At 42.5% G+C, this 288,358-nt stretch overlaps 1 long non-coding RNA gene across 1 annotated transcript; it reads left to right on the top strand.

The window, feature by feature from the left end:
- Positions 1 to 95,205: 95,205 nt before the first annotated feature.
- Positions 95,206 to 282,272, top strand: LOC126146059 (uncharacterized). The gene is made up of 3 exons (XR_007529767.1): positions 95,206 to 95,311; positions 146,333 to 146,432; positions 282,153 to 282,272. It is a non-coding gene; the product is annotated as an uncharacterized LOC126146059 (long non-coding RNA).
- Positions 282,273 to 288,358: the final 6,086 nt, after the last annotated feature.

Genomic DNA, 288,358 nt, shown 5'->3' with positions numbered 1-288,358 from the left:
GACAACAGAGCATGCACAATGTCGGCACTAGTACAGTGTATATCCACCTTTCGCAGCAATGCAGGCTGCTATTCTCCCATGGAGACGATCGTAGAGATGCTGGATGTAGTCCTGTGGAACGGCTTGCCATGCCATTTCCACCTGGCGCCTCAGTTGGACCAGCGTTCGTGCTGGACGTGCAGACCGCGTGAGACGACGCTTCATCCAGTCCCAAACATGCTCAATGGGGGACAGATCCGGAGATCTTGCTGGCCAGGGTAGTTGACTTACACCTTCTAGAGCACGTTGGGTGGCACGGGATACATGCGGACGTGCATTGTCCTGTTGGAACAGCAAGTTCCCTTGCCGGTCTACGAATGGTAGAACGATGGGTTCGATGACGGTTTGGATGTACCGTGCACTATTCAGTGTCCCCTCGACGATCACCAGTGGTGTACGGCCACTGTAGGAGATCGCTCCCCACACCATGATGCCGGGTGTTGGCCCTGTGTGCCTCGGTCGTATTCAGTCCTAATTGTGGCGCTCACCTGCACGGCGCCAAACACGCATACGACCATCATTGGCACCAAGGCAGAAGCGACTCTCATCGCTGAAGACGACACGTCTCCATTCGTCCCTCCATTCACGCCTGTCGCGACACCACTGGAGGCGGGCTGCACGATGTTGGGGCGTGAGCGGAAGACGGCCTAACGGTGTGCGGGACCGTAGCCCAGCTTCATGGAGACGGTTGCGAATGGTCCTCGCCGATACCCCAGGAGCAACAGTGTCCCTAATTTGCTGGGAAGTGGCGGTGCGGTCCCCTACGGCACTGCGTAGGATCCTACGGTCTTGGCGTGCATCCGTGCGTCGCTGCGGTCCGGTCCCAGGTCGACGGGCACGTGCACCTTCCGCCGACCACTGGCGACAACATCGATGTACTGTGGAGACCTCACGCCCCACGTGTTGAGCAATTCGGCGGTACGTCCACCCGGCCTCCCGCATGCCCACTATACGCCCTCGCTCAAAGTCCGTCAACTGCACATACGGTTCACGTCCACGCTGTCGCGGCATGCTACCAGTGTTAAAGACTGCGATGGAGCTCCGTATGCCACGGCAAACTGGCTGACACTGACGGCGGCGGTGCACAAATGCTGCGCAGCTAGCGCCATTCGGCGGCCAACACCGCGGTTCCTGGTGTGTCCGCTGTGCCGTGCATGTGATCATTGCTTGTACAGCCCTCTCGCAGTGTCCGGAGCAAGTATGGTGGGTCTGACACACCGGTGTCAATGTGTTCTTTTTTCCATTTCCAGGAGTGTATGAGACTTCGTGCGGAAGCAATGGTAAACAATTTATGTGATGAACTAACGCTATAGTATGGTACGGTTCGGTACGAGTTTTGTTCTCTCTCTCTCTCTCTCTCTCTCTCTCTCTCTCTCTCTGTGTGTGTGTGTGTGTGTGTGTGTGTGTGTGTGTGTGTGTGTGTGTGTCTGTTTCGGTACAGCAGTTCTGAGCCTATGTTAGCTGGCCATTGTTATAACTAAACGTTTTATAAACAAAGAGATGTCGGAGAACTGAGTACCTGAGACGTCATGGTCTCTGTGCTATTTCCGACAACCAATTAACGCAAAGAAGTCTAACTGTTATGGAAAATATTACATGAACTATTTTCCCTCATTCGTGACTCATCCTGTACTATTACCTAAGAAGGCCTGTAGTCATTGCAAGCAATTTGTTTGCTAAGCGTTATGACAGACGCAAACTGTATGTCATCGTGCTGCAAGGAATAATTCTCAGTAAAACACGTTTCCGGGTAGGATGATCCTGAAACGTTCAGTATTTGCTGTGGAAGACAGGAGGTTGCAAGAAAATATCTATTTCCATACCAGACGTTGTTACATACGACACAGGCAGAAGGTACAGACTAGACAAATCACTGAGAACTCCAACAAGTGATCTGTTTCAACATCATCTCAACCTCGACAGACAGAGTGAAAGTTATGTCCTTGTCATCTACAAGTGCAGCTACAAAGGTTTCCTCATCACAAGTCAATTTGGTCAACAATCATGTCGCAGAATGCTTGTTCGTGATTATCGTAAATGTCCAACAAACACAAAATTTATGCGAGCAAATCTGCCGCCATCATCAGGAGCGCTGATGAACTGATCTCCTCTGCGCATGTGGGTTACTTATATCTCTTCCCCTCACGTCTTCTGTTAACAACTACGATAAACTGAGAGTAACTAAATAATTACAAACGTTACCGCTTATCACATACACTCAGGCATTCAGTTTCATCATGATGAAGCTTCAGCCCATTTCAGCAACATCATTGAGGTCTGTATGGCTTCAACATTCGGTAATAGGTGGACCGGAAGAGGAGGATTTCTTGGCTGTCCACCAACATCATCATTCGTCTAATCGCTGTAATGAAATGTCGTGTGACGAGGGCCTCCCGTCGGGTAGACCGCTCGCCTAGTGCAAGTCTTTCGATTTGACGCCACTTCGGCGACTTGCACGTCGATGGGGATGAAATTATGATGATTAGGACAACACAACACCCAGTCCCTGAGCGGAGAAAAATCTCCGACCCAGCCGGGAATCGAACCCGGGCCCTTAGGATTGACAGTCTGTCGTGCTGACCACTCAGCTACCGGGGTGGGACCGAGTGAAGAACTGAGTATTAAAGACCTATACAGTTTCTCGCATTTCACACTAAACGGTACGCTCAGTGTAACTACTCTAGCATTCAGCTCTCTACAGAAAAGCTATCTATTTACCAACTCAGATTTTATTATTTTATTTATATTTATTACCGACATACTATCACTGAAAACTTGCAAAGTAGTTTTTTCTCTACCTTTATAAATATAAAACGATGGTACAAAAACAGCAACGTTTCAAAGAGATACCGTAAGAAGACAACGCTTTGTTGCGCAGCAAGTAACAACTAGTCTTATAGCATTCCTGAGTGCAATTAGAATTTGTTTTTCTTTATTTGATGTTTTATGAATGACACACATACGACTGTTACACAAATTACGTACTTTTTCAAGCAGGGGTTTTTAAAGTTTAATTATTCTCTGTGTAATTTTCAGATTACTGAAGCTGATAACCTGACTGATATACTTAAAAATAATTTTATGAGCACATATTCTTAATCTGAGGATTGGTATTAACATGTGGAGGCAAACTTTGAGTGAACTAATAAATAATTCTAAATGTAACAATATACCTCATCTGAAAGCACTTATGGAATTAGGTCCTACATTGAGCAAAAGTAGGAATGACACTAAAAGAGGAGTTAGTACATGTATGTGTGGAATAACTAACCAGGAACCGGAAAAAATATTAATGAGTTCAGAAGTTACATTCATAATGTAAAGTTAGATTTGTGCAATGAACAAGATTCAATGTATGTTTGCTTAAAAAAGAAAGTGGAAGAAGTAAAACTGGATTTGCTACCAAAGTTAGAAGCTTTCATTTATGATATGATATACAGAGAAAAAGAAATTGAAAAGAGCTGTAACAAGCAGATTTAATTTATTAACTCTTGTCAGGTTGCACTAATAGAAGCAGGGCAGGGTAGGAATGGTAATAATTTGACTTCTAAGACAGAACAAAGACTTAATTGTCATGTTAAGAATCAGAGGTTGAAGGAAAGTTAATGCAATCACAGACGCCTCTCACCATATTGTGATAGAAGGTAAGCAGATAGTTACTGAAAAGCAGGCGAAATCGATTTTGTTATTAAGAGGACTGTAAAACTTTTGCTGTTAAACAAAGGAACTATAAGCAGTTAAAACTGAAGTAAACATAATTGAGACAGAGCGTATTCAGTTAAGGTAAGGAAAGCTCGTAAAGATTAAGGTTGATATTAAAATAAGACTGTTGTTAAATATCCAGTATTAAAATTATCCAAAATATTCGAAATTGACAACGAACTAAACAGTTTGTAAAAGGTAGTTTTTAGTGTTAATATAATGTTTAATGAATTATATTTTTAGAGGGTGAAATGTTAAGAGTTTTTTATGTATATTTTGTTGTACTCACAAATGGCTTGACTGATAAAAGAAGGATTTCACACAACACTGTAAGACTAGATGGAGAGTAGAGAGTCATAGTACTTACGAATGAGTGAAAAGTCCGAGAATTCACTGATCTTCATTGAATACAGGTGACTCCATTATTCCCTTCATTCAGCTAACCAGTCTATAAGTGCTAAGAAGAAATGTAATCATCATCCATTATACTCAGTTCTGAACTATTAGCAAATGTTTATTTCAAAATTGAATTTTTGCGTATCAAGTGTGTAAGATGAGGTAAGACAAGTAAATGTAGATTAAAACTTGTGAAAAGTGCATTATTTTATCATTCACCCCAGAAAAATGAAATATTATGTAAATAACCAATTTCTTTCACTAAAAACAATTCAAATACTGTGGTAAGCCGAAAATGTGGAATGTATCTAAAAATATGATTGACAAACTAAAGAGAACTTGAAGTGTGCAGTAATTTTGAAGTTTGTATGCTACAAAAACAGGAGGAAAAGATCTTTGACATATTAAATTCAGTGCCATAGTATTAACATCATCTGTTGAACCTAAATTGAATGTAAGTTCAGATGCCTACGTTAATGTGAAATAAAAAAAATTTGCCTACGTTAATATGCATAACGAGAGAAGTATATCATAGTACAGCCATTCAGGCTAAAGTTAAGGGAAATATGTGGTCTGAAGTTAAGTAATGCTTAAATAAACTGACATTTTGTCTGTTATGTAAAAGAAAGTATGTAAAAGTCAGTATTATTGCTATTTGTCCTGTGAGATGTAATTCTTTAGAGTCATTTTCGTGAACAAGGCAAAGCTGGGATTTGATGTGTAATAATGGTGTATGGGGAAGTATACAACGGTGCAGTGGTGATATAGTGATAAACTGACAAGATACAATAACGTATATATAATAAGGTATGAAATATAACGAAAAACACCTAGTAATGCAGTACTAAAGGAGAATATGAGAGGCATTATATGACATATATGATCAGTAACAGTTAGTGATCCTGTCTTTGTGATAGTTAATTTTTGTGAATACACTTCATCAGTTAACAAGCTGCAAGTAAAGAAGTAAATGTCAGAACAGACTGACATTGTTAAGTAATGACATACGATGATGTACAAAGAGGTATTATTTTTGATATGGATAAAACATTTATGTAGTTTTAGCCAATAATTTGACAATATGTATGCACGTTATGGTATTGTACTTAAAACAGTTTATATTCATAAAGTTGATAGCAACGTTGAAGCAATGATGTTGTTGGAAAACGCTAAGTGAAATCTTGAGTATTTAGCAGTTCATTAGGTATACAATGCTGTAGAACTTGTTTCATGTTACTAATATGTTTACCTTAGCAAAATATAACGCTGAGAACCCAGGAAATTACTAAGTAGGTCGAAGACATGTATTCTGTCACTCTTTGGCCAGTCTGGTGTAGCAACAGGAGACAGCAAAAGAAAAGCTAAAGTTTTGAATTTCGCATTTAAGATATCATTCACGCAGGGGGACCATATTGACATACCGTCGTTTGATCAGCACACAGACTCCCATATGGAGGACATAGTAACAGGCATCCCTGGCGTAGGGAAGCAACTGGAAGACTTGAAAACAAATCAGTCGCCAGGTCCTGATGGAATCCCAACTCGGTTTTACAAAAAGTACTCTACAGCATTTCCCCTTAGATAACTTGCCTTTAACGTGAATCTCTTGCCCAGCGCAAACTTCCAAGTGACTGAAAAAAAGTGCAGGTGATTCCTGCGTATAAGATGGGTAAGAGAACTGATCCACAAAATTATAGGCCAATGTCCCTAACGTCGGTTTCCTGCAGAATTCTTGAACATATTCTGAGTTACAATATAATAAAGTTCCTTGAGTCAGAAAAGCTTTTCTCCACAAATCAGCACGTTTATAGAAACAACGCTCGTATGAAACCCCTGAGAGCTATTGATGAAGAGCAACAGGCAGATTCCTTATTCCAAGACTTCCAAATAGAATTTGATACGGTGTCCCATTGTAGACTGTTAACGAAGATACGAGCATACTGAATAGCTTTCCAGACATGTGAGTGGCTAAAAGACACATGAGTAGGAATAACAACGCCATAATGTTCGAATACAGCATAAGTAATGTGCTGCTTGACACAGTCAGGGTGATTAAATATCTAGGCATAACGTCGCAAAAGTTGTACGAAATGGAACGTACGTGTAAGGATTCTAGTAGGAAGACAAATGGTCGACTTGGTTTATTGGGAATTTTAGAAAAGCGTGACTCGTCTGTAGAGGAGAACGCATGTAAAACATCCATGTGCATCATTCTTGAGTGATGCTGAAGTGTTTGGAACCCCATTCAGGACGGATTAAGAAGCCGAGCGACTCTAGGCGCTATAGTCTGGAACCGCGCGACCGCTACGGTCGCAGGTTCTGATGACCTCAGAAGTTAAGCCCCATAGTGCTCAGAGCCATTTTTCTCGAGGAAGACTATTGAGAAAATTTAGAGAACCATCATTTGAAGCTGAATGCAGAACGACTCTACTTCTGCCAACATATATTTCATGTAGATTTAGGGAAATTAGGGCTCAGATGGGAGTATAGACAGTCGTTTTGCCTTCGCTCTATTTGTGAGTGGAAAAGCGAAGAAAATGTCTAGTAGGGAAACAACGTACCTTCCGCCTTGCGCCATACAATGGCTTGAGGAATATGTATGTATATATAGATGGTATATTGGAGACGAGATACTCGGAAAAGTAGTTCGCTCATTTGATGATCCATTGTCACATTTAGAAACCAATCATGGTGATAGATATATTATAATGGTGCATTTGCTTAGCGACTGATAACTGCCACACTAATTCTTTAACATAGCATACAGCCATGGTCACCGTTAACGCTTTATCTGTTGACAAGGTAGATTTTTTAGAAATGTAATTCAACTAATCCATCCAAATGAAAGGTGGTTTGAATTTTGCCGTACACATTTCACATTGTTTTGTTTGTGTAGTATCTTCAATGGCCTGTAAGACATGGCTGTTTTTGCATATAATAATTGTTATTTAATAATTACGGATTTGTTACTATAGTAAAGTGTTTTGTTATTATCCTGTTGTTAGGTGAGGCCGGCCGAGGTGGCCGAGCGGTTCTAGGCGCTACAGTCTGGAACCGCGCGACCGGTACGGTCGCAGGTTCGAATCCTGCCTCGGGCATGGAGTGTGTGATGTCCTTAGAATAGTTAGGTTTAAGTAGTTCTAAGTTCTAGGGAACTGATGACCACTGCAGTTAAGTCCCATAGTGCTCAGAGCCATTTGAACCATTTTGTTAGGTGAGAAACCACATTTGTACCACAAGTTTCATGGGGTTATATTACTATTAGCTTCTCCAAACAACAATTGTTTGCTGATACAGATTTGTGGATGATACAATCAGTATGGTAGATGAACCAATTGATAAAATAAACGAAGACATAAACAGTATACATAAACCTCCACAAATAGCACAGACACTACGGCGCACATATACACATACAGAACATTAACACAAATGACTTGACTAATAAAAAGGAATGGTATACTTTAACAAACACAAACCAAAACACAGACAGCAAATACACTGAAGAAACAAGGATTACACATAGCATACAGAACAAGAGACACAGTCCAGTCACATTTGCAGACACCTATAGAAAAAGAAACAAAAAAAAAGGAAGCTGGTATATATGTTACAATGTCAAGATAGCAGATTGGTGAATCTTGGCATGACAGCCAGAAATTTATTTCATAACTGGATAATGAGAACACATAAGAAGCTGAAAATATGAAAAGAGCTATTTTACCTTTTCTGAACACCTAACAGAGCATGAACATGTACCATCTAACACATAATAGGATAGGAAAATTGTTACGATGACCAGTCAAACGGAGAACTCTTAAAATTGCCGGAAAACTTTCAAATGCGAAGAGCCCTTCTAAAGAACAAGAAAGTACTAAAGGACTAAATTAATATAAGTAACAACTCATTGATCATGTTAGCCCGCTAAAACAATAACAAACAAGTGTAGAACACACCCAGAATAAATAGTAACACGCTATTCAAAAAACACACACACCAATGGACGCAAGCACAGAAAACAAAAGACTATTAAAACCACATACTGACACCAAAACACCAACAAAAGAGCAAATACAAGCATAAAGTGGTAGTTGGCAACGCTGCTTACAGTAAACACATCATACCGAAACCTAGTGAGATGTTAAGTCGAAATGTGTTTGACAAACGTCGAAAATCAGACATCCTGCGTACCCATACCAACTAAGAACAACTTCAGGACGGCACATATGCACTAACAAGGCAATAGTAATTTAACCTCATAAAACTTGTACTAGAAAAAGTTGTTTCTCAGCTATCAACAAGAGAATAAGAAAAAACTGTAATGTAGTAACAAATCTGTAATTATTACAGTACACAGTTATATAGAAAACAAACATGTATTGCAGGCCACTATATGACAAGAACAGATTTATTTTTATATTTTCCTATTCTGGCACCTGACAAGCATTTCGCGATTTATGAGAAGCGTAAAATTAACTTTACACTTAAGATAGTGTCAGAAGCGCAGACATTAATCAACATTTTTAGTTCCAAAGCTAATCGTGAATTGACTCACGCATTTTCAGCGAAGCAGAAAGTGAGCGATCATGTTTAGATTGTGGGCATCGACTAGCGACAACTGAGTGGAATATATATCACCGGCTGCGGCGCAGTAGCGGTGAACAAGCCCATCTCCTAAGCGGAAATTAACGCTGGTTACGTTGATGGCTCGCGTGATTCGGCTCGCAATGATATCATCACCGAAAGCCTCTAAAAATAACAGCCTTACTTGTAAACGAAGTAATGTCTGAATCGATGTAGGAGAGTGACACCGATTCTTATTTGTAAATGCAGCTACACAGTAACTTAGGATCCAGCTTGTTGTTAGTTCCTTTCCCCAAAGACACTTGAAGATCGGTTTTGACAGCTCATTTCGTTCATCCTGTAAAAATTTCAAAAAATATGTGGTTTTTTTCCCGTGTTTGATGTGATTTATCATTGCTCCACAATTTGCAGGTTTCTTTGCACCTTATTGGACTTAAAATTTTCCATATTATTCTCCACTCCTTAAACTTATAGTTTGTCTAATTTATAATTTTGGGCCTTCGCTGCGGCATTTCGCCTTCACTAATTTGTTCTGTTGCTTTATCTTCGTTTTGTTTGTATGCATATTTTATTAAATATTTTTTGCTATTAGATAATTATGACATTTCATTTTGTGTATCCTTTCATTTGTGACACTTATCTAACTCATTTTCTAGAATTATCTTTCATAGATTCTTGTCCTTTTTATTCTGTTTTACCGATAACTATGAAAAGTTTTGGTGCAGCTTCTGTTTTAGTGAAAAACTTGATTTTCTTTACAGAAATTCTCGATCCTATTCTACTGTTGAACTTTTCCAAGGGACAGACTTGTTATTTCAAAAAGTGCAAGAATTCCGTACATTTGAGCAACATAGTCTGCAGATGGTACGCTGTTTCCTTCTTATCAGTTTTGCTGACGATACCTGACGTTCTTTTCTTTCAAGAATCTTACTTTTTTTCCTCTGACACACGGTTGAAGAGGACAGAAGTTAAGTCAAAACTGCCTGATACTTGTAGTTAATTCACAGAGCTTAGAAATTTCACCCATTAAAATTATATTTGAGGTTGCTTCTGTAAGCGTTTCACGGACAAGATTTATTAGTTTTGTTTTAACGTCAAATTCTCAGATTACGTTGTCAAATTCCTTCTCAAAATCTAAAAATGTTACAACTGTGCCTTGAGTTCATTCTTTTGTGACGGAATATAGTGTTCAGTTTGAGTATCTTTTCTGAGAAAGATCTTCTTTTTCCAATCTGCCTTGATACTTATTTAACTGTCAGTGGATAATTCTTTCCAGTAGAAATTTTTTGAAACTTCCTGGCAGATTAAAACCGTGTGCCCGACCGAGACTCGAACTCGGGACCTTTGCCTTTCGCGGGCAAGCGCTCTACCATCTGAGCTACCGAAGCACGACTCACGCCCGGTCCTCACAGCTTTACTTCTGCCAGTATCTCGTCTCCTACCTTCCAAACTTTACAGAAGCTCTCCTGCGAACCTTGCAGAACTAGCACTCCTGAAAGAAAGGATATTGCGGAGACATGGCTTAGCCACAGCCTGGGGGATGTTTCCAGAATGAGATTTTCACTCTGCAGCGGAGTGTGCGCTGATATGAAACTTCCTGGCAGATTAAAACTGTGTGCCCGACCGAGACTCGAACTCGGGACCTTTGCCTTTCGCGGGCAAGCGCTCTACCATCTGAGCTACCGAAGCACGACTCACGCCCGGTCCTCACAGCTTTACTTCTGCCTTTCGTGAGTCGTGCTTCGGTAGCTCAGATGGTAGAGCGCTTGCCCGCGAAAGGCAAAGGTCCCGAGTTCGAGTCTCGGTCGGGCACACAGTTTTAATCTGCCAGGAAGTTTCATATCAGCGCACACTCCGCTGCAGAGTGAAAATCTCATTCTAGAAATTTTTTTTTAATATTTTGTAGGCAACTTTTAGGAGAGATACTCTACTGTAGTTAACGACGTCTTCTTTTGTCATCTTACTTATGAAGCTGATGTATTAGAGACATTTTTCGTTCTTCCAGTGTTTTATGTTTTCGACATTTTTTGAAATACCATCTGCAAATATTTAATAATTTTTGTTTGTGGTCACTTCAGAGGTTATGCTGTTATTAAATCTTCCACACTGGCTAAGTCATTTTCTTAGATTGGTGTTCTGATTTTTTGAATGGTTGGTAGCATTTCTTCTTGTTGATGCTCTTAAAAGAATGAGAATTCTAAGTAATGGCGTATTTCTGGGAAATTTAATTATTTATCAAAATATCATCACCACGTATCCAATGAAATCAGAGGTATAACTAGGCTGGAATGACAAGCGGCCCCTGCGGCAAAGGGACCCTTAGTGCAGAGGCGAAGAAAGAAAAAAGATTGAAAAAGTTAAAATGGAAAGAAAAAAATCAGAGAAATCGATCAGTTAGGTGAAGCCTTTCGCTAGATTGTAATAATCAAAGTAAAGATAAGCTAATCATTTTCCTCCTTTACCAAGGTCAAAGATCAATCTGCATTAGCTCATCAATTCAATATGCAGAACAAGAGGGCCTAGATGACATCAGATGTCACGGACAAGGCTATCACGGGGAATGCGGCGGGAGTGTGGTGTACAGAACTAAAAAGAAAAAAAATCCACAATTTAAATTTTGTTCTCCAGTGGTCTGTGAAGCTAATCAAAAAAGGTCTCTTTGTTTCGAAACATCTGACAGGATATGTCAATTCTTGCCTATAGTATGCTACAGTTAAGAGCTAACGCTGCGGCTGCTGGTCCTCTCGGGCCTTTCACTGCCGACCGGCCGCTGTGTCATCCTCTGCCAGTGACGTCATTCGAATACGGTATGCGTGGCCGTGGCATCAGCACACCGCTCTCCCGGCTGTTGTCAGCTTCCCAGACCTTGGAGCCGCTGCTTCCCACTCAAGCGACCACTCGCTTGACATCAAGAATCTGAATGCACGCAGGCGAGTAAATACGGAGCTAAGTACACAAATTGTACTGGCACGAAGACTATAAAGCGGATCGATCTTATTTAACTATACGACAGCTGAAATAATAGTTTCAAATCGAATTTCATTCCGTTCATATTTAAAGACTCTTGCCACTGAAACGTCTAATTATATTTCTGACAAAAAATACATAGTGCATTAAGTCCGTCTATAAAGCATTAAAATTCGTATTAAAATATATTTCTTAAATACACTCCTGGAAATTGAAATAAGAACACCGTGAATTCATTGTCCCAGGAAGGGGAAACTTTATTGACACATTCCTGGGGTCAGATACATCACATGATCACACTGACAGAACCACAGGCACATAGACACAGGCAACAGAGCATGCACAATGTCGGCACTAGTACAGTGTATATCCACCTTTCGCAGCAATGCAGGCTGCTATTCTCCCATGGAGACGATCGTAGAGATGCTGGATGTAGTCCTGTGGAACGGCTTGCCATGCCATTTCCACCTGGCGCCTCAGTTGGACCAGCGTTCGTGCTGGATGTGCAGACCGCGTGAGACGACGCTTCATCCAGTCCCAAACATGCTCAATGGGGGACAGATCCGGAGATCTTGCTGGCCAGGGTAGTTGACTTACACCTTCTAGAGCACGTTGGGTGGCACGGGATACATGCGGACGTGCATTGTCCTGTTGGAAAAGCAAGTTCCCTTGCCGGTCTAGGAATGGTAGAACGATGGGTTCGATGACGGTTTGGATGTACCGTGCACTATTCAGTGTCCCCTCGACGATCACCAGTGGTGTACGGCCAGTGTAGGAGATCGCTCCCCACACCATGATGCTGGGTGTTGGCCCTGTGTGCCTCGGTCGTATGCAGTCCTGATTGTGGCGCTCACCTGCACGGCGCCAAACACGCATACGACCATCATTGGCACCAAGGCAGAAGCGACTCTCATCGCTGAAGACGACACGTCTCCATTCGTCCCTCCATTCACGCCTGTCGCGACACCACTGGAGGCGGGCTGCACGATGTTGGGGCGTGAGCGGAAGACGGCCTAACGGTGTGCGGGACCGTAGCCCAGCTTCATGCAGACGGTTGCGAATGGTCCTCGCTGATACCCCAGGAGCAACAGTGTCCCTAATTTGCTGGGAAGTGGCGGTGCGGTCCCCTACGGCATTGCGTAGGATCCTACGGTCTTGGCGTGCATCCGTGCGTCGCTGCGGTCCGGTCCCAGGTCGACGGGCACGTGCACCTTCCGCCGACCAATGGCGACAACATCGATGTACTGTGGAGACCTCACGCCCCACGTGTTGAGCAATTCGGCGGTACGTCCACCCGGCCTCCCGCATGCCCACTATACGCCCTCGCTCAAAGTCCGTCAACTGCACATACGGTTCACGTCCACGCTGTCGCGGCATGCTACCAGTGTTAAAGACTGCGATGGAGCTCCGTATGCCACGGCAAACTGGCTGACACTGACGGCGGTGCACAAATGCTGCGCAGCTGGCGCCATTCGACCGCCGACACCGCGGATCCTGGTGTGTCCGCTGTGCCGTGCGTGGGATCATTGCTTGTACAGCCCTCTCGCAGTGTCCGGAGCAAGTATGGTGGGTCTGACACACCGGTGTCAATGTGTTCTTTTTTCCATTTCCAGGAGTGTATGTGTATGGCAAACATGTTTTTCAAGACATGTGTTGTACCTGACTTCCCCAGAAATTCCGGTACTAGTGAACCAGAGGTGCGCTCGGCACAGAAACTTCGTACAAGAATTAATTGTTTATACTATTTCGATTTTTTTGTAATTACAAGATTAATAAAATTCGGGTTTCTGAAACACAAAATGCATCGTACAAGCCGTGATAAATAGACTCGATGATTGGCTTTTGCAAAATTAAATTAATTTGAAGATAACCAACGTGTAGAAGATCTCCACTGATTTATTGGTAATTTCCAAGATTGTTTGCCTACCGAAGCCGCAGGGTGAAAACGATATATATCTAATGTGTCATTCTAAATCGATCACGCGACTGTGGTGGCAGGCGTTATGAGCATTTTTTGTGGTCACTATAGCAACGACGAAAGAGCGTTAGTAAAATTGTTGTAATTACGAAGGAAACGACTTACCTCACACGTCGACGTTGTCGTCATGAGAAAATCCATTTGATGGGTATGTTACAGGAAGTATTCGCTTTTTGCTGTAACGTGGGTAGACCCTGCCAGAGTCACGCAAAAATATGGGTAGAGTGTCACATTTCCGACAAGAATTCAAACAATTTTCTGCATTGCGTAAGGCAATCGTCCGAAGAAACGTCTACAATAGCAGACATCCCACTCACTACCGTCACAAATCGTTTGGAGTTTCCTAGCATCTCACAAATTATTTATATTAACGCCCGCCACCACAGTCGCGTGATTGATTTAGAATCGCACGTTCCATACACATCGTTTCCACCCTGCGGCTTCGATAGGCAAACATTCTTGGAAATTACCTAATTTGAATGTAACCAACGTGTCGAAGATCTCCACTTATTTATTTGAAGCTTGTGTTTGGGATGCCACGGAACGGCAGAACTTTAAGTTCTTTGCTAGCTTACCTTCTGACTGCTATCACTTCTCTGGACTATGACAATATTTCACGGTGTTGTGAAGACTGTGCTGACTAATCACCGACACATTCATGCAGTTCGCCAGTCATCTCGCCTCACTGTTGCTCAGCAACGGCGTGGGCCGCTGCTAGGACCATTCCATTGTTGAAAACTTCATCTCGTTGTGATTTGTTGTTTACTATTACAGGATATTATTATGTTGTGTTTAGAATGTAATTTATTTTGTAGACAAAATGCACGTTCGTAGTATTCTAGCAACAAGTCATAGCTTGACATTTGTTGTACGTGGAAAGCCAGTCAGATAGAAACGAGACAGACTATATGACGGGCATGGTGTTGAAGCTGGCAATGTACATATGAGTAGACGTGTATAGGAGTGTCCTCCATTGGGAATCAGGAAGGACTTCACTAACGAGGCCAGGAAACAGGAACTGTTATTTGTAGTGCGGTTTTTGAATGGAACTGAAATTCACATCCGAATGTCTGCTGTGTATGGCATACACATCATGTCAGGCGTGCGTCTGTTTGCGTGGAATAAATAATTTCAAGAAGGCCGAGTGTCACTGAAAAACAGCAGTGGCCACGGAAGGCTCATTGTGTCATTACCCCTTCTGTCATTTTGCTGTGGATGCTGCCGTCAAAATAACCAACGGCGGACGGCGGAAAGTCATTCGGCTCATGTTGGGCATGAGTCATTAGTACCTCCCACGCCATTACGACAGAGCATGTGAAGTTCCGGGAGATCAGTGCGCCGTGAGTTCCCCACATCCTGACAGAGAAGCAGAAGCTGAACAGACTGTCGATTTCAATGCAGCGCCTAAAACCATAGCCCGATGAATATTATCGTTTCGTGTCCAATACAGTCGTGGGAGATGAAACATGGAGTCATCATTTTGAAACGAATAGCAACCGTCATAGCTATCACTGAAAGCACATGGGTTCACCTCCATCGAAAAAATCTAGAGCCATGGACGCCAGCTCCGGGAAAGTGATGAAGGGCTTTTCCTTTGACTGCAAGGGTGCACTGCTCATTGACTTTCTGGAACGCGGCGCCATAAGTCCAAACGGCCAGGAATGTTGACGGACGGTATCATTCTCTTGCAGGGTAATGCCCGCCGACATGTTCACAAGGTCGTTTCGATAACGCTGCACAAGTTTCGCTCATAAGTCCTTACACATCCCCATAAACTCCCGATCTCTCCCTTTGCCATCTGCATGCTTTTGGAGCCCTGAAGAAGTATGAGGACATTCGTGACCGTGGATTTGCTTCGGACGAATAGGTGCACACCTGGAACAATAATTGTTCCGCAGTCAACCGCAACCATTTTTCTATGAAGGCATTGACCGTCTTGTATGACAGTGGCATTATTTTTTCCATCTGTCTAGTTTTCATTTGACAGCCTCTTATACAACTGACTGTATGTGTTCTCTCTATTTCATCTCGCTAATGTACTTCCACTGAGAATAATTTGGTGCAGTTCTCGTGAAAGTACTCGTAACTGTAAACATGTGTAAGTACGGTGAATCATCTGTTCCTCCTGAAAGTCACATCAGCCTTGTCCATTAATACCACCGTGACATTTTACTGCCGTCCTCTTCACTCTTCGCTGTGAATATCTACACTTCCTGAAGTAATCATTCGCACTCACCTACATATCACTGATACGAGGAAAATAATCCCCGAATGATTAAGGAAACTACGTAGCGGTAATACCAGTGCTTGACAATGCTGGGGGACCTGGGGCTATGCCCCGGGATCTGACAGGACAAGTGGCCAAGCTGCAGTTACGAACGTAAGTAAAATAATAGGTAAACAAGTGAAACGGAAGATTGATCAATCAAGTTAAGTTTTTCGCTGTGGTTAAATGATCAAAGGTAATCCTTCAGAGATAAACGTATGCGAATCATTTACTTCTTTTACCCAGCTCCAGCGAGGTAACTAGGGTATGGCAGTCACAGCGTGTGCCTTTCACGCTAAGAATAAGAAAGGAAAGTGTTGGAGTGCACCAAAACGTGAAGAAGGAAGAGATGTATGAAGTTAATCGTTACGAGATTCAGAATAGCTGGTGCTGGACAATAGTTCAATAGGAATTACTTTTCCTGGTATGGACCCCCATGTTTCTTGTTTTCGGTTACTAGATGGACCCGCTTCCCTGGGCCACATGATCCAAGGTATGGAAAGTGTACAGAGTTTTGTTTTTCTTGTTTTGTTTGTCAAGGCTTTGTATTGATTGGCAATAACCACTAACAGTTAACAATACCGTAAAAACAATGCGACTTTCGACTATGTGTGCTGTTCTGTTTTGAACTGCATCATACAAAAAAGAGGTATTGAAATTGCAGTTATTTATTGGATTTTGCGTACATAACTTTTTTAAATGTTGTCTAAACGACAAAAAGTAATCTCATGTGGAAGATAGTGTAAAACTTCCAACATATGTTCGTTTTGGGTTTAATAAAGGCTTGAAGGCACTGGAGGCCGCTCGAGCATTTCTCCAATTTGTGTCGTGAGAATTACCAGAGAAAACACATAAGAAAATGGTTTTATCGATTCAAGAAGGATCTTTTTGGTATGAATGATTTTCCACATTAAAGAAGCTCCAATATATGCCAAATGTGATGATCTGCTGCCATTTACCCTTAGTGCCACATTTTGATTCAATGGGCAACGTTCGGAGGTCGGGTCTAGGAATACTGTGTGCCCTAATTCAAGGCAACATAATTCAAAAAGGTGACTATATTTTCATGTTTATCTGAACGTCCTCAATTTAATAGCTGCGCTTTAGCTACAAACGTCTTCTCAAACAAAGGACAGAATGGACAGATCAAATTTGGCAGTTGAGGCACGAAAAGGTTGTTTCCCACTACGATCTGCTCTCTAGGAGTCCACCCATTGCAGATGGTATTTGTTGAAAATAACTGCGTCGACTTTCGGTCGCAGTGTAAGTAAAAGGTCTAAAATACTGCATGGATTATTGACAATACACGATAACGCCCACATGTACTCTGCTGATTTCACAAAAGAAACCATCAAGAAAATTCCTTTCTAGACGCAAATGCACTTCGAATTTGGCATGACGACGTTGTTAATTCCAAACCAGTCGGTTTCTACAAGCATGTAATTCGTAAATTATGTAAGCCTTGTCAGATTATGTTAGGTAAGGGAAGAGACCTGTCTTTCGTATCATTAATTTCTCGCTTATGTTGACTGTTGTATTGAATAAACTAATGGAAAAACGCCATAAAAATATGCACTGAACTAATATATATTAATCAAAATTTACCACAATAACCTTATTACAAAAGTCTGTTTCAATAAAACACAATATCCGTAATACAAGCATGCCTAAATCGACACGAATTAATAAGATATTACAAACTTTGGTTTGCAAAACAATCTGTGTTTACGTGCCGTGCTGTGTCATACTCAAGTAGGTTCGAAATGTGGCAACTGGAGTAGATAATAAAGAAACAGATTCAATGCCACAATATCATAAATAAAATTGTATATTGACAAAAATTTTAAATTATGTCAGAGGAAGCACAGAAAGGCCATTAGACAATGACATACTGAGAGTAGAGAGTAGGTTTATGATGAAGTTTTCTTAAGATAATCTTATTGATTTTCGATCTGGCTTTGTTACAGAAGAGGTAAAAAGCTTGTGTCCATCAGGACTGGAACCGAGAGCTAATACAAGGCTTTTGTCTTACAGTGTGAGAACGTTACCTCACTATAAGCGAATAACTGTGACATTTCTCTCTTCCTCATAGCTCCCTGTGGAGACTAACAGAACTAATTCGCAGTCTAAAAGACGAAATAAGTTGTTTTCCTGCCTGGAACGGTTTTCTTGGACTGAAATCCATAAATTGATCAACCGAAGTCATACCTTACGGGAAAATCTCGCAGATTACGCAATGAAAACTACAAGAAAATTCTGTACTACCCAAGAGGTAATCCGACAATCACAGAATAGCCAGACATATTCCACATTTTCTAAATGACTTCACATTTCTCTTTGACTGTACTATTTATTATAATATATACTACTACATGTTGAATTCAGTTCACTCGCAAGAGGTTACAAGAGCTGAAAGCACAGTTTATTTAACATTAATAGTGAATGTGAAGTCATTTCAAAAATTCAACGACATTATGAGCTCACACCAGATACAACTATATATTCCCCATTGCAGTTAAGTCAAAGATACAAGCAGCTGGAAAAATAAGTTTCCACAGCTGAAGTGTTTCTTCAGTGTGCTTATAGGTGAAGAGTACTGCTTATGTCTCAAAGGTACGGCCACTGAAAGCAGGAGTAGAAGTACCACAAGCATTAGCCAAAGAGTTTTACTCACATTTCTATAACTAGACTTTGGCGCTAGAGCTCAGATACTAATAATATTCGGATGGAGCGACTATAAACTAAGCATTATAAATCAATCACTGTCGCAGTCATTTTCGTTTTTATGCCTGAAATGTGCTGTAAACCGAAAAGTTCATTTTGCAGGTACGATTCACTTCCTAATGCTCATTGTGTAAACATTATGAGCAGGTAACACATCTTCGCTCATTATAGACTTAAAAAGATTTCTTTCAAGAATGCTGTCATTGACACTACCACCAAAACAGAGGAACACAAATGAAAAGAAAACTCATCATTGTCTGCAAAGCATAAATATCCACACAGCACTTTCGTAAGGTACGAATAGCATACAATTTTAGACTAAGAAAGGGTGGAGGGCTAGAAAACCATTTCAAATTACCAAAAAAGTGTTCTTGAAAAGCCGAATGAAAATGAAAGCAGACGTGTGCAGTACACGTGCGGTTCCAGCTTAGGCTACCAAGTTGCAATGGTGTAGTGACAAATGGCTCTTTCATATAATAATAACTACGGGAAAAATTGTTGAGAGTAAATTTTGCTTTATTGATGTACTAGAAATAAAACAGATTGTTAAGTTTTTCCAACTTATTTCACTGTTATCATGTACTTTCTACCTCTCCTCCTAAACAACTGGATCGATTTCAACCAAACTTGGTTCACATATCTCACAGCTCTGTAACGTTAATAACCCTTACCTCCAGCAGGTGGGGATGGAAAAATAATTCTTCCTGATTGTGAAATACGCAGAGAACCGCTTGTCTAATTGGATTTCCTGCAGAACCGTAGTGCTGTCCGGGTAGTATCAGAATGCGTTGCACGCGGTATACTGATAGTCACGGTTGTGCAGAAACAGAGGGGGCCTGGGTTCGAATTCCACGAGGGTCGGAGTTTTTCTCCCGTCGGGCACTGGGTGTTGCGCTGTCCTTGCGTTGGTATTTTTTAAGAAAGTTGGCTTCTAGGGTAATGGTGCAGTATAGTATTTGTGTATGCTGGGATGTATGTGCGTGTGTGTGTGTGTGGGGGGGGGGGGGGGGGGTGAACGGTTACAGAGACGAGAGACGAATTCCTGCAAATAACAAACCGCTATTTTTCGGCTCTAAGAGACGCACATAAATAGATACACATCAAAAAAAGTTTTGCATCACCCTGGTTCCCAGAACTCCTGAAGATAGACGTTGACTGTGGATATTGTACCACAGACACAGGCCCTTTGACTGTTCAGGGATGTCACTAAACCCGCTCAAAGATGTAAACAAGCATGCATGAGCAGCGCCTATTAGACGGAGGGGGTCCGACAGCCGATCAGCTCCAGTCATTCCACCAGGAAGGAGGTACACTGCTCGTGTTGTCTGTAGTTCAACCGTGCCTAGATGGTCCATACCGCGGTTCGATCGCGTTCGCATTGTTACTTTGCGCCAGGTGGAGCTCTCAACAAGGGAAGTGTCCAGGCATCTCGGAGTAAACCAAAGTGATGTTGTTCGGACATGGAGGAGGTACAGAGAGACAGTAACTGTCGATGACAAGCCTCGCTCACGCCGTCCAAGAGCTACTACTGCAGTGGATGACTGCTGCCTACGGATTATGGCTCGGAGTTACCCTGACAGCAACTCCATCATGTTGAAAAATGCTCTTCGTGCAGCCACAGGACGTCGTGTTACCACTCAAAATGTGTCGGAGTAGGCTGCATGATGCGCAAATTCACTCCCAACGTCCATGGCGAGCTAGATCTTTGCAACCACGCAGCCATGCAGCGTGGTACAGATGGATCCAACAACATTCCAAATGGACCACTCAGGATTGGTATCGAGTTCTCTTCACCAATGAGTGTCGCATATGCCTTCAAAGCGGCAATCGTCGGAGACGTGTTTGGAGGCAACCTGGTCAGGCTGAACGCCTTACACACACTGTCCAGCGAATGCAGCCAGATGGAGGTTCCCTGCTGTTTTGGGGTGGCATTATGTGGGGCCGACGTACGCCTCTGATGGTCATGGAAGGCGCCGTAGCGGCTGTACGATACGTGAATGCCATCCTCCGACCGATAGTGCAACCATATCGGCAGCATATTGGCGAGGCATTCGTCTTCATGGACGATAATTTGCGCCCCCATTGAGCACATCTTGTGAATGACATTCTTCCGGATAACGACATCGCTTGACTAGTGGCCAGAATGTTCTCCAGACAATAACACTATCAAAAATGCCTTGGATAGATTGAAAAGGGCTATTTGTGGACAATGTGACCCACCAACCACTCTGACGGATCTACGCTGAATCGCCGTTGAGAAGTGGGACAATCTGGACTAACAGTGCCTTGATGAACTTGTGGATAGTATGCCAAGACGAATACAGACATGCATCAATGCAAGAGGACGTGCTACTGGGTATTAGAGGTACCGGTTTGTACAGCAGTCTGGACCACCACCTCTGAATGTCTCTTTATATCGCGGAACAACATGCAATGTGTGGTTTTGATTAGCAATAAAAAGTGCGGAAGTGATGTTTATGTTGATCTCTATTCCAGTTTTCTGTACAGGTTCCGGAACTCTCGGAACCGAGGTGATGCAAAACTTTTTTTGATGTGTGTAGGACGTTGTGAACGTAGCATGAGCACTTGCCTATAAATATCAGCAAATCGTATTACTTCAGGGGAGCACCTACCTCTAAAGCAATGGATCGGTGTAATATATTTATGGATCTTCTTTATTTCATACAGTGGCTGGAACGTTTAACTTTCCCTCAAATTACAATTTCAGCTAGAATTTAAGATTTACATACTTTCCTCCATCACTCGTAGAAAGACTCATTAACCGTTATGATGAGCCGCTCATTCAAACCAATCATTGTGAAAAACCCCACAGAAGCTTCATTTTTGGGTTTGTTTATACACAACTTTCTGCTACAAGTCACTATTTTCTTTTATTTATGTTTTACACGACGCGTTTCAGGAAATGATTCCCATTTTCATGTGTGCATTTATTTGTGCTGTGCCATTTCTTCGCAATGTTTTCGATGTGTGAGGTTCTGCTTTGTTTTGTTGAATTTACTTTAATATATAAAACACTCGCAATTTTAGTAAGTTATCCGTTTTTATTTACGCGTATTGTCTGACTTTCTGCTTTGTTTTTTTGGTTTTACTGCAATATATAAAAAACGCGAAATTTTAGTTAGTTATCGATATTTACATGCTCATTTTTACATAATGCAATAAAGTCAACAAAACAAAGCAGTACCTTACTCATCGAAAACATTACGAAAAAATGGCATAGTGCAAAGAAATACACACTAGAAAATGGGAATCATTCCCGAAACGCTTCTTGTAGCACATAAATAAAAGAAAATCGTGACTGGTAGCAGAAAGTTGTTTACAAACGAACCCAGTTTTTTCACAGTCGCAGGCTTTCAAAAAAAACATTTATAATGGACATAATCAGACAGCTTCCATTTTTGTTTTATGGTGTATATTTAGAACTCGTGTGAACAGGGCCCTTAAATATTTTTCCGAGCTTTCCACAAAAGCTGATGAGCTTTCTCTCTGGACATGTGGCACAGAGAATTACGTGCTTGCCTTTCTTGATTGTCTTTCCATTTTTATGTTACGCACACAAACCCGGCGCAAAAAGAAATCACACACTCGTTACATTTCTTTTATTTTTGAGCATTAGCATGTCTTCCCGTAATGAAATACTCGAGCCTAGTTGATCTCTTTGATCCCTGTGTTTTAAGCCGCTTGGGTGCAGTTTTCACGCCCACCACAACGTAGATGAGTGACTTACACTAAGTATAAATGCTTAGCATAAACAGCAATATTTTTTCACTCTGTCATCACCAGAAGAGTACTTCTTCTTCAAACATGGGTAGATGGCACGTTCATATTTCTGAGTGTTTGAGGAATCTAACCGAATATGCGGGACTCCAATTTGTATTCCAACCAGTATAGATAATGCAAGCTGCTTTCATAAAATTTTGTTTACTGTCTCAAAAAAATATAAATTTATGTAATTATTTATTTGTTTGTATCTACATGCCTATAGTCCGTGTACACACGGAAATACCAGCGCCACAGTACCGTAATACTGGGCCGACCAAATGCTGCACTCTGTGCAAAAGGGCGGAAGTGCAGCACAGGTGCCCACATCTCAGTCAGTGGACAAAGGGGAGTAGCGATATTCGTTACTAGACATGTACGCCAAATAAGCGGCTACGATTCCGACTCCTTGCTTAAACGGTGCCAGGAGGACCGAGGAACGCCCAGTCTTGCGATAGTCACCTTACGTAAGACTTACTGAGAAATGGCGTGTATTGCGAAAACGCAAAGAACCTGGGATCTGTCTTCTCACTCATTTAAACACGACTGGGAACTGCAATTCTTCTTTACAGTCGTGGGTGAAAACACAGTGTTTGCTGCACCGCAGAATAATAAGCGGCCAGCACAAGTTCACAATTGCTAGACACTGCAACTCGTTTGATAAAGACGAGTGTAGTGTACTGAACAGCGAAGAACGGCAAGCCAAATTAAGTGCGCTTAAGAAAATGGATGAGGCACATGAAAAGGTTTTTATGTAGGATATCTGTTTTACTGTACGACGTACTGTTTTCAATTTTCTATAATGGCACACACAGTACATCTGCACTGCGAGCAGATTTCAAAACTGTATTAAGAACTTCAAAATCGGGGGAACCGTTCCACGAAGGGGAGTTTCTAAAGGACACTATCATTGATACTGCAGAACTTTTTCTTGTGTCCCACGAACGTTAGCAGGTTTCAAGAAATCGGCGTTTCCTAAACAAACAGCGATACGACGTATAAGTGTTATGACCGACGACATGCACAGGTAGTTAATAAATAAGAGTAAAGACTTTGTTGCCTTCTCTGTGATGTTGGATGAAGCAACAGATCTTAGAGATACGACTCGGATAGTGACACACATACGATGTGTTGAACGTAGTGTCGATAGCACTCTGCTTGTAACAGAGGACATTTTGGAGTTAAAGCCTTTGAAAGGTAGTACGACCGGTGTTGCCTTATTACAAGTTGTCGAGCAAAAGATTGATGGTGTCGGAATGGATTGGAATCGATTAAACTCAGTGACCACGGATGGAGCACCAGCAATGCGAGGCCATCAGAGAGGACTCATAGCAGTTGTAGGGAAGCAGCATACTCACGCCTTATAAAATTCACATCAGTCTTTCCATTGTGTGCCAGCCTAGTCCGCTGTAACTAGCTCTGACGTCATAAATATTGCGCAATACTTTAAAATGAAGTAAATAGCCTGAAACGTTTCTAGCATGTCAGGAGTAATACAAAATCAATATGTGTTGGATATCAGTCCAGTAACTTTAACCATTTTCGAAATTTGGATGTTTTTCTGTAAAAATCAACAGAAAAGAGCTAGAAACTTAAAAATTTATATTTAGATTCCTTTTGCATAATAATTTAGTAGAAACAGTATTCTGGATCTCACAAATTAAAATTTTTGTTGAAATTCATGATTTTCTGGTTTTTGTCTTAGAAATTAAGGAAGAAAGATAGATTAAGTAGGCGAATAAATAAAGCTAGGATGTTTAAATTTAAGTAGAAGGGAGATCCGCTATAATCATAAAAATGTGAGAAGTTTCAACAGAATAACTATAAACCTATAGCTATAGCGTATCTCCAAAGAGCAAGTTCCGAGGTCGTCTACTGCGTGTAGTGTAATTAAATTAATTCTCTCGCCCAAAATAATTGGCTTAGCCACGTCAGAATTTTATTATCATTACTTACTTGTGTGCTTATTGCACAATTAAAAGCTTCATCGTCCATCAGCAAAGGAAGCAATGATTTATTCAAGTGGTGCATTACTAGCCCAGCTGCTAGTCGGGAGACCAGATTTGATCAGGCGTTCCCTTAGCCATCCGCACCGCGGCTTTATATGTAAGAACGCTGCGCGACAGAAAGAAGGCCCCAGTTCTCTCCAGACGCTGATTAGCGCACCACCTGTGCCGGGAGTCGCGTCGCGTCGGTATCGTTGATATAAACAGCCTCGGATGCAGTAATAAGTTACTCGGGATACGCGTAGCCATGAAATCGTTTTCGAGTGAAGTGTTAATTTTGGGATGACGTTAATGATCTGTCTTTAGTTTGCGTATGTCGTATTTTCACGTGCCGCCGCAGGACAGACATTCTACCACTATTAGCGTGGTGTTTGATGAACATTATCATCAAATTATGGCGAGCATTCACTTAAACATTTAATTTGAACAGTTATAGTTGCATCAGCGCATTAGACTCTGAACTGCTCTGGTAGTTGGATTGTGTGGATTTTTTTGGTCTGTGACTTTCAGAATATAGTGAACATTTTAGAGAGAATGGTTTTTGATTATGAATCCCAGACAATCTCCTAATTCCTCAGAGCTATAAGCTGTAGCTATAAATGTATTTCTCAGATGAAGTGGGCACTAGGAATTCTAATTACAGGCTTCACGTTTTGCTAATCACTTTCTGGTTGCCAATATTGTAGTTAGAGAGCCAGTGTTAAGAACAGCATTAAATAAATAATAGGAACATTATTCTATTATTCCACCCACCGCCCCACACAGTGATGCGCAAAAGCCTAGGACACACAGAAGAGACGTTGTATGGAATTCAGTGCATTCTACATTGAGAGACGCTTTGTGAAAAACCAGTAACGTTAGAAAACGTCACGCAAATTGTTGTGCGTACTGTAAACTGTCTTAAAACACAGGGGATTACGCATCACCAGTTTGACAGTTCTTGGAGGAATTAGGAGAGGAGTATAGCGAAATACCTTACTACTCCAAAGTACGTTGGCTCACTTGATGTAAATTGCTGAAAACATTTTTAGATTTACGTTTGGCCGTAGGACATTTCTTACATGAGAAGGGAAAGAGTGAACCGAAATTACTCCTATCTGGATATTAGAACTTGCATTTCACGTGGACATTACGTCTCACGTGATCTGCCTTAACGTCAGTTTGCAAACTGAAAGTAATTCAATTTCTGACATGCTGGAAAATGAAAATGCTTTTAAAAAGATCCTTTTTCTTTGGTAGAACCAACTATTCTCTGTAAACACTGAACATTTCCCTATCCTAATTGGGCCACGAAAGTGCTAGATTTCAAGAATACATGTCAATAACTGTGAAAATTAAGGAGCAATTTCGAGTACGATTTGTAGACATTACGAGTGTGACTCCTCTCATTCGTTGCTTTGAACGGCGTTTTTCAGCATCGGTTGAAGATGCTCCGAATCACGTATAGATGGAACTGATCGAACGTCATTGCAATACATGGCTGAAGGACAAGTTCATTGCATTGCGAAGCCCAAAAGAATTCTACGACAACTTTGGTTGATTGGTTGGTTGATTTAGAAGAAGGGACTAAACAGCGAGGTCATAGGTCCCGTCGGATGAGGGAAGGATGGGGCAGGAAATCGGCCGTGCCCATTCAAAGGAACCATTCCGGCATTTGCCTCAAGCGATTTAGGGAAATAAGTACGGAAACTTTCCACATATAGAATTTCCACGCCTGCATCACGTAGCTGGGAAAGTTATGTCGGTCTTCTGATTTACTTATGTTGTGAAAGATTTTTCTGCATAATGAAAACGAATAAATCAGTGTTGGATCGGGTATTAGTGACGAACATCTTCCCAGCGGATTGCGTTTATCAATGCGTCGTGCCTCTGTGCCCGACATAAACATTACGTTTCTCATCAGCAAAGATAAACATGTTTCGATTGTCTTTCATTTTCTAATTTAAAACTGTTGTTTACTAACTGTGCCTCATCCTGCTCCATGTTACATGGTCAAACACTGATATCTGAATAATTTGGTATTAAATCGGCTGTTCAAGGTATACTCCACATGCTCAAAAATTATCCTTTAATTATTGAAGGACTCTTTGATACCCTTACCGTGAATGGTATGCAGGTACCTAACTTGGTCTGGTAAGCGTGCACGCTTTGATCAGGAAGTTGCACCTGCGCAGCAGCTCCGCACGTGTGTACAATTTCTGGCAGGCCCTGCCGTAATACGTCGCTGCAAGAGGCGAAACTAAAAAATACAGACCATTGATAGAGTGGAGTATCGTATGGCAATTGGTCTACGGCTGCAGTGGAAATGCTGCAGCTGCCTCAGTCCAGTTTACACGTCCACAGATGTCACATGGATTAGCCTGACGCGGCTGCAACGTTTCCGCCGCTGCTGGAAAAGCATTACCGTAAGATCTCCAGTTTTTCAGTAGACTGCGTTATTTAGTGTTGCCTCCTGTAGTGACGCGCTAAGGTACTGTGGCGCTGGTATTTCAGTGTGTGCCAGAACTACTGACATTTAAGTGCGAAAAAACAAATAATTAAGGAATTAATTTTTTTCCAGGACGACAATTTTAAAGCTTTATGACTGTATCTGTCTTCAAAAGTAAATCTAACACTCAACTCTATCTAACTATACACTAAGGTGATAAAAGTCAAAAAATGGCTCTGAGCAATACGGGACAACCTCTGAGGTCATCAGTCCCCTAGAACTTAGAACTACTTAAACCTAACCAACCTAAGGACATTACACACATTCATGCCCAAGGCAGGATTCGAACCTGCGACCGTAGCGGTAGCGCGGTTCCAGACAGTAGCGCCTAGAACCGCTCGGCCACTACGGCCGGCAATAAAAGTCAGGGGATGGCGATATGCACAAATAGGATGGCGGTACGTGCAAAAGAGCAATCCATTGGTGGAGCTGTCATTCGTACTAAGGTGATTCGTGTGAAAAGGTTTACGACATGATCTCGGCCGATCGATGGGAATTAACAGACTTGGAACGCGTATTTGGAGCTAGACGCATGAGACATTCCATTTCGGAAATCGTTAGAGAATTCAATATTCCGAGATCCACAGTGTGAAGAGTGTGCCGAGAATACCAAATTGCAGGCATTACCTGTCGCCGTGGACAAAGCAGTGCCCGACGGCTTCGCTTAACGACCTAGAGCAGTGGTATTTTCTCAGAGCTGTTAGTGCTAACAGACAAGCAACAATACATGAAATAACAGCAGAAATCAGTGGGGAGCGTACGACGCATGTATCTGCTAGGACAGAGCGGCGAAATTTGGGCTTTATGGGGTATGGCAGATGTTGCTAACAGCTCGATATCGCTATCGCCTGCAGCTTTTCTCCTGGGCTCGTGACCATGTTTGGACGCCAGCCAACTGGAAAACCTTGGCCTGGTCAGATGAATGCCGACTTCATTTGGTAAGAACTGATGGTAGAGTTCGAGTGTGACACAGATTCCACCAACCTTTGGACCCAGGTTCTCAACAAGGTATTGTGCAAGTTGGTGGTGGTTGCATAATGATTAAGCTGTGTTTACGTGGATTGGACTGGCTGCTCTTGTCCAACTGAACCGATCATTGACTGAAAGTGGTTACGTGCAACCACTTGCAGACTTCTATGCATCCGCACAAATTTTCACTGTGTATTCGCGCTAACCTTTGCATCTGAATGCAAGGTTTATTTTTATCGGAAATTAGTCAGGATGAGTGAAATGGAGGTCAGACCACAAATCAACGGGCAGATCTCGATATTCGCTGAATACTAAAGATAACCAGGACACAAAAGTGACCGGTACATAAATTAAGCCACAGCTGACAAAAATTTGAAATATGCATTGCAACGCAAATTCATAGAAGCAATCACAACGTATATTTATAGACGTATATATATATAGTTAGAAGGTAGGCCGGATGTGTTAAAATATGAAGAATCAAATGCTGAAACAAAAAGCAATAAACGTTCGTGAGTCATTGAATCCTTTGGTACCTCTACGTAATCATGTAATTTAATACAAGTCAGGAAGTCTATACACAAGTTCTTGGGTGTTAGTTCCTTTTTAGTTGTATATTGTTTACTGCTGTATTGCTTTAGATTTTTGTCGATATGGATAAATGATACTCTGTCTGCAGAGGAAAATGCAGTCTAGCAAACGAATTAGTAACTTCTCTAAGAACAGCGCCACTTTAATAGAGTACATCAGCAAAGAGGTACGTGTATTATTACGAAGGTAATTCAGAAGTACACTGCCCACAATGATTCGAACATTTTAATTGTTGCGAATGAACTCGTCTCGCACGGCTCACTCCATTACGACACCCCTTCTAGTTGACTCCATTCAGGCAAGCTGAGTATCGGGTGTCTGAAGTGTAGTTGTGCAGGTGACTTAAAAGTGTGTAAGTGGTAACCCCGAGTATGTAGTCCAAAGCATGGTCTCCTTTTCCTTTCCTTTTCCATGTTAATTCCTTGTGTAATGTAAATATTTTGAAAAATTTGTTGATAATGGTTAAGTTGTGTACAAACTTAGTTCATTGTAGTGCAGAAAAATAAAAATAAAATACTATGTAAAAATATTTAGATAGTAACAGCCATTTGTTACTAATATTTTATTAGCATGAAGCGTTTCGGCAGCATTCTGTTATCATCAGGTGTTTTTACAGTTACTTTTACATTGTAAATAAAATGAGGTGAGGTTAGTTTCCTTTAGTACGTGTGCCAGTGAGTTTGTGTGTCGAAAAAGACACCTGTTTAGGACGATAAATATGTTGTAGCGTGTATATTAAGTGACAGGCATAATTAGCTCATTTTTAGCGCATTTCCTTACATTTTTGTTTGTAATTTCGCCGTCTTGCACACAGAGCACTGTAACAATTGCATCAAAAGAACACCTCCACAATAATTTGTTCACATCAATTCAAAGGGTCTTAAAAGCTAACACAAACTAGTTTCTATTGTTAAAACGGTAGAATACAGTGAAGATGAAACATTTATATCTAAATGTGTTTATGTCATGACAGACATTAGGTGAGTAGTCGGTAAAGATACTGTCTTTCCAGTGAAACAGGCATACAAAATTGGAGAAGTTTTTAAGGACGTTAATATTAATACTTTTACGTTTATCATTTAGTGACATGTATCCATGTACCGTGTCATAAGTGAATATTGACAGCTCTTCATATAGGTCCCTTTGGTGTCCCTTTTCCATTTTATGTAATATACGAAGGCCATGCACATTTTTATGAGATGGGTGGCCTGCGTTTTTTAGGTGGATGGCTATTGCTGATTTATTATAACTGTAGTGTGGTAGGCATTTATATGTTCGTTGCATATTTTTGGAAGTTTCGCCTCATTCGGTCTACATAGTAGGCTTTGCAGAAACTACGTACTATTTTATAAATGCCTGATTTGAAATGTTTATCTGTATGTATGTTAATATTGCGTCTCAGTGTGTGTTACAGTTTGTTATGCGCTGTGAAGCGATGTTGATGTTGTGTGCTCTGAAAGTCATTTATATTTTGTAGGAAACCGACTGCTGCAGTTCATATTATTTCGTAAAAATCTTGCATTATAGTCGCAGCCTTCAAACAACAGGTATATAACATGGATAAATTTAAGTAAACGCTGGTAGCGTCAAGTAATGAAAACGTCCTCAGTCCCAGCTCCCAGATTTCAACACAGGTACTGCTTAAATTTTAAAGGAAACTATCAGCAATGACGGCCGAATGCTTCCGAAATAAGCATTCGCTCTAGTTCTGTCAATGTACTTGTCAAAAAGAGTGGAGGAACGAAATGACGTCGAGGCATCCTTTGCCCTTTGGAGGGTGGGGGGTAGGATGGTGGGATTGTGTGGGTGGAGAACTGCCCCTAAAAGGAAACGAAAACCACTGAATTAGAGACACAAAGTGTATCCATAGGACATTTGACCTGTAATTGATCATGATCAGCTACACATTATTGACAAAATGTTCCGGATTAGTCCCCCAATGGGTAACTCCGGGAAGGAACTGCTAGGGGGAGGTGACATTGAGAAGAATATTGAATATACAATCGGAAGTGTAACATTTTACGAATCGGAGTGAGGAATGTCGGAAGACTGAATATCGTAGGGAAGCTAGAAAATCTGGAAAGGGATGTGAAAAGACTCAGTGGGGTTAGTGAAGTGAAATGGAAGGAAGATAAGGGTTTCTGGTCAGATGAAATGAAATGTCGTGTGACGAGGGCCTCCCGTCGGGTAGACCGCTCGCCTAGTGCAAGTCTTGCGATTGGACGCCACTTCAGCGACTTGCGTGTCGATGGGGATGAAATGATGATGATTAGGACAACACAACACCCAGTCCCTGAGTAGAGAAAGTCTCCGACCCAGCCGGAAATCGAACCCGGGCCCCTAGGATTGACAGTCTGTCGCGCTGACCACTCAGCTACTGGGGGCGGACTCTGGTCAGGTAACATAGGGTAATATCAACACTAGAAATGGTGTAACAGAAATACGGTTCGTGATGAATAGGAAGACACGCAGAAGATGAGTTACTGTCAACAGTTCACAGTCTTGTGGTAGGACTGTTTTCATCGACAGCAAACCAACGCCCACAATAACAGTCCAGGTACACATGCCGAAGTCACAAGCTGAAGATAAAGCGATAGAGAGAGTATGTCAAGATACTGAATATGTAATTCAGTAGGTAAAAGAAGATGACAACCTAATAATTATTGGTTATTCGAATATTATTATACGGGAAGGAATAGAAAACAGAGAATATGGGTTTGATACTACGAGTGATATGGGAGAATCACTAACAGAGTTTTCCTGTTAATATCAGGCAGTTATGGTAAAAACCATAAGAGGTTGAATTAAACTTGGAAAAGGCTAGGAGATAAGTTATGTTTCCAGTTGCCTTACGTCATACTCAGATATTGCATTATAAGACGTATCCAAATCAGATATAGACTCAGATCATAATTCAGAAAAGATGGACTGTAGACCGAAGTTTAAGCGGATCGTATACGGAAGACTCATTCTGGAAGGAAGCTGTTTACTGAACAACTAAGGAAAGATGACATGCGTTTGATGTTCTCTACGATTTTAGATACTACAATCGCGAACATCACAAAATCTGCTAGAACCTTGGGTAACACAAGAAATTTTCCAGTTCATCGGCGAAAACGGTAAGTATAAAAATGTTCAGAAAAAGATGGGATTAAACATTAGGAATGTTATTAGCAGGAAGTCAATCCAAAGCGAAATGGATGAAGGAAAATTGGGGATAGACCGAGAAAACTTGTTGAAAGGTAAAAAAGTAGTTTAGTGCCTTGCTTGAGCTGTCTAAGATTTTGAAAGAAGGAAGTAGATTAAATTCGATGCCAGCAAGTAGTATACTCCCCTCGAATAATATCAATGAGGGCTCTGAATTTAACTTCCATCCCACCCCCAGAGAATGACTACCATCAGAAACGTCACAGAGCCTCACCCCCCCCCCTCCCCCTCCGCCCCTTAAGAGACTTCGGGAAATTCGGAATTTAACCCAGGATTTCGCCATAGATTCTTATGACGAGGATCTCTATGGCACTAGTTCTCTTCTCATTGCTCACCGGAATTCGAACTAGCTATCTCAGAATGAAACATTGTTTCACACGAGTGCGTTAATGACAAATTGCTGCAGACTAGTAAGTTATGTCGTCTGGATCATTCACGTGAAGTTCCTTTCACGCATAATGTTCAAACAGCTTTACATCTACATCTAAATCTACATCTGTACTCTCAGAACCGCTGTGGAGGGCATTGCACAGTGTGCTCACCATTGTACCGGTTTTAAAGTTTTCTTTCCGTTCTACTCAACGCTCCTGACCGCCATGCAGTCAGTCTAATACTGTCTTTGAGGTCTCTTCGGGAGCGATACGTAGGCGGTTGCAATATGTTGCTACATTTCTCACTTAACATTGGTTCTTGAAACTTTGTAAGGAACCATTCATGGCATAGAGCGTGACTGTCGTCAACTGTTTGTATTTCACCTTTAACAGTATCTCAAGTTCTCTCTCCTAGTGGCAAAAAAAAAAAAAAAAAAAAAAAACAAAAAAAAACAATTTGTTAGTCACACTTGCTATGGATCCTGCACACATGAACGATATTATAGAACAGACGGCACGAGTGATTTGTAATCGATCTCCTTTGTAGACTAGTTACATCTTTTCACTACTCTAAGAATGAACCGCAGTCTGCCACCAGCTTTACAGATATCTGAGCCTCTATGACCGTAATGTTTCACATCCATGCGATATGTTACCCGCAAGTATTTGTATGAATTGATCGTTTCCAATTTTGACTCACTGATACTGTAGTCAAAAGTGCTACGTTCTTTCATTTTGTGAAGTGCACGATTTTACATTTCTGAGCGTTTAAACCAAACTGCTAATCTTTTTTTCACCGGATGCTACACGTAATAGGAAGCATATTGTATGAAATTTGTCGTTCAAAGAAGTAGAGTATTCAGTGAAAGTGAATAGAATTTCAGAAAGACAGTGTGGGAGGATTTGAATTGGCTATCGAGTGTTCTCTTGACAGTCGTATTACGTACATAATGTTCAATAAAAGATTGGTTTTCTACTAAGCTCTAGATCAAAACCAGAGCATTTGATAAAGGGTGTAGAACAGCACAGAGTGAAAACTTCGAAACAGGTCCCAAGAACGAGAAACACAGTGAAAGGGTAGATAATGAGATTGTTGTGCATTAAATTATAGTCATCGTTACCACTCAAAAATAGCATTGACTCTACAAATAGATTATTGGGTGACGTTAATACTCCTAAAAACTGAGTGCATTATCAAGTTTCTTAACACTATTCTTCGAAAGGATACGACAGGTGCAATGTGATCGGTGTTTTTTATGCTTTTTCCAAACTGTCTACGACAATCTAGCTCGACAAATCACTTTCATTCATTACGATAACAATAACTGTCTTCCTGTTCGAGTGATCTCTATTTGGTAAACTTCCTGCGTATTTTTTGTCTTGCTTTGTGGCTTTTGTTTCTGCCTGCTGTGAAAGATGATTTTTTTTTCTCCGTTCTTCCACGAACTTCAGGTTTTCTGCCGAATTAATCAGTTATGATATGCTGCCCACGTGTGTCAGTTTTCCCCAAACGGATACGGGAGTGCTATGAAGTGGCGTTGAATGTCATGTGTTGTCTGTCAAATATAAAGGTAGCGTGAAAGGTCACGGTATATGGTCCACGCCTAACAGATGCATGCGACGAAATGAGGCGCTGCCTGGATGTCACCCGTCTCCAACGCTGCAGTAAGCAGCAGCAGCTCTCAATAGCACTGCCGTCGTGCCTTGAAGTACCACAGGATATACGTAGCTTCTCGGTTACACGGAATCGTGGCTGTTCTCTGCGAGTGTTACAGCAATGAAGCAGGGTGGTACTTTTTAGTTGTTCACTGCCAATAATATGTACAGATTAGTAACTTATACGTCATAATATAGGCTGACTATTGTCTTTAATATCTGTATAAAAGTTTATTGCGGAAAAAAGGAGGAGACAGTGCATAAAATATAACATCTACTCAAAAGAAGCGCAAAGAGAATGGGATTGTAGTGTGCTAACAAAAGGTAAATCTTCATGAAAACTCTTTATCTTTTATGTTCTACCTGCCCCAGACAACACGTGTTCATGATACGAAGGAATGTGCAAGTCTCGAGCTTAAAATATTACTATTGAACTAAAATACAGATTTTCTGGATATGGTGCCGCACCTTACTTGAAAAAGGTAGAGACAATTGACCCGGAAGAAGGTCACTGTAACGTGGTCGATGCATTGATTTCACCAGTAATATTTGTTTATAATATGACGCTGTACCATACCCAGAAAACTTTTATGTCAACTGACTCTGGCAGGGGGAGTCTAAGCAGTTGTGCTACTAGTGAACATTTGTAATAAACTCGATCTGCTTATTGGACCTGGACTCGAGCCACATACTTAACTTTTGCCGATAATGTGAATAACAGCATAATGCGAGTGCGTCTCATTAGTGTTCTCAGAACTCGTAAGCTGGGATTCATTATATCAAAACAATCATTTCCAGCCGAGACTGCGCACTACTTGCTAGACCTTGCGTTTACGTGAAAGCAACTTCGTTTCTGAGGAAACATTTTTCTCAGAATGTCAGAGACTCCGATGGACAGTTTCTCGGGCAATGTGCCTTGTGAGATAGCTGTATGATAAGCATGCAATTTTCTTGCAAACGTTGTTGTATTTCGTAGTGCATTTACTTAGATATCGGTTCGGTCGCGTAATAGTTGTTCGTGATTTGTTTTGTACTGGTCGACGATGTACATTCACAGCCTCTCGGACAGATGGCGAAATCTCGGAAATGGCACTTCTTGACTTATACGATATTCTGTTTCAAGTAAGGAATTTATCATCTTGGACACATTTTAATTTATTTGAAGAGATAACCGATTTCGGCCTTAAAGCCATTATCAGATCGTAAAGTACGTATCCTGTGGTCTGCAGCTAGCGGTCTAGAGGCTGCCTCTGGATCCCGGGATCCCGGGTTCGATTCCCGGCCGGGGTGGGGGTTTTCTCTAACCGGGGACTGAGTGTTTGTGTTGTCCTCATCATTTCATCATCATCATCATCATTCGTCAAAGTGGCTAAATTGGACCGTGTAAAGATTAGAACTTTGTACGAGCGCTGATGACCGCGCAGTTGAGCACCCCACAAACCACCCATCATCATCGTCACATCATCGTCATCAACATCCTGTGCGTCAGTGCTCTATTCAAGATCTGATTAATTCAGTTTACTTAGATATCAAAGTAACCGGTATCCTTCAGAGGTCGAAGTGATCTCATTTTATGATACCCGACGATGCCCAGAGAGAGCGGTCTGTATATTGCTTCAAGACGTATGAAGAATCTGTCCCGCAAAATAAAGAACCAAACGGCGTCTTCGTGGCTCTTGTATATTTTACCAAGAGACTACATTCTGCCCTCAGCGGAAGTGCAAACATGTCTGAGACATTATGGTTCTAATGCGCTGCTTTCCTTCATCTCTGAATGTTGTGTACATTCGAAGGAGGGAACAGGCCTCTACTGAGCAGCACTGCAGCGAGGCGGTAGCACTCGGCGCGGACCAGGGCGGTGCTGTAGCTGCTCGAATACTGGTTATTCATCCTGTTTTACTGCCCCTGTCAATAAATATCGATAAACCAAATATGGCAGAAGACTAATTTCAGACTATTCTATCGAATCGATTCGTAAAATTCCGTCTTAAAAATCACTTTGTTTGTTACAGGTAAAAAACTGACGCTTTCCGTCGACACTGGGTGTCACATGAAACACTGGGCTGCTACTATACATTGCAAAAATCCAGCTACACATTGCAAAAACTAGATTGCCGAAACATCATAGAAAATGCACCTGACGACTGTTAGAACAAAATGGCACATCCCCGAGGAAAAGGGTATTTAATTGGCAAGCGATATGGAAGTGAATTGATCATTGTAGGAGCATAATGCCTATAACCAATTGAGACCAAAAGAAACACACTTGTCATAGTAACGATTGCCAAAAAGTTGCATGAATACACAGTGTATCTCCCTCTGGCGGCAATAGGGGCGTGTATTCTCGCATGCAAACGATAGTAAAGATGCCGAATGCCTTCCTGCGGTACATTGTCCCAAGCACCTTGCATCTTTTGTCACAGTTCGGCATGGTTCTTGCAGGCTGCGGAGAACGAGTAACTTCCCGCTTCACCATGTCCCATGTGCGTTCATTGGGCGAGAGATCTGGTGGTCTTGATGGCCACGGCAGTTGCTGTACACCATAAATGGCACGTTGCGTCGCAGGAGCCGTATGTGGATGTATACTGTCGAAAAGCACATAACATACATGTCGAAGAAACGGCAGTAGAATGGGGATAATAACCTGTCCAATTAGCGGACACTGGCTAATTTACCCTGCAGAAGCACTAAATACGACAGTGAGTTGTAACTGACGCCCTCCCCTCCAACCCACCTCATCCCCCCCCCCTTCCCACCGCCCCATGAAGCCTGAGGTAGGGCCTGTGTGTTGTGGACGAATACAGAACAGGAGTAGACCAGGTCTATACCGGAGACGTGTAGGTCCATTAGTTGCATACAGACAGAATCTACCCTCATCACTGAAGACAATAGAAGGCCACTCCAGTCTGCAGTCGGCACTTGCACGACACGACAGCAGCCGCACTAGACAGTACCGTGGTGTCAATGGTAACCTGGCCACAGGCACACTTGATCATATTTCTCCTGCAAGCAGACGGTCCCAATGGTCATTGGTGACACATCCGGGTGCAATATGTCCCCAGATTTCTTCCCTTGGTGACGTTCGGCCGCCCTCTGCTGCTCTCATAATGCGTCAATCTTGATCTGCTTGTGCACCACGTGAACATCCAGACTCTGGTCTAAGGGTGCGGAGGTATTCCAGACATCACTGCTGAAAGTAGCGACGCATCACCGATACACTGTGTCCAACATGTGCACCAACCTGTCGACACGTGTATCCAGCTTCGCGCAGGCCACAGTGCGGCCCTGTTCAAATGGCTGAAATTGTTCAACAGGAGCACGTGCTTGTCGACTGCGCATGGTTGTACCGTAGAATGAATGTTGTACATACTTACTGCCAGCAGACTGAAAACGGCGAGCGTACAGACGGGCCTCCAGAGTGCCGTTTGATCGCCGATGAATCACTATCACTACAGATCCTCGTTAGCCGCATGTTACACCCTGATCCCACTGAACACAGACTCTGAAAGTGTTGTATTTTCTTTTCGGCATTATAAATATAATTAACTTTTCTTATGTTCAGTTGGGTACAAAAAACGAGGACTGGATGATCCAGTGTATTTCGTTGGGAATCAAAATTTTCTGTTTCTACACTCCTGGAAATTGAAATAAGAACACCGTGAATTCATTGTCCCAGGAAGGGGAAACTTTATTGACACATTCCTAGGGTCAGATACATCACATGATCACACTGACAGAACCACAGGCACATAGACACAGGCAACAGAGCATGCACAATGTCGGCACTAGTACAGTGTATATCCACCTTTCGCAGCAATGCAGGCTGCTATTCTCCCATGGAGACGATCGTAGAGATGCTGGATGTAGTCCTGTGGAACGGCTTGCCATGCCATTTCCACCTGGCGCCTCAGTTGGACCAGCGTTCGTGCTGGACGTGCAGACCGCGTGAGACGACGCTTCATCCAGTCCCAAACATGCTCAATGGGGGACAGATCCGGAGATCTTGCTGGCCAAGGTAGTTGACTTACACCTTCTAGAGCACGTTGGGTGGCACGGGATACATGCGGACGTGCATTGTCCTGTTGGAACAGCAAGTTCCCTTGCCGGTCTAGGAATGGTAGAACGATGGGTTCGATGACGGTTTGGATGTACCGTGCACTATTCAGTGTCCTCTCGACGATCACCAGTGGTGTACGGCCAGTGTAGGAGATCGCTCCCCACACCATGATGCCGGGTGTTGGCCCTGTTTGCCTCGGTCGTATGCAGTCCTGATTGTGGCGCTCACCTGCACGGCGCCAAACACGCATACGACCATCATTGGCACCAAGGCAGAAGCGACTCTCATCGCTGAAGACGACACGTCTCCATTCGTCCCTCCATTCACGCCTGTCGCGACACCACTGGAGGCGGGCTGCACGATGTTGGGGCGTGAGCGGAAGACGGCCTAACGGTGTGCGGGACCGTAGCCCAGCTTCATGGAGACGGTTGCGAATGGTCCTCGCCGATACCCCAGGAGCAACAGTGTCCCTAATTTGCTGGGAAGTGGCGGTGCGGTCCCCTACGGCACTGCGTAGGATCCTACGGTCTTGGCGTGCATCCGTGCGTCGCTGCGGTCCGGTCCCAGGTCTACGGGCACGTGCACCTTCCGCCGACCACTGGCGACAACATCGATGTACTGTGGAGACCTCACGCCCCACGTGTTGAGCAATTCGGCGGTACGTCCACCCGGCCTCCCGCATGCCCACTATACGCCCTCGCTCAAAGTCCGTCAACTGCACATACGGTTCACGTCCACGCTGTCGCGGCATGCTACCAGTGTTAAAGACTGCGATGGAGCTCCGTATGCCACGGCAAACTGGCTGACACTGACGGCGGCGGTGCACAAATGCTGCGCAGCTAGCGCCATTCGACGGCCAACACCGCGGTTCCTGGTGTGTCCGCTGTGCCGTGCGTGTGATCATTGCTTGTACAGCCCTCTCGCAGTGTCCGGAGCAAGTATGGTGGGTCTGACACACCGGTGTCAATGTGTTCTTTTTTCCATTTCCATGAGTGTAGTTCCGGAATGGAGAAAAAGAACACGAACATCCAACTTCTCACCCCCATTGGTTGGGACTTTTTCTTTTTGAGTCGTCAGTCTGTCTGGTTTGATCCGGTGCGGCCCGCCATGAATTCCTCCCTTGTGCCAATCTCTTTCATCTCAAGAGTAGCACTTGCAACCTACATCCTCAGCTATTTGCTGGATGTATTCTAATCACTGTCCTTCTCTACAGTTTTTGCCCTCTACAGCTCCCTCTTGTACCATAGAAGTTATTTCCTGATGACTTACCAGATGTCCTACCATCGTGCCCCTTCTTCTTGTTAATGTTTTCCATATATTTCTTTCCTTCCCGATTCTGCGGAGAACCCACACGTTCATTACCTTACCAGTCCACCAAGTTTTCAACATTGTTCTGTAGCGCCACGTTCCAAATGTATCGATTCCCTTCTTTTCCTGTTTTCCCGCAGTCCATGTTTCACTGCCACTCAATGCTGTGCTCCAAAAGTACTTTGTCAGAAATTTCTTCCTCAAATTAAGGCCTGTGTTTGGTACCGGCAGACGTCTCTTGACCGAGAAGGCTCTTTTTGCCAGTGCATGTCTGCTTTTGATGTCCTCCTTGCTGCCTCCGTCATTGGGTATTTTGCTGCCTAGGTATCAGAATTTCTTAACTTCATCTGCTTCATGATCACCAAACCTGATGTTAAGTTTCTTGCTGTTCTCATTTCTGCTACTTCCCATTACTTTCGCCTTTTTCCGATTTACTCTCAATCCATATTCTATATTCATTAGACCGTCCATTCGATTCCGCAGACCCTGCAATTCTACTTTACTTTCATTCAGAATAGCAATGTCATCAGCCAATCTTTTCACCTTGAGTTTTAATCCCACTCTTGAACTTTCTTTTATTTCCGTCATTGCTTCTTCGACGTATAGATTGAACAGAAGCGGGGAAAGACCACCTCCCCGTCTTTCACCATTTTTAATCCGAGCACTTCGTTCTTGATCTCCCACTATTATTGTTCCATCTTGGCTCTTGTACTTACTGTATATCAGGCGTCTGTCCCTATAACTCACACCTATTTTTCTCAGAATTTCGAACATCTTGCACCATTTGAAACAGCCGAACGCTTTTCCCAGGTCGACAAACCCTTTGAACTGGTCTTGTTCTTTCTTTAGTCTTGCTTCTATTATCAACTGCAACGCCAGAACTGGCTTTCTGGTGCCTTTAACTTTTGTAAAGCCAAGCTGATCGTCATCTAAAATATCCTCGATTTTCTTTACCGTTCTTCTATATATTGTTAATGTCAGCAGCTTGGATGCATCAGCTGTTAAATTGATTGTGCGATAACTCTCCTATATGTCGGCTCTTGTAATCTGCGGAATTGTGTGGATCACGTTTCTCCGAAAATTTGATGGTATATCGCCAGGCTCATATATTCTACATATCAGCGTGAATAGTCGTTTTATTGTCATTTCCCTAATTCAATTTAGAAGTCGTGATGGAATGTTATTCATCCATTCTTCCTTATTTTTTCGATGGTGAGTCTTCCACAGCTCCATTAAATTCTGATTCTAATACTGGATCCCCTATCTCTTCTATATGGCCTCATGTCTCTTCTTTATCACCTCATCAGCACGTCCTCCGACCAATAGAGGCCTCTTTCCATCTATTAGCTCTCTTCTCTGCATTTAACAATGAAATTTCTAATCCACTCTCAGTGTTAGCACCTTTACTTTTAATTTCACCGAAATCTGTCTTGACTTTTCTACATGCCGGTTCAGTCCTTCCGACAATCATTTCCTTTTCGATTCCTCATGCAGCCATTTCGCCTTAGCTCACCTGCATTTCCGATTTCTTTCTTTCCGAAGTGACTTGTATCTCTGTGCTCCTTAATTTCCCTGATTATTTTTGTGCTTTCTTCTTTCATCGATCAACTGAAGTAATTCTTCTGTTACCCATAGTTTGATTGCTTTTACCTTCGTTGTACATACGTTTTTCTTTCCAGGTAATGTGATTGCCCTTTTTAGATATGCCCATTCTTCTTCAATTGAACTGCCTATTGAGATATATCTTATCACAGTATCTAAAGCCTCAGAGAACTTCAAGCGCACCTCTTCATTCCTTCGTAATTCCGTACCCCCTTCTCTGCGCATCGATTTTTCCTGACTAGTCTCTTAAACGTCAGCCGACTTCTCATCACTATTAAATTGTGACCAGGGTCTATATCTGCTCCTGGGCATGCCTTACAGTCCAATATCTGATTTCGGAGTCTCTGCCTGACCATGATGTAACCTAACTGAAATCTTCCCGCATCTCCCAGCCTTTTCCTAGTATACCTCCTCCTCCTGTGATTCTTGAACAGAGTATTTGCTATTACTAGCTGAAATTCATTGCAGAACTCATTCCTGGAACCAACATCGAATTGTCAAGTAACGCTTTCTTCTACTCCTTCCCCAACGACCGCATTCCAATCCTCCATGACTATCAGATTTTCATCTCCCTTGATGTACGGTACTGATTTATCCGTTCAATATCCTTATATACTTTTTCTTCCTTTTCAACTTAGCTTGCGACGTCGGCATTGTAATGGGGCACCCTTTCCTAACATAACGTTTTTTTATGGAAGTAGGCGATACCAGGATTAATCTCGAAACTTTTATAGGTTAAAATTATCTTAGTTGTTTAACTAAATGAATTTCATGTGATTATGTATACGATGTATTACGTTTCAGGCCTAAATGTATAAAAATAAATTAATTTGGTAGTACTATGTACGTACAGTTAAAATTACTCTTCTTTTAGAAATATTTGAAACTACGAAGTATCTGGCATACCGAAAATTCATATAATTTATAGCACAATCTAATGCGAATTATTACATTTATTTTTGGATTCAGTTACAAAATAATGTTATATGTTGGTGATGAGTTTTCTTTTGTCAAGAGAGTATGTAAACTCTTTCGCTTTGTAAACTCTTTGGAATATTGTGAGTGCTGCAGAATGTAAGGAGTAGTGGGCATGCGTCTAATGGAGACAGACGCATTTATATGATCAACACTAACAATGTAACTTGGAACATTAAGTGGAAATTGTAAAAACGGTGTGATACTGAAAAATGTGACAAAGAATAAAATTCAAGAGTAGTAAAGGCAAATCTTCATCAGTTATTCAGTCATCAGAAACCCACAACGTTAAATCAAAATTTCAGACACAAGAATGTACCTCTAGAGGCAAAAACTGGAGCCTACAATACGAGTAAATGAAGATAAGTAAAAGGTTTTTCTTTTGTATATCTTACGCCTCTCGAAGCTTTCAAAATTTGTGCAGAGACAGAGAATTTTAATAGTGATGTGTGGGAGGATAAGATTACAGCGTGTACAACTGAACTATCATTGTCGGTGTTGGTTTGCTGACGATTCAGATGAGAAAAGCCCTATCACTGAACTGTTCACATTAGCTCATTCTCTCGCTTGTCTGTCACCTGACAATGAAAGCAGAGCTATCTATATGCACCATGCACGAAGTGAATTTCTGACTGCCCACATGAAGTATCTTTCCTTAAACTAACTAGTTAACATAGTATTTATTATTTAGCGTGGGTACAGCAGAAGATCTACACGAGAAAGCAAGCAAACAAGCTTCCCGCCCTGATTGGCCAATCGGGACTGGCCGACTGCCGTTTCACGGTCTGCCTACGGCATCAAGTGCATGTGGCGTAGAAGGGCATGGTGTCAGCACATCACATTTCCGGCCGTTGCCGGCTTTTTTTTACCTTGGGGCCGCTACTGCTGACTCACGTAGCTACTCATTTGACCTCACGAAGCTGAGTGCACCCCACTCCAGTTCTTCCACCGAGGAAAAATCCCTGGCAGTACCAGTAATCGAACCTAGGTCCTCTCCATAGCAGCCAGACACGATGCCCACTGAACTATGGAAGCAGACTGTAGGTAGAAAGTAACCTGGATACTGAATCTACAGTATTTTATCAAGAACAAAGAAGATTCCTTTTTTTCAAAGCACCGTGCGGATTCTGTGTCCCTACTCACATCGAAGAAAATGAAATTTCCTCATACTGCTACTCACTGCAACTTTTGTCTTGACTCATACTATATCCTATAATATGTTCAGATGACACCGTTTTAAAGCTCTGTGTTGATTGTGCCATGGCTCGAACGTGCACAGGATGGTGAGTCCAGACCAACGACCAGCTTATGGAGCCCGCGCGTAAATAGGTGGCGCCTAACAATCGTTGCATGTGAATAGCCGTTAACAAGACCGCAGACCGGCAGCACAGGAAGTCACGCAGCGCCGCAAGCGGACACGCCTCCAACTAGTCCTGCAAGAGCCCGGCCAAAGTTGAGACCAGACACTGAGGACTGTCTACTCACAATCGGACGAAACGACCGAATGCTCTCGTATGGCAAGGAACGTTTAGCAAAGAAGACTGCTTTCCTTCAGTATCAAGACCATTCTTTAAGGAAACTTTAGATTGGGCAACCTTTCATATCATGGGTATTTCATTGCGTTTTATTGACTTGAAGAAAGTCCAACTTATCGGCCCTTACGGTTATCTTGGATTTTTCAGTAGAGGATACATACACAAATTTGCTTCCTGAAATGCGAAAGCAGCAACATAATCGACGTTGTTATGCGTGTATTCCTTCTGGCATTGACTTTTACCTCCAGAAATTGTGAATACAGTTATCATGTCGATCGGATTCCGCATGAAACTATATTTTTGTTGTGCTCTTCAGTCCGAAGACTGGTTTGATACAGCTCTCTGTACTCGTCTGACCTGTGCAAGTCTCATCTTTGCTGTAAATGACTCAGCAGACAGCCATTTGTACCTGCTTAGTGTATTCAAACCTTGGTCTTCCTCAACAATTTTTACGGCCCAAACTTCCTTCCATTATCATACGGACTAATCCTTCATACCTCAAGATGCATCCTGTTAGTTGACCCCTTGTTTACTCATTTCGTGCCATGAATCTCTTTTTCCATAATTCAATTGCATAGCGCTTCATTTACCGTTCTATCTATCTATCTATCTACCTATCCATCTAAACTTCAGTATTCTTGTATAGCACTACGTTTCAAAAGTTACTATTCTTTTCTTGTCCGAAATGCTTATCATCCTCACTTCACTTCCTTATAAGTTTACATTCCAGGAAAAACCTTTCAGGATTGACTTCCTAAAATTACAGTTTAAACTGAGGTGATAAAAGTCATGGGATAGCGGTATGCACGTGTACAGAAATCTCTAGTATCGCGTACAGAAGGTATAAAAGGACAGTGCATTGGCGGAGCTGTTATTTATACTTAGGTGAGTCATGTGAAAATGTGTCCGACGTGATTATGGCCGCACGACGGAAGGTTCCAGACTTTGAACTCGGAACTGTAGTTGAATCTAGACGCATTGGATATTCCATTTCGGAAATCGTTAGGGAATTCAGTATTTTGAGATCCACAGTGTCAAGAGTGTGCCGATAATATCAGATTTCAGGCACTACCTCTCACCACGGACAATGCAGTGACCCATGGCCTTCACATAACGACCGACGGCAGCGGCGTCTGCGTAAAATTGTCAGTACTAACAGACTAGCAACACTACATGAAATAACCGCAGAGATCAATATGAAACGTACGGCGAAAGTATCCGATAGGGCAGTGCGGCAACTTTTGGTGTTAATGGTCTATGACAGTAGATGAACGATGCGAATGCTTTCGCGAACAGTACAACATCGCCTGCATCGCCACTCCTGTGCTCGTAACCACATCGGTTGCACCCTAGACTACTGGTAGGCCTGGTCAGATGAAACCCGATTTCAATTAGCAAGAGCTGCTAATACGGTATGAGTGTGACGCAGAGCCCACGAAGCCACCGGCCCAAGCTGTCAATAAAACACAGTGCAAGCTGTTGGTGGCTCCACAATGGCGTGAGCTGTGTTTACATGGAGCGGAATTGGTCCTCTGGTCCAACTGACTCGATCATTGACTGGAACTGGTTATGTCCAGCTACCTGGAGACCATTATAGCCATTCAAAGATTTCTTGTTCCCTAACAGCGATGGAATTTTTATGGGTGACAGCGGACTATATTACCGGGCCACAGTTGTTCGCGATTGTTTCGAGAATATATTGGGAAAATCGAGCGGATGATTTGGCCACTCTGACGGTCCAACATAAATGCCATAGAACATAGAACATAGAGAGATCAGTTCGTGCACAACATTCTGCACCAGAAACATTTCCGCAATTATGGACTGCTATAGAGGCAGCATGGTTCAGCATTCTTGCAGAGACTTCCAACGACTTGTTGATTTCATGCCACGTCGAGATGTTGCACTACGCCGGTCACAAGGAGCTCCCATAAGGTATTTGAAAGTATACCATGACTTCTGTCACCTGAGCGTACATTGGATGTTAATAAATTTCTTTGTTTTAGGCACACTTGCGCCGGCCGCTGTGGCCGAACGGTTCTAGGCGCTTCAGTCCGGAACTGCGCTGCTGCTGCAGTCGCAGGTTCGAATCCTGCCTTGGACATTGGTGTGTGTGTTGTTCTTAGGTCAGTTAGGTTTAAGTAGTTCCAAGTCTATGGGACTGATGACCTCAGATGTTCAGTACCATAGTGCTTAGAGCCATTTGAACCATTTTTAGGCATACTTGCCTTGTATTGCCAGTGACTCTCTACTTCGTTAATCAGCAGTTGTTTTACTGTCGATAGAAAAAGCCATCTACCTCCTTTTCAGTCTCATTTCTCAATATAATTTCCTCACCATCCACTGATTTAATTCGATAACACTCCTTTACCCTTGTTTTGCTTTTCCTAATGTTCATCTTATAATTTCTTTTCAAGACAATATCTATTCCGGTCAACTATTCTTCCTTCACTATTACTGAATGAATTATAAAGCCATTTGCAAACGTCAAAGATTTTATTTCTTCTCCGTGAACTTTAATACTATCTTCAAATTTTTCTTTGGTTTTCTTTACTGCTTGCTCCATGTACAGATCGAATAACGTCGGACACAGGCTACAACCCTGTCTTACTCCCTTCTTAACCACTTTGCGTCCCTTTCATACCCTTCGTGTCTTATATCTGCTGGCTTTCAGCATGAGTTGTATATAACCTTTCACCCCTTGTATTTTATTACAGATGACTTCAGAGCTTCAGAGAGTGTATTCCACTCAACATTCTCAAAAGATTACTCTGGAACTAGAATCGCAGCTTTGTCTGTTTTCAGTCTAACGTTAGTCTTAGGGTCAGTATTGACTTCCCTGTTCCAACATTTCTGCGGAATGCAAACTGGTCTTTCACGAGGTCACACTCTACCACTTTTCCCATTCTTCTATACATAATTCGTATCATTATTTTGCAGCCGCAATTTATTAAACTAATGGCTCGGCAGTATCCACATCTCTCAACGTCTGACTTCTTTGGAAATGTAATTACTACGTTCTTCCTATAGTCTGAGGATATTTCGCCTATCTCATCTTACACATCATGTCGGATAATTTTGTCGTGCATGGCTCTCCAAAGAATCCACTAACTCTGAGAGAATGTCATCTATCGCAGGAGCCTTGTTTCCACTTACGCCTTTCAGGGTTCTGTCATATTCTTCTCGTAGTAACGTATCTCCCACCTCATCTTCTCCTACTTCCTCGTCTTACAATTCGATATAAGTTCAAAATGGTTCAAATGGCTCTGAGCACTATGGGACTTAACATCTGAGGTCATCAGTCCCCTAGACTTAGAACTACTTAAACCTAACTAACGTAAGGACAGCACACACATCCATGCCCGAGGCAGGATTCGAACCTGCGACCGTAGCAGCAGCGCAGTTGCGGACTGAAGCGCCTAGAACCGATCTGCCGCAACGGCCGGCTCGTTACAAGTGGTTGCTACCTGGTCGGAAGAGGGAAAGTGGATATATAATTTGCAATAGGCCATTGGCTACTGAGTACTGCAAATGTTAAAAAACCAATGCTGTCTTCTTTTTGAATTCGTAGAGGATTATCGAATTTTTACTGCAAAAGATTGATACCCTAACCGAAGTAATTATCAAATGAGAAAATATATGTTGCTAAGACGAAAACATCAGATTCTAATAACTTTTAGTTATTTGAAAAGTTATAAAAATTGACTAATAACAGCAATTCTTAAACAGATGATAACCTCTTATTATGAAAATCGTGCGAATACAGCAGAACAGCTACGTAAGAGGCAACACCTATTACATTTAGTTAACGGTTGAAGATATGAAAATGAAGTTTTCGGCAACTGATAGTACGTACAACGGCATGTAGTTTTTTTCATGGGCAATACCCCCAATTTTTGTGTCAAGTGAGATGTTGAAGGAACTGCGGTTTTTTAAAACGTAACGATATACTTAACGACATCCGAAAGTACTTGAAAAGAGGAGTACAGTGATATAACGGTTGTTACGTCGTCATTGACTCTAGTGGGAAAGGTATCTGAGAACTGTGCTGAAACTGAAAGGAGCTGGTGCTGCGGTGTAAATACCGTCGAGTGGCGCTCTACAGCCGTGCTCCGCCGCTTACGCAGTACGAAGGTAGGCTTACGCTGCTCAGATGAATTATAATTCCTCATATGACATACATAAGCGGTCAGCTACGACTGTTGTAAATGTAACTATACTCTAACTTCTGGCGGGTCTTGGGAGCTTTGAAAAACTACTTGAAATATTTTCCAGTGTTTAAGGGGACAGTGCTTAAGAGGGCAGAAACAAGTAAACGGTGGAAGGGGTGGATACAACGACAGAGTACGGTATGAGGGCCGTACCTGGCGGCCTTAACCCTGCTATAATCAATCCCGACCACTTTTCTTTTCAGTTTTAGCACATTTCTTGCGTACTTGAAACTTCAACGCCAACACTTAGAACCTAAATAAATCATTTAGGAGACGATATAAACAGCCATCTTTAATTGTTTTCAGATTATTCTGTCATTAGCCAGCTAGTTACGTCGTCAGAAGATCAAAACCAATTGGAAAATGAGGTAAGCAAGAGATCTGTATGGGGCGAAACGTGTCAGTTGGCCTTAAATAATGAAAAGTGTGAGATCATTCACATGAGAACTAAAAGGAACCCATTAAATTTCAGTTGGAATTCATTAAATTTCGGTTACACGATAGCCTAAATTACACAAATCTGAAGGCTGTAAATTCAACTAAATACCTAGGATTTACAACTTAAACTGAAGCGATCATATAGGTAATGTTGTGGGGAAGGCAAACCAAAGACTGCATTTTATTTTCATAACACTTAGAAGGTGCAACTGGTCTACTAAAGTGACTGCCTGCACTATGCTTGTTCGCCCTCTGGTAGAGTATTTTGTGCGGTATTGGATCCTTACCAGAAAGGAATTGCGGAGGACATCGAAATGTCCAAAAAAGGGCAGCTCGTTTTGTATTATCGCGAAATGGGGGAGAGAGTGTCACGGATATGATACGCAAATTGCACTAGAAGTCATTAAATAAGGGCGTTTTTCGTTGCGGCAACAACTTTTCACGAATTTTCAATCTATAACGTTCTCCTCTGAAAGTGGAAATAATCTGTTGACACCCAGAATTTATGGTTATAATAAAGTAAGAGAAATCAGACACCGCACGGAACGATTTGAGTGTTTGTGTTTCCCGCGCGCTGTTCGGCAGTGGAATGGAAGGGAAATAAAGTGGTCCGATAAACCCTCTACCAGGCATTTAAGTCTGAACTGCAGAGCAGTCATGAAGATGTAGATGCGGTCCAACGCACGGCTTTCCGGGCGGGAAGGAGCGCCTGGTCCCCGGCACGAATCCGCCCGGCGGATTTGTGTCGAGGTCCTGTGAACCGGCCAATAAGTCGATGGATTTTAGGCGCTTTTCCTCTACCTCGGCGAATGCGGGCTGGTTCCCCTTATTCCTCCTCAGTTACACTATGTCGGCGATTGCTGCGCAAACAAGTTCTCCACGTACGCGTACACCACCATTATTCTCACCATGCAAACATAGGGGGTACACTCGTCTGGTGTGAGACGCTCCCTGGGGTGTCCACCGGGGGCCGAACCGCACAATAACCCTGGGTTCGGTGTGGGGCGGCAGAGGGGTGACGTGGACTGGACCACTGCGGCTGCGGCGGGGACGGAGCCTCTCCGTCGTTTCTAGGTCCCCGGTTAACATACAGTACAATACAATACATACCATATCTCGGTTGATACAAGAGGCAAGATAATTAAACATTCCTTTATATTCATCAACCGCAATAGTTTGTGATAAAGAACCATTTAAACGTGCATCAAATAGTTACATAATTTGCCGTTAATTAGCTTGTCCAAATTTAATCAGTTGCACGGATATGCTAGATGGAGACTTTCTAAAATAAATATTTCCCTCTGCCGCAAAGTGTTCATTGTTATAAATCTTCTTGAAAGATCAAAGCGGAGTGCCAGACTGGCGCACGGACAAGAACACGAACCCTTTCCTGTCGTGGACATTGCTCTTTCTGAATGAGCTATCCAAACATGTATCGCAAGCCATCTTCACAATTTTAGTTGCATCGTTACCACTGTTTTACGTCCGACTCACATTTTTAATGTCTCAGAAGATTTGAAGGTCTTTCTGTATCTATGAAAACGGTTCGTACATTTGGCGTCATTATAAACCATAGTTTAAGACATTTTATTCAAAGTTACGTAACAACACAGACATATGTATTAGAACCCAGACACATGATTACAAAATGGATCTTTCTCTGGAACACAGTATGGAGTGTCACGAAACTTTCTAGCAGTCTACAGTGATACTTGGCAGCCACAAACAAGAAAAACAATTACGCAGTGCACTACTCTTGTTAACTTATCGCTGGGAGACGGCCTTGTAGTGGAATTCCTCTCTCTTAAGTAGCCGTTTCTTAACTACTGAGAAAACCATATACATTAAAGCAAATAAACACGTTATGACATTATTAATTTGCGTTTATAATCAAGCAAGATGATCAATACATTGCTCGGAATATCTCGAAATTTTTGGCCTGAATGGAAGATTAGTTTGAGTTAATTACTCTATGTGGGTGCCTCAGTTTAGTGGCGTGTGACGATAAACATTTTACAGAATGTTCATCTAGTTTGGAATGAGAAGCTGTCGTAAGCTCTGGGGAAAAGGTATCGCAGATGGCTCGTCGTGGGGCGGATAGGTATCGTTGACTGCTTTACCAGTACCAGCTAAGCTTTATACTGTCACCCATCACTGTCTAGAAACCATCAAATCTACTGGTATGTGCTCTGTCTCAACATCCAAATCCAGCAAGCCAACAGGAAAAAGTTTAAGTTAGACAGTCGGTAAAGACCACCAGCAGATGAAGATCAATGCAGACGACTCAGATAACCAGGTACATGCCAGTACATTCTACTACTAACAGCTGTTATAATAGTACAGCCTTCACGGATTCGGAAAATATCGTTCTTGCGCAACACAAATAGCTCTTTATTCCTATGAAGTAATGTGTGCTGTCGACAAGGGATCTCAGATCGATTCAGTATTCCTAGATTTCCAGAAGGCTTCTGATACCGTTCCCCACAAGCGACTATTTATCAAATTCCGAATATATGGAGCATCATCTCAGATGTGTGACTGGATTCGTGATTTCCTCACAGAGAGGTCACAGTTCGTAGTGATAGACGGTAAATCATCGAGTAGAACAGAAGTGATATCTGGCGTTCCTCAAGGTAGTGTCACAGGCCCTCTGCTGTTGCTGATTTACGTAAATGATCTGGGTGATAATCTGAGCAGCCCCCTGAGATTGTTTGCAGATGACGCTGTAATTTACCGTCTAGTAAAATCATCATACGATCAATTCCAATTACAAAATGATGGAGAGAGAATTTCTGTATGGTGTGAAAAGTGGCTATTGGCACCAAACAAAGAATAAGTGCGAGGTCACCCACATGAGTACTAAAAGAAATCCATTAAATTATGGGTATACGATAAACCGCACAAATTTAAGGACTGTCAATTCGACTAAATACCTAGGAATTAAATTGGAAATACCACATACATAATATTGTGGAGAAGTTGAAATAAAGACTGTGCTTTGATGGCAGAACACTTAGAAGATGCGACAAACCCACTAAAGAGACAGCCTACATTACAAACTGCCTATTGGCTTCTGTCTCGGGTTCTTCGGCCGACGTTCATCTAATGATTTTTCTGACGTTTCGCCAGCACGAGTGGCTGGCATTGTCAAAGCTTCACCCTCCATTGCCGGTGGTGAACTGGAGCCGAGCTCGCGGCCGCAGACTATATTGTACCTGGCCACAGACAAATATGTTACTCTGTGACCTGGCGCGCCAACGTCCGAGGGCTTCTCCGCGGTCATTTCCGGTGCGGTTCTCCTCTTGCTACCTGCGACGGTCGTTCGCTGCAGTACGGGAAGCCAGGATCCGTTTAACTTAAGGCTTTCCTCTTTTTTGTTCAAACTGTTCGCGTGCTTTTGTATTTCTACAGCTTCTCTGAACAAGCGCGTGTGATAGTGCTTCTCTACAGCCAGAACTTCCGTGTCGGCGAATTTTATTACGTGGTCGGTCTCATTCAGTGCGTGCTCTGCCACGGTCGATTTCTCCACCTGCCCCAACCTGCCATGTCGCTTATGCTCTTTGATCCTGGTGTTAATTGATCGTCCAGTCATTCCGACATAAACTTTTCCGCATGTGCATGGTATACGATATATTCCCGACATTGCAAGTGGGTCTCTTTTCTCCTTCGCCGATCTAAGACACACTTTGATCTTCCTTGTCGGTTTGAAAATCGTCTTTACGCCATGTTTGCACAATATACGGCCAATTCTGTCCGTCACTCTGGGAATGTATGGCAGAAGCGCCGTACCCGACATTTCTTTTTCTGGTTCCTTACTTCGCCGAGTGTTTGGCTCTGTTACACTTCTAGTATAATTTGTGGAGTACCCATTGCTCCTCAGGACAGTTTCCAGGTGTTGCATTTCTCGTTTGAGGTGTTGCGGCTCACATATTCGTCCTGCTCTCGTTACGAGCGTACTAATCATGCCTCTTTTTTGGCTCGGGTGGTGGTCTGACAGTTTGCGCAGGTATCGGTCCGTGTGTGTCGGTTTTCGATACACGCTGTGTCCCAGGTTTTCGCCGTCCCTTGTGACCAGCACATCTAGAAATGGCAGTTTCTTGTTCTTTTCTACTTCCATGGTAAATGTTATGTTGGCATGGAGGCTGTTCAAGTGTCTTAGGAAGTCACCGAGCTGTTCTTCACTATGGCTCCACACCACGAAGGTATCATCGACGTACCTGTACCACACCTTAGGTTTGCAAGTCGCCGAGTCCAGTGCCTGTGCTTCGAATTGTTCCATGAAGAAGTTGGCCACCACTGGACTGAGAGGACTACCCATGGCGACGCCTTCCAGCTGTTCGTAGATATCGCCATTCCACGTGAAATAGCTCGTGGTGAGACATGCATGGAAGAGCTTTCTGATGTCTTGCGGGAAAATGGAACCGATGTGCTCCAGAGCGTCACTGAGTGGCACTTTCGTAAATAACGAAACAACATCAAAGGTGACCAGGATGTCGTTTGGTGCAAGTTTCAGTTTCTTCAGCTCCTCAATGAAATGTCCTGAGTCCTTAATGTATGTGTCGGTCTTCCCCACGTGTGGCTGGAGCAGAGAGGCCAAGTGTTTTGCCAGTTTATACGTCGGTGAGCCAGGAGCGCTAATGATCGATCTCAGTGGAACGTTGTTCTTATGGGTCTTGGGTAATCCATACAGCCGAGGTGGTAGGGCTTCTGTGTTGCGCAGGTTTCTCTGTATGTCCACCGGCAGAGAAGACGCCTTGATTAATCGATTAGTATTCCGTATGATACGCTGCGTCGGATCTGCGCTTAGTTTTCGGTACGTCGTCGGATCTAATAGGTCTCGGATCTTATGCTCATAATCTTCGGTCTTCATTACGACGGTCGCATTCCCCTTATCGGCAGGCAGTACCAATATACTCTTGTCGGCGTTGAAATTCTTAATGGCTTGTACCTCTTTTTTCCTCAGGTTGCAAGCTGGTGGTTTTGCTCGGCGCAGTATCCTGGCTGTTTCAGTGCGTATTTCCTCTGCCCTTTCACAAGGAAGGGTCCGAATGGCACAAATTGTCAAACCACCAACCGAGCCAAAAAAGAGGCATGATTAGTACGCTCGTAACGAGAGCAGGACGAATATGTGAGCCGCAACACCTCAAACGAGAAATGCAACACCTGGAAACTGTCCTGAGGAGCAATGGGTACTCCACAAATTATATTAGAAGTGTAACAGAGCCAAACACTCGGCGAAGTAAGGAACCAGAAAAAGAAATGTCGGGTACGGCGTTGCTGCCATACATTCCCAGAGTGACGGACAGAATCGGCCGTATATTGCACAAACATGGCGTAAAGACGATTTTCAAACCGACAAGGAAGATCAAAGTGTGTCTTAGATCGGCGAAGGAGAAAAGAGACCCACTTGAAATGTCGGGAATATATCGTATACCATGCACATGCGGAAAAGTTTATGTCGGAATAACTGGACGATCAATTAACACCAGGATCAAAGAGCATAAGCGACATGGCAGTTTGGGGCAGGTGGAGAAATCGGCCGTGGCAGAGCACGCACTGAATGAGACCGACCACGTAATAAAATTCGCCGACACGGAAGTTCTGGCTGTAGAGAAGCACTATCACACGCGCTTGTTCAGAGAAGCTGTAGAAATACAAAAGCACGTGAACAGTTTGAACAAGAATGAGGAAAGCCTTAAGGTAAACGGATCCTGGCTTCCCATACTGCAGCGAACGATCGTCGCAGGTAGCAAGAGGAGAACCGCACCGGAAAAGACCGCGGAGAAGCCCTCGGACGTTGGCGCGCCAGGTACATATAGTCTGCGGCCGCGAGCTCGACTCCAGTTCACCACCAGCAATAGAGGGTGAAGCTTTGACAATGCTAGCCACTCGTGCTGGCGAAACGTCAGAAAAATCATTAGATGAACGTCGGAAGAAGAACCCGAGACAGAAGCCAATAGGCAGTTTGTCAACAAGTGGCCACGAAAGCCTTAACAATTTTGAGCCTACATTACACTTGTCCGTCCTCTGCTGGAATATTGCTGCGCGGTATGGGATCCTTACCAGGTAGCATTGAAGTAGGACATTGAAAAAGTGGAAAGAAGGGCAGCTCGTTTCTTGCTATCGCGCAATAGGTGTGAGAGTGTCATCGATATGATACGCGAGTAGGTGTGGCAGTCACTGAAACAAAGGCGGTTTTCCTTGCTGCGAGACGTAGTTACGAAATTTCAGTTACTAACTCCCTCTTCCGAATGCGAAAATATTTTGTTGACACCCACCCACGTAGGGAGTAATGATCATCATAATAAAATAAGAGAAATCAGAGCTCGAACGGAAAGATTTAAGTGTTCCTTTTTTCCACGCGCCATTCGAGAGTGGAAAGGTAGAGGAGTAGTATGAGCCGTCCTGTTTGGCCGAGCGGTTCTAGGCGCTACAGTCTGGAACCGCACGACCGCTACGGTCGCAGGTTCGAATCCTACCTCGGGCATGGATGTGTGTGATGTCCTTGGGTTAGTTAGGTTTAAGTAGTTGTAAGTTCTAGGGGACAGATCACCTCAGAAGTTAAGTCCCATAGTACTCAGAGCCATTTGAACCATTTTCAGAAGTAGTATGAAAATGGTGCCTCTGCCAGGCGCTTAAGAGAGTAACCATGTAGATGTAGATGTTGATTCTTCTATACTTTTATAAAGTCGTGGGACCGAATGCTTAGTAGAGTTGATAGTCAACGTCTTGTAGAAGCCTCCTCAATATTCCTGGAATTCTGGCAGCGAAATGAATTTCATAACTGGTACAGGTTAAGCATTAAAATGTAACGAAGAAAGAAAGCAAAACAGTACTAAAATTCTATTGACATTAAGATCGCCACAGAAGGAAAACTGCCTGATGCAGAAGGTTGGAAAATCAGACGGCTGTGATCAAAGAGATGGGGCATGAATAAGCTATTTCATGCCATTCTTGCATTTCCGCCTCATACAGCAATTCGCATCAGCTCGGTTCGTGCACTCCAGATACACCAGAGGGTATGAGTATCAGCAAACAGATAGACGCAGCGCCACGGCCGATGTTAGCTGTAGTGGTGCGGGACAGCACAAGGCGGTCGGAAGTACAGAACAGGAGCAGCAACATCGACTGGAAACTTGCACTGGGTCTCAGTGGCAGCAGCTGACAACTCTCAGTACGACGCCAGGGACCTTACATGGCGCACCGGCTGAAGTTGTTTTGTATTGGTGTATCTGGCCGGTCGCAGGTTCGAGTCCTGCCTCGGGCATGGATGTGTGTGATGTCCTTAGGTTAGTTAGGTTTAAGAAGTTCTAAGTTCTAGGGGACTGATGACCACAGATGTTAAGTCCCATAGTGCTCAGAGCCTTTTGAACCATTTTTGTGTATCTGGCCCATGGAATTGGCTCTGAGCACTAGGGGACTTAACTTCCGAGATCATCAGTCCCCTAGAACTAACCTAAGGACATCACACACAGCCATGCCCGAAGCAGGATCCGAACCTGCGACCGTAGCGGCCGCGCGGTTCCAGACTGTAGCGCCTAGAACCGCTCGGCTACTCCAGCCGACCCCATGGAATTGCCACGTGAATACAGTTAATTGTAGAAGAGTTGGACAACCAGTATGGAATCAGTCACATCTTATGGCACCTAGCACAGGCTCACCATGGAATGCGGTGACAGGTTTGTGCTTTGTCGCCCTGGGCCAGGCATTGGTAGAATGGCCGAGTTAGTTTAGTGCTGGCAGGGTCAGCCTAGGATGTGCCATAGTCTGTACAGATACATGTGACAGAGACTACCGTTCAGTGTTAAGCTGTAGTGGAACAAACAGAAGATGGGACCTGTGAGTGAAAGTAAAAACACCGGAAAGGAACTCGAGGGAACAGAGCAGGTAGCGTCGAATCGCAGCAAGGCAGTGGACGCCCAAGACCGTGTATGGCGTGGTGACAACGCCAGGCATCGTCTGGCTGGAGCAGTGGACGGTGTTTGGGTCCATATATCCAGAAGGTATGGCAAGAGGGAGCGAAAAAGTGCTATCCGGTAAGGCAGTAGGACGGTAGTACGTAGCGCCATTTTGTACTCTCGCTGCTGAATTTTGTTGGCATTCTTGAATTGTCAAGGTTCTAATGGATGAACCAGGCCGAGGGTGGTTGGAGGAATGCGTTATATGACTGAATTGAAGTTCGGAGAAACATGGCGAGACCGCAATGGGGTCGGTATTTTGCAAAGAAGTGATTTATTTGAGGAATTGTGTTTTAGGGATAAACATTCTTGTAACTGAACTGGCTTTCTGTGTGTCTTCTTCTGTAATATCATGACCCTGTAGATTGCATATGTCTGTCTATGTTTATGTCTGTCTATGTTGTCTTTATGATACTGGCTTAACGTGATAGGTTTTGTTGGGTGTCCTTGAGCTTGTTTCTACTGCCGGGTATTATTTCTTTCGCTTTGCAGCGTTGATCACTAGGGGTCCATCATTACACTGGGTGCAATGTGTTGGCTTAAAGTTTACTTATTGTGTATTCATTTGTTCCCCTCCAAAGATTTGTGTTGTGAGGCAAGGGTTCATTTTACTGGACGTTATTCTGTTGTACCAGGTATGTAACATAATGCTTGTACTAGTCAGTTATCAGCCAAGTAAAAGTTATTGAGCCACGGAGTTATAGCTGTTGGTCCAGCTGGTGAGGGGCCAGAGTGAAGAGAGGCAAAGGGACAATCACGATAAGCCCCGCGGTCGCCAGAAAGCAGGCACCCAGAGGCCGGAAATTGGCGGCTTTCCCCAGGCAGCCGCTTTTGGGGAAGGCATTTAGCCATCTGAAAGCACGATTTCTGTGTGTATGTGGCTCCAAACACGATGGCGTTTCACAGCATGACAGAATACAGCTACCTCGAGATTCAGTAGTACTTCACAACTTCATTGTAGAGCAAAACCATTTACATCATCAAATTCACAGCATTGAGGTCCAAGTAATGAGACACTAATATTACGAGTAGCACAAAAACCCAGAAGTAGCCGTGAATCATTTTACAAAACCCATTAAAAATTAATAACTATTGAATACATGCGATCTTTACAAAAGACATATTAGATGAGAGTTTTGCAATAGCGCTAGTGGTTGATTTTATTAGTTTTATCGAACAGGCTGCTTTATAACTACCTTCTGAGGATGCAGTGAAAGTTAGACGGGAAGCAAGTCGTGCGTTGACTGGGGTACGACCATCCAAGAGTAATATAAAAGCAGCGGAGAGGGCTGCTTCACCTTCACTTAGAGCTGAACCGGATATTCTTATTTTACCTGTGTACAAGGGCAGTTCTATAATTTTTCTGGATAAGCAGACTAAATTCGAAAGATGCGATATTTACTATCTGATTCTGGGTATGGCAAGATCGGTGCTGGCTCCACAAAAAGAGATGAGAGAAAGACTAAGGCCTATTGAAGAAAATCTCTATGTCGGAGGAGACTATCGTGTCTTAGTGTACTGTTTCCTCGCCGGCCGCAGTGCCCGAGTGGTTCTAGGCGCGTCAATCTAGAACCGCGCGACCGCTACGGCCGCATGTTCGAATCCTGCCTCGGGCATGGATGTGTATGATGTCCTTAGGTTAGTTAGGTTTAAATAGTTCTAAGTTCTGGGGGACTGATGACCTCAGATGTTAAGTCCCATAGTGCTCAGAGCCATTTGAACCATTACTGTTTCCTCTAGGCTATAGACCTTCCGAAGATCCACAAAGAAAAGGTTCCTCTTCTGATTGTCAGTAACATTGGTCCACAGACAAATCACGTAGCAAAACGCCTTGCTACGCTGTTAAGTCCACAAGTTGGTCGCTGTAAGCATCAGTTTAAGAATTCTCTGGATTTATGACGTCGATGAGGGGAAATCCGTTTGAATAACTCTGATGTTCCAGTAAGATCTGATGTGGAATCTCTATATTTGTGTTCCTCTGCATGATTCATTATGGTTAATTGAGGTTAAGTTTGGTCTTGAATTAACGAACCTATTTCGACATGTGTTGACTTAGACTCACTTTTCATTCAATGACCAGTACTATGAGCAGTCAGCTGGAGTTGTAATGGGAAGCACGTTGTCACCTGTTGACAGCAAATTCGTTCATGAAAGAGTCGACACCTTTAAGACGTCATGGCCTCATGGCAGTGAGTATTGGAACGACGTTTTAGAACATCTGAATTTAATAGCTGCCCTCCATTGCTTGATGTGTTGGTCAAGAGGGAATTTGATGGTACGTTGGGACATGCTGTTAATAGGAAACCTACTCACACTGATTTGTATCTACAGGCTATTAGTTGCTATCTCCGGCACAGCGCGAAGGGGCACTTCGTACTTTGGTTCACAGCGTCCACACCATTTCAGACCTTGAGAGTCTGCGTAAACGCCTAGGTCTACGGCTTTTCTGCCTGGCGCAGCGAGCATCTCAAATACGATTGGTCCTATTTTGCCGAAATATGATATGAAATGTGTTTTCCACCTCCATCTAAGGTTAGGGTCTATTTAGACTCCCTTAAGGATGTTCCGGGTTTGAGTAAGTAGGCTGTCTATTTGTAATGCTTGCGGTATATTTTTCCGACCATCAGGACAGTCGAGGACCAATGTACTTAACACTGAGCGTCACACACGCTAACAACGGCCGAGCAAATCGGCTGCTGCTGAACAGCGGTCATCATATGGAGTATAACAACATGGAGATTCTGGAATGTACTTCCAGCTATTGGGATGGTGCAAATAAGGAAATTAGCAAGTAACCATATAAATAAAGGTCGAGGTTTCTGCTTAAATTCTGCGTGGAATCCTGTTCTCCTCCGTGTCACAATACATACGGACAGAGTTAACGCTGCTTCACTCGTTATTTAGTAATTTTCGCTATCTGTAACTTCTGGTGTCAGTCATCTTTAGGTTGTGTGGTGACGCTAGTGTTGACAGTGTGTGTGTGTGTGTGTGTCTGTGTGTGTGTGTGTGTGTGTGTGTGTGTATTATGTTCCCGGAATTGCTCTGCAAAACTAGGTTTTAAAACCACTGTCACAACGCTTACCGGCTGCAGTTTTGTCTTGAATATGACAGGGTGGTCACCCGCCGAAATATCGGCGGTTGTCCTCGACGTCACCCGGCTGAATTCCCGTTAGTTATTTGAACAACATACTGGATGATAACTTAGGACACCAGATATAACCCCTGAAAGCCACACTTTTGCACATACTTTACTTAGTGTTTTACTACGTATTTTATATCTTTTTAATTTTGTAAATATGTCACATTATCATTTTCTTGACAATTACATGACAAATGAACGCATCATGTAACTTCCCATAACTCTCTCTACGTAACCATGTAGCATGTCTCGATTATTACTCGATTTCTAGTTTATTTAATTAAATATTAATTCAGCTTATATCAGACACACTCGTCAGTTTAAAATGGTAATTTACATATATGACGTGATACCGTCATTGTGTACAGCGTAAAAAGACGCATCAGTTTAGTAGGCCAACTTTATTGTTTTACATGCTTTAACAACTTTTCTCTGTTACTTGTCACAAGCACAGATGCTCAAAATTCGTGTTTGAACTGATTATGCTTAAAAGTTTACACACAGAATAATGTGAATGGGCTGAAGGGGTATGGGGAGAAAGACCTTTAATTTGACGTACATGACATATTTGTAAGTCAAGTATATATTCTGTATTTTAATTATGTAACGCACATTGGTGGGATAAGCGAGATCTCAAAAGTGTGAGTGAGCAGTCACTTTAGGTCTTCCTGTGCCTGTCGCTCGACTTGTACTGATCGGTCTTGAAGTAAAGTGTTTGGGAAGTAGAGATTAATAGAATTATAGCAGAATGCTGCCTTACGAATACATAAACCTTCTTTTGTACTTAGAAATATTCTCAGTCAAAGAGGACTTTGCGTATGAAATTAGGCTGGAATTTGAACATTTTGCAAGAGCTATATGCAGCTTTGAACTTTAATATATTTCCGTTGCATTGGGATTGATAAAGGATAAAGTGCAAGAACCTGCTCATGATTGTCGTAATGGTCTTTATACATTTATGAGCTGTCGAATATTTTCTGCATAGTTTAAGGTTTTTTTCGAAGACCAGTGATGGGCAGCTTGCATTTGGGGAATCTGCTACCATTCTCCTTACGCATTTACGCAAGATTAACTGCACCTGAGATTTTTTATTATTTTACGTCATGCTGAAATGTTGTAGGCCCATCAGTCTTAACAATTCCTGTGATTGACTGAGTAAATTAATTCATTCAGCTCAAACCTTATAGCTTCATCTACATCCGTTGTTCAGTAAAAAATAGCCCTTTTTTTCATCATCGTCATCATTTTCTTCTTCTTCTTCTGCCTCTGCTTTTACGGCCTCACTGGATCACTTCAGTCAATCATTTTCTAATTACCTTCTTCAATAGGTTTTCTTTTCGAATGCATCATTTGTTTATTTTTGGTTTAAGTCTTATTTTGTTTTTCAGTTTCTTTAAATTTTCTGTTTTGTTTTGCAAATCGGCCAGGGTTAATTCTAGCTCTTACAAATGCGCACTGATTTCATTTATCCGTCCTTCTTGTTGCTTCTGTTCCAAAGTTTCTCTGTAATTTTTCTTTTCTGGTTTCAGGTGTCCTTCCGTATAGAATCTGTAATAGGCTCCAGTTCGCTGTATACTACATCATTTGGCTCTATTCGCCATTGTCCATGTTCTTAATTTTTCTAATTCATGCATGTTCTAGCTATTATTCAGTCTACTTTTAGTATTTTCTCGATTCTGTTTTTCTGGGTTACGTTGAAAAGAGTTTCACTTCTATATATAGCCTCTGGTGATATTATTATTATTATTATTATTTCATTGTAGCTTGTTTTTACTTAAAAATTCGTATTACATGCCTATGGTTGAACGATTAGACTGAAGGATCACTTTTTACAATTATATCTAAAGTGTGTTTAGCTAATGGGCATGAAAGTAGACATGTATGGCTCGACCCTATAACTATATCGAGCAACAGATCTAAATAGAGCCATGCATCGCCCAGCTGTGTCTAATGCTTAATCTCGTCTCAGGGATCTTATTTAGCACAAGACATTAGTACCGGTAAGTAGCAGGTGTCAATATCATTTATTTATTGGTTGTGCTTTCTGATGCATGCAGTTTTCTTACTGCACGGTAGATACTGTTAATAATATTAATTTGCGTTTTGTTAAGAGTTGCCGGCCGCTGTGGCCGAGCGGTTCTAGGCGCTTCAGTCCGAAACCTCGCAACTGCTACGGTCGCAGGTTCGAATCCTGCCTCGGTCACGGATGTGTGTGATGTTCTTAGGTTAGTTAGGTTAAAGTAGTTCTAAGTTGTATGGGACTGATGACCTCAGATGTTCAGTCCCATAGTGCTCAGAGCCATTTGAACCACCTTTTATTAAGAGTTCTCGCTCAAATATCCATTAGCCAAACTCCACACCCAAAGTAATCCAGCCACAGAGACCATCCTAACATATCCCTGAACCATTTCAAGGTAAAAACTGAAAGAAAACGTTAATCGTGATGGATTATGTGGAACATGAAGCACAGTATAGTAGATATTGTACCGCACGGTAGGACCCGACACATTGTTAGATAAAGCCATCTGTTTTTTATGTAGTACCACACAGATAGGAGTCCCTGTCTCTGAACAAGTATGGGAAGCAGAATGGTTATTTTCATTATTTGGAATTATAGAATTCTTTCCATACCTATAATTAATAACAATCAGTTTCAGAGTAAGTATATACATATATTCTTATAGTCGTATGTTATTAGGCGGCATTATATGTTCCATGTTGATCAGTTACAATACTATTTTTACTATGAACGATATGTCATTATCTATTTTACACAAATTTCCAACCACTTTATGAAATATGATTATTTAGAGCACAAATTACATTGGCTAATAATTGTAATGTAAACAAAACCTCCTTTGTTTCTACATCTGTTTGCTAGAAAGGGAGGAATGTTCATACTTTCTAGTCCTCTGTTTTTTGTGTTGTTTCCCTCTTATGCCTTGCATTTTCAAGTGTTTTTTTTTCTCTTTAAGACACATTAAACGCTAACACAACGTCAGGTGACTGTCTCCTGTCAACCTGATGTATAGCCGCTTTCTGGAAACAACAAAGGGCGTTGAATAACCAAAGGACATAGTAATTAAAATACTGCTTGAATATGCAGCTAAAAATCAAAGAAGAGAGCCTGTCCGAACCCACAGTAGCGGACAAACTGATAAAATTAACAGTCAGATAAAAACGGAAACAAAACGCATTTATTCATTTACTTCCATATACGAGCACATCATTAAAGCTTTCATTACGCCGTTGACTACACTCATATTCCGAAATAACGAAGCAATAGGAATGGCGCAGCGCAATTTCTCTTTACTCAGCGTACAGGCAGTACTTTATAAGCCAACGAAACGAAAGTAATCAAAGTACAAATTAAAATGGACGGTACTGAAATATAAATTCCAATTTCTCGATTGCGAAAATGCTTAAACGATCGTCAGAAAAATTTTAATTACTTTACCCCAGTTTGTCACTGCAGTCGTAGGACGATATTTTTGTACTTAAGAGACGAACTTCCAAAATAAATATTGGGAGAGATGGTCCTCTTTGAGCTGGCGAATGAAATATATATTATCCGCAGAAACACTTCAAAATCGTTACAGAACCTTGCTCCGAAAAGTTAAGGAAAAATATCATTTAGCGGTTTGAAACGAGTTCACGTGGATTCAAGACTGTCGAGCAGTTTCCTTCTTTCACCGCTAAGTACTTTATTCCCTTTGGAAAACACAATAGACAGTAACACAGTGATGGGTTTCGGAGTTATGAATTGAACATCAAGGCAGATGCTGCTAGATAACCACAAATAATTTGAGAAGCGGCGACGGCTTAAAACGTTTCGGTCTGATTGGTTTAAAGCCGTTTCATGACAGGCTTAAACAGTGCAGTTGGATGGACTGAGTAAAGCAAAATGTCATTACAAAAATTCTGTATTTCAAGCTCAGTTCAGTTACTGTATTGCTTTAATTTCGAAACCATTAATTCTTTTTGCAAATTGTTCCAGGAAAAATTGCGATCTATTAATTTTATAACTTATTGAATAAACACAGTCACGTCAGAACTGGAGCCAACCCGTTTCGATTTAGGGTTTATGGGCTCTTTACAGCGAGGTCATCAGTGCGTGTTTCAGACTGTGTGACGCCGACCATGAGCAGACCAGTTGCGTTCTTCCGCAGCTGTTGCTCGTGGTACATTTTAAATGCTGGATAACTAGGTACAGACAGATTGCTTAGTGTACAGACTTCGCCACCAGCTCATTGGAGACACATGACAAGCAGCAGCTCAGAGGCAATCTTTCGGAAAGAAAACAACACAACATTGTTACAAACTTCCAGCCAACCCGTTGCAAACAGAATGTAAAATTCTTTAACTAGTTTTCAACGCCAACTAGGGGCGCCTTCTTCAGAAGAAACTGTTACCTTACATGTGGATAAAAGGAAAATATGAGCGACATCGCTCTAGTCAAGCCGTTAAAACCACAACTAAAAAGGTTTTCCACCTGGTTTTAACGTCTTGACTAGAGCGATGTCGCTCATATTTTCCTTTTATCCACATGTAAGGTAACCGTTTCTTCTGAAGAAGGCGCCCCTAGTTGGCGATGAAAACTAGTTAAAGAATTTTAAATTCTGTTTGCAACCGGTTGGCTGGATGTTTGTAACATTGTAATTAATTACGGTTGCTGAGCACAGCCATGTTAAAAACATTAAAACACCACCAGTTCGAAATTCCTCTAGGTTTGCCTCAAAATTCCCCTAGAGTTCCACTGCTTGACTAAGCTGATGTGCAGTAGCAGCTCCTATTTTATTCCGTGGGTCCAGGTTTGTTGCTGGATCCTGCCATTCGCGGCAGCTTTTGTAACTGAATGGCCTTCTGCAGAAAACATTTTCTCTCCTTCGGCACTGCCTCCACGTTTGCTGAAATTACGTACGTCCAACAAAACGTTGTTTTCTGCTTGTGCCCCTGTTATAGCGTCATGCATGAGTCTCAGAAAGCACCAAGCGCCGTCTAGTTCGTGTCATTTCTCCTCCTGTAACACGGCGATCTTCACGGCCTTGGCGAACTACACGTTAGGACAAACTCTGTTGCGTCCAGTTTAGCTTCCTTGTTCTTTAACAAGCTATCAAAACCTATTGCTACATCAGCCCATCGCGTTCGAGATGGAAGTTTGATTGATACACATGATATGGCAGAACTGTGAATATTTGATTATCTTTTTGGCAACACGATTAAATTCATGAAGTACTTCTAGTCTTTTGTCAGTAGGTTAATGCTGTAGACTGCGTAGCCAAAGCTGACGACATACAGATACTGTTGGTGTCAAAAGTGGCTTGCGGTCAGCATGTTTCGAACATTGTCTGTTGTAACAGCAACGAACTTTTTACTACCTTTCTTGTCGATAACGTCGGTGACAGTGTCCGCGCAGCTTCCGGCAGTCTCCTGTTGTTCTCCAAGACGAATGCTTTTGTTAAATATTGCATCCAGCGTGGTTGTTATGAAATGACCCACGCTGTCCCTTGCAATGTCCATCGAGTCCTCTGCAATTCATGAAATAGAATGTGACTTCTGGGTCTTCTGCGCAACAGTTACCTGCGCAAATTAGTATCCAGCGTCTAGACGCCTCTCCCAAGTACATATTGAGTAGGTAGCTCATAACTAGGCATCTTATCAGTAAATATGTTCTAACAGTGAAAGCGGTACACCTGTTGCAAACACTGCATTAGCATTACTTTCATCAACGTCTTCTTCTATGACAGCGGTAGATGGAATGAAGGACGATGATACGGGCAGAGTTACCTCCTCAGCTTAAAATACCTCTGCAGACGACGGCGTGCTTGCTTACGTAGAAGGTGTAGGCTAAACACTACTTCTTTAAACTACTATTTTAGACTGTCCATGTTTCTTTCTTCTCGTAGGTTGTGACGACACAATGAGTTTAACAGATTGTAGACGTACCACATATTCATTGAGATGTCAGCGCAGTCGAAACACCAGTGCACAATGATATAATATGTTGCAACTGGCTTCTGTTTTTCGTGTTTCACCCTCATTCCCTACACCGACACGGGGTCGCAACGCTGCAGAACGCTTCACATCTACGATGGCGACAGACACTTCAGCAGATTTGCATAACCGCGCAACGAGTAAACCATCGCTTTACAATATCGAATGTTCTACCTCCACATCTTGTATTTCTTGCGTTTCCGCGTCTACTGGTGTTGCGTTACAACCAGGACACACCGAACTTGCAGGTTATAGCAATTTAAGCAGACAAATAAACCTGTTATGAAAACGTAATGTTTATTCGCAGGACGTGTGGCCACCAATTGAGAAACAGTCGTGATGAACAAACTATTCTGGAATAGTCCGCCATTCGGACCTGCTGGAGGGGATTGCAAAAGAGGATGTAACCGTGAGAAAAATGATGGAATAAAAAAAAAAGGTTAACATTCTGTATGTCGAAACGTGAATTATCGAAAGTTTGAATGTGGTAAGGAAGCTACAAAATCGTAAAACGGATATTCGAAATCTCAATGTAGCTATAATGGCCGTCATTAAAGTGAACTGGAAAGAAGATAAAGTTTTCTGATCAGCAGAATATGGAGTAGCTGTGTTGAGAAAGTACCAGAGCTCCAGGCGCTAACAAAAAGCACACTGATGCTCAATTTGTTATAGGCATTGAAAGCTGGATGAAACCGGAGATACGTTCAGCCGAAAGGACAGGCTAAACACAGTTCGCGGTGGCCTGTTTGTTGCTGTTCGAAGTAGTTTATCATGTCGCGAATTTGAAGTAGGTAGTTCCTGTGAGTTAGTATTGGCGTAGGTCATTCTCGGCAACCGGAATAAAATAATAATTGATACTTAAATCAAGACCCTACGCTGCCGACAGGCGTTGATATACATCAACGGGGAGAGATGAAAGCCGGCCGGAGTGGCCGCGCGGTTAAAGGCGCTACAGGCTGGAACCGCGCGACCGCTACGGTCGCAGGTTCGAATCCTGCCTCGGGCATGGATGTGTGTGATCTCCTTAGGTTTAAGTAGTTCTAAGTTCTAGGGGACTTATGACCACAGCAGTTGAGTCCCATAGTGCTCAGAGCCATTTGAACCATTTGGAGAGATGAAAATGTGTGCCCCGACCGGGACTCGCACCCGGAATTTCCTGCTTACATGGCAGACGCTCTATCCATCTGAGCCACCGAGAGCACAGAGGATAGTGCGACTGCAGGACTTATCCCGGGCACGCTCCCCGTGAGACCCTCATTCCCATCTTACTGTCCACACACTACATTCCTAGTGCCCCTGCTCATGACACTCATTACTCAGACAATCTGATCGAGTCAAGTAAGAGGCGTGTGCATCCGCACAGAAGAAGAAGGTCATGGCCGGTTAGCCTTAACTATGGAGATGGTATCTGTTCAGAAAGAACAGATACCATCTCCATATAAAATAATAATTGGATCCTTTTACCGACGTCCCAGCTCATATGATATAATAGCTGAAGGGTTCAAAGATTACTTGAGTGAAATTTCATACACGTACCCGACTGACAATTGTAATTGGTGGTAACTAATTTGCCCTCGATAAGTTGACAAAAATAAATCCTTAAATCAGGAGATAGGGCTTAAACATCATCCGAAATTATGCTAAACGCATTCTCTGAAAATTATTTCAAGCACTAAGTTAATGAGCCCACGCGAATAATAACCGTTTGTGAATACACACTTGACATCTCAGCAACAAATAATTCTGGAACGGATACAGGGATTAGTGAACACAGGGTGGTTGTAGCGAGATTTAATATTTTAACCCCTAAATCCCTCAAAAATAAACGAAAAATATACCTATTCAGACAAGCAGATAAAAATTCACTTGTCTTCCTGAGAGAAATTCTCCACTCCATCCAGATCAACAATATAAGTGCAGACCAGAAGTGGTTTGAATGCAAAGAAATTGTGTCGACAGCAATTGAGAGATTTATACCAAATAATTTAACAATCTACGGAGCTGATCCTCCTTGGTACACAAAAAGGGTCAGAACACCGTTGCAGAAACAAAGAAAAAAGCTTTCCAAATTTAAACGAACACAAAATCTACAAGGTTGGTGATTTTTTACAGAAGCTCGAAATTTAGCACGTACTTCAATGCGAGATGCTTACAGTAATTTCCACAACGAAACTTTGTCTCGAAATCTGGCAGAAAATCCAAAGACATTCTGGTTTTATGTAAAGTATGGCAGCGACAAGACACAATCAATGCCGTCTCTGCGCGATAGCAATGGAAATATTATCGATGACGGTGCTGCCAATGCAGAATTACTGAACACACCCTGCTGAAATTCCTTCACCAAAGAAGACAAAGTAAATATTAAAGAAATTTGAATCAAGAACAGCTGCCAACATGAATAACTTAGAAGTAGATATACTCGGTGTAGTGAAACAACTTAAATCAGTTAATAAAAGGAAGTCTTCTGGTATGCTTATACAATAGCTCCATACTTAACTATCGTATACAACGGCTCGCTAGACGAAAAATCAGTACCCATAGACTGAAAAGTTGCACAGGTCACGCCAGTATTCAAGAAAGGCAATAGAAGTAATCCACTAAATTACGGGCCCATATCATTAACGTCGATATGCAGTAGGATTTTAAAACATATATTGTGTCCGAACATTATGAATTAGTTCGAAGAGAACATCGTTCTTGTGAAACACAAGTAACTTTTTAAACAAACGAAGTGTTAGCAATGGATTTCAAATTGATTTCGCATTTCTAGGTTTCCAGAAGGCATCCGACGCTGTACCACACGAGCGATTTCTAGTGAAAATTCGTGCTTATGGAGTATCGTCTCAGTTATGGATTCAATTTCGTATCTGAGAGTTTACAGTTCGTAGTTACTGACGGAAAGTCTTCGAGTGAAACAGAAGTGATTTCTGGCGTTTCCCAAGGTAGTGTTACAGGACCTCTGCTGTTCCTTATCAATATAAACCATTTAGGAGATAATCTGAGGAGCCGTCTTAGGTTGTTTGCAGATGATGCTGTCGTTTATCGCTAATAAAGTCACCAGAAGACCAAAACAAATTGCAGAACGATTTAGAAAAGATATCTGTGTGGCGTAAATATTGGCAATTGATCCTAAGTAACGAAAAGTGTGACAGCAACCACGTAAGTGTTAAAAGGAGTCCATTAAACTTCGGTTACACTATAAATCACACGAACTAAATAGTTAGGAATTACAATTACGAACAACTTAAATTCGAAAGAACACATAGAAAATGTTGTGGGGAAGGCAAACCAAAGACTGCGTTTTATTGGCAAAACGCTTTGAAAATGTAACAGATTTAGCAAAGAGACTGCCTATACTACGCTTGTCCGTGCTCTTTTGGAGTACTGCTGCGCCGTGTGGGACCCTTATCAGATACGATTAACGGAGTACATCGAGAAAGGTCAATGAAGGGCAGCACGTTTTGTATTATCGCGAAATAGGGGAGAGAGGGTCACTGACATGATACAGAATTTGAGGTGGACATCATTAAAACAAAGGCATTTGTCGTTGCTGCGGAATCTTCTCACCAAATTTCAGTCACCAACTTTCTCCTCCGAATGCGAAAATATTTTAGCCGGCCGAGCGGTTCTAGGCGCTTCCGTCCGGAACCGCGCTGCTGCTACGGTCGCAGGTTCGAATCCTGCCTCGGTCATGGACGTGTGTGATGGCCTTAGGTTTTATGGCTTAAGTAGTTCTAAGCCTAGGGGACTGATGACTCTGATGTTAACTCCCATAGTGCTCAGAGCCATTTGAACTATTTTTGAAAATACTTTGTTGACGCCGATCTACATAGGGAGAAACGATCATCGTAACAAAATAAGGGAAATCAGAGCTCGCACGGAAAGATACCAGCTTTCGTTTATTCCGCGCGCTGTTCGAGACTGGAATAACAGAGAATTATTTTGAAGGTGGTTCGATGAACCAGATGGACCATCTGCCAGTCACATAAGTGTGATTTGCAGAGTATCCATGTTGATGTAGATGCAGAAATTCCGAAATCTGGTACTGTAATGTAAGGCGCACCCAGGAGCAAATATAGCACACAACACAGTAATGAAGAGTAGACTATAGATTAAGAATATCGCCAGAAGTACTGAGGGTTAATTAGATACGTTTGAAGTTTTCTAAGGCTGCAGATACTGCCATAATGAATAGCGCATTAGGCAGCTCAGCTGAAGCGGACTGGACATTTCTAAAAAGACCAGTAATAAATATGGGTACCAGGAACGCAAATGAAAAGAAACCTTGGGTAACAGAAAAAAATACGTCAACTGGTGGACGAGAGAAGGAAACATAGATATATTTATGGAAAGATAAAAATGCAAGAATATAAGTGAGTCAGAAATGAAGTAAATACCCGCGACTCAGGAATGAAATAATACAAGTGAATTAGAAATGAAATAAATAGGAAGTGCTAGGATGCCAAGGTGAATAGACTGCAGGAAACACGTGAAGAAATCAAAAAAGAAATAGTCGTCAAAAGTATTGATTCAGCATGTAGAAGAATCAAAAAAACCTTCTGTGAAATTACTCTATCTAGAAGGGAGGAGGAAATGGAACGAAACATCACGGGATGAGAAGCTATGTGATAATATTGCAGTGATTACAAAATAGTGACCAATATACAAAGAACTTGGTAGTATGAGCCTCACATGTCAGTAAGATGTTGCACCCCTTCTGGACTGGATGCATGAACCTATTCACAAATGCTCTTTCAAGTCATCAAACGTAACGATGTGTTCAATTACACTGAAGAGCCAAACAAACCGGTTCACCTGCCTATTATCGTGTAAGGCCCCCTCGAACACGCGGAAGTGCAGCAACGGGACGTGGCATGGACTCGACTAGAGCCTGAACTAGTGATGGAGGGAACTAGCACCTTGAATCCTGCAGCGCTGTCCATAAATATGTAAGTGTACGAGGGGGTGGAGATCTTTTTTGAACAGCGCGTTGCTAGGCATCCCAGATAAGCTGAATAATGGGGAGTTTCGTGGCCAGCGGACGTGTTTAAAGGGTGTTTCTGGAGCCACTCCGTAGCAATTCTGGACGTGTGGGGTGTCGCATTGTCCTGCTGAAATTGCCCGAGTCTTTCGGAATGCACAATTGACATGAATGGATGCTGGTGATCAGACAGAATGCTTATGTACGTGTCACGTGTCAGAGTCGTATCTAGACGTGTCTGGGGTCTCATATCATTCCAACTGCACACGCCCCACACCATTACAGAGCCTCCAGCAGCTTGGAATGTCCCCTGCTGACATGCAGGGTCCATGGATTCGTAAGGTTGTCTCCATACCCACATAGGTCCACCCGCTCGAAACAATTTGAAACAAGACTCGTCCGACCAGCCAACACGTTTCCAGTCATCAACAGTCCAATGTTGGTGTTGACGGGCCCATGCATGGCATAAAGCTATGTGTCGTGCAGTCATCAAGGGTACACGAGTAGTCCTTCGGTTCCGAAAGCCCATATCGACGATGTTTCGTTGAATGGTTCCCATGCTGACACATTTTGATGGACCAGCATTGAAATCTATGGCAATTTGCGGAAGGGTTGCACTTCTGTCACGTTGAACGATTCACTTCAGTCGTCGTTGGTCGCGTCCTTGCCGGATCTTTTTCCAGTCGCAGCGATATCGGAGATTTGATGTTTTGCCGGATTCCTGACATTCAAGGTACACTCGTGAAATGGTCGTAAGGAAAAAGCCCTTCATCAGAGCCTCGGAGATGCTGTGTCCCATCGCTCGTGCGCCGACTATAACACCAAACTCACTTAAATTTTGATAACCTGCCATGGTAGCAGCAGTAGCCGATCTAACAACAGCGCCGGACACTTGTCTTATGTGGCATTGCCGACCACAGTGCCATATTCTGCCTGTTTATATATCTGTATTTGAATACTCATGCCTATACCAGTTTCTTTGGCACATCAATGTATTTTTCCTTGTAATGAGGATATGATGTCTCAGAACTGTTTGCTTTATAGAGATTAGCCTTGTCGAGAGAAAAGAAATGTTTAAACGGTTTCCTGTAAACATTGTCTGGGACATACTACGATCGCTCACGAGCTGCAGATGTTACGGCCAGTATGACTCTACACTGCTGATCCCAAGCGGACCCTGGACAAATCTACTGCATTGTTTAAAAAACAGCAATACTTGTACCTACAAGTTTAGTTTGACGTTGATACTACATCAGAATATTTTATGATCTGAAGATGGCAGTAGCCGAAACCAGTCATAGTGAAATGTAAAAATTTATGTGATCAAGACGGACCTGTAAGATAAAGTAACTTCACAAAAGTACTGGACAAGCGGACACAGGGCAACGTACAAGCACGGAACAATAGCACTCTAGCAGGCCAATTCAACACTGCGGTCTGGAATCCAATGTTGCTACCCATTTTTTGGATGCCATTGTTGGCCACGCAGTGAGTGTGGAGAAGAGGAAAACTCCGCAGCTGGATGGACGCGTGGTCCTATGTCCGTGGAGAGTGTATTCCTCATCACTAAGCACTGGCGAGGTGCTCTGCATTTTTATGTGAAGAGTTGTTGCCATTTATTAACCAAAATTCCCTGAGGTCACTAATACCTAGTCACAATCATTTTACTTTCGTCATAAATATAATACACTGGAAATGGAATACATGATGACCTGCAGGGTGATAACAGAGGTATGTATTACATTTTTACTTCACGCAAAAACAATTCTGCAGTCGGGCGTCTCCAATGCCCCTCTCAGTTGGACGCTGGAAGTGGCCGCTTGTGTCACTTTGGGGTTGAACCGGCCCTGCACGAGTAATATGCAATATTTACAGACAGGCAACAAGAACAGAAAAGCAACAACGGAGTGTTCGGACTACAATCGGTGTAAGACAAGAATGTAGTTATTCGACCCTACTGTTCAATCTATACATCGTAGAAGCAATAAGAGAAATAAAAAAAATTCAAGAGTGGGATTGAAATACAAAGTGAAATGATATGAATGATAAGATTTGTTGATGACACTGCTATACTCACCGAAAATGAAAAAGAATTAGAGACATTGTTGAATCGATGAACAGCCTAATGAATACAGAATAGGGATCGAGAATATACTGAATAAATACAAAATTAACGAGGAGTAACACAAAAGCGATTTGCCATAAGCGTAACCTCATGTTGGCGTCAAAGAGGTAGACGAAGACAAAGGATTCTACTGCCTTGAAAGCAAAATAACACATGACGGACGAAGCAAGGAGAACAAAAATCGACTAGCACAGACATTCCCTCACTTATTTTAAACATCAGCTTTAATTTGAAGGAGCCATCTCAGAGAATTTGTGTTTGAAGAACAGCGTAGTATGGAATCCTATTACAGACTGTGAGAAAACCGGAAAAGAAGAGAATCAAAGCGTTTGACATGTGGTGTTACAGAAGGATGCGCAAAATTACATGGAACTGAATGTCGGAGTGTGGAAATACTGGGACAGCAAAGAATCTAAGTGTCTGAGACGTGGTGATAAAGAAATATTGAAATTTGTTCGCTGACTGTGAACTACTTGACATCAATTGGGTAAGACATAGATCTAGTACCCAACAGTGACATATGAAAATTTATGCCGGACCGGGCCTCGAACCCGGAGTATCCGCTTATCGCAAGCAGTTGCCTTAAACACTTCGCGGCTATACGTGCACGGTTCCCGGACTGACCCAAACTTCCACATGCCACACTGTCTGTATCATATAAATATTGCGGCACAAATTGTCATATCTCACTGTCGGGTAGTACACCTACACCTATACCTTATGTCAAAAGAAGTATTTCGTACAGCTGTAGATCGTAAAAGTGTTTGTTCTTTCGACAAGCATGTAAGTAACACAGAACTGTGTGGACAGATAGTAGTCAGTTATTACATGTTCCATCCATCATGTCAACGGTACTTTATCGAAATAATGTGGAACGAGCCAGTTTATAGGATTTGTGCACATGATCGGTGTTAACATTAATGAACACTTCTCTTTTAGTCCTATGTATGCAACTACACTTAAAAACAAGATATTTCATGAAGGCTACCAGTTTTTAAATACAAATTCTCCCATGGAGCAGGAGGAGCAGTCCAGGAGAATTTATTTCATGTTAGATTAAAAACTTGAATTGCTACCTGTCAGAAATTTTAAGTGATTCGGCGGGCGATCAAAAAGTTTTGTTGCTGCTTATTGCACTCCTTTCTCAGCCACCAACAGCTTTAATAATGGGTAATATTGATCATTTTTACCTCTAGTGTTGTTGGTATGAACATCATTGCTGTTTTCAAATTATGATGGATTATTTATGACGAATATCATTAGTGAATATATGTATCCTATACGTCTATATGACAACTCTACAATTCACACGTAAGTGCCCGGCACAGGGTTAATCGAACCACCTTCAGACCATTTTTCTATCACACTCTGACAGTGCATGGGAGAAATTGATGTTTAAATCTTTCCGTACGAGCTCTGAGTTCTCTTATTTTATTATGATGATCATCTCAAGTAGGTTGGTGCCAATTAAATATTTTCACTTTCATATCAAAAAGTTGACGATTACCTGCCAGGTTAGCCGAGAGCGCTAAAGCGCTGCTTTCTGGACTCGGGTAGGCGCGCCGGCCCCGGATTAACGACGAGGACCGGCGTGCTGGCCAGCCTGGATGTGGTTTTTAGGCGGTTTTCCACATCCCCCTAGGTGAATACTGGGCTAGTCCCCATGTCCCGCCTCCGTTACACGGCTCACAGACATCTGAACACTTTCGCACTATTCCATGGATTCCACTAGTCTCAGACAGTTGGGGTACACTAATTTAATTCTCCCGGGGGGGGGGGGGGGGGGGTACGGGCTGGTGGCAGGAAGGGCAACTAGCATTGCCCAATCCGATTAACCATGCCGACCCTGCGTCTCCGCGGGAACAACGGCACAAGCAAAAGAAAGAAATGAAAGAAAGATCAAAAAGTTGACGATTGAAAGTTCGTGAAAATATAACGCCGCTAAGAAAAACGCTTTTGTTTTAATGTTCTGCCACTCCAACTCGCTTACAGTATCCGTGATACTCTCTCCCTTATTTCGTGATAATACAATACGAGCTGCCCTTCTTTGAGCATTTTCGATATCCTTCGCCACCCTCATCTGGTAAGGATTCCACCCGGCACATCAGCATTCTAACAGAGGACGGACAAGTGTAGTGTAGTCAGTTTCTTTTCCATGCCTGTAGTATCTTCTAAATGTTCTGCCAATAAATCGTAGTCTTTGCTTTGCTTTTCCCAGTACATTATCTATGTGAATGATCCAATTTGTTCGTAACTGCAATTGGTAGATACGTATTAGAATTGACAGCCTTTAGATTTGTGTGATTTATCATGTAACCGAAATCCAACAGGTTTTCTTAGTACTCACGTCGATGTCCTCATACTTTTCCTTATTTAGAGTCGACTGCCACTTTTCGCACCTTACAGATATCGTACCTAAAGCATTTTGCAATTAGTTTTGGTCTTTACTGCAAGCTAAATGACAGAATCATCTACAAACAATCTAAGAGGGCTGCTCAGATTGCCACCGAAATAGTTTCCCGTCAGAAAGGTCGCGATATGTAGTGTTCGACTGAAGGTAGTCGAGTGAAACAGAAGTGGTACCTGATGTTCGCTTCGGAAGAATGAAACGCCCTCTACTCCAGGAAATCTAGAAATATGAAATAAACTTCACATCCCCTGTCGATAACGCTCACTACTTCGTGTCATAGAGGGTCAGTGTGTTTCACTTCACCGAGATATTACGAATCCTAGCTAACTGTGTGTCAATAGACCGTTGCTTCGAGGTACTTTAAAAATGTCCGAACAGAGTATATGTTACAAACCCCTACTGGAAATCGACGTCAGTGATATGAGTCTGTAATTCATCGGATTGCCCATATTTCCTTTATTGAGTATTTGTGTGACCTGTTCAGTTTTACAGTCCTTTGGTAAGGATCTTTCGTCGAACGAGCGGTTGTACATCGTTCCTAATTATGGAGCTACTGTGCTAGCATAATCTGACAGGAATCGAACTGATATGCAGTCTGGCTGTCTTTATTAAGTGATTTAAGCTGCTTCGCTTTACCGAGGATATGACTTATATACTCACAAGTCAACACCTGCTTCCTAATTCATTCTTAAAAAATAAAAAAAACTGATTCCAAAGTTAACAGTGCTCATATAAATGGAAATTATATTATATTGTCATTAAAAATAACTCTAAGTATAAAATACGGAATCGCGAAGGGTCATTAGATGTGGAGATTTAGTGTTATGGAAATAATTATTGAAAATGTGGCCTTTTGGAACCTACAACAGTAAAAATGTTGCGTTTTTAAACTTATAATAAAGCCATATGTCCTATTTTAGTCAAGAATGTTCATTTATTCAAATGGACATAAAACATTTAATAAAATATGTTAGTCTCCTCAATTTAGGCTCTGTTTTATGTTTTCATTAGTTGATAACATGTTGGACAATATTTATATGCTCAGATTATATTCGTCTTCCTGTGGTTCGCAGATAACAGAGTCCGGATCTGGTTGCACATTTTGCTCCCCCTCCTTTTCCACCTCCTCCTGCTCACCACCATCATAAACAAGATCTGTCACACTGTAAGGTGTCAGGCAAATCCAACACCTTCCATGAAAACCCTGACATGATAAGCAAATCCAGCAGTATGTCACATTGCTCCGAATAAATCGTGACATTAAATTAACCAAAGTAATACGATTAATGAGTGAGCAAATGGAATACCACAGACTAACACAAGAATGCCTAAATGCATGTCATACCTTCCCACCGTGAAACAGAGGCAGTTCCGAGGGGAGAAACGAGAACAGAAGCCCAGAGCAGAACCGTGTTAAGCAAGAAGGCCCTACGATAAAGGAAGTCTCATCTGTTACACCCCCTTTTTACGTAATACTAGTGTCGATCGTCAATTAAATCTCATGGTGTTCACATTTGCTACTTGAAGTAAAAATCTGAAACGCGAGGATTTTTCTGTTATATAATTATTGAGAAGCCACGTCAGCCAATGTAATTTACGACAAGTTAGATAAGTAATTAAATATAATTGAGGGTCACTGTAGACCTTTTGATCGTTTTCTCTTTTGTGAAACTTAATTTAAAGCTAGATTATAGATGTGATATGGCATGGGTCATCCTTCGATCCACTGGAGAACGTGGAAACCCATTCAGGGAATATTCGTTCACATTTTTTGTTGAACGCAGTTGGTTTTTATCATCCTGTATTAAAACATCTCCTTTTAGCAATAGTGCAATTTATAAACAATGTTTTGTGAGTAGAATAAAATTTCCAAAGGTAAACTTTACTTTTTCGACGCTATTTTACCAGCTAACTAAAAATAGGAAAGCCTTGAATCCCTTCCACTAAATTTAGTTAGTATTAAGATTCTTTTACAGGGAGCGCAGTGGAGATGACACTGAAATCATTAAGTATTTGGTTATATCATCGCTAGTCCCACTGAACTCTTCTGAACTCTACATGTCATGTGTGGTCTGGCGTCTCCTTACCAGCAACAGGTCCCAGGTTCAAACTAGTCAATTCCCTAAAAAACACGCTCAGAGCGTCGTTGCGCAAAAGTGGTAGGGAGACACGACCTAGAACAAACAGACACCACGCAGAACGTTAGAACACTCAACACTCCTGTAATACTCCAAGGACTCTGTCTCCAGCTACCTCCAAATGTTTCCTAAGTAATCGCTCAACATCAGGCAGTTTTTCTTTTGTGAGGATGGAGGCATTTACGGGAAGTTCCGTTTTTTTTCCATGTTAGAAAGTGGGTATCCCCCTTTGAGTATTCCTCTGTACACATTCACTTCACTTCTGCAGTACTGCTTATCTCTATTAATGAGCACCAGAACAAGAAATACGTCACAGACCGACAGACATCTATTCATTTCCACATTCTAGTGCGTGGAAGTGCTTGACTTTTGCGCTGATCTACGTGATTGGCTTTCGTCAGTGCTAATTAAGTCAGAAATGGCGCAACTTATCGAATTTTTTTCTTAGCAATCGTTTCTCAGCACAACCTTTCCTGCGACACCCTTACTAGTTTTTGAGATTGTTTCTGACCAACCTGTGCATTACGTTAGATGAATTTAAGGCGTTATGAATGGGAGGAAGTATAATGAGCTAAACTCATGTACCGGAGAATCTGTAAATAGGACTGTATGCTCCCAAAAAATACATATTATCAGATCACCTCCAGTGTTTGTTTGAATGTGAATAATGATTATTGTTACGTATAATATATTAACATAGACACAATAGGTAATGAAATGAATAATAGTAAAACGGATGAAAAATACTAACATATGAGTGATTCTCATATTTACTCTGCATTTCACGAAGGATCTACCATCATCCAACGCGAGTGATGGTATCACTTCTACGTATCTATAGCGCAACAGTAGTTCAGCATTCGTGCACAAGTTTCAATGGAAATTCGTATAATACAAATAATTAGCCTCAGATTCTAAGGTATTCGCATTGCACGTCGCCCTGAAACGGATGTCTCTTACTGTTGAAATTAAAACGAGTCTGAATCACGAAGTGTTAAATATTTACATATTTTTGTCTACAGATTCTCCTTACAATTTTTCATAATGTGACTTCATATTTAATAACTACGACACAACATTATCATTTCATTATTTGTTAGTTATAAGAAGTCTTTTATAGATGTAAATCAGGCTCGCAAGTCAAAATGTATTAGAAGTCCGGCAGTATTGTGTCTGCTTAGCAATTAAATTACAGGTCTTCTTTGTTATCGCTTGGAACGGATCGTAACTGAGAGAACTGTTGTTGCAGAATACTGTCATTCAAATTGTAGCGCACGAACATACTTCCTTATAAGAAAACACGCGTCAGTACTGTTTGCCACGGCAGCTGTTTCATGTATCACTCCTCAAACTGAATCACAGTTCACCACCTGACTGCTAAGGAAAATCAAGCCGATGTGTTACAGTCTGGCAACTGAGACACGAAATGGCAATAATCTACAGCTCTATTAGTAGCCATGCATAAATACGTATATATATATATAACTCGGGGCCTGGCATAAATTCGAAATAAATAAGCTGTTACAGAAATAATTCTGAGATAAACGTTTGCGCCGGAACGTAAAGATTCCGTTTTGCCCGGTGGTATACATGGCCGGCTGCCAACAGAATATGCGCTCCACGTAATATTCGCTGGTAATCTCTCTTCATGCTGGAGATCATCTCCAGTACGTCTGTGAAAACTTTAACATGAAAAATGGTTTACAATAGCGTTGTCTCGCAGCATTCTTTATTCCAGTGTGCCAATAAACCAACAATTTAAAAAAAATGATACTTCCTGGCAGATTAAAACTGTTCTAGTCCTGCTTCTGTGGAGTTTGGAAGGTAGAGAATAAGGTACTGGCGGAAGTAGCACAGTTTAGGCATGTGCTGGGGTAGCTCAATTGTTAGAGCACTTACCGGTGAAAGGCAAAGGTCCTGGATTCGAGGCCCGGTCCAGCATACAATTCTAATCAGTCAGGACGTTCCATATCAGTGCACACACCGATGCAGAGTGCAAGATTCATTCTACACCTTTTCTGAAGTCTTTTCTGTTGTCAAACATGTCAATGAAATTAAAATTCTGCCACCCTCGCTGGTGTGTAAGTTCTCATGTGTGTGGATATTCGCGCGCGCTAGCGACGGGGAGACAAAACAATAAAAACGTCAGTCCTTACACGAAACCCGAGTTCGTCAGGAGAAGAGCCCGTTTATCTGACTGAGAATTCATCACACGCTCTCATACATATTTCACTGATTTATTTGGTATCTATCAGAGTGGTTAACATAAAATTCATACATGCCAGAAATCTTTCGAGGAGAAACACCAAAACATCTCACGTACTCACTGACAATCGAACTGATGAGAGATTTTTTTCAAACTGAAGCATGTCAAAGGTTATCGCTACTATGTTCATATTAGAAATTTTGGTCGCGGCAACAGATACAGTCAGCAATGTTCCTTTAGCGAACGTATGATCACTAAACACCTCGATAAACCGCAGGTCACCACTGATAACGGTTAATCTGTTTTAGATAAATGTTCTATTTATAGCTGCGATTGACATTTATAAACAGATGTAAATGCAGGAAACTGCTCTAAGAAATCAACATTATTGTGATCGTCCTCATTTGCTCAGAATGCAATATGCAATGTCTCAATGATAACGTTAAATTCGGAGGCTCAGTTATCACCAAATTGCTCCAGATCTTATAATCAAAAACTTAATAGAATAGGTTTTGACCACTCACGCTTATTTGAAGATTTAACGCGAAGAAAAGTATAATCCATCAGGCAAAATCTCTGTTAGAAGTGAAAAATCTAATGGGACTTTGTTATGGCTCAAATGGCTCTGAGCACTATGGGACTTAACATCTATGGTCATCAGTCCCCTAGAACTTAGAACTACTTAAACCTAACTAACCTAAGGACATCACACACACCCATGCCCGAGGCAGGATTCGAACCTGCGACCGTAGCAGTCGCGCGGCTCCGGACTGAGCGCCTAGAACCGCTAGACCACCGCGGCTGGCGACTTTGTTATGAAAACAGTAAAAGAGAACAAACGGAGACGTTTCGACATGGTGTCAAATGACAAAGCTACAACCGTGCGGTAAGCTGCGATATAGAGAAATGATTTCAGACCACCAATACTACTGATTAAACCCCCACTTTTACGTTAGTACCGTTTGAGAAATTCCTCTGTGAAAGTCACAAGAAATCATCTGAAATAATTAGTGTTAATTATACTCATTTTTCCGTACCGCTTAATGTGAGCTCAAGACTCCAAAGATAAAAAAATATAATACAGAATACATATGTTTTCAATTCAAATTGCTAGTAACTATATTTACAAAATACGCTACAGGTCACATTTGGAAGCCCACGCATCACGTACGTTTTACTCGCCGGAACTGAGATCTTATTCAGCACATTACTACAGAATATGGTTTCACACTCTCCCTCATTATTATTATTCAGAATTTTTAAGCCAAAACCCCATCTTCCATTTTTATTTTATTTGGGAGATTACGTCTTGCACTTTTGAGAAAATAACACTGTTTAACAGCTAAACCTGCAGCATACTTTTCAAATCTCGTTCTGGATGATCGTAACAACATCTGTTAACCGAAATTCCGAAGTAACATCGATATTATGACTACATCGATATACAGTGAATACAGAACAATATTTAACATGGCATCGCGTCGCAAGCCACGTTGCCATTTTCTTGTTGTTTCTTGTTAGAATACGTTCGTCGTAGTTTCCGTACCGCCTAAGCAGAGTCAAACAACGTGGATGAGCCCAAATCTCCGCCTAAAAAGATAGGAAAATAATTTACCTACATATCGGAAGAAGTGGGACGAAACTCATTCATGGGTTTATCAGGTAAAAGGTAACAATTTTAAAGTATATTGCTTCTTCTGCAAGCACGAGGTTGGTATAGCATGTGCTGGTCTTACAGACTGTCAGCAGCTCGCCAAAACCGAAGGACAGAAAAGTAATGTTAAGGGAATTAATACAATTTCTAAGATATCCAGCTATTTTCAGTGCTCAGGTGATAGTCCTAAAGGTGAATCGGGCAAAGCTGCAGTGAGTTAGTGGGGGTGTATGATACAGTGAAACACAACACCTCAGTTGTAGTAGCATGGACTTTGCAAAAAACTTGCAAGAGGTAGGACGAAAGCAGAGTCTACCGCTAAAAAACCTGTTAGTGCCAAGAAGTGTAAGTGATTTCCTATATCCACATCTCCATCTACATCTACAGAGATACTCCGAAAGCCAACGTACGGTGGGTGGCGGAGGGTACTCTGTACCACTACTTGTCATTTCCTTTCCTGTTCCATTCGCGAACAGAGCGATGGAAAAACGACTATCTACACTCCTGGAAATTGAAATAAGAACACCGTGAATTCATTGTCCCAGGAAGGGGAAACTTTATTGACACATTCCTGGGGTCAGATACATCACATGATCACACTGACAGAACCACAGGCACATAGACACAGGCAACAGAGCATGCACAATGTCGGCACTAGTACAGTGTATATCCACCTTTCGCAGCAATGCAGGCTGCTATTCTCCCATGGAGACGATCGTAGAGATGCTGGATGTAGTCCTGTGGAACGGCTTGCCATGCCATTTCCACCTGGCGCCTCAGTTGGACCAGCGTTCGTGCTGGACGTGCAGACCGCGTGAGACGACGCTTCATCCAGTCCCAAACATGCTCAATGGGGGACAGATCCGGAGATCTTGCTGGCCAGGGTAGTTGACTTACACCTTCTAGATCACGTTGGGTGGCACGGGATACATGCGGACGTGCATTGTCCTGTTGGAACAGCAAGTTCCCTTGCCGGTCTAGGAATGGTAGAACGATGGGTTCGATGACGGTTTGGATGTACCGTGCACTATTCAGTGTCCCCTCGACGATCACCAGTGGTGTACGGCCAGTGTAGGAGATCGCTCCCCACACCATGATGCCGGTGTTGGCCGTGTGTGCCTCGGTCGTATGCAGTCCTGATTGTGGCGCTCACCTGCACGGCGCCAAACACGCATACGACTATCATTGGCACCAAGGCAGAAGCGACTCTCATCGCTGAAGACGACACGTCTCCATTCGTCCCTCCATTCACGCCTGTCGCGACACCACTGGAGGCGGGCTGCACGATGTTGGGGCGTGAGCGGAAGACGGCCTAACGGTGTGCGGGACCGTAGCCCAGCTTCATGGAGACGGTTGCGAATGGTCCTCGCCGATACCCCAGGAGCAACAGTGTCCCTAATTTGCTGGGAAGTGGCGGTGCGGTCCCCTACGGCACAGCGTAGGATCCTACGGTCTTGGCGTGCATCCGTGCGTCGTTGCGGTCCGGTCCCAGGACGACGGGCACGTGCACCTTCCGCCGACCACTGGCGACAACATCGATGTACTGTGGAGACCTCACGCCCCACGTGTTGAGCAATTCGGCGGTACGTCCACCCGGCCTCCCGCATGCCCACTATACGCCCTCGCTCAAAGTCCGTCAACTGCACATACGGTTCACGTCCACGCTGTCGCGGCATGCTACCAGTGTTAAAGACTGCGATGGAGCTCCGTATGCCACGGCAAACTGGCTGACACTGACGGCGGCGGTGCACAAATGCTGCGCAGCTAGCGCATTCGACGGCTAACACCGCGGTTCCTGGTGTGTCCACTGTGCCGTGCGTGTGATCATTGCTTGTACAGCCCTCTCGCAGTGTCCGGAGCAAGTATGGTGGGTCTGATACACCGGTGTCAATGTGTTCTTTTTTCCATTTCCAGGAGTGTATTTGCCTCCGTATGAGCCCTAATTTCTCGTGTCATATCTTCCTGGTCCTTACGCGCCATGTATGTTGGCGGCAGCAGAATCGTTCGGCAGTCAGCTACAGATGCCGGGTTCTCTACATTTTTCTCATTAATGTTTCTCGAAAAGCTTGTCGATTTCCCTCGAGGGAGTTCCCGAAGCTTCTCTACAATAATTACGCGTTGTTCGAACCTACTGGTAACAAATCTAGCTGCCTGCCTCCGAACTGCTTCGATGTCTTCCTTCAATCCGACCTGGTATTGATCCCAAAGACTAGAGCAGTAGTCAAGATTAGGTCACACCAGCGTCCTATAGCTGCCTCCTTTGCAAGTAAACTACTCTTTTCTAAAACTCCCCCAACTAATCGAAGTCGACCATTCGCCTTGCCTACCACAGTACTCTCATGCTCGTTCCAGCTCATATCCCTTTGCAGCGTTACACCCAGATATTTAAACGACTTGACTGTGTCAAGGAGGGCACTGTTAGTACTGTATCTTCCGACGTATCCACATTAACTTACATTTATCCACTTTTAGAGCTAGCTGCCATTCATCACACCAACTGGAAATTTTGTCTAAGCCGTATCTCCTTACTGTCACTCAATTTCGACACCTTACCGTACACCACCACATCATCAGTCAACTACCGCAGATTCCCGCCCACCCCGTCCGCCAAATCATTTATGTGTGCAGAGAACAACAGTGGTCCTATCACACTACCCTGGGGCACTCCTGACGAGAACCCTGTGTCTGATGGACTTTCGCCGTCGAGGACAACATACTGGGTTCTATTATGTAAGCAGTCTTCGAGCCACTCACATGTCTGTGAATTTATTCCATATGTTCGTACCTTCGTTAAGAGCCTGCAATGGGGCACCGTGTCAAATGCTAGATTTGCTTAACGGTCCACAGCCATGTAGTACCTCTTCTTCTGTGGCTTCAGATGAAGGACCTATCGAATTACAAAAACAGGAAAATATTTACTGTAGTAATCAGTTACTTTTAAGTTTCTTTTTTTTTTTGCATCAGATATAAACTATTACATTTTGTGAAACAAGCAGATGAGAGTGCTAATAGTATCCATGCTTTGATACAAAACAATCTTGAATCGCAATCATTAAATGTATATAACATCTTGTCTTATAGTGCAGATAATGCTAGCGTCGATTACGGCAAAAGTAAATCCGTGATAAATTCTTAGGTGAGGATAATAACAAAATATTTAGAGCATGCTGGAAATTTCACATCTCTAAAATTCATGGCACTACATACATTTCTAATGTGTAGCGTCTAGACATAGACATGATAATTGTTAAGATTTATGGCCACTTTTCAGGGTCCGCAAGAAGCAGGAAGGGTTAAGATCTTTATTGGTACTGAGTGTTGTGAAATTTAAGGGATATGCCTACTAAGTGGCTATCCCTCACACTAGCTGTTGATAGGCTAATAAAGAACTGGGAGACAATTATAAGTTATTGTCAAAGTATAAATGAAAAACCTAAACCATTGAAATTGCATTTTAGTGATGAGGATGCGGGTTAAATATTAATTCTTGAAGCCGGCCGCAGTGGCCGAGCGGTTCTAGGCGCTTCAGTCTGGAACCGCGAGACCGGTACGGTCGCAGGTTCGAATCCTGCCTCGGGCATGGATGTGTGTGATGTCCTTAAGTTAGTTAGGTTTAAGTAGTTCTAAGTTCTAGGGGACTGATGACCTCAGATGTTAAGTCCCACAGTGCTCAGAGCCATTTTTAATTCTTGAAGCTAATCTTCAACTTTTTTATGTTGTAAATATTCTTTTGGAAATCTCAAAGTCTCTAGCGATTTTAGATTTAACTCTAGTGGAGTCCTGTAATGCTACTGAATCTTTCATCAGAAAATTTTGCAAAGAAGAAATGACTCTTTCTTTGGAAGCAGTGCACGCAAAGCTTTGAATAAATTAGATCCTGTCAATCAGAAGAGGATTCAAAATAGTCTCGTTGAATTCTACGATACTTTTCATACTTACACTGGAAAAAACGTAAATATTTCTGACAACGCAAAACATTTCTGACAGGGATACAGTTCGGTCCTTGGTTTCACCGTCCTTAAAGCATTCTGTTAATTTTAACGATATTTAGAATATGCTTATTCTTATTCAGATAGACATAAACTATATGACGAATTTTGTTCTTTAAAGATATAATAAGTACCGAAATTCCCATTGACAGTAGCACAGTTGACTGACGCAGATACCAAAGGTATTAAAGTCCGAACAAGCCTTGAAAACCCAACATTGCCGAACGGCCCCGTGCCACCCTCAGCCCGTAGGCGTCACCGGATGCGGATACGGACGGACTGTTGCGAAAAATGTAAGCAATATAGTCTGAAGTAAAAAACTCTGTAGACCTCCAGTTTTTAATTGTTTTGAAGATGTTTGATAGGTTGATGCAATAAACCGGTCTTAAGTTAAAAGCTTTATTATGCCTGTTCAGTTTGAACGGTCAAGATCCGCCTTATTTTGGCCAAAACGTTGGCAACCTCCTCTTCAAACACTCTTCAACACCTTCGATCGAAAAAGTACCGAGGCTGATTTTATTCCTGGCATGCGAGCGACGTTAGTGCAGCGTGAACTAACATCTGTAAACAGCAGATGCGCATGCGAACAGTCAGTTGTGAGCAGGCAGTGTAGTGTGTCAACGTTGTGTCACAAATAGCAGTGGAGCAAATCTCCCGTACATTCTCAAGAATGTTTCGAGGAAGAGGAAAATGTGTGCACGTTTTATGTTGCACACCCTGATTCCCGAATAAAACCTACACGTTGTGGACGCCTGCAACCACTTGCACTTCAAAACGCGGACAATTCTCTCGTTGAAAAAACTATCAAAGGTGACATGATTTGTTCTTACCTACCACAAAAAGACGAAGTTCCGAAATTCACATCCAAGGTCAACACTTTGACCACGTAAGCCACATTCAAGACAATGTGAGGTGCGGCGGGTAGAACAACATTCGAAAGAAGGATCTTCCTGACAGTTTTCCATGGTTGTATGAACTTTCCGTAGCTTGTATCGAAGTGAGAGGAGACTACTTACAACATCTGAGGTACTGAAATCATCATCTTCACATTTCTCCAGTTCTTATTAATTAGTCTCAAAACTTTTCGGGTTGATAGAGGTATGTCGTACTATTTGTTTTCAAATCACTTCCGAAAAATAGGAGTAACCGTTCAGTTTTTTTCTCGTTCTGTTTTTCATTCACTTTTCTCCTGACCGCGGTCCTAATTTTCCGGACAGTCTAAACGCCGATGTAATGAAACGAATATTGTCTTGAACACTTCAACAGAACAACGCTTTTCATTAGCTAGGTGTGCGTGATAAAAGGGTTCCGCGATAAACTCGTCTCCACTCTCTTTCTCTCTCGTGGAATCCACTAGATATTTTATAGAGACATCAAGTTCTTGAATGTCTAGTGTGGCGTGGAGCCTTCAAACAGATGTAGCCCAAAATAAATAAGTGTAAGACAGTGGGAAAGGAAAGACGTCCATCGTAAATTCTTTTCAAGGGAAAGGTGAGATTAAAGGTACATCTTGGTTGTCTCCAGACACTCGAACAAGCAACAAATATAAGGTTTGAGATCAGATAAATATTCATATAAGATTAATAAGACTGCTACAAAATAGAGGAGACCGAGGACGGTGTTATAACAATCAAAGGATCTACGATTGAAAAAGTAGAGATAGCGAGACACAAGATTGTAGTTGAAGCTACACAAGATAAACAACATTTAAAAAGCAATATCTAAGTTTCCACACTAATGGAATAAAATTGTTGCCACAGAGAAGTCTTGAAGTCTTAAAGTTTTATGAATAATAAGAATAAGAAAAATTAAGACACGTTTGTAAATCGAAAAGCTTAACCTGACGCAAGAAAGTTCCAGTCTGTAGTGGAATGCGCTCTGGAACGAATTCCCTGACGAATTCAAACTTTGAGGCGCATCAAGTCTCAAACAGATGTTGTAAGTCAGTCTTTATCTCTGTTCACGAATTTAAGTGGCGTTACGGGTAAACTATGACTGGACTCCCGTTAAGCTAGACTGCGGTTCTAATCCTGAACTGCTCTCGATGATTCAAGCTCTTCGTTTCGTCCGTCTGAATACTGCAGTTACTGCTTACGCCGAGAAACATTAAATTTCTTACACGTTCTTGTTAACACAAAGAAACAACACTCTGTTCGTCGCAGGTGTAAAGCACAGAATTCCTGTCGCAGTTGTCGTTTGATCGCGTAGGCTACAAACGAAGTCAGCAGAGTGAGATCTAACGATGTGTACGGATTGTCGTTAGCGCCTCCGGCGCCGGCGTACGCAGAATACAGAACAGCTGGTGTGACGTCTGAGACGGGGCGTGAGCTGAAGACAAAGGGCGATGAGAGGGAGAGAAAGACCTCCTAACAGGGCCAGCACTCGAAGCGGAAAAACCGTTTGTTAAGCCGGCGCAAGTAAATGGGGGAGCCTCTACTGAATGGGGAGACTATGGTGAGAACTTGAATTCACTGATGGGTGACTGGAGTCAGGTGTGTTCGGATCAGCGGGAGGGGGGGGGGCGGAAGTGGGAGGGGGAGCAACAAGTGTAGTGCAATGTGCACTCTCCCCCACACTCAAAGTTGATGACTTCTATAAGCTGTTCCTCGTACTGCAATTAATTTTATTTTAAGGCAATCGGATGTTCGAAGGGAGGCAGCTCACAAAGAGAGCACGCCTGACCAAAGATGAAACCGTATGCCTACTGCCCGCGATGTGCCTGTAATTAACGGCCCTACAAAAGTAATAACTTGCGATGATAAGGATCCGCTACAACAAAAAAGCGGTGTACACTGACTTGGTTTATGGATCTTTAAGCAAACGAAGACGCGTAGGTATGTTTTCTCGTTCACACAGATACAATTCACGAATCAAAATACGTATATTGCAGGGAACCCACAGTTTGTTCATAATGGTTCAGTACGAACCTGAATACAAATGTAGTCCTGTAAATTATTTCGTGTGTCGGTGTCCGCATTAATAACGAGCATTCTGACGGATCGGGTAAGCTGATATCTGGGACCATATACACTACTGGCCATTAAAATTGCTACACCAAGAAGAAATGTAGATGATAAACAGTTAGAAATTGGACAAATATATTGTACTAGAATTGACATTTGATTACATTTTCAAGCAATTTGGGTGCATAGATCCCGAGAAATCAGTACTCAACCACCTCTGGCCGTAATAACGGCCTTGATACGCCTGGGCATTGAGTCACCGCGCTTGGATGGCGTGTACAGGTACAGCTGCCCATGCAGCTTCAACACGATACCACAGCTCATCAAGAGTAGTGACTGGCGTATTGTGACGACCCACTTGCTCGCCCACCATTGACCAGGCGTTTTCAATCGGTGAGAGATCTGCAGAATGTGCTGGCCAGGGCAGCAGTCGAACATTTTCTGTATCCAGAAAGGCCCACACAGGACCTGCAACACGCGGTCGTGCATTATCCTACTTAAATGTAGGGTTTCGTAGGGATCGAATGAAGGGTAGAGCCACGGGTCGTAGCACATCTGAAATGTAACGTCCACTGTTCAACGTGCCGTCAATGGGAACAAGAGGTGACCGAGACGTGTAACCAATGGCATCCCATATCATCACGCCGGGTTATACGTCTGTATGGCGATGACGAATACACGCTTCCAATGTGCGTTCACCGCGATGTCGCCAAACACGGATGCGACCATCATGATGGTAAACAGAACCTGGATTCATCCGAAAAAATGACTTTTTGCCATTCGTGCACCCAGGTTCGTCGTTGAGTACACCATCGCAGGCGCTCCTGTCTGTGATGAAGCGTCAAGGGTAACCGCAGCCATGGTCTCCGAGCTGATAGTCCACGCTGCTGCAAACGTCGTCGAACTGTTCGTGAAGATGGTTGTTGTCTTGCTCACGTCCCGATCTGTTGACTCAGGGATCGAAGCGCGTCTGCACGATCCGTTACAGCCATGTGGATGACATGCCTGCCATCTCGACTGCTAGTGATACGAGGCCGTTGGGATCCAGCACGGCGTTCCGTATTACCCTCCTGAACCCACCGATTCCATATTCTGCTAACAGTCATTGTATCTCGACCAACGCGAGCAGCAATGTCGCTATACTATAAACCGATATCGCGATGAGCTACAATTCGACCTTTATCAAAGTCGGAAACGTGATGGTACGCATTTCCCCTCCTTACACAGGGCATCATAACAACGTTTCACCAGGCAACGCCGGTCAACTGCTGTTTGTGTATGAGAAATCGGTTAGAAACTTTCCACATGTCAGCACGTTGTAGGTGTCGCCACCGCCGCCAACCTAGTGTGAATGCTCTGAAAAGCTAATCATTTGCATATCACAGCATCTTCTTCCTGTCGGTTAAATTTCGCGTCAGTAGCACGTCACCTTCGTGGTGCAGCAATTTTAATGGCCAGTGTTGTATTTACTTTCGCTCAAAGCGAAAGATTCGCCAGTTCACGTCTCCAGACTAATATTTATATTAATAATAATAATAATATACTTCTCGATATAGCTGCTTAAATACTTCTTACCTTTTCTTTCGCGGATCCATTTCCCATTACTCTTTTTCATTGATATTAACTCAGCTGAGTCCATCTTCACACAGCAAAACCACTAATATCTTCGCGTACGCGCTACCAACCATTGACTGCGAGACACAACCATGTCCCAGCCGCCACAAGAGAAAACGATGAATAGAGAAAGTATTGGGTTGGTGCATAAATTCGTAGCGTTTTCTCATGAATTTAATAAACCAACACATCCGTATAACAGGGACTTAAGTCATCAGTAATATAGTCTCCTTCTCTATTCAGAAGCATGACAACGCCGGGATAACGTTTCGATTCTGCTACTTTAGATATCACGTGGTTTTGTGGCGAAGAACTTGTCGAGCCATGTTCGGAGCGCAGTTTCAAGCAGAAAAGAAGTTCCTTGAAGGTTCTTCGATAGAGAGAGGAAAAGCTGAAAACTCGGGAGCGCAAGATAAGCTGAATAAGGTGGGTGCGGAATGACTTCCCAAAGTAACTCCTGCAGAGTGTGTTTTGTCGAAGTAGCAGAATGCGGGTGGTCGTTATCGTGGAGTACTAACACTACACGCTACCTTCCTTGTCGTTGTTCACGGACTGCATCTGCAAGACGTCTTAGTTGATGATAACAAATATCAGCAGTGATGCTTACGTCTCGGGAAAGTAATTCGTAATGCACCAAACCGTCGCTGTTCCACCAGATGGATAACATTATCTTTTGTGTATGCACACAGGTCATTGTACGGGTAGTTGTTGCTTTGAGCTCAACCACTCCCTTCTTTTCTTTATTTTAGCATAAAGACACAATTTCTCGACATCACTAACGATATACCATAGGAATGGTCGGTGTCGTTCGCGAGCCAATTGATGATGAGAAAGCAGAGACGCACATATGGCCACAGACGGATTTTTGTGATTTTGGCTTAGACCGTGCGGTATCCATACACCCGATTTTTGTACCTTCTCCAGCATACAGAAGTCGCAATATGGTGGAATGATCGAAGTTCGTCACATTTTCCGGTTCTCGAGTACACTGACATTAATCATTGTGGATCAACGCATTTAAACAATGTTCACATCTACATTTATACTCCGCAAGCCACCCAACGGTGTGTGGCGGAGGGCACTTTACATGCCACTGTCATTACCTCCCTTTCCTGTTCTAGTCGCGTATGGCTCGCGGGAAGAACGACTGTCTGAAAGCCTCCGTGCGCACTCTAATCTCTCTAATTTTACATTCGTGATCTCCTCGGGAGGTATAAGTAGGGGGAAGCAATATCTTCGATACCACATCCAGAAACGCACCCTCTCGAAACCTGGACAGCAAACTACACCGCGATGCTCAGCGCCTCTCTTGCAGAGTCTGCCACTTGAGTTTGCTAAACATCTCCGTAGTAATATCACGGTTACCAAATAACCCTGTGACGAAACGCGCCGCTCTTCTTTGCATCTTCTCTATCTCCTCTGTCAACCCGATCTGTTACCGATCCCACACTGATGAGCAATACTCAAGTATAGGTCGAACGAGTGTTTTGTAAGCCTTTGTTGATGGACTACATTTTCTAAGGACTCTCCCAATTAATCTCAACCTGGCACCCGCCTTACCAACAATTAATTTTATATGATCATTCCACTTCAAATCGTTCCGTACGCATACTCCCAGATATTTTATAGAAGTAACTGCTACCAGTGTTTGTTCCGCTATCATATAATCATACAATAAAGAATCCTTCTTTGTATGTATTCGTAAAACATTACATTTGTCTATGTTAAAGGTCAGTTGCCACTCCGTGCACCAAGTGCCTATCCGCTGCAGATCTTCCTGCATTTCTCAGCATTTTTCTAATGCTGCAACTTCTCTGTATACTACACCATCATCCGCGAAAAGCCGCATGGAACTTCCGACACTATCTACTAGGTCATTTATATATATTGTGAAAAGCAATGGTCCCGTAACACTCCCCTGTGGCACGCCAGAGGTTGCTTTAACGTCTGTAGACGTTTCTCCATTGAGAACAACATGCTATGTTCTGTTTGCTAAAAACTCTTCAATCCAGCCACACAGCTGGTCCGACATTCCGTAGGCTCTTACTTTGTTTATCAGGCGACAGTGCGGAACTGTATCGAACGCCTTCCGGAAGTCAAGGAATATTGGCATCTACCTGGGAGCCTGTATCTATGTTCATCAAACCCCCGAGGTTCTTCCTGAACGTGGAGGGTCAGTAATGTCAAAATGATCCTCCTTAAAAGGAGAAAACCGTTCTTGCCATGCTCTGTCCAGTGGCTTGATCTCCATACACGGCACAAATGTTTCTGGCTGGCCACGCTGCTATCACCCCTCTATAACATTCAGACACAAGAATATGTCGGAAATGTTGCGGTTTCTCCACTTGGTATTCCACTTTCTAGGCTCCTCCGTTCTACTCACTATCTCCAGATGACAAAATTACGATGTGTAAACTCAAATAGCAACAGTGAACTATAAATAAAAAATGACCATCAGTAAATAAACCCATATCAAACGGATTATCAACACGCAAAACAAAAACGCTATGGACTTATGCACCAACCTATTATTAATGTGTAGCAGATATGGAATTAGCGACAAACGTAAATTGGTGACCATGTAGTTGATTTAGTGAAGGAATTCTGGATGCAAAATAAGCACGGTGAGCGAACCAAAGTGGATATAAGAAGCAGACTAGCCCAGGCAAAGAAAGAATTCCTCACTAAAAGAAGTCTAACAGTATCAAACGTAGGTCTTAATTTGAGAAAGAAACTTCTGAGGATGTTTGTGGAGTACAGCAATGTATGGAAGTGAATAGTGGGCATTTGAGATGTTGTGGTACACAGACGTGTGCCGAAAATGAAAGGAATGATAAGAAATCATGAAGTTCTTCATAGAATCGGCGAGGAAACGAAAATAGGGAGAAACAGAACACGAGAATAAGTCTGCGCTACCAGAGAGAGCCATGGAGGGAAAATATTATGTGAGTAAACAGAGATTATAAAACAATACCAGAGAAGGAAAGTTGCTATTCACCATATAGCGGAGATGCTGAGTCGCAATAGGCACAACAAAAAGATTCACATAATTGAAGCTTTCGGCAATTAAGGCCTTTGTCAACAGTAGACACACATGCACACACACACACACACACACACACACACACACACACACACACACTCACGTAAACGCAACTTGCACACACATCTGCAGTCTCAGAGCTGAAATTAGAAAATATCGAACAAATAATTGTGAATTGGATCGTTGGGGGCATAAATCTTGATGGGAGAGAGATGATCCAAAAAAGGTCTACAATTTAAGCTTTACTCACAACTTATCAATCGTCTATTATTGATCAAAAGCCAGGTTCGTAGTAGAGAATTTCTACTGCTCATAAATTCGCTACCCGCTGCTTCGCGGATATTCTGAAATCGATCAACGTACACCAGATTGGAAATATTAAGAGTTCGTCTAACATTTTGGAGCCGCCTGCTCGAACTGTATGCAGTATGAGAGTGTACTATGGCGTTTTATAAACTTAATTTACGCGTACAAAATTTCTGTATAATCGGGTAAAAAGAATTGAAAGAAATGTATATTAAAAATTCCAGCCACAAACACTCATTTGCCGACATGAGTTGAAAGCTGGGCAGAAACAGGAGGAAGAAGTTCTGAAGTTACACCAGGTAAATTAGAGGCTCAGTTTCTAACTTATTCCTTTGGAAAGGGATACAATCATATCTAAAAAGAAAAGTTCAGCGAACCTCACTGGTGCGGTCTTCAGGAAAATTCTAAATATCTTGAAAACAGAAGAAACAGTGAATTAATGTTGTCTGGTATAATAATTCACAAAATTTTAAAAACTGTTTGTTACTTTTCTGTGTGGTTGCCTCGTTGTATCTCAGTGGCACTGTATGTCTAGAAGTATGTGTCCTGTTTGAAGGGGACATTTCCAAAATTGTGATTGTTGATATGTATTGTCTTCGTAAATGATTTTGTTGCGAAACTTTCCTGTTTTTATTTCCATCTCTTAATGTTTCGTTTTGAAGGATACATGATAAAGCACAAACTCTTTAATTACAAAACCTTTTCAGTAAAATGTCCCACTTAACATCACATCGACTCATCACGTCACATCGTCCTCATATACGAGTATATCTATAACCATTCTGCATCTCTGTTCTTCATGTCTACATAATTATATCTGAAAGTAGTCACCGTTGGTGACGAATACATTTCTCTTAACGAGAAACTGTTTGTTGATACCGTCACTTTAGAATGTGTGACTTTGTTGACGGAGCCAGAACCTCATGTCTTCTTGCACCGCTTCGTCACTGCCAGAGTCAAGTCCATGAAGAAGTTTTAGAAACAGTAGAAAATCGGATGCCGACAATTCGGGATAATGTGCAGTATAGTCTGTGACAGTGAACTCAATGTGTCGGATCGCTGCAGCTGTTGCAGAGCTCGTGTGTGATCTGGGACTGTCGTACTGAAGGACTAGGTGCTCCAAGAGTGGACGAACTCTTGGAAACGATGTTTCTCACGCACCGTTATAGTTACATTATACGCCGCCATGTTACACGCTGCAGTTAGGAGCTGCAAATATGTAGACATGAAGAATAAGATGTGGGATGTTAATAACGTTTCTTTTAATTGGCTGCAATTTTATTAAATAAAATAAAATTTATTTAAAAAATATTCGGGGGCATTACATTTAGCAACCTCTCGTGTGTTTGACAAATTTTTAGTATTACAACCTTCTCTCTGAAACAACTTTTCGTTACATATTTTTACATTTGAATGTAAATAAATTATATCTCACCATCTGTTTAAAGGCAAATGAAAATTAAGGGGCTCCGGAACGCCCTATACTTGCAATGTTAAAATAACGCTTATAAATTACATCTTTCCTCACAAAGTATTTGAGGTAGGAAGTTGAACTTTTTACAGATTATTTATTGGAATATGGGCTACAACTTAACACAGGGATTTTACAAAATTTTAGTTCAGTTATTAAAGATGATTTTTTTCAATTGTAATGAAAATTCACAACATTTTTTTGCAATTTTTTATTTATATATTCAAAAATATACAGTTTTTTGGAAAAAGGCTGTGTTAAATTATGCAGAAGGTACTGTGTAACATTTACTGAAAGTTTGAAACAAATATGTTTGGAAGATCCTTAGAAAACATGTAATTAGTATGAGAAAATAAAAGTTTTGGGAATCGAGCGACAAAGATTGGATTAACTTTTTAGTGCATTCCAGGTCCATAGGATGGATTATCTTCATCCTCTGCAAACTCCTCCTCCAACTTCCTCTTGTTCCTCCTCCTGTTTACTCTTGCTTGTATTTCTAGACTCTTTACAGCCCTGTCTGCAGCCCGAAGGCGTTCCTTGTCTAAAGCAAGCATCGCTCGTACCATGTTAGAATGTTATTATTTACAGTAATAACACATACCTTTGGCTTTCCAACATTTCTCCTTTTCTTAAAAGCCTTCAGAGGATTTCTAATAACTTTACTTTTACTCATTATTGTACTTCAACAAAACAGAGACTCAAGAAACAGAATTAATTACGAATATTTTTGAGATATCGACAGAGTAAATAAACATGAAACAATCGACAATCACACCAGCGATATATATTGAACCATCACAGGTTAGCCACAACACATACTTTATCTCACATCACTAAAATGTACCTGATGAACACGGACGTTAATAATAACACCATTTGACAGCAGTTTAACAGCGGCACAGTGGGTCACGCCCATGTAGTACACATTTCAAAAAAAAATTTAAAAATAGTTGTAGTCTTCGGAATTGAATAAATTATATATCTATTAAAAGGTAAGTCTGCAGATTCAGAAAACGCAAAAAAGTAAAAATTGAACTTTTCATGATTTTGAGCCTTTCCGGAGCCCCTTAAAGTTCAGTGTTGTGTCAATGGATCAGCTAGTGTTTTATTATAATTATGTATGTTGTTGCATACTAAAAATTAAAATTTGTCACTCATCAGATCCATTATAAGGCCCAAAATTTTGTGAACGTATGGCGCACTGTGTAACACGATGCAGACCGTCGCCCCTGCGACAGCCAGCGGACAGCCGCTGCTGGTAACGTACCTGACCGCCGGATTACTGTGCGCATGCGCAGTGCGAGCTCCGCCAGAAGGTGGCAACGGCGGTGGCGGCGGTGTCGATTCAGTAGCGCAGACGAGGCGTGTCTGGCGCCAGCTGCGACCACATTACGGCACGCCAGCGGACAGGCGCCACCTGCGCCCTGAGTCTCTGCGGAAGGCAGACGTCGAGTGTCCCGTGGCCGTCTGGTAAGAAGCTTTCCTTCCAAAAAGAGAATTGTAATGGCTGCTATAAGCCCTTAACAAGCTACTTCTCACATCGTAATATTAACTCAGTTTCAGTAGTAACTGGTCCTATCCCGCAAACTAAACATGTGGAAATTTTAGACAGTTAACGTAGCCAATGACTGCGCCACGAGAACAATATTACGTTCAAGTGAAGGCACGGAAGGGCTTTTTTTATTATTTATTTTCAGGTTCACTGGACCTGTTTGTCTATGATACAATACCATAGAATATTTCGTTACATATAAATTTATAAACGAAACTTCAGAAACATAAAAACCTCAAAATATAAGTTGCCGAATGGAGAATATCAATGGCAGTAGTAACAGTAATAACATAACGGCAGCTATTCATCACATGAATGTACTTAATTTGAACAAGATTATTAACGGGCAATGAACCGTTGTCGCATTGATCATAGCTTGTCTGTAGAAGTGAAGTTAGTTTTCGCCTTGAACGATTTCGGAAAGCTATGACAAACTCATATGAGGACGGCTGCACGAATTGAAGCGGTTTGTCACACTGACACCTTACAGAAGGCTATATCTACAAGTACTGACGTCGATTAACACAATGGTAACTAGTGCTACAACGTTGTCCTACTTACTTGTGGTATAGGACTAAATATTAGTAACCCCGTCTCCAGTTAATGCGCAGTTAATGCGTACTCATACAAGAATATGTTACCTCATGTGATCAGTGCTTATGCAAATGTATTTGTTTCACAATTCGTGATTGCTAACACAAGACTAGACATCTATTTATTTTAATCATTCACAAATTAACAGTCAGATAACATTAAATGATCCAGTGCATTGCACGTTCGACATTTCAGTTACACAGGTGAACAAAAGACAGAACAAAAATAGCGAAGAGTCGCAATTCTGAATGTCCAAGAATCTAGCCATGTGAACGAAAATGGGAGGCCTGTCTTGTCAGTTCTGCCACTAAAAGTGCTCTGTTATCATTATACGTGTGTTTTAGAAAAAAGTAACACTCTATACAGCCTTGAACACAATAAGCCTAACTAATCCTTAGTGAATACCGACAGCACTGAGGAAAAGGGCCTGCCGCGGTGGCCGAGCAGTTCTAGGCGCTACAGTCCGGAACCGCGCGACCGTTACGGTCGCAGGCTCGAACCTGCCTCGGGCAAGGATGAGTGTGATGTCCTTAGGTGAGTTAGGTCTAAGTAGTTCTAAGTTCTAAGGGACTGATGACCTTAGAAGTTAAGTCGCATACTTCTCAGAGCCATTTGATTTGAGTAAAAGGACGGCAGTCTAGAAAAATAATTAAATTGTTCAGGGTAAACAGGAACAACATTAACTTAGACAAAACATAAGTATTTGAATATGGAAAATTGCCCACGTTAGTCAACAACATGTAAGCGGACCGCACACGTTCTCAAGAGTCCGAATACGTTTAAAAATGAACCCTCACAGAATCGCAGTCAGCATGTAAAAAGTTAAACGTAAAAATGATCATAAAATAAAAACTGTATCCAAAAGTGTGAAATATTCTCGAGATTTTCGTTGAAGAATTTTAAATTTTCGAGCCATCTTTGGCAAGGAAGCTGTTTCCAACAGAGATTACTCAGCACTGTCAATCCAGTGACAAACAGGGAACGGTGTACCGCATCAAACGGCGTCACGTAATTATCTTGGTACGACTGGGATTCAGAGCGGATGAAGCAGCGGGATTAAACGCGAGTGCTCGCAATGCCAGAACGTTCTTTCCCTGTGCAGCGAGATTTCCCTGAATCTGCTAGAGCCAGTACGTGTGAGTTATAAAAAAGACAGGGATGTAGGCGAGAACACTACCACATTACAACAAATGAAATGCGCAAGGAAACGTTAACCTCAAACAGTTAAGTCTCATAACCAGTCAATATTATAGAGTTTCTCTGTAGTGAACAAAAGAGGATCACTGTTTGTTTCGTCTTAGCTAAAGTGAGTATTCTAGTTCAGTCCTAATTTTACAAAACTTTTTAACAACCAGCGGGAAAATCCTCCTTTCGGAGCACAAAAGAGACGAATATACTCCTCTTTATTAAAAGACTGAAAATAGGTGTACCAGTTGGCTCGGTCTATCTTTCTCAGCACCTTTAAAAATTTTCGCAAAAATATTGGCATGTGAACATATTAGCACACTTTTTAACATGCAGCTCACCCCTCACCCCCACAAATTGCCCTAACTGTAATTCGCTCACACCCACTAGCCCGTCGCTGTAAGTCTCTCGTGCCCATCCAATCTCAGTGTTGCCCATTCTCACTCGTGCATTCGGCCAACTCATTGTCATTATCTCTTTGCGGCTCTCCCTCCAGAAGTCGCTGTCCCCTGTCTCACAGCCTTCGTTCTGCCTTACTCCCATTGTCTCACCTCGCTGTCACTGTGTCTCTCTGGCTCTCTCTTACTGCTGCTATCTAATTCATTCCTTCCCACTGCTGCTACCTCTGTTGTAGACTCTGTCTCTCATTATCACTGGCTCTCAGCCATTTCCATTTTCTCCTTCTATTTATTCCTCTTCCACTGGCACTGTCTACTGCACTGTACTCTCACTACCCATCATTCTTCAGTGCCACTGTGTCCCTCTCTGTCTGTCATACCACCATTGTCTTCTTCGCTCTTTCTATACCACAGTCATCGTCTGCTATTTGCCACTAGGTTTACTTCTCCGTCTCTTTCCCGCTGTCTTTGTCTCCTTCTGTCTCAGCATAAAAAAGCGCCAATAATTTTGTGAAAAATTTTAAAAGTGCTAAGGAAGGTAGAATGAGACGGCTGGTACACCCACTTTTCAGTCAGAATTTTTTAATAAAGAGGAGCATATTGGCGTTTTTTATGCTCCGATAGGAACATTTTACTGCTGCATCCCTTCTTTTCCCCGCCACAGCAGATTATGTTACTCATATGAAAAGAACTTAATGGGTCAGTACAATTTTGATAGTTTACTCATGTGAAACTGAAATAACGTCAAACTAATTTTACACCTCAGTCCCGAGTTTAGGTGCACAACAACTCTGCATCTGTTTCATTACTACAACATGGAGTTCCCAGAACCCTTCTGATGGTAACAGAGACACCTTACATCAAATTTCTCCCTTCTATCTCACTTTGTACTCTACTTTTTCGCATCACACCGCACTTTACACACACAAATAATGTCACTTTGAATCTCTGTATCTAGGAAGCGGATAAGGGTACCTATAAAATTTACATGTTTTATTCGACACCAGAATCTTACGAATATATCGTAAAAATTACAGCCATTTTCTGTGTACAGCTGTCTGTGGTTTGGCTCGCTGCTGACGGCGAAAAAATGGTCAGAAACGCTTTTTTTGGGGGGGGGGGGGGGGGTTCCTCAGGAATCGCCCAAATGCATCACTCAGTCATTTATCGTTGGGTATACCCGCCAGCAATTAAATCATGGGTATACGCATCAGTCACTATATTTAATTTTTACATGCACATTTTACGTGTGCGAGTATGGTAACTTTGAACCTCCGTACCTCGGAAGAGGATAAAGATATCAAGAAAATTTTCAAGGCTATTCGAGATCGGGATCTAAGAATATATCATAAAAAGTTCAGCCATTTTCTGTTCATAGCAGTATTGGCATTGGCGGCTGCAATTTGGCATCAAAATATCATGTTTTCAACAATTTTTAAGCCTTCAGGTAAGAAGTAATACGATTTTGACGAATTCTACCCGCAAAATTTACGCCGATGCATCATTCATTCATTCATTCACCATGGGAATACCGGTCATTTTAACCCAGCGAAAATCACGGTACAGCCGTCATCATCAGTCATCAATCAATTTATTTAATGTTTTCCCTGTGTATTTTACTTAAATGAGTAGTGTAATTGCGACACTCTGCATCTTGGATAAACACGTTAAGAAAATTTTCAAGGTAGTTCGAGATCGGAATCTGAGGTATATATCGTGAAAATTTCAGCCATGGCTGTGCATAGCGTTCTTGGAATCCGCGACTGGGGTTTGGCGAAAAAATGGTGAATGACGCGTTTTTTGTAGTTTTCTCAGGAACTGCCGGTGAATATACGCAAATGCATCATTCATTCTCTCATTCATTCATTTATTTACCGATATACCAGTCAGTGTAATTGAATCACGGGATTTTGACAGGTGCACCCGTCATCAAACAGTTTATTTAATTTTTACGTGCATATTTTACGAGTACGAGTAGAGTGACTTTGAACCTCTGTATCTGTGAATGGGAGAAAGGTATGAAGAAAATTTTCAAGGTTGCTCGAAATCTCAATCTTAGAAATAATACTAAAAGCTTCAACCATTTGCTGTTCGTAGCCATCTTGGAATCCTCGGCTGGGTTTTGGTCTACTAGTGACGGCGGATATAATATAGTAAAAAACGTTTTTTGGGGGTGTTCCTGGGAACCATCCATGATCTAATGCTATCTCCATAATTTCCATCAGGCCCATCGTAGACCCCATCAATCGCAAAAAGAACCAAACGGTTTGCCCCCTCTGCCTAAGCAGGAGGAAGTGTGTAATACTCATACCTTCACCCTTTACTGTAGGATAGTGAAACTTCTGTTGGGTATACAAATGGACCGTACCCCAAGGGCTAACCAAAGACACTTGACCTTACCTTTTTATCAGTAGCAGAACCCGATGTATGAGCGCCGGAAAATTCCGCTTTTATGTGCGGCATTTAAGAAAAAATTGGTAAGCATGCTGACACATGCATACCGATACACAACGCGCTTTCTCTCTCATAATGCTAATTATAGGCTATAATTGATTTCAGAATTACGTTATTAAACAAAACAAAGTAGTAGGGAAGGAAAGGGAAATTGAGGGAGGAGGAAGGTAGCAGGCAACTAGCAGGAAAGGAAGGAATGTGAACAGGAAGGAAAGTCGACCGAAAAGAAGAGAGGGAGTGAAGCAATTTCGATTACAAGTGACAGGACGAGTAGATGACTGCGTTTGTCTCAAGGCCAGCCACTGAAAATACGTTAAAATAGTGCTGGAAAAGCGGTAAGGAATTGTGGAGTTGTGGATTACAGGAAGGTATCAGTGAAGGTGCGGCAAACTTCTAGAGACCAGCGGCCTAAAAATTAGTATTTTGATAGGAAATTCAGCAGAGTAATATGGAGAAATAGTACAGGTGTTCTGTATGGAGTAAAAAACGAAATTTGACGATATGGTAGATGACTGGTCATAGAGCAGGTAGCTGGATTTGGGAAGCTTATCTAGGTGGTAATGTTTTAAGATTTTGAAGTAGTTATCTACTTTTTGGGGAAAATCTCGAATTCTGGAACTGTAAATAAAGCTTTTCCTCCACTGATACAACTACTTCATCACTGATGCTTAAAATCACTTGAGTAGTATTCAATACTAAGCATAATGGTAGACTGTGAAAGAAATGAATCCTGTAACGTATCGACAAAGTAAGAAACTTGCTGAATTTGGAAATATTCTGGTACACCACTAAGGAGAGACGGTTGCTGACAGGTAATAGTAAATAATTGGAAGATAATGAAACAAATGATGAATTTTACATGTTCTGTTAACTTGTGACTCAGAGTGTAGTAAAACGTTAGTGGTTAAAGCTACTGAAAACGGTACAAGTTTATAGTTCCAAAAGAGCTGTCCGAAAGCGAGGGAAGCGTCAGTAATTATACTATGTATATAGTGTTTTAATAATACATTTCAGGAACTTATGTAACGGACGGGGAATAACAGAATATTTTCTAAGCTCAGACTTAATGAGGTATCTCAATGAGAATGTGCTATTCCATGTCAGCCAGCCTGGATCTGGAAAACACTGGAACATCGTTCATGTGGTGCTCAACTCGTGCTTTTCTCACGTGGCATCCTGAAAGCCACGGTTTAAGGCAGTTCGCATAGATCCAGTGTTTCGTGACTTCCGAAAAGCATTTGAATCATTGCCACTCCAACGCTTGTTAATCAAAGTTCGGTCATATGCGGTATCAAAAGAATTTTGTGACTAGTTCGATGAACGGCGCATGTTACCTTGGATGGAGAGTCATCGATGATAGTAGTAACTTCAGACCATAATCTGAGGAAGAAATTTCTGAGGCACGTCTGGAGCACGGCACTGAATGGAAGTGAGTCGTGGATTGTGGGAGAACTGGAGAAAAGATGAATGGAAACTTTTGAGACGTGGTTTTGCAGAAAGATGCTAATAACTGAGTGGATTGATCAGGAATGAGTAGGGTAGGAATATAAGAAATACACTGACAAGCAGAAGGGCAACGTATGTTAATATATGAGGGATGAACTCTTCATGGTACCGGAAGGAGTCGTAGATGGTAAAACCTGCAGATTGGAATACATCCAATAAATAATTGAGGACGTTGGATACAACTATTATCTTTTACTCGTTTCCTTATACTGTGTTATTTGTAAGAGTTGTTTTACGTAAGAATCAGTCCTTTGTTGAGCCTATGTAACTTACACCATGGTACGACTTACACTAATGCCTACTCTGAATTGTCACAAGAAACCGTAATATACCATTTCTATTGTTGAGAAGAAGTTAACACAGGAGACGAAGTCGTGGCGATCCACATCGGACCAGTCAGAAGAGTGATGATTTAAAAAGGGCTGATAAATAAAAAGGAAACAACAAGCCTACACACTGAGAAAAATTTCAAGGGTCTGTTACCATGGTACGTATTTACGCATTCTCAAGATTTGTGCCTTAACTTGATGTTCCATTACGACAATGACAAACTGCAAATTATCAGCTAGCAAACTAAAATGCGTAATGATCACAACGAAAAGATCCGAGAAATTAGAGCAAATACGGAGACTTACAAGCAGTCGTTCTTCCCACGCACAATTCGTGAATGGAACAGGGAAGGGGGGATCAGATAGTGGTACAATAAGTACCCTCCGCCACACACCGTAAGGTGGCTCGCGGAGTATAGATGTAGATGTAGATGTAGATATTACAGACAGATAAAACAATGGCTCCTACGAGAAACATCCACTGTTCAAGTACCGTGCTTCAGGAGAATGATTAACTTCGCTGCGTGATACTTCGCTCAAAAGTTTGTCAGAAAAGTGTTGCTCGTGCTTGTAATAAATATTGATAGAATAGTTCTTAAGAAATAAAATGTTGTTTTAACTGTAAAATTGTTGTGACTTTAATGGAACCATCGTTTTTAATTAAAAGTTGTATGAGTTCACAATATAAAAGAATTTCCGTGGCATGCTGATGCAGTACGAGTTGAGACCTCATTTACATTTCTGAATGGCTCTGCGAAACTCTTTCTCTTGTTGTATCACTTTATTCCTCCTCTCTAAAAGGAAACACGCTCACGACTATTTGCTCGGCAAAAGTTTTCGTGAAACGATAGACGAGCACGTTTACAGTACATTTAAACTTGGAATATTTATTATGAAGACACGGCGGACAGTTCTCTCTCTCTCTATCCGATAGAGACATTCCGATATTTGTCAAAAAAGTCGAGGAAAACCACATGGAAAGCCCATATGTATCCGGAAGTGATCACTGACTTTTATAGTCACTTGTGTTACGTGTTTATCGATTGTATAGCTTAATCTGGAAATACTGCATATTGCTCAAGCAGATAGGTAAGATTCGGAGGGAGAAACAAGATCATTATATTCCATCATATTTCAGGCCTGCTTCCGAGATATTGCCGGGAGCGCACTTGAGAAAAAAGCATGACATTATATAAAACTAGCGAACTCGGCAATGCTTCGCAGTGCCAGTCGGATGTAGGGATGTAGGTCTGAATCTCCATCCCCTCTCCCCCCCCCCCCACTCACTCTGTCCGTGTCCTCCGCTCCCTCTGTGTGTCCACCTCTCCTTCCCCCTTTGCTGTTTATTTCCTCTCCCCTCTCTGTCCACCTCCTCTTCCCTACTCTATATGACTTGAAGCCTTGTTTATTGGTGTTGCAAAGGAAAACATCGGAAGTTGGTTCAAAATGGTTCAAATGGCTCTGAGCACTATCGGACTTAACATCTGTGGTCATCAGTCCCCTAGAACTTAGAACTACTTAAACCTAATTAACCTAAGGACATCACACACATCCATGCCCGAGGCAGGATTCGAACCTGCGACCGTAGCGGTCACGCGGTTCCACACTCAAGCGCCTAGAACCGCACGGCCACGTCGGAAGTTGAAATCGCTTAAAATTAATGGGTAACTCTATTGGAATCATTGGTATAAAGGGTATGAGAGAGACCTCCCTAGCTGCTGGATCTGTGAGGACAGTAACTTCAGTGACAACATTTCGCATGGTTTTAATATGCGATTCGCTATGAATAAACATGTTGGGCGATTCAGATACCATAGTAGTATTCTATTCATAAGCCGATAAGTCAGAAATACGACTTTGCTGTTTTCTGTTAAAGCTGACTGTGAGAAGTAAAACGAATCGGTACATTGTCGTGTATACAGATTTTGTGTGCACAGCAACGCACAATATTTTCTTGTCGCAGTCAGTTTTAACAGAATATCTGTACAATGCCGAATAACTTTTTGCTTTTAAGGAGTATATAGATATTTATATACCACACGTATTAAAAGATATGTAGACTGTATTAGCCCGAATGTTTATTAGAGTATTGTGGTGAAATATGAAGTAAACTGGTCAGGAACATTTCGAGCTTTTGATTACTCCTTTTCGTGTACACTCTACATTTATTTGTGTACTAAATGTACACTGAAGATGGTACACCTGCCCAATATCGTGGACAGGGCCCCCGGGAGCACCCAGAAGTGCCGCAGCACGACATGGCGTGGACTCGACTAATGTCTCAAGTAGAGCTGGATGGAACTGACACCATAAATCCCGCAGGGCTGTCCATAAAGCCGTAAGTGTTCGACGGGTGGAGATCTTTTCTGAACAGCACGTTGCAGGGCATCCCAGATATGCTCAATAATGTACATGCCTTGGGAGTTAGGTGGTCAGCGGAAGTGTTAAACTCAGGAGTTCAAAATGGTTCAAATGGCTCTGAGCACTATGAGACTTAACATCTGAGGTCATCAGTCCCCTAGAACTTAGAACTACTTAAACCTAACTAACCTAAGGACATCACACACATCCATGCCCGAGGCAGGATTCGAACCTGCGACCATAGCGGTCGCGCGGTTCCAGACTGTAGCGCCTAGAACCACTCGGTCACTCCGGCCGGCCTCAGAAGAGTATTCCTGGAGCCACTCTGTAGCAATTCTGGATGTGTGGGGTGTCGCATTGTCCTGTTGGAATTGCCCAAGTCCGTCTAAATGCTCAATGGACATGAATGGATGGAGATGATCAGACAAGGATGCTTACGTACGTGTCAACTGTCAGAGTCGTATCCAGATGTATCAGCGGTCCATATCACTCCAATTGTATACGCTCCACACCATTACCAGATTGAACAGTCCCGTGCTAACATGCAGGGTCCATAGACTCATGAGATTGTCTCCATACCGGTACAAGCCCATCCGCTCGATACAATTTGAAACAAGACTCGTCCGACCAGGCAACATGTTACCATTCATCAACAGTCTAATGTCGGTGTTGACGGACCCACGCGAAGCTCAAAGCTTCGTATCGTGCAGTCTTCAAGAATACATAAGTGGGCCTTTGGCTCCAGAAGCCCATATTGATGTTCCGTTGAATGTATCGCATACTGACACTTGTTGATGGCCCAGCATTGAATTCTGCAGTAATTTGCGGAAGAGTTGCACGTCTGTCACGTTGAACGACTCTCTTCTGTCGTCGTTGGTCCCGTTCTTGCAGGATCTTTTTCCGGCCGCAGCGATGTCGGAGATATGACGTTTCACCAGATTCCTGATACTTGCGGTACACATGTCAGATGGTCATACGGAATAATCCTCACTTCATCGCTACCTCGGAGATGCTGTGTCCAATCGGTCGTGCGCCGACTGTAACACCACGTTCAAACTCACTTAAATGTTGATAACCTGCCATTGTAGCAACAGTAACCGATCTAACAACTGCGCGACACACTTGACTTATGTAGGCGTTACCGACCGCAACGCCGTATCCTGCTTGTTTACATAATTCTGTATCTGAATACGCATGCCTACACTAGTTTCTTTGGCGCTTCAGTGTCATTAAAAATATGTAGCCTATGTTCGTCAAAACATTTATTAAGAGTGTTGTGTAAAAAACTTGAAGTAAATTGGCGAAGAACTTTTGGAGATTTTTGCTAACAACATTTCTCTCTTACATAATATAGATGAGTCTTTATATGCCATATATATTAAGAAATATGTAGCGTATGTCCGTCCGTATGTTTCTTAGAGTAGGCTATAGTGTAAAATTTGAAGTAAATCGGTCGAGAACGTTTGGAGACTTTTGCTAACAATTTTCCCCATTTATAAAGTATACACATATTTTTACGTGTTGTGAATTAAAAAAGTGTAGCCCATGTCCGCCAAAACGTGTATTAGAGTATCGTGTAAAACTCTGAAGTAAATTGTCCGAGAACTTTTCGATATTTAACTAACACTTCTCTTTATATAGTAACTTCCATAAAAAATTTCCGATGACGCAGACGGCAGCTAATGTTGTATGTTGACATGTCAAGAAATGTTTGGGAATTGTAGAGATTGCCCAGGAATATGCATGCGACGCTCTTGAACTTAGACATGCAGGTCTTAGTACGTGAGGAGAAAGGTGGGCAATCGTGTGTGCGTTGGTACCCGCACACTATAGCTGTGCGTCACTATGACTGGCTACAACGCGTCGTGTATGTACTAACGTGTGTAACATTTTTAACGTGTTTTCGAAAGTGACGTGTGGCAGTCGCAGAGTACAGACGAAACGGGAGTGACTGTAAAAGAACGTACTGAGAAGCACGAACGCCATTCGCAGCTAAATAATGTGTGAAATCTGTGGAAGCAGGATCTCAGGGAAACTTCAGCCATCACATTGATTTAGACAACGGACGTATGTTAACAAAGGAAGCCAATAGTTGTAGAATCAAAGTCCGAAAAGCAATTGAGATTTCCACGAACGACTGTAATTTCAGTAGAAATGACGGCTATTAACTTCCAGCTTCGTAGCTTCCCGCCATTGAGAAAGTAAATACGCACCCACTGCGCTCGAAAAATACAAGCAACCCCTGCGACACGAGACCATTGTTTTTATAAAAATTCCCCCTCTGGCTATTTCGCTTTCTATCGGATGACGATGGCCTGCCAATATTAGTGGGAATATTTTTTCCCAATAAACCTACTGTTTGAGCATAAGCGGAGGTAATCCCTCTTTTACAAATGAATTCGACATTAGTCTTCGCCAGAGCTCAGCTAACCTTGCACTAGAAGAGCCTGAGGAAGACCGCAGCACACGGGTCGAAATGGAGATCGTGTAGAAGAAGTTTAAGGGGGACGTGACGTGGCGTAACAACCTAGAGATTTTACCTGCAGGTATTTTACATTTTTCGTCTTGTTCCCGTAATTGAAAACGCTGTGAGCGAATATAGAATCCATTTTTCAGGGGCAAAACTCTTTGTTTTGTAGAATGTGCATAGTATGTAAATTTATATTATATGTACCACAGTTGCGGATTCCGCATGGTACCTGTTTCTCGGACATGTCCGAAAGAACAGACACCACACACATATAATGTGCATAGACTTAGGAAGTGGTCCATAAGAAAATGAGCACGTTTTATGTATGTCAGTCTAATAAATTAGACATTTCTGAATTATAAATTTCTTGGACGTTAATGCAGACTTTACAAATAGAAACACTTACTTAACATATACAGACAAGTAACAATACACTCTAGTGTAATCCCTGCAAGCTCCCAATACCCACAAAACCGCAAACATGCAGGTCTCCGCTCTGCTGGGCATTGCCTCAAATCAGTTCCATTATCTGAATATAGCTCCGAGCTGATTAGTAGTATACTAAGACTTCGTAGGCTTTCCCGGCGTAATGAGTCTTGAAAACCTGTTTGGGTTTGCTGCCGGATCCTAAAATCAACTCGATTCGATATTTCGGAGATCCAACTGTTCGTCATCTTCAGGAGCGCCATCTCAGCGGGACTCATCAGCAGAAGCAGCAGCCTCTTGAAGATGGCGAACAGTTGGATCGCTTAAATATCGAATCGAGTTGATTTTAGGTTTGGGGGTTGGGTTGTTTGGGGGAAGAGACCAAACAGCGAGGTCATCGGCAGACTTTCAAGGAAACCCTCTGTTATTTAGAGTTGAAATACATGGAACAGCACAATAAACACTTAGTAAGGTACATTAAGAGAAGACGACCGGTGAAGTACGCTCAATGGAGAAAACTGGATGAAGAAAGAAAAATGAAAAAAAAAAACACGGCAGAGGTAAAGATCGTAGAGATTAGAGAAAAAACTACAATAAAGAAATAAACTGACAGTGATGGAATATGACCTCCAAACTTGCTAACAGGCTACAATATTGAAGGTTAGTGTAACGTGAAGGTAAAATAATCTTTCGTTGTAGCTGAGAAAGAAAAATATGAGTGTTATGTCTCGTCGATGTCATTTCGTTACGTGTACAAGGAGGGTTGGAATTAAAGTAAGGCATTTACTTTTGCGAATACTTGGAATTTATTATCTTCTAATTAATCTTGCAAGGTGTTGCTAATCAGAACATAAGCAAGTGTCCCACGCTCGTGATATGCGTGTGACTATGCAGTATATTTAACTACTGCGGATGCTCAGTGAGCGCACATATACCTCCTTTTGACTACCGTAATTGTATGGCTTTTGAGTTCTTGCACCATCCACAACCAGGCTTCGAAACAGCGCCTTGCGTATGATATTACTTTTGTCCTGACATAACCAGCCTGAAACGGAAAAATGACTTCAAGTGACGACTCAAACCACTAATGGAAGAAGTCGCAGAGGAGCACTTAGGAGAACGAGTAAGGATGAGTGTAAGCACCCCGGTACTTGAGACTGCAGTTGCACCCTGGGAACGGTAAGTAGAGAACCAACCGGGCTCTCTTATCCGGTCTCCTGGACTGGAGCACTCAGTGGACAGAGGCGGACTAATGGAGTGCCCACCCAGTAATGGGATAAGCACTCTGAGGCCGGCTGGAGAGCTTCGGAGGTGCTAACGTCTGGAGTCTCGAAAAGCTTGATCGCGTTACGCGCGCCACTGTGCTCGCCAAACTCCGAAAGCGTTCTGTCGGCCGTGCCAGCTCGCACTATTTGTTCTCCGTTCGTCTTGTAGAAGCCACTAGTTACGTGGCAGGCGATGGTGTTACGCTTAATCGAAAAATAAAAAGCAAAAGTTGCCTGAAATATTTTGATAGAGACAACAGAAGATTCTGATAAGGAATAGCCTAAATTCTTCAGCCGAATGTACAGGGTGTTTCAAAAATGACCGGTATATTTGAAACGGCAATAAAAACTAAACGAGCAGCGATAGAAATACACCGTTTGTTGCAATATGCTTGGGACAACAGTACATTTTCAGGCGGACAAACTTTCGAAATTACAGTAGTTACAATTTTCAACAACAGATGGCGCTGCAAGTGATGTGAAAGATATAGAAGACAACGCAGTCTGTGTGTGCGCCATTCTGTACGTCTTTCTGCTGTAAGCGTGTGCTGTTCACAACGTGCAAGTGTGCTGTAGGCAACATGGTTTATTCCTTAGAACAAAGGATTTTTCTGGTGTTGGAATTCCACCACCTAGAACACAGTGTTGTTGCAACAAGACGAAGTTTTCAACGGAGGTTTAATGTAACCAAAGGACCGAAAAGCGATACAATAAAGGATCTATTTGAAAAATTTCAACGGACTGGGAACGTGACGGATGAACGTGCTGGAAAGGTAGGGCGACCGCGTACGGCAACCACAGAGGGCAATGCGCAGCTAGTGCAGCAGGTGATCCAACAGCGGCCTCGGGTTTCCGTTCGCCGTGTTGCAGCTGCGGTCCAAATGACGCCAACGTCCACGTATCGTCTCATGCGCCAGAGTTTACACCTCTATCCATACAAAATTCAAACGCGGCAACCCCTCAGCGCCGCTACCATTGCTGCACGAGAGACATTCGCTAACGATATAGTGCACAGGATTGATGACGGCGATATGCATGTGGGCAGCATTTGGTTTACTGACGAAGCGTAGTTTTACCTGGACGGCTTCGTCAATAAACAGAACTGGCGCATATGGGGAACCGAAAAGCCCCATGTTGCAGTCCCATCGTCCCTGCATCCTCAAAAAGTACTGGTCTGGGCCGCCATTTCTTCCAAAGGAATCATTGGCCCATTTTTCAGATCCGAAACGATTACTGCATCACGCTATCTGGACATTCTTCGTGAATTTGTGGCGGTACAAACTGCCTTAGACGACACTGCGAACACCTCGTGGTTTATGCAAGATGGTGCCCGGCCACATCGCACGGCCGACGTCTTTAATTTCCTGAATGAATATTTCGATGATCGTGTGATTGCTTTGGACTATCCGAAACATACAGGAGGCGGCGTGGATTGGCCTCCCTATTCGCCAGACATGAACCCCTGTGACTTCTTTCTGTGGGGACACTTGAAAGACCAGGTGTACCGCCAGAATCCAGAAACAATTGAACAGCTGAAGCAGTACATCTCATCTGCATGTGAAGCCATTCCGCCAGACACGTTGTCAAAGGTTTCGGGTAATTTCATTCAGAGACTACGCCATATTATTGCTACGCACGGTGGATATGTGGAAAATATCGTACTATAGAGTTTCCCAGACCGCAGCGCCATCTGTTGTTGAAAATTGTAACTACTGTAATTTCGAAAGTTTGTCTGCCTGAAAATGTACTGTTGTCCCAAGCATATTGCAACAAACCGTGTATTTCTATCGCTGCTCGTTTAGTTTGTATTGCCGTTTCAAATATACCGGTCATTTTTGAAACAGCCTGTATATACTGGTTTCTTGTAACAACTTCTACGCCGGTCGCGGTGGCCGTGCGGTTCTGGCGCTGCAGTCCGGAACCGCGGGACTGCTACGGTCGCAGGTTCGAATCCTGCCTCGGGCATGGGTGTGTGTGATGTCCTTAGGTTAGTTAGGTTTAAGTAGTTCTAAGTTCTAGGGGACTTATGACCTAAGATGTTGAGTCCCATAGTGCTCAGAGCCATTTGAACCATTTTTTTTTTGAACAACTTCTACTATAAAGTAGTCCATTACAGCTAATACGAGCTATACAGATATTAAGGCAGAACTTAATAAGATTTCGAACTGGTCCAAAGATAGGTAAATTGCCTTAAACTTTCAGAAATATAGAACTGTGCACCCCGCATAATGAAAAGTATGATATAGTGCGACAACAGTAAGAATTAGTTCTCAACTGAATTCAGTCAAGGCATAACAGTTTTTAGGGGCGTTAAATGGCCCACTCTCAGTTAAAAAAGGTCGCAAACTACGGTGCATCGGTAAAATACTGTGGAAATTCATCAGTCTACAAATAAGATTGCTTACGAAACATTTGTGCAGCCAGTCCTAGAATATTGCTCTAGTGCGTGAAACTGAAACCACACAGAGAACTACGGGTACTGAACACATAACAAGAAGGGCTGTGTAAATTGTCAGGTATTTCTCTGGACCACAGGAGAGCGTGCTTAGAAACTTGTACTGGTAGACGCATGGCGGTAGGCGTCAACTACACGGCGAAAACGTGTTTATCAAATCGTAATAAATTAAGTGAGGTATCTGAGAATATACTACAATATTCAGTGTATCGCTCCAGTAGGTACCACAATGGTAAGATCAGACTATTTACAGTGTACACAGAAGCATTTCAGAACTCATCATTTCTGCGCTCCATGTTAGAATGGAACAGGAAGAAGCCCTAATAAAATTTAGAAAAATATTTCCAACCCATGTTAAACAAAAATTAGTCCAAACACTAGTCTTGCCTAATCTTTACTACTGTGATGTAGTTCAACACGGCACAAATAGTGAAAATTCGAGATGCCTCGAGCTAGTGATGAATGCTTGCGTCAGATACGTATGCAATATACGGTTGTATGATCATATCAGTCCTTCATACTCCCAGCTAGGTTGGATACGCCCACATAAGGCACGCGATCTCCACACGATGTGCTTACTTCATCGATTTCTTAGCCACTGGTGCCCCCAATACTTATCTTCTCACATTTAACACCTATCATCATTCCACAACCGCAATACCAGATCGGGTACGTCTAGCATCTTGGCTGTACCTTTACATAACACAAAATCTTTCTCCGTGTCATTCGCCATCTCAGCCATACGACTATGGAACGCGCTCCCCTGTCATCTGCGTCTTATCCAGAACCACTTGACATTCAAGAGGGAACTCAAGACTTACATATTAGGGACGGTATAGCCACCATTGTTGTGACCCTCTCATCTTTTTCTTTCTCCTCTCCATCATAGCTTCGAATTTTACCATTCTATTTCTCTTTCTCTAACCTATCTACCTCTTCTATATCTCTTTCACCCCATTCTATCGTCTTATGTCTCTGCTTGATGAGAATAACTCACAAGCTGCAAGAATATAACGAGAAAATTCCCAACTAGCAATAGGACTGACATTCATAAAAGAAAAAATATGTTTACTTTCATATACATAGTCATCACTATTATTGTTATTCTTGATTGTTATAATTATTTTTTGATTGTTATGATTATCATTGTACTACTTTTATAATCTCTATTTTTTTCTGTAACATTAATACTGTATAACATGTTATATGTCCTTAATATTCTGTAGAAACTGAAATTTGTTGAATCTGAGTATGCCTGGTTAGGTGTAAGAGAGGTCCTGAAGGCCCTAATCTTGCCAGGTAAAATAAATGCATAAATAAATAAATAATAAGTGATACGATGGCAAATGCCCTGTTTTCCAGTTCACAGTGCTTCTCAAATGTATACATCAGATCACACGTAGCACCACATAGAAAATACTTATTGATTTTAGAGTTTTTGCGAAGCCCCTGCACATATCCCATTCCAGTAATCCTCTTTTTTGCCTTTTATTTTACTAGGGTATCACAATTTCACTGTCTCTGCAGGTTTGTAACTGGAACCGTTCTCAAGTTCTACGCTGTCCTCAACTGTACACTATGTCTTCCCAACAGGCGACATTAGAAACAAAATTACGTCACTTGGATCTAAATATATCTGTTTCCAAAATATAGTTGATGGTGAACCATTCAGAGATTGAGGAAGAACAACCACAGTATTTTTATACAAATAATGAGTCATGTACCTAACAAATTTGGTTGGAATTGCTCCAGATGTTCCTGAGCTGTGTTTCAATGACACTCATTTCCATCCTCATTCCTATGGGATATAGGCAGTCCTTAACCCGACAGTGATTGTTCGAGGTAGTAAGTAACCAGCAAACAGGATTCTTGAAGCAATCGAACTTCCCTGTATAAAGTAGCTTCAAACTTTTGATTACATCTGATTGCCGTTTTCCATTCATATTTTTCCCAAGTTTCAGCACCTATGTTTTATCTATATATTACAGCATGCAACTATACACCAAAAATCACTTTCACGAAGTACTACTGCCATTTCTGTCCATTTCTTACATCACTGGTTTACAATAATTATTTGAGTAATGGGATCAAGCGTTTCCAGTACATCGACGACGTTAAAGCTTTAGAGGTTGTTTCTTCTACAATTTAACCAATTTTTGGCTCAGACTTCTGTCAATGTTGATTGGATTGATTGGAATACACTCTTAGAAATTATGAAGGTTGGAAGAATAAAGTACACGAAGGGAAATACTATCTACAACTTGTACAGCAACCAGGTTGCATTTACAACCATCATAAGACATGAAATGGAAGTACAATCTGCAGGCGGAGGGAGACAGTGCTGTAGGCTACTCCCCATGTTATTCCATCTGTAAATTAAGCAAGCAGTAAAACAAATCAACGAGATATTTCGAAAGTGAATTAAAGTTCAGTGAGAAGAAATAAAAACTTTGTTGTTTGCCAATGGCATTATAATTCTGCCATATACAGCAAGGGCCTTGGTAGAGCAGTTCAGCACAGTGGGTAATCTCTTGAAAAGAGGTAATAAGGTGAACCTCGACAAAAGAAAAACAAGGGTAGAGGACTGTAGTTGAACGAAATTATACCACCGCAACATTTTAAATCCAATCTGTGAATTTATTACCATTTATATGCTGTACCAAGGCTTAACTACTGCGGTGTCAGCAACCAACATCACATCAGTGCTTCAAAGACGCTTAACACACAGTGGACAATTTCCGGGAAGAAACAATTTCCCGACTGTCCACGAAGAGGTGACCCAAGCGCCGCTGGAAGCCGTGGGCCAAGCGCACCTATTCTCTTCCGCAAGACACAAGATCGAAAATAAGCTTGGCTGTATTGGCTGTAACCTAGCTCCGAGTAGTATTTAGGGCAGCGCTCGAACCCGAAAAGACCAGTTTACTGTGAGTGAGTTTTCCTGTGCCAGGCTCCGATTCCGCAAGGATTCCATCAATCAGAGCTGTCCCTCGAGAGCCACCTCCACGACGTCGCTGCCATTCACATCTGATAGGCGACCCTGGAAGATGCCAGCTGCGTACTTAACAGTGTCTGTGGCCTCCTCGCCGAGAAAGATGGAGATTCTGCCATCTTGGCTGACTTGCAGCCCTGTATACATATTTATGTTTAATTAACGAACTGTTACAAGCAGGACTAACACAATTTTGTCTGCTGTGGGACTTACAATTGTTCACTCAGTTTGTACTTTACCTCTGAGCATCCCATAGAACTTTTATTTTTAAGAAGTGGGACTTAATGAACTTAGTACCAATCTAATCAACCCTTCATTGCTAGAAGTATTATTTTTCTATTTCTAGAAGTGACTTATTTTACATTTTGTTACCATTCATGTCAGAGTAGACACACTATTAATTTTTGATAAATAAACTTATTCAGCCGTTGCTAGCTGGATATTTTGTATGCCATCGGTGGACATATCATTACACATGATGCTCAGATTAAGACTTACCGTTATCATCTTTTTCTGGAGAAAAAGTAAAATGCCTCAAAACCATTCTTACGGTGTAGGACAGAACAAAGTGCATGGCACAGTAAGCGGAAGACTATCAGATGTTTGTGAGTGGGTGATAACTCACAGCTACCTTTCTGTGCTGTGCATTCAAAGTCAGTCTGCACATACTAGACCTATTAACCTTTCCTGCTCGTACCTGTTATGCAGTCGTTCATTCCCTGAGCACGCATTCTTGTAACCTGATTAAGCTTTGCAGTAACACAACACAATTTCAGGAGAGGTTCTTACACAATAAAATAAATAAGCTAATCTGGTAAAATCATATTATATTACTGAGGCCCGATGTCGTCCAACTTGTATGGTGTACATTAGTTTCAATACATATCCAAAGCTACAAGTGACACTAATCAGAACTGACGCTGCCTACACGATCGACGCTACTTCCAATTGGCAAGATATAGCGACTATCGTATAACATTACAATAATACTGCTGCTGCCACGTGATACTTGGAAACAAAACTCGAGGATAGTTCTAGATCTCTTTCGCAACAAGACGCACAATATTCTCCAAGTCGAGAAACAATTTACCACCGCATTATGGCGATCAGATGATCATCAGCGACGACGTAATTACAAAACTGAGAAAGTATATATCGTCCGACAGTAGCAAGAGAGATAATGTAGTGACGTGACATAAACTTTGTTCATTTACAGTACCAAAATAGAAGTCTGTAGACACGCAGAAGATAACGTCAAAACATCAGTTAAAAGCACTCCCTATGCGACTGAACGTATTAAAACCTTGTCATCATAAAATGAACAATTAAAAAGCTAACTGCGCAACGGAGGTGCAACTGCCACTTGACAGTTCCTGTTTCATCCAACATCCGAAGCTTTCTATCCCCATTATGGTCGTCCACTCCTATTTATAACTTTTATGCCTGCTGTCATGTCAGAGAGACCACTTTACTGATTTCTATATTTTGTCCCACACTGCTTCATCCAGTGGTAACTTTTTTGGAACACTTTTTGAATTAATTTTACCCTCATGCTATCTTCATAGGAACATATTATTTGAATAGACTATTTTTATTTTCCGTGTCTTCAGAGCCAGGGACAGGTGTTAGCAACACAGATGTTAGCGCCTGCAGACTGCGTTCTTTGTCGTCAGATCCTTGTGCCAAGACTACAGAACTTCCCAGTTCCGTGCGCCAACCCATTAACACCCCACCAGCCACACCTCTCCTCCCCACAGTGACTTACAAGTTAGCGACCGCTCCAGACGCAGTGAATTCAGATTCCTGAGCTTAATTAAAATTTGTTTGAACATCTCGCGATCCAAAGATCGGATCACGATGCGTTTTCTATCTATCTGTCTTAGTTAAGGAGCTTAATAAATAGGAAATGTCTGTGGTCAGTGAGGCAGAAGATCACTGCCACGTCCAAAATACTTATGGAATCACATCATGAAATGAGACATGGAAGATAGTGAGTAATATTTGCTATTGGGGCAGCAAAAATCTGTCGGTGAACAAAGTAGGAAGGGCATAAACTGTAGACTGCCAATGGCAAGAAAGTGTTACTGAAAACGAGAAATTTGTTAACACCGAATATAAACTTAAGCTTTGGGTAGCCTGTTCTGAAGATTGTATGGAGTGTTGACGTTAAACAGTTGAGAAAAGAAGAGGAGCTTTACGAAACAGATGCTACAGAAGTGGAAGAATACTTAAGTTTGGGTAGATAAAAAGGATAACTACTGAAGAGCTGCTGAATCGAATTACGAAGAATGAAATTAATGGCATAACTTAACTAAAAGAAGTGGTCGGTTGATAGTACACAACCGGAGCCATTAAGAAATTGTTAGTTTGGGGATAGTAGAATGTGTGATGGGTGGTACAATAAGCAAGTTTAAATGCACCTAGGTTGCAGTAGTTACAGAGAGATGATGAAGGTTGTACGGGACAGACTAGCGTGGACGTACATGTCAGACCAGTCTTCGGGCAGGAGATCATTACAACACAATGCAGCGAAAGTCCAAGTGGATAACGTACACTCCTGGAAATTGAAATAAGAACACCGTGAATTCATTGTCCCAGGAAGGGGAAACTTTATTGACACATTCCTGGGGTCAGATACATCACATGATCACACTGACACAACCACAGGCACATAGACACAGGCAACAGAGCATGCACAATGTCGGCACTAGTACAGTGTATATCCACCTTTCGCAGCAATGCAGGCTGCTATTCTCCCATGGAGACGATCGTAGAGATGCTGGATGTAGTCCTGCCATGCCATTTCCACCTGGCGCCTCAGTTGGACCAGCGTTCGTGCTGGACGTGCAGACCGCGTGAGACGACGCTTCATCCAGTCCCAAACATGCTCAATGGGGGACAGATCCGGAGATCTTGCTGGCCAGGGTAGTTGACTTACACCTTCTAGAGCACGTTGGGTGGCACGGGATACATGCGGACGTGCATTGTCCTGTTGGAACAGCAAGTTCCCTTGCCGGTCTAGGAATGGTAGAACGATGGGTTCGATGACGGTTTGGATGTACCGTGCACTATTCAGTGTCCCCTCGACGATCACCAGTGGTGTACGGCCAGTGTAGGAGATCGCTCACCACACCATGATGCCGGGTGTTGGCCCTGTGTGCCTCGGTCGTATGCAGTCCTGATTGTGGCGCTCACCTGCACGGCGCCAAACACGCATACGACCATCATTGGCACCAAGGCAGAAGCGACTCTCATCGCTGAAGACGACACGTCTCCATTCGTCCCTCCATTCACGCCTGTCGCGACACCACTGGAGGCGGGCTGCACGATGTTGGGGGGTGAGCGGAAGATGGCCTAACGGTGTGCGGGACCGTAGCCCAGCTTCGTGGAGACGGTTGCGAATGGTCCTTGCCGATACCCCAGGAGCAACAGTGTCCCTAATTTGCTGGGAAGTGGCGGTGCGGTCCCCTACGGCACTGCGTAGGATCCTACGGTCTTGGCGTGCATCCGTGCGTCGCTGCGGTCCGGTCCCAGGTCGACGGGCACGTGCACCTTCCGCCGACCACTGGCGACAACATCGATGTACTGTGGAGACCTCACGCCCCACGTGTTGAGCAATTCGGCGGTACGTCCACCCGGCCTCCCGGATGCCCACTATACGCCCTCGCTCAAAGTCCGTCAACTGCACATACGGTTCACGTCCACGCTGTCGCGGCATGCTACCAGTGTTAAAGACTGCGATGGAGCTCCGTATGCCACGGCAAACTGGCTGACACTGACGGCGGCGGTGCACAAATGCTGCGCAGCTAGCGCCATTCGACGGCCAACACCGCGGTTCCGCCCCCAGGGGCTCAGCATTCGTTTGCTGGGTACGGGCTTGGCGACCCCGGGGTTCCTGAGCTGGGGACTGGTAAGCGCCACCTGTCCCCCGTCACCGTAAGCTCTGAGTACACTTCAGCGACCACCGTGCGGCGCGGCGGTGGAACGTTGTGTGTCTCAGGGAATGGGGATCTTGGCTTGACCGCCCGGATCGCGAGGATGGAACAAACCTCTACAAAAAAACCCTCAATCTTCCGGTGTGCTCCGCGCCTATGAGATGCATGGCTGTCGAGGTGGAACAGTCGCAAGCGGGCAACCTCTGGGGCACCTGCCACACCCCAGTTGTATAGGGCTTACTCAGGCATGCGGGGCTCTGTCGGAGTGGACCTTTAGTTCCCTAGCTGCTCGTGGGATCGAGATGGAACCCTCGAACTTTTCTTCTTTTCCTCCCAGCGGAAAGGGTGGGCCGCTGGTAGGTTCTAACACCCAATCTAACAAGAGGGCTCGTGTAGCCAGTCCTCCTAATTCAGGTACTAGTAACAGAACGCATTCTGCTTCTCCGAATGTGTTTCTGATAATTAAAAGAAAAGATGGGAGTTTTGAAAAAGTTTCGCCATTTTATATACAGAAGGGCTTAGAGGGTATTGCTGGCACGTTAAAGTCTGTAAAGCGCTTGCGCAATGGCACCTTGCTGGTTGAAACATCTAGCTTCCAGCAAGTCCAGAACCTTCAGAAGGCACAATTTCTTGGGGAGTTTGCGATAGAGACTGAATTTCACAACACCTTGAACTACAGCAAGGGTGTTGTGACTTGCAGAGATCTTGTCGACATCCCCCAAGACGAACTGAAGTCTGAATGGTCCCGGGAAGGAATTGTCGACGTGCAACACGTTATGAAACGGGTGGATGGTGCTCTCATAAAAACTGACTCATTTATTCTTACGTTTAACAGCACCAAATTGCCAGAGCATGTGAAGGCAGGTTTCCTACGTCTCAGTGTACGGCCTTATTACCCCAATCCCATGCGGTGTTTTCAATGCCAACACTTTGGCCACACTATTCTCGGCTGTAAAGGGGAAGCCACTTGCGGGAAATGTGGTAAAGCCGCTCATGAGGGATTTGATTGCTCCTCTCCTCCCAAGTGTGTCAACTGCTCTGGGGATCACCCTGTGTGGAGTAGGGAATGTAGAGTTTTCCTTGAGGAACGGAAGATCCAGGAACTTAAAACCACCAAACGCATCCCGTACGGTGAGGCAAAGAAAATTTACCAGTCCCTGCAGCCGCCCACGTTCGCTGCTTCCTTTTCTTCCGTTCTGAAACAGCCAGTCTTGAAAACTGATGCCGCTACACAAACGGAGGTTGCTACTGTCAGCACTAGCACCTGTGTTTGTCAATGTACATGTGCTGCTGCTGTTCCTGTGAAGCCTGCTGCTCCTCTCCGGCCTTCTGACCAGGCCGTGGTAGCTGACGTCATGGAACTTCCTGCCCCTTCCCAGGTCCAGTCTTGTGCCATGCCTAGCGCTTCTACACCCCCTACTGCTTCTGAGGTTTTGGCTCCAATGCCACCTCAGGCCAGAAAATCGAAGCACAAGCCAAAGGTGAAGACTCGCCCGCTAAAGGAGACTGAAGTTGTACAGTCTGCTGATGTGGACGTCATTCTCTCTGACGTCTCTCTCGACTCCTCTTCTGAGGCGATGGAGGTAGATGCCAGACTGGGGCAATCGTCTCGCCCCCAAACTGAGCCTCCACCTGTTGTGGGTTCTCCTCCCCGACAGAAAGTGCGACTGAAGGTACTCCCGCCCCGATAGATGGCTCCCATTATTCAGTGGAACATGAATGGATTCCGGGCACATGTGGAGGAACTGCACCTCCTAGCACGGCAACGCCCCCTGTGCTTGTGTTTACAGGAAACACATCTAAAACAATCTGATGCTCCTGTACTCAGGGGCTATAGGTTGTATCGCAAAGATGACCTGACTGGAGACAGGGCCAAAGGCGGAGTCGCCGTGTTTGTCGATAATGACCACCACTCCTCTGCTTTCCCCCTGGATACTGACCTGCAAGCAGTTGCAGTTGCAATTTATTCCGGTCGGAGGCATACCGTTTGCTCCCTTTATTTACCCCCTCTGGATGCAGTGAACTTAGAGGCTCTCACAAATCTTATCGACCAACTCCCCCGCCCGTTTCTCCTCCTGGGAGACTTCAATGCCCATCATGTCCTGTGGGGCTCCACTTCTATTTGCGCTCGAGGTCGAATTTTAGAGAGCCTCCTCACATCTCAAGTGTTGTGCATCCTCAACACAGGTACTCCGACTCATTTCTCTAGTGCTACAGGGTCATTCTCAGCCATTGACCTATCTTTCTGCTCTCCAACCCTCACTGACTCCGTTCACTGGGAGGTCATTGACGACCTACATTCCAGCGATCACTTCCCTATCCGCATTCATCTCCTGGATGGTGTATTGCTGGAGCAGCGGCCACCATCGTGGATGATTGGCAGGGCTAACTGGCCACTGTTCACTCGGTTGGCTGTCTTTGACCGCCACAACAGCGTACAGGAATGGGTGGATCACATCACACTTGTGATCCACCATGCTGCTGACCTGTCCATACCACAGTCTTCTGGCACTCTTAAGCGGCGCCTTGTGCCTTGGTGGACAGAAGAGTGCCGTTCAGCCATCCGTGACAGGCGTGCGGCTCTTCGCCGATTTAAATGCCGCCCAACAGCGGTCAATCTTACCGCTTTTCGTATCGCAAGAGCCAGGGCACGCCGTGTCATTAAAGAGAGCAAGAAAAGGTCATGGCATAAGTTTCTGGACTCCATCAATCGTTCCACTTGTTCCACAAAGGTATGGGAAGCCATCCGGAGGATTTCCAGTAAACACAGCCGTTTACCAATAGCTGCAGTCCTGAACCAGGGATGCCTCCAAACGACACCCAGCGCCGTAGCCCAGTCGCTGGCAGAGCATTTTGCACAAAGTACTGCCACTGCAACCCAGGATCCAGCGTTTCGTCGCTACCGTGCGACTGTCGAAAGAGCGAATTTGAACTTTCGGTCGAACGCTTCTGAGGCCTACAACTCCCCTTTCTCCATGTGGGAACTTGAGTCGGCTCTTACTGAGGCTTCTGACACTGCACCAGGTTACGACCGCATCCGGTACTCCATGCTTAGACATCTGCCAGCGGCGTCAAAGGAAATCCTCCTTGAATGTTTTAATCTCATATGGCACACAGGAGTGTTCCCAACCTCGTGGAGGGAGGCAATCCTCATCCCTCTCCTCAAACCAGGTAAGGACCGCACATGTCCCAGTAGTTATCGTAGTATCGCCTTGACAAGCTGTGTCGGAAAGACTCTGGAACGGATGGTTAACCGTCGTCTGGTCTGGCTGCTAGAGACCAGACAGCTCCTTAGCCGCTTTCAGTGTGGATTCCGAAAATTTCGATCCACAGTCGACAACCTGACCCTCCTCGAGGCGGCTATTCAGCAGGCTTTCCTCCGTCAGCATCACTGTATCGGTATCTTCTTTGATATCGGTAAGGCATATGGTACTACTTGGAGACACTGTATTCTTGCACAACTGCATCAATGGGGCTTTCGTGGCCGCCTCCCTATTTTCATTCGGTCTTTCCTGTCTCAGCGGTTTTTTCGGACCCGCGTTGGTAACACACTGTCTGATCGCTTTGAGCAAGAGAACGGTGTCCCCCAGGGCAGTGTTTTAAGCGTTACCCTCTTTGCCATAGCAATCAACAGTATAACGTCTACAGTGAGGAGTCCAGTACAGTGCTCCTTGTTTGTGGACGACTTTGCTGTTTTCTGTTCCTCCTCTAGTGTTGCATCCGCGAGCCGTCAATTGCAACTAACGGTGCGGCGGTTAGAGGAGTGGGCTGCAATGACGGGTTTTAGGTTTTCTGCCGATAAGTGTGTTTGTGTTCATTTTAATTGTTCTCGTCGTCTTTTTACGTTGCCTGCCTTGCATATGGGGGATACTGTCCTACAGTTTGGAGACACAGTGCGGTTTCTGGGCCTCATTTTTGACTCCAGGTTGTCATGGTTGCCACACCTACGTGACTTGAAAGTCAGAACGCTGAAGGCACTGAACATCCTCAAGTGCCTCAGCCACAGGTCTTGGGGAGCGGACAGGGCGCGTCTCCTTCAGTTTTATCGAGCTTTCGTGCGCTCACGGCTGGACTATGGCTGCACAGTATATGGGTCAGCGAGGCCGTCTTATTTGCGGATCCTTGACGCTGTTCACCATGCTGGGATTCGACTGGCTACGGGTGCTTATCGGACCAGTCCCGTAACCAGCCTCTGTGCTGAGGCTGGCGAACCGCCACTTACCATCCGGCGGCAGCTCCTGCTGGTGCGCCAAGCTTGTAAGTTTCTTGCAGCTCCCAGCTCGCCTGCTCACCATCTTGTTGCCCTTCCACCTCTGGATCGCCTTTTTTCCCGCCGTCCCCGGGCTACGTTGCCGTTTGGGATCAGAGTGCACCGTGTGCTTGAGTCCCTCGGTGTGGAGTCTGTCCAACCCCAAATCCTGGGTTTTAACCGCCTGCCACCCTGGTTACTAATGAGGTCACGTGTGATTTTAGATTTATTGCAGTACAAGAGAGATTGCACTCCTGCCACCGTTTTTACTGCAGCATTTTCTGCTATTTTATCTGAGCACCACGACTATGTAGCTGTTTTTACGGATGGGTAAACAAGGGGATTTCGTGGGTTGCTCAGTTGTTTTTCCGGATCGTGTCCTCAAGGTCCGCCTGCCTCAGCCTTTTACTGTCTTTGATGCAGAATTGTCTGCGATCTTGCGGGCACTGGAGCCGATGAGACTTTCTTCCTCTCTTAAATTTCTTGTCTGTTCCGATTCACTCAGTGCCCTTCAATCATTGCACCATTTGTATCCGGCGGATAAAGTAGTCCAGACCATCCAGGATGCCCTCCTCCGGCTACAGCGACTGGGGAAGGTTGTAGCTTTCTGCTGGGTTCCGGGGCATGTCGGCATTGCTGGGAATGAAAGGGCAGATCTCGCAGCCAAGGAGGCGTGTCTTGATCCACACGTATCTCAGTGTGCTATCCCGTTGCACGCACTCACCTCGCTGTTGAGCTCCCGAGTCATGTGTCGGTGGGAGGATGAGTGGCTGGAAGTGACTGACAATAAGCTCCGTCTAGTCAAGCCCACAACGCGTGTGTGGTGTACTTCCTTTCAGCCCCGTCGACGGGACGAGGTTCTCCTCACTCGGCTTCGAATAGGCCACAGCCCTTTGACGCATGGCTTCCTGCTCCGGCGAGAAGACCCTCCATTGTGTGGTGCTTGCGGCGTCCAGGTCACTGTGAGCCACATTTTACTGGATTGTGTTTTATTTTCTGACCAGCGGGCCTCGGCTGATTTGCCAGCGGACCTGCCAACTCTTTTAGGCAACACTCGGACGAATGTGGTTAAAGTTTTAAAGTTCTGTGCCTTGTCAAATGTTTTTACAAAGATTTTAGGGAGAGGATATTAATTTGCTCACTGTGTGCCAAGCTCGCCCACCTTTTATGTAAGTGGCCAGCCAATGACGCTTTCCTGTGTCATTCTTGTTGCTATGTTTTCCCTTCCCTTAGCTTTTACTTTCTTATGTAGTAATTTCTCTCTTTTCCTGCTTTCTTTGAATGTGTTTCTCAGTTTTATTAGGTCTCTCCACATTCGTTCCTTTTAATGTGTGTCAGGGCGCTGATGACCTCGATGTTGAGCGCCCATAAACCCCAACACACACACACACACACACACCGCGGTTCCTGGTGTGTCCGCTGTGCCGTGCGTGTGATCATTGCTTGTACAGCCCTCTCGCAGTGTCCGGAGCAAGTATGGTGGGTCTGACACACCGGTGTCAATGTGTTCTTTTTTCCATTTCCAGGAGTGTATTTCGTCTATGTTTAAACCAGTCACACCAAAATACTTACGCTCTTGAAATGCTATGAGTCTATTCGAAGGGAGCACATTCCATATCAACGCGTACGTACATACCGCGAAAAGCACTATACGGTGCATGGTGGAGGATACCTTGTACCATTTCTGGTCATTCCCTTTCCTCCGTTCGCAAGCAGAGTGAGGGAAAAGCGGCTGTTAAAGTGACTGTCATATGCCTCCGTAAAAGCCCTAATCTCTCTTATCTTGCCTTAAAGTTCTTACGCGAAATGTGCACTGGCGGCAGTAGATCAGTTTTGCTGTCCGCTGCAAGTGCCGGTTCTCTAAATTTTCCCAACACTTTCGCGAAAAGAACATCTTCTTCCCTCCAAGGAAGTCAGTTTGGCTTCACCAGGCATTTCCGTAATACTCTCGTGCTGACAAGATCTGCCGTCGACAAATCTAGAAACATGCCTCTGAACTGTTTCGACGATTTCATTAATGCGACCTGGTGGGTGTGATGATATTTCTAATCCAACAACGTTAAGACGACACTATTACGAAACCAGTTATCGTGGATTTTATTATATGGTGATAGCTCCAATTGGTTTGGGAAAACTAGCTACAACTCAACGTCGAACTTCAGTGATCTGCCCGCTGAGGATTGCCACCTGTTGCTTCAGTCGCTCTCGGAACTCACAAATCTCTTAGCTTTAGAAATGCGTCTTGCCGTAGAATTTTAACTCGTCAAGTTAGTAATTTCTTCATTAATGTCCGATCACAGACTGTTCTATAGACTTCCAGTCATTTACGGGACATTAATCTCAACATTTCATTAGCTAAATAACTAGTGACGTATTTGGACGATGACGTCGTGCCTTTTATCGGCTAGTAATCGCAATAAACTTTTGCTTTGCACGGATTGTGGATACCGTTACGTGTTTGTAGCCAGCAACCACTAGATTCTTAAAGGTAACATATGTGGCTTATTGTCTAATAAAGATCAAAAAAATATTCATTCTGACACTTGTGAAGAGTGGAAAATGTACAGATGGCAAAAACACTTGCTTGACTTCCTTGCTTTCCGTGCTTCCTTCTATGGTAGGCCACCCGTAAAACGTTTTCCGTTGCAATGATGAGACTGCACTTGCATTTTTATCATACATGCTGACACCTGGTAGTTTATGTAAAAATGCAGCAAGGAACTAATTTACCTTGGAAGACTGGAAAACCTAGTTTCAAGGTGGACAATAATCATATTCGATTTTTACGAAAATCTGAGACACTCTGTTCACTGCAAAAACAGGGTCGTCGAAATCTGTATACATGCAGTCCTATGCGCATTGTTAAAGTGAAATCTGTATACATGCAGTCCTATGCACATTGTTAAAGTGATGTTGATGTGAACCGGTGGCAATGTCTGGGATCAGGTGAAGATGTGGCTACAGCTGATTAAATCAACACGATAAATGAAATAGTATAATGAATTAAATGGTTTTCAGCTCAAGATCTGGCCGCCGAGAAGTATCGGAAAATTTACTCAAGAATGTACAGCTGAGAATAAAGGCCAGAATCGGGTTCGCTGGAATTCAGAGAATCGAGGCGGATACTACAGGAACCGTAATACTCGCAGTACCCTGAAATCTGAAGATAGTTCAGATATTAAACGACATTTCATGATTTTTCAGCGTGAATACGGGATGTTATTTAATTCTTGTTCCGATATTTCGGCTGACAAGCTTTCAGCCATTCTCAAGACTTTGTAATCACTTTACAACATGCTGTTGTACAAACGTGGATGCTTAAGAGGTAACCTGTATGTAACAAGAGCGTCAGTCATACATTTTATGCGTTTGAAGAGTGAAACAAAGCAATTGCAGAATGAACAAATCCACAGTACGTGGTTGATTATTACGGATCACAGTGAAGACCCAGAACAATATTTCCATTGAGAGCACAGACGTGAATGAGGGGTTTTCGTGATTTATCGAACTGGAAACACTTGAGCAGGCTGTCTACTATAGCTTCTACGATCACTCAATGCCAGTAGTATGAGGCTGTGAGCAGTATCTTAACTTTCCCCTAATCCACGAAATGGCAACACAGTGTTTAGCTACTGTCGATTTATTGGACTGTAGAAAGCGGTATTGTCTCATGCGTGCAGTGAAGCGTTCTTGTATACTGATGATTATGATGATGTTGGTTTTTGGGGCGCTCAACATCTTGGGCATCAGCGCCCGTACAAGTTCCAAGTCCGCAGCTCGTGGTCGTGCGGTAGCGTTCTCGCTTCCCACGCCCGGGTTCCCGGATTCGATTCCCGGCGGGGTCAGGGATTTTCTCTGCCTCGTGATGACTGGGTGTTGTGTGCTGCCCTTAGGCTAGTTAGGATTAAGTAGTTCTAAGTTCTAGGGGACTGATGACCATAGATGTTAAGTCCCATAGTGCTCAGAGCCATTTGAACAAGTTCCAAATCTTTCCATTTCCATTCTCGGCACTTCTGAAAGATGACGGGATGATGAGGACAACACAAGTCATCGGGCGGAAAAAAATCCCCGACCTGGCCGGGAATCGAACCCGGACCCCTTGATCCAGAGGCACCAACGTTAGCCACTAGACCACGAGCTGCGGACTTCTTATACACGGCGTATTGTTGGTCCTATGTGCCATTTACCACAGTCACAAGGAATTTCATACATAACCGCCTATCATAGGAGCAGATAATCCTACACAGATACAAGAAGAGCTGTCATCTTTTACAATGGAAGGAAGATTACATCCACTTTATGCTTCTTTGTTGTACAAGAAGAGCTGCCATCATTTCCAATGGAAGGAAGATCACATCCACTTTATGCTTCTTTATTGTTCTTGCAAATATTTGAATAAATATTGCCTACATACGATATAAAGGCCGTATATTTTACATTTCTTTCCCGAGTGCACGGCCGAAAAATGATGGAATATTCGACCCGCCGGGAAAACTTTAAGAAACACATTAAACGATATTGTCAGGTATGCCTGCTAACAAGCATTGACGTCTAGTTTCGGAAATCAAGCAAACAGCAGTAGCTGAGGTGGCTACTGGACATTCTGAAAGAGGATGGAGAGAACTGTCGTCACCCCCGGCCAACGTAGTTTTTTCAGCCGATCTCTTCCCACTGGCTGCGTGGGATAGCCGAGCGGTCTGAGGCGCCTTGCCCCTCCCCCCCCCCCCCCCCGTTGGAGGTTCGTGTCCTCCCTCAACCATGGGTGTGTGTGTGTTGTTCTTAGCGTAAGTTAGTTTAAGTAGTACGTAAGCTTAGGGACCGACGACCTCAGCAGTTTGGTCTCATAGGAACTTACCACAAATTTACACTTTCCTCCCACTGTAGGCTTTTGGGTGGAAAGTAATCAAGATTGTTGCCAACCACAGAAGGTCGTAAATGTATGACGCCAGAATTAGGATAATACTGTGGCAGTTCTTAGTGCAAGAACATGCGCCGAGGCCTTGTGCAAAGGAGAATGATATTTGCCTCACATGGAGAAAATAGACTTACCCCCTCACTACCATCGTCCCACGAAAGGTTATCAGATAGCAGTGGGAATCTTCTGTATATCAATGTCCCACTGGTAAATGGATTCTGCGAATATTTTGCAGAATTCCTATAGTTACAGATTAGGTCTGTAGACTGCGCTGCCCTCATGTTTGTCAGTCTCGTTTCCGTGTTGTCGCATCGCATTAGTTCGCGCCTACAGACAGGCAACCTAATTATCAGATTTGCAAAGCGGACTGCCGTCGCGCCTTCCATGACACGTTGTGTCAACTGACAGCATGCACGTATTGGCGTTTCTCACATCACAAACGATCCCACGTCGTGCACCTGTAATGTGAGTTACAAACTTGGAGAAATACTCTATCCACTGATATGTGTCGTTTCTTTATATGTCTTTAGTTGTTTTGCGTCGTCTTCTGAAACGCCGAAAGTACATATGATTAATGTAGGTCCTATCCGTCCCCTTGTTGGCAAATGAAACACTGGGAAACATTCGTTTCCTATTGTTACTTCTGACTGCGACATTAGCTGAAATAACCTGACATTAAGGGCTTTAAAAATATTTATAGTCAGCGTGTTGAATCATTCATACAATGTACCAATGCAACAATGTATAAACTGACTTTTAAAATCCACGTTCATGCGTTCCAATAGATCTCACGAATGTAACGGTGGTGATGGTGTTGTCCTTCGCCGATGGTAGTCGGGATTGGGCACAGATCTGGCCACAGCTAAATCTGCCCCTCTGTGTCCTTGTTCCAAGTTTTTTGATACAGTAAACGTTCATCATGAATGAGGAGTAAATCGTCTAATGAGCGCTTAGCCTACATAACCAGCTAACCATAATTGTGAGACAGAGGAGAACGCCTTTACGGATGTTTAAGACACACAGAATCTACAGAAACTGTTAGCGTCTTGATGGCTTTGGAGCAACCAGCAACTCCTACCCCCCCCCTTCCCCCCTCTCCATCCGCCAACTCTGAATCTTTAAACATTCGAACTCCCATACACAAAACAACTTCAGATTACGTATAAAGTTTGTTGGAAGTCGCTAAGTGCTCTCATTATCAAACACTTGGTGAGTATAGTCCGGGTGATTTGCGCTCCACTATTAGAAAAGCTAGTTTTTCACAAATATCAATATTAATGACGTCACGTGTCCTAAACTATGTGTCGTTCGATGATACAAGTTTTCAGGTTCATTTACTGGTACATAAGGATACCGCTTCTAACATGTATTGTGAATCGAGTTAGGAGCAAAGAAGTAATAAATTAAAACGTCATCCTTTGCCCGCAGTGAGTTACGCTGCCTCGAGACGTAAATAGCGTTTCTAATTTAAATCTTGGCTTATTACGTTAAATCCTTAACATAAGATTTTATCCCTTTATTAATAAACTATGACAGTATTTTAAATTTTTAAAGTCTGTCAATAATAACATGGACTACTGAAACATTATTATTTTTTTCTTTTGCCCTGGATGTCGTTAGATAGGCAGTCTGTAACTAGGAACATGTGACTGTAGCCGGTCAGTGATATACACGATGTCAGGGGTATAGGCACAGATACTGCCATCACTGGAACTTCCATATGCAGCTGCTGCAGTGTGTTTATTGTTTCTTTCTCTGTGTCTAATTGTCTTTCCACAAACACATGACGTGATTTACTACCTTTCTTGTGCTACGCGTACTTGCAGGTACCAACCAAATTAAAAATATGCTAATTGTAATTGCTATAATTATTACTCTGGAGATGAATTAAATACTGATGTAATGCTCTTCAGTACACTGTCATGAGTTATCAATGTAAATACGAGGGCTGTTCGGAAAGTAAGGTCTGATCAGTCGCGAAATGAAAACCACAGTGAAAATCAAAAATTTTTTATTCGCAACAGTTAGCCGCACCTTCCAGCTACCTCTCTAAATCGAAGCTGCTCCGATTTAGACATTTGTCGTGGTGTTGTACAAACTTTCCAGCACCCTCATCACAGAAAGCAGCCGCCTCTGCTTTCCAGCAATTCTCTACGCTGGTTTGCCTTCCGCTGTTTGTGCTATCATGTTGTCTTCGTAGCCAACGGTTCGTGTGAGCAGAGATGAACAAAGGAGAGAGCCAGTTAAGGACGGTATTGTGGGTGGTCAAACACTTGCCATCCAAAAGGCTGCAGAGGCGTGTTCATTGCCCCTGCAGAATGCGGGTGAAAATTGTCTTGAAGAAAGAAACGCATGACATTTATGTTATGTGAGCTGCGTAGCTTCAGGCGATATCTCTCAACAGGTCCACATACTTGGCGGGAGACACTGTTCTCTTAGGCATTTCTACATGATCACTGTGCTCTCTGAACTGAAAACAGAGGCCCTGAAGCAATGGACAGGCACACTAAAGACACTGTCCAACACATCTGTGCAAAGTTCCATCGGATTTTCACAGTGCTTTCCATTTCGCACCTAATCTGACCTTACTTTCCGAATACGCCTCGTCTCTGCACTTACCCTTAACACTCTGTATGTATCTCGTATAATGATACAGGCGTAGGCCCCTGCTGATGGAATTGCGAACTGCTGGACATTCAACAGAAGATTTCCAATGTTCATAGAATACTGAATCTACAGCCGACAATGTACCTCTGTCGAGGTATTAAAATTGAGACGAGGTCGCACCAGGAGACAGAATTAGGCATCTGCGTAAGAGTGGTCTGATGGCAGTCTGCATTAAATGCATTAATTACTGTTATTTAATATCAGTGTCCAACGCCGCTTACTGCATCTTGTGTGCCATGTGCTAAGTAATCTGTTTCAAAGGAATACTGCAGAGGCAGTCAGTGAATCTATAGACAGCGAAGATATCTCTGGTTTCATCTGAGATATTAGCAGGCACTTTGACGATTTTCAGATCTAAGTCGAGAAACTTCTTTTGTCATACCCCTCATATTCTACAGAACTGTTCTTTGGAGTAATTTACAGCCTCGAAGTGTAACATACCACTTATTACATGTATTATTGTAACTTTTTCTTATTTCATATGTATGTATTTAACCTTTCCTATCAGTCTTATATGGATGATTTAATCATTATATGACAAGATAGCTTTGACTCACACGTTTTCTAGGAACCTAATGAATTACAATAAAATAAAATTGTGCCTCCGGGTAGTTTATTCGCCACTCTACGATTACGCCTAGGCCAAACGCTGCAATACCTGTTGCAAAAATGAATAAGTTTCTTTGTGTAAAGGGTGTCACTTATGGCATTCGAAACAGGCAGAGCTTCAAGTGATTACGGGTCTGTTTCCACGATAAAGTTTAAACAAATGGAACGTTTCCTTCAGTGGTGTTGCAACGCTCGGGCCATGTGTGACTAAACTTACATGTATATTTTCATTTCAATAACTCATTGTAAATGGGTAATGTAATGGGTTGCGGGAGCAGTTGGTTGGCTCGTACACGAAAATTTGTAAGCTTTATTCAGTCTTTCCCACGAATATCCGAAAATAGTGCGATTCATGCTAGAAAAAACTCGTTTCTTTTGCAGCTTGTAATACACACCAGTCCTCTGTAGTAGTGAGAAAATCTATCGGTGGCAGCACAGATGGTTACTTGGTCCGCTCGTACATTCAGCTGGGTACATCAGATAGGAACTGTTCAATAAACTTTCGGAAAGATGACCAGTAGCAAATGGCAGTTCCGATATTGGTACATCACAAACAAAATGTTAATAAAGATGCTCCTGCTGAAAATATGTTTCTGCTAAACCGATTTTTTGAAAAGCAGTGAACACATCCCAAAAGTGTAACTAACTCTTCCGATCCTGCCAAAGGTTATGAATCTACTAGTCTCTGACAGTTGTCTAGAAATTGGGGTAGATGCGCAGAGGTTGATAAAATACACAGACAACAATACTAGGGCCCGCCAAAGTACGGGTTAAGTCACTGGACTTTTAACGACGGGACTCACTTCCTCGTGAGCAACGTCACGAAGGTCGTATCTATGTGACGTGCACAGTAAGAACTGAGAACAACGTTTATGTGAAGAGTGTTGTGGCTTGGAATTATATTGAATGACAGTGTATGGCCCTCAACGAGGATATGCCTCTTGTACTGCACATTGACTTGGAATATCTGTTCCATATGGTTGAAATCGGTAATCTAAGAATATAAATGCGTTTACGCCTGGAAATAAAGTGATAATAATTATCGCAGCCATGTCTCCACTCGACAAAGACGCTAAATTGCATCCCTAGGCCACTCTGTTCATAAAACGCTTGACAGAATTCCGTAACTTATTGGCATAAAATGATGAAACATATTGCGTTAAAAATGTGCTAGATGCCAATTGAAGTTAAAATTGCAGAGTTAAAATACAGTTTTAGTATTTTTTTCGCCTCTTGTCTGCAGTTATGTTGATTACTTTGACTGTTTTAATTCTAGGTGGGCCTGGTGGCGTTGCGGGCTCGCGAATGAAGAATCGCTCTATGGGACGATACGATCCACAAATGGGGAAATTCACTGACAATAGCGACTCTCACCAAGAGCAAATTGCTATGGCATGGCATCTGGGGAACGGCGAAGCTGAGACTTTGCTCATGCATTTGAGGAAAGTGGTTGAAGGACTGTGAAACATGAGTAGCGACAAGGTGTTGGAAGCCTACGCTTCGTCACTGTAGTGCAGGACGGAGGGTTGCCCGCTCTGTAAGAGCACCGTTCAGCCTACGTTACTGAATATGAGACTCCGTAATACGACAGCTATGTGTGTTTGTGTTGACCCAACGACATCGTGAGTTAAGATTGCTGTGGGCACGGATTCATTGGGATCGGACTGTGTATTGATGGAAACCTGTCGCCTAGTGGGATGAATCGTGTTTCTTATTACACCAGGTAGATGGCCATGCCTTGACAGGCAGCCATCCACGAGACCGTCTGCTCGAAATATGCACCCCTTCGCGGAGACGCAGACAGACCGGGGCCGTTTTGTGCTATGGAGAACATTTTCCTGGGCTTTGTGATGTTACAAAATAAAAGTGATGTTGTTATTCTATGGAAAGTTGGAAATTGAGATTTATCAATCACAATTGGCGTAAGAATCATGGATTGACCATTGTCATAAAATATTGCATTATGAGATGTGCATAGTTTTTACTTGCAGTTTCGCGTGGCTTGAGGCAGTCACAACTAGCGTGCTATTGATTAAGAAGTTGCGTTATCGTCTTTCTAATTACTTCATGATCGTAGATACGATCATACCCGGCTGTGAAGTTATTTTTATGACAAAACAATTTCCTAAGGAACCAGAAAGTTCTTAAGGGCGCAAAAACAACTGTAACATCACACAAAAGGGAAATTCAATATTAAAGCTGATGCAAGAAGACGATAAAACAGTTTTATTTTTATCAATGTAACACGCACATTGGACTGCTGATCTTAGTGTCTGTAATATTAGCAAAATGCATAATTAAAATGAAAATAATACTGAGGAGATAATAGAAATGAGCACTGCTAAATGATTCAGTATTCCCAGAACAAATATTTATTATAACTAAAACATATATCGTACCTTAAGCTTAATACTACAATGACGGTAGATTTTTTATGTCCGTATCATGTCCATTGAGCGCTCTTTTATATAGCCATTGTCTTCTTTGAGTCGCTCGTGCGTCGTCACGGTAAGTTATAACAGTTCTTTACACTTCACTCAAACTTAGACATAACACGTTTATATACATTTAGTAAAAATTAGATCAGACTACCACAAATCTGCGTCCGTCTTACTCGAGAAAAACAGTATAAGTCTTTAGCGCTCAAGGCTTCATTTGTTCTCCAGCGAACAAAATAGTGAAGGATCGCATATCTATCCGTATTTTTCTGTTTATATTGCCGCCCAAAGACGACGAATTACATTATTTAGAAAATTCCACCGTCACCATGCGACGCCTCATTATACATTAATCATTATTTATAAACAAGTATTTGCCTTCTGGCTGAAAGTATTAACTACTCGTATTTGCTGTTTTAATGAAGTCAAAAATAGCGAATATCACAGCTTCCAAGGCACCTGCGGCTGTAGTCGAAGGCACCATGACTGCAGTGGACTGCGTGAACATTACTGCGGAGCACCTGCATCCCTTCGTACTAATGCCTTCCCTAACGGCAATGACATTTTCCCGCGGAATAACTCACAGCGTCACAGGGCCATAATCGAGCTATACAGATTCGATGAGCGTGCTGGAGAATTTACGTTGATCTCTTGACCACAACATTCCTCTGACCTTCCCGATGGAATTCATCTCTGGCAATATCTGGCGTTAGCTCGGCGCCCGCGGGAATTCATGACCTGAGCGTAGAAATGTGGTACCACATACCTCCTGAAACCTACAAAGGACTTGATGAATCCATGCCAGGCAAAATCGCTATTGTAGTTCGTTCCAATATGGGTGAGCAGGTTATTAAGCAGGAGGTCATAATTATCTTGGATGTTTATACCACATGTCGTCGTCAAACGTACTCCATATTAGATCTGTCCGTCGTCTCCTGTGCTAAAGTCAAAAACTATTTTTCTACCTCGGTATCCGCTGAGATGAAAAGTATGTTGGCTTAGTAGGTACTTACGACATGCCAGACATAGCCTATCCCACATATTAACTTCCACACACTTCATTTCTGAAAAACTATTCCTTAATAAGTTTAATTTACGCATTATGCCATTGACCTCAAGTCAGGGGCTAAAATGTGCCTTATCTGATACTGCTCGTCTAATCTTTTGAACTGCCGCTTCTCAGTTATGAGTGTGGGCAACTTAACTTAAATTTTCCGTATTTCTGCTAATCCCCGATTGGTTTTCGCAAAGTATGTTTAACTTCTTTACTTATGAGCGTTGATTACGGCCACGTACTCGATTTCCGATCAATCTCATGTCAGTGGACACTGAACTCTGAGGAAAATGAGTAATCTACAATCATTTACATACGACGCAGATGTGTGCGCAACTACACTCCTGGAAATGGAAAAAAGAACACATTGACACCGGTGTGTCAGACCCACCATACTTGCTCCGGACACTGCGAGAGGGCTGTACAAGCAATGATCACACACACGGCACAGCGGACACACCAGGAACCGCGGTGTTGGCCGTCGAATGGCGCTAGCTGCGCAGCATTTGTGCACCGCCGCCGTCAGTGTCAGCCAGTTTGCCGTGGCATACGGAGCTCCATCGCAGTCTTTAACACTGGTAGCATGCCGCGACAGCGTGGACGTGAACCGTATGTGCAGTTGACGGACTTTGAGCGAGGGCGTATAGTGGGCATGCGGGAGGCCGGGTGGACGTACCGCCGAATTGCTCAACACGTGGGGCGTGAGGTCTCCACAGTACATCGATGTTGTCGCCAGTGGTCGGCGGAAGGTGCACGTGCCCGTCGACCTGGGACCGGACCGCAGCGACGCACGGATGCACGCCAAGACCGTAGGATCCTACGCAGTGCCGTAGGGGACCGCACCGCCACTTCCCAGCAAATTAGGGACACTGTTGCTCCTGGGGTATCGGCGAGGACCATTCGCAACCGTCTCCATGAAGCTGGGCTACGGTCCCGCACACCGTTAGGCCATCTTCCGCTCACGCCCCAACATCGTGCAGCCCGCCTCCAGTGGTGTCGCGACAGGCGTGAATGGATGGACGAATGGAGACGTGTCGTCTTCAGCGATGAGAGTCGCTTCTGCCTTGGTGCCAATGATGGTCGTATGCGTGTTTGGCGCCGTGCAGGTGAGCGCCACAATCAGGACTGCATACGACCGAGGCACACAGGGCCAACACCCGGCATCATGGTGTGGGGAGCGATCTCCTACACTGGCCGTACACCACTGGTGATCGTCGAGGGGACACTGAATAGTGCACGGTACATCCAAACCGTCATCGAACCCATCGTTCTACCATTCCTAGACCGGCAAGGGAACTTGCTGTTCCAACAGGACAATGCACGTCCGCATGTATCCCGTGCCACCCAACGTGCTCTAGAAGGTGTAAGTCAACTACCCTGGCCAGCAAGATCTCCGGATCTGTCCCCCATTGAGCATGTTTGGGACTGGATGAAGCGTCGTCTCACGCGGTCTGCACGTCCAGCACGAACGCTGGTCCAACTGAGGCGCCAGGTGGAAATGGCATGGCAAGCCGTTCCACAGGACTACATCCAGCATCTCTACGATCGTCTCCATGGGAGAATAGCAGCCTGCATTGCTGCGAAAGGTGGATATACACTGTACTAGTGCCGACATTGTGCATGCTCTGTTGCCTGTGTCTATGTGCCTGTGGTTCTGTCAGTGTGATCATGTGATGTATCTGACCCCAGGAATGTGTCAATAAAGTTTCCCCTTCCTGGGACAATGAATTCACGGTGTTCTTATTTCAATTTCCAGGAGTGTATTAACTTCCACACACTTCATTTCTGAAAAACTATTCCTTAATAAGTTTAATTTACGCATTATGCCATTGACCTCAAGTCAGGGGCTAAAATGTGCCTTATCTGATACTGCTCGTCTAATCTTTTGAACTGCCGCTTCTCAGTTATGAGTGTGGGCAACTTAACTTAAATTTTCCGTATTTCTCCTAATCCCCGATTGGTTTTCGCAAAGTATGTTTAACTTCTTTACTTATGAGCGTTGATTACGGCCACGTACTCGATTTCCGATCAATCTCATGTCAGTGGACACTGAACTCTGAGGAAAATGAGTAATCTACAATCATTTACATACGACGCAGATGTGTGCGCATCTATATGAGTAAACGGCTAAAACGCTTACCCGGCCATCTTCTTTCGGCTGCAGGTTGCGTATCTAATGGGCAAAAAAAATGTTTACAGTATTTGATGCAATTACTGAACGAATTTAATAATTTAAAATGCTTAGTTCTCATTCAAGACAACGGCCTTGCCGGAGTGGTAACACTGGTTCCCGTCAGATCACCGAAGTTGAGTGCTGTCAGGCTGGGCTATCACTTGGATGGGTGAACATTCGGTCTGCTGAGCGCTGTCGGCAAGCGGGGTGCACTCAGCCCTTGTGAGGCAAACTGAGGAACTGTTTGATTGAGAAGTGGCGGCTCTGGTCTCGGAAACTGACATCAGGTCGGGGGAGTGGTGTGCTGACCACATGACCCTCCATATCCGCATCCGGTGACGCCTGTGGGCTGAGGATGACACAGCGGCCGGTCGGAGCATTACGATGCGTGGAAATTTACAGTGTCTACAATCATAAAAATTTTAAGTGCTTCATGTCAAATACATTAACTTATTTGGAAAGCAATCAGACGTTTGAAACTGTTTTATACATGACAGTTCCATTCTTTAAAGTGTGGGAGGATACTGGTTTGTGTGGAGGGATATTGTCTCGCGCTATCTGTCAGTGGCTCAAGCAGACAAATGAAACTCTTAAGTTGTTGATTAAGCATATTAATAAATATTTGCGTTCTGAGGATGGGTCATCTCTTAAAACAAGTAGTGAAAGCATAAACTATTTTGTAAGTAGGCTGTTTAGGTTCTTATATCGGTAACGCCACCGCCACGTAGCGCTCTGTATGAAAATCACTGGCTGTGCTGCGTGCAGTCTGTGGCTGGTTTGCGTTGTTGTTGGCCATTGTAGTGTTGGGGAGTTGGCTGTTAACAGCGCATAGCGTTGCGCAGTTGGAGGTGAGCCGCCAGCAGTGGTGGATGTGGGGAAAGAGATGGCAGAGTTTTGAGAGCGGATGATCTGGACAGAGACAGTAAATTTGTCATGGATGTCATGAACTTATATATATATATATATATATATATATATATATATATATATATATATATATATTCCTGGAAATTGAAATAAGAACACCGTGAATTCATTGTCCCAGGAAGGGGAAACTTTATTGACACATTCCTGGGGTCAGATACATCACATGATCACACTGACAGAACCACAGGCACATAGACACAGGCAACAGAGCATGCACAATGTCGGCACTAGTACAGTGTATATCCACCTTTCGCAGCAATGCAGGCTGCTATTCTCCCATGGAGACGATCGTAGAGATGCTGGATGTAGTCCTGTGGAACGGCTTGCCATGCCATTTCCACCTGGCGCCTCAGTTGGACCAGCGTTCGTGCTGGACGTGCAGACCGCGTGAGACGACGCTTCATCCAGTCCCAAACATGCTCAATGGGGGACAGATCCGGAGATCTTGCTGGCCAGGGTAATTGACTTACACCTTCTAGAGCACGTTGGGTGGCACGGGATACATGCGGACGTGCATTGTCCTGTTGGAACAGCAAGTTCCCTTGCCGGTCTAGGAATGGTAGAACGATGGGTTCGATGACGGTTTGGATGTACCGTGCACTATTCAGTGTCCCCTCGACGATCACCAGTGGTGTACGGCCAGTGTAGGAGATCGCTCCCCACACCATGATGCCGGGTGTTGGCCCTGTGTGCCTCGGTCGTATGCAGTCCTGATTGTGGCGCTCACCTGCACGGCGCCAAACACGCATACGACCATCATTGGCACCAAGGCAGAAGCGACTCTCATCGCTGAAGACGACACGTCTCCATTCGTCCCTCCATTCACGCCTGTCGCGACACCACTGGAGGCGGGCTGCACGATGTTGGGGCGTGAGCGGAAGACGGCCTAACGGTGTGCGGGACCGTAGCCCAGCTTCATGGAGACGGTTGCGAATGGTCCTCGCCGATACCCCAGGAGCAACAGTGTCCCTAATTTGCTGGGAAGTGGCGACCTCCGCATGCCCACTATACGCCCTCGCTCAAAGTCCGTCAACTGCACATACGGTTCACGTCCACGCTGTCGCGGCATGCTATCAGTGTTAAAGACTGCGATGGAGCTCCGTATGCCACGGCAAACTGGCTGACAGTGACGGCGGCGGCGCACAAATGCTGCGCAGCTAGCGCCATTCGACGGCCAACACCGCGGTTCCTGGTGTGTCCGCTGTGCCGTGCGTGTGATCATTGCTTGTACAGCCCTCTCGCAATGTCCGGAGCAAGTATGGTGGGTCTGACACACCGGTGTCAATGTGTTCTTTTCCATTTCCAGGAGTATATATATATATATATATATATATATATATATATATATATATATATATAAGTTCATGACATCCAGTATTATATATATATATAATGACTTTTGAACACTATTAAGGTAAATACATTGTTTGTTCTCTATCAAAAACTTTCTTTTGCTAACTATGCCTATCAGTGCCTTCAGTAGTTCGAATCTTTTATTTAGCTGGCAGTAGTGGCGCTCGCTGTATTGCAGTAGTGCGAGTAACGACGATTTTTGTGAGGTAAGTGATTTGTGAAACGTATAGGTTAATTTAGTCAGGGCCATTCTCTTGTAGGGATTATTGAAAGTCAGATTGCGTTGCGCTAAAAATATTGTGTGTCACTTTAGTGAATGTCTGAGTACGTTCAGTTTTGCTCAGCTGTTTGAAAATCTAATAACGTAGGGTTTTATCAGCACAGTCATTCATTAATTTTTTTAAGGGTACGTTTCAATTTGATTGATAAAGAGGTGTTGAAAGACATTCTATTACTTTTAACTAATGTAGGTAATAGCTGTACCCACATACACGTGTATTTCTCTAAATATTCCTGGAAAACGGTGGATGCAAATTCAGCAAAACTACAACAGGTCTTCGTCCCATTATCTTCTCTCATAGAAACTTTGCTAATATTCTGTCGTGATCTCAATCCGGGTGGTACGTTCCATTGAATAATCCTTATTATATTGCAGCTGCGGTTATCAGTTTTCACGTGCCTCGGGCAAAGAATTTTATTTTCTTTTGTAACATACTCCATTATCATCTATTTACAAACTGTAATCAGCTGAGATGGGTTTTTATTGAGATCAGCACAATCGAAAAATCCCCTTTTATGAGACGGTCAGTGAGCGACTCACTGAACACGTGGAACACGCTAGCAACTTATATTCACCGTCATATACATGACGTTTATGGAGTCATAGCAATGATGCTGCATCGCTGAGTTCGGAAGTTCAATTAAGAAAGCTGACGAAGCAGGCAACGGCCACCATCAAAAGTGAGTCAGCAATTTCCCGATGCTGTTGTTCCAGTAACAGCAAAAGTTATTATGCCACAAGTATTATGCCAAGTATTCACAACAACGGCAAAATGAACTGTCTTAAGTTACTTCCATTATAGGTGACAAATTTCTGTGTCGAGAGTATAAAAATCATTGATCTTTACTATGACTAGTGTCTTAGCAATGAGCAGTTACAAGTAGGTGTACAAATATACAGAAACGCCACAAACGCACTACTATACCTAATACGGCGTAGAAAAACCGGTGGCATTCAAAGCAGCTCCCAGGCGTCTCGGGGTTGTACATGGTTTGCAAGGGAATCTTATACCATTCTTCCTGCGAACTAGTGACAAGATCAGGTAACGGTAATGGCAGTGGATTGCGCTCACATACCCTTCTTACCAAAATAGGCCACAAAAGCTCAATAATATTCATATCTGGCGGGTGCTGTGGTCAGAGCAGATGCGACAGTTCATCCTCGCGCTCACAAAGCAGTCCTAGACGATGCGAGCTGTATGAACAGGGGTCCCTGTCCTCTTAGAACACAATACCACCACTGGGGAACAAACATTGTACCATTTGATATCTCTTATCAGCCAAAATGGTCACATAATTCTTTCCAACAATGTGACGTTGCAGAGTAACCATGGAGTCCATGGAATACCACAATATCTCTGCCCAGATCATCACATTTCACTCTTCGGACGTATGCTCGGTCAGAGCTTGGAGAGAGTGTGAAAAAAGACTCATCCGACCAAATGACTTTCTTCCATTGCTCCGGCACCACGTCTTCCTGTTATGAGAATTTGCATCACTGATGAATGCTTTTGGAATTCCAACTCGCCCTGGAATTCCTTGCTTTGGAGCTACATCCATGTTGTTTTGACATTGACAGGGTTCGCGAGTGCAAGAATCCGTTCTGCAGTGACTTCTGCAGCTGTCGTCCACTTTTCTTTTCACAATCCTCTTCAATGACCTCCTATCACGACCACTAAACATATGTTTTCGTCCGCGATGTGATTTGGCGGATGATTTATTTATGCTTTCCCTACACGTGGTGAAAAAAAATCGATAAAGAGGTGCCTCTTGAAGCACAAAACAATTCGGCTATCTCGGATTCGAAAGCATCCACCATACAGGCACCAACAGTCCGCCCACGTTCGAATTACTTAGCTTCGACATAAAATAATCACGATGACACAGAACATTGTTCCGGCCACGATAGACGCTTGCAACATATTGAGTACAATGCACAGGTGCCACTAGTGGTCAAATACAACAGCGCGACCTGTAGGCTTGGCTAGCGTTGCATTTGTGTTCAAGCGTGCATTTCTGGCGTCGTATCCACCCCTCTATGTACAAGAGTGATAATTAATTACTGAACTATTCATAGTTTTGCCAATGAATAACAATTTAGATGCTGTAGTATGAATAAATTATCACTTATATAGAACAGGGGAAGAACTCTTTACCTGTTAAAAAGTTTCGAAGCAAATTGACACAAGGCAAAGAATACACACGATACAAAGTCGATGAGAGTAGCCAGTTCGTCGTGACAAAATCCAAACATAGTTGCTAATCTGCTTCATACAATGAGCAACTGCTCTATCTATGAGCACAACCGAAAGACTGGAGTCCAGACGGTAGCAACTGACACAGCGAGCTACTAGAAACTAAGCAGCGTCGCTCCGATCTAGTGAAATTGAGTATTTCATAATTATTTTACTTGTTATTTACATTCCTCATAGATGGTCGCTCTTCAGCCATTAATTTACAAATAAAATAAATATAAAAACTATATTTACAAAGCTAAAACAGCCAGCTCTAACCGTAGAGCGCGATGTTTTCTTTGAGCAGCTTAGTCTTCACTGTTGCTAGTCCATCTGATCTGCAGCACTTATATTTCAGCTAATCTGTGTCGTATTGAACATTCAGCAATAGGTTCACAATCTCTATCAGGTTCACAATCTCTATCAGTGAGATAGCGATGGTTGCGGTTATTGTGTGGGACGCGTCGACTTAACTTGACCACCCCATTGTCCTTTAACAACTTTGCCAACTGTCAGTATCATCCGTAACCGTAAATTTGTTTCGTGTTTGTTATTCATTTTCGATGTTCTATTCCTGTGTATTCACATGTTATATATTATAATAAACTGTCTGAGGAAGTAGCTTTTCCTTCCTGGTCATTTATCAGTTTAGTAATTTTCTTTTAAGTTGAGGATGCGTAAGGACGGCAGGATTCTTATGTTAAAATACCCAACATAAGGGCACAGCTGCGGGGCAACAGTTCGATTCTTAGTGTTGCTTAATCATTTGCGTGAATATTGTCAGTAGTGAGCCTTAAGGGTGGTTCTGACGTAGGCAGAAGATGCCGGGTAAGATATACCAGTAATGTAAATTGTACTTTACCTCCTACGATTTGCAAACCACAGCGGCTATTTTTTTAATGTAGTCGATACTTTACAACTTGGCAAAGCTAAGTCTTGCATGAGCGAAATCGGCTCCATTTTCATATTCAGCAATCCGAATACAGAGACCTATACCCAAGTATTCCTGCAAATTGGTAAACTGTCTTGCATTGGAATCGCATAAACAACAAGTAAACTATTCATTGGCCATGCTGGACACAGTTGTGTCTTTTAACATGAATGCATTTCCGCCACTGGCTAGGGTAACATTAGGCTTTGTCAAGTAATATATTGCATTCTATACTGAATTTTTTCTCCTCCTCTACCGAAATAATTAACATTAGAAGTTATAAAAAAACGTAAAACTGAGACAAATTCAGCCAGCAGTGACGCTGAGCAAGAGAAATATGACACTGCAATGTCACCGGAAATTTCTGGAAAAGAAGTAACAAAAGAATCACTCGCTTCGACATATGGCGCGTCTGTGTCAAGAGTAGAACAAAGTTTTGACACTGGTGTGTGCTTTAATGACAATACAATGTCTGTCGAAAAAAATGAAGTGCTGAGGAACTGCTGGACTCCATCAGAAACTATAGCTTTAAAACTGAAGATTTCTGCATCAATAGCGTTTTCGCTGTGCTTAGTTATTTCAGTATAAACCTTGGCTTACATACTCAGCACACTTGAAAGGAGCCTTTTGCAAATTTCGTGTGTTGTTTTGGCGAAAAGTGAATGGAGTTTGTAAAGAGGCTTTATTGTCACTGAATTTGTTAAATATAAAGATTTTCATGAAGCAGCAGGAAGTTATGCAAATTCTCAGCGGCACAAATTTACTATTACTGAAGCCAACAACTTAATATCAGTAAGCGAAGAAACAACTTCCAGTAAATATATTAGTAAATAATGCTGCTGCTATCACCATTGAAGAATATGCAGAACAAATGACAGTGCCCTTCGAGATAAATTAATTACAACCAGAAATTTCCAGAATTTATTAGGGTTCAGAGCTGAGACAGAAGATGATGTTTGAAGAAACCACTCGTAACTAAGCAGCAAAAACGCCAACTACTGCTCTGTACGATTCCACAATAAAATCGTTGACATTTGTAGAAATGTTATTCGTGATGACATAGTGGATGCTGTTAATTCTAATGTTACATTCTCAATTTTAGCTGATGCAACAACTGAGATTGCAGAAGTAAAGCAATTATTTCTACGTTTAGGACAATCTGAACACGTTAATGAACAAACAATTATCAGAGAAATATTTTTGGTACTTGTACATATCTTAAATCCTAGTGCAGATGGTATACCCAATTTGAAGGATTGTTCTAACTTTAAACTGAAAATGGAAAATTTATTTGGCCAAGTTTATGACGGCTCTTCTGTAATGGCACGAATGGAATGTGGTGAGCAAGTAAAAACTAGAAATTAGAGCCAAAAATCGATATTTGTACACTGTTCGATTGACACAAAAACATAAAAATAATCCAACATCTGCAGTCAATTTTATAATAATTGTGAACCAGCCTGAAAATTTCTCTCAGAAGGGTACAGAAACATTTAGTTTATTCTAATTACATCCTCAGGAAATGATAAATGTGTGCAAAAAAGAATTTGACAAGATAGCAATAAATATTAAAATGTATTATAATGCAGATAACGTATTATCAGAAGCATAGCTGTGGTATGATTTTTGGTCAATGGGAGCACAAATACCTAAAAATCTATCAGACACTGACACTTTTGATAAACATACAGAACTTTTCCCTGTTATAAGAAAGGCTCTATTAAATATACAATTTAACGGTCGTTCAGTACTCTACGAGCAGTAAAAATATGGGTTCTTCCTACAATGAATAGAAACAGGTTATGTGGCTCGTGTATGTTAAGTGTTAGAAGAAAAGTGACTGAAAAACCTGTTTTTCCTAAGTTAGTCATTGACAGTTTTGGGAATCAGCCTTGGCGATTGTTGTTATTTGTATTCAAAGAGGATCAGTTTTAATATCACATTTCCAATTTTTCGTTTGATATGATTCAAACTTTTTTTTTGTGAATGTGAATATACGTATTTCTTGCAGGCTATGATTATAGGGTAGAAGAATACTTAAATTTTTTCTCTGTGTTTTTACTTTTGAGGAAAGTTAGTGAAACCCTCTTTGTGACAGGATACTTCTGTTGAAAAAGTGCAGTTTCTTCAATTCATTTTTCTCCTGCTTCAGGCCTTTCACAGTAAGTAGAAATTTAAAATTATTGTTATACTAATAAAAATATCTTTCGAAATATGTTACTACTTTATTTCCCATCCCTTTGATCATTTTATTGGATACATGACATATTTAATCGTAGGACGAAATAACTTTAGATCGTCAACTTAAGAAATATGTCACATCCCAAATCATATTAACACTATAAAAAGTTTACCATGAAGATAACAATGCCTAGGTTTTAAGTATCAAAGTAATCTATCTGTAACAAATATAAATACTGAATAGATAAACACTCGTTTTCTCTGAGATATGATAAGTTTATTGTGTCACTTACAGAATTAACTTCTTGTCGTATGACATGTCTCGAAACTGAATAATTAATTTGTATCAAAAATGGCAATTTTACAGCCTTGGCCCCCTCCCCTGCGGACGCCCATGCTACAATCCCAATGCCCACCCTACTCAACTCAACAGCTTCAACTCTTTCTGTAATATGATGGTTCTCTATCAGGCCTTGAAAATCAAAGTTGCGTATCCCTTTTAGCCTCAAAACCGCCCCTCAAACATCCTCCTTATCAACTTCAGCTTGAAAAGTGGCATCGTTAACCTACTCTACTGATCTAATCTTTGTACTGCGTAGCTCCTAAGCTAAGCTTCTCCCAACACCTGTATTCCGTCTGTCACATACACATATTACATCATATCCCTCTGCATGCAACATCGTTTCCAATATTTGCCACATCTAAATTATTTATCTACAATACGGGTTGCAGACATGCTCACCATTGTATTGCTCAACGAGTGATACGGGGTCTGCTCGAAGGCACGCAACTGCTAAGACCCCTCAAGCAGTGCGGGTTTGCACCAAGCTGGGTGTAGAATCATGGCTGGCGCCCGCCGATGAGCCAAAAGTGTCCTCTCCGGCGGACCTCCGACGAATTGCCGCCAAAAATCTTCCCTTCCTTCCTATCTCGATACCATCGCTGCGTCGCCAAAAATCGTCTCCAATCGACAACCGTCTCGCCCAATTGGCGCTAATGGAATGATTATAACAGCGCCGCAGAACTCTTTCCTAAGATTACAGTATTCCTCCGGTGGGAAAACTTGTCACCAAAACTATGCACATTCCCCATAACGAGTTCTGACGTTAACGGTGGTCCTGCAGTAGCGACAAGATATGATCCAGCGCGCGGAGATCGTCCCGCGTCAGAAACGTTGTGGCGGGCATTTTGCTCCCACGCTACATGGGCGCCAGAGAAAATCGCAAGAATTCCTCCCCTGCAGCAGACAATGCCCCTTTCTCCAGACTGATAGTTTAAGTAGGCGCCAGATTGTCGCACACGACGTGCTGACCTCGAAATGACCCACGCCTCTCTCTTCGGCAGTCTAGAAGGCCCGCGTAGGAATGTTCCTTACTTTATCGAAATAAATAACATAAATAACAAGCTGTAGGAAGGTTCCTTGCTTTATTGAACTAAGCAACACGCGAGGTTACAAACACACAAAGGACGGCTCCGCACGCGGCTGGAGCATCACAAACGTCCTCCAGTTCAAAATGTAAATCAGTCACTCACTCGAGATGCGAATGCAATTAATAGTCTGCACAGGAGAGCGACGCGAAAACATTACATCCTCGGCGACTGCGTGCGAGGTGCGGGCGTCTTGCTGCGCCGCGAAACCCCAGCCTCCGGCGCACTGCACGTGGCCAGTTTCTCACAGCACGGGCGCGGAGCAGCAACCGAAATGGATGCTACGTGGGACGGACAAAGACTGGTAAGACTCGGTCGGCGGAATCCTCGCTAGGGGCAGCTACTGCTCCGCACAGATAGTCAGTGACCGTAACAGTGAAGTATCCTGTCGCACGGCAGCATCGACATCCGTGAACGGAAGAACTGCGTGCGGGGGTGTAACTCGCTGCCTTAGCAGACGGCGGTAGCGATTTCTGAGATTACGGAACTGCTAACACAGCTGTGCGACGGAAAGCAGCCACACCTTCTAGTTAACCACTGAGAGCCCGTATAATGGAGCTGCAGGGGTAGCAACACTTCCTTTCTTTTTTGTAGCAACCTTATACGAAGCCATCGTTCCAAGTATTTTTGTTTTCATCGACTCGAGAGCGACTACAAAGACACTCTTCGGAAAAACCAACGAATTTTCTACCGATCCTAACCTTATTTCAGTCGTCATCAAGTGACTGAGGGCAGCTTCTCCAAACACATCGTTAAATTCGTTAAAGAAGTTTCCATCCGAACCTTTCTGCAGACTACTCTGGTCTGGAGTCACGTAACTACGATATTTAATGAATTCAGTGCATCATCATCCGATCGTGACCAAGAATACGTTCCTTTAAAACAAAAATTAAATTTCTGTCGACAGTCACTTCAGTAATCTATCCTTTAGATTTCTTTGTTATAACATGGCGTATGAGTTTACATTAATATTATATTGCATCCCTTTCTTGGCCAAAATTTTTCGGTTAAAATGGATTTGTGGAAAAGGAGGCTAAATGTTGAAACAGCGGGGGCAGCTCGTTCTTATTTTCACAGCACATGATCAGCCGTTATATCTTCACTTTCTGACTGGTGTGTTTCGTCCTGTTCCAGGTGTTCCATGAAATGACTGACCTCTGCAGCGCCGTTCGTCTTCTTCTGCTACTGCTCTTGTTGGGCGCATCTTTCTCCGAGGCCGCTGACACAGGAAGCCGTAAGTTTCGACAAGTACTTCATTCTTCTCAGTTAATACACGTGTATGTTTTATACACAAGGAACGCACTCTTGAAAGCATTCTGTCGTTTCAAAAATGGTTCAAATGGCTCTTAGCACTATGGGACTTAACTTCTGAGGTCATCAGTCCCCTAGAACTTAGAACTACCTAAACCTAACTAACATAAGGACATCACACACACCCACGCCCGAGGCAGGATTCGAACCTGCGACCGTTTCGGTCGCGCGGTTCCAGACTGTAGCGTCTAGAACCGCTCTGCCACTTCGACCGGCTCTGTCGTTTCAACGTAACCATTAAGTGCGGATCGATTTTATCATCTATTTACACATTACCTTACGAGCTCCTCTGTCACGATCGCTGCTAAGTTTGTATCACGTATGCAATGAGTTTTTTATCTGATAAACTGTTCCCTGCGTGAGGTACGTTGTTAATCTATATGGTAAATCATCTAAGTAAGTTAAAATATGAAGTCAATAATGCTCTCTTTATGACAAACTCTTTCGACCAACTGAAAGAACTATAATAAAAATCATAGAAAACAACTATAAAAAGACTTATTTGATGCTGCCAGTGTTGTGTGTTAATTTCCCCACGTAAGGACCAAATTGTGATGGAAAAATGTAGAAGTAAATGAAACGACAAGAAGTATAGAATGGAGAATTGTATCTCCTAATGGTGAATACGTAAAATAAAGTGAAATTAGAATTTACTGCACTTATGTTACTTAAATGAATAATACTGATCGTCCGGATTGTGTTACTAATAAATTAATCCTCCATCTGCATTGACTAAACGCACAACAAAACAAAAAATAACAAAACAGCGGTACATCTTCAGCTTTCAGTGGTCAGTCTCAAACAGAAAAGTTCAAGAGTTAGTTCTCACGAAGCATACCATAACTTACGGATCTCCCATCATCCTCAACCGATAATAGTTTTTATTTTATTTACGTATTTATTCATTGTTTTGTCAATTCGAGACGACTTTATGTAATTTCTCAGGACATTGCTAAATTACCTTAGTTACCACGCCATTGAAAGTCATTTAAAGTATTCGCGTACTGTTTCCCATGTATAAAAATCTCTGACAATTCGCATGTTCATTGTGTTAGTTCTCTGAGTGGCCAGTTTTGTGGTCTTATTCTGTCACCTAATAGCAGTGCAACCATAATGTCCAGTCCCTTAAACAAACAAATAAACATTTGTTCTGCTATACACGCACACTGCTGGGAATGGAAAAAACTAGTAAGTCGTAATACACCTCCACTATGCTTTGTTGAGTTATTCACATATGGCGAAAGGGCAACGGCCACCTACATATTTCATCCTACGCAGGTACTGACATATACGACTGTTTGTACGTCTCCAGGCTGACCCTATCTAAAAGAAGACAGAATATGTTACTATAGTCTGCCAGCACACCATATTTCAATTCACAAATGCAGTGTGCTTCAGAAACGAGCAAAAGTTGTTTTAATTTGTTCCGTCCATATGAGTACAGTTAGAGATGAATTTCACATGGCGCGCGCGCACACAAGCAGACAAATACACGCACAGTGATACGTACATACACACACACACACACACACACACACACACACAATACGGAGAACGTGTGGTGGCGACGTGAGTTAAGCAGGTAGCGAGCAATGCTAACCCGTGACAGAAGACTTTTAATATTAGCTAGCTGCATGTCACGGTACGATATACAGTGATGTTAGTATCGGCTCTGTTACCATCGATGGTCCTTTTTTTACCGAAACTGTAACAAGCAGATGAAACAGACCTAACAAGTCTATTGAGGTGTATGTGCGAGTTATGGTGCAACAAACGAGCAAGCTAAATCACAAGGATTAACTTTCGGATGCAGTATTCAGTGACAGTGACAATGGTTTTCGGTGTTACAACTCACTGTCATGGATGGAACAGAACAATACCCACAGAATACTGAACCGCACCCACCCCACCACAGTAAGTAACTGTTCACTGTAAATGCCGTAATTCCCACCTTCTTTGCGAGTTTTGGTGCGAAGTTCGTGAACTTCTCTCTCATATTTTTGAGAATATACATGTTACACTCTTTCGCCCGTCAAGTCAAAAAACGTCCTATAGTCTCGCATAGGCACGGACTGTGCGTTCAGTAACAAAATTGCGTGGCTGGCGGTTGCATTTGAAGATTTCAAGCACATCGTGTAAGGTCGTATTGTTACAGACTTGGCGTTTTTGTGCGTCTGTTATTTTCAGAACAGCGACATGTCACAACCTGATTCAGCCACGATCAACCTGAGAAAGCCAAGTGACAGACTTTGCTCTTCCCAAAGGCAGTGACAGGGAATCAATAGCACAAATACAACAGGATTCCAAACAATTTTTACCGCAAGCACTCAAATGCCGTACAGATCAAAGTGTACTTGCCACGGGCTAGTCTGTTCAGCTCAACTGCACAGTATATTCGTTTTATCTTTTTTCTCCGACCAATTGGGAGCCATCGGCGAATTATGTAGCGTATACAAACAGCCGTAGCTATCCACTGAGGTCGTTCTAGCCTTCTGTGTCTGAAATACGTGACAGGACGTTGTTCTGCCGTTTACAAAGTCCTATTCCGACTTCAGTGAAAATATTGTCAAATCGCACAAGATTTCTCGGGTGTGAGAGTAATAATTTATTAACTGTTAACACGTATTTCTGTTTCGTTCTTACTTACATCAGTTTCGGAACTCTGGAATATTTTCTAAGAAATGATACTCGGATTTTGAGCTGTTTCTTTCCCTACTGTCGAGCTTCTCTGGCGTTGTTTCGGATTGTGTCGTAGAAATTTCACATTTCGACGGAGCACCTATTCGTCTTCTTGTAATGATGCTGACGGCTCCACGTACAATCAACTCAATAGCCTGAAATTACCGAGAAAGTATTCGATGGAATTTTTCTGGAGTCGCATGCAGCGCCAATGAAGTAATAGTGGTTGTATGGTTCGTCGGTGTCATCGCCGCACCGAGCTGCCAGTTTTTGGGTCTTGTAGCTTAGCGATTCCATTCCACAGCTCGTACACTGTCATAATCACTTCATTTCCCACAATCATCCACCACTAATCATCACAAACTCTCTTACTACTGAACCATGTGCAACTTAGGTACTGCACGTATCCCTTGAGCAAATGAAAATTATTTTTACTGACTGAATAAATCGTTCCAAAACGCCGCGCATAAAAACAGAATTCTTCCGGAGCACATACCTCGGGTTCTATTGGTGATAGAAATGTAAGGTAAAGCATTTTGAATAACTGTTGGGATAGCAACCATTTGTATACCCAAGAGAAGTATCGTCATACTGTACCTACCCTCCATCACAGGGGCAACGTTTGAATGCTAGACATTTCCCCCTGCTTAGGCAAATAGAGCAATTCGGTTGGTCCTTTTAACATTAGTGTGGTCTACGGTGCGCCTTGAGGACTTACAGAGGCACCATTGGAGTTCATGGGCGGTTCCTGACGACACCAGAAAGACCTTTTTTTTGGATATCAAAACAGAGCCACGGATTCCAAAAAAATGACTGAAATTTTTACGATATATTTCTAAGACCCCGATTTCGAACAAACATGAAAGTTTCCTTGATATCTTTAGCCGGTTCTGATATACAGAGACTCAAATTTACCCTACTTGTAGTCGCAAAATCCGGTGCGAGGCTAAATAAATAACCTGAGCAAATTTCTCAAATCTCAACGGCATATTCTCTAGGCATTTATGTAGAAATGTCTTCTTCCCATTTTCAGGAATATTCATCCTTCATAGAGATGCAGCGGAAAAACATAGTGGCTTGGTATCAAAACCGAGCCGCGGATTCCAAGAATACTATGCACAGAAAATGGCTGTAATTTTTATGATTAATGGAAATTGAAAATTTGTGGTAAATTCCTATGGGACCAAACTGCTGAGGTCATTTGTCCCTAGGCTTACACACTACTTAATCTAACTTAAACTAACTTAGCTAAGAACAACACACACACACATATATATACATACATACACACACACACACACACACACACACACACACACACACTCACACACACACACAACCATGCCCGAGGGAGGACTCGAACCTCCGAGGAGGGGGAGAGGGGGGGGGGGGGGCGGAGCCGCGCGAACAGTGGCAAGGCGCCTAACACCGCGCGGCTAACCCACGCGGCTATGATTATTCCCAAGATCCTTATCTCGACCAAACAGCAAATTTTTTAGAGATTTTTATTGATTTCCAAGGAACAGAGGCTCCAAATTACCCTACTTGTGCGCGTAAAATACGCAAGTAAAACCCGGCGGGAGACATAAATTTACTTTATACAGCGATGTAGCACGAAGAAATATGGTTTATAGTGTCTCCGTTATCATCATCTACATCTACATCTACATCTATACTCCGCGAGCCACCTTACGGTGTGTGGCGGAGGGTACTTATTGTACCACTATCTGATCCCCCCTTCCCTGTTCCATTCACGAATTGTGCGTGGGAAGAACGACTGCTTGTAAGTCTCCGTATTTGCTCTAATTTCTCGGATCTTTTCGTTGTGATCATTACGCGAGATATATGTGGGCGGTAGTAATATGTTGCCCATCTCTTCCCGGAATGTGCTCTCTCGTAATTTCGATAATAAACCTCTCCGTATTGCGTAACGCCTTTCTTGAAGTGTCCGCCACTGGAGCTTGTTCAGCATCTCCGTAACGCTCTCGCGCTGACTAAATGTCCCCATGACGAATCGCGCTGCTTTTCGCTGGATCATGTCTATCTCTTCTATTAATCCAACCTGGTAAGGGTCCCATACTGATGAGCAATACTCAAGAATCGGACGAACAAGCGTTTAGTAAGCTACTTCTTTCGTCGATGAGTCACATTTTCTTAGAATTCTTCCTATTAATCTCAACCTGGCGCCTGCTTTTCCCACTATTTGTTTTATGTGATCATTCCACTTCAGATCGCTCCGGATAGTAACTCCTAAGTATTTTACGGTCGTTACCGCTTCCAATGATTTACCACCTATGGCATAATCGTACTGGAATGGATTTCTGCCCCTATGTATGCGCATTATATTACATTTATCTACGTTTAGGGAAAGCTGCCAGCTGTCGCACCATGCATTAATCCTCTGCAGGTCTTCCTGGAGTACGTACGAGTCTTCTGATGTTGCTACTTTCTTGTAGACAACCGTGTCATCTGCAAATAGCCTCACGGAGCTACCGATGTTGTCAACTAAGTCATTTATGTATATTGTAAACAATAAAGGGCCTATCACGCTTCCTTGCGGTACTCCCGAAATTACCTCTACATCTGCAGATTTTGAACCGTTAAGAATGACATGTTGAGTTCTTTCTTCTAGGAAATCCTGAATCCAATCACAAACCTGGTCCGATATTCCGTAAGCTCGTATTTTTTTCATTAAACGTAAGTGCGGAACCGTATCAAATGCCTTCCTGAAGTCCAGGAATACGGCATCAATCTGCTCGCCAGTGTCTACGGCACTGTGAATTTCTTGGGCAAATAGGGAGAGCTGAGTTTCACATGATCTCTGTTTGCGGAATCCATGTTGGTTATGATGAAGGAGATTTGTATTATCTAAGAACGTCATAATACGAGAACACAAAACATGTTCCATTATTCTACAACAGATTGACGTAAGCGAAATAGGCCTATAATTATTCGCATCTGATTTATGACCCTTCTTGAAAATGGGAACGACCTGCGCTTTCTTCCAGTCGCTAGGTACTTTACGTTCTTCCAGCGATCTACGATAAATTGCTGATAGAAAGGGGGCAAGTTCTTTAGCATAATCACTGTAGAATCTTAAGGGTATCTCGTCTGGTCCGGATGCTTTTCCGCTACTAAGTGATAGCAGTTGTTTTTCAATTCCGATATCGTTTATTTCAATATTTTCCATTTTGGCGTCCGTGCGACGGCTGAAGTCAGGGACCGTGTTACGATTTTCCGCAGTGAAACAGTTTCGGAACACTGAATTCAGTATTTCTGCCTTTCTTCGGTCGTCCTCTGTTTCGGTGCCATCGTGGTCAACGAGTGACTGAATAGGGGATTTAGATCCGCTTACCGATTTTACATATGACCAAAACTTTTTAGGGTTCTTGTTTAGATTGTTTGCCAATGTTTTATGTTCGAATTCGTTGAATGCTTCTCTCATTGCTCTCTTTACGCTCTTTTTCGCTTCGTTCAGCTTTTCCTTATCAGCTATGATTCGACTACTCTTAAACCTATGATGAAGCTTTCTTTGTTTCCGTAGTACCTTTCGTACATGATTGTTATACCACGGTGGATCTTTCCCCTCGCTTTGGACCTTAGTCGGTACGAACTTATCTAAGGCGTACTGGACGATGTTTCTGAATTTTTTCCATTTTTGTTCCACATCCTCTTCCTCAGAAATGAACGTTTGATGGTGGTCACTCAGATATTCTGCGATTTGTGCCCTATCACTCTTGTTAAGCAAATATATTTTCCTTCCTTTCTTGGCATTTCTTATTACACTTGTAGTCATTGATGCAACCACTGACTTATGATCACTGATACCCTCTTCTACATTCACGGAGTCGAAAAGTTCCGGTCTATTTGTTGCTATGAGGTCTAAAACGTTAGCTTCACGAGTTGGTTCTCTAACTATCTGCTCGAAGTAATTCTCGGACAAGGCAGTCAGGATAATGTCACAAGAGTCTCTGTCCCTGGCTCCAGTTCTGATTGTGTGACTATCCCATTCTATACCTGGTAGATTGAAGTCTCCCCCTATTACAATAGTATGATCACGAAACTTCTTCACGACGTTCTGCAGGTTCTCTCTGAGGCGCTCAACTACTACGGTTGCTGATGCAGGTGGTCTATAGAAGCATCCGACTATCATATCTGACCCACCTTTGATACTTAGCTTAACCCAGATTATTTCACATTCGCATTCGCTAATAACTTCACTGGATATTATTGAATTCTTTACTGCTATAAATACTCCTCCACCATTGGCGTTTATCCTATCCTTGCGGTATATATTCCATTCTGTGTCTAGGATTTCGTTACTGTTCACTTCCGGTTTTAACCAACTTTCCGTTCCTAATACTATATGCGCACTATTTCCTTCAATAAGAGATACTAATTCAGGAACCTTGCCCTGGATACTCCTGCAGTTTACCAATATTACGTTAACTTTTCCTGTTTTTGGTCTCTGAGGACGGACGTTCTTTATCAACGATGATAATGTCCTCTCTGGTAAGCAGTCAGGTATTTTATCGTTTCGCCCAAGGGGGGGTCCCTCTAACCTAAAAAACCCCCGTGTGCACGCCACACGTACTCTGCTACCCTAGTAGCTGCTTCCGGTGTGTAGTGCACGCCTGACCTGTCTAGGGGGGCCCTACAGTTCTCCACCCAATAACGGAGGTCGATGAATTTGCAACCATTATAGTCGCAGAGTCGTCTGAGCCTCTGGTTTAGACCCTCCACACGGCTCCAAACCAGAGGACCGCGATCGACTCTGGGCACTATGCTGCAGATATTAAGCTCAGCTTGCACTCCGCGTGCGATGCTGGTTGTCTTCACCAAATCAGCCAGCCGCCGGAAGGAACCAAGGATGGCCTCAGAACCCAAGCGGCAGGCGTCATTCGTTCCGACATGTGCTACTATCTGCAGCCGGTCACACCCAGTGCGTTCAATAGCTGCCGGAAGGGCCTCCTCCACATTACGGACGAGACCCCCCGGCAAGCACACCGAGTGCACACTGGCATTCTTCCCCGACCTACCCGCTATTTTCCTGAGGGGCTCCATAACCCGCCTAACGTTGGAGCTCCCTATAACTAATAGGCCCGCCCTCTGTGACTGTCGGGACCTTGCCGGAGAATCGGCCACTGGCCCAACAGGCGAGGCATCCTGTGGTGGCTCGGAAACGATGTCATCACCACTAGGAAGCACCCCGTACCTGTTGGAAAGGGGTAAGGCAGCTGCCACGCGGCCAGATCCCACCTTCGCCTTTCGGCCAGGCACACGAGAGCCCACCACTGTCCGCCATTCACCCTGGAGTGATGGCTGACCGGTAAGATGCTCACTGCCGGAAGACGCAGCGACATCAGGGGTTCCATGTGATTCCAAGGCCACCGAAGTAGGCATAGGTCTCACCACAGTTGCCCCAACGCCACTACGAGCCGACGCCTGCGCCTCGAGCTCGATGAGCCTAACAGACAAAGCCTCCACCTGCCCCCGAAGAGTGGCCAATTCTCCTTGCGTCCGCTCACAACAACCACAGTCCCTACACATGACTATGTTTACCCTACCCTATACGGTGACAATTTCCCAAGATAATCTTCTGATGAGCTACTCTGATAATCAAGAAACACTCACTGAAATACGAGACGCGAAAACTACGCTAGGTTTTCCCAGAAAAACTATTTAAAAGCTAAGCGCAGCAAATAAGTACAAAAACGCTTTATACAAACAGTACTCGCTGCTGCTGGTGCTCTCGCTCTCGCTGTCACAAGACAACTGCTGATTCAAGTGACTAGTGGCTAACGGCCGCGAAACAAACAAAGACGGTTTTAGGGCGCTTTCTGTTCTAAACGATCAAGAAAACACTAAGAAATCTAACACGAAAACTACGTAAAGTTTTATCAAGAACTGTTAGTTACTATGCAGAGCAGATAAACACAAATAGAATCCCTTCCTTAGTGGAAGGTCGTAAACAAAATGCAAAATAAACTCTTTATACAAACAATACTGTGCTGCTGCTGGTGCTCTCGCTCTCGCTGTCACAAGACATCAGAACGGTTCTGGGAGCCACAAGTTGTACTATTGAAGCACATGCCAAATTTTTGTGCACATAAAACCCAGTTTGAGGTGCAAAATTAGTGTATAATTTCAATTTTACATAAGCAAATTATCAATATTTTACTGAACCATGAAGTTCTTTTCATATGCTGTAGCAGCAAAAAGAAGGGAACCGGCCGAAAAATTCTCCTGTCGGAGCACAAAAGAGGCTAATACGCTCCTGTGAAAATTACATTTACTGAATGGTGGGGTACCAGCGGCACATTCTACCTTCCTCAGCACCTTCAAAAATGTTCCGAAAACACGCGAACATATCTGTACTTTTTTATTCTGAGAGAGAAAGAGACATGGCAGCGGCAATGAGGCAGAAAGTAGTAAATACTGGAAGGTACAAGACAGTGGCTGTGGTGTAGAAAGAGCGAAAGATGCAATAGCAGGAAGAGAGGAACACTGTGGCAGTGGACCATAGTTGACAGTGACAGACAGCGCTAAGAAAAAAGAGAAGAAGACAGAGCCAGTGAGAGAGGAATAAAGACAAGGAGAGTGTGGAAGTGGGTTAGAGCCAGTGATAATAACAGACAGAGAGAGATAGTGACAGTGAGAAGAGTGGGCAGCAATGGGAAGGAATGAGTGTGACAGCAGCAGTAAGAGAGGGCAGGGGCGAGACAGTGCCAATTAGAGGAGTATTGATTGGACAGAACGAAAGTGACCGTGGCTGTGAGACAGGAAACAGTGACAGAGTGACACTAAGGAATAATGGCATTAAGCTGGTCTCAAAGAGTGAGAGTGGGCAAGTGGGAGTGGATGGGTATATGCGACTTACAGTGATAGACTAGTGGTTAAAGTTGTGGGAACTTGTGGTAGAAATGATTTGCGTATTAAAAAAAATCGCGAATATGTTCGCAGGACAAAATTTTTAGTAGTGCTGAGGAAAGTACACCCCTGGAAATTGAAATAAGAACACCGTGAATTCATTGTCCCAGGAAGGGGAAACTTTATTGACACATTCCTGGGGTCAGATACATCACATGATCACACTGACAGAACCACAGGCACATAGACACAGGCAACAGAGCATGCACAATGTCGGCACTAGTACAGTGTATATCCACCTTTCGCAGCAATGCAGGCTGCTATTCTCCCATGGAGACGATCGTAGAGATGCTGGATGTAGTCCTGTGGAACGGCTTGCCATGCCATTTCCACCTGGCGCCTCAGTTGGACCAGCGTTCGTGCTGGACGTGCAGACCGCGTGAGACGACGCTTCATCCAGTCCCAAACATGCTCAATGGGGGACAGATCCGGAGATCTTGCTGGCCAGGGTAGTTGACTTACACCTTCTAGAGCACGTTGGGTGGCACGGGATACATGCGGACGTGCATTGTCCCGTTGGAACAGCAAGTTCCCTTGCCGGTCTAGGAATGGTAGAACGATGGGTTCGATGACGGTTTGGATGTACCGTGCACTATTCAGTGTCCCCTCGACGATCACCAGTGGTGTACGGCCAGTGTAGGAGATCGCTCCCCACACCATGATGCCGGGTGTTGGCCCTGTGTGCCTCGGTCGTATGCAGTCCTGATTGTGGCGCTCACCTGCACGGCGCCAAACACGCATACGACCATCATTGGCACCAAGGCAGAAGAGACTCTCATCGCTGAAGACGACACGTCTCCATTCGTCCCTCCATGCACGCCTGTCGCGACACCACTGGAGGCGGGCTGCACGATGTTGGGGCGTGAGCGGAAGACGGCCTAACGGTGTGCGGGACCGTAGCCCAGCTTCCTGGAGACGGTTGCGAATGGTCCTCGCCGATACCCCAGGAGCAACAGTGTCCCTAATTTGCTGGGAAGTGGCGGTGCGGTCCCCTACGGCACTGCGTAGGATCCTACGGTCTTGGCGTGCATCCGTGCGTCGCTGCGGTCCGGTCCCAGGTCGACGGGCACGTGCACCTTCCGCCGACCACTGGCGACAACATCGATGTACTGTGCAGACCTCACGCCCCACGTGTTGAGCAATGCGGCGGTACGTCCACCCGGCCTCCCGCATGCCCACTATACGCCCTCGCTCAAAGTCCGTCAACTGCACATACGGTTCACGTCCACGCTGTCGCGGCATGCTACCAGTGTTAAAGACTGCGATGGAGCTCCGTATGCCACGGCAAACTGGCTGACACTGACGGCGGCGGTGCACAAATGCTGCGCAGCTAGCGCCATTCGACGGCCAACACCGCGGTTCCTGGTGTGTCCGCTGTGCCGTGCGTGTGATCATTGCTTGTACAGCCCTCTCGCAGTGTCCGGAGCAAGTATGGTGGGTCTGACACACCGGTGTCAATGTGTTCTTTTTTCCGTTTCCAGGAGTGTAGAGTGAGATACCTGGTACCCCACAATTCAGTCAGAGTCTTTTAATTGTGTTCCGATAGGATCATTTTTCAGCTGATTTATTAAGGCGTCAGTGTGCAGCTCCGACTGAAATAAGCTGTTTTAATTAATGCTATAACAACCTATTGCACTAAGTAAAAATTTACGTAATGATAAATACCTTCGTCTCCGTTTCACGCGCAAGAAAGTGTATTTCAACAAACGTCACATGGTGACACGTAGCCTACGTACACGAAATCTCAGCAGCGCCGCATCAGCGCTGAGAATCACAGAGTCGGAGGTCAGTACACTGGCAGTGTCAACGAACTTGCAGGGACGCACGCTCATCAGCGCGGTAATTTCTGTGGGTTACCACGTCGTTCATACAGCAGAGCAAAAATTTCTGCAGTCCGTAACTGACATTGCTCATTACTGGGTGGAAATGCGGTGCTCTCGCCAGTGAAGCACCCTTGTACGTATTTTCCGTCCACATATCACGTCGTCATGCATCGCATTTACATTGTAAGTAGTGTTCCTCCACAACGATAATATTGTTCAAGCAAGAAATTAGTTTATCAACAGAATACGAAATCACTGCTTTACTACAACTCAACTAAGTCTACTTCGGTACTGCACGAGAAAAGCGTTCGTTACTTGTATTTTCCCTCTTTAATATTCCGTTTCCGGATGGTCCGAAGGAAGAAATGTTGTTAGTACCCACCACAAGCTGAATGGTATTTCACTACGGTAACAATATGTTTAGTAATGAAAATTTTTTCGCGGCTGTTGTGTGGGTTGTACGCTGCGAGTTCAGAAAGTAAGGCCCACATGCTGCCCCACGCTAAGACCATTGAGCAACAAGAGTGGAGCATTGTCACTAAGCCGGCCGCTGTGGCCGAGCGGTTCTAGGCGCTCAGTCCGGAACCGCGCTGCTGCTACAGTCGCAGGTTCAAAAGTGGTTCAAATGGCTCTGAGCACTATGGGACTCAACTGCTGTGGTCATCAGTCCCCATAGAACTTAGAGCTACTTAAACCTAACGAACCTAAGGACATCACACACACCCATGCCCGAGGCAGGATTCGAATCTGCGACCGTAGCAGCAACGCGGCTCCGGACTGGAGCGGCTAGAACCGCACGGCCACCGCGGCCGGCGGTCGCAGGTTCGAATCCTGCCTTGGGCATGGATGTGTGTGATGTCCTTAGGTTAGTTAGGTTTACGTAGTTCTAAGTCTAGGGGACTGATGATCTCAGATGTTAAGTCCCATAGTGCTTAGAGCCATTTGAACCATTGTCACAAGAGAACATACGTTTCGTGTATCCTGCTAACGCAGTTTTGCTGCTGTACGCGTAGCAGGTGCACAACAGTTTGCAAGTAGAATGGCGTGGCAACTGGAAACGTACTTCAAAGTTGAAGCATGAGGGACGGTATGATTCTTGTGTGCAAAATGTCGAAATAAACTGCACACAGATTCACGACGAAATTCAGCGGTATGTGTACCAAATGAATTGTCACGTCTAGCTGTAGTGAAACGATGCAATAATTTGACCCTAGCTGCAGAGACGTGTGTGATCCTGACACGCAATACAGTCCAGGTCTTGCAACAGGCGAGTTACTTTTTTTTTTATTTGTTTCCGCAAGCTAGAAGAATATCTGGAGAAGAGGAGTGTCGGAGGAAAAGATTTTACATCGGCGGAGCCGTTTACATATCGATTCTCGAATGGTTCCGTGACCAAGGTGTGGATCTCTATCGTTGAGCCGGTCGCTGTGGCAGAGTGGATCTAGGCGTTTCAGTCCGGAACCGCGCGACTGCTACGGTCGCAGGTTCGAATCCTGCCTCGGACATGGGTGTGTGTGATGTCCTTAGGTTAGTTAGATTTAAGTAGTTCTACGTTCTAGGGGACTGATGACCTCAGATGTTAAGTCCCATAGTGCTCAGAGCCATTTTAACCATCTATCATCGAGGAATTGAACGACTGGTAGAACTTCCCTATCGTTGTTCACAAAGACTTGGTGACTATGTTAAAATATAACGTCATATATGAAATATATCCGTGTCACTTTAAAGCATAGTGTATCCTTCAATAAAAGTTAGTTGGTCTGTCGGAATAATGTATAGCTTAATTTTTGAAGTCACTTCGTGTATATTAGCATGTTGAAAAAATAATGTTGAGCGGATTTCCAAGAACAGTAGACGGGTAGGGTTAAAGTGAAGCATACGTCATATCCTGAGCTCCACTCGATAAATCGATGGGAGAACGCTGGTGATGTCGGTCAGAGTTCTAAGATTCGAGTTCCGGTCAGGTAAATGTAAGTACTTGTGTGCCAAAAATTCTATATTTAATTTGTATTTACAAAACAGCTGAACCTCATTTATTGGTACAGATTATAAGACCTACAGAATACAGTTTATGTACATGTCTGAAACATCAAGCAGAGATCGAAAAGAATTTTAAATTCAGTTCAGTTGGTCTAGCAGTTGAGCACTAAATTTAAGTATACTCACAAATACATTTCACGTACTGTGTAGAAATTTCTTCCCTGTAAAACAAGTTAAAATCTATATCCTGAAAGATAAAATGCAAGTACAAGGTCAGGTTAGAATTTAAAAGCAGTGATAAACCTCACAATACTGTTTCCGATTATGTGCTGTTCACATTAATTTCTACCTGTGAGTAAAAATTCAACCAGTGAACCTACGAAAAGTAACGAAAGAAGCATAAGAATCACATGAGCGTAACAATGGCAAATTAACCGAACTCGTTTACATATGTAATACTGAGATGCGCTGTAAGAGCCCAGCCAGCTACTAACTACATTGTGCGCACATTTAGAGGAGGAGATACCACATATTATGCCAAGCTTTTGTTTCATTCCGCTATATTCATGCGGTCCCATCTGCTTCTTTTAATTTCGTGTTGTCCATCACTTAGCTTTCACTCAGTTTTGACATATTGAAATTTTTTTATTCAAATGTGTGAATCTGTACTTAAATTTATGAATGACTCAGAAGATGAAACTTCTACGTTATCTGATTGTGAAACAGCTGAGTAAAACTGAATGTACTGAGCCTACTTTCTGTTTACTTTCTTCTTATCATGTCAACACTGACCCACAATATTCTAGCACAACGTAATCTGACTGCTCAAAAAAAAAAATTACAACCTGATTTCAAATTATTAATTCAAAAGAATGGCCTTGACTCAAAAGAAATCTTAGCAATAACCTATACATTTCATTAAGCACTTACCTCACAAACATCTTCATGACGAGAACTACTGCAATACAGCGAACGTCAATACTGCCAGCTAAATAAAAGATTCTAGCTACTAAAGCTACTAAGTACTAATACGCATGTGGTTAGCAAAGGAAAGATTTTGTTGCAAACCAAATAATGTATTTTTTACCTTAATAATGTGACATCCAGTTCAAACACGAATATAAATCGTCACTGACACCCAGTACAGTGATATATAATCATGAATAATTTTCAGTCTCCAAGTCGGATACTTCCAGATCGTTAGCCTACGCTAGAACTTCAGGCCTCTACCTGCATCAGTGCTAACTTCTCACATTTATCATACATCACTGCAGGCTGTTCACCTCCAACTGCCCAACAGTACTTTCATCACTGCTGGCGACGAACTTCCAACTGCCCAACACTACTGGCGACTAACTTCCAACAACGAGTCCAACCAGCCACAGAGTCTCTTACAAAGAAAGCGCAGTCAGAGATCCAGTGCAAAGTGGTACACAGCGCTGCCAACACAGGAGCAGCCCACTTGCAACATGTCTGTCCTTAATCCTGGTCCGGAATAATGTAACGAGATACGTCAATTTTTGAGCCTTGCTGAGAGCAAGATTCACTTGAATCACCATTAATTTAATACTGGAAACGTATAGTAACTTATAATACGATCAATCTTTGACTAGCACGTGGTACGGTGCACACACAGACCAGGACAGGTAATGCTGATACTGGTCAGCTCTGAGTCAAGCGTCTCTTACACGTTGGATTAGGCTCACCCCAGTCGTTGTTTAGAAAGTGGGTGGGTATTTCTTGGCAAGCAAAAGCTCTGACCGTGTGTCAGTCTTTTCTTTCTTTTTTATCACAATGGCTCGATAACGTACAGTCCCAAGCAATATATTCCAACGACAAGTTACTACTCCACGGGAAAGAAAGCACAGCTCCTTACGAGCGCAACTCAATCCAGACAGACAACGACATAGTTCTAATGGCGTCTGCATAGAAGTGAACCATTGGGAAGATTATGGCAACTTTCATTTCGTCCAGATGACTACGTCATTCGAAATACTATGCAGAAGAATACGGTTAGCAACCCGGTGGGATACCTGGAATTATATTATCCGTTCCCGATGATGCAAAGCATTTCGCAATCGTCTCTTGCCCGAAAACAGCACCACCTCTGCAGTTATACTCTGTCGAGTCCATCAGCAAGCTAATGGAGGTACGTGATGTCCAAATATCGAATGTGTACGCCTAGAAATGTCGTCAGAAAGGTCTTTCCTCAGTCACACGCGTTACATTCTGTGTTGAGCAAGTACAGTGCTGCCAGCAGAAATCACTCAGGTCCTTTGATCTGCGCAACATCCTCCAGACTGTCGCTGTATTAGTGAAGCGAGCTGAGCTCCCCAAGTCACTGCCGTGACGTGCCGCAAGTTGGACTCAGAGAGTGATTGGTGGTTTAGACGGCTGTCGCTCATCGTACACTCCAGAAGCGGCCGTCCGCCTATCTTCGGCTCTACAACTATTCTGGTGCAGTTTGTTTGTTATACACTTCATCCTCACGTGCCCACAGGCATTTCGTGTGCACACAAATAGATACTCGGTGTTCTAGAACCAAAGAGTGTTAGTGTAGACAAAACCGAACAGGAAGCTAATATCTAATTTTGTATAAGCTACTAGGAGTGAGTCAACAATGTGAAGCAGGATTTTAGTACATAGTACTCTCTGCCTTCTCTCTAGTCGAGGCATCAAGCTGTCGGCTCCCTCACCCTGTATGCGATGACTGCTGTAATATGTCTCCTAGTCAGCACGATTTCTCATATACTAGCGATACAAAAATGTTTCTAATAAAATTTCGTCCTGCGCCTATTTCTGGCAGTAAATGGACCTGAAAGACTGGGAATCTGGCAACACTGTAATCTCATGGACGCTAAGTGTCTCTGTCAGCATATAGCAATAGTGCTGTGCAGTTGGTGCAGTGAATAGAGTTTCGACTTAGCAAAGAGGAGGTCGATTATGGGTCGAGACGTACTTCTTTTTATTTGCTAAATGTAGTCTGCGTTGTACGCTATCTCGTCTCTTATTCGTCATACAGCGATTACAGTGGGTCTTATACGAAATATTTATACTTACATACTACGAAAACAGAAATGGAGGTACAATCGTTTCCATTCGTCAGCTTTTAAAGAAGCTTTTGCACATCGTGGACGCGAATTGTTTCACACCACTGCAGTGACTACTTTTTTTTTTTATTTGACAATTTCATTCTGCCATATAACACTGTAGTGTAAGCCGTTTCTTAAGCCACACGTATTCGACATTTACACAGTACGTGTTTGGAAATTATTTGCAAAGCACATTGCTATCCCTGCTGGTGACATAAGGCCATAAAGAAATGTAATGGACCTGAACATTATAAAAATAACAGTTGGTACGAATTGATGAGACCATTGGGGAAGAGTGCACAGGAAACAGGTTTAGAATCTAGTCGCTGCAGTGGTGCGAAAAATTCGTGTCCACGATGTGCAAAAGGCTTCTTTAAAAGCTGACCAATGAATGCGATTGTACTTCTATTTCTGTGTTCGTAGTATGTAAGTGCAAATGTATTGTAGAAGACCCACTGTAATCGCTGTATGACGACTAAAACACCAGATACCGTACGACGCAGACTACATTTAGCAAATACAACACGCACACCTCGACCCAGAACCGAACCCTTGACCTCCTGCATGCTAAACCAAAACGGAATCCACTGCATCAGTTGCACAGCACTACTCCTACATGCTGACAGAGGTAGTTATCGCACATGTGATTACAGCGTTGTCATATTGCCAATATTTAGCGTCCATTTACTGCAGGAAATATGCGCAGAAAAAATTTTTGTGACAGACATTTTGTGTTGCTAGTTTGTGAGAAATCGCGCTGCGAAGTCCGAATGCGTGAATTTTTGTTCACCCAACCTGTATGTAGAGAGTGTCTCAAAAAGAATCATCCGATCTGGCATGTCTATATTCTTGAAACTAATGTATACAATGAATTTTGTTTTTTTATGAAGGGGAAACTCAAAAAGTTTTTTCATACCTTTTCGTAGGTGTTCGATATGCCCCCCTTGAGATGCACGGCGAATGGCAATGCAGTATTCAGAGTATTCCCACACTGCAGCGAGCATGTCTTGAGTTACAGCTTCCACAGCTGCTGTTATGCGATGTCTCAGTTCATTCATTGTTCTCGGTAATGAAGGCACATAAACGGTGTCTTTTATAAAACACCACGAGAAACAATCACATACAGTCAGGTCCGGTGACCTTGGAGACCAGTAATGTAAGGCTGAATCATTTGGTCCAGTGCAAACGATGCATCGTTCAGTAATCCTTTGATTTGAAAATTCCCGCGTTTCCAGATGTCAGAGTGGCGATGCCCGATCCTGTTGGTATATGAAGTCTTTCAGTTTCCATCTGTGGGAAAAGAAAGTTCTCAAGCATATCGAGATATGTGCTTCCTGCTTACAGTGATACTGTAACACAAATAAAATTGGACCATACATCTTTTTCCGTGAAACTACACAAAACAGATTAAATTTTGGAGAGTCCCTCTCACGTCGTAGAAATTCATGTGGTTGTTCCGTACCCCATATTCTCACATTATGGCGGTTCACCTTTGCGTTTAAATGGAATGTTGCCTCGTCACTAAACACTAAGCGTGGAAGAACACTGTCATCTTCCATCTTGCCAAGAACTAAATTACAGAACTGCACACGTTGTTGTTTGCCACCTGCACGAAGAGCTTGCAGTAGCTGAATTTTGTGTAGGTTCATGTTTAAATGTCGATGCAACACACGCCAGACGGACATGGGGGCATGTTGAGCTGTCGAGCTGCACGGCGAACGGATTTCTGCGAACTCCTTGTGAAACTACGGCGGATGCGTTCGACATTCAGACCCTCGGGGACGCGCCGGTGATTTGCTTTTTCACAAACAACCTGTTTCTCGGAATTATTTATGCTATCGTCTATTTCTCTGTTCTGTAGGAGAATCCACACTGTAACTAGTACGAAAGTCACGCAGAGCAGTTAGTACTGACCCGCACTGTGCAAAACGTAGAAAACAAAACACTTTCTGTTGTCCCGAAACCTGTTTTACTTGAACTTAACTGGGCGCACACTGCTGCTACCTAGCGGGAACCATATGAAACTCGAGAGTTTGCTCTTTCCAACGGTATGTTGTTCACGCACAGGTCTCAAATAACACAATAGTTATGATTTTTTAAGAAAATCGGGTGATTCTTTTCGATACACCATATATCTATACACATCTTCCGCATCAACTAAATCAATGGACCAATTTCAACAAAAACTAGGTACACATATCACTTACCGTCAGGGAAGAGCTGCTGTAGGGGTAAGAATCACCTGTCTGTACAAGAGGTGGAGGTGTGCACGAAACGGCAGTGTGGTTCACGCTGCACGAATACCCGAACTTGATTCATCCAGTATTTGATCATGAGGGGACTTAGCGGCTTGCAACAAACTTTGCGAACAATTTCAAACTTTTACATATGTTTTTCTCGCTGACAAGCCAGACAAAACGACGAAAGGAAAAAGATTTATCGCTTACTGCATTTTCGATGTTCATACAGTAAAACCACTGCATGCTGTGTTCGCAAAACATATAGCAGACGGTATTCACATATACCACTGAATGTATGTCACTGTACGACACATGGGTCAGGAGATACGACGTCATAAGAAATAAGCTGCGTGAAAATGAAACCACACAGCGAAATTCGCTGGAGATTCAGATGAAATATGTGTACAAATATGTGTGAAATACGAGGGTTGGAACTTAAACAGTGGCAACTATTTATTTACAGCTCGTACAAAATAGATTCATGTTTCAATGTTTTACTGACCATCAAAGTAGTCACCAGCATTGTGTATAACCCGTTACCAGCGATGTGGAAGTCGTGGGATACTCTTAGCAGTGCCAGTTGTGTTGACAATTCGAGCGGCGCGGTCTATTGCCCGACGAATTTGTAGCACTTCTGAAGCGAATGCCGTGAAGTGTTTCCTCCAGTTTAGAAATTGAGGGCTTAAGTCAGGGAGTGCAATATGTGGTATAGCATTTAGCAGCCCCATCAGTCAAACAAATCAGTAACAACCTGCACTGTACGTGCTTGGGCATTGTCCTGTAAAATGATGGTCAGGTCCTGCAGAAAGTGTCATCACTTCTGTCTTTAAGGTGGTCGTAGGTTGTATTCCAAAAATGAACAGCACAGAGACAGAAGGGATGACATTTTCTGCAGGATCTGACCATCATTTTGTTTGACAATGCTCATGCACGTACAGTACAAGCTATTCCTGATTTGTTTGACTGATGGGGCTGGTAAGTGCTATACCACCTACTGCATTCCCTGACTTAAGCCTTGTAAGTTCAACTAGATTTTTAAGCTGAAGGAAACACTTCACGGCATTCGCTTCAGAACTGCTACAAATTCGTCGGTCAATAGACCGCGCCGCTCGAACTGTCAACACAACTGGCACTGCTAAGAGTATACTACGACTTCCACATCTCTGCCACCGGGTTATACACAACGCTGGTGACTACTCTGAAGGTCAGTAAAACTTTGAAACACGTATCTAATTTTTAGGAGCTGTAAATAAATAGTTACCACTATTAAAGTTCCAACCCTCATATATTAAACATATGTGAAATATATTTGACATACGCGCATGCAGGGAATGTCTGGAGCAAAAAGCTCTTCCTAAACCCCTGGAACGATTTCCTCCAAATTTCGCAGTCAGACAGTTCTGTAAAGAAATATTGTGGCGGTAAGAACCGTCAGCCCCCTAATCAGGTGAGTGTGATAACATGGGGAGGAAAAAGGGGAGCATGGAGAGGAGGTGTGGACATAGTGAAGGGGATGGGGAAATGGTCAGAGAGACGGGGGTGGAAGAGACGGGCAGAGGCAGGGGGGGGGGGCACAGGGAAGAAATGCAGCCTAGGAATGAGGAATGGGCTGCAATGGGACCACATGTGCACCATGCACGAACTCACGAAAGAGCCGTTAGCCCCTGGGGGGCCGCCATAGTCGCCACCGACATTCACACATTTGTCGTAGTGCGCTATCAGTCTGAAGAAACGGCTTGATGCCCTGTGATGCAAGGAATTGTCAGACAGCTTGCTCCACTTCAGCATTGGTTTGGAAATGAGTCCTGAGAATGCGACTTTCAGTGAAATTCCAATGGACAAAGATCGGGGCTATAAGCTCGGTGATCCAATCTCTCCCATCCAAAGAGACGAATCTGATCCTGTGTGAGCCTTTCTGCCTGTGGTTTTCGCTTGTCGTCGAAGAGCACAACACCTTCACTCAATAGCCTTGGTCTCTATCGTCGAATGGCAGACCTAAGTTTGGTGAGGGTGTTGTAGTAGCGTGCCGCATTGATGGTCCTTTGATAGAGGAAAACAAAGGAGAGTCACACACCTCGCATCCCAGAGCACTGTATCTATAACCTTTCTTGTGGGGGTAAACTTGGAATTTTTTCTTAACTGTTCCAACCTCCTCACTCTGCCTACCTTCTCTGAAAATGCAACACCAGCAACCAACCGTTTCACAAGACATGATCACCTCATCATAAACGGTCTTTAGGTGTTCATGGGTGAAGAACACACTATTCCCATGTACCCATTCATCTGTCATCGATAGATGTAGATGTAACTTCAGGTGTGCCACACGAAGTGTGTTGTTACCCCTGCTGTTCATGTTATAGACAATAGTAATAGTAACCTGAGAGTTTAGTTGATGTTACAATTCTTTATGCGTAAATAATGACTGAAAATAGATCTACATATACGTTGAAAAGATTTCAAAGTGGTGCAAAGTTTGGCAACCTGCTTTAACCCTTTGTTGCCTGACGGTACTTAAAAGTACCAGTAAGTTTTGACTCTCATTATTTTTTCGTGGTGCAGTTTCGTGATCTGAGAGCCTGTCGGTACGTAACTCTGCTCTACTGTTTCATAGATGTTATTGTGCAATACATAGACCTCTCTGGCGGTCAGAGCTTGAAATTGTTTTTCGCGCGCTGCTGTGAAAACAGAAGATTGCATGTGCTTGTTTCCATGGTGTTGCCTGAATTTGTGCGCAATTTATTGAAACTTCCGTTGAGTTTTCATTGCACGTACTTATCTTCTTTGTTTTTTTATAATAGTTTGAAGCATTACGTTACATGTGAATGAGATAAAGTGGAAAATATAAGGCGGACTTATTAGTACCGTCAGGTTGTGTGAACACTTTATTGTAGCAACAACGCGTTACCTCTCACTAGTTGTTCTGTCCACTTTTTCTCACATATAAATCGGTAAATACATTTGCCTGTGGAGCAATTAGAACAAACAGGAAAGGTTTGCCAGGCAATTTACCTAAAGAAACATGTCTAAATCAAATCACAGAGAGTCATCTTTAGACCTAACAGTATTTCAATGGAAGGAAAATAAAGTAGTGTATTTTGCGTCAAACTTCCATGGCACTGAACAGAGCGTAGTGACAAGAAAACAGAAAGATGGAACTAGTATGACTATACCATGTCCAGTTATTGTATGTGATTACAATAAAAACATGGGTGGTGTGGATCATGCAGACAGATTACGTTCAAATTATGGTCTTGACAAGCGATCAAAGAAATGGTGGCATCGTCTCTTCTGGGGAGAAATAGAAATTGCTTTTGTCAATGCTTACGTCATTTTCAGTGGTCTACATGGGGCACTGCCACTGCTGGAATTCAGGTGTGCTGTGGCACTAGGGCTAATGAATGAACAGCAAGTGCCAAATCTCAAAAAGAGAAACTCTGTTAAAGATGAAATAACTCTCCCAAAGAGAAGGAAGGATAACTTTTCTGTTCCGAAGGATGTACGTCTTGGCAACAGAGGAAACCATTTTGTAGTGTTCAGTTGTAAAAGAGGACGATGCGAAATTTGTGCGAAAATAAAATCCAGTCGAGAGCACATTCACAATGTGGTACATGTAAAGTGTATTTGTGCTGCAATGAGAAAAAGAACGGTTTCCTACAATTTCATGAGGTATCACTAAATATGTGATACGTATATACTGTCAAAAATGTATAGCTAAGTTACTTTGTATTGTGAAGTTGTTCTAGAATAAATCTATGTGAAATTTTAAAAAAATTCAGAAATATCATATTTCTGTTAATTAATTTTCTAATGTTAAAATATTTAATATTTATGTGGAATAAAGTACAACTTATAAAAATTGGAGCATTTTTCTGCGCATGTTGTGATTCTGTCCATGGAGTCTGACGGTACTTGTGAGTACCAGGAGAGAAAAAAATTGTGAAAAATAAAATAAAATTTTACAAAAAATCCTACCGTCATTTGAGGCCACAATAGCATAAATTCTGCAAAGAAAATGTTAAAAAGTACATTTTTTCTTATGTCAGGAAACAAAGGGTTAAATGTACATAAATGTAAAATTACGCATTTTAGAAAAGAAGAAAAACTTAGCACCTTATGAATACAGTATCAACGAGTCACAATTAGAATCGGTCATCTCATACAAATACCTAGTGTAACAATTTGTAGTGACATGAAATGCAACGACAGGCGCTGTCGTGGGTAAATCGGGTGTGAAACTTCGAGTCATTAGTAGAACGCAAAGGAGTTTACAAAACATTTGTTCGATCCATTCTAGAATTCTACTCAAGTGTGCAAGACCTGTGTCAGATAAGATTACAGGGAGACTTTGAACGTATACCAAGAAGGACTGCACCAATGGTCACAGGTTTGTTTAACCAGTGGGAGAGCATCACGGAGATGCTGAAGAAACTGAACTGGCAGACACTTGAAGAATGAAGCCAACTATCTACACTTACGTACATTCCACAAGGCATCGTATGATGCTTAGCAGAGGGTACCTGCACCACGACTAGTCATTTCCTTTCCTGTTCCTCATACAAACAGAGCGAGGGAAAAACGACTCTCTAAACGGCCCCGTATGAGTCCTAATTTCTCATATCTTCGTTGTTCTTCCGCGAAATGTACGTTGGCGGCAGTAGAAACGTTTTGGAATCAGCTTCAAATGCCTGTTCAAATGGTTCAAGTGGCTCTGAGCGCTATGGGACTTAACATCTGAGCTCATCAGTCCCCTAGAACTTAAAACTACTCAAACCTAACTAACCTAAGGACATCACACACATCCATGCCCGAGGCAGGATTCGAACCTGCGACCGTAGCGGCCGCGCGGTTCCAGACTGAGACGCCTAGAACCGCTCGGCCACAATGGCCGGCTCAAATACCTGTTATCTAAATTTTCTCAGCAGTGTTCCTATAAAAGAACGTCACTTTCCTCCAGGGATTCCCACTTGAGTTCTTCAAGCATTTCCGTAATACTTGCTTGTTGTCCGAACCTATCCATTAAAAATCTGGCAGCCTGCCTCTGAATTGGTTCAATATCTTCCTTTAATCTCACCTGGTGGGGATCCAAGACATTCGAGCAACACCCAAGACTGGGTCCCACTAGTGTCCTAAATGCGCTCTTCTTCACAGCGTATCTTACACCCTCACAAATTCAGAAGCCACATCACATGTCGTCGTGTGGTTCTATAGGTCTGGAAAATGGTGCACGTAGTCGGGTAGTAATTCATGTATTATTGACCAGTGAGGGACAGTGGGATGTTCAACTCGAGTCCCATTTAATCCCAGTTACACAATGTTTCCTCCATCAGCATCCGAAAAGTGTCGTCTCAACAATTTGAAGGTGCATTCGGCACGTGTGATTTTCGACGAACCTTGTCATCAGCATGTAACAATTTCTATCGTAATTCATTCATTAAAGTGGCCTCCTATCGTCTCTTGAGTACCCAGAGATTATATACCCGTCTAATCTATGTGACCTGTAATAGACGGCAAACAGGTAAAGTGCAAACCGGCGTCTGTTGTACCCCACATCAAGGAAGGGTTTGTGTATGGTATTGCTGTTTTTCTGGTTTTGAAGCCCATGGTTGATTTAGTATGTAGTCTGCTGATCAGTGGTCCTTCTATCCGTTGTTACGCTTTGCGATAGTCGACGGACCCCGTTGTTAGCACGTCTTTATCCACGACAATTACGACACTGTCGGTTTTGCCTGAATCAAGGCATACACAATAAATCATTGCTTGCTCGACGTCTAAGATACAGTTTACTATGATTCAGATGTCTACAACACGGCCGAAACCATGTCGACAGCCAGGAAAGGATTGACAATATCATGAACACGTGACGCCAAACTATTCCAGTCAGTGACGCGAGTAGAGCGGTCTTTCTCCAAGACAACATCTACTACCCCAAGGCGTTGATCACGAAATAGGATCAGCAGCAACGTAGAACGATAATCTGGAGCAAATCATTTGACTTAATCCATGAAACTGATAATGATGATGCCGTAGGTGCTGTTGTGTTAAGGAAGCATGACAATATGACCAATAGCCCAAAATATTTTTATCTGTTTTGTCACAACCACTTCCGCCTGCGTCTGTACTACGCAAGCCACCTTACGGCGTGTGATGGAAGGTACTTCTCGTACCACTCTGTTCCCCTTTTCCTGTTCCATTCGCAAATGACGTGTGGGAAGGATGATTCTCAGTAAACTTCCGCATTAGTCCTAATTTCCTGGCTTTTCTCGTTTTACTTATTTCGAGAGACGTGACATGTTGCCGGACTCTTCCCTGACAGATCGTCTCTCTCGGAATTTCAACAGTAAACCTCTCAGGTTGCAGAACGCCTCCCTTGTATCGTCTGCCACTCCGTAACGCTCTCGCACCAACTAAACGAGCCCACGACGAAACGCACCGCTCTTCATTGGATTTTCTCTATTTCTTTTATCAGTCCTATCTGGTAAGGGTTCCAGTCATATGAGAAATACTCAAGAATTAGTCTAATTAATGTTTTGCAAGCCACTTCTTTCATGGATGAGTCACGTTTCCTTACGATTTTTACGAGGAGTCTCAGTCTTGAATTTGTTTCTCCTTCTGTTTATTTTACGTGGTCAGTCCACTTTAGCTCCCTCCAGGTGGTTACTCCTAGGTATTTTACTGTAGCTGTTGTGTCCAACAATTTGCTGCCAGTAGTGTAATCAAACCGTAGAGTATCTTCTGATTTTTGTTTTCAGCGCATTAGGTCTTGGTCTAACGGGTATTTCTCTGTTTAATGTTTCGTTGTCCAGCGCTGTAAGCCGTTAAAGTCTCAAACAAGCTCAGCAAGTCGAACTATTTGAAAGTATCCAAGCAAAGGTCGGTTTGTAACGTCATCAAGCCGCTGCTTATGATCGCGGAGTTCCAACGCATTTTATGAAAGTTCTGCAGGAAAAGAGCTGGCAATGTTTGTTTTATTTAGACTTAGGCCTGCATTTGTTTAATTTAAATCCTTTTCTGTTGCTTTATTCTTTTTCTATTTTTTCTTTTTCTTCAAAAAAAATTCTATAGCCTCTGTATATTCTAGAACAGTAATGACTGGATTGCGGAATCGAATTTGGTGTTTCCATAGTCGCTACTGCAGATTTATCCGCATTGCTCCGACGACAATTGTTCTTTTACGTGGTTGTTAATGCTGTCTTTGCAGTTTCTGCGTACACCTGAACGTAGATGGAAGGGATTTTACATATTATCGCTACGGCAAGCGGAGGATGTATTTCCTCTACATTGTTCATACATTCGCGCACTCTTCTTGTTGTTTTAAACACAATGTGAATACCGTCGTCTAAGAACTGTACTGATGTCATCTGTGATTGTTTTTGCGAATGGGATGAATACATTCCCTTCAGTTGCTTGTTTTTCACTATAACCTCTAGATCTTTTAGCGTATAGTGCCATAGTTATGTCTTCACTAGAGCAGCTGCTTCTTCTGAAAGCAGTACTTAATAGATCGAGCTCGTCCTCTACGTTCTGTAGTTCAGATTCTGTTAGTCCGGTGTACCAACTTTATGATCATTCCTCTTTTCTGTTTGGCTGAACAGAGCGATAGGAGTTTCGCAAGTTCTCTGTTGGATGCAGCATCCATTTCGACTTTAATAGAAGAGATTTTTTCCTCCAAAGATGTCGTAACACGTGAGGATAACACATGTTCAGCGATCTAGGCCTCTATGTTCACCTGTCCTGAAAGCCTTCTTAAAACGTGAATGATCTGCGCTTTTCCCTGTCTTTGCTCCAATGACCTATGATAAAGTACTGCTAGAAGGGGGAAGAAATTCTTTGAATAGGGTCTGTAGAATCTGAAAGGAATCTTATCCCGTCCACATGTCTTTCGACTACTAAACGATAGCAGTTACTTTTCTATTTCTGGATCAATACCTTTTGTTTCAGTTTTCGTACCATAATTGACAGGTGGAAGCGTATTGCGATCATATGGAGTGAAACAGTTTCGGAAGACAGACTTCAGTGTTTCGCCCATCTCTCTGTATCTTCCGTTTCGGTGACAGTATGATCGGTGATCGGCTGAATAGATGATGTTGATCCACTTACTAACTTTACATAAGACAAAAAGTACTGAATGCTTCCCGCTTGACTGGCAAAATTTTACTTTCAATTTCGTTGAACACTCCTCTCAAATCTCTCGATACTCTTTCATTTCGTTCAGCTTTTAGCAGTTACGTTTTGAATTTACTTAAGCCTCTGATGAAGCTCTCTTTGTTTTTGTAGCAACAATCTAATAGGGTTATTAAACCATAGTGGGACTTTCCCATGCCTTTAAACAACGCTCGGTACACGCTCGCCTAAAGCATCTTCAATAATGCTTTGTAATTTATCGACTTGTGCTTCACATTTTTTATCTCTATCCGTAGCAGCCGTTACTGCCAGTGATGTATCTCGGTACTTGGTGTTATGACCTGCACAAAACCCAAATTCTGCCAAGATAGTTAATCACTTGGAGTTCTGACAGTGGTTGTTAGAGCTGGATGAAGATTAAACATTCTGTGATAAGGCTGAGGAATATCAAACAGTAGTTTTGTGGAAAGATGCTTTAATATAATTCCGAGAAATTAATGTATCAGCCGCCCAAGATATAGAAAATGACATTGACGGTAATAAGACGTCTGTACGGCGGGGGATAACTGAGATAGGGAGGAACTTTTAATGGCTTCACATGCTGCATGATATTACGAATGTGACTGCTATTTTCATAACGAACCAATGAAATATTTTTGTGGCTAGCAAGTGTCGGGCCAAATGTTTATTCTTCCAGTTTTTGAAGGTATATATTTTGCATTTCAAGTTTAGTTCTTCCAGGGCAGGAAAAAATAGATAACAGAGGAAACGTTTTACTTAAATATCTTATTGTTTACGTCATTAGGTGTTATTACTCTTCTTTGTCTCCACAGTGTTTCAAATAATATTAACTCCTTATTTTCATTAGACACTATCACAAAACGCTTCATAGTTATGGGCTTAAACTAGCTACCATCGGCTAAAGCATGAAAAAAAAGAAATGGTGATCACAACTACCCGTAATGCTTTCGGTGATTGTGAAAATAAAGTCCCAACAGTTCGTTCTGTCACATTCTCCGACGACGAAATAAGGTTCTTTGGTAATAATATCTTTACTAATTTAATATAATGAAAATATTCTTCTGTTTTGTACTTGTTGGGATAACTGTGAAATATACACCCAGCAATTGTTGTTGAGCTCACACATCTGGCATTAACAGAGCCACGGCCTCCTGAACCTGTATTGTGGACCGTGGATAACGCCGGTGGAATGTTCTGATATCATTCTCTGTCGTAAATGATACACCGCCTGATACACACACAATGCAGGAGGTGCCAAATTACGACAACCAGTAATTATGTGTCAATTCGATATCAATAACAGTATTTAAACTCTAGCGCTGTTGACATATGTCACTCGTTGCAAGATTACTCGAGCAAGCTGCTTTATGGCGGTTATAAAGCTTCTGCTGTGCGTCGCTGACGAGAGAGTCAAATTCTGAAGTGTGTTTGCTAATATCATAACAATTTCCCGCTCGACATCCTCCGTCAGCAAGGCCTCCAGCGATAACCTTAGGTTATTCACGCACCTTCCCCTTATCGCATCTACGTGGTCGCTGACGCTAGCGGTTTTGTGATGACGCTCAACTGGGAGAGATGAATGCACGTTTAACTCCTTTTCAACTCCATCATTGATCACAGAATATTAACTTAGTTGGGCAAATGCTGCATAATATCAGCAAAGGCCATTTTGAAGAAACACAGAATTTACAGGAATTTATGTAGAGAAAATATGAAATACCAGCATGAAGCTCGATTACGAGCCCATTTGTTAAGAGCGGTGTCATTGCAGTCGATGCCCTCCATTTTAGACACCTCTGACGGGCGTAGCAGAGGAAATGGAACACGACGTTAACTGTGAAAATGTATGCAATATTAGTTATTTTCGATCCATAACATTTCGGGCGTACAATCGCAGAAACCTTATCCCTTAACTTCATATTTCAGCCGTATAACTTTAGAACCATGGACCTTGCCGTTGGTGGGGAGGCTTGCGTGCCTCAGCGATACAGATAGCTGTACCGTAGGTACAACCACAACGGAGAGGTATCTGTTGAGAGGCCAGACAAATGTGTGGTTCCTGAAGAGGGGCAGCAGCCTTTTCAGTAGTTGCAATGGCAACAGTCTGGATGATTGACTGATCTGGCCTTGTAACAATAACCAAAACGGCCTTGCTGTGCTGGTACTGCGAACGGCTGAAAGCAAGGGGAAACTACGGCCGTAATTATTCCCGAGGGCATGCAGCTTTACTGTATGATTAAATGATGATGGCATCCTCTTGGGTAAAATATTCCGGAGGTAAAATAGTCCCCCATTCGGATCTCCGGGCGGGGACTACTCAAGAGGATGTCGTTATCAGGAGAAAGAAAACTGGCGTTCTACGGATCGGAGCGTGGAATGTCAGATCCCTTAATCGGGCAGGTAGGTTAGAAAATTTGAAAAGGGAAATGGATAGGTTAAAGTTAGATATAGTGGGAATTAGTGAAGTTCGGTGGCAGGAGGAACAAGACTTCTGGTCAAGTGACTACAGGGTTATAAACACAAAGTCAAATAGGGGTAATGCAGGAGTAGGTTTAATAATGAATAGGAAAATAGGAACGCGGGTAAGCTACTACAAACAGCATAGTGAACGCATTATTGTGGCCAAGATAGATACGAAGCCCACACCTACTACAGTAGTACAAGTTTATATGCCAACTAGCTCTGCAGATGACGAAGAAATTGAAGAAATGTATGATGAAATAAAAGAAATTATTCAGATAGTGAAGGGAGACGAAAATTTAATAGTCATGGGTGACTGGAATTCGAGTGTAGGAAAAGGGAGAGAAGGAAACGTAGTAGGTGAATATGCATTGGGGCTAAGAAATGAAAGAGGAAGCCGCCTGGTAGAATTTTGCAGAGAGCACAACTTAATCATAGCTAACACTTGGTTTAAGAATCATGATAGAAGGTTGTATACGTGGAAGAACCCTGGAGATACTAAAAGGTATCAGATAGATTATATAATGGTAAGACAGAGATTTAGGAACCAGGTTTTAAATTGTAAGACATTTCCAGGGGCAGATGTGGACTCTGACCACAATCTATTGGTTATGACCTGTAGATTAAAACTGAAGAAACTGCAAAAAGGTGGGAATTTAAGGAGATGGGACCTGGAAAAATTGAAAGAACCAGAGGTTGTACAGAGTTTCAGGAAGAGCATAAGGGAACAATTGACAGGAATGGGGGAAAGAAATACAGTAGAAGAAGAATGGGTAGCTTTGAGGGATGAAGTAGTGAAGGCAGCAGAGGATCAAGTAGTTAAAAAGACGAGGGCTAGTAGAAATCCTTGGGTAACAGAAGAAATATTTAATTTAATTGATGAAAGGAGAAAATATAAACATGCAGTAAATGAAGCAGGCAAAAAGGAATACAAACGTTTCAAAAATGAGATCGACAGAAAGTGCAAAATGGCTAAGCAGGGATGGCTAAAGGACAAATGTATGGATGTAGAGGCTTATCTCACTAGGGGTAAGATAGATACTGCCTACAGGAAAATTAAAGAGACCTTTGGAGATAAGAGAACCACTTGTATGAACATCAAGAGCTCAGATGGAAACCCAGTTCTAAGCAAAGAAGGGAAAGCAGAAAGGTGGAAGGAGTATATAGAGGGTCTATACAAGGGCGATGTACTTGAGGACAATATTATGGAAATGGAAGAGGATGTAGATGAAGATGAAATGGGAGATACGATACTGCGTGAAGAGTTTGACAGAGCACTGAAAGACCTGAGTCGAAACAAGGCCCCTGGAGTAGACAACATTCCATTGGAACTACTGACGGCCTTGGGAGAGCCAGTCCTGACAAAACGCTACCATCTGGTGCGCAAGATGTATGAAACAGGCGAAATACCCTCAGACTTCAAGAAGAATATAATAATTCCAATCCCAAAGAAAGCAGGTGTTGACAGATGTGAGAATTACCGAACAATCAGTTTAATAAGCCACAGCTGCAAAATACTAACACGAATTCTTTACAGACGAATAGAAAAACTAGTTGAAGCCGACCTCGGGGAAGATCAGTTTGGATTCCGTAGAAATACTGGAACACGTGAGGCAATACTGACCTTACGACTTATCTTAGAAGAAAGATTAAGGAAAGGCAAACCTACGTTTCTAGCATTTGTAGACTTAGAGAAAGCTTTTGACAATGTTGACTGGAATACTCTCTTTCAAATTCTGAAGGTGGCAGGGGTAAAAAACAGGGAGCGAAAGGCTATTTACAATTTGTACAGAAACCAGATGGCAGTTATAAGAGTCGAGGGACATGAAAGGGAAGCAGTGGTTGGGAAGGGAGTAAGACAGGGTTGTAGCCTCTCCCCGATGTTATTCAATCTGTATATTGAGCAAGCAGTAAAGGAAACAAAAGAAAAATTCGGAGTAGGTATTAAAATCCATGGAGAAGAAATAAAAACTTTGAGGTTCGCCGATGACATTGTAATTCTGTCAGAGACAGCAAAGGACTTGGAAGAGCAGTTGAACGGAATGGATGGTGTCTTGAAGGGAGGATATAAGATGAACATCAACAAAAGCAAAACGAGGATAATGGAATGTAGTCGAATTAAGTCGGGTGATGTTGAGGGTATTAGATTAGGAAATGAGACACTTAAAGTAGTAAAGGAGTTTTGCTATTTGGGGAGCAAAATAACTGATGATGGTCGAAGTAGAGAGGATATAAAATGTAGACTGGCAATGGCAAGGAAAGCGTTTCTGAAGAAGAGAAATTTGTTAACATCGAGTATACATTTAAGTGTCAGGAAGACATTTCTGAAAGTATTTGTATGGAGTGTAGCCATGTATGGAAGTGAAACATGGACGATAAATAGTTTGGACAAGAAGAGAATAGAAGCTTTCGAAATGTGGTGCTACAGAAGAATGCTGAAGATTAGATGGGTAGATCACATAACTAATGAGGAGGTACTGAATAGGATTGGGGAGAAGAGGAGTTTGTTGCACAACTTGACCAGAAGAAGGGATCGTTTGGTAGGACATGTTCTGAGGCATCAAGGGATCACCAATTTAGTATTGGAGGGCAGCGTGGAGGGTAAAAATCGTAGGGGGAGACCAAGAGATGAATACACTAAGCAGATTCAGAATGATGTAGGTTGCAGTAGGTACTGGGAGATGAAGAAGCTTGCACAGGATAGAGTAGCATGGAGAGCTTGCATCAAACCAGTCTCAGGACTGAAGACCACAACAACAACAACAACAACAACAACAACTTTAGACAACTCCTGATTGAAACGACAGATTGAAGTTAAAGCTCTAGCCCTGTCCTCTTAAATTCATGGACTGCTTAACCGTAGATTCAATTTAGGCGTAGTTCTTTCCCATTGAACACCGTTTCTGGCGTTTATGTATCTGTGGCCGCACATGCAAAGATTGGTTGGTTTGGGGAAGGAGACGAGACAGCGTGGTCATCGGTCTCATCGGATTAGGGAAGGATGGGGAAGGAAGTCGGCCGTGCCCTTTCAGAGGAACCATCCCGGCATTTGCCTGGAGTGATTTAGGGAAATCACGGAAAACCTAAATCAGGATGGCCGCACGCGGGATTGAGCCGTCGTCCTTCCAACATGCAAAGAGACGGTGCGCAGGTTAATAGAGAACGGAACAAGTGCTGTAACTGCAGTCTGTCTGTTCACGCAGAAGCTGGTCGAAAGTTGTACGGCCGAAACATCAGGTGAAGAAATAGTGTTTCTACGGTTGCACGTCCGAATTCTAATAAATCATTCATTCATAGCACCACTAAATGAAAAATATGTACATTTGCTGCTTTCGTTGGTTATTCTTGTTCGATCTCAGCAGAACCAGCGTTAAATGTGAAGGCGAAGACACAAGATGACAAAAGTCTTAATTTGGCTACCACGGAGACCGCGCCTATTCGCCCATATCGTCCAGATTTATAGTATATGCGGGGTTTGCCGAGAAATGAAAGTGGCACAGTGTGGAATTTGGAACATCTTAATGGTTTTCTCAGTCTTGAAGTGTATAATGCGTCTCGAGTGAACAATTGTATTGATGTAAAAAGGAAATAACACGTTTTCACCGAGGAACTCGAAAAATGCTCAAATATGTGTACATCCCAGGTTCATGTAGTCTCTTTATAGCGCTAATTAATTTTTTTATTTCCATGAGCGAAAAAGATCAGTCAGTTTGTTTGTTTCAGTTGCTTCTTCTTGCATATAACTTTTCGTATGGAACGCCCTTTTAAGTTTTCTTAACAAGGAATGTTTCAATAATCAGATGTTGTATCTCTTTATTTCAGTAACATAACATGCTCACTAAATATTGAATGCTTATTATTTTCTAGTAGCTCATCTCATGGATCGATCGGTGAGTTTATGAAAGAAGAATTAGCCGGATTGGTCACGATTTTGACAGTCGCCATTGTGGCCATCTCATTGAGATAGTAATCATTTATATTTATTATATAGAACCTCCATATTTTATCTTAGCGGGGCCTGATCTATCATCGAGAACAGAGATTGATACGCTTATAATTTGGGACATTCAGGGACATAACATTTTTAAACAAGCCTGTTAATACTACAAGAAATATTTGAGTTCACATATTTAGTTACGTCGAGAGATAGAGAGACAGAGAGATATCCAAGGGCAGTAATATTATTATGAAAAATTCAGCATAGTTTTCCCTCTTACCTATGCAACGGGCGTTTTCATGAGGTCTGAAACCACTGCTGGCTATTATATCACTGATATTGGACATTGTTAAAGCTAAAACAATTTTCATAATTCCTTCTTTATCTCAGGTGACATACAAGCGATGTTACAAGATCCAGATGGCCAAGCATTTGCAAAGAAAAAGGACATTTTTGGCGTAGGCGGGTGGGTCATGAGCCATTTATGTTAGTGTAATTTCAAGACGCAGCGGACGGAGTACAGAATGGTAATCCGAGGGTCGTGGAGTCGTGTCCCTAAGCAGAAACTTTTCTCTCTTTTTATTATCAGTTTTTGCTTTACTTACATTGCAAATAAATATAAGTAATTCTCAGCATATTATATGTATTAGTATTTTCAAAGGAAAGAAAAAGATTAATTTGTGAGTGCAAATAAAATTTCAGTGTGGAATTGTAAGGTCAATAAAGGAATTGTGTATATAAAATTAGATACTTTTGTTATTTTACAGTTGACGATTTACATGTGGAATGGGGTGGAGAGTGGGACGTTATTCATCGTAAAAACAGTGGAGCAGCAATTTTATCCGTATCTTACACGCGTTATAAATGCAACATTTTTACAGTTACAAGGTTGCTTTAAGTTTCTTTAGAAAAACGGTCTTGGTTTACAATCATCTACTAAGGTTTTCTCTCGTCGCACAGTTTCGCAAAAAACGACACGTAACACACCATTTCGCCAAATATTGGTGAGGATAGCTAATGAGATACAGTTCTCGGGATGTGATTTCTTTTTCTCTCTTGGTGAGGCAAGAGCAATTTTGGATCATTTTGATCAAATTATTTACCCCACGTTAAGAATAGACATCGCAGGGTTGCAGTAAATGGGTGCATTTGGTGTGTGTGGGGAGGGGGGTGGGGATACGGAGTGGGAGGGAGCGTCAGATCACCGAAATTAAGCGCTGTTGGACTTGGCTAGCACTTGGACAGGTCACCTTCCGGGTCTGCCGAGTACTGTTGGTAAGTGGGGTGCAATCAGCCGTTGTGAGTCCAACTGAGGAGTCACGTGATTGAGAAGTAGTGGCACCGGGCACGAAAACTGACAACGGCCGGGAGAGCAGAGTGCTGTCCACATCCGTTGACGCCTTAGGGCTGAGGATGACATGGCGTCCGTTCTTTACCGTTGGGTCTTCAAGGCCTGTCCGGATGGTGTTAGATTTTATTGGGGAGGGCCGGAAGGAGGAGGGGGGGGAATCACTTTAATATTGCACGACGCCAATCCGTCTTCATCTAGTTGTATAATTGTGGACTTGTTTGTCCGTCCCACTAGTCAATTAATGGTTTATATTTGTTCTCCTGAGCGTAAGGAATTGTCACACCAGTCAAGAAGTTTTTTTATATGGCTGTTGTAAGTTTTCTAGATTCTGATGAAGTAAGGACGACATTCCAATATTATTCCACGTACTCAGCATCCGCTAGTACCCTATGTAGGCATAAGTAGACTGGAATAATTTTGCAGAAAGGGCTATAGCATATTGTGGTTTATACGAGTGGGTTACCTCTTTGGTATTGCGGCGGCGCGGTTCCTTCCGTCCCTTTACGACTAACCTGCATCTACCTGTGAACATTGTCTCAGCATATCATCAGTAGGGAAGCCGAGCGAAACCTACTGTACTTCGACGTGAACCAGGCTGCAATTAAAGTCACTAATATACGTTTAGGGAGAAGGTTTTCGCGCGAAATGAAAGGTTGGAAATTTTGTCCTCAATTAATACATTCTGAAACTTAGGTGAAAAAGTATCACTGCCAAGCCCGTGCTAGTCTTAGCACAGTCACTCACAATCCCTTGCCCTCACGTCAGCAAGTTTATGGTGTTGCATTTCCCGAAAACGTAATAGCTACAAAAATACTGATTGCTTTTGATTGAGAATGCTCGCCAAATATTAAGTCTGTCGGTACCAAATGCACTCACAGTTTTTAGCCACCGATCTGCTCAATACGCCACGCGGAATATGTCTTTTCTCGTCACAAAATTCACTTAAAAATTCCGAAATTTCTACACGCCCATCGGAATAATTATGCGGTCACTTTACCACAGTTTTGATGTATGAAATACTGCTATATCCGGCAACTTATCGTTTCCATCGAACTACTGCTAGACACGTCCGAACTGTTTCATGGCTAGGCTCCCACTCTTCTCTAGAATACTCTAAGCCTTTTCTACCAGCAGAAAAAGGCGCGCGAAGAATATTGCTTTACCATTGGTCCGTTTACTCAACAGCCAATATCAAAACAACATTCTCCGCGTCAGTCCGCGCTTTTCATCAATAACCAATCGCAAAATAGTAAACCTAACGACTGCGCTTTTTACCAACGTAATTATCTAATATGCTGAAGTTTCGCTTATGCATAAAGTTATTTACTATTGTTATTTATACCTGAATTAACTTTCCCTTTACCATAAACTTACGTTACAAATCTATTCTACAAAAATCCCCTTTGTCCATATCCATACTTCTTCGAAATGTTCCCACACTAAATCCTACTACCTCGTTAAACAATTATCTTCGTATTAACCTTAAACCACACTCACGCATCATTCATACTGCTAAAACACATTTATAACATTTTACATACACAAAAAGACATAATAACACTTTATGAAAATACTAGAATAGTTTATGAAAAACATTCTATTACTTCAGTGCACTCTAGTGGGCACAATCGAAACTAAAATCACAGTCCCTCTATCCAATATTGTCCTCTATCTGCTGATACATAAACTACGTGCGCGTCCAGTCTCGCATCACCATCTGTCACTATCCAGCTCTGAGACACATCTCCCACTTAATCGCTTCCAAGGCAGAATCGTTATACGGCGCTACGCCTCAGTATCCTGAGAGGACGGATTTCTTCATGTCTCAACAATTATTGTTTTCCTCAAATATAATTATGTTTCCTTCTAGTTTTGACCAATACTACCCCGTATAGGAATATGTGATACTTTTTTTCTAAGCAACCCGGATTTTTTTTCTGTGGCCGTTGCTGTGTTGCAGCCATGGCTCCAATATAAAAGTATAGCAGAAGCTGAACTTTCAGTTAATGTGCCTTGACTCAGTTTTCCTGGGAGTGTTCGGATTTCTGTTTACCAGGATATAAGACGCAACTAAGTTTTGGATTAGAATGAAATTTACATTCTACAGCGGACTTTGCGCTGATATTAAACTTCCTGACAGATTAAAACTGTGTGCCGGACCGAGAAAGAACCCCCAGGCTGTGGCTAAGCCATGTCTCCGCAATGTTCTTTCTTCCAGGAGTGCTACTTCTGCAACGTTCGCAGGAGAGCTTCTGTGAAATTTAGAAGGTAGGAGACGAGGTACTGGTGGAATTAAGACTGTGAGGACGGGACGTGAGTCTTGCTTGGGTAGCTCAGTTGGTAGAGCACTTGCCCGCGAAAGGCAATGGTCCCGAGTACGAGTCTCGGTCCGGCACACAGTTTTAATCTGCCAGGAAGTTTCAAGTTTTGAATTCACTCAAAAACGTTTTCTGGTAAGGGATTAGCAAATTCGAGAGCCGAGAGACTATCTGTAGCGAAAATAAAACACTTCCACATGTCCTTGTAAAAATTTTAACACTGCCGAAGTAATTTTCAGTGATAAATCCTGTCAAAGGAACGAACAGCACCATAAATAAATTCTAGTGAGCTGTTCTATTGACGTAAGTCATAAATATCAACAATTTTCTGTACTAATCATCAATAAAGCCAGGTAAAATGGCTTTCAGTTAACTCATACAAAATAATCAATCACTGTAGGCTTTTTGAATCATAATTCTAAGAAATTTGCGAACTTCATTACTTTGGTAGGAATTATACAAAAGTTCGCAGCATATCTTGACAGTAGGACGTCAATAAGCATACTGGACCAGAATTTCTTTATAGTTTAATCAAAAGACCACAACGACATCTGGCTTTTATGAATTCCAATATTTCCGTTAGGCAACTAAACTGAGGGCAGGTGAGGGCACAATAGCGGAAGGACTTTATTCTAAGCGCTGGCCGTCGCTTAATGTGTTGCAGTGGCTGGCTCATTATCTCTGGCGGTAGCGACGAAGAGGTAACTGCTACCAACTTCTGATCCACCACACAGTGCAAGCCCAGACTCTGCTTACAATCTTTCGGAGTTTGATTACAGTAAATCAGAATTATCTGACTACATCTTTTCAGCCTCGCATTACATAAATGGTATCATTATTGGTTTCGACTTAAGTAGTTACCAGGTGATCTCAGAGACATTACTTATCAACTCTTCAAAGGGATGCGCACAGTACTTCGGCAAAAGGAGAAGACCCGTAGGCACGAGGGTTTTGTCACCGAGCGCCGCATCAAGGCTATGCCTCAGAATACCAATCCCTCTAAACCCAATGCGCTACACCCGCGCCCGTGATTAGAACAAGAAACTGCGCTCCGAACGTAGAAGGGAGAAGAAGACGGAGAAGGAATAGGAGCCACGTGGCACCAGGAGTTCGCCAGTCGACTGACAGAGAATATCAATTTGTGAGCAACCGCAACTTTACTACAGGAGACAGAATCCACGGTACTACATTTGTAGTTCCGCCTATCATAATCTCAAAATCGTACGATACATATTACACTGTTTGCAGTGGATATTGCGTAATTATAATTGTTGTCTTGTACATTAACAAAAACAACAAATTCACACATTCAAACAAAAAAGATACATAATATAAGACTCAACCCAGTGGAGTTTCGCGTCGGATGCTTCATACAGGCTCTCGAAACCAGCAGGGAAACCTTAGTTATGGCACTCGTTAACAATGTGGCTCACTGTCTGAATATCACGACAGTCATACGAACTGTCACTGCAAAAGTCCCACTTGCGTGTTTCGTTTATTACAGTCCATACCTTCTCTAGTCCCGTACCCGTTAAGGTGTGCTCACAAATCCGTGGGATGATAAAAATCCTGGTGCTATAACAGTAGGGCTGCCAGCAGTTCGTGGTTCCGAGTTTATGTGACTTGCCAATCACATTTCCATTCAGCATCTCACCTGAACCCAGTGGATACCATTTGGACTCCTTCATATGCAGGTATTCCGAATCTGAGGCGTTTCAAAGAAGCGTCCTGGCAAAGCTTTTAGAAAGCCGCCTTTCGGGTATCGTTAGCTGGACAGATATTCGACAGTACTGACAGGCAGCATATAGTTGTAGATATAACTGTGCCACTAATCGCTCTCCTAACTCCATTGAAGTGATCATCATCTTTCTTCAGTTGAGCACTACGGAGCCAACTAAACTGGTGCACAATACACTCTTACTGCTGCAGGGTATACCAACGCAAGGGATGCTCCACGGAGGACTGTTGTATTTGAACTGATACTTTAGCTTCTTCCCCAGGTTCACTCATGCTTCTTGTACCTACTTACCTGTGTCGGGAAGGTGTTTATGGTGCGACAGTGTTCTGGCTAATATGACACCGAGTTATTATGGTTTATGGTTGTATTTTATTATGGCTGCTGCTAGAGGAATAGAGAGGTGGAAAATACACCTGTTTCAGAAACATCAAGTCAATTTCTATAGGTCTGCTGAGTAGGGATTGAATACGAAGAGAGCAAGCCAGTACTGGGATAGTTCTTGAACGAATACGTAGAAAAGAACATGAGAGAATAGATACGGCAAGTGGCAAATGAGCTCGATGAAGGGGTACCCACAGAGTATAGAACCATCGCCTGCTGTGCTCCTTCACAGACCATATGAAAAAGCAACCTGTTGCTTGGCCGCTTATCTCACCCGACGTCAGCTCTCCTACGCTCCTCTGGGATGTTGTCGACAGGGAAGTGCACTACCCGTATCCTGCTCAAACTTCCTTCAGTCAATATAAATGTAGACGTAGAATTGTGGCCACAATGAGCGATCAAACGCCCAGAATTTTGTGACGAAACTCATGTGCTCGAGTTTCTTACATTCATATCGACGAGCTGCACTTTGAGGACGATACTCGTTCTTTCCATTAATTCCGAGCATGTTCCCTTAGGGACGGTCTTTTCTCACCGCATTGCCACTTTTTCATTACCGAAAAAATTTACTCGCCAGATAAAGAACAACGCTGTAGGCCTAAAACTGAGGACTATTATGGATGCTTTCTGCAGGCTGTATAGCTAGAAGGCACCAACCCCCCCAAACTACTTACCAAAAATATGAGAAACGACCACTATTCGCAAATTCCTTCAGTGGTGAGGTCGTCTGGTCAAATTGCGTCTCTCTCCGCTGCTAGGTTATTGATGCTGCACTAGCAGTAATTATCATCCACTTTCATTGAAGTGTAGACCACATCACAGCAGCTTTAATGTTTCCACGACGCTAGTATAGGTCGCACGGAATTTATCTTTAGCTGATAAAAGCAGATCATTCTTCTCGTTTATCCACAGGCATCGTAGAGCGGAATTTTAGCTTGAAGAGATGATAAAGAACTATTTGCGTTAGGACGTGCTCTTTTTTCTGTATATTGGCGCTGTTGTTAAACACTCAACAAGAAAATATAGCAGTGTGATATACATAGCAGGAAGATGCACCTGTCGGAGCACAAGAGAGGAAAAAAACTTGAGACTGTCTTCAAAAGACTCTGATAGAAACAGGGGGAACCACATGTCTCAGTCCACATTCCGCCATACTCACGTAAAATTTTGGCATGCGAACGTATTCGCGCTCTTTTAACACAGAAAATTCCAAATCCTTCTACCAGTCTCTCATTGAAGTTAAGCCTTCATTCTCACCACTGACCTCTCACTGCCACTGTCTATGTACGCCACTGTCCTCTCTCTCATTTACACTGTCTCCATGTCTTTCTTTCTCACTGCCACGGACTCCTTCGTATCTAGTGTTGTTACCAGGTCTGGTAGGGCACATTAGGGGCGTCAACGGCATCGGATGTTGAGTTGTCACTGTGAAGGATGGAGAGACGCGCCGTACTCGTCAGAGACAGCGTTACCAGCAGCTGACAGAGTTTGAAAGAGGCCTAATTGTAGGTCTCCATTAAGCTGATTGTTCCTATCACGCAATATCCACGTTTGTACGACAATCGGTTATGGCAGTGGCCCGATGATGAACTGTGTGGGAATGTGGGGGCAGGCATGTCCGTCGCCAAATTCCGGTCGACCACATCTAACCACAACAAAGGAGGATCGCCGTATGACGCTATGATCGGATCGTGGCGCCTTCACACCGGCGCCTGCCAACCAGGAATAAGTAATGGGTTTCCTGCAACATTCTTCGTCAACCCGCACGATTGCTCGGAGATTAGGAGAAGCCGCACTAGAGACTTTCCATCCCATGTGTAGCCTGGCTGTAATACCACAACACAAACGGCTGAATTGAGAGTGGTGCAGTGACCGGGGAGCATGAACTGTTGACGAATTGTGTCTCATTGTGTTCAACAATAAATCGCGATTCTGCCGTACCCCGGATGGCCATCGTTGTCGAGTATGGCGGCGACCTAGTGAAAGATCCCATTCTACAAATGTTTCGGAGACGCACCGCAGTGCTGCTCCTGGCATCGCGGTGTAGGGTGTAACTTCAAGTCACGACTGGTAGTGCCTCAGCGGACTCTGAATGCACGTCGCGGACATCCTGCGTCCTCATGAGTGGCATCTTACGCTACAGCATCGTGATGCCATTTTTCAACAGGACAATACTCGTCCACACTTGGAACACCTCTCTATGAACTGTTGAATTACTTCCTTGACCTAAAAGATGCCCAAATCTATCCCCAATAGAACATATTTCGGACTAGGTCAGCAACCGATGCCAGTGTCCAAGATGTCAAGGACTAGTTACAATAGCTGTGAGTCAGACTGCCTCGGGAGAGGATACAACCCATTCATGACAATTACGAAATAGTACTGCTTGTGTTATTATGAAGCACGATTGTTCATTCAACTCTCGATATATACAGGGTGAGTCACCTAACATTACCGCTGGATATATTTCGTAAACCACATCAAATACTGATGAATCGAATCCACAGACCGAACGTGAGGAGAGGGGCTAGTGTAATTGGTTAATACAAACCATAAAAAAATGCACGGAAGTATGTTTTTTAACACGAACCTAGGTTTTTTTAAATAGAACCCCGTTGGTTTTGTTAGCACATCTGAACATATAAACAAATACGTAATCAGTGCCGTTTGTTGCGTTGTCAAATGTTAATTATATCCGGAGATATTGTAACCTAAAGTTTACGCTTGAGTACCACTCCTCCGCTGTTCGATCGTGTGTATCGGAGAGCACCGAATTACGTAGGATCCAAAGGGAACGGTGATGGACCTTAGGTACAGAAGAGACTGGAACAGCACATTACGTCCACATGCTAACACTTTTTTATTGGTCTTTTTCACTGACGAATTTCACATAATATCACAATTTCTTGATGACTTAAACTTTACTATTTGTGTTGAAAAATCTTAAATTGCATTACGGTAACGCTTCCCATGTTTAGTTAATGGCTGTATACGATATCTGTAGCAATGCCATTCTATACAGTAGTCAAAAGAAGACATCCTATCGACATCACATCTATGACGTTAGAGATAGTGAAGAAAGTGGAAATGTTTTCAGATTTATCTGAGGAAGTTTGGAGAAACTGCGGAAAACCTTAATCGAGATAGGGTCTCAAATCCATTCTTCTCTATTCTGAAACCAGTCCCCAAACTTCTATGCCACCCTCCCCCATCCCTCCCCCCCCTACCCCCGTCCACCACAGTTAAGGTGTCATTATGTTTAAACCTTAACCAAGCAGCCTATGCAGAAATCATTCATTAACATTCAACTCAGACAGATATCGCATAACAGTAAATGCGTGTACCCTACAAGTGCCAGTGGTTTCCTTGCATGATAATTCATTATGACTGAGTGTAAAAACAGTGAATAAACTAGGAAATCTGTATTACGTTGTTTTTAACTGATAACGTGCTCTTATGGATCTTCGAGGCTAGAATTATGCCATGAAAAGCAATAAGTCACTTTGTAACACTTATGTAGATTATTAATTATTCATACTACAATAATGGAATTATGTAACTTCGCTGCCTTGAAGTGCATGTAAGAGTTTCCTCTTATCCTGTCATTTGATGTAACCTCAAAATATTTTGTAAATGTCTTTTCTGAAACTACATCATTTTATGTACCGAATTGTGGTACTTTTAGTGGTTCACACATGGAGGATATAGGATTGTATACAACAGGAAAGCTGAAAGAAAGTCGTTCCGCAATGAGAAGGCTTATGCAGCAACGTTAAAAGGTGGGAGCACGCACGTAGTCTTTGCGGCAAATGTAGTACGTGGCCAGCGTCGAATGAGACTTCATCTCGAGTATTCATTGAAGCTAGGATTGCAGAAAACTGGAATAAATATGCTTTTGATGTGGATAGCTGTTTGCCGTTAAATCGTGGCATTTACTAAATTGTTCTGAAATTTATATTTCCGACGCCAAGAAGATTTTATATAGAGCAGTCACCCTCCAAGAGCCTGATTACGTCATACAGCTTCGTTCCTCCGCCACAGAAGACCGCCATTCAACCACCCTCAGGCAAAGTAGCAATTTGATTTGTATTTATGAGCATAGACTAGATTGTGCTAATCTTCTCAGATAACAACTTTCTTTCTTTCTTTGGGCCTTGTTCCACCTCACGCGGGGTCGGTCGTGTTACTACGGATTTGACAGTGTTAGTTGCAGAGGGTGGCCGGATGCCATTACTGCCGCCACCCCAAAACCCCTGTGACATAAGTAGTGAACCCCAGCTGTCTGCATCTAGTATAAGCCATGGAACAGTGCGAACGTTTTCAAATGTCTGCGCGTCATGTAACTGAGGCGGAACGTGGGGACCAACCTGGTATTCACCTAGCGGGATGTGGAAAACTGCCTAAAAGCCACATCCAGGCTGGGTGGCATACTGGCCTTCGTTGTTAATCTGCTGGGCGGATTCAATCCGGGGCTGGCGCGCCTACCCGGGTACAGGAAGCAGCGCATTAGCGCTCTCGGCTACCCTGGTGGGTCAACCTTCTCAAACAACAAGTACTTACTACTACATTTGTGTAGTTAACTCTCATTTATTCATAATAATTTGCCTTGATAGGATCCTGCTCTGTTACAGAAACGTTCAGAGTTTTCATCTTCAATATACAAGTAAGTGTCTAACTGAAGCTCTAGAAATATTAAAAGCAGTGCTAAATTTTCAAAGAGCAATAACTTTTTAGTTTTACAGGTGGTCTTTAGCGTGGAGTGCTTTACGTGATAATCATAGTTCATGAGCCAGTGCATAATAAAGGAGTAAGTTATTAATGCTCCTAATTTTCAGTTTTAAAATCATTGTACGGTGTACGAATTTTTATAGTAAAACAGTGGTCATAAAATAAATACCACACTATAACAGTTCCAAGGCCTACAACAATCTTACTTGCGGCACAGGTTTGTAAATGATGTGTATTTCTATTGCTTTTTTATGTATTCCGACTGTTTAGTGCTGAAAATGATCATCGAGGAGTGTATCAATAGACAGAACCATTTCACAGTCTTCCTTTTTGTTTAGCCAGTGTGATAGTAACTATACAGTGAATGTTTTTGTAAAACTCGCTAATTAATTTTGAAACATTAGTGCATCTGAAAATATTATTTGCATTATTTTACTTGAACTATAACAGACCCAAGGTCTCCACGTACAACCCACATTCTGTGCTACGCCAAAGTTTACGTACAGTCTGCAAGAGCCACTACTGTTCTTGTTAATTAAAATAACAGCTTGGTAACTATATCGAAATTACTGTCTTTTACTAATGAAGTCTTAGAGCCATCCCATGTAGAAATTATCAGTACTTCCCTTCTGCTGATTACTACTTTGCAATTATCATTATCCTTCACACTCTAAAGCATGCAGTATATGCTAGTGTGAAGTAGTTTGTTGCCACTAAACTTAACCAGAAGCTAGCTCTGCTCATGAATAGTCATTTTGCTAATACATGCTACAATGTGCAGTTGTTTTCGCTTTACAGCAGCTACTTTACCTTGCTTGCTGTATATTTAACTGAAATTACTTTCGCCTGATGAGGCTGGCGACCGTATTTACTTGCATGACCATAGCTTTTATGACCAAACGATATACTACAGGTTTTTCCGATTACTTTCCAATGGTACACGATTACGGCCTAACTCAAATCCTGGTAAAGAGGTAGCATTATAGGCAGGATATGCTTGTTGTAGTAACCCCCCTAGAGTGCTATAGCTTCCGGTGATAAATGTTCCATCTTTTAGTGCCCATCTGCTTTCTCCCTTGAATATGAATCCAGAGTACTCGTCCACGTTTGAGCTTATCGATAGCATCTGTTCCGTTCAGCAGATGATAAAGGAGACCCTCACGGCTTAGTGAGCCGTGAAAGGCAATTCCCGAAGAGCTCGACCATCATCAATTTATCCACTGGCAGCTGTGGAGATCCTGGAAGCAGATTAATGAGATACGTCGGACCTCGTTGTCGTTGGCGGCAGCGAGGATTCTCATTGATCCCTTCGTAACTGTGCCTCTCTTCGAGCGTTATTAGCGGCCACTTTTTGTTAGGCTTCAACGTGTTATCGACACCCGCGTCGTAAGAGACACAATATAAAATCAGTTTTAAAACTTAATTTAAGGTTGAGAATCTTATAGAGAAATTTAGAAAATTTCGGGATCTTATAGTTTTATCGAGTGAATATAGAGAATTTCGGAATGAATAGTGAATAGATTAGGACGTGGTGGCACAGACTGATTATAGTAAAACAATCAAAACAATGCACATAACACATGTTTAATTTTTACTAATTACTTTAAGTCAGACGGAAAAGGGAAAGGGGCCTCTTGTCGCAAATTTTGCATTATGAGCTGGTTTGGTTTTTACTTTCAGTGTTAAATTCTTATCATTTTGTAAAAAATAAATGAATTTCTATCTCTAAATTTGAGTGATTTATGACAGGTTGAATATTGATTATGGAAAATAGGTGTTTTGAGATAATACGTTTTAAAGTTTGACTTTATTATCATTGTTTAATTTGAGATCTTTAAGAGATAAAGTCTGTAGATATATTATCCTAAAAATAACCTTTACCAAACGATAAATTAACATTACACATTAAGTGGTTATCCCCCTTCAGACCAATAGCATATTATAGTGTACAAAAATTTAAAACCAAATAAATAATAATTTAAAACCAAATAGAGTATCTGGAGAAACATTTTTTTCTTTTTGGCGCGCTATTGATATTTTTACTCTGTTGTATGGCATATTTCAGGCCAAATTTTCATTCTGGAACCATTTTTGTATCAAAAACCACCTGACATTTTGAAATCAGAAAACCCCCAAAATATATAAGTGAAATTAAATATTTAATGTTGGCCAAAGGATTTGATTTTCTAGTTCTAAAATACTTGCGCGTGAAGAGGTTCACTATCGTTCACAGGCAGCATTTTCACCTATTCTTCTTTGGTTCTAGATGGTTGGTCAGGTTCCTCCTCAGCACCCTCTTTGTCAATGAATTGAGCTCCTGGTTCAGGTCCTTCTTCTACTTCAGGACACAGAATGTCTTTTTATTCCTCTTTGCGTTAGGTCCTGATGTCAAAAATACGTTCGTTGCTCTTGTCACCCCTGATGGAATTATTGCACTAGGAAACCCAGTTCAGAAACATATTTCTCATGCTGTTTGAGAGTTGCTTTCTATTAAAACGTTCTAAACGGGGTACTAGCAGTAATAGGCAGCCCAGGTGGCTGACTAGTGGGATAAGGATATCACATAGAACAAAGTGGGAATTATATCAATATGTTAAAGTAGTCACAATCAAGGTACAGTAGCCCATTACGAACACTACTTTAAGTTGCTTAAAAATGTTATTAGGAAGGCAAAGAGTATGTGATATACAAATAGAATAGCTAATTCAAAGGATGAAATTAGAACCATATGGTTAGTTGTGAAGGAAATGTTCAGTCAGCAGCACAAGGTCGACGACATGAAGTCAGTTTGTGGTAAAAATATTTCTCTCACTGGTAAATCAGATATATGTACAGTATTTAACAACCATTTTCTGAGCATTGATGGTGCATTAAATACAGGGAATCATATAACTTTCCTGGCAAATACCTTTCCGAGATTGATGTCTGAAATAATCCTCTCTGATACAATCAAGGGGGAGATTGAGTCAATAATTAAATCACTGAAGACTAAGGGCTCTCATCGACATGGTGGAGTGCCTAGCAGAATACTTAAGTACTGTGCTGCACATGTTAGACCTGTATTTAGCCTTATTGATAATTTTTCCTTTAGGAATTGTCAGTTTCCTGAACGATTGAAGTACTCAGTAGTAAATCCGCTTTATAAAAAGGGAGAAAGGGATAATGTAGACAATTTTAGATCTATTTCTGTGCCATCAGTATTTGCTAAAGTTATTGAAAAGGAGATGCATGTAAGGATAACTGATCATTTTATATCAAACGATTTGCTATCAAATGTATAGTTCGGGTTTAGAAGTCGTTTAACAACTGAAAATGCTGCGTTATCTTTTCTCTGTGAGGTACTGGATGGGTTTAACAAAAGGTTTCGAACGCTAGGCATATATTTTGACTTAACTAAGGCATTTTAATGTGTTAATCATAAAATATTGCTCCAGAAGCTGGACCATTACAGAATAGGGGAGTAGTTCTCAATTGGTTCAGTTCTTACTTGAGCAACACACAAAACAGTCATTATTCACAATGTTGAGAATGGCTGTGATATGGGGTCTGAGTGGGGTACAGTCAAGTGGGGCGCGCCCCAGGGATCAGTGTTGGGGCCACTCCTGTTCCTTATTTATATAAATGACATGTCCTCCATTATTACAGGTAAATCTAAAATATTTCTGTTTGCTATGACAATAGCTTGGTAGTGAAGGATGTTGTGTGCAACATTGCCTCGGTTTCAAATGGTGCAGTTCATGACGTAAGTTCATGGCTTGTAGAAAATAAACTAACGCTAAATCACAGTAAGACTCAGTTTTTACAGTTTCTAACACACAATCCAACAAAACCTAACTTTTTAATTTCACGGAATGGGTATATGATTAGTGAAACTGAACAGTTCAAATTTCTAGGTGTTCAGATAGATAGAAAACTGTTGTGGAAACCCCACGTTCTGGATCTTGTTCAAGGACTTAATACTGCCATTTTTATTATTTGAGCGGTATCTAAAGTGAATGATCGTTCGACACGAAAATTAGTCTACTTTGCTTATTTTCATTCGCTTATGCCATATGGTATTATATTTTGAGGTAATTCTTCCCATTCTAAAAGGATATTTTTGTCTCAGCGGTTCGGGCAATAAGTGGTGAAGTTCACGAGTCTGGGTAGTTCATGAGTCTGGGTATTTTGACATTGGCCTCTCAATATATATATTCCTTACTGTCATTTCTTGTTAACTATATTAGCTTATTCCCAAGAATAAGCAGCTTTTACTCAGTTAATACTCGACAGAAATCAAACCTGCATTTGGATCGGACTTCCTTAACGCTTTTGCAGAAGGTGTGCGGTGTACTGCTGCATGCATTTTCAATACGCTACCTCACGCGTTCAAAAATCTTAGTAGTAATCCAGGTGCTTTCAAATGTAAACTGAAGAGTTTCCTCATGGGTCACTCCTTCTATTCTATCGAGGAGTTCCTAGAAAAATTAAGCTGATTCTTGTTGTATTGTTGATTGCGTTTACTTAAACTTATGGATTGACTTTCTTCTGGTTCATAAACATTTTATTTTTATCTCTTATTACTTTTATGTAGTAATTTCATGTACTGACACGCTCCATGACCTTGGAGATTTGCTCCTAAATTTGGTCCTACGGAATTTGACGCGTAAATAAATAAATAAATTCATCTCTTCTGGAAAGATTCAGTGTGCAAATTCATTTCCATCGATATCCATTTTGCAATGTAAACTACTTTGGAGCCGGCCGCGGTGGCCGTGCGGTTCTAGGCGCTCCAGTCCGGAGCCGCGCTGCTGCTACGGTCGCTGGTTCGAATCCTGCCTCGGGCATGGGTGTGTGTGATGTCCTTAGGTTAGTTAGGTTTAAGTAGTTCTAAGTTCTAGGGGACTGATGACCACGGCAGTTGAGTCCCATAGTGCTCAGAGCCATTTGAACCATTTTGAACTACTTTGGAAGCAGACGATGAACTCAAAGTGGATTTATTTATTTAGGTGAAGTACTTTGCCAGCATTACCATTCTTCATGACATTTAGAGGTACATATTTATCCATTCACAGCGACATCAGCTTTTTCATTTCTAGCAGCAATAACACAGTTAACTTGTAGGTGTAGGTTTCTGCTGCTATGGTAAAGTCAGATGTCTGCTGGCGTTTTAGGGCTTTCAGTTGCAAATTTGTAGCACCTGTAGGGATTTATAACTCTCATATACTTTTTTTTGTCGATAGTCATTTTTGTTTTGAATTTGAAGTTTTGAAACTATGTTTCAGTTTACATAACTGAATTTTTAGACTGTGATTGTGAATGTAGACAATTCTCTTGTATTGTTCATTCAAGCCGCACTTACTTACAGATGGTGAGTGTGCCTATTTGACATTTGTATATGAGGTCTGTAATGGAAACTCTGCTGCCACTTGTGGAGAATATGGTAGACGAGTTTCTAACCGCGGAATACCCAAGTAGAGAGTGTTTACTGATGTCACTAAAATGCGTAAGTGTTGCAACGGCCAGCAGTCGCACCTCATTTGAACGTGCAAATAAAGTTAGTGCAACGTAGTCCTTAAACAAGAATGTCTACACACATCAGTATCTCCTAAACAAGCATATGAGGGACATTAGGTATACAGGGTGTTACAAAAAGGTACGGCCAAACTATCAGGAAACATTCCTCATACACAAACAAAGAAAATATGTTATGTGGACATGTGTCAGGAAACGTTTACTTTCCATGTTAGAGCTCATTTTATTACTTCTTTTCAAATCACATTAATCATGGAATGGAAACACACAGTAACAGGACGTACCAGCGTGACTTCAAACACTTTGTTACAGGAAATGTTCAAAATGTCCTCCGTTAGCGAGGATACTTGCATCCACCCTCCGTCGCATGGAATCCCTGATGCGCTGATGCAGCCGTGGAGAATGGCGTATTGTATCACAGCCATCCACAATACGAGCACGAAGAGTCTCTACATTTGGTACCGGGGTTGCGTAGACAAGAGCTTTCAAATGCCCCCATAACTGAAAGTCAAGAGGGTTGAGGTCAGGAGAGTGTGGAGGCCATGGAATTGGTCCGCCTCTACCAATCCATCGGTCACCGAATCTGTTGTTGAGAAGCGTACGAACACTTCGACTGAAATGTGCAGGAGCTCCATCGTGCATGAACCACATGTTGTGTCGTACTTGCAAAGGCACATGTTCTAGCAGCACATCCCGTATGAAATCATGATAACGTGCTCCATTGAGCGTAGGTGGAAGAACTAAAATGAGCTCTAACATGGAAATTAAGCGTTTCCGGACACATGTCCACATAACATCTTTTCTTTATTTTTGTGTGTGAAGAACGTTTCCTGAAAGTTTGGCCGTACCTTTTTGTAACACCCTGTATATGGCCTCTGTGCTTATCACTTACGGTGTATTTGACATATTCGACAAAGAGATGAATGTTGACGACTGGAATTTTGTTTTGGCTAAATGCAGATCAACAAGTAAACGCATTACCACTGTTTACTATTGAAACCACTTTTACTCATGACATTGTCGGTAACAATTGTGATACACATCGGTGCTTCTGCGAAAACGCACGGGCCATATTGGAGACACATTTTGAAGAACTCCTGTAGGTAAATGTGTAAAGCCTCTAGGAAAACGTGGGTTGTGGATTCGTACATAATCACTTGATTGGGCCTGTTGTGGTGCCTCATCGTCTTACAGTGTATAACACAATAAATAATGTAGCTATCCCTTCGACGGTATTTAGGAAGACCATGAACAGATATGCTATTGGAAATTAATCGAACCATATCTCGTTTCCTGAACGCTGAATGTTTAAGTACTGGAAGGACTGAAATATATAAGATCGGGAATCGAACTAGAAATATTGTAGTTGAAAAGTAATGGTGTGGTGATGCAGAATAAAGATGTCGCCAGAGTAAATTATGTTAAACAAATTCAGATAAATATTTAGCGAAAAGTAAAATAACTGCTGAATTTAATTTAACTGTGTCCAGAATACTGTTTGGGAATCAGACATAATACTAACGATGTAAACAGTCACAAATTAATCTTCTTCCTGGTTAAGTAAATACGACAGCAGCTACACCGTACTAACGAACGCGGATTGCTTTAGAGTGCAATGAAAATGTATAATTGGACCATGTCACTTAACTGAAGAAAAGTATTAAACAGTCTGATATGGGTTGGCCCTGAAACTTCACTATTTACACACAGTAATTTTGAAGTAGTTACCAAGCTGTTATACTATCTAACAAAAACACTAGTTATTTTCATTGACTGTTTGTGGCCCTCTGCATTGAACAGATCATGAATTGTATCTGGTGAAACTGTTACCGTGCAGCTCAATTATTAAAATTCTTATTAAGAGCAGAGTTATTTCAAGATTTTCACTGTAGAATTGCTCACAAACTAACTATAGCATGTGAGGGACCAACTATAAATACACCAGTGCGGTATTACAAATCTGTTTTACAAAATGTAGTAGGCCTGTAATCTGTTATGGGAGGGAATGTAATTTGTAATCACTCTTTACGCTAAGTAATTTATATTCTGTGAAAGGGTTTTAATACTTCTTGAAAATTAACATCTTACACAAATTTCTATTACACATTATTTCTCTATACTTTGAACTTACACTTTAACTATAACACGAAGCACTCCACACGAAATATTCCTGCAAAACCAAAAACAATAGTTCCATGAAACTTAACAATACTTTCGATTTTTTCAGCTATTCAGTTCGATCTTTCACTGGTTTACCAGCCTGAAAAGATTACTCGGAAACGAGGTTGGTGACACAAAACTTAAATTGAGCACTTATAATGTGATAACTTCAGCCAAACACTGGTTTATGCAAATATAAACAAAACTAAATACCACTTTATCTGAAGGTGGATGCGGACACGATCGTCTATAGCGTTAGAAAAACGATGTATGGTGCAGTTTGAAATTGTGTGCTCTGAGTAATTCTTATTTAAAAAAAATGGTTCAAATGGCTCTGAGCACTATGGGACTTAACATATGAGGTCTTCAGTCCCCTAGAACTTAGAACCACTTAAACCTAACTAACCTAAGGAGATCGCACACATCCATGCCCGAGGCAGGATTCGAACCTGCGACCGTAGCAGCAGCGCGGTTCAGGACTGAAGCGCCTAGAACCGCGCGGCCACAACGGCCGGCTAATTCTTTTTTGCTTCGGAAATACAAATCTCGAAGCAATCCAATAAAATGCCTTGATACAATGGCTAATAACAATTCACATCGCAGGCAGTTTCATCCACTTTTACAAAAATCCTTTACTCATTGAAGGCTAGCGACAGACTTCTTGTCAGGAAGACATGCGCCCCGGCTCACGCTTATTCACCTTTTACACACCAGCCTCAACATTTTTCTATTGTATACAATACATTCGCCAAACTTGAACAAGTTATATACTTAACAGTTTAATACATATATAACATGACAGAATATTTCAAAATAACACAGATTTACAGAGTAAGAGAAAGTATTTACATTCGTTTCACGTTAAAGAAACTAAATATTACAGATATTACAGAATTGATGGTAGACATAGGTGATACAAGTGCTCCATTATCTACACTTTATTGACAGCATTAGTAAAAGAGAATCCTATGGCTTATGGAATGGATACGTTTATCTAGGATGACGGGCCTTAAGCACATTCTACTCGTTAGGTGATACGTCTAAACCTAACATTACCTATGAAAATGGACCGGTAGAAATGCTCATGGTTCTTGGCCAGTGAGACCGCCGTAACTTAACACTTTCGATTTTTGCCTGTGAGGACGGTTGAAAGGCCCGAAAAGTAAACAACACAAACTAGACAGCAACGAGCAGAACGCATTTGTACAAATGAAAACCAATCACTTTTTTAAACTTGTCAGTAACGAAGTTACAGGACGTCCGTAGAGCAGTCCCCCAGAGACACAATAGTTTCCTAGCGAGCCAAAAATACTCTCGAGCTCCATTTCATACAAGCCAAAGTGGGACGACTCTGATCCATGGTAACATGCACACGTTGAATCCAGTTGATGAAGGAAGCTTCATGTTAAGTTGAGGGACGTCGCACAATTGCGCACGCGCCGCCGGTGTGATCGTAGAAGATTACTCGTCAGGTAAGAAGGCGCTCAGATCAACGCGCGGCCGGAGTCAGCCACTCAGCGCTCCAACCGTTGACGCGAGTATGTGTGCTTCTCGGGCGGCATCATCGGACAATCAATTGTCTTGTGGCCAGGAGAAGAGGTGCCACAAACGTCCGCCGCATTACTGCAAACGTAACTCAAACACGTAACTCAGCAGTGCGACAGTCGAAACAGTGGGTATTGTTTTTGTTTATAGCGCAAGTCGCCAAACTGTTACAGCGGCAGTGCTGTTACAAGCTGGGAGGTATTTTGCCTGTACCAAGTCCATGCGACCTGCATGTTTTCTTTCTCCGGATTACTCTTTGGACTTTATCTGTACTGTCGTCTCCACTTGCCGCTCCGTCGATACGTCTTTCTGTTCGCGCTTCGTCGATCTGCTGTTGACTGCCCCAGACGGATGGTCGCGGCCTCATCGGTCTTCTTCTGAGTCGTTCTCAGCATTCGGTTCAGTGTGAGCCACAATAATTGTTGATCAGTAAAAGGTTACCGGAGTTCCATGGAAGCACAAGTTGCGAAACGCTTGCAGCAGCAACATCTTCTACTGCAAGAGCAATTTGCAACAGCAGTACTGACAACAGTTTCAGCAACAGCAACAACATCGACATCAAAGTGAATTGCTCCATCAAGAAATTCAGCTTCTGAAAGATTCATTGCACATACAGAGTACCCACCCCATACAGGTAGTGGTCACTTCCCAGGTGGAGAGCCGCGGACCGGCGCTTTCGCCATCTACCGATGCCAAAGAGGACTGGGAAACATATTCCCAGCGGCTGAACAGCACTTCACCGTCTTTCATCTCACTGATGGCAGTTTCAGTTTGGCATTCTTCCTGTCTTGGACTTCCCGCGGACTTAATTCTTACTAAAGAATTTGACTCCTCTCTCGTATCCAGTCGCCCTCACATTCGAGGATATGCGCACGTTACTTTCAAGTTTCGAGTCTCAAAGATTCCACGTGATAGCATCGCGATTCGAACAAGAAAATAAGCAAAATTATCTTAAGGAGGACTATTTGTGATGCCTTCGGCGGACTAGAGTCAAATGGCTCTAAGCACTATAGGACTTAACATCTGAGGTCATCAGTCCCATTGACTTAGAACTAATTAAACCTAACTAACCTAAGGATATCACACACATCCATGCCCGAGGCAGGATTCGAAACTGCGATCGCAGCAGCAGCGCGGTTCCGGACTGAAGCGCCTAGAACCGCTCGGCCGACGGACTAGAAAGAAAAACTCCAGCTACAAACCTGACAGAAAATCTTAGAAAGTGCTTGACCTATGTTAAATCGGCAAACGGATCTAAGCCATCTGCCCTGACACTATGTGACGATAATGGCACTGGGACAGATAATTACAAAGTAGAGGCCGAAATATTAAACGTGCCCTTCCAAAACTGTCTCACAGCGGAAGATGATTCTGTAGTTCCTCGTTTAAATCCTCGCGCGAAGGACATAATGACAGATTTCTAAATAAGTGACGACGGGATAGAAAAGCAACTGAAATCCCACAACAGAGGAAAGGCTACAGGACTTGTTGCAATACCTGTTCGATTACACACAGAGTATGCGAAATAACTTCGCCTCTTCTAACAGCGGTGTACCGTAGTCTCTTGAGGAGCGAAGAGTTTCTGATGATTGGAAAACAGCAAACGTTTTCCCCGTTTTCAAGAAGGGTCGTCGAACAGACGCACAAAACTATGAGCCTGTGTCTGACGTGGGTCAGTTGTAGAATTTTGGAATATGTTTTATGCTCGCGTAAAATGACATTTCTGCAGGCCAAAAACCTCCTTTGTAGAAATTTACACGGGTTCCGGAAACAACGATCGAGTCAAACCCATCCCGCTCTGTTCGTCCACAAGACCCACAAAAAAGTAGATACCGACGCCAAGATTCCTTGATATCCGTAATGTATACGATACAGTTCCATACTACAGATAAATGTACAAAATACTAGAGCGCGGAATATCAGACCAACACTAGAAATGGACTATAGAGTTTCTAGCTAACAGAACAGAGCATGTTATTTTCTGCTGAGAAAGTCTTCAGACGTAAAAGTAACATCGAACGTACCCCAAGATAGTGTTTCAGGACCATTACTTTCCACTATATGTGTATAAATGATTTTAGTGGCCGAGCGGCTCTAGGCGCTACAGTCTGGAGCCGCGCGACCGCTACGGTCGCAGGTTCGAATCCTGCCTCGGGCATGGATGTGTGTGATGTCCTTAGGTTCGTTAGGTTTAAGTAGTTATAAGCTCTAGGGGACTGATGACCTCAGAAATTAAGTCCCATAGTGCTCAGAGCCATTTGAACCATTTTTTATAAATGATTTTGTAGATAACGTCCGAAGTTCCATGAGACTTTTCGCGGATGCTACTGTTATATACAGAGAAGTCGCGACACAAGAAAATTTTAGGGAAGTGGATCAAGATCTGCAGAGGATTGAAGCTTGGTGCAGCGAATGGTAGTTGACTTCAAGCTAAACAAATGTAGCGTATTGCATACACAAGTACAGAAAGACCCTTTATTGTACGGCTATAAGATCGCAGAACAACTACTGGAAGCAATTACTTCCATAAATTGTCTAGGAGTATGCATACCGAACGATTTAAAGTAATAAACATAAAATTAATCCCAGGAAAAGCAGATGACAAGGTGAGATAAATTGGAATAATCATAAAGAAATGGAGTTCATCAACAAAGGAAGTAGCTTTCTAAACATTCGTTCGACCAATACTTCAATCAATACTGCTCGTCAGTATCTAGTGCTACGTTCAGAAGTTTCTATTCTCTTCTTGTCTAATCTGTTTATCGTCCACGTTTCACTTCCATACATTTCACAAAATACTTCCTAACACTTAAACCTATAGTTGATGTTAACAAATTTCTATTCTTCTCTAACGCTTTTCTTTCCATTGCCAGTCTACATTTTAACTATATATTCTCTCTACTTCGACCATCATCAGTTATTTTGCTACAAAAATAGCAAAACTCATCTACTACAAGTGTCTCATTTCCTAATTTAATTCCCTCAGCGTCACCTGATTTAATTCTACTACATTCCATTATCTTTTTTTTCTTTTATTGATATTCATCTTATATCAGCCTTTCAAGACACTGTTCATTCCGTTCAACTGCTCTTCCAAGTCCTTTGCTGCCTCTGGCAGAATTACAGTGTCATCGGAAAATGTCAAAGCTTTCATTTGTTCTCCCTGGACTTTAATTCCTACTCAAGAAAAATCTTTTGTTTCATTTACTGCTTGCTCAATATACAGACTGAAAAACATCAGGTATAAGCCACAACCCTCACTCCTTCTCAACCACTGCTTCCCTCCCATGCCCCTCGACTCTTATAATTACCATCAGGTATCTGTTCGAATGGCAAATAGCCTTTCGCTCCCTGTATTTTACGCCAGCCACCTTCAGAATTTGAAAGAGAGTATTCCAGTTAGCATTGTCAAAAGCTTTCTCTAAGTCTACAAATGTCATAAACGTAGGTTTGCCTTTCCTAACCTATCTTCTATGAAAAGTAGAAATGTCAGTATTGCCTCGCGTGTTCCTACATTTCTCCGGAATCCAAACTGATCTTCCCTGAAGTTGGCTTTTACCACGTTTTCCATTCTTCTGTAAAGAAGAATTGTATTTTGCAACCGTGACTTATTAAACTAATAGTTCGGTAATATTCACATCTGCTTTCTTTAGCTATGGAATTATTTTAATCTTCTTGAAGTCTGAGGGTATTTCGCTTGTCTCATACGTCTTGCTCACCAGACGGAAGAGTATGTCACAGCTGGCTCTCCAAAGGCTATCAGGAGTACTAACGAAATGTTGTCTACTCCTGGGGCCTTGTTTCGACTCAGATCATTCAGAGCTTTGTCAAATTCTTCTTGCAGTACCACACCTCTCATCTCATTTTCATCTACATCCACTTCCCTTTCTACAATATTGCTTTCAACTTTAGTTCCTTGTATAGATATTCTGTTTACTCCTTTCAAGTTTCACGTTTTCCTTCTTTTCATAGGACTGGTTTATCATACGAGCTCCTATTATTCATACAGCTGCTTCTCCTTCCTCCAAAGGCGCCTCTAATTTTTCTGTAGGTGGCATCTATCCTTCCCTTTGGGATATGTGCTTCTAGATTGTTACATTTCTCCTCTATCCATTCCAGCTTAGCCACTTTTACTTCATGTCAATACCATGTTTGTATTCTCTTTCGCCTCCCTCATATACCGCATTTTTATATTTTCTTCTTTCATCGATTAAATGCAGTATCTCGTATGTTATCTAAGAATTTCTACTAGTTATTGTCTTTTTGCCTGTTTATTCTTATGCTACCTTCATTATTTTATCTCTCAAAGCTACCCATTGATTTTCTACTGTATTCCTATCCCCTGTTCTTGTCAATCGTCTTAATTTTCCCTCCGAAACTCTCAACAGCCTCTGGTTCTTTCAGCTTAAGCAGTCCCATCACCCTAATTTCCTACCTTTTCCAATTTCTTCAGTTTTAATCTACAAAAAATGGTTCAAATGGCTCTGAGCACTATGCGACTTAACTTCTGAGGTCATCAGTCGCCTAGAACTTAGAACTAATTAAACCTAACTAACCTAAGGACATCACACACATCCATGCCCGAGGCAGGATTCGAACCTGCGACCGTAGCGGTCGCTCGGCTCCAGACTGTAGCGCCTAGAACCGCATGGCCACTTCGGCCGGCTTTAGTCTACAGTTCATAGCAAATACATTGCGGGTGGAGTCCACACCAGCCCCTGCAAGTGACTTACAATTTAAAATCTGGTTTCCAAATCTTTGTGTAACCCTTACATAAGCAATCTGAGACCACCCAGTGTCTAGAGGTCCCTTCCACGTATACAACCTTCTTTTATGATTTATAAACAAGGGGATAGAGATGATTAAGTTATGCTCTGTGCAAAATTCACCTAATTTTCCTTCTCTTCCTTTTTCTACTACGTATATCTCGCGAAAAGACCATGAAGATAATTTAGAGAGATTGGAAGCTACATGGAGGCTTACCGGCAATCGTACCTCCCGCGAACCATTCACGGCTGGAACAAAAAGTACCCTCCGCTATACAACGCAGGAGTATAGATGCAGGTTAAAGATATCGTTGCCGAAGTTAAATCTTCCTTTTCTTTACTATTACTGAAACGTATGAAATAATTGATTTGATAGAAATCCACTTTTGTCTTCTACGTGTCCTGTGTAATTGTTTCGGTAATACTGTTAAGTTGCCCTCTCAGTGAATTTTCTAGAAATACCGCTTTATTTAAAATAATGCAGTTTTCACACATGTAAATCTGGAATTGGACTTTCAGATTCCGTACAGTACGTATATATCCTGTAAGTTTCTTCAACACCATCTTAATTGTGCGTTACTATCTCATTGTTTTTAAGTACTCTCCACCACTGGCTAAGTAGTGCTTGCCGTCATCGCATATATTGCATCTATTCAGATTAATTCATGCAAGAATCCGGCCGGAGTGGCCGACCGGTTCTAGGCGCTACAGTCTGGAACCGCGCGACCGCTACGGTCGCAGGATCGAATCCTGCCTCGGGCATGGATGTGTGTGATGTCCTTAGGTTAGTTAGGTTTAAGTAGTTCTAAGTTCTAGGGGACTGATGACGTCAGAAGTTAAGTCCCATAGTGCTCAGAGCCATTTGAACTTTCTTTTTAATGCAAGAAAATTTTTTTCTGTTGGCATTAATCACTATAACTTTTGCTTCTTAAAATAAGTCTACGAAAGTAAAAGCTCGTTAAAATTTAGAGCTGCCGTAGAATCCGCAGACTACGAAAATGCATCGAAAGCTAGATGCTCAAAACTGAGACACATCGTACTGATAACAGAGCAGCAAGAGGAAAACACAAATAGAAAGTGCTATTATTTTTATGTAATACGAAGGAGCTTTCAAATGTGCAAAATGTAGTATCTATGTAGACTCAAACTGATAAAGAGACACGTATATACTTGTGACAAGATATGAAAAACTTCGTTCGGCCTTGTAAATATTTTTCTTCTGACGAGGTACTGAAGAGATAATGGTATGAATTCGTCACGTTCTTCAATGTGATCATAGTTAATTATACCGACAGCATTCGAGATAAAACGACTATGAGAATATGTATTGAGTTCATTTGCAATTGGGCTGGCAGTCGTGGCTGCGTGAAATTAATATCCTCTGCGGCAGATGCGGCTCTTGATACGCAACAGATAACAGTCTCTCCTTTCCGCATACAGTTAAGTCCTTCCAATCCCTCTTCACTGTAGTACGTTCAGTCAACGAGTGGATTGTCAATATTCTCTATCCAATAACGAATGACAGCAAAATGTCAAAAAGTTATTGATTTCGATCAATTTTAACTATTTTCATATCTGTACTCAAATGTACACGAATGTGTATGAAAACCTGTCGCTGCATGAGACGCTCCGAATAGTTTCTGTAGCATTCGTCTGATGATGATATGAGGTTTTAGCAGATTTTCTGCTTCAAAAGGACGCTTTTGGCCTTCAACTCAGTTATGGCGTACTTGATATTGATAAAACAAACTGTTTTGTCATTCTGACATTCTTAAAAATATATTCGAAAATGCCCCTCTGAGTAAATGATCAACTTCGAGAGGAATGAAACACACGAGTTACGTAAGAGCTCCCTTGGAACGAACAAAGCTTTAGAACTTCTCCAACAACATACCTCATACACAGTCTAAGATATTCAGTAGCCAGTTCCAGATTTTCTTGATAAGGAGCTCATTAGTAACAGTTTTGAGAACGGGCGTGCCTACCAAAACGATAAGGGCCTCACGTAGCCACAGACTTTTACTGAGTATGCTGAGGGCGTGTTTCAAGAGCAACAGCACTTACAGTGATAAATCCACTGCGTTCTTCCAGCGATAACTCAAATGTGTCGCTGGCTAACCTTCACCTCGCTCACCGAACCACTGTGCCAAAGTCTAACGTCTTTGGCATCGCTCTGGCTTTTGACTAACGTCATGGAAGCACTGGCTTCAATCCCTGTGAGAAACGTCCTCCGTTCCTTCCTGTGTACCTATGAAAATCTAACAAACACGTTACCTTTTGCATGTCAGTGTCGCTAATTTCCTTTCTTTGTTATTATGGACGGGCAATGATTGGTGACTACAACTCTTCCATCACGACTGTGGTCTGAGCTCACTGAGAAATGGTCAGTCGAAACGCCATTCTGTGTAGGGGACAATTCTCAAAAACAAAATTACATTCAAACATTCAGAAAAGCAAATGTCTTACAGATTCCCTGTGGTGTAAGAAAGCACTCTATGCATGTTTTGGAGTAACTGAATGAAATTAAAAAAAGAGTCATTCTTTTTGAGGAGATCATTGTGTAAAATTTCTATCTCACTTTGCTCCATTTCGATTTCCAATGCTAAAGTTTTCCATCACATTTTACTTAACACAAGCATAAATATACTGTAAGTCCTGTGAGTAACCATTGGAGAGAGAAAAAATTCGCACTGATATTCAAAACGAGGCTCCTCTCAAAAACATTTCCATCGAGTGGTTGCCTTAGGTACTCGATAATACTCTTCCACAAAATGTGAGACATGCTGTTAATGAGAGCACTGATCAGAGGCCGCGTAACCTTGGAAGCGAAATAAAAGCATATAACTATGTACCCCCCGCCCCTCCCCCCCCCTCCCCCCCCCCCACACACAATTAACTTGTAAGTGATTTCCAGGGGATATGTGGACTCAGTCATAATTTATTGGTCACTAACTGCAGATTGAAACTGAAAAAACTGCCAAAAAATAGGAATTTAGGGAGATGGGACCTGGAGAATTCAGAGGAAGCATTGACCATCTATTGACTGAAACGAGGAAAAGGAAGAATAGCAGTCGAATGGGTAGCTTTTGAGAGGTGAGATAGTGAAAGCAGATAAGTAGGTAAAAAGACAAGGCCTAGTATATATTCTTATCTAACGCAGGAGACACTGAATTTAATTGGCGAAAGGAGAAAATAAGAGTATAAAATGGCAGCAAGTGAAGGAGGAAAAAGGGAAAACAGACATCTAAAAATGAGATTGACAGAAGATGCAGTGGTTATAGGACAAATTTCAAGGCTTAACAAAACTGCAATGGCTATAGGACAAATTCAAGGCTTAACAAAACATGTATCACTTGGGCAGGGTTTCCAAAACTGTTCTGCGGAATACTGGTGTTTCTTCCGACATTTTTGCGACAATAATTACTTTTTTAAATCTTATTATGATTTCTGTGTTATTAGCTCTGATTTGAAATTAAAGTAATGAATGAATAAAACAAGTTTTTCTCATTTTTTCAAATTTTATTAAGCTTCAAAATGTGTTCTGTTATAGGAGAAGTTTGGGGACCCCTGGAATAGGAGAAAGATATATGCTGCCTATAGGAAAATTAAGGGGACCTTTGGAGAAAAGAGATCACATGGCAAGACAGAATTAATTAAACAAAAAAGTCCTGAAAAGTGAAGGGAATATACAGAGTGAACCAGAACTTCTCCGACAGACGTTCAGAGGTTGTTCAGGGGTACCTCCTGAGTGTGTTAGTATAATCCGTTCGCAGGCCATGGGGAATATACTACCCACTAAAGGTATTTCGTTACACCGTTTAAGGGAATATGTGTTGCCATTTCTGCACGCACCTAGCATATAGTGGCAGTACGATTCACCAGTTATAGTTTCTATTTGTTGTGAAATATAGCCTTCACGACTGTGAGAAATATACAGCCCACCAAACAGCCGTGTTCCAAGTGTTAATGGAACGTATGGTTACCACCAATGTAGCTTCTGCACGGAGCTTGGGAAGTATAGTTACCACAAAATTAATCTGTCATTTATAGTCCTTGGGAAGCATACTTACCACCAACTTAGGTGTATCACAAAGCTTTTGGGAGTACGTCTTACCATCTCTGTCTACGGCTGACATCTTTTGGTAGTACACTGTACCAAGCGTATGCAAACTGCTACAACAATCAGTTTCTGTTCGTCGTGGGATCACTACTGCTGTCGGAACACATTGCCTCGCTTCTGCAGTATAGATTATTGTGACCTGTATAGCTCATACTATTATTGCGCGATAATGATTCAAGGACTGTTCTCAAATTGTGGTAAGTTAACTTTAATATTGATAACAAATATTTTAAAATAAAGTATAAGAAAACGTAAAATAAAAACAGAAAACAATGTTCATTATTTGTTACGTGTAATGGCAACACATAACGGCCTACGAAAGAGAAGTGGAAAATCCGTTTACCACCAGTTTTAATACCTAACAAAGGTGTCATGGTGATATATGTACCACCATAGTTTTTGGTCCTAAATCGCGAAAATAAAATTATCAGACAAAAAAATTGTCTTTGCTGAGTCGCTACAAAAAATGTGCCCGCGAAAGGGATAAGGGGTCCACGGTCTCCAACGGCTCGTTGCAGGGCTACTGCATGGCATTTGGTTTCTGTCACCATTTGGTTTTGTGTCTGTATAGCATTGGAAGTAATGCACGCAGTGCAAATATCGACGTAATGCTCTGTGTGTCTCGTTTCCGTTCGCTTACGGTACCTGCTGTGGGCAGCAGTAATCGTTGCCCTCAAGTTTTTATTCAGTACTGCTCACTTCTGTCTAGGGTTTTGCTTTTCGCCAGTGTTAGGTGTGTGTTAAAAGTGATGCACAGCAGTACAATGGATAGATTTACTGAGGAAGAGTTGGCCGATATGTACCTCTTGTGTAGAGTCACTGAATGCAATAGACGGAAGGTACAACGACACTATAGTGAGATAATGTAATAAAATGGAAGTCCTTCAAATCTCCAGCCAAGAGATGGACATGCAAAAACTATAGTGAGCTGTTCCCGCACCGCTAGGAACGTAGGATCCACACCATAGCGTTTTTGCGGTTGGAGATTGTTGCATTAGTCTGTGTTTTGTGTTACACGTCTTGGATAGTTCATATTATAGCCTTCTTCACTGTTGTGAAGATATTTTTCACAGAAACGTGGCTGACTGCGGTAAAATCGAATAAATCACAATTACCGTAATACTCTTTAACGAGCCACCGAAGACTATGGGTCATTTCAAGCAAAATATTCAGAAGGTATCCGTAAACAGCCCCTGAAAGTTTGGAGCCCTGTATAATAGACCAAACTAAGGGACACAAGCTCAAGGATAGTACTGTTGAAAGAGAAGAGGAAATAGGAAGGTATGAGACCTCGAGATGAATTTGACGGGCAGTGAAAGACCTGTGCAGAAACAAGGCACTTGGAGTAGACGATATTTTTACAATTACTGGGATCCTTAGAAGAGACTGCCATGAGAAAACTATTGCACGTGAAACAGGGAATACCGTCAGATGTGATGAATAACGTAATAGTTCCAGCTGCAAAGAAGGCAAACGCTAATGTAACAGCATAAAAAAATGCCGACAGATGAGGTTATCACGGAACTATGGTTGCAGAATGTTTACGCCAATCATTTTCTGAAGAATGGAAAAACTGGTACGAGCCGATCTCGGAGGTCCGCAGAAATACAGGGGCACGCGAGGCAGTACCGACCCTAAGTTTTATCTTAGAAACTAAGCCGAAGAAGGACGACATTCGTCGAAATTTTTAGGCAAAGATAAACTACTAGAGCTGAAGATTTAGAATTCATGCAAAAACCAGACTACAGTTATACGAGTCGAAGGACATGAAAGGAAAGCAGCAAAGTGAGAGCTATCCTCCCATCCTATGCAATGTTTGAAAACATCAGTAGCGTGCCTGCTACTGTAATTTGATACGAGACAACACTGCCGCAGCTGGTCATTTATCGTCAGCACGGAGTCGAGGCAACAGCGCGAGTCGGGACCTAAGCAATTAAACAGAGCCGTATCGTGATGTAAATCACGTTATCGGGAAGTGCTAACCCTTTTACTAATGCGTTCTTGGACTGTGGTCTGACTATTATGAAGAAGTGGATGAAATTATTCTTACAGAAATGTGTTATATTAGAAATATGTTATATTCGTTAACATATGGAAAGCGTTGGTACTCGCTGTATTGACGTACACTATCCTATCCATGATATTCGGACACACATTAGTGAACATTAATATGGAGATAGGTCCTGCCTTCATCTTTGTGACGGCTGTACTACTGCTGGTGTCACTTTCAATGTGGTTTAAGTTAGAATGAACAGTCAAGATCGCAATAGTATTCATACGTTACCTGGTTTCGGCTCATTTATAAAAGCCATCTTCAGAATTTTTTGCCCCCTATGGTTGGTGCTGGCCGCTCTTCTGTTGTCTCGTGATAGCACGAGACCATGTCGTCTAAATTTATGAATTTGACTGAGGTGTCTGAATGTGGAGCAATGGTGAGCATTCGTCCTCATGAGTCAAAACAGAGAGGATAGTGATGTTAGCCGCCGGTTCCTGGAGCGAGCTTGACGTCCTAACTCATGCCAAAGGTGTTCCACTGCGTTCATATCGGGGCATTTGGCCGGCCATTCCATTTCAGGAATGCTGTTATCCATAAACCATTTCGTCGCTGATACTTTGTGACAGGGTGCACAGTCATCCTGATACAAACAAACATTGTCACCTAACTTTTCACTTACCGTACACAGTACAAAATAATGTAAAACATGTTCGTATCCTTCCGCACGTACCACCACAACCTTCTCTGCACTTCAATGTTAGCACTAAACTTGATGACAGGTAGCGTTCTCCAGCCATTCGCCAAACCCAGACCCTTCCATCGCGTTTTCACAGCGCATACCCTGATTCCCTGCACCGAATCATTCGTTTTCAGCCATACACTGTTCAGTGGCCTCGCGCTTCACACGCCCTTAAGCCTCGCTTGTCACTGACTAAGGAGCCGTGTCGCGCGTGAGCAGCTGCTCGACCGTTGTGTCCCGTTCTTCTTGTAACACTACGCACAGTCACTGTGCTAGCTGGCATGTTGGTAGCACTTTGTAACACACAACTGAACGCATTCCGCTGAGTTTATACTATTTCTGGCAGCCACTCTCTGAAATGTTCGACGGTCCCTGTCCGTCAGTACATGAGGTGTCATCGGTCTTGGTTTAGCTGTGGTTCTCTCTTCGCGTTTCTACATCACAGTCACATCACCAAGCGTCGACTTTGGCAGCTTTAGAAGAGCTGAAATCTTCCTGACGGATATGTTGCTGAGGTGACATTCAGTGAAAACTCCACGTTTGAAGTCACTGAGCTCTCCTAACTGGCCCATTCTGCTATTACTGCTGCTCTGCTGGTATTTTCCGTGTCAGTTTCGCATTACATAGCAGTATCTGGATACGTCTGACCAGTCACTGTATATACGAACATGAATTATTTTCAAGATATTTGTCATGTATCACAGAGAAACTTCGATAACACTACGAAACTGAAGTGTGATTCTTGTGTGTAAATATGTTTGCCTACCGAACGACACCCAAGATTGGCAAAGTTTTACAGAAGTTAGAAATATAGCGCGTACTACAATGCGAGATGCTTTTAATAATTCTGTCTCGAAAACTGGCAGAAAACCCAAAGAGATTCTGGTCATACATAAAGCACACCAATGACAAGATGCAATAATACCTTCACTGCGCGATAACAACGGTGAAGTCACTGATTACAGTCCCACTAAAGCAGAGTTATTAAACACGGTTTTCCGAAACTACTTCACCAAAGAAGACGAAGTAAATATTCCTGAATTCCAATCAAGAACAACTGCCAAGATGAGAAACATAGAAGTAGATATCCTCGGTGTAACAAAGCAGCTCAAATCACTTAATAAAGGTGTAAGACGTGTATATTTCTATTGTTTATTGTCAAATCACAATTTATGAAAGATGTTTATATTTATCAATAGGATTAAGGAGGGATAATTAATATTTGTCATGTTGGAAATAATTGTGGTAGCAGGGAATGTCTGCACCAAAGTATTGTTGACAAGAGAGACCGCAAATTGATATAATTTTAAAAAGGGCGGGAGAGACCGCGTATGGAGACATTTTAAGAAAAGAGCGGGAAATACCGCGCATTGATACATTTGTAATGGTAGCAGGGATTGTCTGCACCAGAAAGCATTGTTGGCAGGAGAGATCGCACTTTAGCGTTCGTAGGAAGTCAGTAGTAAGCGAGAAGTGAAGCGAGTCGGTAGCAGGTCTGAAGCGAGAGGTTGAGAGGAGCGGTGTGCCTGCCAGCCACTAGCTATGATTTACAAGAGATTATAAACGGATGTACAGAGACATCAGATAACTATTATAATAAGAGTAACTAATATTATTGAATAAATTTTTTGAAAAACTCAAGACTAGAGAAGGTATGTTTGCGCATTGCTAGTTGTAAGATTATTGTAAGAAGTAAGTCCCATTTGAACGTTTGTAAAATCATTTCATTCAGAATATAATTAACTTTTGCCAGCAATATTGAATTTCTAATTATAATCCATCCCAAAAACCATCGACGTAAAACTTTGCAAAATTTTATTGTTGTCAAGAAAAAGTTTAACTATAAATTACATAACGTCAGTCAAATTAATTAAAGAATAACCTCAGCTTTGGTAATAAATACAGCCACTTATTATGAAAGCCCACCAGCAGCTAATAGAGTATAGTAAAACAGAGTAAGTATATTCATGTCGCAGTTCGATGTAGCAGTCAGATGGCGATCCAGTAACAGTAAAAAAGTTAAAGAACAGTTTTGGGTTGATGCAGGTAGCGAGAGAGGGCCACGACGACGACACATTCTATGTTTCGTCGAAATAATCAGAAAATTACTTTTAATAAGCAGCAATTAAATTTGTATGCGAAGATAGAGAAAGAGAATAAATTTCAAAGGGAAGTTTTCACTTGTTATTATTAAGCAAGAGATAGAAATCCTAAGGAAAGGTTTCATAGTTTATTGTAAAAGGGAAGGTTATCAATAACAAAAGAGATATAGAGGAGACGGGAAGGTTTCAAAGGCAAGGCCTCCGGTCCAGATTGTATACCAGTCAAGTTCCTCTCAGAGCATGCTGATAAAATAGCTCCATATTTAGCAATTATATACAACCGCTCGCTCACAGAAAGATCCGTACCTAAAGACTGGAAAATTGCTCAAGTCACACCAATACCCAAAAAGGGAAGTAGGAGTAATCCGCTGAATTACAGGCCTATATCAGTATTCGAAGAAAACGATTTATTGACAGATAGTTAGCACAGATTCAGAAAATATCGTTGTTGTCAAACACAACTAGCACTTTATACTCATGAAGTAATAAGTGCTATCAACAGGGGATGTCAAATTGATTCCATATTCTTAGATTTACAGAAGGCTTTCGACACCGTTCCTCACAAGCGTCTTCTAACCAAACTGCGTGCCTACGGAGTATCGCCTCAGTTGGGCGACTGGATACGTGTTTTCCTGTCAGAAAGGTTCGTAGTAATAGACGGAAAGTCATCGAGTAAAACAGAAGTAATATCCGGCGTTCCCCAAGAAAGTGTTATAGGCCCTCTATTGTCCCTGATGTATATTAACGACATAGGAGACAATCTGAGTAGCCGTCTTAGATTGTTTGCAGATGATCCTGTCATTTACCGTCTTGTAAAGTCATCAAATGATCAAAACGACCTGCAAAATGATTTAGATAAGATGTCTGCATAGTGCGAAAAGTGGCAATTGACCCTGAATAAAGAAAAGTGTGAAGTTATTCACATGAGTACTAAAAGAAATCAGCTAAATTTCGATTACGCGATAAGTCACACAAATCTGAAGGCTGTAAATTCAACTAAATACATAGGGATTACAATTACAAATAACCTAAATTGGAACGATCACATAGATAATATTGTGGGTAGAACAAACCAAAGACAGCGATTCATTGGCAGAACACTTAGAAGGTGCAACAGGTCTACTAAAGAGACTGCTTACACCACGCTTGTCCGCCCTGTTCTGGAGTATTTCTGTGCGGTGTGGGATCCGCATCAGATGGGACTGACGGATCACATAGAGAAAGTACAAAGAAGGGCAGCTCGTTTTGTATTATCGCGAAATATGGGAGATAGTGTCACAGACATGATACGTCAACTGGAGTGGAAATCATTAAAACAAAGGCGTTTATCGTTGCGACGGGATCTTCTCATGAAATTTCAATCACCAGTTTTCCCCTCCGATTGCGAAAACCTTCTGTTGGCGCCCACCTACATAGGGAGAAATGATCATCGCCATAAAATAAGAGAAATCAGGGCTCGCACAGAAAAATTTAAGTGTTCGTTTTTGCCGCGTGCTGTCCTAGAGTGGAACGGTAGAGAGACGGGTTGAACGTGGTTCATTGAAACCTCTGCCAGGCACTTTATTGTGAATAGCAGAGTAATCATGTAGATATAGATGTAGATAAACTTCGTTACAGTACCATATTGCAAAAAAATATTCTTATTCTAAAATTACTCGTGCAGTAGTGAACAATCGATAGTTAGTTTTGGCCGCATACGTACAGGGTGTTTCAAAAATGACCGGTATATTTGAAACGGCAATAAAAACTAAACGAGCAGCGATAGAAATACACCGTTTGTTGCAATATGCTTGGGACAACAGTACATTTTAGGCAGACAAACTTTCGAAATTACAGTAGTTACAATTTTCAACAACAGATGGCGCTGCGGTCTGGGAAACTCTATAGTACGATATTTTCCACATATCCACCATGCGTAGCAATAATATGGCGTAGTCTCTGAATGAAATTACCCGAAACCTTTGACAACGTGTCTGGCGGAATGGCTTCACATGCAGATGAGATGTACTGCTTCAGCTGTTCAATTGTTTCTGGATTCTGGCGGTACACCTGGTCTTTCAAGTGTCCCCACAGAAAGAAGTCACAGGGGTTCATGTCTGGCGAATAGGGAGGCCAATCCACGCCGCCTCCTGTATGTTTCGGATAGCCCAAAGCAATCACACGATCATCGAAATATTCATTCAGGAAATTAAAGACGTCGGCCGTGCGATGTGGCCGGGCACCATCTTGCATAAACCACGAGGTGTTCGCAGTGTCGTCTAAGGCAGTTTGTACCGCCACAAATTCACGAAGAATGTCCAGATAGCGTGATGCAGTAATCGTTTCGGATCTGAAAAATGGGCCAATGATTCCTTTGGAAGAAATGGCGGCCCAGACCAGTACTTTTTGAGGATGCAGGGACGATGGGACTGCAACATGGGGCTTTTCGGTTCCCCGTATGCGCCAGTTCTGTTTATTGACGAAGCCGTCCAGGTAAAAATAAGCTTCGTCAGTAAACCAAATGCTGACCACATGCATATCGCCGTCATCAATCCTGTGCACTATATCGTTAGCGAATGTCTCTCGTGCAGCAATGGTAGTGGCGCTGAGGGGTTGCCGCGTTTGAATTTTGTATGGATAGAGGTGTAAACTCTGGCGCATGAGACGATACGTGGACGTTGGCGTCATTTGGACCGCAGCTGCAACACGGCGAACGGAAACCCGAGGCCGCTGTTGGATCACCTGCTGCACTAGCTGCGCGTTGCCCTCTGTGGTTGCCGTACGCGGTCGCCCTACCTTTCCAGCACGTTCATCCTTCACGTTCCCAGTCTGTTGACATTTTTCAAACAGATCCTTTATTGTATCGCTTTTCGGTCCTTTGGTTACATTAAACCTCCGTTGAAAACTTCGTCTTGTTGCAACAACACTGTGTTCTAGGCGGTGGAATTCCAACACCAGAAAAATCCTCTGTTCTAAGGAATAAACCATGTTGTCTACAGCACACTTGCACGTTGTGAACAGCACACGCTTACAGCAGAAAGACGACGTACAGAATGGCGCACCCACAGACTGCGTTGTCTTCTATATCTTTCACATCACGTGCAGTGCCATCTGTTGTTGAAAATTGTAACTACTGTAATTTCGAAAGTTTGTCCGCCTGAAAATGTACTGTTGTCCCAAGCACATTGCAACAAACGGTGTATTTCTATCGCTGCTCGTTTAGTTTTTATTGCCGTTTCAAATATACCGGTCATTTTTGAAACACCCTGTACGATTAACAACTACTGAATGGGAAGTGCAGTTGCCTATTTCCGTTGCAAGATTTTCAGAATATACGTGGGTGTAATCTCGAGTTTGTAATGCCCTATTCGATACTCACCTTGGTACCTACGTAGTTAACACTTTCAGGTAAGCTCAACGGACAAAAAATTAGTCACCCTTTGCGAAACCATAACAAGCACCATTTAATACGGCGTAATTCCGCCCCCGGACTTGATAATCGCCTGGATTCGTGTAGGAAATGAATCCACAAGGTTGTACAGGTACGTCGCATGCAGGTTAAATCACACGCTGAGGATTTTATCGCGCAATTCCATTTAATTGCGGGGATGCTGATGTAGTTGTTTTACCCGCTGTTCCTATATGTCCCACACTTCTTCTATGGGGTTCAAGTCAGGTGATTTCGCAAGCCAGTCGAGATGTAAGAGGGTGGGGGAGTGTTAAGAAAAGAAGTCACATATTCATCCAGCCTGATGAACTTCGCTTTTGTCGTCTTTATGTGCCTGTATGAGCAATGGCTTCCTGTGAGGTGACTCCAAATGTTCACTCTTCATTCACTGCCTGCTGCAACTCCTGTCGGCTTTGGAAGAGATTTTGATTCATTGGAAGTGAAAAGCGTTTCCGGTCTCTCTCAGGCAGGATCTTCTTCCGATCACAGTTCTGACGTAGTGTTTTGTGACCTTGTCTGTTACACCGCTCCGCGTAGACAGGTTGAACAGTCCGCCGCAAAACATCAACAAATCCGTCAACTCCACTCATCGTGTCGCCACGGTCGCCGCCAAACATGATAGCTCTGCCAGTCCGGGGTGGGCGAGCGGTTCTAGGCGCTACAGTCTGGCACCGCGCGACCGCTACGGTCGCAAGTTCGAATCCTGACTCGGGCATGGATGTGTGTGATGTCCTTAGGTTAGTTAAAGTAGTTCTAAGTTGTAGAGGACTGATGGCCTGAGAAGTTAAGTCCCATAGTGCTCAGAGCCATGATAGCTCCCTGTTGTCACTCTGTCACGGTTGAGCACGTGACTCGATCGCTGCGCCATCTGTCAAACTTAACGATCCATCTGTTTGTGCGCATTGAGCTGACTAATTTTTTGTCCAGCGACCTTGAGATGTGTTGTAGCGTCGACAATGAACGTTTGCAGCCTATATATCATGAAAATGTAACTTATACAAACTTAGTCGTGGTCTGGTTGGGCACTAGTGATTATACATATGCACAACACAGTTTTATTGCGTAAAATATCATGCACAGTTATAGGCAACTTGTGAATGCGGTCAAATTTCATGACAAAACCAGTAACATATACGAGAGGCTCTTACAATAGTTCAGACGGGGTTGTACTCTATCCCCGGTGTTATTCAATCTGTACATTCAGCAAGCAGTACAGGATACCAGAGATAAATACTGAAATTAAATTCAAAGTTCAAAGAGAAGGGCCAAGCGGTTCTAGGCGCTTCAGTCTGGAATCGTGCGACCGCTACGGTCGCAGGTTCGAATCCTGCCTCAGGCATGGATGTGTGTGATGTTCTTAGGTTAGTTAGGTTTAAGTAGTTCTAAGTTCTAGGGGACTGATGACCTCAGATGTTAAGCCCCATAGTGCTCAGAGCCATTTGAACCATTTGAAGAGAAGAAAAAAATGTGTATGCCGACGATATTGTAATTCTGTCAGAGATGGCAAAGGACGTGGAAGAGCATTGAAAGGGAATGAGCAGCATCTTGAAAATGATTACAGCATGAATACGAAGTAAAATAAAACGAGGGTTGTGGAGTGAAGTCGAAAGAAATAGGTGATGCTGTGGGAAATGGGTTAAGATATGACACACAAAGTACTAGATGAGTTTTGCTGTTTAGACAGCAAAATAAAGTACAAAATCAAATAAAGACTGGTTATAGCAAGAAAAAGTTTCTAAAAAGAGGGTTTTGATAACGTAATACATAAATTTAAGTGCTAGATAGTATTTCTGTAGGTACTTGTGTGGAGTGTAGCCTTGTATGGAAGTGAAATAGGAACACTAAGCGGTTCAGACAAAAAAAAAGAAGATTAACTTTTGAAATGTGGTCCTATATAAGAATGCTGAAGGTGAAATGGGTAGGTCGCATAACTGTAGGGGAGGTACGGGATAGAACTATGCAAGAAATATATTTATAGCATAACTTGACTAAAAGAAGGGGTCGGTTGATGGAACTCATCATAAGGCACCAAGGAATTGTCAGTTTCGTAACGGAGACAAGGGTGAGGCCGTAAAAATGGTAGGGGGCGACCAGTGCTTCAAAATAGTAAACATGTTCAAATAAATTTAGGTTGCAGTAGTTATTCAGAGATGAAAAGGCTCACACGGGATAAAATGGCGTAGAGAATTGCAACAAGCCAGTCTTCAGAGTGAAGGTCACAACCAGAGTTGCTCCCGCTGTTTACTTGAAGTTGGCAGGTCAAATAAGAACAGGTCAAATAAGAATGTCCTACAGGGACTTCTTTTCTGAGCGTGGTACAGTTTAAAGCAGAATTAACTGAGTTGCCAGGATACACAAGGTGTAACAGATGCAAGTGCAGATATTTAAACACATGATACCTTAATATGTACACAAATCAGTGAGGTGGTTGTTTTCTCTCTGTGTGGAAGTCATCCCACAAAAACGTCTCAAACTTCATGACCTGATGCTTTCTGCACGATCGTACTGCACCACTAAGTCGACTATGCCTGTCACTATAGACTAACTGTTTTACATACATGCATCCACACTTCAACACCTGATCTGCTGCCCAGAGCTAAATAAGCATTAATGGTTTGCTCTTGGCAAAAGTACTTCGATGTACAGATCAACCTACAAACATAGAGTAAGGCTGCTCAAGTCGTGCCCTTTAAGGGAGAATTATTGTATTTGATAGGGTAATTAAAGTAACGCAGTTTGTTCTGCGTAAACTGAATCTTTATTGCTTAAGCTATCAACCACATTCCACACAACTACAAAAATCATTTCTTAAAATGAGTTTTCAACCTTTTTCAGATCTGTACTTCCGGAACGATTAAGGCATCTGGTTTACTAATTCGTACCCCCTATAGCCTAGGACGTATTTAGGATAAGAAGTCAGCGGCAACATAATAAATCCATATTATAATGCCACGAAACGTCACAATAACAAATTAGGAACTTAAACGTAACGTTGCTTCAGTAGTTACATGTGATGCAATTACACATAGCAAACAATATAAAAATTCTTAATAAATTGCTGAGATTGGCTTATCGAAGATCAGTTTGTTTCAATACTAATATCACAGAAATATTTCTTAATTTTACTTACCATGCCAGCGCATAACTCGTAAACCCAACCTTTATATTTCGTACACTGAATAATATCTCGATCTTCCTCACACAGTTGACGTAACGTATTGACTCGGTCCTTTAGTTTTTTTTATTCTTGTTGTTATACCTCTGCATTTTTTTCACAGGTTTGTGCACATGTTTCTTCTTTTTATTTGCCTTTTCTTTGGCCTCAATTTCTGTTCTGTAACTTGATGATAATTCCATTGTTGGTTTAGGTATTCTTTTTTTATGAGTGTTGCTATACGCGGGATAAGAGATAAAGCGTTCAAGTAAGACTATTTGTTGACTGTCAGTATCGGCAGCAGTTGGAGTACTGTTTGCGGCCCCACAGTCTTGAGACTTTGTAGAAGGATCAGACCGATCATCGAGTGGTGTTACAATGCTAAGCGCCCTTCCATATTTTCGCACTGTTGCTTCAGTTCCATCAGCCAATTCTTGACCTGATCGACCAATAATGCATATAGCAGCAGCTACAAAGTCCTCTTCTGTGACGATATTTCTGCCATATGACCACAAGCCTGTTACCTTAAAACCGTTTAGCGCAATGTTTATACAAACTGATCTGGAGTATGCATTATCCAGGAGTTTTGCAATGTTAGCTTATTTTATGACATTGCCAGGGTCTGAACGTAGCCACGAAGATCTGCTTCATTGTAGTTGTTTTAGTGTTTTAAAGAAGAATCTCTTCAGAGACTGCAGGCAAAGAGTCGTGTGAGCAGAAATGATAGCACGATTATACCATAATCACGAACCAGCTGGACTGTCTCCAAATTTTTGGTGTGTGTCCAATGTTCAACCAGAAAAACTCTTGTACACTTTACGAAATTTTCTAGCCATAGGACAAAGAGTTCTAACGTTATCGATCCATTTGTCGAGCATCCAAATGCTATGTTTGGTGGAGCTCCCCTTTTTAAGACATCATACATTCCGCTGCGCTTAAATATTAACATCGGCGGTACGAATTTACCTGCTGCAATCACGCATGCAGTTGTAAGATCCCTTCTCTGCTTGTGACTGCGCCCACTTGGTGCTTGCTTTTCGGCCAACTACTTTAGACGGTTTGTTAACTGTGTATAATACGGTTTCATCCACCTTATACATTTGGTCAGCAATAAACTTATGTTCATCTAATATTTTATAATTTATCAAAAACTCATTAACACGCTCTTTATTAAACCCCTTCCTTCGTGCAATCGATATTGCTTCGCAAGGACAAAGTGGTATGAGACTTCGTCAACTGTTGTACTATTTTTTACTGGTTATTAAGGGATCACCAATTTAGTATTGAAGGGCAGCGTCGCATCTCGTGGTCGTGCGGTAGCGTTCTCGCTTCCCACGCCCGGGTTCCCGGGTTCGATTCCCGGCGGGGTCAGGGATTTTCTCTGCCTCGTGATGGCTGGGTGTTGTGTGCTGTCCTTAGGTTAGTTAGATTTAAGTAGTTCTAAGTTCTAGGGGACTGATGACCATAGATGTTAAGTCCCATAGTGCTCAGAGCCATTTGAACCATTTTGAAGGGCAGCGTGGAGGGTAAAAATCATAGTGAGAGACCAAGAGATAAATACACTAAACAGATTCAGAAGGATGTAGGTTGCAGTAGGTACTGGAAGATGAAGAGCCTTGCACAGGATAGAGTAGCATGGAGAGCTGCATCAAACCAGTCTCTGGACTGAAGACCACAACAACAACAACATATTTTTAATTTTATTGAAGCCATGCAGTAGATGATATTTCTCAGCAAGTTGGTAGGCAAGTTTCCTTAATTCAGTAATATAGTTACTCGAAAGAAACTGGACACTAAATTAATTATATGCTGTCGTAATTCATCTTCTATCTCTGCTGTCCAAATCCAAATTTTTAAGTTTTACTGAATCCCTTCAAATGTTGACGCAGTGTCAGCTTTGGTAAATTATATCTTTTACAATGTTCTTTAAACTTAGTTTCACCATTCCGATATTTCAGTGTAGCTTCTTCCATAGTACCTTGCTTCCACTTGCTGTACGCTCCCTTCGTCGTACTGACCAGCTGAAACAAACTATTTTTGGTTGGTATGTAGTTTCCATCAACGCCTAAGTTGTACCGGTACGATTAATGAATTCTCCACAGTTACGACTTCGACAATGAGACGTTAACATTTCAGACCCGAATTAGAGGCATAACCGCGAAGTTTTCTACCGATTCATTGCACTTATATGAACGGCGGAGTACCACGAAAATAGGTATTGTACAAAAAACTTTATCATCATATTCTTCTCTGTAGTTGCTTAAAAATGAGTGAGAGAATGTAATAAAAACAGGAAAACAAAACTTGCTTGTTAATTACTTTTCTGTCACGATAGCCAGCAGTATGCTCACTTTTTTTTTTTTTTTTGTTTACTCGCACGACTGTATAGTTCAATTTTATGTCATTTGATGTGGGAGTTTATAAACATGGGACCAGATATTAGTGGAGTACGACTTAGGGTGTGTTCGCCCCCGGTAGCTGAGTGGTCAGTGCGACAGAATGTCAATCCTAAGTGCCCGGGTTCGATTCCCGGCTGGGTCGGAGGTTTTCTCCGCTCAGGGACTGTTGTGTTGTCCTAATCATTATCAATTCTTCCCCATCGATGCGCAAGTCGCCGAAGTGGCGTCAAATCGAAAGACTTGCACCCGGCGAACGGTCTACCGGACGAGAGGCCCTAGTCGCACGACATTTACATTTTACTTAGGCTGTGGTACAACTAACACAGCTTTACCCTACTACTCTTAACAGCTATAATCATCAATCTGCAAATGAAGTAAATACTGCTGTAATGTTGTTCAGTACACTGTTCTCAGTAACCCATAAAAATATCTGCACTTACAGGTCTGTCTTTGCATCCTGTATGTTTAAAATAACAATTTTTAATATTATATGAAAAGTTGTGGTGATAGTAATACACTGGGCAGGTATTTAATAGAAAGCACTAATCAGTTCTTACACCACAATGTCGGATCGGTATTCAAGGCATAACTTAGGGAAAATGTCAGAAACATCTCGTGAATATACCAACCTTAACTGCACGCTAAACACTATTGTGGGATCCTATAGTATAAGGAAGTTCGTATAAGACTATGACACGCGGAATGGTCGGCACAAATTTAGTGTACGTGACCGTGTAATCAAGCGGTGATCTAATATCATTATGTTACGCTGATAAGGGAATGGTCCAATCCGACATGTCAAAATTTGCTTTGAAAAAAGCAGATAATTCTAAATTAATGTTTACTGTTTTTTCGTCTTTGTTCCAATGTTTCAGACTAATGTTGAATACAAATAACTTCTCAATCTTTGCAAAGATGAAATATTAAATACGTGGCTTCCATCCGAAGGCACCTACTTCTCTTAAAGACCTACATATGTACTATTTTCTAGTTAATTTCTTGGACATCCATTCGAACGACGTCGACATTTCGTTATAAATTGTGGAAACTTTGGAAGAAATAAAGCTTTTGATTCCTTGAAAAATGGTTTGGAAAACGACAATTGTACTAATAAGAGTCTTGAACACGTATACCTTTCCAGCCCAAAGAAAACATATACTGCAATAGCTTTCAGTGAGAAAGTAAAGGCTATGAATTTTTGGTTAAGCGAAGGAGGAAGAAAACGCTCAAATTTAAATAGTATGCAAAACAGCTTTCATTTCACAAAACTGGAACGTGAACTGTATAAATGTAAGAAAGAGACACGCGAAATAAGAAATATACACCAAAATGAAACTCGCAAAAGTATGAAAGAAGAGCTGTTCGAAATATTTAGAACTTCTCATGAGAAACAATAATCCGTTAGTGATAAATAGAGACTGGATAATATGCATCATAAAAACCATAAGATATGCATGCAAACATGGGTGAAAAATACATAAAAATTGCATGAAAAGTGTCGAAACATGCAACATAAAATAATAAAAAAACATGGTAGTTACTGCTTCCATTATATCTCAAAGTCGAACCTGTGCATATCAATCACGAGGAAGAGCCCGGTTACATGAAACGCCGGTACATTTACAACGCTGATATCATTTTCAGGATACTTTCTGGTGTAGGTTAAGAAGGGCGGCTTTCTGGGATTATTTTCAAAAAATTTGGAAAATGGGGATGCATACCGTGTTTCAAAGAATTGTTCCTTCTCTGCTATTGTTGTCGGTAACAAGCGGATGCGATGCGAGTGAGTCGCAGTGAAACAATTGACATGTACAGGACCAACTTCGAGATATATCACACGCAGAAGAGCACGCTCAAAAACCCCGCAATATTTATTTAAAAAACAACATACAAATCATGAATTTTTTTCAGAGCATTAACTTTTAATTAATACTATTGGACCAAAACAAACGACCAAGTACTGTTCCAAAGCTTCGGTAGTAAGATTATGTCTTCGATCACTCAAAACATTTTTATAAGCAGAAAAGGACCGTTCTACATCAACTGAGGTAACTGGGCAGTATTATAATTTGGGTGATACGTTGGCACTTATTATTACTGGTAAAAGTTCACCTGTCCCATTAATAAAGTTATCAAGTTGGCACAAGGGTTCAAAGCCTGGGTTACTGTTGTTCATAATTCTTTCGGGTTATATGACCGTGGTCCATGGAATACTTCTATTCCTAACGTTTCGTCCAATACCACGTTGGACATCCTCAGAGGTATGGCTGGTCCTGTTGAGTCCTGCCGAATCAACAGGACCAGCCATACCTCTGAGGATGTCCAACGTGGTATTGGACGAAACGTTAGGAATAGAAGTATTCCATGGACCACGACCATATTTTGGTTGTTGTGGTCTTCAGTCCTGAGGCTGGTTTGATGCAGCTCTCCATGCTACCCTATCCTGTGCAAGCTTCTTCATCTCCCAGTACTTACTGCAACCCACATCCTTCTGAATCCGCTTAGTGTATTCATCTCTTGGTCTCTCTCTACGATTTTTACCCTCCACGCTGCCCTCCAATGCTAAATTTGTGATCCCTTGAAGCCTCAGAACATGTCCTACTAACCTGTCCCTTCTTTTTGTCAAGTTGTGCCACATACTCCTCTTCTCCACAATTCTATTCAATACTTCATCATTAGTTATGCGATCTACCCATATAATCTTCAGCATTTATTTATTTATTTATTTATTTACTTATTGTTCCGTGGGACCACATTAAGGAGAAGTCTTCATGGTCATGGAACGAGTCAATACATGAAATTATAACACGATTGTAGAAACAGATAAAATGAAATATAACAAACATATTCAGGCGACACGTCATTAGTTTAAAGAAAGAAATCAAGAATGTAACACTGGAATTTGCTTAATTTTTTAGCTCTTCAAGGAGCTCCCTGACAGAATAGAAGGAGTGAGCCATAAGGAAACTCTTCAGTTTAGACTTAAAAGAGTTTGGGCTACTGCTAAGATTTTTGAGTTCTTGTGGTAGCTTATTGAAAATGGATGCAGCAGAATACTGCACTCCTTTCTGCACAAGAGTCAAGGAAGTGCATTCCACATGCAGATTTGATTTCTGCCTAGTATTAACTGAGTGAAAGCTGCTAACTCTTGGGAATAAGCTAATATTGCTAACAGCAAACGACATTAAAGAAAGTATATACTGTGAGGGCAATGTCAGAATTCCCAGACTATTGAATAGAGGTCGACATGAGGTTCTCGAACTTACACCACACATAGCTCGAACATCCCGTTTTTGAGCCAAAAATACCCTTTTTGAATCAGAAGTATTACCCCAAAAAATAATTCCATATGACATAAGCGTATGAAAATATGTGAAGTAGACTACTTTTCGTGTTGAAATGTCACTTATTTCAGATACTGTTCTAATGGTAAATAAAGCGGCATTTAGTTTCTGAACAAGATCCTGAACATGGGCTTTCCACAACAGCTTACTATCTATCCGTACGCCTAGGAACTTGAACTGTTCCGTCTCGCTTATAACATGCCCATTCTGTCTGATTAAAATATCAGTTCTTGTTGAATTGTGAGTTAGAAACTGTATAAACTGAGTCTTACTGTGATTTAGCATCAAATTATTTTCCACAAGCCACGAACTTATTTCATGAACTACATTATTTGATAATGTTTCAATATTACACACAAGATCCTTCACTACCAAGCTGGTGTCATCAGCAAACAGAAATATTTTTGAATCACCTGTAATACTAGAAGGCATATTATTTATATAAATAAGAAACAGCAGTGGCCCCAGCACCGGTCCTTGGGGAACGCCCCATTTAACAGTGCCCCATTGGGACTGAACATCACTACCACTCTCAATATTGTGGAGAATTACCTTCTGCTTTCTGTTCTTAAAGTAAGAGGCGAACCAATTGTAAGCTACTCCCCTTAATCCATAATGTTCCAACTTCTGCAGTAATATTTTGTGGTCAACACAGTCAAAAGCCTTCGTTAAATCAAAGAAAACACCTAACGTTCGCAACCTTTTATTTAATCCGTCCAAAACCTCACAGAGAAAAGAGACTATAGCATTTTCTGTTGTTAAGCCATTTCTAAAACCAAACTGTACATTTGACAGCAAATTATGTGAATTTAAATGCTGCAGTAACCTTGTATATACAACCCTCTCGATAACTTTAGCAAACACCGATGGCATAGAAATAGGTCTATAATTATCAACATTATCCCTGTCTCCCTTTTTATAAAGTGGCTTCACTACCGAGTACTTTAATCTGTCAGGAAACCGACCACTCCTAAAGGAAAAGTTACAGATATGGCTAAGTACTGGGCTATCATACATGTAACAATACTTCAGTATTCTGCTAGATACCCCGTCATATCCATGAGAGTTCTTGGTCTTTAGTGATTTAATTATTAACTCAATCTCCCTCTTGTCAGTATCATGGAGGAGCATTTCAGGTAACAGTCTCGGAACACTTTTTTCTACGAGCGCTATATGATTCCCTGTTGGGACTAGGTTTCTATTTAGTTCACCTGCTATATTCAGAAAGTGATTATTAAATACGGTACATATATGCGGCTTATCAGTAACACGGATATTCCCACTACGCACTGATTCTATGTCCTCGACCTGTCTCTGCAGACTAGCCACTTCCTTTACGACTGACCATATGGTTTTAATTTTATCCTGAGACTTAGCTATTCTATCTGCATACCACATACTTTTTTGCCTTCCTAATAACTTTTTTAAGCACCTTACAAATCTGTTTGTAATGGGCTACTGCATTTAGATTGTGACTGTTTCTAACGTTTTGATATAATTGCCACTTTGTTCTACAATATATTCTTATACCTTTAGTCAGCCACCCAGGGTGCCTGTTTGTGCTAGTACCCTGTTTTGAACGTTCTAACGGAAAGCAACTTTCAAAGAGCACGAGAAAAGTCTTGAGGAAAGCATTATATTTATCGTCTACTGTATCAGCACTATAAACATCTTGCCACTCTTGTTCCTTGATAAGGTTTACAAAAGTCTCTACAGCAACTGGATCAGCTTTCCCAAAAAGTTGGTAACTATATTTAACCTGTGTTGCAGCACAAAAATCTTTTAGACTTAAAATTTGTGCATCATGATCTGAAAGGCCATTCACCATTTTGTTAACAGAATGCCCTTCTAGTAATGACGAATGAACAAAAATATTGTCTATGGTTGTTCCACTGTTCCCTTGCACTCTCGTTGGAAAGAATACGGTTTGCATAAGATTATATGAATTAAGGAGGTCTATCAGCATCCTTTTCCTTGCACAGTCACTTATACAATTTATATTGAATTCACCACAAAGACTAACTTTTTGTATTTCCTATGAAGTGAACCAAGAACCTCCTCTAGCTTTAGCAAAACTGTTGTGAAATCGGAGTCTGGGGATCTATAGGTAACAACAGTAAGAAGTTTAGCTCCACTAAATTTAACCACACCTGCACAACATTCAAACACCTTTTCAGTGCAGTACTTTGAAACATCAATTGACTCAAATGGGATACCGTTTTTCACATACATGGCTACTCCCCCACACCGCAAAGAGCTCCTAGAAAAGCTGCCAGCCAACCTGAATCCTGGTAAAGGAAGCCTCTGAATTATCTCCTTATTTAAGAAGTGTTCAGATATACCAATAATTTCAGAGTCAACATCTATAAGTAGTTCACTAACTTTATCTCTAATGCCTTGTATGTTTTGATGAAATACACTAATTCCCTCATTTATCGGATACCTAAGCTTTGTCGAAAGTGGTGTCTTTGTTAGAGAGACTTCCCTTAAGCAGCAATACCTGTCAGCTGACTTCAATCTAAAAAAGGTACAGCTCTAACACCCACAACTACCGGAATTTTCCCATGAGTGATCCCACCACCCCCACCTATGCTGTCACCTATAAGCTTTGCCAACCTCCCCTTTCCATACCTGTTGAGGTGCAGGCCATGTGTAGTGAAACCCGTCCTGCTGATAGACTCCACCGACACCACTGAAATGTGACTCATGCCTTCTGTCATTAGCGAACCCCCAAGTCTCATGTTATTACGCCTGACAGCTGTATTAAGATGAGGCCGATCGTGACGCTGAAACAGTTCCACGAAATGCACATTCGTGTTGCCAGTCTGAGTGGCTATCTTTTCCAGGTCACCATTTATGTCATACTCCCCATCCCTATCAATACTATTACCAGCCCCACCCACAATCACTACCTGATCCTCTTTTGTAAAATCCCTACATAACCCCCCTATGTTAAAAGTCACCTGAGCCAATCCTGCATTAGGCTTCACAATGCTGGTGACCTGGTACTCACTCCCCAAAACTTCCTGCAACTGCTGGCCTACACCTCTACCATGAGAACTACCTAACAGCAGAACCTTCTTCTTTCTCTTAGACTTTGCAACTGTCCTAGCCACCGTAACTGCTGAGGTCTGCCGCATACATCCTACATCTACAGCTACTAGAGATTCCTCTCCTCTAGACTCTGACAGTTGGTCAAATCTATTACAAACACCAATAGTAAAACTATCTGAAAATCTCCTTCTCCTAGCAGATCTCTTGCCAACAGCCAGTTCCCATTCCCCAACCCCCTTCTCCCTCCTCATCCTATCTAGCTCCTCCTGTGCGTTTTTCAACTGCACCTGAAGGGCACAGATCTTACGCTCCTGCTCCTCTATCAATTTACACTTGCTCCATAACCTGCAGTTCCAGGAGAGGATCTCACCAGAATGCCCACTGGCTTCCACACTGCATTCCCCCCAGTGAAAATGCTTCAAACAAGTCTCACACCGCAATCCACTACTCACGAACCTACGGCAAAGCCCACACTTCTCACTCATGGTAAAATTTTACATTTATTGAAACAAGAAAGCAACTTTATCTAAGTTCCGCTACTACAATAAGAAGATGTTAAAAACTGACTACAATAATCGCAAACTTGCTCCACAAGGAAAGTAACTACTATTATTGACAGTATTAATCAACAACAAATGAGAATATAACAAAATACTAACACAGAAAGAAAATCAAACGTCTAATGACCGTAACGAAACAGAAAGCAGTTCGCAAAAATTTCTTCTGAAGTAATTTCACCGGAAAACACCAAGAACACCGGTTGAAGACTACTAAAGTTCCTAAATAAACTACTATACACAAACAATTAATTAGTACTTAGCTTTCGATGCGCCGCTACAGCTGCAACTGGTCAGCGCGGAATGTAAACACGAACAGTTGAATTCTTCTGTAACACTACATTTCGAAAGCTTCTATTCTCTTCTTGTCCAAACTATTTATCGACCATGTTTCACTTCCATACATGGCTACACTCCATAAAACACTTTCAGAAATGACTTCCTGACGCTTAAGTCTATACTTGATGTTAACAAATTTCTCTTCTTCAGAAACGCTTTTCTTGCCATTGCCAGTCTACATTTTACATCTTCTCTACTTCGCCCATCATCAGTTATTTTGCTCCCCAAATAGCTGAACTCCTTTACTACTTAAGTGTCTCATTTCCTAATCTAATTCCCTCAGCATCACCCGACTTAATTCGACTACATTCCATTATCCTCGTTTTGCTTTTGTTGATGTTCATCTTATATCCTCCTTTCAAGACACTGTCCATTCCGTTCAACTGCTCTTCCAAGTCCTTTGCTGTCTCTGACAGAATTACAATGTCATCGGCGAACCTCAAAGTTTTTATTTCTTCTCCATGGATTTTAATACCTACTCCGAATTTTTCTTTTGTTTCCTTTACTGCTTGCTCAATATACAGATTGAATAACATCGGGGAGAGGCTACAACCCTGTCTTAGTCCCTTCCCAACCACTGCTTCCCTTTCATGTCCCTCGACTCTTATAACTGCCATCTGCTTTCTGTACAAATTGTAAATAGCCTTTCGCTCCCTGTTTTTTACCCCTGCCACCTTTAGAATTTGAAAGAGGGTATTCCAGTCAACATTGTCAAAAGCTTTCTCTAAGTCTACAAATGCTAGAAATGTAGGTTTGCCTTTGCTTAATCTTTCTTCTAAGATAAGTCGTAAGGTCAGTATTGCCTCACGTGTTCCAGTATTTCTACGGAATCCAAACTGATCTTCCCCGAGCTCGGCTTCTACCAGTTTTTCCATTCGTCTGTAAAGAATTCGCGTTAGTATTTTGCAGCTGTGAGTTATTAAACTGATAGTTCGGTAATTTTCACATTTGTCAACACCTGCTTTCTTTGGGATTGGAATTACTATATTCTTCTTGAAGTCTGAGGGTATTTCACCTGTCTCATACATCTTTCTCACCAGATGGTAGAGTTTTGTTGACCATATAACCCGGAAGAATTATCAACAACAGTACCATCCGGTCGTGAAAGCCTTCATTGTATGGCCTGGGTTATTGTTTAAAATGTTTTCAAACTTTTCTTTAAGTTTTCTTGGGAATACTTTTAGTGAGGAGTTCACTAGAATAATTTTATTCATTAACTGAATACATTCATTCAAAGCCAAACCTTGAGTTTCAAGCTTTTTAATACTTGCAGGTATATGGGGAAAATGAGGGCTAATTATAGCAATGTCTTTTTAATACCGGAATCATTGCAAGCTTCCTTGCACTTGGAAACTTCCAAAGCCTCTGCACTATCGAAATCGTTTACTACCTCTCTAATGGTCTCGAACTGCTCATTGTAAAACAACACAGCTTCGACTCACGTACCCCAACGAGTTACCAACTGGTTCGGAAGGTAAAGGCTCATTTGGTAGTTTTTCTTTGTAGGTCTTGATGCGAGCAGTAGCCTTTATAAACACTTTCTTTGTGGATGAAATCAGTTTATTTACATTCACAAACGTGGAACGTTCTTCAGCAAGGCGATATACCCCATGAGCAAAGCACGTCACATGAATCAAATTGGGATAAAATACTCGCTGGGCCTTTCCTACTTCAATCATACAGGGAGCAGCATGTGACAAACACAACCACCGTCTCATCTACAGAAGAGTCTGGAAATGTTTTTCTAATGCCCTCAATCACAAATCTAGCGATCGTAGAATGATTTACTTTTTCAAGTTCTTTGCAGGTCACTAAGTAGGAAGAAGATGACTTTTCTTTTAAAGCACCAACAATTAAGTCTGTAATGTAACGGCCACAAGTGTCTGTATTTTTGTCAGCTGAAATCCAGATAATACTGTCCCTGACTTGTACGTTTATGAAGAGGAATATTTCTTGCAGTGAATGCTTCACATAGAACCACGTTAAACTAACTTTTTTGGTTACCTTTAGACAAAACCCTGCTACTGCAACTTGCTGTTGTCAGAAGCTGTTGTGGTGGTCCTTTCTTCTGCATTCCTGTGATACAGTATGAAGACTTGTCTTGGCATGCTGATCTATTTGAAACTTTTTTTTTTTTTGCACGAAACGCTCTCCTCGCAAACTTGACAATATAAAACAATTCCATCATATGTAAATGTTCCAGAATAGTCAGGTATCCATAAACCGTTTATTTTTTCGGGTGGCATGGCAAACAATACGTGAGTTCCGTAAATTTCAAATGGTTCAAATGGCTCTGAGGACTATGGGACTCAACTTCTGAGGTCATCAGCCCCCTAGAACTTAGAACTACTTAAACCTAACTAACCTAAGGACATCACACACATCCATGTCCGAGGCAGGATCCGAACCTGCGATGGTAGCGGTCGCGCGGGTAGCGCCTAGCGCCTAGAACCTCTCGGCCAACCCGGCCGGCAGTGTCGGAAAGGCACCCAGGTGTGTTCTCAGTACACCACTATTGTGTCAAGCCATGTAGCGGCCTGCATGGGGCCGTTGCACCATATTGATTACTTAGCCAGGAACGGTACACTCGTTCCCTCTCTGAATATCAAACATTTGCATCGTGGCCCTAACAATAGTGTTGTACTCTGTACGCTGATTACTAGCTACAAAAACAATAACGAGACGTTGACAGACAGCGTTCACTATCTCGTGATATTTTCCTTTCCTCTTGTTTAAAAGCTTGCACACAAAGATAGAAGTGAATGGCACTGAACATTGGCGACTTCTGCGAGAGCTCATTCGCTTGTGTTCGTATCCGTTCTCTTCGGTATGAAGCAGGCCTTCGATGCTTGAAACGGGTGTATTTGCACTAGATATTTACGCTACGTGGCGCTGCTTTTCCTCAGTCGCCGAATCGCGCGCTCGGCAGTAGCTCTGTACAAACCGCTGTTATACGCGGTCCTTCCTGCGGCAAAAATGAGTTGGGAAATGGAGTCATTGTTATATTCTGGATGCCCCTCTCATGACAAAGCTTTCAAAATTCGGCAAACATAAATTGCGCCCCGTTGTCGGAACAAACTCCCTCCAGTAATCTTACAATACAAAAAGTGGTGACATGGCTGGCACTGTACTAACGGTTGTGGTGGAATGCATTTGGACTATAAAGGGTAACTTGCTACAAGCTTCTACCGTCGGCAAAAACCGTGTATCCAATAGCGTCCTGCGAAATCCACATGTAATCGTTAGCATGATTCTGTCGGGCGTGGTCACTCGAAAAGGTATTGCGGTGGAGCAGACCGGTGTTACGCACAAATTGAGATGCCATACGCTCATTTCATTTTTTGCGTGATGGGAGATCATCCGTTCAGCTTCGCCGTCCTTGCGCAGCCACGTACAACGGCGCCGAGCTACAATAGCGTCCATCAGCATCAGTTCGCTTCACACCATCGTCGAGTACTGCTGCTTCCTGGACCAGTGCCGGGTGGACGGTCTGTCCGCGCTCAGCTATACACCTTAAAAGTGGCCGGGAACACCGGCCGAAAAACCGCCACAGTGTGCGCGCCTTCATCCAGGGATGCTGATGCTGTGGACATGATATTGACAACAGCTGCATCTCCCCTCGGGACGTCGTGGTGGATGTGCAGAAGCAGTATCTCCATAGACACCAGCCGGGACTCAAACTGGAAACAGCTATATCTCGTAGATCTCCGTATCAGCCTCGATAAGAGGTGACTACCGAGCTCCTCAAAGAGAAAACCTGCCAAGTGCTGGGTCTGTGAACAAAATTTATGCGGTAGAATCACAAACAGAAGAACGCCGCAGCTGGGTCTCATAACGCCGGTGCAGCCCTGTCTGACTTTGAACGGTAGATGATCTGGATAAAACTCCCTTCACGACACCCCGCCACCCGACGCCTACCCTTCTCGGAAGATGTGAAAAAGACCTTGTCCTGGCTAAATGATGGAACACGAAGAAATTACTCTGTCCTGGGGCTGAAAACTTGTTAGGCGTAGCACAAAGCATGGTTTCAGCTGCGGCGAAGGTGATCTACATCTACATTTATACTCCTAAAGCCACCCAATGGCGTGTGGCGGAGGGCACTTTACGTGCTACTGTCATTACCTCCCTTTCCTGTTCCAGTCGCGTATGGTTCGCGGGAAGAACGACTGCCGCAAAGCCTCCGTGAGCACTCTAATCTCTCTAATTTTACATTCGTGATCTCCTCGGGAGGTAAAAGTAGGGGGAAACAATATATTCGATACCTCATCCAGAAACGCACCCTCTCGAAACCTGGACAGCAAGCTACACCGCGATGCAGAGCGCCTCTCTTGCAGAGTCTGCCACTTGAGTTTGCTAAACATCTCCGTAACGCTATCACGCTTACCAAATAACCCTGTGACGAGACGCGCCGCTCTTCTTTGGATCGTCTCTATCTCCCCTGTCAACCCGACCTGGTACGGATCCCACACTGATGAGCAATACTCAAGTATAGGTCGAACGAGTGTTTTGTAAGCCACCTCCTTTGTTAATGGACTACATTTTCTAAGGACTCTCCCAATGAATCTCAACCTAGCACCCTCCTTACCAACAATTAATTTTACATGATCATTCCACTTCAAATCGTTCCGTACGCATACTCCCAGATATTTTACAGAAGTAACTGCTACCAGTGTTTGTTCCGCTATCATATAATCAGACAATAAAGGTTCCTTCTTTCTATGTATTCGTAATACATTACATTTGTCTACGTTAAGGGTCAGTTGCCACTCCGTGCACCAAGTGCCTATCCGCTGCAGATCTTCCTGCATTTCGCTGCAATTTTCTAATGCTGCAACCTCTCTGTATACAACAGCATCAACCGCGAAAAGCCGCATGGAACTTCCGACACTATCTACTAGGTCATTTATATATATTGTGAAAAGCAAAGGTCCCATAACACTCCCCTGTGGCACGCCAGAGGTTACTTTAACGTCTGTTAAAATATAATGACGTTTATCCTGTAAAAACTATAATAGAAAGTCGCTGCCGGGAATTAAGAAGCGTTAGGACAAAAATTTATTTAGGACTTGATATTATATGTGGGATGAACACAACTTCTCCGTTTGCATCTTGGACGTGCATACAGAACGTTCATTTTAATCGTCTGACTGTGGCTGAAATGGCGCCATTGTGATATGCTGGATGCCTCTATCATAGCAAAGCTGTCTAAAGTCAGCCGACTTAAACTACGGTCCGCTGCCGGAAACAACGACCTCTGGTAATTTTTCAATATACAAAAAGAAGGTGAAGGCTGACACTGTATTGGCGCTTGTGGTGGAATGCATTAGGACTACAAAGAGTAACTTGCTATAAGCATCTACAACTAGCAACTATGTCGTATCCAAATGGGTCCCACGAAATCTACATCTGATTGTTGACATGGTCCTGTCGGGCGTAACCACTTGAAAAACCACTGCAGTGCAGCTGACTGTTGTTCCGTGCAGGCAGTGCTACAGATCATCCGTTCACTTTGGGCATCCATACTCGCCCGTATGCATTACGATGACCTACAGTGGCGTCCACAGCATGAGCGTCCCTGGTTGCGGGCGTCCATTCTGTGGTCGGCTTTCTGGTCTGTGTTTCCAAACCACTCTCGAAGTGTATATCTGCGTATCGACAGAGGTCTGACCCACCTGTGATGTCTGTTTTGGACCTTTCCGCCACTGCCGGTTCAGGAATCAGCAGTACACGCCCACGTTGCGAAAATTTGGGATAGGGGTGGGGGGAGAAGGAATCTCCCCAGTGACCCACTTCCCGCTGGAGGGATTGAGGCCCACAACATGAGCATCGACATTCTCAGACACTTGACTTGTAAGGAGTGGGTCGTTACATCGATACACATACAAAGGACGTATGTGCAGGTCACTGATAACTGTTCTAAAAGCATCCTAAAGCCAAAATCGCATAATATTTCATTTAAAAATCCGGTTTCTACAGATTTTGCTCTCATCTTCAGGTCTCAAAAATCTTTCTGCTATGAAAAGAATAGATTTAGAAAATAGAAAAATAGATTTAGAAATCAACTAAAAGACTCTAGAGCATACGCAAGCCCAGATATTGTGAGTGATCACAAAATGGTTGTTGCGGAATGCCGACTCAAGTTCAAATGCATAAGGAAGAAAATAGGAAATGGAAAACTGGATATAGGGAAGCTTGGAAACCGTGAGACGCAGAAGGAGTTCCAAGAAAGGGCTAAGGATCTAATTCAACAGCATCCTATAGAGAATGTAGAACAACATTGGGAAAATATGAGAGATGGCCTAATAAAAGCAGCTGAAGAGATAATTGGAAAACAAAAACCTGAAAAGAGGAAGGAGTGGATAACTGATGAAATAATACTTATGTTTGAGGAAAGAAGGAAGCTCAAAAATAATGAAACGGAAGAAGGGAAAACGGCATACCGAGTGCTTAGGAACAAAATCAACAGGAAGTTGAAGCAAGTAAAAGAAAGATTCCTTGAAGACAGATGCAAAGAAGTTGAAGACCTTCTGAAGAAAGGGAACCTTGAATTAGCATACAAAACAGTGAAACGCTTCTTCTCAGGAGGACAAAGGATTAGATGTAATGCCCTAATAAGAGAGGATAATCAGATGGTGTATAATCATGAAGATATAGCACTTACGTGGAAGGAATACCTAGAGAAATTATATGGAGGCAACGTACAAGATGACATGATTGAAAGTGAGGACGAAGTAGATAAAGATGAACTAGGAGACAGCATACTAAGGTCTGATCAGGCACTACAGGCACTTTAGCACGGAAAAGCACCAGGAATTGACTCATTGCCTGCAGAAATCATCAAAGCAGCTGGAACAGAAATAAAAGATAAATTGTATAAATTAATCTGCCAAATATATGATACTGGAGAGCTGCCTGAGGACTTCAAAAAGTGTATTATTGTTCCATTACCAAACAAAATGCCAGCAAAATCGTGTGCACAATACAGAACCCTCAGCCTAACATCACATGCATCAAAAATTTTGACGACCATCCTCCTCAGAAGAATTGAAGGGAACGTGGAATGCATGCTCACAGAAGACCAGTTTGGCTTTAGAAGAGGGAGAGGTACGCGAGAAGCCATTATGGCCCTAAGGCTCATAATAGAAAAAAGAATGGAAAAAGGAAAGGACACCTACATAGCATTTATTGACATCGAAAAAGCATTTGATAAGGTTGAATGGAAAAAGCTATTCCAGATATTGAGAGAAACTGGAGCTAAGTATAAGGACAGGAGAACGATATGGAACATATACAAAGAAGAGGTGGCAATAGTGAGATGTGGGGAACATCAACAACAAGCAAAAATTAAACAGGGTGTGAGACAGGGATGTGCACTCTCCCCTGTCCTCTTTAATATGTACATACAGAAAGCAATGGACGAGGTCAGAGAAAAGTTAGGACAAGCTAATGGAATCAGGATCCAGGGAAAAATAGTTGATATGCTGCGTTTTGCGGATGACATTGCTGTCCTAGCGGAAAATGAGGAAGAATTACAAGTGGGGTTGGAGGAAGTGGAAAACACTCTTGCTACACGGTACAACATGAAAATTAATAAGTCAAAAACAAAAATCTTAGTTGCAAGCAAACAAAATAATCAAGCAATTACGAATATAAGGCTGAATGGAGAGAAGCTGAAAGAAATACAAGACTTTGTCTACTTGGGAAGCAGAATAACATCAGATGGTCGTAGTAGGAAAGATGTAATAAGTAGAATAAATCAGGCAAAGATTGCATTCTATAAAAGGAAAGGACTCCTCACATCAAATATTATAAGTCTGTCGTTAAGGAAGCGGTTAATAAAGACCTTTGTTGGTAGTGTGCTTCTCTACGGCAGCGAAACCTGGACACTTGGAGGGGACGAAAGAAGAAGGATTGAAGGATTCGAAATGTGGTGTCTGCGAAGGATGTTAAAAATTCCATGGACGGGCAGGATGTCAAATGAAGAAGTCCTGCAGAGAGCGGAGGAAGTTCCAGTTCTTTGGAAGACGGTCAAGAAGAGGAGAGATATATGGATGGGACACATTCTGAGACATGAAAGTCTTCTCCACACTATAACGGAAGGCCTTGAGGAGAGCAAAAGGGCAAGAGGCAGACCTAGAAGAAAGTACATAAGCCAGATAATGCAGGACCTAGGGTGCGGAAGTTTCACGGAATTGAAGAGGCTGGCCGACAATCGCACTGAATGGAGAGCTGCTGCAAATCAATCTTAGGATTGGCAACTTAAGAAGAAGATGAAAAGAATTCATTTTAAGTTGGACCTCACGCCAAGTTGACATGTGACAACTGTTCAGTAATATTCAGAGTCGTTCAGTGCGGAGTAAACAGACTGTACTGACAGTGAGTACACGGTAGCTTGTTGACAACTCTATAGCACGCTCGAGAAGCTCCCTAGTAATCAGACCCGCGACCGAACACAGCCTGCGGACGAGAGTAAATACTCGCTAACGGCGGTGCAATCAAGCCTCTCCGATGCCGCGTCGTGGTTGGTCTCTCCGGCAAGCAGCGACTTCCGTGATAGTGATGCCGATGGTGTTTCCAACAGTCAGAACTGCGCTTCGATATATCGATAACACCACAAGTTCATTCATGAATAAAAGCACAGCGTACAATTCACTCCATATTAATCATTGGCTTTCAGCAGTTCGCTATCAATACGGTAGTGCACATATTAATTTAAATGTTTATCGCTGCCTTTAGACATGAAAGCCAACCCATCAGCCATGCCCTCACGTCAGAAATCCACGCCCCTATTCATCATCGTCCTACCATTCGACTGTTCAGTCCCAATAGAGGAGAACAGGCTACATTCTTGTAGGTGTATTATTGAAATATACTGTCATTTACTACTAGCTATAATGAATAAAAATAATAAAGGAAAAATGTGTGTAGATTCCTTACAGCTGTATCTTTCCAAGGCAAAACTCACATCCTGAGCGCCTGACTCACTAAAAAGACAAATGCTTATTGCGAAAGTCACGAGTAGGTTTGTTCCACAGTTATTATGGCTCTATTTTTGAGCATCTCGAAAGTGATAGAAAATTTAGCCCGTGGAGTTCGTGAAGTGGGTCAGGCATATTACGTCAGATGGCATTTGGTTTCTCCAATGTCGCCTAATGTAATACATGAAAAATGTTTATCTAGGCGCTCGTAGCCTGTGGTTCCATCGGATACTATTGTATATGCGGACAAAGTTGCTTTTAGAAACTAATTTTAAAATGAGTTATTTTCGTATTACCAGGTACATTTATTTTAAAACATTTTGATGGCTTGAATAACTATTATTACTGCTCTCCAGCGATACTTAAAATAACAGGCTTTTAAACATAGCGTTAGGTGTGAACTGTCGACCTTTGTGTTCTAGGCACTCACATTTTACAGTTGTCGAGCAGTCTCACAAAAAACATTAACCATCTACATCCACACCTATAGTCTACGAACCACTGTGATATGTATGGCAGAGGGTACTTGCCACTGTACCAGTTATTATGGCCTTTTCCAGTGCTGTTGACGTATGGAGCACGGGAAGAATGATTGTTTAAAAGCCTCTGTGCATGCTGTGGTTAATCTAAACTTGTCCTCACAATCCCTGTGGGTATGATAAGTAGGAGGTTGTAGTATATTTGTAGAGTCATGATTTAAAGCCGGTGTGTGAAACATTGTTAGCTGACTTTCTCGGATGGTTTTCATCTATCTTCAATAGTCTGTCAGTTCAGTTCTTTCAGCATCTCAATCACAGTCCCCTCGCAGGTCAAACAAAACTATGATCAGTCGTGCTACCCTTCACTATGTGCATTTAGCTTCCCCTGTTAGTCCTGTTTGGTACGGGTCCTCAACACTTTAGCAGTATTCTGGGATGGGTCACACGAGTGAAATGCAACAAAACTCTTTTCTAGACTGATTGCACTCCCTTTTATTCTACTAATAAACCAAAGTCCATTATCTGCTTTACCCACGGTTGAGCCTATGTGATCGTCCCATTTCATGTCCCTGTCAAATGTTACACCCATCTGTTTGTATTTGTTTGCCGATTCCAGCTGTGACTCACTTATCTGAAATTCATAGGGTACTATGTTATTTCGTTTTGTGAAGTGCACTATTTTACGTTCATGAAAATTTAAAGCAAGTTGCCAGCCTTTGCACCACTCTGAAACCGTATGAAGGTCTAACTGAATATTTGTGCAGCTTCGTCCAGGCGGTACATCACTGTGGACAACTACACCATCTGCGAAAAGTCTGATGTTTGTATTGTCGGCAACATCATTAATATAAAACACGAACAGCGACCCAACACACTTCCCGGGGTCTATCCGAAGGTATTTCTACATCAATCGACGACTCCAAATCAAGAAAACATGCTGCTGATCCGAATAAAGCAAGCCTCAATCCAGTCACAAATTTCATCTGATACCCGTACGATCCTACTGTTGATAATAAGTGTAGGTGGGATACTGAGCCATTTTCCTTCCGGAATCCGACAGATACTGAATCTACCGAACTGCCTTGATCCATGACTTTCAGGATGTCATATGAGAAAAGTGCGAAAAGTAGGGTTCCACATGATCTATGTTTTAAAATTCCATGCTGATTGGCATGGAAGAGGTCTTTCTGTACAGATAACTCATTATGTTTCTCAACGCCATTGACGCTAATATCTATTTCATTCATCTTTCCAGTGGTACGGGATTTAAATTGGGACAATACTCCTGGGTTTTCCTTTGTAGAAGAACATTTGAAAACAGAACAGAGTTAAGCGTTTCAGCTTTTGCTTTTCTATCTCAGTTTGAGATGACTGGACGCTAACTTTAGTGCCACTAACAGCCCTTTAAATACGATCATAATTTCTTCAGATTTTGAGAAATATCTTTCGACAATATTCTGCTTCTGTAGTCATTGAAGGTTTCACGGATTGCTCTCTTGTCAACCAAACGTGTTTCATTCAACATTTCTCTAACTATGGGCCTAAGCTTTATTTATGTCTTTTGCGCAGCTGTCTCTCTTCGTCAGGAGTTTCCTTACAGTGACTGCTATCATGAATTGTTACATATCTATACTCTGCATGGTGAACTGTATCTTAAAACTTGAGCCATAGTTCCTCTACTCGCACCTGTTCCAAGCTAAAAGTTTGAGGTTTTTTTTACTGAGATACGACACTACTGCTTCTTTCCGTAACTCGCGAACTTATAAATCTTTCTGCTTGTTTTAGTTGCCCTTTGTACTTTGGCATTCATTACTGCTACATGATATGTAATGCTGTAATTGAATAGAAAGTGGAACAAAGGGAGTATTACCACAGTACTTTGTATGTCAGTTCTAGGCTGTACGTCATTGATGAAGTCCCAACTTTCTCGGTCATATATAAATATCTCCAAACACAACTAGAGGTTGAAATTTCCAACGTTGTTCAGGTATATTTTCTGAATATTTTGTTGAACAGGGCCCGATTTCGTACCCTATTTATTTTTGTATGTATGTTGCACTGAAAATATTTGCAGAACCGTACGAATGTCGACGTTATATGCTGAGTGTCCTGTCTGGAAAGAAACTTGTTCCACTCATTGTACTTACCGTTGACAACGGTAACTCCCACTCTACACTTCATCCTCAAGCTTGTATTCGACACTGGTCGGTTCTGTCTCAGGCTTGGTTTTCCAGCAGAATTAGTTATACTTTAACAGCAGCACGAAGCAATCTGGATGTGCCTACGGATAAAGAGTTGGAGGATACGCTTCCCTCGTGTGGGTTCACTGACTGCAATTCAAGAGCGCCGCAATGGCGCTATACCGAGCTGTTGCCACGACGACGGTAAACACTTTATAGCACTTCAGTGCTTTTGTTTGGCGCATTTTGGCGGTTGTATAATACAGGAGTCTTCACAGAATCGTAACTTAATAGAATAACAAACTAAATATATCGGATTTATATTGTGTAGTGAGGCAATGGAGTGCACTGGTCCTTTACAGCAGAAAGAAAATATCGCATAAAAACCTTCGAAATCTTGTCGGTGTTTTCTGGGTTCCTGTTGTACATGCATGCTTATAATGTTAAAAAACGAAAAGCGGAGCATATAAGACTGAAGCATGAATTTGAGGTCACTATTGTCGTTAGTGCAGCTCTTGCATGTAGATAATTGGGCACAACAGTGTACTTTCGCACATTGTCATCCGACGAGAGGTTATCTAATTCTATTACTCTGATTCTCAGAATATATTTTCCAGGGAAATAAAGAGCTTTAAAAGTAACTGAACACAGTATAGCGCCTCAAGTGTCTTAGAAAGTCGGGTCGGTATGACTCGAGTGTTCCTCCTTCAGATTCTGCTCACATTTGCTTCACGAGCTCAGCCTACGTAATAAAGTTACAATATGGGCTCTCTGGATAAATTATCCAAGGATTTATTGATCCACCGCATTAGCGTTAGAGTCAGTTCTCACACACTGGAAAATCTGTGAAGAACTACAGATTTATCCAGTAGAAAGAGCTGCTGAGGCCAGCTGGTCATCATGTGAAGGAAAGGACCAGATAACAATATCCAGCAGAAGGAAGATGTCACATATGTGCTTAAGATCAAATGGCGCACAACATCCTCAGTGTGTGTAATACGTTCCAAACATATACGTGAAAAATACAAGAAGGCCATGTGCTCATCCTGTGAGGCAGGCAATAAGGAATGAACATTTTACTCTATGCAAAGTGAAATGTATTACTCTCCTTTCTCTTAAAGTGTTAATGAAACTTAATATCTGAAAATTAAATTTTCTCTTTCGCCAGGTAAAAGCATTATTTTTCCCTTCAAATGGAAATACAAATAGTATCTACAAATAAGTACTTTATGCAGAGATAGAATATTGTATTTCTTCAGTTTTTATATTCGTGTCAAACTGACTCAATGCGAATGCTTGCTTATCAAGATAAGACACAACTACTTAACAACCAACTGGAGATTCTGTAATGTTCAATCTCTTTAAGCACAAAACAATATTTTCTGATAACAGAACCACCACTTGTGTACTGTATTACAGAAGTAATTCTAGTTTACAAAAATTTACTTCTTACACTGGCTTTTGCAGTAACTGAGCCGAAGGATTTAAAGGTAATAAGCATTTACAAGCTATTGTTGATCCAATTTTTTACCATTAGTTGGTTCAACAACTGCTTGTAACAGCTCAACTTCATCATATAAATTGAATTTAACAGTAGATTTTCGTACGTAATTACGTTGTCTGCGACGAGCTTGATCCAATATTCGAGGACACAGATTATGTTTCACACCGAAACTTGGTAGTTTGCCTCTCTTTCTCTCCCTACCTTGCTTTCTAACTCATTACTCATTGGAATCGTTTTTGTCGTCCTAAACTTTTGTCTATAGATGGTTTCTACAACAATGTAATGTTAGTCTCATTCTCCTGCTGTGGATTAACTATTTCACATTTAGTACTGAATCGCTTACGCTGGTGAGGATTATTGATAGACTTACTGCTTTCCCTACTAAGTACCTCTACATTTTATTGCTTATGTGGCTACATCTTCTATCATAACATTTCTGAAGCCACTGCTTTGTTGTTGTGCTCTTCCACCGTCCAGGTTTCTCTTCAATCGATGTCGTGCTTTAGGCATCCAGACTCAAAACCTTTTGCCTCAGATTCACGTCGGCACCTGATACTAACATATCTTTTTAGTTGATCAAACTAGTGTTTGCCTGTACAAATGTATTTAGACTATCTTGCGAACTAGGGTAAATATTTTACTTCTCGCATTAATGTCTTTCTTAAATTTGCATGTTTAGGACGTAATTATTTTCCTTTCTGTTCCTTTTAATCACTTTCGTCTTAAGTTTGTTGGCAACTCATTTTTTAAGGTAGCACCGGTTTGTTTTCTATTTTCGCACTGTGTTTCTTGAGCCTCTAATTTAAAAAAAAATCATTTCTCATGTTTAGGTATTAACGCCCTGCCTGCCTCGACACTTTGCCAGTATTTTCTAAGTCGGTTTGTCAGGGCCTTCTTTCTTTTCTCCAACATGTGCCTCTTCATTTTCTCCTCTCTTGTTTCACCTAGTAATTATGAATCATTAGTCTGAATTTATCTCTGTTTCGATTACGTTTCTGGGAATGTCATCTTGTGACAGAAATGTTGTGCATCCATAGAACAATCTATAATGTGTTTCCTTTGGACTTCTAAAGTTTCATATACTCGTTGTCCATCTGTATCTGTACCCCAACCCTTCTCTCTCCAAAAAATGTTATTGGTTGTATCGTACTGTACAACTTTTGATTATATTGTAATTGCACATGCCCACCAAATCATCTGTCTTTCAAGATGCGTCTGTTCCTTATCCCTTGCGGAATTATCCAATTTGTGCTCGTAGTAAAGCCAATGAAGTGTTTGTCAAAGTTTTCCTTACTTCGAGCCAGAAGGCATATTTCGTAGCTAGCAATGTACACACGTAAAAATAATCAGAAACCAGACATTGAATCAAGACATAGACACAAATGTTGTACTCGTACCTCCCCCGGTCCCCCCCCCCCCATTTCTCCCTCCAACGACTGCTCCTATTTAAACAGACATAAACACTTTATAAGCTAAAGTAGACGAACAATGGAAACAAATCAAATATCATACAAACTCGCTTGTTAAGTAGAAATGTAAGTTACTACTGAAAGAAATCATAATCAAGAATGACACTGTAAATGTAATATGAACAGTTTTGACATGCTTGTAGCCGCGCGGGGTAGCCAAGCGGTCTTAGGCGTCTTGTCACGGTTCGCGCGGCTCCTCCCATGGCAGGTTCGAGTCCTCCCTCGGACATGGGTGTGTGTGTTGTCCTTAGCGTAAGTTAGTTTCAGTTAGATTAAGTAGTGCGTAAGCCTAGGGCCCGATAACCTCAGCGGTTTGGTCCCATAGTCCTTACCACAAATTTTTTTAACTTGCTTATAGCCACAGATCCGGCGGAAAAAGTATCTAAAGCTCGTTTTAACCGCGAGAGAATATGAAGGATAACATCGCAACAAACACTAATTGGGCCATTCGATTGCAAGTGTCTAGTTTCGGAAAAACGTTCCCGCAAGATTTTTATGATCTTATGTAAATTTGGTAAAAATTTTATTTTCGGCTGACTTTCAGAGATACAACCAATCGTTTGACTCCCAGCAAAGCTTTCAACACTGCACCCCAGAGTTTTCAATAACTTTGAGACACTATAATACTGGCATATTTTATTGAAGGAAACTAAACTAGGCGGTATTATATAACGTTTTGCGGTCTCTTAAGTGAAATAATAAAAGATTTCATAAGTCATTTTCGTATAGATAATTTGAAGCAAAGTCGGTTGAAAAACTAGCCGCTTAAAACTAATGTTAAGTTTATCTTTATATATATTTGAAACTAATAGTTCCTTGAACCTAAAACTTTGCATGTATAAACTTATCAACACAAGGTCTTAGAATATAAAATCTAACTGTCCTACTACTTTCAAATAGTTTAAAAACTGAGGGTAAACATTACATTATTGTAAAAGGTAGGTCAAAGTTGGTATTTTTGGCCCACATTTACAAAAAAAATTTTACCTCGATTTCTTTTGAACCATTTTTATTAGAAAGGTCACGCTCCAAAAAATCTAGAAACGAAGAATTCGTTTTACAATGCGAACTTATAAGGCTCTAAATAGCAGGTACAAAATGGAACCATAAGTAAAATGCGCCCATAGTCCGCTAGTACTCAAATAACGTTCGCCTTTTTTATTGTGCTTTACATTTTTTAGTACTTTCTGGTGAATGTGAGGTCATAAGCCCCAAGAATAGGAAGGGAAGCTGAGTCATAAAAACTTAAAAACTGCAGAAAAACAGTCTTATTGGATTTTCTTAAACATCTATAAATCTTTAACTGTATGGAGCTCATTTTATAAAAAATGAAACGGCGTAATGAAACCAATGCAAAAGATGGTATTCTTTTTTGTGTTTCTAATAATCTGAGGTGACCACAATTGAAAACTGTAGTTTTTTGGTTGTTTATTTCTTGCTCAATTGGACAAAGAACTGAAGCATCAAAGAGTTCAAGTAATTTCCTATGCAAAGAAATCTGATTTTAATATGTTTACAGGCTTTAGTGGCTGCCAGCAAGAGTTACGATCCGAAGCTCTGAAACAAAGCTGGACAGTACATCCCAAGTTCACCTGCACCATGAAGCTCTGTTGCTGACTCATTACTAGAGTTTTAAAAGAATGATCTAATAACTTGGCAAAATGCATCATAATGTAAAAACATAAATTCACACAGTTGACACTGAAAGAGGAGATGAAGTTTTTGCACAGAACATAAAGCCAGGTCAGACAATTTGCCCAGCTTCAAAGACAGCATAAAATAAATATCTTCATACAGTTTCATCAGCCTCATGATCACCATTTGACGAGGAACTCATACGAAATGAAGAGTTAAGCATTGACTCACCACCACTCGTATTTCGCTCTTGAAAAAAACAGTAAGCACTAGGGGTAAGCCTCACTGGGTAAGTCCTGGAGAGTTGGATGACGTTTTTCTTCAGCACAAAATAGGTGCTTTTTAACTTTTTGAATTCTGGAAGCATTTTCTTATGGAGTGCCATCTAAACTACAACATATTATTAACTGCCACTTAAAATGCAAGAGATGTGATGAAATGAAAATAACCATGTGTGGATCATCTCAACCACAGGTGTATGCGTGAGATGGACCAGTGTATTGGGTGAGACACACCATATAAAAATGTGCGATCATGAAGAAAAGTGTCAATTAAAATTGTGTTTTCTATTTAGTATATGTAAAATATTTTAGCCGAAAACAAATTTATCTGTTCATTATAAAGCTTGATTGAACAACGGCTTTTCTACTGAATTGTTTGCTTTGTTCAAACGTTTTTACGTGTTGAATTTTGAGCAGTCAGTTTCGAAGTGGCAATCTTGGAAGTTTTAGGTTTAGTAGAACTGGAGTCGGAGATTGCGTCCGTGGAGGAATTTGACTTGTGCAAATAACTCCGCTCTTTTGATATGCTTGGATTCACTAGGTATTATGTTGAGATTCGAAGTGGCTGGTTGGCCTGTGCATGAGATTCAGCTCTTCCATCTGTTGGTACATGCGCATCTTCCGACAAATAAACATGCTCTGCGACTTCGGGTATATTCAGTAGCATTATTCCACTTGTCTTGAAGCCCCTTGTGACATTTTCAGTGTTGGCTGAGGTAGCCCACGCTGTCGTAAGCAGTTTTCAAAATTGAAGGTGGTTGATTTTTCTGGCTGGATTGTGTATCACATTGTGTATCATGCATATGCTGCAGGCGCTGTAATAATTTTTCAGTTATTTGAAAACGTGCGAGCCAGTGACTGCAACCAGTGTGTTGTATTTGGAGGTAGGATCTTTAAAATAACCCTTGTTCCTCTGCAAGTAGCTTGCAAGTAACTAACTCCAAGTACAGGTAATACTTTTCCTGCTGGTTTATTCGGCGTGACATGGGTTTTTAATCAATACAATACTACCAATGAAAAAACGCATATCATTCGGTTCTTCTTTACAACATAAATTAAACTTCCATTATCGGCTAAGCAAAATTCCATTGTTGTCTATTTCTCCTACATTAAAACACCTGTTCCAGCTCTCCCAAATAACACCAGTCCACATCTCCAAATTGTCCGGGAGACACGGAACACCCCGACTTCTGTCTGCAGGTAACGAGCTCAGTGGCCTTTTTACGTTAGTTTCGTGTCTACAAATTTGTCAATTTTGCAGTGAAAAACCGCATCGATACTGTGTAAACCAATCTCTAAAGTTAAAATTATGTAACTATACAATAAAATATCTCGCTTTATCACAACAGATAATTGATTTTTCTTGAGAAGTACTACGAAAACTACAGCGACACTTTCGCACCATGTTCGTTCACAAAAGAGCTACTGACTAGCGGTGCATTTGTGAAACATCCACTGGTCTGTCTCATCTAGTGGTCTAACTCTTCCTGAAGCAAAAATTCAGAAGATACAGAGTTCTATAGGAAATCAAACTGCAAATACTATTGGTGTAAATCTGCAGATTGAACAAACCAGTAGAAGTAAGCAATGTGGAAACTGTGCAAACTATGCATATTTGCTGGCTGAATTTAAGGGCAAGATGCACGAATTCAGTCATAAAGAACAGACGTAAATTTTAACCTTGGCGTTTCCAAGCTGAACTCTCAGAGAGATTTGGACACATTTTGGAGTATCAGAAAGAATGGTAAAGCGTTCTGGAAAGATTACTGCAGAGAAGGGAATTCTAGCATTTACTTAAAATCGAAAAGTGAGACAACTACCTACAGAAGTCACTAGCAAAGTGCAAGCTTTTTTTAAAGGTGATGAAATTATCAGCATATCCCCTAGAAAAAAGGATAGAATATCAATTAGACATATACGCAGAAAATGTTATTGCTTTACAACTTACGGAAACTGTATGTGTGCTACAGGAATCGAAATAAGCGAGAAATGTGACTGTCAAAATTTTGTGCACCTAGACCAAAATTATGTGTAATAGTTGCAGTTCACTAGAATCTTATGGTCATATTTAGAGCCTTAGTAATAAGTGAGAATTATAAGACGGTTCTCAGCAATGCAATCTGCAGTGTGGAGTATCTCAGTGAAAAGCGTCCTTGACCCGAGGCTGCAGGATCTGCTGTTGCCAGTTGGTTCGCAGAGAATTGTCCACAGGAAATGATTGTATGTAAGCAATGGATCCATATCTTTCAGGCCATTCTGGACATGAAGCAAATGGCAGTGTATGAATTTATTGAAGAAGTAAAAACAATAACTTGGAGTCTGCCATTCCATCATTACACAGCAAACATCGGAGTCTACATCTTAAAGCTCTCAAATGTGGTATAAATGAAGACGAGCTAATTATCTTAATTGATTTTTCCGAAAGTTATTCATTTATCATTCACAATGCAGTTCAAGGTGGCCACAGTGAAAACAGTCAAACAAACCATCCATTTTACGTCTATTTTAGTCAAAATCAGAAGGTGGAAACCTTGGCCGTTTGCGTTGTCAGTGATTGTCTGCACCATTACACAATTAAGCACATAATTTTATCAAGGAGGTGATCAAATATTAAAAAAAATACAGTTTGCTCCCATATCCCACGTCAATTATTTCAGTGGTAACTCCAGCGCGCAGTACAAGACTTTCAAAAACCTTCTCCATTTGTGCTACCATAACAGGACATTGGAATGAAATCATAATAGAATCTTTTGTTGCAAGTCATAAAAAGTCACCTTGCAATGGGGTTGGAGGTACAGCCAAGCGATTATCAGCGACAGCAAGCTAGCAGCAGCCAGTTGATAGGCAGACACTTACGCCTATTTATCTGTTTCGCTTCTGCACTGAGAGCTGTAATGACACTAAATTTACTTTCAGCAACAAAGAAGAAATTGAACAAAATAGAACGTCAGCAAGAACAGATGTTTAAACATAGGCATATTCTAACAGGACTTGCAGAAAATTCATCATTTTCTGCTAACTGATTTAACTGGCAATCAAGAAGTGACAAGTGCTGGGTTCGGGGACATTACATTATTGCAGCTATTCAAAGCTCCAGCTGGCACTGTAGTTCATCTCGTGACATTCAAATGCAAATTAATGAAAAATCTAAACCTAAAAGACACATTCTAATTCTCATTAACACGAATACTTTCCCAAAAATGACAGGCAGTATACTATAAATGTCACCAAAATTTACACAATGGGACAGATGTGTAGGACTTGCAGGTAGTTTATAGGACGTGTGTTGCAGCTGTTCTCTAACAATTTGACTACCGTAGTTTCCAGTACCTTCGTAAGGTACTGTTAAAATTTGAACTTTGTAACTAGTTAGATTCTGTAGCCAGTACAGTAGAAAAACTGGCTGTAGCAGATCATGATGAGTCGCTACGAAACACGCAGCGCCCACTTTTTTCTAGTTTATCTTCTCCTTCCTTGAGGTCACTTCCTGTTCTTAGGACCTTTGATATTATCTTCTACAGAGATTACTAAGCAATCGTCAAATATACCTAATAAAAATTTTCATTACGCTTCCACTTTGTTGCTTCTTTTTAAGGTCCTATATGTGCACACTGCAAAACCAAAACTACATTTCTAATTTTTTTGAAGAGTGATTTTTGTACGGAAAATGATTCGAAAGAGTTAACAATAAATATCTTTTAGCAAAAGTGTGTTAAAAATATCAATTTCTGCCTATTTTATATAAACAGTCACGTTTACCCTGAATTTTTAAACAACTGATAATCAGGAGGAGGATTAAGTTTTACGTTATAAGACTTCGAGTTGGTAAATTATTACATCCAAAGTAAATTATTTTCGGAGATATAAAAAGCTAAACTTCACCTTTTTTCAGGCGACTTTTTCCAGCCGACTTTGCTTCATATTATCCGTATAGAAATTGATAATGAAATATTTTATTATTTCACGTAAGAGAGCGCAAAAATTTGTACAAGATGGCCTAGTTTTGTTTGTTTCCAAACCAAAATACTGTCTGAGATATTAGCTCTCGAAGTTGCCAAAAACTCAGGAGCACGATATTCAGAGCTGCACTATGGGGACAAACAAATGATATACATTTGCAAGTATTGAACTGATAATTGTAGAAGTTTACAAGCGTTCATTGGGAACGTGTGTAAATGTTCACAAAAAAATGTCATCCAAACACACGATAGTCATGCGGGAACCTCTATATCACTTGGCATGGAGTTACGAAATTCTCTCTGCCTGCTCTAGGTTCATTAGTATGCTGCTTAATACTGGTATATTTCGGGAATAGGATGAGAAAGACAAATGCCGTCCATTTCGTACTGCCGCGTTCCGCAGCGAATTAAGGGAACAGAATGCTGCACCCCGGATACATTTCGGATGGTGTGCGACACCCGTGAATTACAGTGCCACTATATAGTATGCAAACGAAAGGGAAACGAGCTACCATGCTGCAGAGCTCGCAAGCAGTTACACAGTTCCACGGTCTGCCAGACAGCTTGGCAAAGCAGTACCAGTCGCGTTTCTTATTTATGACAGAGCAAAGCAGCTGCTGCAGAAATGCACGCGCGTATTTAATGCCACAAATTTACACAGTCTGGAGCTTCGCCTCTGAAGTCCGAATGGAATTCGTGATTCATTCCTCACACAGGCCACAAGTATGTGACGTAGCGTTTTCACAAAGTGTAACATCCCCTTAGAAAAATTAGTGAATTACTGTGCTGATAAACCTCTTACGTTATTTTATTTTCAAACAGCTGAGCAGAACTGGACGTACTCAGACGTTTCGCTCTTTACTTATTTTGATCAACACTAAACTGACAAATAATATTTTTAGCGTAGCGCAGTCTGACTTTCAATAATCCCTACAAAAGAATGGCCCTGACTAACAATAACCTATACCTTTCATGAATCAGTTACCTCACAAAAATCTTCGTTACTCGAACTACTGCAATACAGCGAGCGCCAATAGTGCCAGCTCACATTCACATCGCTCTGAGCACTATGGGACTTAACTGCGGAGGTCATCAGTCCCCTAGAATTAAGAACTACTTAAACCTAACTAACCTAAGGACATCACACACATCCATGCCTGAGGCACGATTCGAACCTGCGACCGTAGTGGTCGCGCGGTTCCAGACTGTAGCGCCTAGAACCGCTCGGCCACACCGGCCGGCACTGCCAACTAAATAAAAGACAAATGAAAGATTTTGGTAGAGAACAAACAATGTATTTACCTTAATAATATTCAAAAGTCATCTTATATATATATATATATATATATATATATATATATATATATATATATATATATATATATATAGTCTGATGGACACACGTCCAGATCGTCTGCTCTCAAAAATTTTCCATCTCTCCCCCCACATCCACCACTGCTGGCGGCTCACCTCCAACTGCGCAACGCTACGCGTTGTTCACATCCACCTGCCCAACACTGCAATAGCGAATATTTCAACAACGCCAACCAGCCACGGACTGCACACAGCACAGCCAGTGAATTTCATACAGAGCGCTACGTGGCGTTACCAACATAAAAACTTAAACAGCCTACTTATATAAGAGCGCTACATGGCGTTACCAGCGTAAAAACCTAAACAGCCTACTTACATAAAAGCGCTACGTGGCGTTACCAACATAAAAACCTAAACAGTAACAGTATACTTACAAAAGTTCTACCCTCATTAGGCTTCACTGCCGTTTCCATTCACGGATATCTGTTTCTGAAACGAATTAAATGCGTTGAAATGGAATAATGATTGGATTGACGAGTGGAGGCAAAATCAACGAAAGTGCTAGATAAAGTACTCACTGTGACAACTGACAATATGTGCTATATTCATTACATCAAGTGCATCTGAACGTATAACGAACGCGTTCCCTTATATTTCAGCGTAATCCATACATATTATATTACTATGTATGTTCCACATCTCCTCCTAAACCACTGGTCCGACATCAACCAAATTTGGTACAATTGTCTCCTACTGTCAGGCAACAATACCTGTGGGGTAAGAACCACTTATCATATTTCACGAGATATGGCGTCATAAATAATGAGACATGTGAAAAACTGCCGCATTGTGCATTGTTTAAATTTTTTACTTGTTTTCTACGAATTCTACTCGCAACACAGTTTGCAGATATTGTCCACATATACCGCTGAATGACCCTACAAAATTACATCAATGTATACACAGATCAGAAGATATGACGTCATAAACATCTAGATACGTTAAAAATACCCATAAAGAATGAAGTTGTAATACTTCTATTTTTTGCTACTAAGACGCTCCTACAGTCGAGTCAATTTACGGAAATTCCCGACACCTGACAGCGCTTTTGACAGCTTTCAAGTGAGAAGTGGAAACGCTGTAGGCGGAAACGATAACCGTCTATAGAGCTACGAAGAGGTGCTGCCATAGAGACGTTTACAAAACAGCGTTGTAGACAAGCGAAGCGTCTACGTCCAGCGTACAGAAATTGTCCGGGATCATGTTTCTTAATTTGAATACTGTACTTATCCATTTGTACATCATGCATATTTCTCTGTATGATTGTTTCATAATTTCAAGGTGTTTTGACGGATGAATGGAAATCGATTTTTTTTTCGAAAATTCACTAGAAACTCAATTCATTTTTTGTTTTCGTTTCTAACACAAAACTGGAAAAATGAATACCTGGACAATGCCGGGTTTATCGGCCAGTATTTATTATTTTTGCATTTCTTATTATTTCATATGTATTATGGATGGATGTCGATGACAAGTACCCAACTGCAGGTTAAATTACATCTAGCTGTTAGCAGAATAAGAAAAGCATATCGCTGACCGCCACTATTTGACTATAAGGAAGTAGTGTTACAGCTGTACACGTTCGCAGTAATTCACAGCCGTGATGTGTTGTAGTACAGGAAGAACGTTGTTCTGATTATTCAATTAACATTTGGACAGAGCATGAGAGCACCGAATTGCTACGTGAAGTCTCACATCCACTTCCTGAACAGACATACTATTCTTCGTTCATCATAAGAATAAACCTGGTGTAAACAAAAACAAACGCGATGATTTGTCAGCAGCCACAGTATACGTACACGCTGCGCTCTTGGAATTAGGTCCAACTTATGTATTGGATAGCTTATTACTACGTCACTGTAAATGAAAGTTTACGGTTTTCTGAGTCATACTTTAGCTACGGAGTTTTTATTTCCAAAATCGTGTACAGTCGCAGTCTCTGCAAACGCTAGTTGTGCTCTGACTGTCGCGCCGTTGCTACGTACTGTGAAAAACGCCGACACAGCTTCCGGTTTCGTACTGAAACACGAGCACGGAACACCGTTAAAAATGGGGAGGAACAAGATGTTTTTAATATTTTTCACAATATTACAGGGAAAATATGCTCTGAAGTTTTTCGAGAAACTGTAATTACTAAATATAAGGCACTGCCGAACGTGAGATGCATCGCGTAATTAGTAGCGTTCGAGTTTAATAAGCGACTTGCGTGCTGTCCGCCGGTTCGATTCTAGCTCACTTTTTCTTTCATTTTCGTTCAGTTCGAATACTTACGTCATTTAAATATGAAATTCATCAAATATGTGATAATTGACATATACTTAATCACAGTTTTTATGAAAAATCCAAATCTTCTGATTTCTGATTACATATCGCACATAAAATTCCAACTTTATTTGCAAATATAATTCTTAATAACAGATATTTTGTAAGAGACTGGTAATATACACTCCTGGAAATTGAAATAAGAACACCGTGAATTCATTGTCCCAGGAAGGGGAAACTTTATTGACACATTCCTGGGGTCAGATACATCACATGATCACACTGACAGAACCACAGGCACATAGACACAGGCAACAGAGCATGCACAATGTCGGCACTAGTACAGTGTATATCCACCTTTCGCAGCAATGCAGGCTGCTATTCTCCCATGGAGACGATCGTAGAGATGCTGGATGTAGTCCTGTGGAACGGCTTGCCATGCCATTTCCACCTGGCGCCTCAGTTGGACCAGCGTTCGTGCTGGACGTGCAGACCGCGTGAGACGACGCTTCATCCAGTCCCAAACATGCTCAATGGGGGACAGATCCGGAGATCTTGCTGGCCAGGGTAGTTGACTTACACCTTCTAGAGCACGTTGGGTGGCACAGGATACATGCGGACGTGCATTGTCCTGTTGGAACAGCAAGTTCCCTTGCCGGTCTAGGAATGGTAGAACGATGGGTTCGATGACGGTTTGGATGTACCGTGCACTATTCAGTGTCCCCTCGACGATCACCAGTGGTGTACGGCCAGTGTAGGAGATCGCTCCCCACACCATGATGCCGGGTGTTGGCCCTGTGTGCCTCGGTCGTATGCAGTCCTGATTGTGGCGCTCACCTGCACGGCGCCAAACACGCATACGACCATCATTGGCACCAAGGCAGAAGCGACTCTCATCGCTGAAGACGACACGTCTCCATTCGTCCCTCCATTCACGCCTGTCGCGACACCACTGGAGGCGGGCTGCACGATGTTGGGGCGTGAGCGGAAGACGGCCTAACGGTGTGCGGGACCGCAGCCCAGCTTCATGGAGACGGTTGCGAATGGTCCTCGCCGATACCCCAGGAGCAACAGTGTCCCTAATTTGCTGGGAAGTGGCGGTGCGGTCCCCTACGGCACTGCGTAGGATCCTACGGTCTTGGCGTGCATCCGTGCGTCGCTGCGGTCCGGGCCCCGGTCGACGGGCACGTGCACCTTCCGCCGACCACTGGCGACAACATCGATGTACTGTGGAGACCTCACGCCCCACGTGTTGAGCAATTCGGCGGTACGTCCACCCGGCCTCCCGCATGCCCACTATACGCCCTCGCTCAAAGTCCGTCAACTGCACATACGGTTCACGTCCACGCTGTCGCGGCATGCTACCAGTGTTAAAGACTGCGATGGAGCTCCGTATACCACGGCAAACTGGCTGACACTGACGGCGGCGGTGCACAAATGCTGCGCAGCTAGCGCCATTCGACGGCCAACACCGCGGTTCCTGGTGTGTCCGCTGTGCCGTGCGTGTGATCATTGCTTGTACAGCCCTCTCGCAGTGTCCGGAGCAAGTATGGTGGGTCTGACACACCGGTGTCAATGTGTTCTTTTTTCCATTTCCAGGAGTGTAGATTGTTTAAGATAGCATTACACAACTAAATTTTTGAGAGAGATATGAAGATCAAATACGCTTCATTTGGACTGCGTCCACTGTTTTATAGCACAGGTGTTGCTCCACACAAGTAAGAGTGGCAAGTGTCGTAAAAGCATGGAAAACAATTTTCACTCCATCGAGCAAAACGTACAAATACATTTTTACAATGCGACCGTAACACTGCAATCTGAGCGCAATAGAACTAATCTGGAGCCAAGTTAAGGGATTCGTCGCGAGAACTAACAAGATATTTAAACTGACAGACGTACCGGAACTAATGTATGAGGCTTTGCTACACGACACTGCTGAACGCTGGCGAAATGCAGGACAGCACTTCATAAAATAGCAGAAATTGTGATGCTTGGCTGGCATCGTGGATTCTGTTGTTGATCGACTCGTTGACAACGTAGCAGATGACAGTTCCGGTATTGAAACGTATTCTTCGGATTCGGGTAGGGAACGATTTCAGACTAAGTGCTACGTTCAGTGGTTTCAACATTTAACTATATGGTGAAATCCATGCTACACTCCTGGAAATTGAAATAAGAACACCGTGAATTCATTGTCCCAGGAAGGGGAAACTTTATTGACACATTCCTGGGTAAGATACATCACATGATCACACTGACAGAACCACAGGCACATAGACACAGGCAACAGAGCATGCACAATGTCGGCACTAGTACAGTGTATATCCACCTTTCGCAGCAATGCAGGCTGCTATTCTCCCATGGAGACGATCGTAGAGATGCTGAATGTAGTCCTGTGGAACGGCTTGCCATGCCATTTCCACCTGGCGCCTCAGTTGGACCAGCGTTCGTGCTGGATGTGCAGACCGCGTGAGACGACGCTTCATCCAGTCCCAAACATGCTCAATGGGGGTCAGATCCGGAGATCTTGCTGGCCAGGGTAGTTGACTTACACCTTCTAGAGCACGTTGGGTGGCACGGGATACATGCGGACGTGCACTGACCTGTTGGAACAGCAAGTTCCCTTGCCGGTCTAGGAATGGTAGAACGATGGGTTCGATGACGGTTTGGATGTACCGTGCACTATTCAGTGTCCCCTCGACGATCACCAGTGGTGTACGGCCAGTGTAGGAGATCGCTCCCCACACCATGATGGCGGGTGTTGGCCCTGTGTGCCTCGGTCGTATGCAGTCCTGATTGTGGCGCTCAACTGCACGGCGCCAAACACGCATACGACTATCATTGGCACCAAGGCAGAAGCAACTCTCATCGCTGAAGACGACACGTCTCCATTCGTCCCTCCATTCACGCCTGTCGCGACACCACTGGAAGCGGGCTGCACGATGTTGGGGCGTGAGCGGAAGACGGCCTAACGGTGTGCGGGACCGTAGCCCAGCTTCATGGAGACGGTTGCGAATGGTCCTCGCCGATACCCCAGGAGCAACAGTGTCCCTAATTTGCTGGGAAGTGGCGGTGCGGTCCCCTACGGCACTGTGTAGGATCCTACGGACTTGGCGTGCATCCGTCCGTCGCTGCGGTCCGGTCCCAGGTCGACGGGCACGTGCACCTTCCGCCGACCACTGGCGACAACATCGATGTACTGTGGAGAACTCACGCCCCACGTGTTGAGCAATTCGGCGGTACGTCCACCCAGCCTCCCGCATGCCCACTATACGCCCTCGCTCAAAGTCCGTCAACTGCACATACGGTTCACGTCCACGCTGTCGCGGCATGCTACCAGTGTTAAAGACTGCGATGGAGCTCCGTATGCCACGGCAAACTGGCTGACACTGACGGCGGCGGTGCACAAATGCTGCGCAGCTAGCGCCATTCGACGGCCAACACCGCGGTTCCTGGTGTGTCCGCTGTGCCGTGCGTGTGATCATTGCTTGTACAGCCCTCTCGCAGTGTCCGGAGCAAGTATGGTGGGTCTGACACACCGGTGTCAATGTGTTCTTTTTTCCATTTCCAGGAGTGTATATGCTTCTACGTCACACGTAGCTCAAGCAGAAAAATTGCCCTGTGTTTAATTGAGAAATTTTCGTCGTTCTTGTTTTTAATTAGATTACTGTAGCAGCTAAGGACGAGATCTTGTTGTTTTCTCTTTGGTCACCTCATAAGCGTATTGCCGGAGTTTTGCCGTATATTATTTCATTCTGTTCAAAAATTAAATGATATTCGAAACTATATTGTTTCTCTGCTAATCTGTTGCTCCGTATCATAGCTGAGTCGATGTGCACATAATGCGAAGCATAAAACGTTTCCTCATTATAATCTTCGACTGTACTCGAGACAGCTGGCTTCCGCTCCATGTGAAATGAAATCCAACGTGGTTCCAGCAAACGCGGAAGAGTACATAGTGTAATGGTTACATCAGGTTTATTTTTGTGATGAGTGCAATATATCTACAATTTCAGTGACAAATGTTTTAGTAGTACATCATTGCGCTGAGTCTGTTGTGACTGACTTTGATTAACTGTAAATTAACGGGCGTAATATTTAATTTTGTAGTTCTTATGTTCGAACCTTTGCACTCCATGTCCTTATGGAATTGCCATTGACGTGACAAGGAGTAGAAGGGGGAGAAATACTGTTATACACCGCAGATCGCAAAAATCGTGGAAACGGTTTCCAGAGATATCATTTCACGAATTTGCATTTGCAGTGACTTTACTTCATTGCTTTTAATTTATTTCATATACTGTACAGCCTTTATGGCAGTGTAAACCACGGTTCTCCATAGGTTCAATTACTCCAGTGATGCTACGCAAACAAAATAACGTGGCCCCCTAACCGCACAGAAGGCAGGGAAAGGGAGGGTAGTAGGGATGGGGGTTCCCCCTTGAATTGCCGCGCAAGGCAAGGGTTGGTGGTTCAAATGGTTCTGAGCACTATGGGACTTAACATCTGTGGTCATCAGTCTCCTAGAACTTAGAACTACTTAAATCTAACTAACCTAAGGACATCACACACATCCATGCCCGAGGCAGGATTCGTACCTGCGACCGTAGCAGTCTTGCGGTTCCGGACTGCAAGGCAAGGGAGTTGGCAGTTGCGAGAGCAGAGGCCTTCGCTCCAAACACATCTCACATAACTTGTTAGCTTCGGCTAGTTAGTCTGTAAAATGAGAAGAATTGTCTCAATTTAATACTCGTACCACTGAGAAGATGAATGAAGGAAGTACTAGTGTCAGCGGTGTTGAGAAACGGGTGAAATCGTTAAAATTGAACATAGCGCTGGGACCCGATGAAACCCCTATCAGATCCTATACTGAATTTGGGACTGAGTTAGCCCCTCTTCTAACATAATCTACCGTAGATCTCTCGAACGAACAACCATGCTCAGTTCTTGGGAAAAAAAACACAGGTCACACCCGTCTGCAAGGAGAGTAGTAGAAGCGATCCACAAAACTAACGCCCAATATCCTTGACATCGATTTGTAGCAGAATCTTACAACATGTTCTGATCTCGAACATAATGACGTATCTCGAACAGAATGAACTCCTCCTTGCTAACGAGCATGGATTCCGAAAACATCGATCATGTGAAACCCAACTTTCCTTACACAACATACTGAAAGCTTTCGACAAGGTAGCTACAGTATTTCTTGATTTCCGAGAAGCATTTGACTCAGTACCACATCTATGCTTACTATCAAAAGTAGGATCATATGGGGTATAAGTGAAATTTGTGTCGGGATAAGGACTTTTCGGTAGGGGAGACGTGTATGTAATTTTGGACGGAGAGTTATCGTCAGTTGTAGAAATAACTTCGGGTGTGTCTCAGGGAAGTGTGTTGGGATCTTTGTTGTTCATGTTGTGTATTAATGACCTTGCAGACAGTATTTATAGTAACCTGAGTATTTTTATAGATGATGCAGCTATCTATAATGATGTACTGTGTGAAAGAAGTTGGCCGGCCGTTGTGGCCGAGCGGTTCTAGGCGCTTCAGTCCGGAACCGCGCTACTGCTACGGTCGCAGGTTCGAATCCTGCCTCGGGCATGGATGTGTGTGATGTCCTTAGGTTAGTTAGGTTTAAGTAGTTCTAAGTCTAGGGCACTGATGACCTCAGATGTAAGTCCCATAGTGCTTAGAGCCATTTGAACCATTTTTGTAAAAGAAGTTGCATAAAAATTCAGTCAGATCTTGACCAGATTTTAAAGTGTTGCAAAGATTTAAAACTTGGTTGAATGTTCAGAAATGTAAATTGTTCTCTTCACAAAACGAAAAAACGTAGCAGCGTATAACTATAACGTCAGTGAATCACTGTAGGAATCGGCAAACTCATACAAATGCCTCAGTGTAACACTATATGGGGATATTAAATGTGATGATCACATAGGCCAAGTCTTGAGTAAAGCAATTGGTAGACTTCAGTTTCCTCGTAGAATAGTGGGGAATTGCAACCAGTCTACAAAGGAGATGCTTAGAAACACCTCGTGCGAACGGTTATAGAATACTACCCTAGTGTGCGGGACCCTTACCAAATAGAACTAACAGGGGATATTGAAAGAACACAGAGGATGACAGCACGTATGGTCACAGGTTTTTTGATCCGTGAGAGAATGTCATAGTGACACTCAAGCAACTAGTGTGGCAGACTACTGAAGGTAGACGTAAACTATCTCGAGAAAGTCTACCAACAAAGTTTCAAGAACCAGCTTCAAATGATGATTCTAAGGAATTACAACAACCCCTTACGTATCGATCACATCGGGATCGTGAGAATAAGATTAGAATAATCACAGCACGCACAGAGGCATTTAATCATTCTTCCCGCGCTCTATACGTGAATGGAACGGGAAGGTACCCTAATACCTGGTACAATGGGACATACCTTCTGCCATGCACTTTACAGCGGACTACAAAGTACATATGTAGATGTAAATGTATTAAAGGCTGCCTCAGTATGACCAATAATTTAATAAATACAAATTTTCCAATAGTTTCATCACTCACGTTGACGGAGCCATTGGGAAATTTGGGTACTGATTTCTGTTACAGCCACTTGATACAATAAAGACAGTAAAACATCCGATTTGGATACTGCTTTATGCATGCATTTGAAGTGAATGTTAATAACTCAAATAATTACCGTAAGAGGTTTACAGCAATCATGTTTTTACTTCCTAGTTGGACGTTAAAGAACCTTATTTTCCTCCTCTAGAAGAACCATTTACTTATTTTCAAGGCAATGTTAAGTTGCTATATGTGTAGGTTTTCTACGTTGGTCGTCAGGTGTAAATGGAGGCGAGGAAATATAATTTTTCAAAAGGAAATTATTTCTTTTATATTTAAGAGAAACTAAGCTGAGTGTGTATGTGGTGTAGCTTTACGCTCACTAACGGCTGTGTGTGACCCGTTACTTATAATGCACGTGAAGCTTTTGTGTTTAACATACCTACCTGTATTATTACGAACGTTAAACCCAGTCATTATGAACAAACTGCATCTGACCATCATATGTAATAATTATATTGCTGTTTAAATTTTGTAAGTACAGTAACATCAGTGCTTACATTTACAGCGAAAACGAATACACAGCCACTGAGCTAAACAACATCAAAAGGTTTGAATCCAATCTGAATATACAATCACAGTTCACTAAGTGCACAGCACACTGTTCAATTCTGGCCCTAATTATCACTTTGGCTTACCTGTGTAATAACGGATAGACAGCTCCGCCTTGTAACTTTTGCCTGAAAGAAAACATGCTGCGTTGCCATCATTTAATACACTTAATATAATCTTGCCATCTACAATACTAGATATTGCGCCATCTTAAAATGCATTTAACAGTCGGATTTCGCGAACTGTAACGCGAGTCTGAAACACTTTTTTTTTTAATTTTTGAAGACCAGGTGGGATGTAGAGGTTTAACGTCGACTAATTTGAAAAAATAATTGCACTTCATGTTTGTACTACTTAATGGAAATCAAATATGAGCATACGCACATCGGTGAACATTGTTATTAACGAACTGTTGAAATTTGGAAATAAACAAGTAAATTTACATAGTTACCTCTTCGACAAAACTTCCTTCAAACTTGCTTCTTTAAACATAATTTTATATTCAACATTTAACGAAAGAATAGGGGGGAAGAGTGGTGTATTTCTTATCTGAGTTCATGTATTTGCGACATAACGAAACAAAGGTACCGCAACAGTCAAGCAATGCGCATTACGAAAATTCACGGACCAAAACTGAAAATGTTTTCTACATGCGACACTTTCTGCAAATCCAGCATACGTGGCTGGGTATTACCTCCTTTAATGAACTCCAGGTTACAGTAACTGCATTCCGAAATTAAGCCTCCACACCAGTTCACACGTCTTCTTCTAATCATGCTCCTCATCGTAGTCACTCCCTCACTCCCTTTCTGCCTTTCTGTCTCTCTGCCTCTCTCTCTCTCTCTCTCTCTCTCTCTCTCTCTCTCTCTCTCTCTTTCACACACACACACACACACACACACACACACACACAGAGAGAGAGAGAGAGAGAGAGAGAGAGAGAGAGAGAGAGAGAGAGAGAGAGAATAATGACTACTTGGCAACAACATGAATTTTGGAGTCTGGAGCGCTTAAACATACACACAGGAAAATGGTTACTGTGGCCAATATCGCATACAAAACTGCCACTTCTCGTACTACAGCAATCTTTGAACAGGAATGAAACTCTTATATTCACAATTACACCTTCACATGATACACGATTTTACTTGTGGAGAATACAGCGAGAAATTTTCGTCTTGTAAGTTCTGCTTTTATGCCTTTTCTTGATCCACCTGACCACTCGTTGCGACATATGTGAGACCCATGAATAAAGCATGAATCACCTAAAAGTTGCATTGAGATGCTGTTTTGTCACTGGATGTGCCTCATTTTTCTGAGATCGGGGACGTATTCAGATTTGCATTAATATTTTACTGTAAGTAATTATAAACTCTCAAAGAGCTGTAAGAAGCCATCTTTGAGTTTGTTTCAGAGCCCGCCATCGCTGGAAGCATAGCCGGCCGTCTTGAAGCGATCGACGCGTCGTCCAAATTCCCCATACCGCGATTTTCCCCACGTCCGGCCCTTTGCAGACGCCCTTGCACCTGGCTCGCCTGGAGCTGCCTTGGCGGCCCACCCTGCCACGATATGCCCTCGGCCCTGGGGTCGCACAGCTTCGCAAACAAATTCACCTTACCTTGTACTAATTCTAGGCGGCCGATTAGTTGGCCTAAATACACGTAACGCTACAATCCGTATAAAAGAAAACCCATAAAATTAATTTTTTCAGCGGCTATGTTAGTATTATGTACATTACATATGGCTCAAAAGTATTTGTCTTCTTCCATTGTGGACCAGGCAAGCTAAAAGATTGTACACCCCTGCTCTACATCTTCCGTGAAGACTCCCATCTTCCAACAAGACAACAGCCATGTTGACAGGGCTCCACACATTTATTCCTGATTTGACGAACGCTCAGACGTCCTGAAGGAACTCGACTGGCCCCCTGGATCACTTGATCTTCATCCAACTGAAAATGTCTGAAACTACTTGGAACTGTGAGTGAAACGAAGATCCCTGCAGTTGAGTTTCTCCAGCTGGATATGGCACACCTGAAGAATCTTATGGACTCTCTTTCTCGCCGAACTGAGTCCGTTATCGAAGCTACAGGCGGTGTATTTGCTTAATGTCTCCTGAGGGGTCACGACTGTTTTGAACGCCGCCCTTATTAATTCGGCAACGGCCTTGCCGCAGTGGATACACCGGTTCCCGTGGGATCGCCGAAGCGCTGTCGGGTGTGGCCGGCACTTGGACGGGTGACCATCCAGGCCCCTCCACACGCCCCTCCTATCCGCATCCTGAACTGCGGATGACACGGCGGTCGCATGGTCCCGATGGGCCACTTGTGGCCTGAAGACGGAGTGCTGAGTGCCTTATTAATTCACGTACAGAGAATAATTTGATTGTTCTAGTCAGATATTTTTCGTCCATCGAAATATTCAGGTTTGTTCCCTATTCAGCATTATTAAATTATAGGTTCAGATAGTGCTACAAAGAAACCGCCGCAAGGAATTACGTACTGTTATAAGTGACACATAAATTGCATGTAAATATGAACAAAAGAAAATAACTCCAAGGCAGCCTTGCCTAACGAGAGCTTTCGGTAGGGACTGGCAGAAGCAGTTCAATAAAGCTTTTGACCAGCACTCAGATACTAATGACGAACAGTAACAAGGTCCGACCAGCTGTGCTAACAACGTAATGTATGCACTTAACGCAGCGTATTAGGAAGTTTCTTTACTGAAGAGATGACATGTGAAGCATGAATGTTAGCGATTTCGGGCGATGATTGCAGAACTCTCTTCATTACCTGTAGATAATAGCTACAGCCGTCTCTCTACACACACATTTCGTAATGGCCGTTAAACTCCAACGGCAAATTATTAATGTGTTGCTTTGAGCTGCGTAATGTAAACTCCATCTTATACGATGCACGACTGCAAAGTACACAAGACGACTATGCAGCACTGGAGACATAATGAAATTTCTTTTTCTCTGCGCACGATGTGACTATTGACAGCCTAAAAATTACATAGAAATACTTAAAACCACTATTTTTGAAGTAAACATTTCCTTTTCTTTGGGAGGGCAAGTTCCTATGACAAAATATGACACATGTTCTAGGTAGGAGTATCGCTTTTGTCCTCAAGTCAAGTTAAATGAATTCGCATCACGTATCCATTATCTCATCAAAAGTATCCGGACACATTATTAACGGGCATTAATGTGTTGTGCTCCCAATCTTCGCTTTCATGACGTACTGATCTCTGCAGTGGTTACTTCTACCAAATGTCTGAATGTCTATGGTGGAATGACGGTCCTTCTTCCTCAAGAACCGAAACCAAAGTACTTAGTGATGCTGGACACTGCTATCTGGAGTAAAGTGTACGATTTAATTCATCCCAAAGACGTTTTGTTACATTCACGTCGGAAATCTGGGCAGACCAGTCTATTTCAAGAACGTTATTGTCCTCAAAACATTGTCTCACAGTTGCTGCTTTGTGACAGCGTGCATTGTCATGCTGACGCAAGTAGTCATCGACTCGGAAATGTTCCTCTACTGTACACGTTCCACATTGCCATAAAATGTATTCATATCCTTTCACAATTATCTTTTCCTACAGTGCAATAAGGGGACCACATTCTAACCACAAAACTTCCTTACATCGCAACATCACAGGTATGGCAGCCCAGACTTCCTCGACGGCAGAAGTCGGAGAAGGTAGTGATGGTGGACGCTGGGATTTGGAGCAAAGACGACGTTCTAACTTATCCCAGAGGTATTCATTTAGGGACACGGGGCAGGCTAGTCCTTTTCAGGAATGATATTCTGCTACTTCGGGGCAGGGTGTTGATACGAACAACCATTCTCTCCGAACTGTTCCTCTGCCGTATACACAGTACACTATGTTGTAAAATATACCATACCGTCCAGCACTCGGCGTTTTCTTAGGCGCAAAAAAGGTACCACACCATAACCACGAGAAACACCCCCATATCATGTCACCGCCTCCATCGTACTTCTATTGGCAATAAATACGATGGCAGATTATGTCCTACAGGTATTCGCCAAACCCAGTGTCCGCATCTCGTGGTCTAGTGGCTAGCTTTGCTGCCTCTGGATCATGGAGTCCAGGGTTCGATTCCCCGTCGGGTTGGGGATTTTCTCTACCCGGGGATTGGGTGTTTGAGTTGCCCTCATCATTTCATCATCATCATCACCATCATCATCATCATTACCATCGCCAAACCTAGACGCTTCCATTGGATTGTCACACCGAGTCGATTGATTCATCACTACGTATCACTGGTTTCCAGTCATTCACTGTGCACCAGCGTCACTGTTTACACTACCTCTATTGCCCATTACCCTTGACTACAGGAAAGTACGGCTTATGCGGAGGTGCTCGATCGTTGTTCCTCTTTCTTTTCAACTCCCTACGCACAGTCGTTGTACTGTCTGGACGGCTGATAGTAGTCCCGCCGATTTCACGCGATTTTTTTTACAATCAGCCTTTGTAATACTCGATGGTGCCTGTCACTCATTACATCAGGTCTGCCTGGTCTTGAGTTAGCTGTGGTTATTACTTCGTTTTTCCACTTCACAGTCGCCTCACCAACAGTCGACTCTATCAGCCTTAGAGGAGTTGAAATGTGACTGATGGGTTTTCTACTCAGGGGACATGCAATGAACCAGTCCTCTTTAGAACCAGATGAGCTCTACTCACCGACCCAATCTGCTGTTGCTGCTTTTCTACTCCCAGTACTCCGTGCCTCCTTCAATACTCTCGGGGCCGCCCCTCTAACATCTAGTGGTCAATCCCATAGTACATAGGTGCGTCTGGATACTTTTGACCAAATACAGCACAGCATAGTGAATTAATATGCAATGAATTTGACCGTCCTTCGATGAATTTTGTGTGTTACACACTAATAAAAAGTATTTATTGTAACTGACAGCCAGTATATTATTCGAAAGGGAGGTTGCCACTGAACATCTGATATATGGCGTGTAAGAGGGCTGAAATGTCCAGAACGTGTAACTGAAAAGATTTGCCTGAAATGTACAGTTGTGTTCGCAGAAGAATAATGTTCTGCGGGGGATTCCACATGGTTGAATTACAACACGTTTTATACACACGCGGGTAACCGCTCTGAAAATGTCTGAGAGGACTGTGCAGTCGACTGCACCTTCACTTTTTTCGTAGCAGGTAAGCATGCCCAGCAGCAGGTGGGCGAGTATATCACACAAGTGGAAACACTGCAGGTTAAGACTGCTAAGCAAGGAAAAAAAAGCCAGTCCGCTGTTTAAAGCGCAGTTGGTGTAAACTCTTCACTCTCATGGCGAAAATTCACTGTTTAGCTTTCCTGCTGTCATTGTAGGGGTAGCACGTAAAGTGAAAAGAGACCATAGTACTACACCGTTTATTGCGAATCTTCTGCACGTTTCGTAGTCAATGAAAGGTTCTCGGCAGCTTATAGGTCAGCTTCTCGTTTTCTTCTTCGGCTATTCAGACTGTTTATATTAAACATGTGTTCTCCCTTTATATGAAATCGAAACAAAAGTACAGTATCTTCTATTTTTGTGTGTCTTTCTATCGTTCCCGTCCGTTTCTTCATCATTGTCATTATTATGTTCTAGCGAATCCGGCAATGGTTCGCGGGAGCTAAATATGTATGGAAACTGTATACACGTTCTAATCTCCTCCTCCCTCCTCTCTCTCTCTCCATATCCTGCTTCCCCTCTCTTTGTCTCGTACTCTTCTCCCCTCTCTTTGTCCATTTCCTCTTCCTCCCCCTCTCACTACCCATTCCTGCAAATGAAATCTCGATTGGGAAAAGAAGTCGCTTAAAATGAATGAGTAAGTCGGTTGGGATCATTAATTTAAGGGGTACGACAGTGATCTCTCCAGCTACCGGATCTTTGAGGATAGTAGTTTCAATGACAGTATGTCCCATACTTTTAATCTGTGAACGGGTAGGTTTGCAATCTTTCCGATTGAGATTCCATTGCAGTATTCTAATCAGAAGTCGATAATCCACAAATACAACTTTCCTCTTTCCTCTTGTAACTGACTGCGACGAAGAAAAGAATCTAGAAGCCTGTTAAGTATACAATTTTACTTCAAAAATTCAGACGTGGAAAATAACGTAACTGGTAGAAACAATTTGTCTAACAGTTTAAATGCCGATATCCAAGATAAAACTGACTGTGAGAAAGAAAAAGAAACCGCACATTTTCACAGCATAGCATTTTTGCCATTATACGTCCGAATGTTTATTAGAGCATCAAGTAAAATTTTAAATTGGTCCAGAACTTTTCGAAATTGTTGCTAACTACGTTTCTCCTTTACGTAATACTAATATACCACATATATTTAAAAAATATGTAGCCTATGTCAATCTGAAAATTTACTGGAAGATAGTGTAAAAATAGGAAAAAATCGATCAAGCACTTTCCGAGTTCTCCCTTCATGTATTATACATATATATTTATGTAACTTATATATTCAAAAATATGTAGCTATGTCCATCCGGATGTATATCACAGTATCATGTAAAAATTTGAAGAAATTCAGTGAAGAACTATTTGAGCTTTTTGCTAACAAAGTTTCCCCTTTATGTATTATATATACATTTATGTACCGCAAAAATTAGATAAATATGTAGCCTGTGTCCATCCGAAAGCATATAGGGAATCATGTAAAAATGAGATATTTTTGTTTATATTGTAAAATACGTACCCTATGTCTGTCAGAGCGTTTGTTAGAGTACTGAGTAAAAATGTTTTCCCTTTTTTTTCCTTGTTGTCTGTAATATCAGCAAATCCATTACATTTAAGCTTTTCTAACGGATTGTTCTGAACTACACAGTACGATACTTTGGACTGATCAAAAAGTGTTAAAATAATGTTATTTTGTTATGGAAGAGATGAAAGATTCTAAGAGTAAATGTATAAATGGTAATCGCATTCAAGGAATGCTTCTGAACACCATATATGTTTAGTAAATGAGAAACTACTCTTGAGTACATTACTTTCACGAATATTATGGAAAAAGATGTCACGATAAAAATTGTTCGGTAATTGTTTCATTCTTACTGCTCACTTCTTCTAAAAATGTTCTACTACGGTATACACTCCTGGAAATTGAAATAAGAACACCGTGAATTCATTGTCCCAGGAAGGGGAAACTTTATTGACACATTCCTGGGGTCAGATACATCACATGATCACACTGACAGAACCACAGGCACATAGACACAGGCAACAGAGCATGCACAATGTCGGCACTAGTACAGTGTATATCCACCTTTCGCAGCAATGCATGCTGCTATTCTCCCATGGAGACGATCGTAGAGATGCTGGATGTAGTCCTGTGGAACGGCTTGCCATGCCATTTCCACCTGGCGCCTCAGTTGGACCAGCGTTCGTGCTGGACGTGCAGATCGCGTGAGACGACGCTTCATCCAGTCCCAAACATGCTCAATGGGGGACAGATCCGGAGATCTTGCTGGCCAGGGTAGTTGACTTACACCTTCTAGAGCACGTTGGGTGGCACGGGATACATGCGGACGTGCATTGTCCTGTTGGAACAGCAAGTTCCCTTGCCGGTCTAGGAATGGTAGAACGATGGGTTCGATGACGGTTTGGATGTACCGTGCACTATTCAGTGTCCCCTCGACGATCACCAGTGGTGTACGGCCAGTGTAGGAGATCGCTCCCCACACCATGATGCCGGGTGTTGGCCCTGTGTTCCTCGGTCGTATGCAGTCCTGATTGTGGCGCTCACCTGCACGGCGCCAAACACGCATACGACCATCATTGGCACCAAGGCAGAAGCGACTCTCATCGCTGAAGACGACACGTCTCCATTCGTCCCTCCATTCACGCCTGTCCCGACATCACTGGAGGCGGGCTGCACGATGTTGGGGCGTGAGCGGAAGACGGCCTAACGGTGTGCGGGACCGTAGCCCAGCTTCATGGAGACGGTTGCGAATGGTCCTCGCCGATACCCCAGGAGCAACAGTGTCCCTAATTTGCTGGGAAGTGGCGGTGCGGTCCCCTACGGCACTGCGTAGGATCCTACGGTCTTGGCGTGCATCCGTGCGTCGCTGCGGTCCGGTCCCAGGTCGACGGGCACGTGCACCTTCCGCCGACCACTGGCGACAACATCGATGTACTGTGGAGACCTCACGCCCCACGTGTTGAGCAATTCGGCGGTACGTCCACCCGGCCTCCCGCATGCCCACTATACGCCCTCGCTCAAAGTCCGTCAACTGCACATACGGCACGTCCACGCTGTCGCGGCATGCTACCAGTGTTAAAGACTGCGATGGAGCTCCGTATGCCACGGCAAACTGGCTGACACTGACGGCGGCGGTGCACAAATGCTGCGCAGCTAGCGCCATTCGACGGCCAACACCGCGGTTCCTGGTGTGTCCGCTGTGCCGTGCGTGTGATCATTGCTTGTACAGCCCTCTCGCAGTGTCCGGAGCAAGTATGGTGGGTCTGACACACCGGTGTCAATGTGTTCTTTTTTCCATTTCCAGGAGTGTATTTCAAAAAAATGACTGGGGAAATTCTCCTGACCTAGTATTTCATTACACATTATTAATGACATGATTCCTTGAGTTACAAATTTTCAGAATTATGTTAGAAATTCCGTCTACACCATACAAGCTTTTATCTTTATGAACTTTTAAAAGTGTATTAATTTAAGAGAAGCACAATGATTTTCTCATTCGTTTACTTTTTGTGGTACGGCAATTTTAATCCATCTCCTTGCTTCTATGAATAATTTGTTGCAATCAGATTTCTGTACTACATTTAGGGAGTATAAAAACTTGCAACTTCTGTCATTGACTAACTAACAGGATCCAATTTTTATTTTGGAATGCGACCAACATTGGGAAATTTCCCATCAGCGCTTCTGATAATTCAGCAGTTCTAATTACTTCGAAAAGAAGGAGTTAAATAATGAACAACCAAAGATATAGTAGCAATTATTTCAAACTAGCATGATGTACAGTATTTTAGGTTGTTTATTAATAAAAATTGCACAGAAAAATGGCTTGTGAAAATAATTTTTCAGTCTTTTTCGCTGGAAAGTTCTACACAATTAAATTTGATCTTCGTCTGGTAAGTCACCAATTATTTTAGCGACCCACCAACTCGACACTATTATCCATTTCAGATTGTTTTTATCAGTAACTCCCTCCTCTATTAGTCTATCGATCCCCGCGAGGTATTGATTCGCCGTTAACATTCTCAACTTTATATTTTTTTCCTGGTAACTTCCTTCAATCACCTAAACATTACTCAGTATTCCCTTCAAACACCTGAATATTCCCCAAGGAGTGAAACTTAAGCGTAAATGCCATAAACCAACTCAGTGATTCTGAAAACCATTGCTTTAAAGCTAATATCTCTCACTTTCCATTATTTTTGTTCCCATGGCTTCCATCCAACTCAGATCCATAATGATGATATGTCATCGGGACGGACTGTCACCAAATAGCCTACTGACCCTAAAAATTAGAGATTCAAAATATTTACAGCTTTTTTAGATAGTTTTCATTACGTCATCTGCTTCCCATACGTGCTCACACACCAGTAAGGGTACCAACAGTGCCTTATGCTAGAGTTCTTTTTGCCAGTTAAACGATAAGGTTACATCATCTAGTGCTGAAATTACCCTACGAATTCCCGATTTTTGTAAACACGGAAATTATATTTTTTGCATGAGAAGTGATAAGTCATTTGGGTAGACTTAAAAATTTTTGTATAGGTGATGAATTCCTTCTGCGACAGAAGCTGTCAACTGTCCCTAGAAACAGTCACTAACTTAATCTATTAATCTATCATTGGAACGTAACACCATCGGCACCGGAAAGTTCAAACTCTCAAGTCGAGACTGTCTCTTCGACAGTACGCTTAACCCAAAAGCAGACTATTAGTCAGGACCATTTTCTAATGAGCGAATGTGTCCACAAGCAGCCGCAGTGTAAGTGACGGCAACTGACGCCTCAAAGTAGATAAATTTGAAGGAAATCGATCTTTTATTCACTTATGATTCAGCCAGTTTTACAAAAGGATAGTACAGTTCTCCTTTACATCACTCTAAGTGTAAAAGTATTTATTACTATACACTATCCAATATCTTACATATGGCATCCTTCCAGAAGGAGTATTTCATCCCGACTTCGAACTTAGGCAGTAATGAAATCTACAGACAGTTGAAAACTGTACACCAGACTGTTACTCAACCAGGGAAACATGCGCTATTTCCGATAATGTTACCAAATGATCTATCCAGACATTATTCAGGGTTATATATAAAATAGAATTTACTGAATACACCATAGTCTAATTCTGGGACACAGGATGTATTTTATTTGAAGGAGCCCTGCTAGTAACACAAGAATCCTTGCTAGTTCGATCATAGCTTATCTAGACGACGAAGGTCCGAGATCGTGACTGGTACGAAAAGTCCCTCCAGTTACATCGTAATTTATTTCGAAGAGTCCAAATTGACACCACAGTTTAATTCTTTATGTGATAATATAGCAAGATACTTGTTAACGTGTCATAGAATACAGTATTAAAACGCACTATCGGATTTCGCAAGTCTTTCAAGTCATTTCATGTACTGTCTAGAAACTGAACGCACAATGGTGAAAAATAGTTTCTATTTCAGTCTATTAACACCACAGGCTCATTATCAGACATGTGTAACTCCAGAAATTGAAATGGAAATTACGGCTTCTCTTAAGTGACCACAAGACTTTACGAGAAGACTGGGCCTAAAGGGTATTAAACGCCTCATTCACTGGTTTAATATACATAATTTATGAACCAGTCTTCGTTACAGATTACAGAAACCTTTTGATAAAATTTAATACAAGATAAGAAAAACAATGTAACCAACAGAGCAACTACTCCAAGTAACAAAGTACTTTTAAAAAAGTTTGTAAGCACTTGTAATACAAATGATTAACAATTTTAACAGGTGCGATAACTTAGAACTGATAGATTACCAAAATGCAAATGCTCCTGGTTAACATGAGCACACAGTACCAAATAATGCACAGCACAAATTTCAAAACTTACTTTCAAATAACAACGGATATGAACCGTTCTTTCACAAAGCCGTCAAGATAGAAACTTTCGGTTTTATTTAAATAGATAATAACTTACATTGCAGTTTTAAATCAGCAGAGAATTAAGTTAAATTCCCATACCTTAGAGAAAATACCCAGATATATTTTCAAAGAAATATTAATTTATCTAAAATGAACTTAGTCGTGATAGAGAGGCAACAAGAATGGCTGAGGACCCACTGAAACGGGTTAACCTTCAGAGGCCTTAGTAAGCCGTGAAGACTGACCCTCATGGAGTGCCTAGGAAACCGATACGTCCGAAACGCGACATAGACGAGCGGAACTGTAGCTAGCGCTTCGCCTCGGCCAACGCAGAACGATGCGGATGTGTGCCGGCAAGAGAGCAGACACCGCAGCCGTGAGTAAGCGCCAGGACAGCACGCTGGTGCCGCCAGCTTGGCCGACAGCCTCAGGTTCAGTGCGCCGCTTGTATGCGAACCCCGTCAACGATGATCTCCTTAGATAAATCTCAGTGACACGTCCCTACAATACAGAATAATTATCTTGAGGTATGGACTACTATACTGACACTACCAAATGACCCGCTCCCAAATACATATTCTACCGCCGGTCACTCCAAGAGATCGAGAATGGTCTCCCTTGAATAGAAAATAACAATTAATGGCCTCAGCAGAGACCGCAAACACCAAAGGATCTTTTAATTCTTTTTATAAAACGAAATTACAACTAAAATACTGAATTTTTATCTCACAATGTATTTGCTGGAGGCGTAGAAACGCTTCTACAATAGGCTCAGCACCTCATAACCAAGTGAACTTTGCGGACAAGCCTTGAGACACCGGTATACAGTACATGCTGAAACAGATTGGTTACTAAGTGAGCGACTGTACTGCAATAACCACATACCAATCAGCTACTGCAGCAAAAGACAACATAGAGTAATTTTAATTTAAGGCTGATATTTAAGACAAACAGTATACCGTGGTTAACCACCCATTAAACATGCATTAACGAATATGGCCACATCGGTTGGATTACATAATTAGTGCCGACATGGCAAACAGAAGCTAATGCAAATATGAAAATTGATTCCACAAAATAACTGGACCCAAGCTAGAATTTACGACTGATTCGTGACTCGTACCTCAGGCCTGCAAGCAACCTGTCTGCTGCCTACACACTTGACCTACTCCATGGTCCGAAGCGTCATTTCTTATGTCAGCAGAAGTACTCTCATGGTTATCCCAAGCACCTTGACTGCAAAACTGTGTATCAGTCTGGTGGCTCGATATATTGTACTGCCATTCATTAACAGCACCCCGTGGTATGTTTTCCAACAGCTAACGCTCACCCACGTACCGCTGCTGTAGCCCAACATGCTCTGCGGAGTGTCGACATGCCCCCTTGGCCTGCTCGAGCACCAGGTCTGCCCTCAATCGAGCACATATGGGGCGTCATCGGACGACAACTCCCAAGTCATCCACAGGCAGCGTTTACCTTCCCTGTACTGACCGACGAAGACTAACAGACAGGGAACTCGGTCCCATAAACTGATATCCGGCATTAGTACAATACAGTGCATGCACATTTGCATGCTTGTATCAACATTCTGTGGGTTACATCTGTCATTAATGTGCCAGCATCTCACATTTATAGTGCTTACATTGCGCTTGCGTTATCCTGCGATCTTGCAGTGTTAGTCACTTAAATTTGTTACCTAGACAAGTGTATTCCTGGACTTTCATTACTCTACGTTACTTAATCTTTGGTACTGTGTTTTTTTCGTCAGTGTATATAGACAGATTTTCCAGTACGTTTTAAAATCATGCATGAGGCAGACGACCATTGTTATAAAAATGAGTAGTTCTGCATTCAGAATTACACTTTGAAATTTCTTTAAACAGCAATCTGAGTCAGTTTCTTCCTCCTTTCAAGAACACTTGACATGAATTACAGGCCAGTAAAATAATCCAATAAGGTAAACAAAGTTCGTACATACGTTGTATCACAGCAAAAGTTCCATTACACAGCTTTAGAGCCTCACAGAAACAAAATTTAACAGACCATAATGTCAACTCGCTCACATAACCGCAGGTAAACCATTACAATCTATCATTATGGAGGTGAGAATAGCCACGAATCGAACACAGCAGAAAAGCGTCCGTTCGTCGTGGTGAGCACTCCTCTCAAAGCCCGATACCTCCTTCATAACCATCTCCACGCTCCACGAAGAAGCCCAAAATAAATATCTCACCGACTGACCGGACGCCTCCAGAAAACTTTTTTTGATTCAGCTCCACAGCCGATATTGCCACGACCAAAGACAACAAAAACCTCGGTTCGCCACCGTGCCCCCAAAGGGAGCCGAGAGGCGACTACCAAATTCGATACAGCCCGATAAGCCGCTACGGCTTAGAAATTATATAAAAAAACGGCCATACGCGAGTAGGACTCGCACAGTGAGGGGTCCCCTACAGTATACACACTCACGAAAAAAAATCGTAACACCAAGAAGGAGTTGTGGGACTTAAACGAAAGTTAGAAGCCGAGTTACTATGTCTGAAAGATGATGTATATTCAGATTTTGTGCCAGTACCATAAGAGTTGCGCTAATAGCACCACTATGAGAATGTAAATCAGGTTTGCTTTAAATACCCGCTGTAACAGTCGTGAGCGATGGTTACCTTTGAGACTGGACGTGGTGAGTTGATGTTAGTGAACAACGCTTTTAAGACGACAAAGATGCCATTATCAACACCTTACTGAGTTTGAACGAGGTCGTATAACACGGCTACAAGAAGCTGGATGTCCCTTCACCAATAATGTAGGAAGACGTGACATTAATGCAGCCACTGTACGTGATTGCTCCCAGCGGTGGTCACGAGAATGTACGGTCCCAAAAAGACCGATCTTCGGACTATCACTTGGCACTGCCGACAGGGAAGACCATTGTGTTCGGCAAATAGCTCTGGCCTATCGTACTGCTTCTATTGAGCTATTTGAGCAGCAGCTGGCACCACAATGACACACTGAACTGTTACAAATCGGTTGCGCCAAGGACAGCTCCGAGCAACACGCCCTGTATCCCTGTATCATGCATTCCATTGAATCCAAACCACCACAATTTACGACTTCAATGTGGTCAAGAAAGAGGTCATTGGATGGCAGGGTGGATGTCTGTTGTGTTTTCTGATGAAAGTTGTTTCTGCATCGATGCCAGAGACGGCCTGCAAGCAACCTGTCTGCTGCCTACACACTTGACCTACTCCATGGTCCGAAGCGTCATTTCTTATGTCAGCAGAAGTACTCTCATGGTTATCCCAAGCACCTTGACTGCAAAACTGTGTATCAGTCTGGTGGTTCGATATATTGTACTGCCATTCATTAACAGCACCCAGTGGTATGTTTTCCAACAGCTAACGCTCTCCCACGTACCGCTGCTGTAGCCCAACATGCTCTGCGGAGTGTCGACATGCCCCCTTGGCCTGCTCGATCACCAGGTCTGCCCTCAATCGAGCACATATGGGGCGTCATCGGACGACAACTCCCAAGTCATCCACAGGCAGCGTTTACCTTCCCTGTACTGACCGACGAAGACTAACAGACAGGGAACTCGGTCCCATAAACTGATATCCGGCATTAGTACAATACAGTGCATGCACATTTGCATGCTTGTATTCAACATTTTGTGGGTTACATCTGTCATTAATGTGCCAGCATCTCACATTTATAGTGCTTACATTGCGCTTGCGTTATCCTGCGATCTTGCAGTGTTAGTCACTTAAATATGTTATCTAGACAAGTGTATTCCTGGAATTTCATTACTCTACGTATAGACAGATTTTCCAGTACGTTTTAAAATCAAGCATGAGGCAGACGACCATTGTTATAAAAATGAGTAGTTCTGCGTTCAGGCTGATTAGGTCACAATGGTGAAATTCAAATCTCAGGCAAGGGATAACTTTATTGTTCATATGACGCGTTTCGGAATTTATCCATCGTCAGATATCCAGGAGCGATTGCTGCAGGCCTTTCAAGTTGTATTTGAAACAACGTTACAATTCGTCATATCTACGTGTAGCATTAGCTCCTTGATATCTGATGATGGGTAAATTCTGAAACGCATTATAAGACCAGTAAAGTCGTTTCTTGGCTGATGTTTGACATACATTGTTATCTAGTAAGCCTGAATGCAGAACTACTGCTTGTTTTAATTTCAAGTTTGTCATTTTCAACCACTTACACCTTACGTTAAGGTGTAAGTGGTTGCTGATGACAAACTGGGAAACACAACAATCACTGTAGAAACATAACACATCAGGAAAACCACACCATGTGGTAAAAAGGTATGAAATTCATAATTTAATGTGTTTCTTTCAAATGTCTGTAATTACGATTTAAAAACTATTTACATGTATACAAACAGCAAAGAACCTGCTTTATCTTTAACAGCAATAAAATAGAAGCCCACTGAAGATGCTGCAACTGCAGTGAAACATGTTTGGGTTAAAAAACAAAATTGTTTTTTTACTAAAGACGGACCCTATCGAAAAACATATGTATTGTGTTCTAGTGCTCAAGGTCTCGCCATCAACGAGGCTCTAAACCTTATTTCTTTCACTTTCCGCAAACAAATATTCTTAGGCATGTTTACTTTTTCTATGAAACAGATATCAGACTTACCCTGGTATTTTGATAGTTCTCGCTCTTTCTTTTTTTTATCATCTCTTTTGCAGACATATGAAAATATTCATCTGTGTATCTCATAGTAAATCTCGTACCATATATCTGTCGAACGCCATATCAAATAATCTATTTCCTACACTCTGCAATAATTTCAGTACATCCAATAGTATATTATCAACTCCAGGAAAACAGTGTCAAATCAAATACCCCATGCTCTGCTAATCTTCTTGAATCGTAAATGAGACACAACAGCAGACATGCAATAATAACTGAAAGTATCCGGATAGCTGTTAGTGGACATTAATTCGTGGTGTGCCCATCCTTCGTCTTTATGAAGGCTTCAGGTTCGCTGGGGACTCTTTAAATGAGATTTCTGAGTGCCTGTGGTAGAATTGCAGCCCATTTTTACACCGAATTAAAAACAAGAGAAGGTAGTGACGTTCGCCGTTGCGGTCTGGAGCGAAGTCAACATTCTGACTCACCCGGAAGATTTTTTGAAAGACATCAAGTTTACCGCCAGCGACTGTTAAACTTTTTATTTCCACTATTGCAATTTCGGCCTTAGGCCATTATCAAGTGCAGATGTTTTGGCTTTCAGCCATGTCAACTTTATACACGCTGACTCATTTATATGTTGTTGTCATTTCCTGTTATATACATTCGTAACACTGCTATGTAGTGCGAGCACACTTGTCCATATATCGTACGCATATAAAAGCAAATGACAACGACATATAAATGTGTCAGCATTTATAAAGTTGACAAGTCTTAAAGCCAAAACATCTGCACTTCATAATGGCCTAAGGCCGAAATTTCATAGTGGAAATAAAAAGTTTAACAGTCACTGGCGTAAACATGATGTCTTTCAAAAAATTTTACATGACTTTGAATCCCAGTTATGAAAAGTTAATTGATCCCAAAGGTGTTCCATTGGCCTCAAGTCGGGCGTTTTGGCAGGCCAATCCATTTCAAGAACGTTATTATCCACAAATCAGTGCCTCTCAGATGCTGCTTTATGACAGGGTGCACTATGATACTGATACAATCATCGACTCCAAACTGTTCCACTACTGCACGCAATACACAATACTATAAAATGCGTTCATAGCTGCTTAAATACAAAAGTCATGGAATATCTCCTAACTTTTGCCCGGCATAGTGCAGCAGCGCCACATGACTTGGACTCAACAAGTCGTTGTAAGTCCCCTGCAGAAATATTGAGCCATGCTGCATCTATACCCGTCCATAATGGCGAAAGTGTTGCTGGTGCGGGATTTTGTGCACGAACTGACCTCTCGATTATGTGCCGCCCATGTTCGATTGGGTACATATCAGGTAATGAGCGTCCCAAAATGGCTGAAAATGGTCTCGCAGTAGCCGTACATAACCACTTCCAATCATCGGTTCAGTTGGCTGCACACCATTATGTAGTCAGTATCAAGTTGCACGGTGCCTTGTTGTCAACGTGGGTCCGTGGTTTCGTGGGGTCTGACCCTCCCTCGAATCCTGCCATCAGCTCGTACCAACTGAAATCGGGACTCATATGACCAGTCGTCTAGGATCCAAGAAGTAAGGTCTTGAGCGCAGGAGAGACGCTGCAGGTGATGTCGTGCTGTTAGCAAAGGCACTCGCGTCGGTCGTCTGCTGCCACAGCCTACTAACGCCAAATTTCGGCGCGTTGTCCTAACGAGGTACGTTTGTCGTACGCCCCACATTGATTTCTGCAGTTATATCACACAGCATTGTTTCTCTGTTAGCACTAACATCTCTACAGATACACTCCTGGAAATGGAAAAAAGAACACATTGACACCGGTGTGTCAGACCCACCATACTTGCTCCGGACACTGCGAGAGGGCTGTACAAGCAATGATCACACGCACGGCACAGCGGACACACCAGGAACCGCGGTGTTGGCCGTCGAATGGCGCTAGCTGCGCAGCATTTGTGCACCGCCGCCGTCAGTGTCAGCCAGTTTGCCGTGGCATACGGAGCTCCATAGCAGTCTTTAACACTGGTAGCATGCCGCGACAGCGTGGACGTGAACCGTATGTGCAGTTGACGGACTTTGAGCGAGGGCGTATAGTGGGCAGGCGGGAGGCCGGGTGGACGTACCGCCGAATTGCTCAACACGTGGGGCGTGAGGTCTCCACAGTACATCGATGTTGTCGCCAGTGGTCGGCGGAAGGTGCACGTGCCCGTCGACCTGGGACCGGACCGCAGCGACGCACGGATGCACGCCAAGACCGTAGGATCCTACGCAGTACCGTAGGGGACCGCACCGCCACTTCCCAGCAAATTAGGGACACTGTTGCTCCTGGGGTATCGGCGAGGACCATTCGCAACCGTCTCCATGAAGCTGGGCTACGGTCCCGCACACCGTTAGGCCGTCTTCCGCTCACGCCCCAACATCGTGCAGCCCGCCTCCAGTGGTGTCGCGACAGGCGTGAATGGAGGGACGAATGGAGACGTGTCGTCTTCAGCGATGAGAGTCGCTTCTGCCTTGGTGCCAATGATTGTCATATGCGTGTTTGGCGCCGTGCAGGTGAGCGCCACAATCAGGACTGCATACGACCGAGGCACACAGGGCCAACACCCGGCATCATGGTGTGGGGAGCGATCTCCTACACTGGCCGTACACCACTGGTGATCGTCGAGGGGACATCCAAACCGTCATCGAACCCATCGTTCTACCATTCCTAGACCGGCAAGGGAACTTGCTGTTCCAACAGGACAATGCACGTCCGCATGTATCCCGTGCCACCCAACGTGCTCTAGAAGGTGTAAGTCAACTATCCTGTCCAGCAAGATCTCCGGATCTGTCCCCCATTGAGCATGTTTGGGACTGGATGAAGCGTCGTCTCACGCGGTCTGCACGTCCAGCACGAACGCTGGTCCAACTGAGGCGCCAGGTGGAAATGGCATGGCAAGCCGTTCCACAGGACTACATCCAGCATCTCTACGATCGTCTCCATGGGAGAATAGCAGCATCCATTGCTGCGAAAGGTGGATATACACTGTACTAGTGCCGACATTGTGCATGCTCTGTTGCCTGTGTCTATGTGCCTGTGGTTCTGTCAGTGTGATCATGTGATGTATCTGACCCCAGGAATGTGTCAATAAAGTTTCCCCTTCCTGGGACAATGAATTCACGGTGTTCTTATTTCAATTTCCAGGAGTGTATTTCGCTGCTCTCGGACGTTAAGTGAAGGCCGTCGGGCACTGCGTTGTCCGTGGTGACAGGTAATGCCTCAGAGTTGATACTCTCAGCACACTCGTGTCACTGTGGTTCTCGGAATATTGCATTCCCTAACGATTTCCGAAATGGAATGTCTCATGTGTCTGGTTCCAACTGCCATTCCACATTCAAACACTGTTAATTCCCGTCGTTCGGTCATAATCACGTCGCAAACCTTTACACATGAATCACCAGAGTACAAATTACACCTCCACCAATGCCCCGCCTTTTTATACCTTATGTGCGCGGTACTACCGCTACCTGCGTAAGCCGCGCTATCCCAAGACTTTCGCCACCTCACTGTAGTTCTATGCACTCTGTAATTAATTCTTTCTTCACGGTATGGATGGGAGCGAAACTTAGCGAACTGTAACGCGCTCCTAGATTCCTCGCTTAATACTACACCTACATCTACATTTATACTCCGCAAGCCACCCAACGGTGTGTGGCGGAGGGCACTTTACGTGCCACTGCATTACCTCCCTTTCCTGTTCCAGTCGCGTATGGTTCGCGGGAAGAACGACCGCCGGAAAGCTGCCGTGCGCGCTCGAATCTCTCTAATTTTACATTCGTGATCTCCTCGGGAGGTATAAGTAGGGGGAAGCAATATATTCGATACGTCATCCAGAAACGGACCCTTTCGAAATCCGGACAGCAAACTACACCGCTATGCAGAGCGCCTCTTGGAAAGTCTGCCACTTGAGTTTGCTAAACATCTCCGTAGCGCTATCACGCTTACCAGATAAGCCTGTAACAAAACCCGCCGCTCTTCTTTGGATCTTCTCTACCTCCTCTGTCAACCCGACCTGGTACGGATCCCACTCTGATGAGCAATACTCAACTATAGGTCGAACGAGTGTTTCGTAAGCCACCTCCTTTGTTGATGGACTACATTTTCTAAGGACTCTCCCAATGGATCTCAACCTGGCACCCGCCTTACCAACAATTTTATATGATCATTCAACTTCAAATGGTTCCGTACGCATACTCCCAGATATTTTACAGAACTAACTGCTACCAGAGTTTGTTCCGCTATCATATAATCATACAATAAAGGATCCTTCTTTCTATGTATTCACAATACATTCCATTTGTCTATGTTAAGGGTCTGTTGCTACTCCATGCACCAAGAGCCTATCCGCTGCAGATCTTCCTGCATTTCGCTGCAATTTTATAATGCTGCAACTTCTCTGTATGCTACAGCATCATCCGCGAAAAGCCGCATGGAACTTCCGACACTACTAGGTCATTTATATATATATTGTGAAAAGCAATGGTCCCATAACACTCCCCTGTGGCACGCCAGAGATTACTTTAACGTCTGTAGACGTCTCTCCATTGAGAACAACATGCTGTGTGCTGTTTGCTAAAAACTCTTCAGTCCAGCCACACAGCTGGTCTGATATTCCGTAGGCTCTTACTTTGTTTATCAGGCGAAAGTGCGGAACTGTGTCGAACGCCTTCCGGAAGTCAAGGAATATGGCGTCTACCTGGGAGCCTGGATCTAATATTTTCTGGGTCTCATGAACAAATAAAGCGAGTTGGGTCTCATATGATCGCTGTTTCCCGAATCCATTTTGATTCCTACAGAGTAGATTCTGGGTTTCCAGAAATGAGATGATACGCGAGCAAAAAACATGTTCTAAAGTTCTACAACAAATCGATGTCAGAGATATAGGCCTATAGTTTTGCGGATCTGCTCGACGACCCTTCTTGGAAACTGGAACTACCTGTGCTCTTTTCCAATCATTTGGAACCTTCCATTCCTCTGGAGACTTGCGGTACACGGCTGTTAGAAGGGAGGCAAGTTCTTTCGCGTACTGGTTCTTGAAATACTGTAAGTTGGCCTTCGCGTCGTCGCTGGCTTTTACAGTCTTGCCACTACTAGCTCGTGTCTTTCAGCATACAAGCGTCGCCCTCACACGAGTCAGTGCATAGCCTCAATGTCTCCTGCCAGATCTAATTGGTATGAGTTCCGGAAGACTGAGCATAATTCTAAGATGGGTGCACAAGTGATATGTCAACAGACTCCTGTGTAGGCTAATTGCATTTTTCCAATATCATGCCCTTGTGATCATTTCATTTCATATCACCATAAAGAGGTACACTCAGGGATATGTATAAGTTTATTCCCTGTGACTCACTGATATTATACTCATAGGGAACTATTTTTTTGTTTTGTGGCGTCCACATTTTTTTTTTTTTTTTAATTTCTGAACATAGAGAAATGGGCGAAGCGTTATGCATCGGGAGTGTGCTGCCGGGACACAAGTGGCAGAGTTCTTTAGGTAGCCGTCCGCCTGTGTTGCAGAGTCTACTGCGGCCGTGGAAGCGTCGCGCTGGCTGTGCAACAACACGCAGGTGGAGCCTGGCGGGCGGGAGGTGAGCTGCGGAGACGGCTGGTGCGTGGCGGAGAGTGCTCTGTGCAACGGCGTCCCGGACTGCGCCGGCGGCGAGGACGAGGGCGTGCCGCGTTGCGGTGAGTGCCAGCTCACCTTCACTAGCGCATAGGCCAATCAAATGATTCCAGGGAACATCCTTACTTCCAGATCTTGTAAGATCCCTTGCGCTTCTTGCTCCTCCTTCTCCTTCTTCTCAGGCTGGTTCTCTTCACTGACGATATGCGCTGGGTGCACCAGAAAAGAAATTAATGCAAAGAAAAAAAAATTTACTGGAAAAAGAACAAAATGTTAGCTGCTAAAACAGCCTTTTTTTCCTACTTTTATTTGTCATAATAACTTATTTAAATGTAAGCTTGTTTTTCATTGTATGGTATCTGGAGTGTGTGCTCTGTGTATGAAATGTTATAAACCGTGACAAAAGTATATGAGTATAACCATGTTAGATCTAACTCAAAAAAAGCTAGAAAAATAAGACAGACTCAGAAAAAATGATGAAACTGTTTTATTTAATCTTGTTTTTAAAGTTATACAGAAAAAAGTGGTTCAATCGTCATCGAAAAGTAAAATATAAAATGGTGGAAGAGAGGAGTGAAACATAAGATAGCGCCAGCAATGACACGAGTGGGTCCTGTAACATCTCATGCATCTCCCCCCTCAGAGGCAGTAATCGATTGGTTATTATTTTATTAATTATTATTTCAATTGAATTTAAATAATTATCGTGAGAGTTAGGTTCATTGAAGGTGTCATTTTCAGGTTTCAACTCGTATGCACAACATTCTTAATGTTCATGTTTGCAAAAAGTCTACCTATGTGTTCTTTGTTAGCCTATAAACGTGGGCAGCGAGGAAAGAAGGAAAGCGGCGTCGTACCTTGAGCATGTCAACAAAGTGAACGATTATTGAAATGTCAAAGAAACAGAACTGCATACTGGTATACCTACATGCAGAATAGAGTTCTTGCTTCATTAGATTGTCAGTGGTTTAGTTTCACTGTAGTTTACACATCTTCTCACTTTGAAATCATACCTATGATGTCTCATTAGTCTGTTTATTAATTCACTACGAGGGTGGTGATCGTACTGAAACCCATTGTTAAAATAACAATTCCAACAGTGTAACAGAAACATTGCAGGATCGTAATCTACACCACGTGTTGCTATATTCTGACGTCATTAACATATATATCACGTGATCAAAGTCAGTACTTCCAAACTGGCCGACCGCAATGTTTCGTTTTGACAGAGTGCTGTCATGGAATTCCTTGTTAAAGAGGGAAAACGTGCTGGGTGGCAAACTCGTCCACATACTCCCAACACTCGCGACTTGGCACCCTCCGACAAACCGTCTCTTCGTTTCTGTTAAGGAACAGACGCGAGGGCAGCGCTGCGAGACTATGGAAGACGTCCGACAAGCACTCTTCAGTGACTTTGGGACTCTGGAACGAATTTCTGTGGTAAGGGTATTCTAAAACTTACAGGACAATGGGCAAAATGTGTGCAAAGAGATGTAGACTATGAAGATGTACTTGGTTTGTCTAATGAGTAAAGAAAAAAAAAATTGTTGCTCGTTGGTTTCAGTATGATTCTCGTAGATCAGAATTTAAGACAAGCTGTCGAACAACTGTTGATCTAACTGTCATCCCCCCGTAAGCGACGATACTACACCTTTTTATATGCCATAAATTTTGAAAGCTCGCCTACTATCTGTTAGCTCTTAATTAAAGTTCATAAGTAATATGACTCCGGTGTAAATGTTCTGAAAATATTCACCTTCTTTTACAAAAATGTTGACCCATGAATGAAAAGCAACTCTATCTGTCTTCTGTAAGTGGTGTATTACATAATAATCATGATTTCATAGCACAACGGAATACATGAAGAGGACCACTAACATGGGTTAAAGCAATGCAAAACTGTAACCAGAAATATTCATTCTGACACAACTTATAAGTCTTCTCTTATAGAAAAATGTCTCAAAGTTCTCTGCAGCTTATACCTACCTTATTTTGGCTGAATGTTCTACGCAAGAAAGAAGGATACACTACATGCGGTTCCCGGGTTCGATTCCCGACGGGGTCAGGGATTTTCTCTGCCTCGTGATGACTGGGTGTTGTGTGATGTCCTTAGGTTAGTTAGGTTTAAGTAGTTCTAAGTTCTAGGGGACTGATGACCATAGATGTTAAGTCCCATAGTGCTCAGAGCCATTTGAACCATACACTACATGCCGGAAGCAGTTTCTCGTTGTTAATTCTACGGAAGGCAGATTCTTCTCAGTGATTCTAAAGATAACCCGAAGTCGACCATTCGTCTTCCGTGCAATCAGTGTAATTCTTTGCTTTGTCGAAGAGTGATCTGAGACCTCATTTGGACTGCCCCACCTCAGATACAGCTGCAGGACCACATCAAAGCTCCCTACAGTCTTTTACTAGCAATGAAATACAGAAGGCCACAAGACTTACTATTAACAAAGACGACTCCAAAACAGGAGACACAATTAACAGTGACCCGTTTTTTTCCATTAACGAAGTAAAATATGTAAATTTCCGCTACACACATATCACCAGAACCAACGATAGCATACAAAAGAAACAGCTAACAACTCATATAGCGGGGCTCAGAGCAGGGCCACTACAACCAGTGTAAGTAATATAAGCCATTGTGTTTCATTTGTGCGAGGGCTGAGTAAAAAGTAGTGCCTCCACCTTAGTTAACTGGGTTTGGATGGGAATATTTTAATAAATCAAAGGTAGAAATAAACCTTAGAATGTGATCTTTAATTACCAGTATTCACTTTTCCACATAATCACCAGGCCAATTGGATACATTCCTGCCAACGATGAACAAGTTTTCTGAAGCCGTCACGGAAGAAGTCGACACAACCACAGTCTCACAGTTCTCTCAACGCTTTCATAAGAAGCGTAATGATGTCCCAGCAGATCGTCTTTCATTGTCGGGAACAGATAGAAGTCATACGGTGTTAAATCAGGACTGTATGGAGGATGCCGTACAGTGGTAGCTTTCATTTCAGGAGTCAAGGGTCCCCATCGTGCACAGATCTTCCTATAGCCAAGCAAAGCAATAATGTGACCCACCCGTTTTGTGAAATGCCGATTGTGCTTGCAATCTCTCTAGTGATACGCCGATCGTCCTAAATCAATCTGTCAACATTCTGCTCGTGAAACTCGTTGGTTGCTGTGACAGGACGTCCAACGTTTTGACTGTCACGTAGGTCAGATGTTCCCGCCTCAACATCTTCAAACTTACTCGCCCAACGATGCACAGTACTCACATCAACACAATCACCATAAACTGCTTTCATTCTCTGATGAGTCTCCTTTGAGGCGACACCTTCTGCTGTCAAGAATTCAATGACTGCACGTTGCTTAAATCGCATTGACCGACCGTCTGCGCCGGGTTCCATACTTTACACTGAAACAACACAACCGTTCAACGCTAAAGCTTCGCACCAACTGGAGCTATACAGAAGAGGCTATGGAACACGCCAGTACCTGCCGCATACCAATGCTACCAACTGTTGAAGAGTTACGAAGGTGGAGGCAATACTTTTCCGTCAACCCCCATATTTTCTTTTGTTTTCCATCTGTTGATCAGTGTTAAGAGTTAGCCCTAATTTCCTATACAGCAGATGTTTTGGGAAGACCTGTTTTGCAAGTGACTGTACTTAGCACAGACCTACGGCTAAAATGGACAAACTATCACAGAAAAACGAAAATGTAAATGAAGGCAAGATGCAATAGACGTAAGTGCAATGTAAATGGTATTGATAAGCTTAGTGCTTTCAGATTTGAATTCACTCATATTTTATATTCTTATTTTCAGAATAAATTAGTAAATGCGTACTGACGTAAAGAAATATGGTTGAGTAGAAACAATTTCAAACTGTTCCTTTGCAATTATTCACAGTAAGCACAGGAACAGCGATGGAAATAAGAAGCTTAAAAACCTGTTCACGTCAATAACGGATCACGTTCCACATTCTTTGACTAAATTACTGTTCTATAATGTCTTACGGCCACTGGCAGTGCACCGTCTGTTGAATATGGCGTAGGCAATGCACTGAGAGCGTCTCTGTTTTCCGCCAACTTGGTCACCTACAGCACAAACACAACTGTACTCTATGCACTCTGAACAGATGATACAGCCAGGAGGCTTGCATTTGTCGGCATAACAAGGTCGATGAACAGTGAAAAACATCCCATTTAAGAAAACTAATTTACTTGTCGGGGTATCATACAAAACAATGTCGCATGACTTTCTATATTTTTACTGCCTTCGTGGTCTGTTGGTTAGCATCGTAGGCTATAGATGATTTACTGAGTTTGATTCTGGTTGATCACCTTCGCCGCGCGGAGTGGCCGCGCGGTTTGAGGCGCCATGTCACAGAGTGCGCGGCCTCTCCCGCCGGAGGTTCGACTCCTCCCTCGGGCATGGGTGTGAGTGTGTGTTTGTCTTAGAATAAGTTAGTTTAAGTTACTTTAAGTAGTGTGTAAGTCTAGGGACCAATGACCTCAGCAGTTTGGTTCAAAATGGTTCAAATGGCTCTCGGCACTATGGGACTTAACATCAGAGGTCATCAGTCCCCTAGAACTTAGAATTACTTAAACCTAACTAACCTAAGGACATCACACACATCCATGCCCGAGGCAGGATTCAAACCTGCGACCGTAGTGGTCACACAATTCCAGACTGAAGCGCCTAGCAGTTTGGTCCCTTAAGATTTCACACACATTTGGACATTTGATCACCTTCTCCCTTTCTCTTGCGAAAAACTCTGAGAGGAAAGTTAAAGAGGCCAACTGACCATCAATATAATAAACAAGTAGCATAAGTAATATCCAGACATCCGTAATGGAGTTAAGGGGTGGGGGCGGGGGTAGGATATCAAACGGGCCGTCTTGGAGCAGGAGAGACACCACAGGACATTTTTTAATTTCTCCTGTTTATACTTTTACGAATAAATTCATAAAACTTTGTCAGCATGACCAGAAAGGATTCAGGTTTCACAATCATAGCAGTGAAAATTCAAAAACATAACAATTTTCTTTTTTACGTGTGAAAGTTGATCATTTTTTCACTTCTATTGGCTCCGTTTGTTGCTATAGGTACACGTTTCTTCATAAGTAAGAGAGATTCTTCGATGAATTTTGCACAGCATACAAACCATAATTACAGGTGTATGAAACCAAAAATTATTTAATTTATAAAAAAATTAACGTGCTGTTATATTTTAAACTTCATGTTTAGAAAAAACTCAAATTTTATAGTTAATTATCTCAATTTTTACCACAGTTTTTAGTAGATTTGGAAAATTCTATAGTTTCATACACCTGCAAGTATGGTTTGTATGCTGTGCAAAATTTATCGAAGCATCTTCCTTACTTATGAGGAAAAGTACACCTAAAGCAACAAATGCAGCCAATGTTAAGTGAAAAAAGGGTGAAATACAAATGTAAAAAAATAAATCATTTTCTTATATTTTTGAATTTCCACCACTTTAACTGTACATCCTGAATCCTTTCTGGTCATTCCGACAAAGTCTTATGAATTTATTTTTAAAGTATAGACAGTGGAAATTAAAATGTCCTGTGGTGTCTCTCCTGCTCCAAGTCGCCCCGTTTGACGTCCTACCCCCTTAAATCGAAAGTTTTGTAGAAAGTGGAAGCGTTGCAGAAGTTAGGATATCGTTCGAACGACTACAGATTCTATTTAACGGAGTGTTATCGTACAAGGCATCCTCGGATGTATTATATATGTTTTGATAGGTGGAAAATGGTAAACAACGTACACTCTAAGGCTAAAGGAAAAAAAACACTCCACGAAGGAATCAGAGGAATGGGAGGGAAATCGGTAGATGTTATGTACATGTACAGACAAACAAATGACTACAACTTCAGGCGAATTGGATTATTTATTCAAGAGAAAGAGCTTCACAAGTTGAGCTGGTCAAGAACGCGCTGGCCCATCTCTGTTCCTTGTAAGTAAGCAGTTATTCCGCGTGGCATTCATTGGCAGAGTTTTTGGATGTCCTCCTGAAGGATATCGTGCCAAATTCTTTCTTCCCTCGTCATGAGGAATCATTTCGAAGCAGGACTC

This window comes from Schistocerca cancellata, chromosome 2 (genome assembly GCF_023864275.1).
Source record: "Schistocerca cancellata isolate TAMUIC-IGC-003103 chromosome 2, iqSchCanc2.1, whole genome shotgun sequence".
Lineage (NCBI taxonomy): Eukaryota > Metazoa > Arthropoda > Insecta > Orthoptera > Acrididae > Schistocerca > Schistocerca cancellata.
This window is presented reverse-complemented; position numbering and strand designations above follow the sequence as displayed.